Source organism: Python bivittatus, unplaced genomic scaffold (assembly GCF_059951505.1).
Source record: "Python bivittatus isolate LINGU-HERP-01145 unplaced genomic scaffold, Pbiv_v1 ctg000020_np1212, whole genome shotgun sequence".
Lineage (NCBI taxonomy): Eukaryota > Metazoa > Chordata > Lepidosauria > Squamata > Pythonidae > Python > Python bivittatus.
In genome coordinates, this window is record NW_028277030.1 from 92,588,885 (window position 1) to 92,877,242 (window position 288,358).

Genomic DNA, 288,358 nt, shown 5'->3' on the forward strand with positions numbered 1-288,358 from the left:
AAATTGTCTGCATGGCTGCATGTTGAACCAGCTGTAGCTTCCAGATGCTTTTCAAGGGTAGCCCCATGTAGACCACATCGGAATAGTCTAACTGAGAGATGACCAGAGCGTGAGTGACTGGAGAGCCTCCTCATCTAGGACAGGGCATAACTGGCGCACCACACGAAGTTGGGCAAAGGCCCTCCTGGCCACCACTGCCACCTCCTGCTCCTCAAGCAGGAGTTGTGAGTCCAAGAGGACCCCCAGATTACACACTGGGTCCATCTGGAGCAGTGCAACCCTGTCCAAAACCAAAGATGGTAAATCTTTGGATACAGAGGGGCCTCCAATCCATAGCCACTCCATCTTACCAGGGTTCAGCTGAAGCCTGTTGCACGCCATCCAGACCCCCACAGCCTCCAGGCACCATAAAGGGTGGTCACAGCATCACTCGTGTCACCTGGGATGGAGATGTATAACTAGGTATCATCTACATATTGATGATACCTCATCCCATGGTGGTGGATGATCTCTCCCAGTGGTTTCATGTAGATGTTAAAAAGGAGTGGGGAGAGTACCACACCCTGCAGCACCCCACAATGAAGGGGCCATGGGCCAGACCTCTTATTCCCAATCAACACTGATTCGGATTGACCTCGGAGGAAGAGAACCAGTGTAAAACTCTGCCACCCGCTCCCAACTCTCTAAGTTGACCTGAAAGGATACCACAGTTGATGGTATTGAAAGCCGTTGAGAAGTCAAACAGCTGTTGACTAGATTTTGTGCTGCATGTTGAAGAGGCACTTCTCAGCATGGAGTGCCCTGCATCTCTGACCAGAGAAGATTCCCTGCATATTCCACTTTTTGGAGCTGCTTTGGACAGAAAGGGTGCTTTGCCTCTCCAACTTCAGTACCCAGGACCTCCACTGTCTCCCCAGCAGGTGGAACAAGTTCCCCAGCCTGGCTTCCCAGTTGTTGGGGCAGGGAGAATGGAAGCTGTTAACCTTTTCAAGTCCTGGAAATAGGATGGTTAACTGGAAAATAGTGCAAGTTCAGAACATCTGTACATTCTTCTATTATCTGGGAAATGGAGCACTGGCTGTTGTTCATCAAATAGTTGTTATAGTATAAAGAGAATGAAGACAGCTCCAGCCTAGCAAGCTCAGAGATAAATTGGATCCTAAGATTTATGTAAGCTAATTCCTTTCCTATTTAATAACCTTTGTGAGATTCTTGTGTTTGGCTGTCAATAGTATGACAGAGGCAGAGATGAAGCCTTCAGTTGCCTGTGGCCTCCCTGAGAAACTTAGCTATCATAAATGAGGAAACCTAGTTAATTTTACCGTCTCCTTCCCATTCTTCTGTGCTGCACAGCATGAAGCAGATGATATTCAGGTTGTCTGCTCATGATAGCACCCACTTTTTAGGTCAACTGGTTAATCTAAGTGCAAAAAAAAAAAAGAAGTGGCTGGAGAAACAGGTTTCCAGACTCTTTCACAGTCAAAAGAACAAGTTATAGCTGCAGAGGCCAATGACCAGAAAGGGATGATCCCACAGCAAGCCTGCTGGACCAACTGGAGCCAAGCAAGTCACACCCTTCTCCTGGCCTGCCCTCCCCAAAGACCACATTACCTCCACCTTCCTCCTGTGTGCAAGGTAGAATGTCTTCCATTTCTTGTGGAAAATATACTTTCCTGCTGGTTCAACATTGATGCAGGGAGTGGCAACAAGATGGAGACTCTGCTGTGAGGACATGTCAACAAATGGTAAGTCAGGGCAAGGAAACTGCTCAGCCTTTTAGCATTTCTGCTGGTGAAGCAAAGGGTGGGAGAATGTAAGTAGTTTTTCAAGTTGGGGAAAAGAAAAGTGTAGTATGGCAGAATGGGAAACTGTTTTGGGGTGGGAAACTAATGGGGACGTTCTTTTGTCCTGCAGCTTGCAGGCAGTGTATACAATGATGATGCAGTGATGTCAAAGTGAGAGTGTAGTTGAAAATTTTGGTCTGGTTTTTATAAGGGGACTCAAAAGAGTATTTTGAAGCTGAAAATAAATATTCCATTTTAATTTTTCATTTTAAAAAATTAAAGCACTATAAAAAGAAGTTTGCGTGTTGCAAATCAAAGCATTAAAATCTGGAATTGTATTTATTTTCAGTGCACCTGGATTCCATATAGTCCCATGAATATTCTTCCACATTAAAAGCTGTGAATGGATGCAGCCCAGTGCTTTGCTTGTAAATGTGTCCATCTGCCAAGAAAACATAAATAAATTTTAAAAACGGGGCTAACATGGCGGTTGATGGTGAGTATCCTGAGCTTCTAAAGTCTGTTGATTGGTGCCAATGATGGTTACAGTCTCTGAGAGAGGAATTTTATAAAAAATATTTGAGCTCTCAAAATGGTTTCAGACCAAATCTGATGTTGAACTCTTCTTTCAGGCATAATTTCTGATTTTATTATAAATCTAGACGTAATCAGAAGTCAACTTGGAGTGGAGACAGTGCAAACCACACTGCTGACAAACAGAGTTGACTGGGAGAGAGAAAAGAAGGGCAAGTCTAACAGCCACTCTTTGATCAAAGTCTTAGGGGGCTGTTGAACAGACTTCTGGATAAATACTGCTAGAGCTATGTCCATGGAATGTGACATTTGGTTGCAAAATAGTGATCTCAGGACTGCATAGTATTGTTTCAATGCCCAATTTGTACCAAATAATAAAATCAAAGTTCTTGGAAATCAAGTAATAATAACCCACTTGATAAATGGTGACCCCACAACAAGGTTTTAGTTATCATTAGGAATTATAAATACTGAGGTGTCCAAAGCAGTCTTATTTAGTCTCTTCTTACACAATGCTTTAAAGGTGTTTAGAAACTAAGAAGGACCAACAACATATTTGCTTTTGATACTGGTTAAAATAGCAATAATTTCATTTCACCCTTATAAATATGTAATAAATATTTATTAAATACATGGATAAAATGTTTCTTAATATTATCCACCCTGAATTTTCAGTAATAGGGTAGATTTAAAAAACAACCCAAATAAATAAATGTGTACATGCTTGACAGAAGTAAACAGAAGAGGTGTAACACTATGTCATTTTATAACTAAAAAATGACAGAAGCAAAAAGCTATGCAATTATTAGAATTTCCTGGAGCATTAACTCAAAACAAATTCTAGCATGGAATCTTAATTTATATGTTTTAAATGGAATAGTTACATACCTCTGGTCATAAAATGTCTTCATGGTATAATAAATATTGACTTAACTGAGAAATCATGATTACATATAACTAAGGCACAGTCCAGACAAAGTTAAGGTTTGTGATCCCATTGATTTCAGTGGGAAGGTTCAGCACATGCATAACCCTGTTTTTCCTCCTAAAATATTTTTTTTAAACCATTCTGTGTCCCTCAAGAATTTGTCCCCACCTCACTTAATCTTGCATTCATTCTCCAAGCCCAGCAACCATTACCTTCCAACCAGTAGTAATCGTTTTCCTAGCTCTTACCAGTCCTTCAAATATTTTAAGATCCTACATATATTTAGACAGAAATAGATGTTTCTGCACATATTTTTATTTTCCATCACTTCCATTCCATTCCATTCCGTTCTTCCTTTTTTTGCCAAGTACACATCCTTTTATCACTGCCTTTCCTTTGATTCTCGTAAGCATTCCGCTGTTAAATGTTCTGTGTTTTGCTAATCTGTTTCCCAAGCATCCCCACCAAATATTTGTTCACACATGCTGATTCGTTCTTGATAAACTTATCAAGTGGTTACTTACAGATATAAATGAGCTACCACTTAGAAATGATTACAAATAGAATTCACATACTGTATTACTTTTATGTCAGCTTAAATAAGAAGACAGTTCACACGTGAAACCGATGGTGAAAAACAGTAAGTACAGATTATGTAAATGAACATATAAACTGATTGTTGAATCTCGGTGCATTGAATCATTGCTACTTGGACTCTCATATGTTATTCTTTACTTGTTTTTGTATTTCCAAATTGCCTTAAGTCTGATCCAACTTTGGCCAGAATGGGTCACCAGAAACCTGTACACTTCTGGTTCTTTCATGAGCTACCTGTTCTGTTTGGGAATGTTTTCTCTTCCAATTGGGCACTTTATAACTGCAACAGTGTAGATACTAATTCTACATTTCATTTCGGGTCAAAGCTATCTCAGACACTGTAGTTTCCAGTAATTGTGGTACATAAATACAACATTGCCTTTTTGTTTGTAATGAAAGCTTAAAACCAAAGCAGTTTAAAAACAGGGTACTTTTAAGGACCAAACCCTAAGCTGCTTAAAGCCAGGGCCACATATTCTTGTAACTGCCTGGCTAAAATTATGATCATTGTTTGAGAACTTGTCATCCAAAATATTCAGGAAATTATTACTAGAGATGGATCTTTTCTGTGGCAGTGCCGTAATTTTAAACTCTTCCTCAGAAAGTTTTTTTTTTTTTGGCCACACTTTAATGTGCAACAATTATTTTATTGCTACAAGTTTCGGTTCATAAAACAGTTTTATCCTGGTTATTATCTTGCTTGCGGTTACATTCTTGTTTTATATGGAGGGTCTGTTATCACAGACATTGTATTTCTACTTCTTACTGATGATATAACTGAACTGTATGCCTTTTTGGATAGCTTTACAGAAGAGTGGGGTACCTGTCTGTTACTCCTTCTATAACAGATATAGCTACTTTCTGAAGATCCATGACGACGCAGCAACCTTGCAATTATAGAACAGGCTGGTGTTGGATGGCAGAGCCCTCAGGAGCCTAACCCATGGCACCTGGAATTCCATGAAAGAAAAACAGAATGTATATGTAATAGCAACATTACATTATACATAGAAAGTATTTTTGAGGGAATTCAATCTGTTAACATTGAAATATTTTATGGTTAAAGAACAATTGGTTTTAAACAAGAACTGTGGTGGTCAGTTTGACAAAAATGATACTTTGGTTTTGTTGGTCACTGTCTAGTTTGGATTTGCATTTTTGTAGTCAGGAGAATACTAAAGGCAAAAATATTGTACATTTATATACAGTAGATTTATAACCTGGTGGCTTCAATCTGGCAGGGTTGAAGTAAAGAGAGAGTTAGCAAATATTTATTCAGTTCCTTGTTTGGTTATTTTTAATTCTCTCTCACTAAAAGCAGTAAGGAAACAGCATAGAACAGTTAAGCATCTTTTCTGAAGTCTATCTCCCTTAGGATCCTTGAATCCTCTTTTTAAAGCTTTTTGAAGCCACTATTTCCAGATCTTGAATATCGATTGATTGATTGATTGATTGATTGCCTTCAAGTCAGTTTTGATTCCTGTTGACTGCCTGGTCTAGCCTCAAGAATTGGTGGAGACATTGGAAACTGGGTTCTCCAAGGTTGAAGCCCCATCTCTAAAGTCATAGAGGGAAATCAAAGAAATCCTAAGGTTCTTGAAATGCTTACTTACAGTTTTTCAGATTGTATTCTTAATGTTACAATTTTGGCAAATTTATTTACTTAAATTCCAATAATTTTGGAATTGTTTTATATGGAACATATTCTAATGTTTTACATGGAATGTACTCTAATCTTCCTTAACTCCATAATTTTGACTTATACATGAAAGAATAACAGAAATGTGTATATGGCTGCTATATTGGAATCTATGCATTTTCCAAGCTAGTCCCATGTCTGGACTCAAACTGATAATTACTCATTATTTTGCAAAAGCAGTATCAGAATGTATAGTTTCTTATCAGTTATTGAAGCAAGCACCCTGTATATTCTTGATCTGCTTTTTTTATGTTCTTAAGCTTAACTTTCTTACTTCTGCAATTTCTGTTGTTTCCATTCATAATTTTTATTATTCATTCCAGAATCTTTCGTGTTTAACTTGTATTCTTTTATACATTGAGTGCCTTTCCAAAATGAATGCTATGCTCTGGTAACTTTTGCTAAAACTAAAAATGTTTTCCTTAAATGTGTCCTCCAACATGCTCTTCTTACAAAGGCTGTGTATAAACTATACAACAAATTCTGCATCTGGTTTCTTTCTAGCTCCTTCATTCCTTTCCCAATATTTTTAGACAGCGAGCTTCTTTAAACAGTGGGTATCTTATATATAATCAGTATTTAATAAATGTTCTTAGTTACAGAATTATCTGAAAGGAGACATTTCCATATGGGAGGACAGTTAGAGCAATTTTTTGATGATTTATATGAAGACCGACAATGCACGTGGCACTATATACCATCAGATGCACAATGAGGGAATGTGCACACAGAGTCAGAAGAAAGCACCAGCCTTTTAAAACTGTAGTCTGTATAACTGTATGTTCAGATTGAGACTTTAGAAGCTCTACCACATCAGCTATATCTGCTGCAATTTAAAATTATGTATTTATATTTTAATGGTTTCAACAGGGTATGCAGTTGCTTTTATCCTAAAAAAATAAAGTGAAAAAAATACTTTTTGTAACTTTTTAACTTTTATAGGTGTATGCATCTCAAAACAAAAGCAACAATAAAGACATAACTTTAACAGATTGACATTGTGCTTTATTTATGCTGTGTACATAAATAAATACACAAATTTGTGTCCCTATCATGTAAGTGTAAAAATACTGAAGATATGCTGTGTACAAAAATAAAACGAAATAAAAAATAAAAACCCTGTAACTACTTCAGATCCTTACGGGTCATATGCTCAAGGAAATAGCTTCAGTACAACTGACAGTGGTGCGGTTTCTCAGATTTAGTCTTGTCTGCATAATATCCTTAGCCATACAACTAGATCTGTCTGGGATCTTCTGAAAAAACTAGCAAGGTCAAGAAATTTCACAAACTCTAAAGCTAAGGGAAGGTAACTGAATTACCAGTTTAGAGTTTTTATTTAAATAAATATTTTACATTTCATGCTTACCTGTAATGCACTACCAGGATCAAGATAAGGAAATTCTACTGTAGACAGTACAAACAGTAGCAGCAAAGTTGTACATTGAGGTGTAATATAGAGACCCTGCACATTGTAAGGAAATCTTACATTTTTCACTCTAGCAGAAGCACATGGCCTGTGCAAGAACTGCCAGCTTCAAGAAGCAACCCCCCCCATTTCTTTTTAAAAAAAGAAAATGTATAAAACAATACTCTGCAATGAGCAGAATGTATTGGAAGAATCATTATGGTGGGAAGCAAAGCTGTGTGCAAAAACTACCCAGATATAAACCCAAGTCATTGATTTCCTCAAGATGGCTGCAGTGCAAGAGGACATCATGTCCTGGAAGCCAGTACAAACTGGAGCCAACAAGACTGAAAAATACAACATCCTGAAAGCTCTTGTGAAGGGCTAGCCAAATTCAGAAAAAGCTCCAAGGAAGCAGAAAAGCTACACATGCATTACAGCCATAGTATCATTAGTCCTATTTTTTTGGAAACACTGATGTATTACTTGGGAAGACTCGCTGCCACATTCTGAAGGATCATTTCATATATGAACATGAATTCAAATCCTAGTTGCCTTTAAGTGAAACCAAATGATATAGACCTAGGGCAAGTGTAGTCAATCTGGTGGGCCTCAGGTATTTTGGCTTTCCCATTTCCATCATCCTATCCTCTTGTTAGCAGGCAAAAGCAAGGGTGCAAAGCTTCTGGCACTGACTGGGTTGCCTCTCTTTGGTCTGTGGACAGCAAGTGTAACTGCAGGCAGCTGATATAAAACGGGACGCCAGCTCGGGAGGAGGGGGGTTGTTTGTTTTTTCCCTACTTATCAGGATGAGTTATAGTGGGTTGCATCCAACATTAGATGAGCAGGCAGGCGTTTGCTACATTCCAGCCTTTGAGAAGGATTTAGGGAAGGAGGATGGGAACGCTCAGTTCACTAGCAGATGTCAGCCCAGTATTAATAATATATAAATTCAGAGGCAATTTAAATATTGACTTTTAAATATTTTCTCTATACAAAATGGCAAAAGTTCTGTTCTTTATAATATGGACTCATTTGCAATTCTGTGGCAAATCTGTGATTAAAAAAGACAGATGCTCTTTGATTTGGAGAAAATTATGATAAGGCTTCCTGTAATATTGCCTTTTATGGGGAAAAGAGGTGTCTTCTCTTTCTGCCCACCCAACTGTCAGATCTTTCTGACAAGGGTCATGATTACTATGGGTGTCTTTAGGCCAGTCACACTCTCTCAGCTAACCTGTTTCACAGGATTATATGAGGAGGGAGTCCTTATATATGTTTCCTTGAACTCCTGAAGGAAAGGCAAGATATAAATCAAAATTTATTTATTTACTCAATTTATATGGTCACCTATTAATTACTTTTCCTCAAGGACACAATATAGAGGAATTACAGAGTTAACGTAGCAGGGACTGATCTGGATCGTCTCATACAGATCTTGGTTTAATAGTTTTCCACTTTAAGGCTAGATGTTAGCATACTGATCTCAGCAAGATGCTGTGAAAGTGCAAGTTCTCTGTGAGACCATGATCCATAAGATTACTGGGAAATTAACAGATTCATGATATTCTTTGTATGTAATATATAACATAGAGAGACCACGTGGTACTGAATCTGTTTGGTGCAAGCCAACTGATTCCAGAAAAAGATATCTGATATCACAATGAAAAAGATGTGGTGTCATGGCTGCAAAGATAAGCTAATGCAATGCCATGCATTGCTTGTATTGTTCATTGCTCCTTGAGACTGCAGGTATATAAATTAATTTCATTAATTTACTTTATAATCATTTCAATATAAAAGAGATATATCACTATATTTTGGGTTTTGTTCATGACACATGGTTTTGGTGTTGCCATCTAGTGCTACCAGAAAGCTGCTTTTTGATTGGCTGATTACATTTACCTCAAATCACAAGTTCCTTTTCAGCAAAATACAATTTAAAAGTTGGTATAACTTTTCTCAGAAAACATTTCATTGTGCATTTAATAGTATTATCCTTGTCTGAAAGCACAAGGAAAGCTGAAAGGCATTAATGATCTCATAAATGTTCAGAAGACCATCTAGAATTTGAAGACTAACCTTGTGATACTTTTGTAACTTCATTGGCGAATTTTTCAAAAAAGCAACCAATGGCAAAAATGTGTTATCAAAGGATTCATTTATAGTAATGATCTAGAATGTAAACTATGATATGAGCAATGAATGCTTCAGAATGATAGAGCCCATCCACTATTGAGTATGGATGATTTTGGAGTAATGGCCTGATCCCATCGGTGTAGCACAAAATATAGTGTGTTCCCTGGTCAATACAACAGTCATGCTGAAATATTCTTCTGTCAAGCCCATTGTTTGCACCCTGCAAACATCAGGCCAATAGAGATAGGATCATTCAAATGTTTCAAGTAGCATATCTTTATAATGAGATGATAGAAAATATTTCTGATCCTTTGGGTGAAAGCTAATTTCTTCTGAACTAGCAAATGACATTGGTTGACATGAGGAACTCAGGAGAGAAGTAATATTTATAAATACCTCTCTTGTCTATCCAAATTATACACTGAGAGAGGGCGAGACATGGAAACCTTGATAAAAACCTAAAATTCTGCTGCTAAAAGGAATGTAGTGAGTGTGGGGAAAGTGAATTGAGCCTCACTCACCTAATATTGGTGGAATGAGTGTCCTAAATGAGGCAGCTCGGCCTATACAAATGATGGCAAAAAAGAATATACATTGGCCCCATTTTATACATGGCTACTCATCAATTATCGTATGTTGAGCAGACGGTATAACTTGATTGGGCAGTAATATTTGCATTTTATATTTTCTTGCATATTAACATAACTGGTCTATGGTGGTTGTTTTTGATAACATATTAGTAAGCAAGTATTACTAATCTATTATCTGGGGCGAACTATAAAAGGCAAAATATCCATTATGCAAAACCAAAGAAAAAGACCACAGAAATTCTATTTTATGTATTTCTGCATTTCACTTTTCTATTAACCCCTATAATTTTACTACATTAGGTTCCCTGGCCAACACATCAAAATTCTGAAAGCAATAGGTACAAACAATTATAATCAGATAGGGTTATGACTAAAAAAATCAAGTCATGATAAAAATAGTATTAATGATTTAGAAAGCAGAATATAATAGTTGTATAATATAAGAATGGGATTGCATGGAATGTTATCCTGCCATACTGACTGACTTATGGCATGTTTTAAAAAAATAATTTATCATTGACCACCACAAATAGTACAGGAAATCCTCTTAATAGACTTCGGATACAATGAACAACTTTTCCATGTGGACAGCATCCCCAGATAACAGATTTCTCCCTTGTTTGGGGGAATGGGTCCGGACAGCAGTCGCTGCTAACCCTCAAAAACAGATATGCTTCCTGTTTGACTGCTGGGTGAGAGAAAATGCAAGATTGATTGGGGGAAGGGGGTGTGTATACAGTACTGGACATATTTAATGGTGGAGCTCCTGGGAGGGTCAAGGAGAGAAGGGGCTGGGAAAAAAAGGCAGCCAATGGGCGGAAGGGCAGGGCTGAGCTGAGGAAGAGAGGCCGGGGAGGTGCTGGGGGAGGCTCAGTGGATAAGGGCTGGCGCAACAGCAACAGCAGTGACTCCTCCTCCCCTCGCCTCCAGCCCTGGCCGTTACTTCCTTGCTGACAGGAGCTGGAGAGAAAAGTGTCCGTCAAACACCCAAAAGGCTGGTGCCAGAAACAACTATGTCCCTTAAAGGGCTGTATTTGAAAGTGCTTTTTCCTGTAGTTCATCTCCAGGAAGGGGAAAAAAACAAGGTAGGTGGGGGTGGGAGTGGGTGGTGGAGGGGAACCTGAGTATTTAACAGACATTCGAGTTGCACAAAGAACCCTTTCCCCTAAACAGTCTGTTAAATTGAGGCTGCTCTATAATCTAACACTGAATTATATCAGCTTAATGATTATGGGTAACTTGATTCTTCTATAAATCGGGAGCAAACTAAAATGGCCCAGGTACACACCAGCCTAATGAATAAATGTCTTGAACTGGGGAAAGGTGTACCTGTTCCAATTCAACAAGACTGATCCATGTGCAGATTGCATGCTTAAATAAGGGCTGCACGGGAGGAGAAACGCGTATTGTACATATAGGACTTCTTATTAGTTTAGGCTGGCACATTTCAGGTAGGAAAACCAATGGCGACAGTGCATGGCCCCATCCGTTTGGAGCATGAGACTCCTGACTTCTCTTGTGTATCCATGCCAAAAGGAGAGAAGGGGTCCTAATTAACCACCTTGTCCATCTGAACATCAAAGAGATTTTTGCATATTAGTACTGCTGAACTGAGAATACTTTGAATATTATTAAAGAGACAGTGTACTCATATTTAATAAACTAAGACACTGATCATGAACTAAATTTCTGTTAGCCATTATTCCCTCTGACTGCTCCTTACTGCTTCACAATTTTTAATAATAAATACAGATGTTATCTTATTCTACAATCCTTCTACACAAGAGGTACACAGTATTTCTGACCTACTGTAGTGTAACGATACGACGATAACTACCTTACTTCTTTAAAGCATCAATTTATCCTAGCTGCCTTAATAAAATGCCCACATGCCTCTTGATAACCCTAGCATGTTCCACTGCCTGCAGTGATACTTCAGGGTATGTACATTTTCTGCATCAAGAGACGGATACAACTGCATGTAAATATTTTCTTTTCTAAAGTCATGAAGACAGCTATCGTAAGACTCAGACAAGTCATATAGGAGCTTAAAAGATTATAGGAGTTACAAAGAAAGAAGTCAAGAATCATCAGTTATAATTCCACAGATCATCCTTCAGGGCTAATCTGGCATGCACTATTACACTTACTGTCTCCTTTAGAAAATCTCAACTCCTGTCACCAAAGGCCATATAATGAATTGCCTTTCATCACATGTTTATTCTTTTAAATCTTTTAAATGAAAAAATAAATATTCAAACATCCTATTTAATAAATATTTTGAGAATTAGGTTCACTAAAATGTTGTATCTGTCATGGCTAGAACTAATACATCATTTTAAAACAGATATTCCCACCAATCTAACTAAATGTTTGAAACATTGCAATGCATTTCTTGTCATCATTGTGGCCTTGGTAACTTAAAACTTTGCAAGCGTTGTCCAACTTCTCTACAACATTCAACTTCAGTAAAGAGTGTGCAAACAATCAGGATACATGGTTTGGGGATTTTTTTTTTTCTTGACCATAATGAAATAGTTGACTATAAAAACCAAATTCTAAGTACAAGGTTCACTTTCAGAATCTTGTTAACATTTTCACATAGAGAAAAAGTGCATTCTTTTGTTCAGCTTGTACAGTTCTTCCATACATTATAAAATAAATTGCAAGCCTCTTCTAGGATGTAGCAGCATTTGCAAACATGACACATACAATCATTGTCACTAAAAAAATAAATACTACTGAAGTGTAACAAAATATTCAATTAAAACATCTGAAGAAAAAGAAACTAGTTCATAAACTCAAAAACATAAAAAGGCAAACAATTGTTTACCTCCATATACAAATTTTGGTGAAAAGCAATGTTATTAAGCTTGTCTAAATTCTTCAGCCTCCAGAGGTGATGAATATCAACAAAGAAAAAGAAAAGCACAAGACACAAATCATAAGAGGTTTAAACAACTTCACTTGCTGCTTTTATGCTATAATTTCTTCCGTTTGAATGTCCCATTCTCCACAATTGCACATGAATCTGGAAGTCTAAACGGGAAACTAGGTGATCCCAGACTTTTTGCTTCTTGGGTAGTATTCAACGGTAATAAAAAAAAATTATATATATATATATATATATATATCTTTATATATATTATATATATATTAACAATTGTAAGTCCTTCGCCTGAATGTTTTTATCCAGATGTTAAAGGTAAAACTGATTCAAGTGATGACATATGTCTACCAAAACCTCGCATATGTACACCACCACCACCTAATATTTCCTAGTTCTTTCAAGCTCCGATTGGCTTGAGGAAACATCCTAATTAGTCACGTTTTAGAATTATGATCTGCCTTTTTTCTAAAAGGGAGGGAGGACTGCACCACAGACCAACATGCCCTTTAGCCTCTGCTCTGTGAAGGCAAGAGAACGAGAGCTGGCTGTGCACAACTGAGAATTTGCGATCTAATATCACCATATTTGGGGAATGCTTTTTGCTGTGACTTTCATGCTGAGACAGCAGTAACAGCAGGTCAACTTAGACCAATATAAAATCTCATGCAGATAAATCAAATAAACTGATTCGTCAGAAAAGGAACTTGGTCAATTTGGAATGCTTTCTGAAAGTGCTCTGCTCTCCTAAATAATAGCAAGGACTGGTGGTGATGTTCAGGAATCATTTTCAGTGATAAATCGAGTATGTCTGTATAGCAGGAATACAAAACAGGAAGTTATTCCCGTCCACTTGCAGAATAAGAAAACTGAGGGAAATGTGGCCGTCTCTCATTGTCCATGCAGTCCATGCCGTCTTCATCATCTGTGGAATTGAAGGTTAAAGGTAGCCTCAGGAAGAAATGGTAAATATGTTCCTCTATATTGACATAAGAAGCTTTGCATGTATTTTATAATTACAATGATACTGTTTTAAAAAAAAGACTTTGCTGTCTTAATAGGCTTGTGCATGCAGAAGGTCTCGAACTTTCACTGCAGCCTTTAATTATTAACTAAAACTACAATTTACAGAAGGATAATGCATTTTTTCAGATTAGCTCAATGAAGTTATGTGAAGAGATTCTACATTGTGGCTTTCAAGTTTTATAGCTGGAGGATTTTAATATACAATTTATACTTCAAGTTGCCAAATCATAAAACATGAAACTTATGAATGTAAAATGATTTTTGTATTAATGTTTGCTATGATCTTTTGTGGAGATTTGTAAAACTGAAGACTATTTTTACAAATACTAGCACTTGAAGCAGAATGGACTAAATAGAATGGGATTAATTACCAGGCCTAATATGAAATATGAATGTTAAAAGTCTTCAGAATTCTTCTGTGATAGGTTTACAAAAGAAGAATGCTCTATACTACTCAGTAGAGGCAAGAAATTGCGTTACTGTGATGTTGCTTCAAATAGTTGAACTGGTTCCCACCCACCCATCCTGTATTCATCACAGGGGCTTTCTCATCCTCCTAAAGTGGATTAGAGTACATCATTAAGTTTAAAAAGTCACTGTTGAAGATTTCCTGCTATAATATCTGTTAGACAGCTTCAGATATATCCAATGCTTATACAAGTAGAAGGCAGCACAATAACTCCTTCTTCTTCCCCTCCGGCCCCTGCAGTCCTTTGTACCTCATAAAATCTCTATCCTGACAATTATGGGCCTCCTGAGCATGAATGACATAGCCCCCTGCTATTTAAGACACCCACTGTAAAGAAACCAGGAAGAATACAGGGTGCCAGAAAGGAGAGAAGAAGGGAAAAATTGATTATGTGAGCTATCAACCCTCTTCTCTTCTCCCCGGCTGACTTTTCCGCCTCCCAAGGATGCTCCCCAGTGGCTTATATCATCATTGGACGCTAACACTCACAAACTACACACTATTATTTGCTGACAGTAGGTAGATGTCTTAGTTACTTCATAATAAAATAAATGAAACATGGATTCCCTTCCTCCCATTTGCCTTAATAATGAGATACTTACATTTTTCAGGTGGTGTTATTGTAATAGTTTGAGCAGTAAACTCTTCATCGAAGTATCTAGTGTCTGTCTCAGATGTCACTTGAGGTTTAAAAGGAGGGACAAGCTGAAGGTGTAGTGAAGAAAAATGTTTATTAATAAGTATGAACATTATCAATTTAAAATTTACAGGACTGTAAAAAGAGGTAAGAGTGAATCAATTCTATCCTACTGGGTAGGAACGGGGAACAGGATGACTGAAACATGAATACCAACTCAGAAACTAATTTGCCCCAAGTCTTAGCCCATTGTGTTTCTATTTTAGTTATTATAGTCTGAAAAAAAAATGCTGCTCTGCTTTAGGTTTATTTTTAACTGTGAATTGATATTGATGACTTACTACTTTATTGTACATTGTCATGATATTACCTCCTCAGAGCACCAGGAAATTGAAGTAGTGGTTAACAGATTCAGTTTGCCAACACTGGCACACCAAGAGAGGATTTTAGTACTGTATTGGTGGGTCCAAGGCAGACTCCCTAGGATGTCATACATTGAAGTCAAACCTGCCTCTGATAGGTGGACTAAAGGATGACCTAATTTTATGAAAGCAATCAAACAAATGCTCTAATGAAGTTCCTCTGTTAATTTCTACTGTATTGTCTATTCACAAGTATTTAATTTTTGTATTTTGGACAATATTTGTTTATTCAACAAAAAATTTAACCTGAACCAGTCCAAACAGACTCTGGTTGATGAACAGCATAGAAGAAACAGATAAAGGGCAGAAAAAAACAATTAAAAACAATATATTAGTATAACATTCATATGAATGTATGATACCCATATGCAAAATATAAACGTTTATGAATACATATAGCAGTTGTTTTAAATTCTGTTCAACTCATTTTTATGACTAGAATATTATAAGAATTCAGATATTGTCCAAATAAAATATAATGCATAGAAAAATAACAAAATTTCACAATCATGATCTCCAAATTGGCGAATATTTGTAATTTATCTTCACTAGAAGCACACAGGACACTTACAGCACATCTAATTCAATAAACTACAAAAGCAGATTATGTAGATTTGAATCATCACAATTCAAAGCAAGCTTCTTGAAAGAAAATTAACAATATTTAAACATATATTAAAGATCATTTGAATTATGGATTCCAGATAATTTTCTATATTACGCTAAGCAACAGGCTCATCACTTAATATATATTATTAAATTAATTGATACATATATATGTAGACCAGACCCTGTTCCTACTGTAGTAAAAAGTCATGGCCCAGCCTATTCCATCATGGCCTCTGGGTAGAGGGGAACGATGCCTTTATTGGTGCTTCCTCCCTCCCCCACTGATTTTGCTGAACTAAAAGGAAAAACAAATAAGAAGAAAGTTTATTTGGAAAACTTTACATGAAAGGGTTTTCCTCTCAGTGACTTATGTGAAGTATCTTCTGAATTTTTTTTCTTAAAAATATGGATAACATAAACTTCTAGTCTACAATAATGTTAACTACATCTATTTTGATTCTGACTTCTATTTTTCATATTTATCAAATAGGGAAAAAACACAGCTTAGACTTCTGTATGTCTTCTCAGAAGTTAGCCCTACTTCATATATTAAAACTTAATTCCTAAATGTGCACTGGACTACAGCTTTGGAAGCATGGCCATTCTTTCAAAGAATTCAAGCTGTTGTATCTCAACTTTTATCTCCAAGCAATTCTGGCTGAGAGATCACAATTTGATTTCTGGTATCCAAAAGCTTTCACTGATGAATGGGGAACTGAGCCATGATTTCTCAGGACAAGAGACATAGTAAGCTTTCTTATACTGCAAGAAAGTGTAGGAAATTGTTAGCCCTTCAAGATAGTCCAGACAAGAAGCACAACCAGGAGCATCCTTATTGTAGGGTTACATTAAACAGAATCTTGCAAGACTGAAAGTATTTCTCACGTCCTCTCTTTTTAGTCTCTGGAAAACTAGGGAGGGTCCGTTCTGAAACACTTCCTAAGCTTTTCCTCCACCTGCAGACTGAGCTGCCTCGTATCAGACTGTTGCTTAGGCTGCAGGTCTTTGTCCTGTCTCCCAAGGTCATTCCCACATACCATCACAGAAACATAGCACAGGAAACAGTGAAATTCCTTACACTGCATTCACACAAAACTCCAAAACAAGATTTCAACTTATGTTGTGTAAACTTAGCCAGTATGATGTATAAATCATGAACTTGCTGTATGAACCTGTCCAAATGTAGCTTTTCACAAATCGTAGCTAAGCATAGCATGGCTTAGAGCAGCATGGAAACCAGACCACTGGGTAAGTCTACTGAATCATCTAGCCCAGTATCAACTCTGCTAAGGGCTTTATGCCACATTACATGGAAATGACAGGGACTACAGTGTTTGCAAATCACACTTGTGTCTTATGACTTAGTTCAATCCTTCCTGAGTTTTAGTCTCACACTAATGACTAAATCCTCTTTCAGACAGAGAGAGCTGAACAGAATTAATCTTTACATTATTGGAAAGTATAACTGATAGCTTTAACATTCATGCCATGCCCAAAGACCTGACATGGAAGTTGGGTTTTCATCTAGTTGAAGTGCACCAATATTAGAGCAAATACAATTTTTTGGTCTTAAAGAACCTAAACATTCGCACTTGATAGAAAAAATCAGTATTACATAATAAAGAATGGACAAATCACAAAGTTTTAATTATTTGATAGGCATTGTATAACCACTTTAAAATAACCCATTATATTAAAAAAGCTAAAAATGAAAACAAGTCCATTAACATAAATGCCATAAATTATAATCATGTTAAGCATCCATTTGGTGAAATAAATGGACTTGAACACACTGTACGTTAACATGGTTGAAACGTTACATTCCAATTATAAAAAATCATCCCTTTCCCCTGCATGTCAGTCTTGGTTTCTTAAACCTGTCTTCCATGATGTCTGAATTAAAAAAAAAAAAATCATATGGTTTATATAATCTGTAAAGCAGGATTCCAAACCACCACCTTTGGGCAATCCTGGCAGGCAGTTAATCAGTTTAGACATGATGGAATGCTAAGATTCAACAAATCAGGCAACCTTAAATGAAGCTATGAGAGTAAAGTAAGGTCGGACTAATTGAACTGGTTATTCACTTCTGCTCTAGAAATGACTATATTCAGAAACTTATATCTGAATCAAACTATTGCAGCTATTATCAATTCACCTAATTTCTGAGAAAAATCATGCCTTCTATACCTTTTCTAAGAAAAATTGAATGAAAGTGTGTGCACTTGGTTAATCCAAGAACCTGAGAAGCAAAGAAGAACAAATCCAGTTGATTATGAATTTCATTATGAGCCAGTAGCATGATGCTGTAAAAAACAAATGCAATTTTAGGGTTCATCAACAAAAATTCCAGCCCTAATCTTAACCCTAACTAACCATTCCACTTTGTTATGCTTTGATTAGATCCTACCTCAAGTCCACTTTTAGGCATATTTTAACAAAAATCAGAAGGAAAAAAACCCAAACCAAATTGGCTCATAAAGTTCATGGCCTTCATTGTCCACACATTAATGCTCAGAGTATGAGAAATAAACAACATGTATTTGAGTACTTAGTACCAAAGGGCAAATATAATCTAACAGGAATAAAACAGACCTAGTCAGTTGAGCCCCATGATTGGAATATACCTCCTAGGGATACCATTTGTTTAAAAGGAACAGAAGCAACAAAAGAGGAGTTGTAAGTTAGAAATAACTATTCCTACCCAGAAGTACAGATGAGTGATTCTGGCAATGTTGTAGAGAGCTTTTGGTTAAAGAGAAAAGAATCAGCATTGCAACTGCTCAATGAGGAAGGAAAAATGCTAACAGGTAGCAAAGAGAAGGTAGAGCTACTGTTTTGGTTTAGTTTTCTCCAGCAAAAAAAATCTCCTGTGTCCTCTATCAGGAAATAGTGTGTGCTGTACCAGGGAATAGACATTGAGACCTAGAAAGATTTTGGGACACAAAGGGTCTGTAATTACCAGAGGTCAGCATGGACTTTTAAAGAACAAATCTTACCAGACTAATCTTTTTTTGGGGGTGGGGGGGAGAGATTTCCTTACTAGATTTTGGTGATGCTACAGACATAATTTACCTTGATTTGATCAAAGTATTTGATGAAGTATCAATGATTTAATCATTAGCAAGCTGATTATGGGCTGGATGGCATCAGAAATACCCACTTGTTACCTAGCTGGTACTCAAAAATCATATTCAAAGAGTGCTATCAATAGTTCCTTATCAAAGTAGAGAGAAGTATCAAGACAGGTACCATAAAATTCAGTTCTGGGTCCTCTAATCCTTCTATATTTTTATTAATAATTTGGATAAAATACTAAAATAATATTTACTAGATTTACAGATGACAAAAAATTAGGTGGGATAGCTAAAACCCTAGAAGGCAAAAATAAAATGCAAAATAATCATTCTAGGTCAGACAAATGGGCTGAAAGTAAATGAATGTAATTTAATACTACAAAACAAAAATCAACTGGATTGGTAATCATATATGTGAGACAGTTCTTGGAATAGTAGTGGACTGTAAAATGAATGTGATAGAACTGCAAAGAAGGCAAATGCAGTTTCAGACTGCATCAGCTTAAGTATAGTTTCCAAATGATAGGAAATAATTCCTGTCATTTGGAAACTATACTTAAGCTGATGCAGTCTGAAACTATTTTCTATTTTGCTTTGGTCAGGTCCAACCTCAAGTACTGTATTCAGTTCTGAGCACTACATTTTAAGAGGGATTCAGAGAAGGGCAGCAAAAATTATCAGGAATTAAGCTCTATGAGAATAAGGCAACTGGATTTTCCACTACCTGAAAGGATGTCATCTAGATGGTTTCAAGACCTGTTCTTTCTCATTCCATTTGTTTAAATGCCTATTGTTTCACCCCATCATTGCCCATTTTTCTTTTCAAGATTTACCTCAAGTTTCTTCCATAGTGCAAGTTATTTCTGCACTTTATTCAAGGCCACCGAAGCCAGTTTTAGAATAATTATCAGTACTCAATGTTTTTTAGCCTTATACTGAGAACTTTGACCCAACAGTTCCATATATTCAATGATTTTGTTTGCCAATTGCCATCAGAATATGCCAGTTCTTGATACGGTGCTTCAAACAGTCTATTAATATGCTGTATTGTATATCCTGCAGGAGAGTTAATTTGTTTCCTCCTGATTTCTTTAGAAAAGCTGCTGCAAAGGGCTTATTGCAAGATGATTTTGCACTGTCCCTATTTGTTTCTGGAGCATGCTGAGGTCCATTGATAAGTGCTGCAATCTTACGCAATTAGTGTGGGAATTTCTTCACTTTCCTCTAAATGTCTTTTCATCTTGGATACATTTGCAACATTATTCATGAGAAAAGTACAACTAGGGATCTGAACTCCTCTTACTAGTTCTAATAAAATAGTTTATTTATAGCTGTTTTCTGCTATTTCTGGTAAATTTTTAGCAGCATGTGCCAATCTTAATGTGTCAATTGTTCTTGGAAAAAAGATGCTTCTTCAAGTGCATACAATGAAATTATTGTGCATACTCCTCCGCACATCAAGACTTGGACAAAATTTTTCCTTCTAAATTATTTGCATGCATCTCAGTTCTTCTTTGAACACCTTTTTCAACAATTTGTGACTGAACCATCTTGAAGTCTTAACCATGCAGCATAGAGAATGTACTGTGTAAAGGAACAATTTTTAATCAGTTACTTCTTGCTGTAATCAATTCGTTTTTATTTAAAAGTTATCTAGGCCTTTCTTTCTTATTGCAGCTATGGCTAATATATTGTATCTTTCTGATATACAGTACTGTGCAAAAGTTTTAGGCAGGTGTGAAAAAATGTTGTAAAGTAAGGATGCTTTCAAAAATATATTTTGTAATTGTTTATGTTTATCAATTTACAAAATGCAAAGTGAGCGAACAGAAGAAAAATCTAAATCAAATCAATATTTGGTATGACTACCCTTTGGCTTCAAACCAGCATCAATTCTTACACTTGCACACTTTGTACACTTGCACAAAGTCAGGGATCTTGTAGGATTAGAGTCAGGTGTATGATTAACCAATTATACCAAGCAGGTGCTAATGATCAATTTCATATGTTGGTTGAAACACAGTCATTAACTGAAACAGAAACAGCTGTGTAGGAGGCTTAAAACTGAGTGAGGAACAGCCAAACTCTGCTACCAAGGTGAGGTTGTGGAGGACAGTTTCATGCCACAGGTCATATACCATGGCAAGACTGAGCACAGCAACGAGACACAAGGTAGTTAGACTGCATCAGCAAGGTCTCTCCTGGGCAAAAATTGCAAAGCAGACTGGGGTTTCAAGATGTGCTCTTCAAGCTCTTTTGAAGCACAAAAAAAATGGGCAATGTTGAGGACTGTAGATGCAGTGGTTGGCCAAGGAAACTTAATGCAGGAGATGAAAGACACATCATCCTTACTTCCCTTTGACATTGGAAGATGTCCAGCAGTGCCATCAGCACAGAACTGGCGGAAACCAGTGGGACCCAGGTACACCCATCTACTCTCTGGAGAAGTCTGACCAGAAGTGGTCTTCATGGAAGAATTGCAGTCAAAAAGCCATACCACTGACATGGAAACAAGGCTAAGCGACTCAACTATGCATGAAAACATAGGAACTGAGGTGTGGAAAAATGGCAGCAGGTGCTCTGGACTGAGTCAAAATTTGAAATATTTGGCTGTAGCAGGAGGCACTTTGTTTGCCGAAGGGCTGGAGAGCAGTACAGTAATGAGTGTCTGCAGGCAACAGTGAAGCATGCTGGAGGTTCCTTGCAAGTTTGGGGCTGCATTTCTGCAAATGGAGTTGGAGATTTGGTCAGGATCAATGGTGTCCTCAACGCTGAGGAATACAGGCAGACACTTATCCATCATGCCTTACCATCAGGGAGGCGTGTGATTGGCTCCAAATTTATTCTGCAGCAGGACGACCCCAAACATACAGCCAGAAGTGATGGTTTGGCTCCCAGAGCCCTGATCTCAACATTATTGAGTCTGTCTGGGATTACATGAAGAGACAGAAGGATTTGAGGCAGCCTACATCCATGGGAGATCTGTGGTTAGTTCTCCAAGATGTTTGGAACAACCTACCTGCCGAGTTCCTTCAAAAACTGTGCAAGTGTTCATAGAAGAATTGATGCTGTTTTGAAGGCAGAACTTAACTTCAATTTAACTGGTGTTAGATAAAACAATAAATCTCAGTAATAGGTACATACTGTTCAGGCAATTCTTTCAGTGTAAGCAATGTTACACAGCAACAAAAAGTAGTAGTAAACAAAAAAAAATTAAAGGCAGATCATAACAGAAAAGGAAATTTAACACCATTCGCTATGTTTCTCCTTGCCTTTCTATTCTTGCAAACCACCCTTGCTTCCATGATGTCCTAAAGCAATTGCTTTTTGTTCTTTACATTTCACTTACCACTTCTGATATAAAATAAGTGAACTTATTTAATTTTATTTTCAAAATATCTTTTTTTAAAAGATTTTTTTTATCCCTTTATTATTTTTATAAATAACTCAAGGCGGCAAACCTACCTAATACTCCTTCCTCCTCCTATTTTCCCCACAACAACCCTGCGAGATGAGTTGGGATGAGAGTGACTGGCCCAAAGTTTCATACAACTATGACTCTTATACATAACCATTTTCACTTCTTTGAACAAACATTCATCCTTCACATCCCCCTCTCTATATACATTTTAGATTCCCCACCCCCAAATGGTGGCAAGGCCAGGTGTGTGCTAGGGACAGAACATTTGCATTCTATAAAAATAAGCATATTGAGGATTGTCTAGGGAGGTAAAGAAGTCCTAGGTGAGAAGTGGAGGGTTTTCAGACTCTCTTTGAATGAGGTCTTGAGACAGTGAGGCTTTGTGGCAACAGCAGTAGTAATGATGCCTGATGGCACAGGAGGCCTCCCAGGCAACCAGACAAGAAAGCCTGTTTGGCAGCCTCTTATTTGATTCTGGCCAGTACTGTGTTGTGCAACCTTCAGCACCAGTCAGCAGTTGGGCAGTGGAGAGGCAACAATGAAGACACCACTGATCAGCTGTTCAGCAGACCAGAGAGTTGGGCCACTCAGCTGATAAAGATTCAATGGCTTTGCAATGGTGGTGATGCTGGCTTTATTTCTCCCTCAGGCAATAACAGCAGCACATCTGGCTGGATTGTCTTCCTCTCCCGAGTGTTGTGCTGACAGTGCCCCTATGTTGCCTGCCGTTTATATTCCAGATTACCTGGAATATGGGTGGCAATGAGAACAGGAGCTGACAGGTGTCTCAGCTGTACCGCCAGTCTGCATCTTGCAACTGTCACATGACCTACCACACCGAGAGCAGCCATATTGCCTCATTTTTTTTTAAAAAAAAAATCTGCGCTCAGTCGTTACCGACTCTGCAGTGACTGCTTGGACGAGTCCTTTGCAGTTTTCAAGGCAAGGTGTTTCGGAAGTGGTTTGCCAGTGCCTCCTTCCTAGAGCAGAGCCCAGCTGGCAAGCGCAGGAGGCGGGGTTTCCGTTGCTTCGCACCCTTTTCGGGCGCGCGGTTTTTCGCACTTAGCAGCAACTGCTCCTGACTCCTTTTTGCAAGGCGCCGCCAGCATTTTTCCTCCCACCGGAGTGAGAGTACCCATTTATCTACTCACGTGAGTTTTCGAACTGTTGGGTTGACAGGAACTGGGGAGGAAACAGGAGCTCACCCTGTTAACGCGAAGGCTGGGCTCGAACCGCTGAAGCATCGACCATTTCTGGCCAGCAACTTTCAGCGTCATTAAGCCGCTGCGCCACCGCATCCCCCTATAATGCCTCATACATGCTACAATTGGATCTAGAGGGACTAGAGTGTTTTTTTCATCTTCCCACTGCTCCAGACTTTTCTATCTGGTTGTCCTGAAGAATGGGTTGTAGTTCAGGAATCATGATCTGTATCGACTCTGAGTTTTGTTGGGCTGTACTAAGGGACTGGTGTTGGCTGGGGAGCATATATTTGCTCTTCCCCCTGCAAGAGGTGGGTGAACAGTGACTTCCTATTTTTGCTTGCTACTCTGGCTTGTAAATACCACCCTCTACCCTTTTACTCTCTACCCAGCTCCTCTAGCTACCCTAATAAGAGAAGACAATGGCTGTGACATATGACTGGTAAGGTGGGAGGTAGGCTAATTGTTTAAGTCTAAGGCATCAAACCCTCAGTGTCTTGGGCTTTCCACTGTTGCTACTGAATATCAGATTGGCCTGCAATAACATTCTCCTCATCCACAATCTATTACTGGATGAGAGGACCAACATGGTATTACCAAACCTGGAGAAGCATAGGTGGGGGGAGTCCCCTCTTGGAAATACCTCCACCTAGGTTTCAAATGTGACACCAGTCTTGACCCAAGGTGATGGAGTGATTATAACTGAGAAACTTTAGTGGCTTTCAGAGGCCTTGCTCCACACATAACTGGTTGTGAGACTGCTGGTGCTGGTGGGCTCTAGGGATCATATGGGATTGCTGCCTCTCTACCAGCCTCCCTCATATGCAGTGGTTTTCCTACCACTGCTTGAAGCCATGGCTGGGTTAGTGGTGGAGTTCCCCAGACTAATGAAATTGGGGGACTTTAATCTACTGTGTGCATGGGTTCAGAGGCTGTTCAGAAGTTCATATACACTTTGACAACCATGGGTCTGACCTAAGTTAGTATCGTACTGAATCACAGCAGTAGTCATTATTAGCATGATTTTTCTCTTGGGGAAGTGGCAACATGTCCGAAATGGGGAGATATTACTGTCAGTTCCCCGTCATAGTCAGATCACTCTCTGTTAGCCCTGGAGTTCTTAGTAGCCACTCCTCACCACAAGGAGGAAGACTGATTGGTCCACCCCAGGAACCTGATTCAGAAGGAACTTGAGTCTGTTCCTGAGTCTCTGATGCATGGTTTGACCAAGACCCTGATTACCACCTGGAATATGGGGGGGAGGGCATGACCCTGGATTGGTTCATACCTATGCAGACTCTCTCTGTCCATAGATCCTGAAGAGCTTTCTGGTTTTCTGAAGAACTCCAGGAGATGAAATGACAAGTTACTACTAGTGCCACTGGGGGAAGAATGAACCTGATTGAACACAAGTCAAGAGCCTTTCTTAAGGATTGCTCTCTGACAGTAACAGTGGCAAAACATAGCTGGGGGGTATTCCTGAGGATCTGCTGCACGATCCAGCAGAGGCCTTGGCTGCTGCCTGGAACAGGGAGGCGGCCAGGGCCTTGGACAGGATCGCACCTATGTGACCTCTCTTGCCACATCGGCCCCAATACTCCCCATGGTTTACGGAGGAGTTGAGGGTTCTGAAGAGGGTCAAGAGACACCTAGAGTGCCGCTGGAGGAAGACAAAGACCAAATCTGACTGAACACAGGTTAGAGCCGCTACTAAGGCCTACATTGTGGCGATAAGAGTGGCAAAACATCAATACTTCTCTGCCCTTATCGCATCCGCTGAATGCCGCCTGGCAGTCCTGTTTGGGATGACTAGATCCCTCCTTGGTAAGGAAGATTTGGTGATTCATTTGCAGGGCCATGTGGAGGAATTTTCGGAGCATCTGCAGGACAAAATCGCTCAGATTCGTTCTAAGTTAGACTCCGAGCATGGGGCAGGGTCTGGGGAGATACCAGGGGATCGTCCTTACCTAGTAATCTGGGAAGTTTGATCCTGAGGAAGTGGACAGGATCCTTTGGACCGTGAAGGCCACAATTTGCCATCTGGACCCATTCCCCTCCTGGCTGGTGAAAGCAGCTCAGGAGATGACATGTGGTTGGATCCAGGCAATGGTTAATACAGCCTTTCGTCTGCAGCTCTGGAAACCATCAGCCTCTTGGACTTTTTCTTTTTTGGTAATGCTTTGTATAGTTTTTATGTCTTCTGTAATTTTATATATATTTATTGTTTTAATGGATCATGTGAGCCGCCCAGGGTCCGCCATTAGGGGGAGATGGGTGGAGATAAATCAAATAAACAAACAAACAGCTATTTTTCTACCAATATCACATCTGCACATAGCCATTCAGCAATCTTATAACTCCACCTCTTTTGGGGAATGAGGGGCCAGCGGAACATCTAGAAGGCCACTGTGAAGACCTTCTACTGGATACTATCACTTGGATAAAGTCATTATTAGATAAAGCTGTTGGGTAGAGTTGCTCAGATTTGTTCTGAATTAGACTCTGGCTTTGCAGGTCCCTTGGAATCAGGGGGTCACCTGAGAAGAGTTTGAATCTCTTGGTCCTGAGGAGGTAGACAGGGTCTTCTGTAATGTGAATATGGCCACCTGTGAATTAGATTCATATCCTTTCTGCTTGGTTGACTACCCAGCAAATATGTCAGTAGGTTCAGGTGCTGATAAATGCATCCCTGAGGGAAGGGATGGCTCCTCTGGCTCTGGCTCTAATAGTAATGGACAATTTTCATCCTGTCTCCAAGCATCCCTTTTTATGGAATAGTACTGAAAAAGTGATCAGTTGATAGCTCAAGGCCCATTGAGGAAATGGAATTATCTGGACCTCTTTCAGTCAGGTTTCAGATCAGCATATTGTACTGAGATAGCATTGATCATCCACATATATATCACCTTTGGTGGAATCAGGACATCCATCCTGGCCCTCTTTAATCTCTCAGAAGTGTTCAATGGTTCTCCTCTTTTGTCCAGAGCCTATTTCAGGCAGTGTTTGGAGGGGCGATATGGCCCAAATCCCTTATTTGTGAGCCCTCAGGGCTCTATTCTGTGTCTGCTCCTATTTAAAGTCTCCATGAAACCACTCAGTGCGGTTAACCGATAGTATGAGTTCAGGTATCATTAATATGCTGATGATACTCCATTATACTTCTTTACCCTAGGCCAACCAAGTGTCTGGAGGCTGTGGGGGTTTGGATGAGGAAGAATGGTTTCAACTCAAACCGAGCAAGGCTGAATGGCTGTGGGTTTTAGGGTCTACCAAAGAGACTCTCACCTTTAGTTCTGGATGGGTTGCACTTCTTCAGACAGAACTGGTACACAATTTGGTAGTCTATTTGGACTGTCAGCTCCTGCTGGAAGACAGGTGGCAGTTATGGCCAAGTTGGCCTTTGCACAAATATCTCCCGTGTACCAATTAAGCCTATGTATTTATTTGATTTATATGGCCAACCATCTCAAAAGTAACTCCCTAGATCAGGAAGTCACTCATACCTTGGTCACCTCCCATTTGAACTACCATAATGTGCTCTAAATGGCACTTCCCTTGAAAACCACCAGAGGCTGCAATTGGTCCAGAATGAGAGGTATGAGTAATTATGATGATGCACCAACGTAACACCATTACTTTGTGAACTACAGTGGCTCCTTATAGGCTTCTAGATGCAATTCAAGGTGCTGATTATCACCTATAAAGCCCTTCATGGCACAGGGCTAGGTTAATTGTGTGACCATCAGTCTCCAATTATCTCTGTTCATCCTATAGAATTTGGCAGAAGGGGTATGCTTTGGGTCTTTTCTAAGAAACAGTGTCACCTGGCAGAACCAGGAGGCATGCCTTCCCTGTCACAGCACTTGCCCTATTGAACATTTTCCCCAAGGTTCAGATGGCCCTCATCCTGCTGACCTTTTGCATGGCTCTGAAAACCTGGCTCTTCCCCCAGGCATTAGAGCATGGAATGAGCCCATCCAGAGATGAAAAATCATGAATGAAATATGTGATGGTTGGCTTTGGTTATTCTGTTCTGGATGTTCTGTTTTGTTTTAGTATCTCTGTTTTTATGCTTTCAACTAACTATATGCTGTCCAAGATCTCTTTTGTGAGTTGGGCAGCCATACAGAACAAATAAATAAATATACTTTTTTTTTTTAGCAATTATTCTTGGATATCCATTTTTCTTCCTCATCCACAGCCTTTTTGCTTTCATCATTCCACCAAGCTTTCTTTTTCATTCTTTCTGTCAGTGTAGCTTCAGACATTTCTATGGAACTCTAGAGGATAAGCAAGTTCAACATTGCCTTTATGTCCAGTTCCTATTCATTCCATTAGGAGATTAAACTATTCTCTAATGCTTTTTTCAAACAGAGCTCATACTTCCTCTTCCTGAATCATTCAACTTTCACTCTAGTTTAACATTTTTCTTTTTTTTCCATGTCCATTTCTTCCCCAAGATCAGCACAAAAAATGTCCCTCATTCAGAATTTGTCATCATTTATCCTTCAGTAATTCTCTTAAACTGACATCATAAATAATCAAATCAATAACACTTTTAGATTCATTCATTAGTTCTGTGTACACATGTATGCATATGCTAAAGTTGGTGTATTAAAAAAAAAAAAAGTTTTCTAAGCAGACATTTACCAATCACCATTTTCATTCAGTCTCAGTCTCTGAATGACCCAATCTCTTTTTCTGCATCCTCTCGTCTTGCCCCCAGCCATCCATTCTTGTCACAACAGAAAAAACTTTTTCCCTAAGATCACATTTATTCCAATGTTGCACATTTTTTCCCCAAAATAGACTCCTGGTTCTTTTATTATCAGCATTCATTGGCGCATAATATACAACTATCAGTAACTTATGAATTCCTATTTTTCTACTTTCTGGTATACATTTTAGTATACTAATTTCATAATGAAGCCCACATCTTTAATTCCATGCATATATTCACTAACTCCCCTCCACAGATCAGACCACCTTGATTCAGATCTATTTCACTCTTCCCCTTTCTTCTTGGTTCACAGACAACATAATTAGCTTTTCCTTTAATTTTTAAATTCATATTCTTTACCATATGTTCTTCTTATATGCTAATTCACAATCATCTATATACAGTGGGGCAAAAAAGTATTTAGTCAGCCACCAATTGTGCAAGTTCTCCCACTTAAAAAGATGAGAGAGGCCTGTAATTTTCATCATAGGTATACCTCAACTATGAGAGACAAAATGGGGGAAAAAATCCAGAAAATCACATTGTCTGATTTTTAAAAAATTTATTTGCAAATCATGGTGGAAAATAAGTATTTGGTCACCTACAAACAAGCAAGATGTCTGGCTCTCACAGACCTGTAACTACTTCTTTAAGAGGCTCCTCTGTCCTCCATTCGTTACTTGTAGTAATGGCACCTGTTTGACCTTGTTATCAGTATAAAAGACCCCTGTCCACAACCTCAAACAGTCACACTCCAAACTCCACTATGGCCAAGACCAAAGAGCTGTCGAAGGACACCAGAAACAAAATTGTAGACCTGCACCAGGCTGGGAAGACCGAATCTGCAATAGGCAAGCAGCTTGGTGTGAAGAAATCAACTGTGGGAGCAATAATTAGAAAATGGAAGACATACAAGACCACTGATAATCTCCCTCGATCTGGGGCTCCACGCAAGATCTCACCCCGTGGGGTCAAAATGATCACAAGAACGGTGAGCAAAAATCCCAGAACCACACGGGGGGACCTAGTGAATGACCTGCAGAGAGCTGGGACCAAAGTAACAAAGGCCACCATCAGTAACACACTACGCTGCCAGGGACTCAAATCCTGCAGTGCCAGACGTGTCCCCCTGCTTAAGCCAGTACACGTCTGGGCCCGTCTGAAGTTTGCTAGAGAGCATTTGGATGATCCAGAAGAGGATTGGGAGAATGTCATATGGTCAGATGAAACCAAAGTAGAACGTTTTGGTCTAAACTCAACTCGTTGTGTTTGGAGGAGAGAGAATGCTGAGTTGCATCCAAAGAACACCATACCTACTGTGAAGCATGGGGGTGGAAACATCATGCTTTGGGGCTGTTTTTCTGCAAAGGAACCAGGACGACTGATCCGTGTAAAGGAAAGAATGAATGGGGCCATGTATCTTGAGATTTTGAGTGAACACCTCCTTCCATCAGCAAGAGCATTGAAGATGAAACGTGGCTGGGTCTTTCAGCATGACAATGATCCCAAACACACCGCCCGGGCAACGAAGGAGTGGCTTCGTAAGAAGCATTTCAAGGTCCTGGAGTGGCCTAGCCAGTCTCCAGATCTCAACCCCATGGAAAACCTTTGGAGGGAGTTGAAAGTCCATGTTGCCCAGCGACAGCCCCAAAACATCACTGCTCTAGAGGAGATCTGCATGGAGGAATGGGCCAAAATACCAGCAACAGTGTGTAAAAACCTTGTGAAGACTTACAGAAAACATTTGACCTCTGTCATTGCCAACAAAGGATATATAACAAAGCATTGAGATGAACTTTTGATATTGACCAAATACTTATTTTCCACCATGATTTGCAAATAAATTCTTTAAAAATCAGACAATGTGATTTTCTGGATTTTTTCCCCCATTTTGTCTCTCATAGTTGAGGTATACCTATGATGAAAATTACAGGCCTCTCTCATCTTTTTACGTGGGAAAACTTGCACAATTGGTGGCTGACTAAATACTTTTTTGCCCCACTGTACCATGATCATTACCTATGATTATTGACTTCCATTGCCTATCATAGCTTTCATCAATCAAAATGCTGTGATAACAAATCAAAAAACAGGCAAAAAAACAGGCTAACCAGCTTAATCATATTCATGTCAGATTCAGCATTCCCTGCTAATGTCTGGACACAATCCTGATCAGTTGTGGCACATTTTGCTACTATGCCATAAGCACAACCAAAACCCAGTTTTGCCCCAAGAATGCTCATTCTAAAAATTACCCAGTCAGTTGCTTGTATCCTATCAATAAGGAGGCACATGCAGTATACTGGCACATAGTCAGGTTACAACCACAATAATACAATATTTGAAACAAACTGTATTGTGAATAATTGTACAGTATCTACAACACACCTTGTTACTTAACTCTGCCATATATTTTGAGGCTGTTTGTATTTTGTGGAGTCCAAGAAACTTCACTGAAGTCATAAAGGAAACAAAAGTTATGATTTGATTTAAAAATAATTTCTGCTCAACATAAAACAATGTATTTTATAAATGCACATACGCCAAATATAGTCTAATATTAAAACTATTTTGGCACTTTGGATCTAGTATTCCACAATGGAACATATAAAGTGTAATAAAAGTCTAGTTATTTTTATAAAGCCAACAAATCTGTGATGTGAGTAGGAAAAGCTACATACCACTAGGCTAATTATGCAAACTTCATCAGGCATTTAAAGAGAAAGCATAAATTTAAAAACATGATTAATGAGAATATTGATAAAAGAATGAGGTCTGATGTATTGCATAATTGCCTTTCATAAAACTATTACAAATCCAAGTTGTAAGTTTGTTTTATGAAGATATTAACTCCTTAGGCAAGATGAACCTAGACTGGACTAGTGCTTTTCCAGTACTGCGTATGTTTGTGATACATAAAGGACATTTTAAAAAATCCACAGCCACATCAGTGATCTTAAATTGGCACAAATGTGTATCATTTTCTATATCCAGGCTGAAAACAGAATCGATAGCCCTTTTTTAGGGATTTTCTAGTTTCTTTTTCCCATTTATGATGATGTAGTAAATCAGACTTGAAAGGAAGGAAGTTAGGTCGCAAGTATATAATAAGTGCTCAAAACTATTATGAGCAGTTATTATATAGGCTTGCTGAAAATATTCTACAAATATTTGAAGTCACTACTAGTATATATAGGAACTCAGATTAACATGTATTTGTAAGTTTTTTGTATATGACAAATAAAAGACTACTGAAATTCTTTTGCAGGTTTCAAACCAAGACTAATTGCTTCATTTGCTTGTCACCCAACATGGTTTGTACAGCAAATGATTTCCCCAAGGACGTTTGTTGAGATGAGTAATGTGATAAGAATTTTTACAATTTTACTAAATACTATTTTACTAAAAGCCTTAAATGGATTCTTAAACACTACAAACTTATTGTCTCTATGTGCATTATGTGCACACATGGACACAAAGGAGAGATTTAGTCTTCTAATAAAATGATCTGAAATTCAGGAAATACTAATATTCAGTTGAGGCACCACAGACAACATCTAAAAATAGAAAATCCACAATCCCTTTGTGTTCACTCATATGCAAATGTTTATGGTTCTAGAGATATAACATTCCTGAAAAATTTGAATCCATTGGGAAAGAAAATAGAAAACTCTGAGTGAATGGAGGATAGCACCTTGTCTTTTTGTATAGCTTGTTCTAAAATAAAATATTTCATTGGATTCTTTTTACTTTCCTTTTTATTTTTTCCCAATTTTTTGAAAAAGAAAAAAAAGGATTGGGAAAAACAGTTTTATTCCTGATTTTTTCTACCTCTATTTTTATATCTATCTCTGTATCTTTATATGGGTATCTGTCGTAAGATCATCTGAGATAATTCCTGATGTATGTGGAATGCAGTTGTAAACTCTGCACAAATTTATGCATGGGAGTTAAAATCATCAGTTTAGATATGCTTGCATGCAATTACATAATGCATATGCTTTCCAGATTGCTTTTCCCAGTGATTCAAGCAGCCCAGTCTGCAGCTCATGATATTATCAATCAATGACTGTCAAGGAGAGGTGTCCCATGTACTTGGATGTTGTGTTAACACACCTGGATTGCATGCAAGGCATGTATGTTTGTGTGCATTCTCTGTCTTCAGACTGGAAAGTATGAGAAACTATTGTATTTTCTTTAACCAATATTAATGGATTAGTTGAACATGGTTTGAGGGATTTAGAAAGCATTTTAACATTTAATTATAGTTATTTTATCTTAATCTTTTTGATAATCGGTTTGAGTACTTTTTTAAAAAAAGCATGACACAAATTTAATACATGTTTTACCTTAAATCCAAGCAATGTGTATCAAATTCAGTATAATGTATTGATATTTGAGAAGCTCAGACATCTTATGTGTGAACACTAAATATGAAGGTGACAGTATCCTTATTTATACTAAAATTGGGCAGCTTCAAATTCCGTATGTGAAATTAGAGGTTTAACAATGAGGGCAAGAGGTGAGGACTACAGAAATTACCGAATGTTACACACACAAATCATAATCTTTTCACAGCTTCAGTATATAATGTCAATAGCTTCCAGATTAATTTTCTAAGTATGTAAATGTACAGCTGAGAAGAAAAATTCAGAAGTCTGATAAAATACTAACTGCTTCATCAGTTTTTAAATTGAAAAAATCTAATATTTATAATTGAAACTTATGAGAAATATGAGTTGAACCAGAATTGAAGTAGAAGCAAAATGTGAATCTTCTAGAACTCATGACATGAATCCTATTCCTAGTGGAAATTAATCAAATCTTTCCACTGACAGTTTTAGTATCACAAGTTTACCCCAGCCTGGTTGTACTAGTGCAGTAAGTTTTGGATCAGTCTTAGCCAATTCTCCCTATGGCAGGATAAGCTGCTATGATACAAACAGTGTAAATGTCAAAGGATTGTTTTCTTGGTGATTTCACAGGCATGCATCTAAAAGCCCTTGGACATTTAGAAGAGTGTCTGTAATCTGGCATGTATGCTTTTTGAAATAGGCTATATAAAAGCCAGAGTAGATATAAAAGCCAGAGTAGATAGACAGGAAGAGTTTTTCTTTCAGGGTCTACAGGAGACGCTGTAGGTGAGCAGAGTGACTAGGCAAGTAGAGTATCAAGTAGATTTATGGCGACAGAGTGGGAATAGGATCAGGGAAAATCTGCAGCAGACAGACAAAGGTTTTAAGAGACAAGGTATTGTCTGGATAAGTAACTGAAGCAGTGTTGGCGAAGCAAACCATGTACAAAGCAGCCCTGGACTGAAAACCATTACAAGAGTGAAAGGGGTGATTCAGGTGCCGGCTTTTCTCAAAGTCTGGGACAGAAAGGAACCTTGAGCTTTTTCTCCTTCTTCCCTGCCCTGCCCTTTGGGTAGTTCAAGGCTTTTCTCCCAGAAGAGCAAAGCAAGCTAGCTAAAAAGGATGTAGCAAAAGCCTGTAATTTGATTCTCTGTGGGAGAAGGGAGGAAAGCTTGTCTTCTGTTTGCAACTTTAAGGAGCTTTTAAAAAGGGGATTGATAAATATATGTTGCCTATTTTTGTAAACTTAGGCTTTAATTTAAGCGTTCACATGTGCACTCACCTAGCATAAGTACAAGATGTTGCACATGACCAGAAACAGCACTAATGATTTATTGTATTAGTTTATGCATACTAATAAACTTGACTTTAATTAACATCACAGCTCTGTGTGTTTCTGGACAGGTTCCTATCCTTACCCATCCTCTGATGCTCCTGCTTTGCAGAAGGATCAGTTTTGAAGGGGCTCCAAACATTTGTGTGACTTTGAGTATACTGAGGGCTTGAGGGCTCTATGGACAGAGGTTACAAGGCCTCCGCTTTCCCCAAGTTGGATTCCAGATATGCTTCTTAGGATCCAACCCAGTGAAATTAAGCAGATTAGCTCCATGTATCCCTTAATGTAAAGAAGAATATTTTGTATTCTTTCTCATAGTATATACAAAGGACTATTTTGCATGAATATTAAATAATCAAAATTACCCAGAATTTGATTTTCCTTTAAAACTCCTATTAATAATTTCTGTAAATATTATTAAGATGCAATTATAGAATTTTTTATTTTTTATTTTACTTTTACAACTTAGCACCTGGAGACAGGGAAAATGTTAGTAAACTTACTCTTCTATTTTAAATAGAGTGAACGTTTTTTGGAATTGCATAAAGTATCTGAAGTTTGATAATTTGCTTAATTATTTATTTACTGTCAGGGTTCATATACTGCTCCAGTAGTATCAACTCTACAGCAAGTTGCAAACTGCCATAAAAAATGTGTTGTTGAATTATTTGCTTAATACCAATGATAAGCATTAGTGAAAGAACATTTTCCCTTCCCTTTAGTTTTTAAACAAAAAGCTTGGAACTATCTGATAAATTAACAGTTGGACATAAACTCTGCCCATTGTTTTAATTTATAATTCTGTTTTACACATTGTTCTTTAATAATACAACCCTCTAGACTCTCACCAAATAATAATCTCTACTGAACACAGTTTGATTTACTTCTAGGAAAATATACAGAGGATTATGCTGGAAGTTAGTAAATTTTGTTAATTATTTTATTGAGTACAATGCTATCTCAATGTATATACTGTTAATCTAAAAATGTTAGAAAATATTCAACATAATTTCTATCCCTGGAACTAGGAAAATATTTGTATTTATTTTATTTTTTTAAATCTATATGCTGCCCAATTTCCAATGACTTTGTGCAGTTCACAGACAAAAACATTAAAAAGAAGACAAAATATAGTAATAGACAAAAATGAAGAACAAAACAGGGCAAGGATGGCAAAAAAGATAGGAATGAAAAAATGAACCCACACAATACAAGGTGGGAGGGGCTTCACTCATTCTCACCAAAGGCCTGGGTGAAAAGCCAGGTCTTTAAATCCTTCAAAACACTAATGGGGGAGCATCTAGATCTCTGGGGGGACCTCATTCCAGAGGACAGAGGCTGCTACAGAGAAGGCACACTTCCAGGGTCCTGAAAGATACCATAGTTTAAACAAAGGAACCGGGACAGTGCAATCCTGCCAGGTTAAATCAGCCAGCCAAATACTATGGGAGACAGGCGGTCACTCAAGTAGCCAGGCCCTATTCCATGCAGGGCTTTATAGGTAACAACAAGCACCTTGAATCACACGCAGAATCAAACTGGCAACCAGTGCAGCTCGCAAAGCAGAGGTGTTACATAGACATACTGACGCATGCCCATCACTGCCCAAACCACTGCATTCTGGACCAGTTGAATCTTCCAGGTAGCCTTCAAGGGCAGCCCCATGTAGAGCATGTTGCAGTAGTCAAGCTGTGAGGTGAGGGTCTAAAGGGTCCCCTGATCTAGGAAAGGAAATAAATGGTGCATTAGGTGGAGTTGTGCAAAGGCCTTCCTAGCCACAGCTGCCACCTGTCAGCTGTGAGTCCAGGAAGATACCTAGATTGCACAACACTCTTGAATGGGAAAGTGAAACCCCATCCAAAGTCAGGGATGAAATATCCCCAGATCTGAGTAGGGCTGAGGCAGACATGGTTCCTCCCTGTTCTGTTGATGATGCCAGGAAAAAAAACAGCTTATCCTCTTCTTTCCCAAACCTAGATCAAGGGATGTTTGAAAATCCTTTAACAATGGATTGTCAAAGAAATAAATTTAAGTAATATTAAAAAGGACTAACAGCAATTGGGTAAAGTTTCAGTATGTTAATTAACAAATTTTACAGCAATACCAATAGCCTGCACCAGAATTCCTTCTTCAGTATGACACAGTATCTCAAGATTTACGCTAGGATCTAGGTTAGGATTACAAAGTCCCAAGGAGAGATGAGTAAAAAAAATTGTAAGCTATTGGCAGGACAGCTACACAAAGTGATCCTCCAAATCCTCTGCTTGGAACACTGAGGCAAAATGATTCATTTCATCAACTATCCCAGTGGAAATGCCTTCTCTGTCACTGAGGAAAGGCCCCGAAATGGCCACACAAAGCCTTCAAGAGTCACAGGTACCTCGAGACTCTGAGCAGCAAAGCATCATTCCAAATGGTTTGCACAGCTGCAATAGTTCCCTTTCCACCATTGGACCACAAAGCAAACAAGAAGGATATTTATCTTTTAAATTTTATTCTTTTTTTTAATAAAAAGAATGGTGCAAATATTGACACAAACATTTAATTAAGTACTGCCTTAAATTAGTACTGAGATTATGGGAATTTTTATATGTATGTATGTATGTATGTATGTATGTATGTATGTATGTATGTATATATATATAAAAATTCCCCTCTCACCCCTATGGGTGAAATGTGTCTTCCTCAATCTCGGGTCCTCTACCAGAGGCCTGGGAGTTTGAGGGTTCTGCGCAGTATCTTAGCTGTTCCTAGCACTGCACTCTTCTGCACAGAGAGCTCTGATGTTGTTCCTGGGATCTGTTGGAGCCACTCTCCCAGCTTAGGAGTCACGGCCCCGAGTGCTCTTACCACCACTGGGACCACTTTGGCCTTTACTTTCCACATCCTCTCTATTTCCTCCTTCAGGCCCTGGTACTTCTCCAGCTTCTCATGCTCCTTCTTCCTGATGTTGCTGTCACTTGGCACTGCTACATCTATCACTACCACTGTCTTCTGGTCAATATATATTACAAAAGTATAGAGGGAAGATGATATATATGACCCAATTTCTAAGCTCTTTCTGATAGATAAACCAAATTCAAAGGTTTGAATCCATGGGACCCATATTGATACTCAGGGTTAATCAAGCCGATGGTTTCAGGATATTTTGGCACATGGCCTTCAGAATCACTACCCACATTGGCTGCAGCTTACAGGAGTTGTAATTATAAATACTGCAAGGTATCAAATTGCCTATCTCTGATTAGCATCAGTATGATTCAATGGAAAGGATGAAATCCAACCTATCATTCCCCACCTGCAATAGCTCACAGATTGGGCTGAATCTTCCACATAGCAAACATTTGAAAACATAGTTCCACATTTATCTAGAAACACATGCGCATTCAGCTTTCTAAATGTAATTATATATTTATCCAATTTATATCTCAGGTTTCTGCAATACACTTAAAGCAATTTAACGAAGGAACAAATTATTTCTTAGTTTTATTTTAAACTAGGGATTATATAATTATGAAACACATGTCTGATTTCACTAAATGTAAGCGCTTTTTTTTTTAAAAAAAAGTTATACTCAGTTCAGTAGAAGTAAGATGCTTCTATTAATTCAGGAAAGGCCAAGATTGTTAAGTCTAGATTTTTTTTTTTTTGCTAGTCTGCTACATTTTACCTGATATGCATTTGTTATAATTGAAATAAGGTATGTTCTCTTTGGGAATTCTTAGGAATTTCTTTTATCTCATACAAACCTACCTTTTTATCATATACATCTTGCCAATTTATTCCAGCAAAGAAGCTGTGTCGCATAATTTCTTTAGCATCATCTGGTCCTCCACCAAGACTATTGGGGAAGAGTGTAAATAATACAATTCTTATTAGTGAAAAAGAAAAGAGGAAAAAAAGTATGACTCTTACCTAGAGACCCAAGTGATCACTAAAAAAATCAAAATTATTCCATGAAATGTCTTAAGATTTGGTAAGTAAGCCATTTAATAATTAAATACACAACTTTCAAGTTGGAGAATTTGTTTTTAAAAATGATCAACACACATCTAATTACATCCCTCCATTAATACAGTTTGGAGCTTGTATACTTTCACTAGCAGTGATTAAAATTTGCTATCTAAATTAATTGGATTGGAAATACAGGAATGCTCATATAGATTTTAATCCTAAAACAATAAATTTTCCTAAAAGATATAAAATGAATTTTGCATGAGACAAAGGCACATTAAGGCATGAGAGAATGAGGTACCACTTTCTGTTCCACTTAACTTCATCTGGGGCCCCGGATGTGTGACAGAGCCTGTCTCTTGGCCTTGTTGATGATTATTTTATGATGTTTGGCTGCTGTGTGTTTTTATTTTATATTATTTATCTATTTTATTGTAAGCCACCCAGAATCATGTATGTGAGATGGGCAGCTATATAAATCAATCAACCAACCAATCAAACAAATAAATAAATAATATTCAAAAGTGTTTTAAGATAAAGAAACAATTCAGGAAATGGAGATCATTATAAGTATGCTTTAGTGCCTCTGTCTGTCACGCTCTGTACCAAATACAACTTGATCACATTTTCAAATTTCTTGAGGAACTGATATTTTACTGTGGTTCTGGTGTAACTTCTAAAAGCCCTACCACACTTTCTGATTTCGTTAAAAGAAACTATCTTCCACACTTTTTTCAGTTCTCTATAATTTTTTAAACAATATTATGATTTTAGTAAAGTTATGTTCCTTTTTCCCTGCTTCCACTTAAGGATAACCAAACTTTTTCAAAATTAAAGTTTTTCATTTTTTTTTCTGTATAATAAGAACATGTTGCTTACCTAACTACTATAAATATTCTCATTAGCCAATAGACGTGAATATTCTCATTAGGGCAGAAACATATTCAAGCTCTAGCTCCCTTCTAATTCTTTTGATGTGTGGCTTTTCAAATATATATATATATAGGGTGTGTGTGTGTGTAAATATTCTCTTTCACATTTACTGTATCTTTTTCTCTGAATGTACTACGTATTATATATGTAAAATCTTTTAATAAAAACTACTTTAAAAATTATACATTTTGAGTGCTTTTATGCTACTTTAATCTGCGGAGAAGAACAAGGTGAGCAAGTAATGAACCACACACCACGAAGTTGCAGTGCAAACTTCTCCCCATGTGTCATGGCATCTGAGGCATGTTTCATCATGGTGGTATTATGATTAGGATTATGGCTTCAATTATGCAGCTGTAAGTGGCATACAGCAGCATAATAAAACAATGTATGTGTGTGTGTGTGTGTGTGTGTGTATGTATGTATGTATGTGTGTGTGTATGTGTGTGTGTGTGTATATATATATATAATGATATTTATCATTATATATACAGTGGGGCAAAAAAGTATTTAGCCACCAATTGTGCAAGTTCTCCCACTTAAAAAGATGAGAGAGGCCTGTAATTTCCATCATAGGTATACCTCAACTATGAGAGACAAAATGGGGGGAAAAATCCAGAAAATCACATTGTCTGATTTTTAAAGAATTTATTTGCAAATCATGGTGGAAAATAAGTATTTGGTCAATATCAAAAGTTCATCTCAATGCTTTGTTATATATCCTTTGTTGGCAATGACAGAGGTCAAATGTTTTCTGTAAGTCTTCACAAGGTTTTCACACACTGTTGCTGGTATTTTGGCCCATTCCTCCATGCAGATCTCCTCTAGAGCAGTGATGTTTTGGGGCTGTCGCTGGGCAACACGGACTTTCAACTCCCTCCAAAGGTTTTCCATGGGGTTGAGATCTGGAGACTGGCTAGGCCACTCCAGGACCTTGAAATGCTTCTTACGAAGCCACTCCTTCGTTGCCCGGGCGGTGTGTTTGGGATCATTGTCATGCTGAAAGACCCAGCCACGTTTCATCTTCAATGCCCTTGCTGATGGAAGGAGGTGTTCACTCAAAATCTCACGATACATGGCCCCATTCATTCTTTCCTTTACACGGATCAGTCGTCCTGGTCCCTTTGCAGAAAAACAGCCCCAAAGCATGATGTTTCCACCCCCATGCTTCACAGTAGGTATGGCGTTCTTTGGATGCAACTCAGCATTCTCTCTCCTCCAAACACAACGAGTTGAGTTTAGACCAAAACGTTCTACTTTGGTTTCATCTGACCATATGACATTCGCCCAATCCTCTTCTGGATCATCCAAATGCTCTCTAGCAAACTTCAGACGGGCCCGGACATGTACTGGCTTAAGCAGGGGGACACATCTGGCACTGCAGGATTTGAGTCCCTGGCGGCATAGTGTGTTACTGATGGTAGCCTTTGTTACTTTGGTCCCAGCTGTCTGCAGGTCATTCGCTAGGTCCCCCCGTGTGGTTCTGGGATTTTTGCTCACTGTTCTTGTGATCATTTTGACCCCACAGGGTGAGATCTTGCGTGGAGCCCCAGATCGAGGGAGATTATCAGTGGTCTTGTATGTCTTCCATTTTCTAATTATTGCTCCCACAGTTGATTTCTTCACACCAAGCTGCTTGTCTATTGCAGATTCAGTCTTCCCAGCCTGGTGCAGGTCTACCATTTTGTTTCTGGTGTCCTTCAACAGCTCTTTGGTCTTGGCCATAATGGAGTTTGGAGTGTGACTGTTTGAGGTTGTGGACAGGGGTCTTTTATACTGATAACAAGGTCAAACAGGTGCCATTACTACACGTAACGAGTGGAGGACAGAGGAGCCTCTTAAAGAAGTAGTTACAGGTCTGTGAGAGCCAGACATCTTGCTTGTTTGTAGGTGACCAAATACTTATTTTCCACCATGATTTGCAAATAAATTCTTTAAAAATCAGACAATGTGATTTTCTGGATTTTTTCCCCCATTTTGTCTCTCATAGTTGAGGTATACCTATGATGGAAATTACAGGCCTCTCTCATCTTTTTAAGTGGGAGAACTTGCACAATTGGTGGCTGACTAAATACTTTTTTGCCCCACTGTATATAGGCGTTTGGGACCATTTTCTAAGGAGTATGAATAAAATGTAGCAGCTTCCACACTTGCTTCCATAGTAACTATTAGAGATGTGACTTTCCTGGGATCACATCACTGCTGTCAATCCTGGGAAAAGACAAATTTGGTTTACAGAACTACAGAGAGATGCTACATTATACATCCACTTGTTCCAAAGCGCTGCTATCTATTAAATCTAAACTGCTGAACTCTGTCCTTTCAGATAAGACAGTTGAATTTATAAGGAGAGGGAGAGTGCCCAAACACAGGTCCTACAGGAATTAACTTGACAAGAACACAGCCATTATTTTCTCTAAGAGCCTAGAGCAGTTTCAAAGTTACAATTTGATTAAAAAAAATATGGAGGTCTTATTCTATGCTCCATTGTTGTATTCGCAATCCAAAAACATTAATAGCTCTTTTTTAGCTATTTGAGAGCCAATAACAGATCTACTATCTCACTAGTTGTATCCCACTATTTACAGTGATCCCAGAGGATATTATTAGCAACCAATCACTACCCACAGTTTTGTGGTCCTCCCATAACTTTTTTTAGATCCAATTTATTATATTTTAAAATGTAATATATAATTCCAATGCTGATAGGTCCAGTATTGATTAGCTAAGCACCACTTCAGTTCTTCAGGGTTACTACTTCAGCAAGAAACCTCTTTGCTGCTTCTGACCCTGTAAAAGGTACATAGTTCAATAGAGAGAAGTCATTAGTTATTTAATTCCTGTTCAAAATGGGGAAAAGTGTAATTGTTCATTATGTTACTTAAATATGAATTTTCTAGAAAACAATTCTCATTTCACTGTCTCATTCCCTTGTACATTTTGATACTAAAATGTAAACATACCTGTTACACATTTGGACTTACCGTTTATTTGGATCTTTTATCAGGAGACCTGAAAGCAATGATTTTGCATCAGATGAGAGAGTTCGAGGAAATTTTATATCTTCCATTAGAATTAGTTCAAAAAGTTTCTCATGGTCCTGGTTGTAGAATGGCAATCTGCCACACATCATTTCATACATAACAACTCCAAGACCCCACCAATCCACTGCGCGACCGTAATCATTGTCTTCCAAAACCTAAAATAGTAATATCAAGGCATTAACATTTAAGACAAATATATTTACCTGAAAGACAGATTACTTCTTCTGCAATAATTACCCTTTAAAAGGGAGTGTCATCTTAATTTGCCAAGGAAACGGAAACAAATGACAGTATTCTATTCAATCTTTGTTGAAACGAGGCAGCACCTTCATTTCCGGTTCATTACCCTTCTAGGTAAACACAGATGTACATAATTTTAAAGCTAACTTTTGAGCATCTGTTTTAAAAGTATCCCTGTATGTACCTTGAGCTCTACTGTTTATCTATTGGAATCAAGGATTCAATTCAGTTGTAGTGAAGCACAGTTCCTGGTCATAAAGTATTTTACTTTTCCATCTTCCACTTCCACTATCAAAGCACTGATGTGGTTGTAACAGTTCTGGAGATACTGCAGTATTTTCTACTGCATTGCCTAAACTTGCCTTTACGCTATGACAAATATTGATGCTCTGAGGACTGAATAACATACATGGCATAGATTTTGTTTATTGTTTGCCTTTCAGTCAGCAGCTCAAAGCTGCATATATAGCATTCCTTCCTATATTTCATCATAACAATGTTGTGAGATAGCTCGGACAGAGGAACAGATTGGCCCAAAGCCGTCCTGTGAACTTCTTTGGCTGAGGGTGAACTACAACCTGGCTGTCCCTAGTCCTTGTCCAATAGCTTAACCACTACACCACACTGTTTTTATCATTATTGTTGGTCTCACAGAAAGCCAATTGTTTAGACTGCATTTGGCATTTTTATCCACCTATTGAGTCCTTCCCAAAGACCTGGGATAGGCAAATGTTGTTGTTTGATAGTGTAAGCTGTTCCAAATAAAGCTGCCTTTTGCAACTGACTGATGGTGATGTTGTCAGCACCAATGGTGTTCAAGTGGTGCTCCAGACGTTTTGGGATTGCACCCAAGGTGCCTATTGCTACTGGAACTATCTTTGCTTTCTTCTGCCATAGTCATTCTACTTCTATTTGCAGGTCTTTATATTTTGTGATTTTCTCCAGTTCTTTCTCTTCTATTCTGCTATCACCAGTTATTGCAATGTCCAGTATCCAGACGTTTTTGTCTTTCTTATCAACAACTGTTAAGTCTGGGGTGTTGTTTGGCAGGTGCTTGTCTGTTTGAATTCTAAAGTCCCAGAGCACTTTAGCTTCTTCATTTTCTATTACTTTGTCTGTTTTGTGGTCCCACCAGTTCTTGCTGGCAGGCAAATGGTATTTCTTGCAGATATTCCAATGCACCATTGTTGCTACTTTGTGATACCATTGTTTGTACTCAGTCTGTGTGATCTTTTGCAGCAGCTAACTAGGTGGTTGTTCCACTGTTTCTTCAGCTTCAGAGGTGGCAGTTGCTGTCTGTTGCTGTCTTCTCAGTTCTGGCTTTTTATGCATTTGTTCTTAAGACTTGATCTTGTGCAGCCAGAATTAGTCCCTCTGTTTTCTTCTTCAACTTTCCTGCTCTTAGCCATTGCCAGGTCTTGTTGTTTTCTGCTTTGCCTGCAAGGTTTTGTGTGCGTGTATGTGTGTGTGTGAGTACCGGCCATGTAATATTTTGCCTTGCCATGCCTCTTTTCTATTCTTCATTTGGTCTTTCTTATAGGCCAATTTGGTTTCTTTCGTATTCAGTAAGCCTTCCTGGTATATTAGATTCAGTGCATCTTCTTCACTGTCCTTCAGATATTCTTCCAAGGCCCTTTTTTCTTCTTCAACTGTCTGGTATACTTGTAACATTCCACATCTACCTGTGCTCCTTGGTAAGTTGTCTGTCAACGTCACTGTGTGGATGAAGGGCATGATTCACTATCATTATTTTTCTCGTCCTCCTATCCAGGGCTTTTAGTTCAGCTTGAGTCCAGTCCACTATTGCAGCAGTATATCTAATGACTGGAATTGCCCAGGTGTTAATCGTCTTGATGGTATTTCTGCCACTGAGTTTGGGCTTTAAGATCTTTTTCACTCTTCTGATGTATTCACTACTAACCTTTTTCTTGACTTCAGTGTGCTTGATGTTGTCATCCTGAAGGATGTCCAGGTATTTGTAATTATCTTCTTGATTCAGACTCTTGATGTTATTTCCAATGGGCATCTTGATTCCTTCAGTTTTCACAATTTTTCCCCTGTTGATGGTAAGGGTGACACATTTCTCCAGTCCAAACTCCACTGCAATATCTTGGCTGTATATTTGTTGAGCAGCAATTTCATTTCAGATAGTGTTTTTCCATACAGTTTCAGATCGTCATGTAAAGGAGGTGGGACAACCTGGCAGAAGTTTTTGATGTTTGAGAGCCATGGCCTGACTTGTTCAGAATTGTTGACAGAGGAATCAATGCAATTACAAACAGTAATGGTGATAGTGAGTCTCCTTGAAAGGTTCCTCTCTTGATGTTAACAACTCCCAGTGTTTCACCACTGACCAGCAACTGTGTCTTCCAATGTGCCTGTAGTGTGCAAGTTGAATTTGATATTTGCTGATCTTCTTGGCTATGGCTGTTATTTGCTGTTTTATTATTTCCAGTGCTTCCTCGATCCTCCTTTTTCTAGGTAATATTTTTTGATCAGGTATTCTTTGGTCTTTTTGTTCTCCAGCTTCTTTTCTTTCATCTGTTCTAGTTTCTTGCATCTGATCTTAGCATGCTGATTTTATTTTCCAACTTGATTTTCCATTTTGGTGGTGCTTGTTTGGCTTTTTTTCTTGTTTGTTGATTTTGCATCCAAGGTATTCAATTATAACTGCAGCTGTGCTATACATCAGTTGGTTTGTTTCTTGCAGTGAGCTGGTGTTTATATTTGATATTACAGTATTGGCATCTTTTAATACTTGTGCTAGCTTTTTCTTTTAACAAGCTTCAATGCAGGCAACCTTATTCTGTTGTTTTTGTGCCATTCTAGATGTTGAGTTATTCTTTATTTCAATTCCTCTTGATTTTTAGTTACAGGGCTTTGTTCTTTCTGAGGAGAAGGCTCTACTGTCTGAGATACTTCTGGCAAAGCTCCAATTTCTTTGCCCAGGGTAGACCTTTGCAGTTCTTCCAATTCTACTTCTGTGAATACTTTATTTTGTGTCATAAATTGATGTTGATCTGCTAGCCTCTGTTCTGTTATTTCTGATTCTGGATGTTTTTCTTTCCAGAACTGGTGGATTCTTTTCAACCTCTTCTTGTTGGACTTGATTTGTAATAGCAAATCATTATTTCTCTGTTTTCAGTCTTTGTATATTTGCAACAGGTAAACAACTTTTTTTCCAGTAATTCTGCAGCTGGTGGCCCTGGTTGCTCAGCCAACAGTTTTGAGTCCTGTAGCCCACTTGTAATCAGATGTCCAGGAACTGGAACACCTAGTGTAGTCCTTGTTGACCCGGGCAACGACTGATCCAGTGTGGGTTTCTGTAAATTGCATCTCACCATATTGTTTATGGGAGAAACACTCTTTATCTGGCTCCTCTGATGAGACCTGTCCAGTATGGTGGAAGCTCTGGCATGGCTCTCATCCTCCTCGGAGCACACAAGCCCAACAACCATTATTATTAGCCAGATGTTTAAGACTGGGTTTGGCATTTTTATCCACCTATCAAGTCCTTCCCAAGGACCTAGGAAAGGCAGATGTTATTGCTTGATGGTATTAAAGGTATCATCTCAGGATGTAAGGTCTTCCCAGTAAAGCTGCCTTTTGCAACTGACTGATGCCAATGGTGTTCTAACTAGGTGGTTGCTCCACTGTTTCTTCAGCTTCAGAAGTGGCATTTGCTGTCTTCTCAATTCTGGCTTTGTATGCATTTGTTCTTCAGGCTTGGTCTTGTGAAGCCAGAATGAGCCCCTGTGTTTCTTTCTTCAACTTTCCTGCTCTTAGCCATTGCCAGGACTTGTTATCATCTGCTTTGCCTGCTAGTTTTTTTGTGTACTGCCCACGTAATACTTTGCCTTGCCATTTCTCTTTTCTATTCTTCATTTGGTCTTTCTTATAGGCCAGTTTGGTCTCTTTGGTGTTCAGTAAGCTTTCATGGTGTACTAGCTTCAGTGCATCTTCTTTACTGTCCTTTAGATATTCTTCCAATGCCTTTTTTTCTTCAACTGTCTGGTGTACTTACAACATTCCATGACCACCTATGCTCCTTGGTAAGTATAGCCTCTCAACATCACTGCATGGATGAAGAGCATGATTCACTGTCATTTATTTTCTGGTCTTCCTATCCAGGGCTTCTAGTTCTGCTTGAGTCCAGTCCACTATTGCAGCTGTATATCTAATGACTGGAATTGCCAGGTGTTAATTGCCTTGATATTTCTTCCACTGAGTTTGGACTTTAACATCTTCTTCACTCTCACAATGTATTCACTACTAAATTATTATTATTGGTGGTGGTGGTGGCGGTGGTTGCAGAGCCAGCCAGCTGTTTAGACTGGATTTGGCATTTTTATCTACCTATCGAGTCCTTCCCAAGGACCTGGGATAGGCAGATGTTGTTTGATGGTGTTAAAGGTACTGTCACAATATGTAAGCTGTTCCAAGTAAACTGCCTTTTGCAATTATTATTGTTGTTGTTGTTTTTATATTTAGGACTGCTGGGAACAAAGAAAACACTCCTGTATTTTCTTTCCAATATCATACAATAACATACGATATCATATGTTATCATTATATAAGAACTCCTTTCATTGTTAAGGTACACCTGTGAATATATTTAATGAGACTTAGATGGAAAATAAAGGTATTTCTTCAAATATAGGGATTACACCTACATAACTTTTAATCAAATCCTACATCTGCTATCTAAATAAATGATGCACTAGCATGTACGTAAATTACTTTTAGAAGAGTTTACCTATATATAAATAAAAGCAGTATTTTAGAGCTTTTCTGCATAATTATTTTAATAGTCAATGCAATAAAGTACTACTTTGCAGTTGAGAAGTCTCTAGCTTCATTTGATGAAAAGAACAGACAGTAATTCAGAACTGCTGTCATGCATTAAGTTATGCTTGCCTAGTGAGTCACAAACACCTATTGCTTAGTGTATTAGCTCTATATAAACCATCTTGGGACTATTAAATTTAATTAACACTAAAATGATTAAACAAAACTTAATTGTTCATATGAGATTGAATTAAACCTATTTAAGTTTACCGATGAATAAAAGAGTTGGAATGGTGAAAAGCAACCTCTCTGTTATTGTTACATAATTCATATATCTGTCATAACGTTTTTAGAATGGGGATCCCTTCTTGCATTAAGAGAAAGTGGAGAAACACATCTGGTAAGATACCAAGTGTCTGTGAGGTTGTTTTTTTTTTTTTAAGTATGCATAATAAAAACTAACATTTACCTTGAAGGCACCACCTTCAAAATAAATAAAATATCTAGTGAAACAGATCTACCAAGGTTTGAATAATTTAGTCAACATCTGATCAGAGCAGAAATAAAGAAATTGACAAAATATGACATTTCAATTCAACTTTACCATAGCAAGGCAGGATTATCAGTTGTTAAAATAAATGTATTTCCTATAAATTAGGATATTTTAGTGTATTTCAAAGGTTTAAAAATAACAGCAAACCAAGGTCATGGTTTCTAGTTATTAGATTATTGTTACTTGATTGCCTTAAGTTAAATAATTATTTTAAACCACATAACTTACTTTAAACTTTAAGTAATTTAACTAAACTAATTGACTTAAATTACTTTAAGTCACATAATTAGCCACATAACTTCTTGCAACAGAAAGAACAACTTTAAAATGCAATTTCATTTGTTTTTAAAGAAAATTCAGTTACAACATTCTGTTTCTCTTTTCCAATTATTCATCCTGACTTTTACCAGAAGTTATGGGTGTTATGTTCAGATCACTGAGTTTCAGTGGGCTTATTTTGGACAATGTTAAACCACAATTAACTCAAGCATAATTTCACTTCTGATGGGGAAAACAAGTTCTGAAGCTTTTATTTCCATTGTACACCATCTCAGCACATGCAGTACATGACTTATGGACATCTCCCATAATGCACTGTTTTGAAATGTGACAGTATTCCAAGTCCCCAAATTGCAACTGTTAGATTAACTCAGGGACATTACTAATGAAACTGACCTATCAAAATATTCTTGGGGGGGGGGGAACTATCTGTCCCTTTGTGTTTGTATATTATTTTTTACTTTAATAAAACATTATCATAAAACTATTTAATGTTATTAATTAGGGACATCTTCTTATTAATCAAAACATTTTAAAATACATTTCTCCAATTGAATCACTGACTACCTTTTACAGCCCTGACTGGACTGTCTCTTCAGTGGTTGTGCCTTTTTAAATAAACTGGGATTGGAACATCAAAGGCTACTATTTAAAAAAAAAAATACCAAGGGAGGAGGTGATCTCCTTTCACTGGTTGTGCTAAAGCAGAGGCTGGGCAGCCATCTGTCAGACATGTTTAATTTAGATTCCTACACCGAGCAGGAGATTGGATTTGATGGCCTAAATGGCCCTTTCCAATTATGCAAAAAACCCTTTATAATGTACAAAGGCTGTTTCAGAAATTTAATGAGATTACTAAGAGAACATGAATAGTTTTATGCACATATTTAAATATAAAATTAGGTAGCAATTTTAAATCTAGCTTCATAAGTGTTATAAAAGCTGTACTTCAGAAAAACTGAAGAATAAAAATTACTTACTTTCTGGAGGGGCTCCTTCCCCCACCCCCAGGCTAAATGTTATTATAGTACAATGATATGAAAATATACTCAAAAGTAAATTGTTACTAAGTAATGGGTTCTTTTGAAATGAAACATTTCAAGAATGTTTGCGTATAAGCCCATTCTTTTACATCAGTCTTTAATATAAGTAAGATAGAATATTGACAATGATAGCCATTTTATCAAAATCACCATAATATGAAAATCATTTGCAATCAATTGTTCTGGAAATTCTAACTTGGCATTCAAATAATTTTTATTTTTACACTATTACAAAAGTACATTTTCTAGGGTTCCAAAATCACCTTATTCAACCTTCCCCATCTGTCACCATCTGTTTCTTTTTAGCATGTACTTTTTGTGTGATCACATAAGCATGTGAAAAATAACTAATATTCAGATGATTATCTGTTCATGCATTTGAGGACTGGACATAATAAAGCTGAAATGCCAAAAATGTTCTTAACACTTTAAATGTTGTTACTGTATGTCTTTATGTGAGCTACATTTGATTTTAAAATTGTTGTACAATTAGAGGGATGAATAAGTAATGCTAACTCAAAAGAAATGCAGCCAGTGCAAGAAAATAGCACAATAGTTTACTATGCTCTCAGCATAAATAAGGTTAAACTGACAATTAATCACTAAAAGATACTGAATATTGTATTCTGAAGCAAAAACTGTATAATGTGTACAAATTTAGATGGCTGAGTTTAAAAGATTTGAATACAGACAATACTAATTTTGTTTGCAAGTGAAGTGTATTTATTTCTCTATCTATCTATAATTAACTAATAGTTATACCTTCCTTTTATGGTGCTTCCAGAGTTCTCTGATGGAACATAGTAGTTCTATAACCGCCTAGCTCAGCAATGGAGAAACATTAGAAAGTCCCAAATCCCAAACTGTTACTAATTTTGACATGCAGGAAGAAATAAAATAGTTTTAAAGTTGCAGATTTGTTCAGGTTTTGACTTTAGAAATTATTAAAAAGGCAATACCAAAGCTGTACAGAAGAACAGCAAAAAAGTTAAGTGGAAAAGATTGGGAATCCAATAAATATAGCTATGTATCCTGTCACATAAATTAGAACTGCATTACTTTTTCTAGATTAGACTATGTCCTGTCTGGAGGTCACTGTTAGGGTTTATTTGTTTTGGACTGAAAAGGATTATTTTATTCTTTAGTTTTTGCTTTGATTATTCTTTTGGTTTTTAAAATTATTATATTATTTTTAATTCATTGTATTAAATTTCTATTCTTTTTATTCTTTCCAACCCAATGGAATGTTGGACAGCAATTATTTAAAGGTGCTTCCAACTTCATCTATCCATTAGCAGAACACCTCTCTAAAAATGGAAAAAAGTCAGGGTAGAATTTGTTACAATGGGAGAAGCCAGGAAAAGAAAGATTGAGTTAAAAATGCACAAAGTCCAGCAACTTTCCAGAAAAACAACCCTCAATGCTTCCCCATGGGAGAGATAATGGGGCAGCTGCTTGGAATACTACCAATTGCTTCATTTTAAGCCCCCTTCTAAGCCCTGATCACGTGACCCAGAGTGGAGGAGATGCAGCCTGCCTTGTTTCTAAGCGCACACACATGCACAAATACAAATACAAGGGGAAAGCAGAAATATGCATGCACACATACACATACAACTTCATTACACAAAAGAGAACAGAAACTCCTACAACCAAAGTAGATAAAAGGCTGGGAAGAATTCTACTAGCCATGCTCTCCAGGCTTTTCCTAACCTGTTTTCTATTTACAGCTTTTCATGTTTTTCTTTTTAGACCTATTAAAATATTTGTTTCTGTTAAATGATTTTTTTCTGTCTTTTTCCTTGACCATGGAAATACCACTTACTAGAAACAAGGAGAAAGACCTGGTAGATTATTGGCCTCTTAGTTGCAAGAGCAACAAGAAAGTAATAACTATTTTATCATTAAAAGACAAAGTATATAATAATTAATCTAATAAACCAGCAATTTATAATATTGCATAGTTACTGAAGAACAAATTTGTAACTTGAATGTTTATCCAATTGTACCTTTATCTCTTCAGGAAATAAAAGGCACTATTAGAAGAATGAAAACAGGAAAAGTTCCAGGTCCTGGTGGCTATTCTATTGAGCGGTAAGGCATATGCTGAATTTTCAAATTTTTGCTCCTATATTGTTGGATGTTTATAATGCTACTTTTTAAAATAAAATCTCCCCAACTTCCTTTAATGACGTTTATGTAATTGCAATTTTGAACACTGGTAAAGTTTCTGTTGATTGTGCAACCTATCTCCCAAAAATTTTGACAGCAACCCTGGGTACAAAAACTACAGATGGGTATTAGCTTTGTCAGCAGTTGTGGTTTCATTGGCTGCAGAAAAGGCCTTTGATATAGGGCCTTGGACATTCTTGAGGCACATTCTGGCCAAATACAGATTTCCTTTTTTTTTTTTTTTAATTGCATTAAAATACAATAGTCTAACCCTTCAGCTAGAGTTATTACAAATTGAATTACTTTCTCACCTATCAAGATGTCTGATCAAGGATGCCTTTTTTCCCTCTTATATTTAATTTGATATTGGAAACACTGGCTTGCTGTCAGGCAATGAAAGGATATTCTAGGTATAAAAGCAGCTGGAGTTCAACAGATTTTTATTTTTAAAAAGTATATTATTTTATTAATGAAATTTAAGAAACAAAAAAATGATACAAAAGGGATGATACAATCAAAAATGTTTAAAGTATATATAATGGCAAACTACTTTTTTCAAAAAAAGGAAGAAAAACATCCACGTAATATTAATATGCAACTAGTTCAGTCCTTTAACATATCATTAAATCTAAACAATATAGAAATCTTTTCATTTCTAAAATATAAGAATAGTTCAAAAATTGACAAAGAACGTATTTCTTGAATCCATGTTTTGACATCTGGAGTACTTTTAGGATGATTCACTTAGCTGATTCCAAGCTCAACAGTCCCAGAATTCTTCATAAAATATCGAATTCCATATTTTTGGAGTGTTAGCATCACATGTGTATCTTTAACAACTATGCTTTTTCCCAAAGTTGTGTTAACATTTATCATCATTTGAGATAAAAAAAAAGAGTAAAGTGTTATTGGATGCTTCCCTTGTATGACCTACACAGATCAAATCAGCAGATTGTCCAAATAGGAGAACACATCCTGGGATCTGAAGTGGGCTACAAGAGATGCCAAGCGGAAGACTTTGGCATCCTGGTATCTAAATCTTAGGAATCTCCTATTTGATAGACGGACTGAGATGTAAAGGTAGGCTACCAGAAGGTCCAATTAGGCCAGGGTGCCCTTTTGCTGAAACCATTCCATGATAAATACAGGTAGTCCCCAATTTAAGAACTAGTTCCATTCCCAAGGTCTGTCCTTAAGTCTAATTTGTATGTAAGCCGGAACAGTATTATTGCATAATACTGTATAAGTAATATTGTGTAATAAACTTGAACCATTGTGCACTTAACTCAAAACATTGTGTATTAAACTCGAATTTCGCTACAAGAGGCTCTGTTCTTAACTATGAGTTGTCCTTAAACCGGGCATTCTTAACCCAGGGACTATTTGTATCAGGCTCTCCGTTCTAAACTTGAGATGCTTGATTGACAGACTATCCAATTTAGATCCAGGATCATTATAGGATGTAAGAGTTGGCAGAGAAATTGGTGATCATCTAGTTCAACCTCCTGCCAAGTGCCAAGATCCATTATTACAGCATCTCTATCAGTCAAGGGATGAAGAATCCTTCAGGTAGTCTGTGGAATTCTGTGGTGTAATCATGAGAACTCATGCATCTGATTTTCTGTGGGTCCAAAAATGGGAAAATTTTGTAAATCTCTGACACATAAGGATGATACAGTAAATGGCATTGGCTTCCCCTTTTTGTGAATGAGGAAATGTATTGGAGCAGTTTGTTCTGATATCTTCCTCCACCACCCTGCCAGTGTGCTCTGTGTTCCTTGTGTTCTAAGGGATTCTCTCAGGTGTAGCAGTGACAAAAAGGAAGAGTAAAGTAGGTTGATTACCTGTTACCCTTCCCTTCAATTTTTGGGGTGAAAGGTAGAGCTTTTTTTTCCTCCATTATCTCAATTACTTAGGGCCTCTCCATCATCTAGAGTCTCTCCAATATTTTGTCTTTCCTGAATCAGCCTAATCTGAGTACTGATTTTCATTTAAGATCCATGTTCCGGAAGGGGTTTTAGCCATAGTTGCTTCCTAAGTGCCACGTTTGCTGCCATGTCTCTGGTTAGGAACTCAATGCTTTTTATATTAGCAATTCTCCATAAAAGCAATCAACTTGATTAGTTTGTTCATGACTTGTCTGAACTCCTACGTTCTGGAGGAATCAGCTAACAGAGTTATTTGTCTATCAGAATAGGTGCCCTAGGAAAAAAGGATGTTATAAATGAGGCAATTATAGCCAGGGAGATAGCCTCATGCTGCAGAATTTCCATTCACTTGTCTTCTGGTTCTTTTGCTTCTATTCAGTATGGCCCCTGAGACAGGTGTCGCCTCCAACAGGTGTTGAGGAGGTCTAGGATGTCCTATGAGATGGTACAGAGCTTGGTGGCTTAGCGGGGTACTCCCCTATCACCACTCCCAGGAACCCCACTCAGAGAACAGAGAACTGTCTCAGAGAACAGAAAGGATAAGATTCAGATGCTAGTCACTTGGAACACCCCTACTGCTAATGAATACAAGTGGTTTCACCATAGCAACCAGCTGCTTATGCAGTCTATATGCTTCAACAATTTCTTTTTTACCTTCTGGGAGATAAGGAAAGAAAGATGCTGTCTTCTAACATAAAAACTAAAGGTGGCAAGCTATTCAAATAGGCAGAGCTATGTAGATATAACTGCATGACCCCCACCCTCAGTTTTATGTCTTTTTTGTTTACTGGCACCAAATGTCCTTGAGTACAAGGTTTGCCCTGAGCTACCTCACAGTTAGACAATGGATTTGTAAAAGAAAATGGCATTCATTCTCTTATACATGTTTTTAACCAGGGGATGGGGGTTTTAACATGGAGTTGACTTTTATCATACATCCATGTTTATCTTAAGCAGTAGTAGCAAAGGCTGTAGCAAAGGCTGAAATATCACTGTTGTGTAGGTAACTACATGAATAACTTAAGTAATCTGTTGATTGCTGATGTTAGCATACTTCAAGGGCAAGAGCAGTCACCATCTGGAGTAACTGTTCTGTATATGGCCTGTTCTCCATAGATGGAACATATGATTGCCTGGGGATTGAGAAAGATAAGAAGATATATCCAAAGATGTAGTGCTGGACTCATAGCCTCAAGCACTGGATGGGTCAGCAGGCAGCTGTTGTGTGGTGGAAGTCTTGGAATTGTGAGCCTCTGAGTTTGTCTTTGTCAGGCTTCACACCAAAGTGCAGCAATCAATCACTGATTTCCAGACACTTAGCTCTTAGTTCAACTTCTTGGCTTGATTTGACAAAAGACACACAAACATGATTTGACTGGAATAGAATCTTTACTGCAGACAAGAATAAAACCTCACACATAGCAGTTGACTGTTTGCTGCCATGCAAAGATGTCAGCCATTTAATCAAAGGTTTAAATTCTAGGCATCTTCCTTCCACCCTTCTCAATTAAAGAATGCTTGGTAGGTCATTTTGTGACCTTGAGTAATTATGATCACTTTATTCAATGGCCATTGCTAGCGTGGCAACTGCTTATCCCTGCCTTCCCAGCTTCAGGTCTTATATCACCAGTTGCTAAGTGTTTTGGTAAGTTCCATAGCTGGAGGAGGACACCAAACAGATGGTAACCACAGAGGGATTGGTACCAAGGAAGCCTTTATTGGCAAGACTGCAGACTTTGGTATCAAGAGAAAGTGGTTAATGGGCAAAACAGAGTCAATGAGTCAAACAATTGACTAATTATGCTATGGTTGATGCAGCCTCCCACCTTTGCTGTTGTAGTATGAAGGAGATAAAAACTTATAAGGCAAAGCTGCTATATGAACAATTCCAGCTCATAATGCCAGGAAGGGCAGAGATGAGATGGGCAGTGACCAAAATCCAGGTTCTCATAAACCAAAGGATATATTCTGGCTCCAAGAGGGGAAGAGATAGTAATCTGTGGTATGGTAGTGGTAATTTCAAGACAAGAATGACTATCACTAAAATCAGGAATCCAGGGTACCTCTAAACGTCCAGTAGGAAAAGGAGAGGAATATGCTATGCTTCAGTCCAAAAGAGCTTTAGAGTGAAAACCCCATCACTTATAGGAGGGATGAGATTAAGTATCTATGATCCTGTAAATTAGAGGGGGTGCCTTCCTAATTTCCCCTTTGGATATAGGTGGAACATTGCTATCACTCTTAACATATTTACAAAATGTAATTCTAGAGGTCACAGGTCCAAAAATCAAGCAGAATGGGTATCACTTGCATCGCTTTTGATGATTTGGACCAATCATCCAAAATGTCATGGAGAATGGTATGGAGTAATTTTGTGTAGGTTAAAGCTACTGAATCTAATAACAGAAAAAAATGTCTCAAAAAAGATGGAGAATATTCCTAATGCTGCTGGTAATTATGCAGGTAAAACAAAACTAAGAAAGAATACAGGTATAAGGGAAGAAGCTGCTGAGGCCAGAAAGCAAAGAGCTTGAAACCAGACCAAAGTGTTATTAAAACACAATGGAGGTCTCCTCCACATCCTAGACCACGAAAAAAACAGCAATAAATCCATTACTACATGAGGACAGGAGAAAGACACATAAGATTTAAACCCTTGAACTATTATACAGTAGAAAGTTTAATTTATTCTGTAGCAGCTGAGCTTCAATATAAAGGCTTCTTTTTCCTTCAGTAAAACAACTTATCTATTGGAACTTTGTTCTTGATTCTCTTCTGCTAGCTTCTGAGAGCAGGTTTTATTTTCTAGAGGGAGATTTATTGCCAAACTCTCAATGAAGCTCTGACAACAGGAACCTCATTGCACATCTGCCTTACTGAGTGGTTCCCATAAAAATCCTCATCTGTAGAAGGTTCTTCAAATCAGATCTAAACATGATATAATTCATACATAGGATGCATAGAGTTCACAAAGAATTATGCATCTACTGAGATCATGTACCCATCCACCATAGATCCAGAGCAGGCCACAGGTTTCTTGGTTCTGTCACAACAAGATGTAGTGAAAGATCATAAAGAAAATCTTCCTTTCAAAATCATTTTGATTTTGTGAGATAAATATATTCTAAAGATGACCTTTAAGTAAACATTAATGAATGCTTGGCAAAAGTATCTTCACTGTTATTTTTAGGTGATAAATTGTTCGGATTAAGCTAGACCTCTTTTCATGTATAGTTATATGAGCCATATTCTTTGAATTTCCTCCAAACTTTACTTGGAAATAAAATTCTCATCTCCTTATTTTCCTTCATCTAATTTGTGAACTTTTATTTAACGCTCAACATTTAGTTTTTTTTGTGTGATGAATGATTTAAAAGAAAAAGAGAGAGAGAAGATTCCTGAGAGAGAGAGAGAGAGAGAGAATTTGCAATTTTGGTAGCAGATAGACTCTGCTACAGAAATTGCAAATTAAAATTAATGCATGCACTAGAGTTTAACTACACATTTAACTAAGTTTAAACGATACATTTAAAAATTCCCAGAACAAAAACTATAATAAATACAGTAGCCTTTGTAATAGTATCTGCAAGTATTAAAATATGGAGATTACAATTCACAAAGCATCTTGTGATTAAAAAAAATGTAAGATTTTAAAAATATAAAGTGCTGACATACCTCTGGAGCCAAGTATTCTGGAGTACCACAGAACGTTTTCATAGTAGCTGCATCTGTGATTCCTTCTTTGCAAAGTCCAAAATCTGTAATTTTTATGTGTCCATCTTTATCCAGCATTAGATTTTCTAACTGTATTTTACAAAGACACAAAAAACCCACTGACTTAAAGAGAAAAAAAAAACCTGCTATGTAATAATTCCATTATTGCAATTTTGTATAATTAAAAGTAATGGGTAATGACGTATCTGATCTTTTAATGTTGCAGTGTTTTCTTTAAAAGTACCTTAAAGGTCCCTTGAACTGATTGAAGTTATAGCTTTATTTACAAAACTTCATTCCTTTAACTCACTGAGCTATGTTTCCATTTAATATGTTCCCTCATTTGCTATTTCTGAAGAACCAATAATAGCTTCTAAAATAATATTATTCTAAGAAAAACAAAATATCAGTAGATCTGATCATTAAGTTTCTTCTTGAGTAGTTTGGTATTTACCAACCTAAGTTGGTTGGTTGGTTGGTTGATTGATTGTGTTTATATAGCCACCCATCTCACGCCAAGTGACTCTGGGCGGCATACAACAATCAAAAAGAATAAATACATAAAAACAACTACAAATAAAAAACTATAATAGCACACAAAACAGGAGGGGATAAAATTAAGGGAGCCATTGCAAAATCTCCCCAGCCCCCTGGGACCCCAGGTCTGATCACATAGCCAGGTCTTGAGGGACTTGCGGAATGTTAAGAGGGATGGAGCTAATCTTACTTCTAGGGGGAGAAGATTCCACAAGGCAGTTGCCACGGCAGAGAAGGCCCACCTCCTGGGACCCGCCAAATGGAATTCTCTGGCAGACGGGACCTGCAGCATGCCTTCTCTGCCAGACCTGCTAGGACGGGCAGATGTAATTGGGGAGAGGAGGTCCCTCAGGCAACCAGGCCCCATGCCATGAAGGGCTTTAAAGATCAAAATCAGCACCTTGAATTGGACCCAGAAGCAAACTGGCAATCAATGCAGCTCGCAGAGCAGAGGTGTAACTTGTACTGCCCTAGGGGCACACATAATTGCCTGCGCCACTGCATTTTGCACCAGGTACTCTTCCAGATACTCTTCAAGGGCACCATGTAGAGTGCATTACAGAAATCCAAACAGGAGGTGACTAGGGCATGAGTGACAGTGAGTAAGTCCCTCTGATCTAATAATAGGTGCAACTGGTACACAACACGAAGCTGTGCAAAGGCCCTCCTAGCCACAACTGCCACCTGCTCTTTGAGCAAGAGTTATAGGTCCAGGAGGATCCCCAGACTGCGCACAGAGTCTGTCTGGGGCAGTGCAACCCCACTCAGTACCAAAGATGGCATAGCCCTAGCACCAGAAGGCCCCAAAACCCAAAGCCACTCAGTCTTGCAAGGGTTCAGTTGAAGCCTGTTTCTCCCCATCCAGACCCTCACAGCCTCCAGGCACCCAGATAAGACATGCAAACATTACATAATTGCTATTTATATTTTTACAGTATGATTACCAGGGCTGTGCAAATCCTACACAAGAGGTGTTTCTGAACGTGTGGGTGCACACCCAATCACTAAAAAAGTAGTTCATGGTATTGCTGCATGAATGTGCATACACCTTGTTTTACTGGTAAAAATACAGCCATTTCACTTCAGAGGGAACTGAAGAACTATGTCATTTTGCTGGAGAAAAATAAAGTGATTGTGCATGCACACACATTCAGGAAGAGGCATAAATGGAGGAGAAGGGACTACTCTAAGTAGTAATGTACTAGCTTCTTAAACATGCAAGGGTGAACACCAGGATTATGTAAACCAGTTCATACACTGTAGAGAAAAAGCGAAATGACTGTGATTGTCAGTTTCTTGTTTTAATGAGCCAAATTCTATGCTGTGGGCAACTGGAATTCTAACGCTGCCAGTGAAAGAGAACTCAGTTTAATTTATTTACATACCGTACTCAAAGTTCATTATTCTGTAATTATGTGGAAACTAAACATGTTCGCAGCAAGTCATGAAGACAGAAAAATTACATCGCATGCATGGTGACATCGAGATGTAAACACCATTATATATTTCTGTATTTATATACTGATTTCTGATACAATGACATAAACAATGAGGTTTGAATCAGGATGTCATAACTTATATTTTAGCAATTGCCCCCTTTGCTAAATCAATCAATTAAAGTTTCTTCATCTCCTCAGTATGGCGGTAATCCTAACTGCTTGAAGAACACTATATACATCCTGATTCAAACCTCATTGTTTATGTCATTGTATCAGAAATCAGTATATAAATACAGAAATATATAATGGTGTTTACATCTCGATGTCACCATGCATGCGATGTAATTTTTCTGTCTTCATGACTTGCTGCGAACATGTTTAGTTTCCACATAATTACAGAATATAATCCATTGTGGTGGTGTACAGATCCAAAGATGTTAGAATTGTGCCGATGTCCCAATATTTCTGGACCTGACTGTATATGAAGAATATGATATACAGTCACTTTTTGTGAGATGGACAGTATCTAAATTTGAAATATAATTATATAAATAAATAAATACTACACTGATTAATAAAGTACTGATATCAGAAGCATTGTTATTTGTCATTTAAATACACGTATAATAGTCAAGTATTTAAAGTATTAAATAATTTTTTCTTCCTTTTTTCCCCTTTTTATTGCATTGAATCTCAATACATTGTACTATTTCAATACAGTGTTTATATAATTAAACATTATTGACATTCTATTATTTAGATAGCTTAGAGGATTTAAAACAGCCCTTATTAAATGACGCAGAAGAAACTAATCCTGTTCTTTACTGTTAGCAACAGGATTTCCTACTGCAAAACATGAAAACCAAATTACATTTTTTGTAGGATTAGTGATACTTAAAATGAGTGGGAAATTTTCTTAGTAGAAAAACTAACACAACAAAGATCTTAGGAAAAATTTACAATGAAGGACAAATGTAGTAAAATTAGGCCACAATTTAGTAACAATACTTTTTTCCTAATAGAATACTTTTGTACAAATATCATATCCTCAGAAATATTGAGGATATTTAAAACATTTTTCTTCCCAAGCTTCTCCACTCTGTGTGTGTGTGTGTGTGTGAGCCCTGTACAAATATTTTGAATTTCAACCATTCTGAATTTGAATTGCTCCATTTTGAGATCAAAGCTGCTGTTCCACATTTGAGATAAGCTATTTAGATAATCTTTGAATACATTCTGAACTTGAAACATCTGCTTCTAGATTAAAACACTTTCAAATTGATCAGGCAGATTTTTTTAAATGCAAAAAAGCTGTTTGAGTAAAAACAGAATGTTCCCTTTCTAAATGACTTGAATTCAAAATGTTTTGCACATCATTTATGTATGCTTCCAATTAATTTTTTTTAAAGGATTATTGGTTGATTTTCTTTTTGCTTTTGTAGTATTATTGATATTTAATTCTATTTTTTTTCTTGGGATTCTTTTTACAAGACTGCTTGTATGCCATTTTTGTTCTATTAGAGTATTTTATATAGATCTATATAAACCAAATAAAGGGCAATACAGGACAAGTAAATATAAGGAACAGGTAAAGTTTTTCAGAGAGTAGCTCTCTTTTTCATAACTGTAGAAAACATAAAGCACTCAATTTGTGCCAAAACTGTAGTAAGTCTGAAACTGTAGTAAGCCTACAACTAGCCAAAAGGGCAAATGAGCAATTTTAGCCACAAAGCAAGCCATGGTAAGCTTCTGAAGATTCTGAAATAATTCCCTGCAGACTTAGATAAAACAAACACCAAATCACTCAATAATTCTGTGCAACTTACAGAGCAGCAACAAAAACAGCCATTCCAAATGTTCCTTTTCTTTATTGTGACATAATTCAAGATAATCTCTTTTTCAAAGGAGGCAGAAAATCCATAAGAAGGAACAGTTCATAAAATATTATGATTGATTCTTTAAGGGTAATTCCTTATAAGTGAAACTGTCTTCTTTCATGTTGGTGTAGAATACAGCTACTTGTGTCTTGGTGGGGGCAAAGCAGTTAGGAAATGTGACCTCTATACTGTACCATCAGTAACTTTCCAACTCCAATTCAAGATGCTGGTTCTCTCCTGCATTAACTGTCCTTCAAATAAGATCAAGAATGGAGGTCTTTCTGATTTATTTTTCTTTGAGAACTGTTATGTTTGTCAAAACTAGAAAAAGGATCTTCATGAAGTATCTTTCCACCTAGGCTTCATCATCACCTGCTTTTAAGAAGGACCTGTAGACCCAATCAATCCCTTCATCGCATGTGCCATTGTCCTGCCAAAGGATCTAGCCAGAACTGAGATTATATTATTAAAGATGCTTAATGTCATCACTTTAATTTTTGTAATTCATTGGTTTTATTTATTAGTTGGTCTTATATGCTGCTTCAGTCCAAAGAGTATAAATGCCTCAAAGCAGTAAATAAAAAGTATAAGAGCAAAACCAAATACAATAACTCCACAATCATCTTTGTGCTCTCTAACCATACTTTGGGATCAGTTTTATTAATTTCTGTCACTCCATTCCCAAAGGCCCTATAAAAACGCCATTTCTTGATTGCTTTCTCAAATACCAATAGCATCAAGGCCGTTCTTGTATTTAGGATAAGCTATTCCAGAGAAAGATAGCCATAACAGAAAAAGGATATTTCCAGGTCCCGTCTCATCAAAACTCCCAATGGGGAAGCACCCATAACATGTACTCTCTATTTACTCTTACTGCCTGGTAAGTGGGTGGCTATACAAATTGAATGATTGAATAAATTAAGGAATGAATGAACAAATTAATGAGTAGGCAGATTCCACTCAAAGCAGGCAGTCTTGTAGATAACCAGGTCTCAAGCCATGAAGAGGCTTTATAGGTAACAACTAACACTTTGAATTGCAGAAACCAACTGGTAATCAATACATCTTCACAGTATTTGTGTTACACAGTTAAAGCATGCTTGACCTGTTATCATGTGGGCCTTTTGAACCAGCTGTAGCTTCCAAGGGCAATTCCACCTACATCAAATCACAGTATAGGTAGACATCACTTATGCAGCAACCATTTGAAGTTATGATGGTGCTGAAAAAAATAACTTTGTAACCAAGGCACACATTTACAACCTTCACAATGTCTCTCTCTGAGTCACATGTTCAGCATTACAGTCAGTTAGTACATGTTGTTCTGTGCCTAATTTATTTTTTTCTCCCCCCCCCCCGCAGAGTGGAATGACTGGAGAGGTGGGGATTACAAGAGAGTAAGCAGGCACACAATGGGGAATATACATCAAAAGGAATGCACCAATGCCCACATGGACATCCCCAGATGGAGTATATAGAAATGAAATTGACTACAGGTGGTTTAACAACACTACTTCAGTGACCATTTGAACTTATGACAGCACTGAATGAGTGGTAGTTACTTACAGCCATCACAACATCCCTGCGGTCACATGATCGTGGTCTGTGATCTTCCCTGCCAGCTTCCCACAAGCAAAGTCAATGGGGAAGCAGGAAGTCAGAAGTTGCAGTCATGTGAGGTCCTCGCTTAACAACCTGTGTGGTCCTTGTTTAATAATGGCAACCAGGATTGCCGTCACTAAGCGGTGTGGTCATGTGGTTTTTCCACTTACAACCATATTAACAACAGAGTTTCCAGTACTAATTAGCATCATTAAATGAGAACTACCTGTATATTATTGCTAAAAGGAGGTGGAGGAGTTCATTTATAGCATCAAAGACATGGCCAAGTGTTGACTGTGGAATAGATCATGAACTGCTCATGTGCAAGCTCATGCTCCATGTTAAGTTCCATGTGCAAGTTCCAGTTACAGTGGTGGTGAGTGCACCATTGGGAGACTTGAAAGAACAGGTTAGGGATAGATCGCCATGGAGAAAATCTATCTAAATGGTTGCTAGGAGTTAAAAACCACTTGATGGCACATAATCACTCAATCAATATCAAGTAAAGTATAGCTGATCCTCTTGTGTCTTCATCTACCCTCTAAAGAAGCCTGTTGGCAGACAACTCCAAAATTTCCTGGAAGGACCACATCTGGCTATGCTTCTCTACCAATAGAGATATTACTTCATGCCTCTCTAAAAGATCGAAAATCTCCTTTTGGAAAGCATAGCCCACACCTTCTTGGTTAGTGGTCAAAAGTAGAAACAAAGAACAGTATTGTTAAACAGAGAATAGTACATAGGTTAACACAGAAGCACTCTACACAGTTCACTCACTCGGTTTTCTGAGCAGCAGTGGATACTTCCTCCCTATTACTTCTGTTCCTTTTGAACAAACTGAATCTTTCATCTGCTCTACATCAGTCTCTGCTATACCTATTAAATCATATTTGAATTTCAGCATAAGAATTCAAGCTCATTTTATTTACCATACTCTTAGTATTAATGTATACACAATAAAGGCCATAAACTTTAGGAGCCAATATTGAGGTTTTCATTTTTTTCATTCAATGGCTTCATAGCCCCCACTGAAGCAATATTCCCACTTCTTGCTCCAGTGCACAAATCTAAATTACTTCAGGGTTTTTGTCTTTAAGCCCCACAGGATTCAGTTTAAACTCTCTTGATCATACTTGCCATCCTTTTTTCACCAGCCCTTGTAGAGGGTCAAATCCATTTTGTGCCAACCAGCCATCATCTACAAAACTTAGATTAATGATATGCAAAACATTTCAAATCTGAAGCATTTCAAATTCAAAATACTCTCTTCCAATCTCAAGACAGTTGTTTTAATCATTCTGGAATTGTTTCAACTTCAAACCAGCTCTTCAGTTTTTTTTCTCAAAGAACTAAGAAAAAGTCCATGGTAATATAATTGGGTTGTTCCTTGAGGTATCAGTTGTTCCCACATACACAGCTCTTCAACAGTTGGCTAATGGCTACTTTACAAAACATGAAAATAATTATTGGAAAGTAATTAGAAAGCTGATCTGCCATATTAGAAGTTAGTTTTTCACCATTATAGAATAGTAAGAGGGTCAGTCACATAGACAGATAAGGAAGGTATAAGGAGAAACTTGTTATGCTTCTGGCAACAGAGATAGAGTCTACCAATTAGAAAGTGAGAAATTGGGCTACACCTTATTTGGAAAGTTGAACTTCAGAATTTTAGAATTAGGGACATGCAAACTAATTGTTTATACCTGACTATGCATGGGGCCAGCCGCATTCAATGCTCTTGCCTTGTGCACTAAATAGATTTTTGAACTACAGCATCTGTTGTTTGACCTGAACAAGGAACAAACCATAGGGAAATTTTTCCAGCAATTTTGGCGAGGCAGCCAGGAGCTCTTGCATGCCAAAGACTACCCCAGGCACCAGTCAACAGCCACCTGCTGGCACTGGGGATTTTCTCCCCACTTAGTACCCACTTTTTCAACTTTTGGGTGAGTCTGGGCTGTAAAGAGGTCAGAGTTTGACCCACACTATTTCAGACGAAATGATCCCCACTCTTAAAATTGTTAGGGTGCTGAATCCTCCAGTGAGATGCAGAGACTACTGTGGTATAACACTTCTGGAAGTAAAATTCGAGCCTTGGAAATGTTATTGGAATGTCTCTGGCCCAGCAAAACCAAGGGGCACCAGTTGCCAATACCAGGTTAGGGAAATAGGGTCTGGCAGAAGTAAGATCCCAGATGGCACTCCGCTAAAGAAATTCCTGCAGGCTTTGGACACTGGGAAGCTCCCGGTTCAAACTGAAACGTCTAAGAAACAAGCCATTTTTCTTAACAGAAACTGACAGAGATTCTTGGATAATTGTGATAGACAAATTTGGCTGGAATGGGGAACTTTTAATTATTGTCAACTGAAACTTTTGAGATCTCGTCTTGAGGATATGGTGCCTAAACAAATGGACTAGTATCGTTGAACACAACTTCTGAATGGAATTTGTCCTTGCAGTCCAGAAGCTGATTGCAACACCATTTCGAAACTCCCTCCTTATCATTAAGCTTTGGACACCAGGAAGCTCCCAGTTCAAACTAGAATGTCTATTAGATGACTTCTTAGTTTCAGATGAAAGGACAACTTTAGCAGCAAATTATATAAATTTAGAAGGTCAGAACACACCAGGTGGTGGTCATGTCGTACCATGATGGCCCCGGTTGGGATTATAATGATGACAAAGATTGGCAAGCCTTTGAAGGAGCAAAACTAACTTTATTGAGAGCACTCAAAGAATAGGCCAGAATACCAATTGATTGGGAAAAATTTCACAACATTGTTCGGACCCCTGATGAAACTCCTGATGCGTTCTATACCACACTACATGAAGGAGCTCTTACACATGTGCAACTTCATGCTGAAAATGAGAAAGACCTCAAGGCTATAGCAGCAGCATTTGTAAATCTGCCACTGATATTTATAATTTATTTCACAAATATTGCCCAGGGTGGAGTAGTAAGCCAACTGGAGAGATTGTAGCAATTGCAATGAACATCTATGAAGGTAGGAAAGAGAAGAAGGCAGAAGGAGAAACGAGGGAGAGGAAGAGAAAAGATGACTTCAAAATGTTAGTAAGTTCCTTTCAGGTGGCATGAGAGAATGCCAGAAACAGCCAGCGGACCCACCGAGGAAGAAGGAATCAAGAATGACAGGTAAGTAGAAATACTCCAGTTTGTTTCTATTGCAAGAAAATAGGTCATTTTTAAAAAGACTGTTGCATCCGCAATGTGAGGAGGCCTCCTATACTTTATCTTATCCCCAGGGACCATTTCCATCTAATTATGGCTGTGACGCAACAGCTGCCAACCAGAACTTTATTTCTCCACCACCAGCTCCTCCAATGCAGCAATTTCTGGCTAACACTGTTAACAGATTAGCATAATCACACCCAATGATAGGTAGAGGGGGAATCAACTGATGACACTGTTTTACAAGCTGCAACTTTGCTATTATGTAACAATACAGATTGAGGTTGAAAAGACTGCAAATGTTTGCTTGATACCGGAGCTTCTCATTCCTTATTGGCTGTGCACCTGGGGAAAACTGATTTTAAATTACAAGGATTAAAAACGATTGTAGGGGTTGGGGGTAAAGAATTTGATGTTGAAGAAACCTGTGCATTAACAATCACTACTGGGCCATTGTATTTAAAACATGCCTTTCTTTTAACTGAATGCTCTCCTGGTCATTTTTTGGGAAGGGATTTAATTCCTTGGGAGCCCAGACAGCTGAACTTACTGCCTTAATTCAAGCTTGTCATATTGCTACAGACAAAACCATTAATATCTTCCCTGACCCCAAGTAGGATTATGGTGTTTGCCATGCTTCTGGTGCTTTGTGGAAACAGAGAGGATCTCTGACCTCCTCAGGCAGCTAGATCGCTCATGCAGACCTGGTCATCTCCCATTTAGATGTATTATTTCTCCCATCAGTGGTTGCTGTCATTCATTGTCCTGCTCATCAACACAATGATTCTACTATTACCAAGGGCAATCACTTCACTGATTAGGTTGCTAAATGTGCCGCTCGACAAACCTTGCCTCTTTCAGTGTTTGCACCTATGTTTCAGGTTGCCTCTGCTATTGCTTATGAGAAGTTTCTTTCAAATGCTGAGACTGCCACCTGGCAATGTCTCTATGAAGCGTCTTAGAATGGTTCCTTCTGGATGGTTCCCAATAGGCAACCAGTTGCACCATGTGTTCTTTTTTAGCTTCCAACTCAACAACTACATGTGAAAGGACACTGTGGTACCCAAGCTATCGTAGATGCTATTCAATACAATAGTTTGCTCCTGGAGCCTATTTAGAAGCTTCCAGGGTTGCTTGTGTCCTATTTGCCAGACCTTCAATGCTTCTTCAAGACCTAGGACTAACAAAAGGAGGTGTCCTTGGGCTTACCTCCCTTTTGAACATTTGCAAATGGACTTTATTTCTTTACCCCCTGCACATGAATATAAGTTTGTTTTGGTGATTTGTTACCAATTCACCCATTGGCTTGAGGCTTTCTCTGCCACCCATGCTATGGCGGCAACTGTCCATTGTCTTACAAAAGAAATGTTGTCTTGCTTTGGCCTTTCTGTGGATCAGACCACACATTTTACTTCTGGAACACTCTGTTTTTTGTATTCTGCCTTTGGGGTTACCTCCAACTTTCATTCATCACACCACCCGCAATTGTTGGGGGAAGCAGAGAGAGCAAACAGAGAAATTAAAACTCTATTAGGCAAAATCTGCCAAGAGACACAGTTGAAATGACCTCAGACTTTACCTCTTGTACTGTTTGAATTGAGAAATAGACCCAGAAAAGATTGTGGGCTGTCTTCATATGAAATGCTGCTTAATCATCCTCCTTGCACAATTAAGGGTCTGGATCCTTGTTCCTTGATCCTCACTATAGGAGATGACTCTTTACAAAAAAATTACTCTTTTGTTTTTGAGCAGGTGAATCGAGGCTCTTTAAAAAAAAAACAGAAGCCTTCAGCAGTTGGTCCCTTTGGATTGTGAACTACATCCCTATCAACCAGGAGACTGGGTTTGGATTTGATCTTTTCGAAGACCACACTGGTATGGCCTAATTGGGATGGGCTCTTCCAAATCCTGTTGACCAACCATACTGCTGTGAGGATTGCTGAAAGGACCATGTGGATCCACCGCACCTATGTGAAATCTGCTATTTTGGTTCCAGTTTAGGCGAACCTGTAGTACCTCCACTCAAGCTGAAGAGTCCCTGACACAGACAACTGGACCTTAGCTTTGGACAACATTAGCAATTCACCCATTAGAAATTAACTTTATTACCTTTTGTCAAACTGAAGTATTTGCTTGTATTGTAGTTGTTTATCTTTGGGTATTTGTAATTTCTGGATTGTAATGTTGTATTCTTTGGTGTACTCCTTTTAGGTTGTGTGGGAGGCCCCAAGGATAAGGATGATTTACTGCCCCAGAATGGGATCCTTCCTTCCCAAAATCACCTGGGCCATGGGCCACCTTGTGTGAAGGTAAAAGGGTAATATGGGAATCTACATTCCCTTTTCATACACATCTCACACCTCTTATGAACCAAAGGTGAGTCCTGTCATAAGGACGAACTATAAGGTTATTGTAAAAATAACTATAGACAATGGTGCATATCACCTACTGCAACCTCTGCAAAGGCTTATATTCAGAAAATTTCTGAACAAGAAAAACATCTGGCCAAAGTCTCGGGCACCCACAAATTTTTCCTTTATTTAGAAATATAATACAGCCTATTTAAATGCTTATTGGCACCTTGACAGGGTCATTACTCATCAGGAGATAGAATGTGTTCAGAGAGGAAACCAGATGGTTTATCCTGTATTTGTAAGAACTATCTCTGAATGTAATACCACCATGAAAATTAGCAATATCCATCCAGCATGGAAAGGGAACCACCTTATAGATGGATGGTTCTGCCTGTGTGGGACTATAGTCTTTAAACACTTGCTTACATCGTGGTATGGTACTTGTTCCATGGGCACTGTGATGCCGCCATAACCTGCCATTCCAAAGATGAGTTGGAGGGATCGCATTGGGATAGGCCCCATAGATTCAAAAGAGGTGCCAACCCTTTAGTTGAAAGGCCAACGAATTTTAATTCATTTGCTTGCTGGCTAATCCCTTAGCTGGGAGTAGCTGAGCTTGAAAAGGCACTGGTAAATATTTCAGTATCTCTAGAAATTTTTGTGAATGCCATCACCAATGCTCTCTTGAAGTTACAAAATGAAATAACCCAAGTCTCACATACTGCCCTTCAGAACTGCATGACCTCGGACCTTTTATTGGCCCAACAAGGTGGAGTATACACTTTGATAAATGACACTTCTTGTTCTTATATGGATAGTACTGGTGCGATGTTAGAAGACATTCATCAGATTCAGCAGGTACCATCTCATTTCCATAATGTAGCCAAAGATGATACCAGCTGGAACTTTGCCTCATGGTGGGAAAGACTCACTTGTGGCTTCCCAATCTTGGTTGATTAAAAACCCTAGTAGGCACTGTCTTTCTATTTATAATAATTTGTATTTTTGGATGTTGCTGCTTTCAATGTCTAGGTAGTTTATCTATTGTATGTTCTAGCTATGTATAATTTTGCAAACCTTGCACTGTTAAACTCACAATGCTTATGCACAGGAGATTCAGGAAATTAAGCATAAAATTGATAAGTATAAAAAAAGGTGAGCCTTTAAAAATGTTTCTTTTAAAGCTCAAAGGGAGAAATGTTGGAAAGTAACTGTTAGAGAGCTGAAGTAGCGCCATTTTTAAGGGAAGTTCTGCTTCACCATTACAGAGAAGCGAGTGGGTCACATAGATAAATAAGGAAGGAATGAGGAGAATGTTTACACTTCTGGCAAAACAGATAAAGTGTATCAATTAGAAAGTGAGAAATCGGGCTATACCTTATTAGGAAAGTTAGAATTTGAGGACCTTACAATTAGATATAAGCAAATAACTATAAGAGGGTTTTGTGTCCCTGACACAAGGCCAGCCGCAGCCAATGCTCTTGCTTTGTATGCTAAATAAACTTGAAATATGGCATCTGACATTTGACCTCAGTAAGGAATGAACCATAGAGAAGAAATTCTTCCAAAACAATGTATCATTAAAATAGAGCAAAATTTGCTGATCTTAATCTATTTTGAGATCCTTATGATAGTGCAGGATATAAATATTTTAAATACATACATACATATGCACACATACACATTTTTACAGGGAACAAAAGTAAAGTTGTCTAAAAAGCCTAGGAAAATCTGCCTGACATCAAAAGGACAGACATCAGGCTAGATTTTGGGGAAGTAGAAATGTCCATGAATATAGCACTGTGGCCGAGAATGACTTCCCTCATCACCATCTGTTTTATCTCTTACACACCACACACTGTAGGAAATGACCCATTCACTTGAAAGCATCTTTTCTAAAGGTTTATAGGGCTTTATAAGACAAGCACAACCATCTCAAACTATATAGATAAACAGTGAAAACCCTATCAAGAATTCTCAACAAGAATTCAAGAAGATGCATTTTCCAGATCTTCTTCAAAAACAAAACCACAAATAATGCACTAAACTATTTGAAGTGGGTATTAGCATAGCAGATACTACATAACCATGGCTAACTATATTCACATGTAGGAAAGATCACAACCAGCACTGAAGATGTATTTCTCTGACATCAGTTCTCTGAAATCTATCACAGACGTCTTTTCAAATAAAATTGCTTGATTTAACAAAGCAGAATCGTAAGTTTACTGAATCCACTGCATTTACCTTGAAATACATATTGGCTAAAAATTGTACATAAAAAGCAATACATTCAAGGACTTGTATTAAAATAGGAAAAATAAGTTTTAGCAAGTATGTTAGCTTTGGACTCCCAATCTGTTTTGATTGATTACATGCCATCAAGACACTGTCAATTCTTACCAACCACATAGATTTTCTTCATGATGATTTGTTCCTAACCTGATCTTTCAGGTCTTCCAACTGTGTAATCATCCAAAATAGAGTAATCTGAACCTAGTCATTTGTGCCTCAAGTGAGAACTCTAGGCTGATTTGTTTGATGATCCACTGGTTTGTTTTCTTGGCTGTCCACTGTATTCTCAGGAGTCTTCTCCAAACTTATACTGTTTACGTATTTTGTCAAAGGCTTCTTCAGCATCTAATGATAAAATTACAAAATTGTAATTTTATTCAAGACTATTAAATCTACAACTAATCTAATGCTGTCTGCTGCTTGCCTAGTTTTTATAAACCCTGCTTGATCATTCTTAATAATTAACAATATCACTTGCTGTAATCTATTTGCTAACACTGCTGTTAAAATCTTTGTGTTGACATTAAACAATGAGATTGGATGATAATTAGCACACTGAATATGATCTTTACCTGCTTTTGTTATAACTGTAATATAAGCCTGATTAAATGCCAGTGATAAAATTCCCTTATCAAATATCTCTTCATATACTTGACAAATTTTGGCACCAAAAGATCTATAAATCTTTTGTACCACTTGACAGGGAATCCATCTAATCTTGGTGTTTTACCACTAGCCATCTTTAAAATTATTAGTTTAATCTCTAGCTCAGATAGTGGAGTGAATAAGAATTGTTTTTGGGTATCATCTAAATGTGGTAGGTTAATTTTACTTTAAAAAGCCGCTATATCTTCATTCGGTACATCTTCTGGTTTACTACATAATTCTGAATAAAATTTTAAAAAATGACAATTAATATCCATTGAAGTTTTATATATTTCATCTCTTTTACCTCTAATGATTGGAATCATTGCCCTATCTTTTTTTCTTTTCTTTTTTTGCTTTAAACAATTAGCCAAGATCTTATCGGGTCTTTCACCATTCTCCCACTATCTCTGTCGTAAACACGTTAGCATAAATTCTGTCTGCTGTGATATTATAATAGTTAATTCGTATTTCTTTTTCTGCATTTCTCTGTACAATACTGTAGATGGGCATCTAACTATCTGTGCCCATAAAAGTTTAAATTCATCTTTCAAATTATTTTCCCTATTATTTTAAATCTTATTTTTGTGTGATAGATAAGCAATAATTCTACCTCAAATGTATGCTTTATATGCTTCCCATTCAAAATATGCTTCTCCAACATCAAAGTTCAAAAGTGTCAATACTCCTCCTATCCTGCTTCTTCGAACTCCAACTTTCACTTCCATAGAGTGTCATAGAAAATACCACAGCTTGCATGATTCTGATCTTTATAGGTATAGACACATCACAGCATCTGAATATCTTTTCTAATGCTTCATGACTCCTCTACCAAGTCCTAGTCTGCAGCATATTTCTTGACTGCTTGTTCCTTTACTGTTGATGATTGATCCTAAAAGGCAGAAGCTATTCATTATTTCAATATCTTCATTGTTAATTCTAAGACTGGTTGCTGTACATTTTGTCATTTGTTTGGTTGTGTTTATATTTAATTTAATCCCATGTGCTCCTTGACACAGGAGCTTGCATTACTAGAGCTTGCAGATCTTTTGCATTTTTGGCTGTCAGGGTAGTGTGGAGTCCTTGGGGTTCTCCACAGTTCAACCCTGGGCTACACACATTCACCTCTATTGGTGTCAGGGTAGCGTCATCAGCATAGCATGGGTTATTGATGTTTCTTCCTCCAATTTTAAAACCACACTCATCTTCTTCCAATCTAATCTATATTCAGCATATAGGTTGAATAAGTAAGGGTGAGTATACAGCGTTGTCTCACTCCTTTGCTAACCTGAAGCCAGTCTGTTTCACCATGTTTTGTCCATACTGTGGCTTCTTGGCCTGTATATAAGTTTCTCATTAGGACAATGAGCAGTTTTCGGATTCCCATTTTTCTAAGCACATTCAGCATCTTGATGTGATCAACACAATCTTAGGCCTTTAATGAAGCACACGGTGACTTCTTTTGGGTATTCTTTGGCTTTCTCAATTATCTAGCATGCATCAGCAATAATGTGTCTTGTTCCTTATTCCTTTTCTAAAGCCAACTTGAATATCTGTTACTCTTTTCCTATGCAGAGCTCTAATCTGCATTGGATGATCCTAAGATTTATTTTGCTAGCATGTGAAATTAAGGATATTGCATGATAGTTCGCACACTCTGTTAAGTCTCTTTTTTTTATATATATGTAAATAGATGACTGTTGGCCACTGTGTAGTTCTCCATATTTTCCTGGCACAGCTTGGTTAGAATCTTTACTGATTCTTCTTCTGTAGCTTTCCATATTTCTGTGGGTATTCCATCAGTTCTTGTAGCCTTCCAACTTGGTAAGGACTGGAGTGCTGATCTAACTTCACCTTCTAGTACTAGAGGTCCTTGTAAGTACGGAATACCTTCTAAGACATCTTGGATATTGACATCTCTACTGTACAGTATTTCAACATACTCCTTCAATTCCTCTCTGATATCAAGAAACTAATAATTGTCAGTATTAATGTACAAAAAATTCAGTGCATGTAGTGTTCCATACATGGAATAGTTGAAGAAGCCTATACTCAAACTGAAACACACATGTTCAAGATGTTTTGGTCTGTACCAAAAATGAACCTTTGTTCCAGATATGGACTAAACCACAGAATTACTGGGCAGTTCTGGGGGTGGAAGGGTTAAGACCAATAAAAAGCCACAGATGTGAGTGGCAGCAGCTGAGGGAAGGAGGGAAGGGAAGGTATTAGGAAACTAAGGGGCAGGAAAGTCATTGGGTTATGCCACACTGGAAGCTGCTGAGGGGAAGAATGGACAGAGAAAATGACATGCTCCAGACTTGCCTACTTGCCCTGGAAAATCATTCTAAGATTTTGCTTTGATTAAAACCTGGAACAACACAAACATTCTGGGTTACGGGGGGCAGGGGGTGTTTGTTTTTTATTTTTGTTTTTTTACAAACCAGGTTTTTTTTTCAAAAAAAATTTCGACATTGTGCACATTCCTAGTTATCACAAAACCATATTTAAAGTGGGCTTCTGGTGGGGAATTATGGTGAACTGAGAGCCACTGCAGCTGAGAATGCCGGCAGGGAGGCAGATTCTGGCCGGTATAATCTCCTTGGATCAAATAAAACATGTGTGCTCTGGGCAGCATTTCCTTCTGAGTAAACTGCAGAAACTGAAAAGTTTTTGAGTTGAGCTGCTGGGAATCCTGGGATTCCATCTACACTCCTAACTGTGGTGGAACTGATACAGACATTAAAGCCCTACTTTCTCCATTTCTTAATCACTTTGGGAAGTAAGTAATTACAGATGAAGAGAGATTTCCGCTGCAGCAAAGATAAGATTCCCTGCAGTGAGTTAAAACTTCTTTCGAGATTACAAAAAGAAAAAAGAAAAGAGAGACTTTGATTTAAAGATTCAAGAACTTAATTCAAGAGCTGAATTAAGAGGAGATGTAAGAAAGGTTTAAAACAGACGAGGGGACAGTCCCATTTTTCTATTTTTATCATTTTAAATTTTGACAAAAGTGCTTGGGTATAAATTTTCACTAAGCCAGTAAAATTAAATTAAATTAAATTCCCTGATTAGAGAAAAGATAATATCTAAATTTATGGGTGACTGGAAACCCCTTATAGAATTTTTGCATGAAACAGAAAAAATGCACTTATGACTTGTGGTTTTAATGATTAGAAAAAAAGTTGGATAATAGAAAAAAGGAGCTTTTTTAAAAATCATAGAGTAACAGATAACTTTGTAATCATATTTGCTGCAAAGGAAATCAGAAGCTTCTTTCTATTTCTTTTTATACTTTTTGTACTTCTGCTCTTCCTTCCTTCCTTCATTAGTTTTTATGTTCTCTTCAAAACTTTTAATAAAAATCCATAAAAAAAACAAAAGCAAACTACATTTAAAACATACTTTAGAAGTCTAGTCCCTAATCCTCTTCTCCAACTCTTTGACCATTTAAGCTTTGAGCATACAGGCAATGATCATACAAAGAGACTTGATTATTGATAAGAAACCTGTCTGAATATCATTTTGTTAAGGAATTAGTAACAAGTTCTAATCTGGTTTCAAGTGACCCAAGTTAAATATAAATATTTAAGCTTATTAAATCTCATCAAGTAAAACTATTACAAGCATTTGAAGAATAGATGTGTATCCACATCATTTAAAATAAAAGAAACCTATTCAATACTACACAAAATTCATATATCAGGCACAAAATACGTTCTCAAAAGCCTTGAAAAGGTACGGAAAGAATAGGGTTGAACTACTTTTTGTTTGTCAATCTACTGTATGTAATACAAAGGTGAAGAAAACATTATTCGCAGTGATAGTCTTCCACACTGGAAAGAACTCCTGGTTGGTTGGTTGGTTGGTTGGTTGGTTGGTTGGTTGGTTGGTTGGTTGGTTGGTTATTTATTTATTTAAACCATTTATATAGCTGCCCACCTCACAGCAGTGATTCTGGGCAATGCACAAAAAATACAAATTGTACTACTTCATTGCAGTTAGGAATTCACAAATGTCTATGCAGTTTCTATACTTCTGTTATAAAACCAGTACCAGGAATGAAGGTTCTAACTTCTGGCATATGTAGTCTGTCTTAAATATTTCCTAAATATTTAATTTTCTAAGTGGTAAGAACTCCTCAATAGTAAGAACTCCTCAGCTGTAGTTAGACGTGGTGCAGTCTAGAAAAAATAATGTGCTATTTCTGAGAAGCCAGCCTTAACCCTTTTATACATATTTCTTTCCAGGCTCCCCTATAACAAATGCCTCTACAAACTCTCTACATTTTATATTGTAAGAATCCAGTTTGACTTTGACTGTATTCAGTCCTAAACTACTACAAAAAAGTTGAAAATTATCCTAAATCAGAAATGGAGAAACACTGCATAGATTGCAACGTTGAAAAATGAGAGGAGAAAAAAGAAAGAAAATTAATTGCTTTGGATCCAATCATTTTCCCAGGTAACAATGCAATCCTTTCTGCTGCCCACTCCCGATATAAAAGAACATAGATGCTCCTTCGGCAAAGACATGTAACCATGACTCCCATGCACTATGAAAAAGGGTTGAGGGATTCTGACTAACCTGAAATGCAAGGTTTTAAAACAGAATGACACTTCCTCAGACAAAACAAATAAAATGTTGCTGCTCTGGTCCAACTGAATTGTATAAGTCCCTTGGGTATGTATGTATGTATGTATGTATGTATGTATGTATTCAACAAATTTATATAGATATGTTGATATAAATTGCTTTCCAATACTGATATGTGACAGAATACCAAAAGAGGACAACTATCCAAAAGTTTGGGATATGGTGAAAATGTTACCACTATCTATATTTTCCTTTTACATGCCAAAAGTTTTCTTCTGTGACCTTGGCCCCAAAAGGACATCTTGGTATAACTTAAATAAAAACCAGCCAAAAAGGAAAGAGACCTCAGGAAGTAGTAATGTGAGCATGGTATTTTATAAGGCACCAACTTGGGAAATTCAGTGAAATCTGGAGTAGCACAGCAGCTTGCAACAATAGGTTGAGATTTTAGGTGTACCAGAAACATGAATGGAAAGCCATACCACAAGTATGAGCCATCACTAGCTGAATATTTGGAAGATGCAGGACAGTTGTCATAAGTACTTGATGGCAACCAAGTGAGGAGAACAACCAAAGTGAGGACATCTGCCAAAGCAGTAGTAACAGATTACTAAGTAAGAGAAAGCTCCCAAATTTTATAGGATTTTATGTCATGGTAACTTACAGGTAGTCGTCAACTTACAACAGCAATTGGGACTGGAATTTCTTTTGCTAAGCGATGTGGTCGTAAAGCGTGACCACACTGCTTAGCAACAGCAATCCCTGCAGTCCCCGTTGCCTTTGTTAACTGAATCCCACAGTCATTAGGGGAGGCAACTTTCTGCTGGCTTCCCACAACCAAAGTCAGTTGTGTGAGGGTGTGAGGGAGAGGCGCGGTGTGGCTTGGGGAAGGTGTGCAAGGGTGCATGAAGCACAGTGTAGGTCAGGTGTGCGGGGGTACATGAGAAATGCTGCATGGGTTGGGGAGCATGTGCGGGTCGGGGAGGGTGTGGGAAGATGCATGAGAGGCACCGCGAGGGTTAGGGAGGGTGCGCAGGGATGTGGCGTGGGTCAGGGAGGGTGCATGGGGGTGCATGAGTGGCCGGTGTGGTGCAAGTACAGGGGGGCTGGGGGAGGGTGCACAGGTGGGGAAGACTTACCCCAGCGACTTGCAACCTTCCCTGCCAGCTTCCCTGTTGACTTTATGGGGAAGCCGGCAAGGAAGGTTGCAAATGAAGATCACATGATCATGGGCACTTGGCAACCAATTGTAAGTGAGAGCGGGTTGCCAAGCACTCAGATCATGATAATGTGACTGCAGGTGTGTTGGGACAGCTGGAACTCCGAGGACCGGTTGTAACCACCGTTAGTTCAGCGTCATTGTTATTTGGAACGGTCACTGACAGAATGGTCATAGGTCAAGGACTACCTGCATATACATGACCATGAGGCAACAGTAGGTATTCCAAGTACCAGGAGTAGCAAGCAGGATTGCAAAAGTAGTTGAGTCTGGATTGTTGTGGATACATATACAACTGGAAAGACAGTATTTGCAAACAGTAATTCCATCTTATCTGAATATTCTGTTTAGTGATTTCACATCTAGTCCATCTTCCTGTTGAAGAGCTTTAACAAGCCCTTCACAGTCCTTGCTTTAACCAAAGAACACCAATTATTTTGAATTATTTAGGCACTGACATACTTCTCAAAATATGGAACCACAGTGGGGAAATATGGGACGCTGTCTTTAAAATGAATATGATCTTCTAATCAAACAGCAACACTTAAGTATAATTTATTCAAGTTTAAAGTAAAAACATATAAATCCTCAAATGTATCAAAGCCAACTGCAGTGAGGAAAAAACAAAAGCTTCCAAACATGTCCAAGTAACTGAATATCCAAAATACACTTAGGACAAAAGGGCTCCTCTGTATTTACTAAGGTGGAAATCACTATTCCCAAAGATTCTAAAGAAGGAATTTGATTGGCAAGATAAGCTCTTTTTTTTTTTTTTTGGGGTAACCTTATATAATCATGCCTATCACATGTAAAACATACTTTCTATTATACCTACATAAAAATAGCTATAAAACCACTGCAATGCTTCTGGCATCATCTATTGTATTTCTGAAGTTCAGAGGTGAGTATAATTAAACAACACCATCCACAAAAAAAAGGGATGAATTAGTAGGCTTCACAGAACTCTTATGATTTCTAAAATCACACACAAAAATAGAACATTCTATTAGAACATTTAAAAACTACTTTTTAAAAAGTCCTACTTTTACATTAATACATATTTTCATTTATGGAGTTTAATAATAACTTTAATATTTATATGTAGTTTGATGAAAAGAAACGTAAAAGAATTGAGCACATTCCCTTTATTTATGCCATTAAACTGAATCTTTCTTATGAATTATTTAAACAAATGCCAAGTTATACAGATCACAATATAAAATTGGATATTAAGCATTTTGATGAACTTCAATCTAGAGCGCAATTTTCTAGTTACTTTTCTCAAAATAGCATAACTTTATAATTACTTTGTTTCTCCCAATAGTCTCTTCAAAAACATTTTGATTACTTTTTTTTACCTTGAGATCACGATATACAATCTTTCCAGAATGCAGATAGTCCAAAGCAGACACAATTTCTGCACCATAGAAGCGTGTGCGATCCTCAGAGAACACCCGCTCTCTCGACAAATGGAAAAACAGCTGCAGGGTAAACAGCAGGGACAGGATTGCAATAATTACTGATTTAGTGGGGGAAATTAACACAAACATAAAACACCTCTCATCACCATATTGTGATGATAGATAGTGTACTCTCAGTGGACATTCAGCACTCTTAGAGAGCAGCTGGTTTATCTTTTCCAGGTTTCCAAGGGGAAAAAGCGAGCTGTTAAATCAGCATTTTAATCAATATACCAATCTTGTTTAAGGCATTTTCCTTGCTACCCATTTAACCTTCAGTTACCAGAGGAAAAATGTGCATCATCATCATTCTGTACCTCTTTTCCCTCCAGTATCTCCTCCTCCTCTTTTTTTTTTTTAATTTGTAGCAATGAAACTAATGTAGATATTTCGTATTTAGACAAAAGTATTAGGAATTCTACTGATCACTCTACCAAATCATTTATATTAAACAGGATAATGAGTATGGTTTAAAAATTGTGCTTGTCACTAAATCATAGAATTAGAAGGGACAATTTAAGCAATCAAGCCCATCCCACTACTCAGATCAGGAATTTCAGTTAAAGCATCTAAGAAGATGACTATTCTAGCTTCTGCTTGAATATATCCAATGAAAGAGAACCCACTCTTCTGAGTAACTGGTTCCACTGTCAAACTGCTCTTCATATAATGATTCCCCCCCCCCCCAATGTTCATTCAGAAGATGCAGTTCTGACAATTAAACCCATTATTCCTCCCCTGTGCTTGGAATAAGAGAGAACATACCTTGACCTAATTATGTGTGAATGCTTTCAGGTATTTAAACAGTGTTCATTTTTCCAACACTAAACATATGCAGCATCTTAAATTCCTTTTCCCAGAGGGTTAGTTTCTTCTCCTTTGAACATCCTTGTTGCCCTTCCCTGAACCTTTTCCAGTGTCTCTGAATACTTCTTAAAGTATGGTGCACAATACTGGCACTGTACTCAAATTGAGGGTCTGAATAACACAGAATAAAGTGGAACTATTACTTCCCTTGATTTGGAAATAGTTATGCAACCTAAAATTGTATTTGCCTTTCTCACAGTAACATGATACTGATTTACATTCAGTTGGCAATCAATTATTATTCCACAATATTTTTTACAAGTGCCATTACCAAGCCTGTGATGCCCACTCAATGCCAATGCATTTGATTTGTTCCCTAAGGGAAGAACTCTGCATTTGTCTCTTAAATTTCATTCTCTTATTTTCAACCATTCTTCTATCTTATCAAGATCAGCTTAAATTGTATTTCTGTCTTTTAGTCTTGCTATTTTGTGTTATTTGCAAATCTGTTAAGTTTCTCCTCCACTTTTTCATCAAGTTATTTATAAAAGCACTTAACAGCAGAAGACACAGCACTGAATCTCTTAGCACATACTTTTCTTCAATTGGATGAGGAATTACCAATGACCACTCTTTCAGTACAATTTCTCAGATAGCTATTATGCCATTTAATTCTCATGCATGCTACCTACACTTGTAGACTAGCTTGTAATCAGAATGTCCTAAAATATTAACATTTGTTAAATGCTTTGCTAAAAACAAGATATATTATGCCCATAGCATTCCTACAATCTGTTAAGGAAGTTACCCATTAACCATTTTAAAAAATGAAATAATACAGGTCTGGTAAGATTTGTTCTAACCAATAGACAGTGACTTTGGTATTTATCATATTGTTTTCAGATGCTTGCAGATCAATTTATTTATGAGTTACCAACAATCTTCCTAAGTATCAACATCAGATTGACTAGTCTGCAGTCACCCCATTCTGCTTTCTGAAGATAGTAGCAATATTTGGTCCCTTCCAGTCCTTTGACATTTCACCAGTTCTCTAAGATTTCTCAAAGATAACAAAAATTCAACTGCACCATCAGCTAATTCAGTTCCCACAAAGTTGAACGCAACTAGATACCATGCTTTTAATATATTTCAGGAAATTGAGCCATAATAGATAGTTAGAATCACAGAATAAACTTGGAATGGATCTCAGGTATCACTTAATTCATCCCCCTGCTCAGTGTAGGGTCCACTAGAGCATCTCTTGACAGATGATCATGTAGCCTCTGAAGACCTTCAGAAAATGAGAACTACATTTGGCAGCCTGTCTGAAAGCTCACACAGAGTTACAACCATTCGTTCGGCAACCATTTGAAGTTACAATGGTGCTGAACAAATTATAATTACGACTGGTCCTCAGAGTTACGGGCACTGCAGCACCTCTGTGATCAAAATGTGGGCACTTGGCAACCCACCCATATTTATAACCACAGCATTGGCTTCAACTCCCCCCCATCTCCCCCCCATCTCTACCCTTTTGGTCACCCTGTACTCTGCCACCCTGCATTCTGCCTGCACCCCTGCCGCTCATCGCTACCCTCAGCTGACCTTTGCCATCTTCTTCCTCCTGTTGATGAGGCGCGCCTAGCTGAGGCAGCTGCTGGCCTTTCATGAGGTCTCTACAACACCTCTGCGAGGAGGAAGAAGGTGGCGAAGGTCAGCTGGGAGCAGCAGCGGAGTGTAGGGAGGCCAAAAGAGCAGAAAATGGGGGAGGTAGGTGAGAGGAACTGAAGCAGAGGTGAGCACGGCAGGACAGCAGAGCCTCATCTGCCAAGAGGAGCTCACAGGGCCCAGGTGGGGAGGAGGCAGCAGGACGGAGGCAGCAGTTCACGCAGAGCAGGAGAAACGTGAGGTCCTCACCTATTGATGGCACAGTCCTTGCCTAACAACTGCAACGGGGACTACTGGAAATGGTGTTGTTAAGTGGTGCAATCACGTGACGTTTCACCTAATGAACTCTGTGCTTAATGATGGAAATTCCAGTCCCAATTAGAGTCATTAAGCAAGGACTACCTATGCAGTCAAGAGGTTCCTCCTGATGAACAGCCAAAGCCTACTTCCTTGTACCCATTGGTCTGGCCCTGCCTCTGGGGCACTAGAAATTATCTGCACCTTATGCTACGTAACAATCTTTAATATATCTGACTGCTGTCATATTTAATTTCTGTTGTCATTTCTATAGGCTAAACATAACCCATATCCTTTACCATTTCTCATAGGGTTTGCATTCCAGATATTTTACCATTTTGGTAGCCTTCTCCAATTGTTCACTGTCCTTTTTAGAATTACAATGCCTAGAACTGCACATAGTACTCCAAATGGGGTTTGAACAGGGCAGAGTAGAGGGAACATTTAATTCCTGTGATATGGACTCTATGCTCCTGTTAATCCATCCAGGATAACATTTGCCTTTTTAGAAGTTGAATCACACTTCCGGTTGACAAGGGCACTCAGATTTTTTTCACATGTGCTACTGCCAAGCCAGCTCACTCCATCCTATATTTGTGCCTTATATTTTTCCTATCCAGATGAAGATCTTTACATTTCTCCCTGATAATTTCTATTCTATTCACTTCAGCCCAGTGCTCAAGCCTATCTAGAGCTTTTTGAATTTTCTATCTTGTATTAGCCTCGCCTCTCAGCTTTGTCTCATCTGCAGACTTTGTAAATGTCCTCACAACTCTCTCATCCAAGCCATTCAAAAACTATTGAACAGCACAGGATCCAGGACAGAACCCTAGGGCACTCCACCCAAAAATTCTTTCCAAGCTGAAGTGGAGACTTTAATGAGCACTCTGTGCATGATCGTTCAACCAGCAGTGAGTCCCTCTAACAGCAATATCTGTTAGAAACATATCACTCCATTTTTAGAATGCAGCAAACCTACATTTCAAATGTGCAAAGTAAGAGTTAAGAAATGCTGCCTTCTCACCATAAGCCATTACCACAACAATACTTTTTTCCTCACAATGGACCCACATCCTCTTTGATTTTCTCTTTCTTTCTAATGTAGCCAGAAAGCATTTCTTTATTGTTCTGGGTACCTCTTATAAGCCTGAGCTCATTCTGGAGACTGCTTGTGGTCTTCTTTGGTTATGTTTTCCTCTTTCCGTATCCTGTACATGTCCCTTTTTTTCTTCAGCATTTTAGAGAGCACCAGTGTAACCAAGCTGGCCTCTTTAGATTTCTGGTATTTTTCCTACTTGAGGGAATTCCTTCAGGATGTTACTTGATAGAATTTCCCATCTTTCTGGGAAATTTTATCCTTAAAGATTTTAAGCCATTCTATCCAACCTAACACCTTGCAGATTTCATCAAGATCTACTCTCTTATATTACTAAAGATGTAACAATATAATTCCATTGGATTAATGATAACTCATTCATCCATAAACTTTGGTAATTAAATCTTTAAGGCATAAAATGTTGTTTGATTCCCAGCAACTTTGCTCATATGCATTGGGGATTCAATAGGAATGTTGTTCCAACAATTCTTAAAAACAGGAGCTCTCCACATGCTTTGTTTTCTCCACATTAAATTCTATTTTTACCAGCATAAGAAGAATTTAACTTTCTCTCCCAAAATACTCCAGAATAAAAAGTTAATTCAAAATGTGCATACCCTTACTAAAATATCCCTAATGCATGGCTTAAATTAAGCAGTTAAATTTAAACCATGCTTAGTTAATCTATGGTACTATCTTGCCATATAGAGTATCATAAGAAATGCTATGAAATAAGGATCATGATGTACACACACACACACACACACACACACACACACATACAGGGAGGGAGGGAGGGAGGGAGGGAGAAACCTGCAGCTTTTTTCCAGATAAAGAATATCATTTTCTGTTACTTTCTTGAACTACATTTTTTTCTTGTGAGCAAAATGTTTCAACAGAGAACCCTATGCCAAAAAATGGAAGTAAACTGGCCAATAATATTGAAGTCTGAAAAAAATAAAAAAAGATAAACCAGTAGTCTTCAGTAAACTGATATCTTGAGATCTAACAAAAGAGAAAGTTTACATTGTTTCTTTTTTCATGTAATAACAGCTAAACACAGGACAGAAAAAAAAAAATTTTTTTTGAATTTTTTTTTAATCCAGACTTCCCTACCCATATAATTAGGTCCTTTTAACCTTGCTATGCATTTTGCTCACAAGAAAGGCTGACAAAGATGTTCACTCTTTTTACATATTTATTTAGCAAATTTATTTATTTATTTAACAAATTAAGAGGGAATAAAAGGAAATGTTACAGAGATTTCAGTTATACCAAAGGACTACAAGAACAACAGGAAACATAATATTTTAAGATAGAAATCAAAGCAGCAATAATGCAACTTGCTTCTCATCTTACCTCTCCTCCATTGACATACTCCATCACAAAACACAGACGATCCTTGGTCTGGAATGAATATTTCAAAGACTTAAAGAAAAAAAAACCTGCAGTTATGAAAGTAGCCCATCTTCTAAAAATAAAGACAAAGGCAACATTTAATCACCCATTTCCACTCAATTCATATACACTTCAGTCCTGTAGCTATAAACTCAGAAATAACATGAGGATAAATAGAATTTATCACCAGAAAAGAATATACAGCACATGGTATATAAAGTATAATTTAATTTCAGAATAAAGATTGCCATACAAAACCATTTAGAGAGGTGCTTTGTGAAACGTTCCTTAAAACCTGCTGCTCAAGTATCAAAGTATGTGTCCTCTCAAAAGCACAGCACAGCAGCTGTGAAGGCCTTTTAACATTGTCTGAGCATGAGTATGCACAAACAGATGACAATTCTACTTGTGCCAGTCCTGGAAGAAGAATTAACGCTTCAAGCAAACAGTTAAGAGGGGCACTTTGTTGAACAATCTGAATGGCTTTGCACAGCCTTAGTAAAAAGTGAAGTCAGAAGAAGGTACAGACAGAGATTATGACTTCCTTGGTAATTCACAAAGGAACTATTAGAAGTGTCACAGATGTTCTCGCATTAATGAGTTCAGATAAGTGATTTCTTCACATACTGTATAAGAAAACTGTCTCTGTTTAAGTTGCAGGAAACTGATCTGAACCTTTTAACAAATTCAAGCTTAGATGCTTCCCAATACAAATGGTCTTGTAACCTCTTTGTTCAAGAACGGTACTTTGTCACTGACAAAAAAAAACAGAAAAGGAAATATCTTTACAGTGTCTAGTAAGTGCCTTTATTCCATTTGCCCAATGTATTTTGGACTTGAACATTTATCAAAAACTCCTTTTCTACTTTCAAAAACAAACCATTTCTTCCTTCATTTTAATTTGAAAACTAGCACCTATTCCCCTTCCTCTTTAGTGTCCACTATTACTGCCCTGAAGACAGCTATCCTCAAATGTCTATGAAATCATTGTGTTATAACACATTTGCGTTATATGGTCTTTTAGGTGCTGCAAGGCGTTTTGCTTCTCTTTTGACTTTAATTATGTTAAATAATTGACTTAGGGGGAAAAAATAAGTACGCAAAGAAAAAAATCTCTCTTTACAGCAATTCATGAGAAAAGATGAATTCTTATTCTGAATGTTTTATAATTTGCAGCTGTGTCTAATACAATATCAAGATGGTATAAGATTAAATAAAAATACCCACAATATACATCAAAATGTAAATGATGAGCCCATTACTGCTTCTCTTTTTTAAATAAATCCATCACAGCATATGAAATTGATAAGAGCTGAAGTCTCCCATCTGTTTAGTCCAGCATTATCATATGGAGGTTAACACTGCTAAGTATTCAAAACAGAACTGTTGATTCAAATACCTCTGGACCAAAAATGTCTTGGCTCATTTGCAACAATTGGATATACCAAAGTAAGTGACATGAACAAGACAAACCATAAGGCTCTGGAGTATATTCTGTTTATGTTTATTGGAAACTTTATTAAGTCTTATCCAGATAACTATAGCTGTTAGAATACTGGCTACTATTGACTCATTATGGGATTATTTGAGACTTATAAAAATACGTATAGATGACACAACTGGGAGATGGCATATAGATGGCAGAATCAATCTGAAAGGTAAATAGGAAGTGGCAAACAAAGAGGGCATTTTCTCCACAGTACTTAATCCTTCCTCTCTGCAATATGAAGATACATTTTTGATCTTAAATAAAGAACTCTATACAATTGTGGTTCTTAATTAATTTTTTATCATTTGGGTCTGAAGATTACTGAAATTCAAGAAGGAATAAACCTTATGTGAATAACTCATAGGTAAAGATCAAATATAACCCAAGAAGCATGATAAAAACAGCACCTTTTTAATTTCTAGGAAGAAAAATTCTAGAAAAATGCTGTGAAGGCTAATAATAGTCTTAATATAATGACAACTAAATTCATACTTTAGTATAACAGTGGTATATTTGTATTAAGAGATTTAAAAAAGAAACTACTCTTCTCATGTATCTCAAGCAATATAAAACAGAAATACACTTATAGAGTAGCACAAAAAAAGAACTTTAATGGAGATCATAACTGGTTACCAATGAAAACTAAGTTAATAAACCTGCAATATCAGAATAGTACACTTTTTCCCAAAAGTTGTAGACCACTTATTCTGGTCTACAACTACCAGAACTTCCAGTCAACAGGGAATGTACATGTCTGGAGAACACTAGGTTAGGGAAGGCTGCCTAGGCTATAAGATGTCATATTAGATTCCAGATTGGGAAAGACAGCAAAAGGATATCAGCAATTAACCTACAGCATGGAAAATTAGTATTTTTGTAGTAATTCCTTATGTATTTTCTAATTTCCTCTGTACATGCTCCAAGTATTTAGCTGGACCTAAATATAAACAAAATCAAAGCCCTGAACATTCCAATATGTGCTTGTATTACATCTGTGCAGATTGTTCAGTGAGATGTTTCTCTAGATCCATGGCATGAAGGTGCTAAGCAGATTTGGTTATTTCAAGGCTCTCCTCCTGTTTTCCTGCATGTATATACATGCAGAGAATATACTTCCACTGGAATTGTCAGTCAAATAGCATTCTCTGCTCATGCATCTGAATACTTGGATGATACAGGGAAGACTTCTCCATACAGGCATAATTTAAGTGGATATTTTTATAGCAAAATCGTCAAAAGACAGTTTTACTGAAAACATTTAAGCACATAAATTAGTCTTAAAATAAACTTAAATTTATTCAATTAAAAAACCCTAAAAACTAAAAACAACTGTAGCAACATTTGCTTTTGACTTATAGCTACTATCCACAAAGGAAGCTTTGACTGAATGTCTGGACTGGAAGCTTTGGTGCTTATACAGGACTTGTTTATAATAATAATCCTCTATTCTGCTTACAAAATTGTTCAAGTAACCAATTACTTGTTATTCCATGCCATAAATAACAAGTCCCAAATACTACCCAGTCTAGGGAGCATCATATATTAAAAGTACTAATAACTGAAAAAGTAATTTACTGCATACTGTCTAAATTGCCCCCAAAATAATCACTGGGGCAGTTTTATCTAAAGATTTTTGCAATGTACTGGAATTTGTAATTTTTATGATTAAGTAAAAATATACCTTGTCTAGTGAGGGCCATTATTGGTCTTGTTCCACCCTATATATTATAGAGGAAGATAAGTTAATGCTGGAACATCTGACCTAGCTCTTCAATATGCTTTGTGTTCTTGTTAGTGAAGCCTTTATCCTGGATCTCTGATATGCCTTATTTGGACTGGATCTGAAATGTATCTGAATTTTGATACTGTTCATTTGCCCTATTTATCACCCAGTCTCTTACACCTGTCTCCTGAGCTTGTTTACATTCAATTTCTTCTTTCTTCTTTTTTATTATTGTGAGCCGCCCAGAGTCACCCATTGGGGAAGATGGGCGGCATACAAATTTGAAAATAAATAAATAAAATAAAAAATTTGTGTTTGGTACTTTGCTATCTTGTCATCCCAACAAAACCCCTGTCCAGATTGTTAAACCTATTTTTATGTTATGAATCACTTCCAACCTATCTTCTGAGCAAATTCATTTAGCCTCTTTAACAGGAATTTTTTAGCATTTTTGGTGTTCTTTTGAAACCTTATGACGTTTCCTTTGGAATTCCACACTTTAAATGCTTTTATAAAGAATTTAATAGACATTTGTAAGCCCCATATGTCACCCACAGTCTGTTGATACTTTCCTTTTTTTTTGTTTGTTTGTTTGTATATATGTGCAATTTAACTCTAACTCAACCGGTACAGCAAAATCTTAATAGAAAAAGAGACAATAGAAATACAAATAAAATCACGTGAAATCTAAACTGTGCTTAGTCAAATAGTGATTAGCAGTGTATAAAACTGCTGAAGTTTGAAACGTTTCAAGCTCAAAACTTGTATTTTGCATGTTCTGTTCTCAAAATTAAATACTAGCATTCTGAAAGTACATTTTGAGAATGGAATCAAAGACTGACTTCTCTTCTATATTTCAATAAAAAATGGCTGGGCACTCCTGGTTGCTCCAGGCAATTTGACTGGAAAGTTGTACTCTGTTTTGCCTTTGCCTTTCTTTTTTTCTTTTTCTTAAAAAAAATCCCATCTTGACTGAAGATGAGTAGGAAAATTAGGGTGGGGGGAATGGTGAGGAACAAGAAATGTAATGAAGAATGTAGTTCAGGGAGTGGCCATTCTGTTTTTGATGAGCATAATGTATATCCAGCTGCCTGCCTCTGAGTAATTGCTGCATACACACAGAGTTCAAGTGCACTAGTTTAAAAAAAAAAAATTTTTTTTTAAGAAGTGAAATAGGGTGGATGATTTGAAGGGAGGGAGGGAGGGAGAGAAGAGAAGAGACCAGACAAAAGCATGATTTGATTGGTACATTCAAGTTTTGGTGTTTTTGTACTCTGAATACTGTTGTACTCTGAATACTACAGTTACAATTAATTTCAGGATGAATTTCAGCAACTGAAAAGATTGTGTTGGTAGGTTGTTAGTTGTACACAGAGAAGTGGCTATTACAATTTATTTAAATGCTGATACTGTTGGCAGAACCTGGCAAAACACTAACAGTGCATGGTACAATTCAAGATACTGGTCATCATGTTTAAAGACCTGTCTGGCTCATGGCTTGGGTATCTTCAGGACCATCCTCTCTGAAGTAAATCTGCCAGTCCAGTGAGATCAGGGAGAGAAGGTTTGCTGAGGGTCCTATACCTGAGGGAATTCCACCTGCAGGGACCCCACAAGCAAACCTTCTCATCATAAGCTCTTCTTCTATAGAATAGTTTGCCCTTACACATCCAGACTACCACCTCACTGCTAGACTGTTTTTGCAGAATTGTTTTCGCAGGACTGTTGAAACCTAGCTCTTTGACAGAACCTTTTCAAGTCATTAATATCTGATTTTCCCCTAACAGATGGTGCTATTACTGCTTTTTTCCCTTTAGTTCCTTATGATAGTATACTTGTTTGGATTTTATCTTCCATACATCATTAAAACACAAGAAGCCTCCATCTTTTGTATCTGGGCACAAAGTTTTTAATATATCATGCACCTATTATGCACTTGAAATCAGCCTAAAATATTTTAATTAAGAACTGAACTGAACTAAACTAAATTATGGGCACTGGTACCAAAGGCATTGAAAATGGCTATGATCTCTGGAGGAATATTTATTTAAAATATTTCTATATCAACTTTTAATTAAAAATGTCCAAGGAGGTTTTTAACACAATTAACAACCCAAAAACCATTTTCTGAAACCATTTCTCTTCTCATCCCAATTATATTCTAATGCCTAACTATATTGTTTTAATACCTTTATACTTAAAACTACCAAATTACAGTACAGTTTATGCATAATCTACCCAGTTGAACATTCTAGAGATTAATGAGAACAATTTCCAAGTAGTTTTATAAAACATTGTAGCTTTAATTATCTATACTCACTGTTAAAAAAGGATGTCTAGTGTTTTTCAATACTCTGCTTTCTGTAAGTGTGTGAGCCACTTCATCCTAAAAAATAAAAAATGCAATATTAACATTAGTAATTTTAAAAGACAGAACTAGATCAAAATATTATTGTAAAAAACTCCAAGAAGTTTCTGGAACATCATATGATAAGCATACTTAAAAAGGGAGAGGAAACAGGATATTCAAAAGCTTCAAAAAGATAAATCACACATAATATTTCATTCACCTATAACAAATAATACTGCTACAACACTGTGAGCAAATAATGGTTTCAGTGGTTTCAGATAAAATAATGGTTTCATACTAAAAACTATATAATGGTATTATAATGTTTACTATTGAATTATGGAATCCAGTGTTTGTTGTTGAGAAAATTGTCCAGTTTTTCCTTGAAAAATTACTTTTTAAAGGTATAAAAATATACAGAGATGTGCAAAATCTTTTGCGAGTGTTCTGATCTGAAATGGGCTATTATGACCTATGGACTAAAGTTAGAATAGTCTACCAAGATCTGGCCTCTTTTGTATATTCAGAATGGCCCATTCTGAAGCTGGATCAGCCATTCTGAGATCAGAACATTTTGATATTGAAATATTTTATGCATCTCTAAAATGTACCACCATAGGAATATAAAACTAAGATCTGGGCCATGAATGCTATAGACAAGGGCTGCTATAACATGTAAATAGTATGGTATTCATCAGGAATGACATGTCTTACAACATCTAGAGAGTCTGTACGGATGGACCATAATTAATCAGCAAAAAATATATTTGCATGCAATGTCATATAAGTTCAGTCCCAATAACTGATGTTAAAAAGATCAGAGAGGAGGTGAAGTGAAAAAGCTCTGCCTGAAATCCTGGTGAGCTGCTGCCAGTGAGAGTGAACTATTCTGCAACATATAGTCACAGTCTCATTTGGTATAAGGAAATTGGTGTCAGGGCACCAACTGTATGTCCTAATGCAACACTGAGGTTTTAAGAATTACTTTATACAATCACATGATGGGACTGTAAGACAGGGAAAAAAATCTGAATTTCTGGGAAAGAACAATTCCCACATCACGATGAATCAAATTTCTAGCCTCACTTCAACCAGGAGCCTTATATTAAGAGAAATGTTAAGAAAATAGTAAAAGTATTCCAGTTAACTTTAAAATTTGGGTGTGTCTGATTAAAGCCTTTATATCACTGTGTAAAGAAGTTTAAGGGTTCATCTTATAGATACTTTATTCCAATAAGATTTGTAGGAGTGAAAATAAACTATTTCCACAAATATCTATATTTACAAGCAAAATTATATTAAACATATAAGCATACCTTTGCAATAATAACTTCCTTTTTTAAAATTTTCATAGCATAATATTTCCCACTTGCCTTCTCCCGGACCAGAATAACTTTGCCAAAAGTGCCTTTGCCAAGTAGTTTTAAGTAATCAAAATCATTCATTGTCTGTATGAAGTATAAGATGAAGAATTAATAGGATTTATAGCTTGCAGATACTGTGTTCATTAAAATACTGCTGTCCATTAGTAAATTAAATTCTATGATTATCAAGAAACAAGCAATTCTTAACAAATCAATGTGGTATGATTCCAAATTCTGACCTCATTCTTTTGTTACCATACACAGAATAAGAAAGCATATATAGCATTTGCAAAGGAAGTGTGCCAATATGTCAGTGATCCTATACAGTATATACAATTATATAGCTATACAACATAGAGAAGAATAATTATTAGATTTGTCAAAATGTTCTTGCTACTCCCACTTTTAGAAAGATCATCAATTACAGGGGAACTTCAGAGCTCAAAAATTTTCTTTAACAGCATCATACTGCCGGCTCTGAAGCTTCACATGAAAATTTTCTATGCCAAAAAGTGACTTCAATATAACTTCAACAATCAACCTGCTTGTTTTCTTTGCAGAGTTTGCAGATTGCTTGTGTTCAACCCAGCCTGTAAAACATTTTAAGTGGACCAAAATATTTTTTTGTTTTTTAAACAAGTAGTACACAATTACCACTAGAAAGTCAAGATAGAAATCTAGTAGCTTTTCTTGTTTTAAAAAGAAACTTCAGACTTGAAAGCGTAATTTTATTATGTAATGATCCCTGTGAAGAACGCGTATTTATAAAGGAAAAACACTGCTTAATAAATAGGATCATTTCAAAGTATAAACATTATTTACATAGATATTTACAAAGTATAAACATTATCAGAAAGCAATCTGATAGGACAGTATAATGACCCTCTTGGTGGAAGTTTTAGTTATAGATGGGAATGATCATTTCCCAGAGATAGGAAAATAAGCCTTTGGCTCAAACACTCAATAACTGATATTCCTATAATTAGTTTCCACACTTACAAGCAAGCTAGGCCTAAAGATCCATCTTTTATTAATTCATTCTTATGAATCACATTAACCAGAAGAGATTCAGTCATCTAGTAAGACACAGTATATATATCCTCCTAGAGCCAAATATGCACAATAATATTCTCACCACTATGCTTCTAACAATCTCACCTAATAACTAAAGTCAATTGGTAACATCTTCCTTCTGGGAAACATAACATGTTAATTTTCTTATTAGACTGCAGGAATGTTCCATGCTCATTTCTTAGGATACCTTAAAGCAATAAACCAATCAATACCCAACACTCTACAGGTAGTCCTCGCTTAATGACCACAATAGGGACTGGAAAAATTGATCATTAATTGGGGCAGTTGTTAAGCGAGTCAGAGTTATATAGGAAAATTTAAAATGAAAAAACTTACACAAATAAAAAATATGGGCATACCCAATCTTAAATACTTAGAACTCTCAGTCTAAAATTGGAGGCAAATAAGCTATAGCTTGTTCTGCAAAAATATTAAAAAACAAAAACAAGACATGACCTACTGCTATCATAGCAGTCAGTTGAAATGGGTTTGTACCATTCCTCAGAGAATATGTAGATAGCAAAAAAGTTATTTTGCAGAGCAGAACTAACATGCCTTATTCCTGACAAGAACTTGAAAATGTTCCCAAAGTTTACTTTGTGAATACAGAAAATCTATAAGACTGCACTGAGACAACAGTCAAGTTATAGTTGCATGCATGCATTTAGGCACCCCTGGTTAAGTTGTATGTTTCAATGAATTCCTAAGTGAACAGAAGCCAACACAAGGTAAAAATTAAACCTTGCATCTTTCGGCAAGCGTTAATATTTCTGTGCAGTTGTTTATACATTGAAAATAATAAAACAGTGACTACAGCAGATACAGAAGTCTGGATGCTCTTCTACCTGATTCAAAGCTTTTTTTTTTAACTGTAAAATTGTTAATATGGCCCAAAAAAGTGATTGACTTGTAGGTCTACAATTAGCCAAAAGAAGACAATTCCACAAACAAATACCTAATTCTTCTAACCTCTCAGGTTATAACTGTTATTCTGTCTACTTTCTACAACATAGGCTCCTCTAAGCAGCTATTTGAATGTTTGAAAATGAAGATAATTCATTCCTACAAAGCAATTTCTAAACACTTCCAACTGTAAAAAACATAGTTAAGAAATGGAAATTACACAGAACATGAAGTCAAGGCAAGATCTGGAAGATTAAGACAAATCTCTACTAGAGCTGCTCTCAGACTGGTCAGATTTGTAAAACAGAACTCATAACACACTGCAACAGCCTGCTGAAAAATTCACTTGGAATGGAGTAGCTGTTCACAGGTACAGTGATGTTTTTACATCAATGATCTGTGTGGAAGAGTTATCAGAAGCCTTTCTCTGATCTCATCTCAAATGTAATTGTCTAACATATGCAAAATAATATCTTATAACCCTGAAATGTTTTGAAAGGAAGGCCTTTGAACCAATTAAACCAAATTTGAACTGTTTGGCCACAACCACACAAGACACATTTGAAGAAAAAAGGGTGAAGCATTAGAAGAATGAATGCATTCACCTTGCCAACTGATAAGCATAAAGGAGGCTCTACTATGGTTTGAGATTGTCTATCAGCCAATGGTTTTACAATGAATGTAGAAGTGCAAAGAAAACTATGTTGATTTTATTGGTTTCCTCAAATGTTGGTTTGTGTGCTTTACCAAAGAGAGGTGGGAGGGTGATTTCACAGGTAGTAGTAATACATGGGCTGGCCAATCAAAAACTGCAGTCTTTTTATACAGTATGATTATGCCAAGAGATTATTGGTTTTACATCACTTTTAGATGCAACAAATCACTGGCTACTTCAGTACACAATGGTTTAAGGCTGGCACTTTTTTCTGTGAGGCAATGTCATAAGCTATGGCAAATAACAGCAAAGAACAGAACCACCTGATTGTATATTTTGCAGTAGACAACAAAATCAAAATATGAAATTAATTTTAATAATGAAATATATACAAATCAAAATTAACTGAACTTAAAAAGAACTCAGGAAAGTGATAAACCATCCACAGTCACTGGGAGTTACACAGTGTACAAATTTAAAAATTAAATAAAATAAAAATAAATGAATATCTAATTAATTTAAATATAATGTATTCATTCTTCATTATAAATATATTCCTTGCAACAGAATACTTTGTCTTCCTCTCTGTTTCATAATCTGTTTAGCCTCTCCTCCTATTGCAAAAATCACTGAGCACACAGAAATGTTTGACAAAGCTACTCTATGATTATAACCATATGTAACGTATCTATAGTATTTAAAAAACAGAAGAATTAAAGAATAGTATGCTTTGAGTCTATAGATCAATGGTCTTTAACTACAATAAATGCTATCCTATGAGGACTTTAAAAAACAGTCCTATATACATTTATATAGAATAACTCCTAGTGAACTAACGGGACTAACTTTTAAGTAGAGATGTGTAGGACTGTGCTGCAAAATCAAGTTGCCTATCTATCAATTAATTTTAAAAGTCTTGCCACTAATTGGTTGCATGTTATATTAAAATAAGGAAAATTATATACAATAGTCATGAAAATACAATGACAGTTATATTCAGAACCTGAAGAATTTTTCTTGGTTACTCTGAAATACAGGCGAATATCAAAACAAATTTTAAAAAGACATTTTTATATTATCAAAATCCAAAATTTGCCTTAGCAAGTAGCAGTACCTAGCCAACTTTAACTGCTCTCAGAAGCTAACCAGTATTCAACCCTGGTTAATATTTGGATTAGGGGCTATCTAAAAATTCCAGTACTACTAGCTTGAGTGGAAAGTAAAAAAAATAAATCCAGGAGAGGACAGCGGTAAACCAGTTCCATCATATTGCCACAAAAGCCGAATGGACCTGGCCCCAGAGTCAAACTTACCTACCTGAAGCTTAGCACAGTCATATTATTTACTGAACTTAAAATAACCACATTCTACAAAGTAACATTTTCTTCTAAGAAACTTCTTAATCTGCAGTTTATATTCTCTGGCAATTTTTCAACTAGCTTCCACATTTCACCCTCATTCTTGTATCACCACATAACAGAATTTCACCCTCATTCTTGTATCACCACATAACAGAATTTCACCCTCATTTTTGTATTATCACATAACAGAATAATTATTTCACTAAATGGTACAAAATATAAATGACATCTGGAAGGGAGGAGAGAAGGTGCCACTTAGTATTATTAAATTACAGTGCTGCTCAGAATTAACCCACTATTTTCCACTATTGTTCTAGTTAAAGAAGGAATAACTAGTGAAAAAACAACACAAATTTAGTGTGTTAAGTATATGGAATATTTGCACCCTGCCTTCCCACAAAATGTTCAAGCTTGCTAACAATATTTAAAACTAGGATTTTGATATGTCAAAGGCCAACAAAGCAAATGAAATTCAGGTAAGAGGCAGATTCAAAATAAAAAGTAAAAATATCATGAGGCCTCTGTCAAGCAAACTAATAAAATTAAACATGACCCAGAGAACTACTGTTAGTCTGTTGAGCATCTTTTGTATATAGCAAACCTACTCCTGCAAAATAATCCCCATGAACTTTAAAATATCAGCTAATAAACTATAGCACAATTTTAATGTAGCAACTAATATGGTTTATTATTAGATGCATGAACCTTAGTTTCACACAGTCTCATCTACCTTTCCTGTTTTTATATTAGCAGAAAAAAATATAATGCTTCTAACTAAAGGCAATAAAACCTTTTTAAACCATAAGCATTAACTAGGGTAATGTTTTAATTACCTTTCTTTTATGGTGGGTTGTTGAGGCATCCATCTCTTCCTCTCCAATATTATCAATCTGGGATGTTGGGCTACAATTCATTCTTTCCTCTTCTTGCCTCTGAAGCCTGTCTGCTACTGCTTGGATGGCTTCTGTCCATTCTTCCCTGTTGACAGTACAGTTAATTATTAAATAAATTCATTTAACGATGCAAAAGGTGTTCTGGCTGAATATATACATAAACAAAACAGAACAATGGGAGCAAATCAAGTTGCTACTACATTCCTCCTACCTGGCTGTGCTGCACTTTGCACAGAAATTTTCTGCTGCTTTTATCCCCACAGATCATATTCATGTATATGTATATGAATGTATTTCTAACAGTACATATATGGATCAAACCAAATCAAAATAGTAAACTTTCAACAGTAACAGTAACCTATGCATGTAGCAGAGATTTTAAAAAACACTGAAGCTCAACTTCCAGCAGAGGTATGTGATGTGACCATCTTTAAAGTAATACTCTTTACCCAGGAATTGAATTCTTGCTTAATAGTTCTCTCAGTTTTCTGAACTAAACTATCACTAGAAAGTTTCTGAACTAGAGTCTGTATTTGATAAGCAAATATTCTTATACTAAATATTACATGAAAGTAAATCTAGATTATAGCAGAAATATACAAACTTTGTAACAGAATAAAAACTAAGAATAAAATTCAACATATTTATGAACACAAATGAAAAATAAAAGAAAATACAAATCAAGATATAGTTTTGCAAGTATAGAGTTAGCAAAACTTAAAGAACAATGCAGGACTGACAAACTTTATCCCATGTAGAAGTCATCATTAATAAATTACAATAAATTTTAGTCTTGCACTGAAAATCCACTCTCTCTCATTCTTATGCGTAATGAACAAAGCCTACAGTTAAAATCACATTTAAAATAAATGACATATGTATGCTGCCTGAAGGAATGAAGATCTGGCCATCATAAGAGGGAAGACAGCAATGAATTTTTAAAGGAGGAGAAAAGACAACTCAGTCTTGGAAAAGTGGGGAGCATGAAAAAGAAACTCAAAATAACCCCATCTTGATTTTGTTTGCTATAAGACAGGGCAGAGAGGACCTCTGAAAGGGTTCAAGATTCTGTTATTTTATCCTACAATAATAAAGAGCACTCCTGGAGCCCCTACTGCTTCTGTTTCTTTACCATACCTATCACAAAGGGCTAACATCTATCTTGAAAGTCTCACTACTTTCTCTCAGAGTGTCATCAGACCTTGCCTTCTAGATCTAGAAGGCAAACCTTACCAAAACCTCATGCAAAAATTTAGAGCTGCTTCTGATAATTTGGACAGAAGTTCAACAGCAAATCAGGAGATTCACAAACTGAAACAAGCACAGATTCTTGAGGTACCCCACTGTCTGCAGAACAAGTAGCCGAAGCCTTATTGCAGCATGAATAGCAGACAGATACACAAATTACGAACCTGCATAATGCCGCAATACAGCAAGCACACCTTGTGGGACAAGGCTTACTTCAGCCAGGAGGGGGCCCACAAAGTGCTACACTGTGTTACTCCATTCATTTGCAAGTCTGCCTGAGAAGTTTGGGGGAACTCACAGTTAATCCCTGACATTTATAATTCAGCGTGAATTGTTCATAGTGGGTGGATCAGCAGAATTTCCTACAGATCAGCTCAAGCTTCCTTTGTTCTTAGTATTCTAAAAAAAAGCGTTTGCCAGATAGGCAAATCTTACCAAAACCTCATGCAAAAATGTAGAGCTGCTTCTGATAATTTGGACAGAAGTTCAACAGCAGATCAGGAGACTCACAAACTGAAACAAGCAAATGGCTGAGTTCATGAACACTTAGCTGCTTTCCAATCGTATGCTTCAGATGTGCATTGGAATGATCTTGCCCAGACTGGCCAGTTTCAGGAAGGACTTTCTGATGAACTGAGGGACAAATTAATAAGACAAGGCACACCAAAGAATTTGGATGAACTGTTTCCGTGTTGTGCCACTAGGTGACTGGAGGAGTTCAGGCGCAGAGGGAATAATGGAGAAGGTTGTAGAGCTTTCTTCACCTCTACCCTCCACTCCCTGTTGCCACCTCAGACTCCAGCACTTTAAAACCCATGCAAATAGGAGTGCAGATCCTTGCCTGCAGCAGAAAAACAAAGAAGGAGAGACTTCAGTTTATGTTTTTACTGTGGAGCTCCAAGACACCTAGCCATGGTTGGTCCCATAAATGTTCCTTCCTTTGAGACTGCTTGAAAGTGCCACACGATGGCACTTCATGATCAAGTGCCCAAATCACTCCAGAGTGTCATCTTCAGGAAACTTCACAGGCTCCCAACCCAAGAACTTGGCAGGGAGGTACTCAGACAATAAAGAAGAGCACAAATAACTGACACCAAGCAAACGTATCTTATTATCCCTGTTACTCATCACATTCTTTCAGGCACGGAAACAGCTCACCATTCTTTTAGATCCTGGCACAACTAATTTCATAAATGAAGCTATGGTGCATCTGTTTGGGTTACTCACACAGTTATTAGAGAAACCTATGCTAGCTGAAACCATTGTTGAGCAATCTCTTCAAGCTGGCCCTATTTTACAACATATGACTCTGCAGTTGAAAATAAATTATACAGAATTCTTACAATCTCTATCACAGTTTCATTACCTGTCCCACAGTATTGGGCATAGCCTGGCTACAAACCCATAATCCGATATTCACTAGGAGCAAGAAACGGTTTCTTTTCCATCTCAAAAGCATCAACAGCACCATTTGCAGGCCTCCCACTCTTTTCTTTCTCTCCCTCCTGCACTCCTGCCTGAACCTTCCTACTTGCCAGAAAAGTATGCAGATTTTGCTGATGTTTGGAGGGAAGAAGCAGCAGCTACCTTAGCTCCTCATCAGGTATGTGATGGCACCATCAACTTAACTCCTGGAGCCAAGATCCCAGCTAAAAGGCAATATCCTACACCTAATCAAGAGTTAGCTACTTTAAGAGTTTCTGGACAATCTAAAGAAAGATTTGCTTTTCTACATCTCTCGCATCTGCACCACTACTTTTTACAAAAAAGAAAAGACAGTTCTTCTTTAGGACTTGTTCATGATTACAGGCTTCTAAATTATGTAACCATTAGAGGTGACTACTCTCTGTCTCTTATTTCAGAACTTCTGGATCGCCTTCAGAAGCTACACATTTTCAGTAGATCGGACTTGAGAGGTTGATTTAATCCAAATGACAGAGGTCATGAATATTTAACAGCTTTTGACATCCAGTATGGCAAATCTAAATACACAGTAATGTCCTATGGTTCAGTTTATATATTTATATTTAGATATCAAATTTGTCACCGCCCATCTCATTGAAACAACTCTGGGTGGTTTACAGCAGAGATAAAAATCAATTAAAATACAATATAAAAACAATCTTAATAATAAATAAATTCCAAGAAAGATGGAGAATTAGCAAATAACTCAGAGAGCATCATCAGTTAATTGCTCTGTAGTCTTCTCCAGATTCATGTGTGGTGAAGGGAAAACATTAGCCTCCTTGTGAGTAAGCCACAACTCCTGACTGTAAGTGCCTGAAGACTCAGTGCTTGCTAGAAGAAGAAAAGACAGGAGTAGGGGTTAGAGAAGAAGGTGGAAGGAGATGTCAGATACCAGAGGATGACACAGAGAAGCCTGTGGAGGAAGTGCCTGCTGAAATTACCTTTATCAGGCCTGTATAAATAGACTCCCCAATCTTTCTGTGCTGCTTGGCCAGGACTCAGCTTAATGCCTAGGCAGAGCTGGTGCCTCATATTGGAAAGCCTTACTTAAGAAGGAAGGGAGGGGTCAGAGATTTCCCAAGTAAGGAACTGCCAATATGTTCACAGACTGTTGCTGCAAAACTCCTGCTGCCAGACCCATTTATTTCCTTGGTTTGGTATTTTATTTTGAAAAGTCTGAGTTCTTGATTTGGACTGCTGACACTCCAGAGAGTCCATTTTTGATGACAACCCCTGACCCTGAATACTTAAGGGTCTGGGAAAAATAAGCCACAGCAGGTTTTCTATGTCTCTGGAGAGTCCAGTGTTTGCTTTCTCTTACTTGCTAGTCAGCTCCCCATCTCTCTGTCTACAAGGGTCTCTGACACATTATGAATGAAATATTTTCTGATATTTTGGACAAATATGTAGTGGTATGCCTGGATGACAGACTGACTTTCTTTTCCCCCTTTTGAAGACCCATCCTTATATGAGGCTCACAAAACAGAATGACTTTGCAACTTTTTGCTAAGTTAGAAAAATGTGTGCTTGATCTTCCCAAATTCACTATTTGGGTTATCGGATCTCTACAGTAGGGATGCAAATTAATCCTGCTAAAATGCATTCTCACATGACAAACACCTAGGAGTGTGAATGATGCTCAATATCTTTGGGCTTTGTCAATTTTTACAGAAGATTCATCTCTAATTTTGCAGAAGCCACAAGACCACTCATCCAACTTCTGAAAAAAGGGTACAAATTTGAATGATTCTATTATTGTTCTTCTAGGTATACAGCCATTTCTGTGGTAGACTTGTTTACCAAGATAGCTCATTTTATTCCATGGAAGTCTACCATCTGCTCAAGAGACTGCACACCTCTTTCTAGATCACATTTTTTGATACTGGGCTTAGTCAATCATGTGATTTTAGACTGTGGCTTTCAACTTACACCCAAATTTTGGAGAAGATGAACACATTATTTGAATGGTGCTTGCATTGCTATGTCTCTCGTTAACTGGATAATTGGACTGATTTATTGCATCTTGCAGAATCTGCCAATAATATCTCACCACATTCCTCCATCAGCGTGTGGCCTTTCAAGCACTCTACATAGCTATCACCTATGTATCTTGCCCTCCACTGCTCCTGCCTCCACTGTCCTTTGAGCCTCTGATTTTCAACAGGAGATACAAACTGTACAGCTCTTCTTAAAGGAGCAGTTAGATTAGTCAACACTGTGTACAAAAGTGCAGCAGATGCACGCAGGCAATATGACACCAAGATTGTAAAGGAAGATTTGGTGTGGTTTTCCACTAAGTTTCTGCCTTCCACCCATCTATCCAAAAAGCTGGACTCAAAGCTTATTGGCCCCTTGTCAGCCCTACAAGATAGGCCAGACTAAGAAACAGATGTCAGGTGTGCCTAAAACTACTTGTATTAAGATTAGCTATAGTAACAGAAGCTTGCAAGTCTAATGTGCTTCTCCTCCTCTCTCTCTTATTTTCACATGAATTTGGAGGCATCTGTCTGAGATATTTTCATACCAGTCCCCCCTTGTTTGTGTTTCTGCAATGTTTATCTGTTTGTTGCCTTGGTAATGGATCTTCCTTCTCTCTGTCAAGATCATCCTCTTTACTCTCTACACCCCTTCCCTGTTACACATCAGATTACCCCAATGGCCTTCTTTCTGCAATTGCCTGCTTCAGCAAAGAGTCATCAGGTATTTCACTGGTCGCTCTTTATCCAAGAGGAGCTACCTTCTCCCTTGTGTCCTGGTAAATGAAGAAAGGAATACAAGGTAGAATGTATTCTAGACTCTAGATGCAGGAAGGGATACTTAGAATATCTGTTTTAATAAAAGGGATACCCTGAATTGAAGGGAAGGGGCCAAAAGATTATTTGTCAGTTCCATCTTATTCAATGACCTTGACAAGCTGCTGAACCCATCTTCACACAAAAGTGATTATGTGCCCATTGCCCTTGATGAGTTCTTTGACCCATTATCATGTGCAAAAGGGAGGAATGATTCTGGCAGGGGAGATAATGTAAAGAATTGGCCTTGGGAAGGGAGAAGAGGGCAATAAACTATTTAGGGATGAGAAAAGATAACTTAGTCATGGGAAATTGGAAAGCATGAGAGAGAAATAACCCTGCCTTGATTTTGTTTGGCTTAAGACAGAAACTGACAGGCTTTCAAGATTCTGTTTTTCTACCCTATGATAACAGACAGCATTTCTAGAATCCTGCTACTTCTGTTTCTTGACCTTGCCTATCTTAAAGGGCTGACAGTCTGACACAATTCAAATATTCTAAGTCACAGTTAAATGCTATGATTTTTTGGTAGCTGCTACCTATGAATTAGAAATATTTTAGCTCATAATTTCAATAAATGAACAAATTCTCAAAATGCAGTTTTTCTTTTTTGCCAACATTAAAAAAAAATAACAATACACACTTTGATTTATTTCTCACCGTTCTTCTGGAGTATCTACATGAAATGTTCTTTCTATCACAGTGGTCCACTGAAGACATCGGATAATAAATGTATTCGGTTTTGGTCTCTCTGTTTTCATTAGCTGGCATTCTAGAAAAATAATATTTTTATAACATGCTGAAGCAAAATACTGTGTTATAAAACACATATAGATACATGCACATTCACATGCACACACACACACACACATATTCCACTCCTTGGGAGAAAGATAATAAGTATGTGTGAAAATGATCTGGAATAAAATAAATGAGTTATATCCAATTGAATCCAAATGCTGACAGTTTTCCAAGAATAGAAGAAAGGTCATTTATGATCCTTTCCCTCTGCAGTTCCTGGCAGTACCCCTACCAAATCTTTAGCATCAGGTTAGGAGATTACATTCTGGATTACAAGGAGAAAAAGTGCCTTTCCAAAAAAAACCACGTCCTCTTCCTTCACCTATAAACACCTCCTATGGATCAAAACATCTTCCTGCCTGAATCTTCCTGTCACTTTCAAAGATATCCCCAATATACAAAAATAGTTTTAATAAGAACCATGTATTATACATGAGTAATATAATAAATTTAGTATGCAAAAACCACTTTATTTAAAATTGCTATTTGTATTTATTACTTTCCTTGTCTTTTTTCACCCCCAGGTAAGTAACACAGTATCCTCCAGATGTTTTAGATTAGCTTAAATCTCAGAAAACATAACCAATAGTCAAATACCATTGAACATGCAGAGCACACCATGTTGCATATTCCTTAGTAATACTTTTCAAGACAAGGAAAATAACTTTTCAGTACGGGTAGATCTCACTTACCGCCTGCCTTGTGCAGTGACCGTTTGAAGTTATGACATTGCTGAAAAAATAACTTTGCGACCTAGGGGTGCATTTATGACCTTCGCAACTTCTCTCTCTTAGTCATGTGTTTACCATTACAGTTAGTACTTGCTATCCTGTGCTTGACCCTTTTTTTTTTACTTTTTTCCCCCTCGCAGAGTGGAGAGATTGCCTAAACAATCTCTTTAGGCAATCTCTCCTGTGCCTGTCCCATTTTTTTTCCTCCCCCCCACCTTGTAGAGCGGAGAGACTGGAGAGGAAGGAATTACAAGAGAGGAAGCAGGCACACAATTGGGAATACACATTGAAAGGAATACACTAGCACCAGCTGTTTACCTAGTATGCTCAAGGCTCCCAGCCCTGAATGTGCTAGGCAAACAGCTGGCACTAGCACATTCCTTTCAATGTGTATTCCCCATTGTGTGCCTGCTTACTATCTTATAATCCCTTCCTCTCGAATGTAAATACAGACTTTAATTCCCTTCTTGTTAATTATCCCAGCACTAGGATGAGCATTCCAAAGGGCGGGAAGTGGGGGAAAAGGAAAGCTGAAGTAAAATCATAAGCACAGGCTCAGTCATGTGATTTTCCACTTAGTGACTGAGTTGCTGGTCCCAACTGTGGTTGCTAAATGAGGATTACCTGTATAACTGTTTTATTGCATTATTTTTGTGAACACACTTGTCTGCACTATGTATACAGACTTTATAGAGGTACAAAAACAATAGTGCAAATAAAATATTTCCTATTAAGGGATCCAAAATTTCTTGAGCATATTTTTGAGAAAAGTACAATGGGTAATTTAATAAAATGGCACCAGGAAATGGAGTGCAGGAAATGCACGAGTGATACAATTACATTGTGAATATAAGTGTGTGTATGAGCATATGTTTATTTATTTATTCATTTGACTTACATAGCCACCCATCTCACTTTTACATGACTCAAGGCAGCTTACAATAAAATAAAACTATATATAAAATACATAATATAAAAAATAAAAATAAAACACATAGCAGCCGGGCATTATCCAACCAATCATCCACACAGCCAGGAGAAGGGCTCTATCCCATGCCCAGGGCCCCAGGCTCAGGCATAAAAACCAGTTTTCATGGCCTTATGAAAGGCCAGTAGGGACAGGGACAATTTAATTTCAGGAGGAATGATGTTCCAAAAGGGAGGTGTCATGGCAGAAAAGGCTTTCCTTCTGTGCCCCACCAGCTAACACTCCTTAGCCATCAGTACCCAGAGTATGCCTCTCTTGCCGGATCGAGTAGGACAGATAGAGACAACTGGGGAGAGACAGTCCCATAAGTATGTGAATGTGTGTGAAAGGGGGGTGGGGAGACAATGATTTCTGTATCAATGTGCTCAGGTTCCTGGGTAAATGTGTTCCCAAAGGGAAAGTCTATCCCTGCTTTATATTTTAGGCATTCTTCTCCGATCTATAGGACATGGCACTATAGCTTATGCTTGAGGCCCGATGCTCTGTTTTTTAGTATAACAATTTCTTTCCCATTCATTTTCTAAATTGAAAACTAAAAAGAATATAAATTTAGCTAGGGCAGGGAACTTGATAGACACCAAGGAATGTGTTAGCAGGAACATTCTTTCCCTGGCCACTATCATGGGGACCAGGGATAAGTACCTGTGGGTACCACCTAGGACTCTTATGTTTCCATATACTGTTTTTAGCAAATATGTTCCAAATATTTAGAAATTACAATTACAACTTTACAATTATATACAATTATAAGTATAAAGAAAGATACAATTATACTATCTTTGACCTTAATAATAAGAAATTGTATATTATTTAAAATTTAAATATCCAATTAAAATTTAGCATTCCATTTTTTAATCATTAATTCAGGAGTCAAAGAAAGCAAATTTACTTGAACTACTTTTTAGTCATCTAATTTTTTAAAAATTTAAGCAAAATAATTAAAAACTACAAGTATTCACAGGAATCTATCAGCACAGGTAGAAGTATTTGTGGGCACTGCATCTCTCCCTACCCACCCCTTATAACCATGACCATCTACTTTCTCTTTATTTCTATTTTTTCTGCTCTTGCACACAAACACACCCATTCACAATAACCAAATGCAGACATATATCTATATCAGAACTGTGCAGAGCTTCAGATTTGATTCTGAAGTTGTTCAGAGTATGTGATGATGTAAACATAGCGCCTGTCTGCAACCAATCAAAGAATGTATCCAGTATTGTATAGCACATACAGAAGGCAAGTGTACAAACCCAGGAAAAAATGCAGCTGCTTTAAAGAGTTGCAAACAGATGCTACATTCACATGCTCCAAATCACCTTTTCAGAATAAAATCTGATGCTCTACACAATTCTAACAAATGTAACTTGAGAGCAGAGCAGATGTTTCTCTTTTTTCCTTCATAGAAGATGTATTCCTACCACATAACCTCCCCTCTCACATGAACCATACTTTGCCCTTGCATCCTTAATCTCTCACTGATATTGAAGAGTAAATAGAAAGTCTGAGAAAGTGCCTTAGCCAATAGTAATGAGATTTATAAACTCAAGCTGCATCAGAATTACAAATGATGCCATTAATTTCTGAGTCTGAGTTTCCCCCACCTCTGTAATTAATTTGCTTTGAATCACTATATTGTTAATAGCTCCATAGATGAGGAAAGCTGGAAATTAACTTAAAGTGCAACGGGGCTCTGGATTTTTTTAAGACAACAACAGGCTAAGGCACAAAATGTTCATGTGTGCACTCTCTTCCCTCTATTTTCTTCTAGATATAGCCTATTTCAATGTATTTTTAATTCATACATTTTTGTAGACTGAATTCAACAGCACAGTAGTGTGTGGGGAAACCTGAAACACTGAAATACTCCTAGCACTGTATTTTAACTGATTAGTTTTACTTTCTTGAATGAAAGATACTGATCCCACTGATATTGAATTATATTTTGGATGGGGTCCTACACATATGTCGGCCCAGCACAACTGGACCACACTGTCTCCCTTTAAAAAGTCTTTGATGGGGCTGAGTTTCTACAGCAACTCTGTTTTCACAGGGCTGCTTTAAGACTTTGCCTCCGTATCTGCAGTAGGAAGAAAAGGGTGAATCCCTGTTAATCTTCTTGTCCCTTTTAGACAACATGGCTAACTAGCATACATCACTTAATGAAGCGTATCACAAAAAAATAGCCCAAACTACTTTACAGTGATGAAAGAAAAATGCACACACCAAAAAATGGATATGAGAGTGTTATGAAAACTATTCAAATAGTAAAGCAATAATTAAGGGCTGTTTGGTTCAATTTTATGTTAATTAACTATATATTCAAATGAATTTCATACATTCATGTAACACAAAATCATGATAAGCATGAGATCCTCAGAGAAATCTCTGAAGAAATTTCAAATTACCATTCAATCTATCTTTTGTATTTTCTTCTTGACCCAAAGTGGGATATATAATATTCTTTACTAGTTCTTTTAATATTGTGAAAATTCAAATGTCAAAGGATTTCTTCATGGATCTTAATAATATTTGGGACTTAAAGGCAAATAGTGTAAAAATCTGAATGGAGAGACATTTTTCAGTTTCAGGTTTATCATTACACTTAAAATAAATGATTGAATTATCTGTACAGCCTGTACAGTCAACTCTTATTAATTTGGATAAAAATATATACTATGGTTACAAATTACTCTGGCTAGAGTCCAATGAATTATTTCTGATGATTGAATTTCTTCCATCAGCAGAACTAGGAAGATGGTGATTCCCCCTCCCCCTTGCAGTCCCTTGCATACCATCAAAATCTGTTCCAGAAGATTGGGAACCTGCCAAACTAGTTCCTTAGGCCAGAGGCAGAGGAGGCTACAGAGTAATATAAAACAGGATTTTTATAAGAAAACATCTACTCAAATTAGCATTGAATTCCAGATTTAATTATGTTGATTCATTAATTAAACTTAATTATTAAATCTTATATGCCTACCGACTTTGATGTGTCTTATCTCCATTGACAGTTTCCACTGATCAAAATCCATGAACTTTCTAAATTTACAGCCCAGATGTAAAAAACAAACAAAAAAAACCCCTACAGGCAGCAAGTAATATAAGGCATGTTCTTGTTTCATTCATAGAGGGATATTAACAAATCTGATAAATTACAAGGAAGAGCATGGATTCATATTGCTACATATTTCAGGGGAAATTACACACAAATATGATTTGAGTAAACCATGCTATTTTCTGATAATGAATGCTGAAAGCTCTTATCGTAACATATTTAGGTAACAATGGCCATTATTTAGCTCATCTCTGTTGAAGGGTTCACACATATAAAGAAAAAAGTCAACTGCTAAATGATGGGAGGGATAGAAAAGTTTGAGATAAATTGCCCTGACACCCATTCCCTGCTTACTGTTTTGCTGCTTACTTACTGACTGATATCTCTGATGTTTTACATTCATGCCTAGAGTACATACAGTGATATAGTCACCTATCCTCAAGTGGCTTAGCCAGAAATTCTACATATAGCACCAGGTAAATGAATCAGAGAAAGTAAACTGACAAAAGAGACAAAAACAATAAGAACATTACAGAGGCTCCATATTTCATTACAGGATTTTCTCTGCAACAAGCTTTTACCCCTACAATCTGTAACAGTACTATATCTACTGATATATTTAAACCATTTCAGATTTTGTCTTCTTCACTGTTCTGATTTCTTTATAAAGATACTGTAGCCAAAGTGCCATTTAAAGAAAAATGATGATAATAAGAACAAGACCAGCCTTTGTTATAAGTGAGGCAGATTTTTTTTAAAAAAGTGGGGAGAGTAGAATTAGGAAGGAGGCCTTTAAGAGGAAAACTGCCCTGTTATCCTTAAATCTCCTTCCTCAAATCCCAAAACTCAAGAGAAATCAGTCTTGCCCTTTCTACCCTTACCCTACCCTTTCTACCCATCCTCTACAGTCCTCCTGCAGATCATGGAGTTGCAGCTTCTGACTCCTTAAAAATTGCTCACCTCTAAAATAAAGGCTTCACTTTTGAACTAGGAGCATATATTTTTATTTATTTATTCAATTTATGTGGCCATCCATCTCAGACAACTAACTCTGGGTGGTGAACAATCATAAAATTAATTAAAACCAATTACAAACACAATATAAAAAAATAAATATATACAGGAGCCAAGAAAAATTATAATCCATAGATGTTAACATAACCAGGAAACAGAGCCCTTAACACACTTGGGACCCCAGGCCCAGGCACATAACCAGATCTTCAAGGCCTTACGAAAGGCCAGCAGGATCAGGGCCATCCTTATCTCTGGAGGAAGAATGTTTTAGAGGGAAAGCGTTACGGCAGAAAAGGCATGCTTCCTTTTTAGCATACTGCTAAAATTAATTAATTATCTTTTATTTAAGTTTGCTATTTCTTCAAGCTTGGAACTCTACAGCATCCTTAAACATGAGAATGACTACCAAGCCCAACACAAAAGCTACTTGTAGAGTGGAAATAGGATCATTATTTCATATTTTTTATTTGAGCTCTTATTAAAAAAATAATGCAGGCATACTAGCTAAAAGGAGTTCAATCATTAAATGATTAAACATTTGATTTAATGCTATTAAACCAATTTAGGATAACGTTAAACAAGTATATGAATTTGATCAACTATTTTAAAGCTTCTCAGCTGATGAAATATAAGTTGCTGGACCACTGCTATTTCCAAATATTTCCAAATATTTTATATTTCCAAATATAAGATATTGCCTTTTTTTTTATTCATTCAATAAAATAGTCTAGTCCTAGTCTAGTCTAGTGTAGTTACTACCTAACAAAGCCACCAAAAGTATACAAACAAGCATTCCTTCTATTATAAACTAAGCAGAAGTCAGTCAGTCAGTCAGTCAGTCAGTCAGTCAGTCTAACTATAATTGTATATATTTCTATGCTTTACAGTATGGGTGAATAGTAAGCTTACCTGGAGAAAAAGGCAAAAACGTTCCTCCTTTTATTATTGTAGACAAACTTACTCTGCCAAAAAAGCAGCATCTTAATCTCAACATCTAGCTATAGCTCTTGACAAAAGTCAAGGGCTGAGTCCATATGCAACATTACAGGAAATTTAAATAAGGCCACAGATGTTGAAACAACTCTGGCAAAGCTGATTTTCACAGAGGCAAAATTTTCACCAGTTGGTAACTTAGCAATATGATGTTTTTAATCCAACAGGTGAGGAAAAGAGGCATTTCTTCTTTATACCTGAATACCAAATAAACAAAAGTTATGAAACATGAAAGCTCTTAGTGTGAATCAAATAAAATTCAGTGCTCAATGATCAGCTAACAAGTGAAGTGACTATTTCAAAGCTAAGATTGGTGGAGGAAAAAATTGGAAAGTTTAATGGCTTGGTTCATGCTGAAATCAGATTTGATTTTATGAAGAAAGGAAAAGTCTAGATGCAAAACTACCCTGCCCTTCTAGAATTGTAATAATGGAGTCTCTGCAGAGAGCACAGATTTTCCAGCTTAGGAAGAAGAGAATGCCTCTAGAAATGCTACTTTACATGCAACCAAACAAACATCTGTCACTGACATTGATTTGAAGGGTTCAGCAGTCAACATGGAAAGAACCAGCAAGTCACTCTAAGAGTTCCCTCAAAAACTGATTCATAAAGAGATATGAGAAAACAGAACAATTATCAACAGTAACATGAAATGTTGGAATGTTAGCCAAATAAACGCTAATGAAAGCAAGTGGCTGACCTTTAAGAAAGGAAGGAAAAGTGGAATACAGGTGAAATGGGATGAAGGAATTAGACCTGACTGGAAAGGAATAAAAACAAGACTACTTCTACTTATGCATCACCCCTACTCAGATGGAAACCTATAAAATTTTGGAGACTACAAGGTGTCTCAAATAAAGAAACCAAGCTGTAAGGCAAAAGAAATGAAGGTTGAGATGGAGACTGTCCAGGACAGCAGGTCTGGCTGCTGAAAAAGCAAGAGGTAGCAATTTAGGGGGGGAAAACCCTGCCTGATGTATCTCAATGGAATTATCTGTATGCACCTAGTAGAGAAATGCCATATCCTATTCAATATCATGGTGATGAGTGATATTGGAGAAAATATATAGGATATATGAACCAAGTATGCAGAAACATACTGAAAGCAGAGTTGCGTTCCCCTCTATTCCTGAATCAAGGGCAATGCATGTTACATGCTGTAACAAAAAGGTTGACAATAGGTATCTTGCAGCAGACTAAAACCAAGGTCTGTATCACTAAGGATTAAAGCATTCATTTGTAACCTACAGAATTGTCATGGCTAAGAGTATACTGGAGCACAGAGAATACAGATGACATGAATCGCATTTAGAAAAATGTTCTGAGTAATGCACCATTCCCAAAGCAGTGGTATTATATGAAGTCATGTGTACCACCAGATTAAGAAAAACATCTGAAATCTGGAGGCCTTCAGAACAGTGAGAATTTTGGGCAAATTGTTAGTGCCAGGCTTCCCTAACTTAGACTTGGTAGTAGATCCTAGATCTCCAGAACTTATATTGCAAGACAACACTCCTACTGATTCATATTGATTGCCCAATGCCAGTGGGAAGGTACAAACATTCTTGTATACTCATTAGTTCAAACTCTTCCTCTTCCCATGAATTAACAGACACTTTGCATGGCATTTGGCGGTACTGAAGCACAGCACACATTAATTGCCATTCTGACTTGAGAACTACTGGTTCTTGGCTCACAGGCGCCAAGTTTCCTTGTCATATATTTAATAATTAATAGGAAAAATTAGAATATGGAATTCTCTGACAACCCTACTAAAATCTATCCTGTCCACAATCAGTAGGTAAAAAAGTTTGCAATTGTGACTTAAGATTGAAAATATTGCCCTTCCTTACACAGTGATGGAGAAAGTTCATTCATTTCTGCTTTCAAAAGAAGCTAGCAAGATAGTAACCAGCATTTCCCAGGCTTGAGAAAACTATTATGTCAACCTAACATAGCTGCTCTCGTGGTCTTGAAGAAAACTGTCAATTATCCACTGACTCTGAAAGGCTAAAGGAAAAAAACCCTAAAATTTAAATCATGAAAGTCAGGTTTTTGAATAGCATTTGACTGCTGTAATGCAGTAAGCTTATCTTCTGTCTGCGACAGAAATTAATCTAGCTTTATCATATCTGTGGGCCTTCTGCCTAGAAGTGAGATGCCATCTGATGAAGTAAGCTGCAGTTCATGAAAGTTTATGCCTTTTAATAAAATTTGTTAGTCAGAAAAGGTGCTACCAGACTCCTGATTCAATATAGAATTAAGTGTCTGGAGACTCAGAATTTATTGTCATACCTCAGTAAAGCTTGACAGCAAGACCTGCTAATACCTACCTCTAGCACTATCAAAGGAGAGCTTGCAGATCAAAACTAAGGATAAAGGGTGGCTACAGAGACCCTCCTGCAAGCTTACAAGCAGCTGATCAAACAAAGGTTAGGTGCAGATCAGGCACACATATCAACATTTAACCATTCCTGTTCCTCTAAAGATACAGACTGGCTCTGAAATAGGTCATAATAGATTCTGGCATCAAGGACAACTTTTTTGTAACTTCCATCATATTAAAATATGCTGTATCTAATCAGTCTGTCTGACCCCATTAGAGTTAATAATATTGAGAGCCTATTATTGTGTTCAGAATCTGTCAGCCCTTGAAATAAACTTCTGGAACTGTATTTTATTGATATAGACTATCATAAAAATCTTGAAAACCTGAAAGTATTTTTCTTTCCCTCCCTTTTATACTAAAAAAGTCAAGGGGGGGGGCAATTTTGAGTTTCTTCCTTACTCCTTCATATCCTTCTGGGCTAAGTTCATGTTTTCCTAATGTCTGTTTCTTTCCAGGCTATCTGCATACTCCTCTAACACTCTGCACCTCTAGAACTCATTATCAGTAATTATCAGGCCTCCCTGAAACTTTATTTAGCCTCCCCTTTACATTTCCTAATAGTCTTGGGAATGGACTGGCTTCAGACTCATAATCCACATATTCATTAAGGCCAGGATATCATCACCCTTAAAATTTATTTCTGGCATAAATTTAACATTTTAAAAATAAATGTTTTGCAACAGGTTCATACTACATGTGACATTCTGCGAGATACACCTAAACTGCATTTTTCAGAAATTTAATATACTTTGTTATATTTGGGGAACTTAAATGACAAGGCAATCCTTTTGTTGGAAAATCCAGATGAAGTCTGGAGTATATAGAATAAATCAACTGATAGGTTCAGATGATCAATTGTTGTAATTTGAGAAGTTGTAATATAAGACTCATTTGCCATTGAGTGACAACATCTTCAGTTAAAGCATCTTCTGTTGTCTCAATATAGGTGGGCATGTTTTAGAATCTCCACTACAGTAGAGAGAATTTTCCATATTCTCATGGAAAATTATCTGCCTATAATAAAATTATTTGTCTATAATAAAGAAGACAGGGAAACGTGAAATAAAGAATTGTAATGTACTCTCTCTTTTGTACATAAACATCAATGAAAGCTGTTTTGGCATTTCTATAAATTCAAATATAATTAAAAATATTACTTCATGTTCATTGGACACTTATGCAGACCGTAACCCGGTAGGTTAGCCACTCAAAAGATATTAGCTCGTATGACTGAGTTGTGGTATAGAAGCTCCTTTTGGAATAGATGTTATTTTATATATTCATTTGGTTCTAGAAGACCCATTAATACTCATATTCTAGCTGCTTATCTTCTTTTAAATTATATACTCTCTGGAACAGGAAACAAAAGAAATATTGTGCACCTTAATTACCGGAAAAAAATGATACCAGAAAGCTGGAAAGCCACCTATTTTCTGTCAATTATTGTGTGAAGAACACATCTTTCTTTCTATATTAAAAAAAAAAACACACACACACACATTTTACCACCAGAAGGACTATTTGGAGAACCACCTAAAAATTTGAACAGCATATGCTAGTCTGTTTTATTCATAATTTTCCTCTTGTTAAATAAACTGACTGATATCATGTTAATATAACTGTATAACGTAACATGAACATATATGTAACACTAGTTCTCCTGAGCACTTGGGCAGCCAGCAGTGGTTGAGTTCCCTGTGGGCCAGCAGGGCTGCTGGGGCTTTGGGTTGGTTTGTGCGTAGTGGTGGTGGGGAGACTGTTTATGTGTCCCTTGGCCTGGGAAGGAGATACACAGAGTGGAAGTAGACCAGGGGGAACTGAGGGGGCAGGCAGGACCATCTTAACAGTGACAGGCAGAGGGAAGCATGGAGGGAAGCGGGGGCAGGCTGCCCTCAGGGACACTGGATCCGCTGTTTGAAAGTAGTCGCACTGTCTGGCCCTCAGCTTCCACCCTTGGTGCCAGGCTATTGGATCCTCAGTGGCCCTAGACTTTGGCTATTGCTACTAAATGCCAGGTTGATGTGCAACAAAGCTGCCTTCATCCCTGAAGTTATCTTGGAGTGGGTGCCAACTTGGAATGTCTTATTGAGACCTGATTGGGCCGGGGGGGGGGGGGTGTTCCCCTTTAGGAGATGTGCCCAGCCAGGTTTTAGATTCCACAACAACTGAGAGCACAGGGAAGGGGAGGAAGTGTGCTGTTGTCATCCGTGAGTTGTTACAGGCTTTTCAGTTGGGAGGCATATAAATGAAATTATGATGGTTGGTCACACAGTCAGCCAGATGTTTAGATTGGATTTGGCATTTTTGTCCACCCATCAAGTCCTTCCCAAGGATCTGGGATAGGCAGATGTTGTTGTTTAATTAAAGGTATTGTCACAGGATATAAGCTGTTCCAAGTAAAGCTGCCTTTTGCAATTGACTGATGGTGATTTTGTCAGTGCCAATAGTGTTCTAGTGGTGCTCCAGATGTTTTGGGATTGCACCCAAAGTGCCTATTACTATTGGAACTATCTTTGCTTTCTTTTGCCACAGTCATTCTATTTCTATTTGCAGGTCTTGGTATTTTGTTATTTTCTCCAGTTCTTTCTCTTCTATTCTGCTGTCTCTAGGTATTGCAATGTCCACTATCCATACTTTTTTGTCTTTCTTATCAACAATTGTTAAGTCTGGGATGTTGTGGCAGGTGCTTGTCTGTTTGAATTCTACAGTCCCAGAGCACTTTAGCTTCTTCATTTTCTATTACTTTGTCTATTTTGTGGTCCCATCAGTTCTTGCTTGCAGGCAAATGGTATTTCTTGCAGATATTCCAATGCATCATTGTTGCTACTTTGTGATGCCATTGTTTGTACTCAGTCTGTGTGATCTTCTTGCAGCAGCTAACTAGGTGGTTGGTCCACTGTTACTTCAGCTTCAGTGATGTCATTCTTCAGAGGTGGCATTTGCTGTCTGTTGCTGTCTTTTCAATTCTGTCTTTGTATGCATTTGTTCTTAAGGTTTGATCTTGTGCAGCCAAAATTAGCCCCCCTGTTTCTTTCTTCAACTTTCCTGCTCTTAGCCATTGCCAGGTCTTATTGTTATCTGCTTTGCCTGCTAGTTTTGTGTGTGTGTGTCTGTGTGTGTGTACTGACCATGTAATGCTTTGCCTTGCCATGTCTTTCTATTCTTCATTTGTCTTTCTTATAAGCCAGTTTGGTCTCTCTGGTATTCAGTAAGCCTTCATGGTATAACTAGCTTCAGTGCATCTTCTTCACTGTCCTTCAGATATTCTTCCAAGGCCCTTTCTTCTTCTTCAGTTGTCTAGTGTACTTCTAGCATTAGACACCCACCAATGCTCATTGGTAAATAGAGTCTGTCAATGTTGCTGCGTGGATGAAAGGTATGTTTCATTGTCATTATTTTTCTGGTCTTCCTATCCAGGGCTTCTAGTTCTGCTTGATTCCAGTCCACTATTCCAGCTGTGTATGTAATGACTGGAATTGCCTAGGTGTTAATTGCCTTGATGGCATTTCTGCCACTGAGTTTGGACTTTAAGATCTTCTTCACTCTCATGATGTATTCACTACTAACCTTTTTCTTGACTTCAATGTGTTTGATGTTGTCAGCTTGAAGGATGCCCAGGTATTTGTAGTGATCTTCTTCATCTAGACTCTTGATGTTATTTCCATAGGGCATCTTCATTCCTTCAGTTTTCACGATTTTTCCCCTGTTGATGGTAAGGGTGGCACATTTGTCCATTGCAATATCTTGGCTATATATTCGGACAGTGCTGAGCAGCAATTTTATTTCAGATGGTGTTTTTCCATACAGCTTCAGATTGTCCATGTAAAGGAGGTGGGATAACCTGGCAGATATTTTTGATGCTTAATAGCCATGGCCTGACTTGTTCAATATTGTTGACAGAGGAATGAATGCAATGACAAACAGTAGTGTGATTGTGAGTCTCCCTGAAAGATTCCTCTCTTGATATTAACCTCTCCCAGTCTATCACCATTGACCGCCAGCTGTGTCTTCCACTGTGCTGTTGATCTTTACACAATAGGGAATGGAGTAATAAATTGAAACTTCCGTTAAAAAGACAGTCTGCTACAAAAGACCAGCCTGTGACCCTTCTGATGTCACTAAGCTATGGTGCCCAGTATCCCCAATTCACAACCAAATTGTGTACAGATGCTGGGACTTGCAATTGAGCAACATCTGGAGGGCCAAAAATTACAGATTAAAAATAATTTCCCAACCCTAAGCCCATGAAATCATAATTGTTATTAACACATGGGGCCACTTTCATCATTTTAGGGGGTACAGCGCTAAAAATTTCAAAAGTTCCTGATTCAAGGAATAATTTGTCTTTTTTTTTTTTTTTGGCACCTGTAATCTTTATACAAATCCTCTACTTCCTATTATAAATTACGATGCTTTAATAATGTACTAAGTTATAGCCTATCAGCTATAAATAAAGTATAAATTCTGAAAAGAACCATATGGTTTAGGTATTTCCATGGGGGAAAAGTGTGGTATACTCTACAAGCTTTCAATAGACTCAGGAGTCTGTTTTCTTATAGGTTCCCAGCAACTGAAAGGATGTGTTTCCTTGTTTGCTTCCAATAAAGGTATTAATTAATTAGACAGTGTGATGTATTGTCTCATCTGAATCCTATACAACTAAAACCTGCCTTTGGCAAATAGTAGCTTCTTAGGATATCACTGGCTAAAAAAATCACAACAATAAAAAGGAAAGAGAAAAATCCTTGGATGTATAGGCAAAAGTTAAATAACAACAACAATATGAAAATATATTTTGAAATGAGAGAAGCAAAAGGCCTGAGCACATGGAAATATCTGATGGTGGTAAGACATACCCAGATACCACAATAAGTAAAGCAAGGTAAAAATATCAGGACCAGCGTTAACTACATCAGAAACAAACAAACAAACAAACAAAAGATTAGAAAAAAAGAAAATCAATGGTGTATCAGAAAATCAAGGATATTGCAAAAAAGCTAAATGAATTCTATGCATCCATCCTACCTGTGGAAGATGTGACAGTTACCTATGTCTGAATTTTCATTTTCAGAAGGTGAGTCTAAAGAACTAAAGGAAATAGAAATAACAGGAAGTGAAGTTTCAGAACTTATTGACAAAGAAAACAGGTCAAGACCATATCCATCAAGAATTCCTAAAGAACTCACTTATGAAAATGTTATCTTTCTAATAAAATATAAAACATGTATCAGCTTGTATACTAGAGGTGTGGGAAGTGCGCAATATAGTAAGATAGTTAATACTTATTCCAAATCAGTTAGTGGAAAGCATGTTAAAGATACAACAAAGTACAACACAAGGCTAAATCTAATAAAAGGATTAAAATGGCTCTATTAATGGAAGATGTCTCATTAATCTTTTAAGTGCTAATAATAATGTAAAAAGAAGTGGTCTCCTGACATGATCTGGATTTTCAGAAAGCTTCTGAGAAAGTCCCTCATCAAGGATCCAGAGAAAACTTAGCAAGTAAGAGGCAACTTCTCATTAATCAACATCTCATTAAAACATCAGAAAACAGAGACCAGAACAGTATAGTACTTACAATATAACAGAATCTTCCAGAGGCAAGCTTTTTTTTAACTGTTCATAAATGATCTAACGTTGGGAGGAAATGGAGCAATGAGATGGCCACCAAAATTATTAACAGTTACTTTAAAAATCAGACAATAAATTCCATTTTAATATTCATTCCCTCTCAATGAAGGAGGGAATATACACTGAATGGGTTTACAGACTGATAATGATGGAACAGGAAAAAGATCTGGAATCATGGTTGTAAACCTACAGAAAATATCAACCAGGTTTTGTAGAAAAGACAGAATCTATTATATGAAAGGAAAAAAAAATCAGCCCCTCTCTAAGGATGAGTGGACAAAGTCCTATGAAACCTTCCAATGTCAGCTAAAACCAGTCCTAATTTCTCCCTCCAATTTAATAAATGTGGGCATGTGTCACAGTTATGTATATGTATGTCTCTACGAAAGCATGCCAGAAGCTAGACTTCAAATAAAAGGATATGGCCAGAACAACAAGATTATTAATTGGACCAATGACTACACATTAAAATTAATTACTTGTAAAGTAAGATATCCCCCATACAAAACTAATTCATTCCTATTTGCCTACTATTCTGCCTCTCCCATAAACCAATCTCACACACAGAAACATACAGGTACACACAAATATATTCCTTCCCCTCCATTCTTCCTGTCCATTCTTCCCCTCCATTCTAGTATAGCTACTAAAATGGTAGCTATAGTGAGAAGAGGGGCAATAGAAGTGGAAGAAAACTGGATGGAGATGAAGGGAAGGGAAGGGAAGGGAAGGGAAGGGAAGGGAAGGGAAGGGAAGGGAAGGGAAGGGAAGGGAAGGGAAGGGAAGGGAAGGGAAGGGAAGGGAAGGGAAGGGAAGGGAAGGGAAGGGAAGGGAAGGGAAGGGAAGGGAAAGAGGCCTTGTTTAGGCATTACAAACTCCTTCCAAGCAACAGCTAATTATTTGAGAAAAAACTTTTAACAACTGGGTAAATATTATATGTTATAAATCACAGGGAATAAAATCAAAAATTAAGTTACTAAAATTACTGTGAATAATTTTAAGAGTATTCACTTATAAGAAAGGTAAGTAGGGAAGGGAGAAAAAGAATGATGTAGTCATTATAAAGTATACATGGTGTGAGGCAAAGGTAGAGGGTCCCTTTTTCCCCAAAAAGGTCCCTCTTTCCCCAAATTTAAAGAGAAGGCAAACTCTTGGATACAGTTCCGGCATGACCTGTTTTGGACTTCTTGTAATATTCATAAAGGATGCCAAAGAACTTGGAGGAAATCTTCAGCTTCCTCTGCCAAGGACCATGGATTTTTGCCACATAGGTCCATCATTACTATAACATGACTATCAGGGCTTTTAAAAGAATAAAAGGACTAAAGAGTTTTTCTTTGGTCACTTTTGTTGGACATAGAATTATTATTTATCCTGGTTTCAGATCAAGAGTACCTCTTAAAACTCCAAATAATGTGGCTATTAAAAAAAGAGAAGACACCAGACAAATTAGGGAGCCAGGGACTACATCCCATAGCTGCAGCCAGATATCGCTTTTAACAAAATTATTGGCTCCCATGGCCTGAATGCAATTTGCACAGCATCCAAGGAAAAGTCAACCCATTTTTCTTAGGATTATCTCTGAGTTGTTTAGAAGGAAGGCCAGTTAAAATTAAGTCCTCCATTCAGAGAAAAATTGTTTTGGCAAGTATAAAGTTGGTCATGGGAGTACAGAAAGCAGCCAAGATGCTTCAAAATTCTCGCTTAGGGCAGCATTAACCATCTTTGGACATATCTGTAAGAATGTGGTTTATGAGATCATGTTGATTTACTCAGGAGGAAGGTTGGTATACAAATGCAATACAATGCAATAAACAAGAAGTCTTAGGCAACTGCTACAATTTCTTAAAGTTAGCAGGAAGGAAATAATGTCTGTTATTTTGAGGATACCCTTATCCTTAGTGGATTGTTACAAGTACTTAAGATGGAACCATACTCCACTGGAGAAAATAGTATTTACTAAGCTTTAATATTTGTTTGTATTAATTATCCAAATTTTAAAAGAACGCAGATCATGACATACATGATTTTATATACCTCTATCACATTCTCCTTTATCATTTTTAAGATAAATAGCCATATTGTTCTAGCCTCTTTATCATTTTGATTACATAGAATCTTTCTATGATTGGTGTGTATTTGTTTACCATTCCTGCACACTGTGTTGATATTTTAACTGTTATCACCAAGACTTCTGTTCCTTGTTTAATCACTACCCAGTTTCCATTATATATTCGAATTCTGATATTTTGGTCCAGTGTGTACTACTGCATTTGCTTACACTGAACTGCATTTACCATTTAAAATCTTGTTAATCCAGTTCAAAGAGAACTTTTTAGAACTCTTCACAATCAATTTTTGACTGTAACACTTCCCCATTCCCTATAAGCAAAGACTTACACTTTAAATTTAGAACAATTTTATAAACAGTAACAGTTACTTGTAAGTTCATTTATCCTGTCCTTAGAAATACAAAGAGTTGTATTCCCTTAAGTATGACAGGACCCTTAAGAAAGGGTTGTTGTTAAGTAAATGCCTAAAGTACATTATGGCTGGATCTTACCCATTTCTTCAGATACATGAAGGAGTTCAAAAGAGTTTATTCCCTTAAGTGTGACAGGACTGTGATCCTTAATGCACTGTAACTTACTAGCGGATTATATGCTTTGCATATCTGATAACGTACTTCCTAACAACTCAAAATTAGGTTTTGAAATCTTTAGTCTGAAATGTCCAAGTACTGCTGCCAATCACTGTAGATCAAGCATGGGCAACACAAGGTTTATAGGCTGCATATAATCCTGGGAAAGTATTTAACTTTTATATACACATGGACACATCTCTGCATAGCCACAAGCAGTCCACCATTCAACAGGATAAGGCTGAGATTTGCTGCATTTTTGCTGCTAATGGCAGCAGAAACTCAGTGATTTTCCCACAGGGATTTTGCTGATGGGAAAAGGAAACCCTAATCTCTTCCCTTTTTCTTCCAACAGAGTTAAAAATTTGGGGAAGGGGGAGTGAATATGTATGTACATATGTAACAGAGAGGCGAGAACATAAAATGTTGCCTATCCCTGCTAATAGATACATTGTCTTTTTAAAAGGCAGATTCCTATGAACACCATGAACTCCTACAATCAGGAGCAGTTCAAACTAAAAAAGACAGATTTAAACTCTTAAGTTCTGTGAAATCAATCTTAGCTTAAAAAAAAAGAAAGAAAATAACCCTAGTTGCAAAATAGTCATAAAGTAGAACTAAGTAATAATTGTTTTTGTGTATATCACGAGTTTAGGGAAAATGGAAAGAAAGCTTCATAGATATCTTTCTTCAAAATGTTACTGATTCCACATATAGGTTCATTGAGATATGTAGAGCTGAGCTGACTCAATCCATAAATAATTTTAGGAACAGAAGCTGGAACTGTGAAATGCTGGAATACTTTCTGAACATGCCAGACCAAGACAAAAAGGAGAGTTGCCACTTGAATTTGGAGGATAAGTTGATACTTAATACGAAAAATGGCAGAGCAACTTTTAGATTTGAAGGGGTGGGTAGAGGAAAATCAACAGAATGTGAGGGAATACAGAAAGATTCATCACAAGAGGATGAGTTAAAAATGATAAGATTGCACATGGAATACTGTATAAATTTTAGTCACTATATCTGAAAAGTTATAATGTAGAGCTGGAGAAAGTGCAAAAACCTCCTCAAATAACCAAATGATTAGGGGATAGAGCCATACCCCTATAAGAATGACATTTTCTATGGTTTTTTTTAGCTCGGAATGAGAGTGGACAAAGAGAGACATGATGGAAATATATAAAATCATGCATGATATGCAGAAAGATATAACTGTTTTCTTACTTTCACAATATTATATATAACTCAAAGAAATCTAATACAACTAAAAGTAGAGGGCTTCAAGATCAATAAAAGAAAGTACTTCTCTACACAGACATAATTAAATTGCAGAATTTTTTGCCAACAGTTGTCATGATAGCCTCCAATTTTAATGGGATTAAAAGGGAGCTGGACAATTCATAGAGAACTAACTTACCTTTGTAAGTAACCTTGTGGCTTCTAGAATCATAGGGATCCTAAATACCAGCTGTTTCCCAAATCCAAATGAATCTGGTTGGACGTTTAGGATGAATGCTGGACTAAATAGTCCAAATCCAGCAACACTTTTTTGTGTTTTTATGAATAAAATTTCAAGGTATCAAGGGTCTTCTCATCAACAGATCCATTGTCTGTTCATTTATAGTATTAGATGATCCAAATGCTATATGGGTTCTTTAATGTTTTAAGACTATACCTATTGCATTGCTGGAGCTTGGAATACAAATTTATCAGCCTCCATACAAGAATTACATCTGAAGGTAATACATAGATGGCATTTAACCCCAGTACAAATAATGAATATTTCTAACAACTATTCAATAAAATGTTGGAGGGGATGTAAACAGAAGGGTACATTTCTCCATATGTGGTGGACCTGTCAAAAAAGTTGTGTCATTCTGGCAGAAAATCTTCTGGGAAGTAAGATCTATAATTAAGCAAGAAGAAGAAAGTGTCCCTTACACACAGCTGCCAAATCTATAATAAGTCAACACTGGAAACTTTTAGACAATTTAACAATTGAAAAATGGCATTCAAAGATATGTTTACAGCTATGGTTGAAAAAAATCACAGGCAAAATTGAAATTTTAAATGCCCAAATGGCTGAATATAATTTATAGAATCATTATATACTATATAATATACTATTATGTATATTATATATATATATAGGGTGTAACAGTATTGTGTTAATGAAGTATTTCAATTGCTGTGAGCTTGTAATGTTGTTGGAGTAAAATAAATAAATAAATACTCTAGTCCAATCTTGTGCATATTCAATAACGTTAATTAAATTCCACAGGATTTATACCTAAATTCATATACTACTGAAGTCTTACTGCCTCATTCCGAGAAATGTCATTATAGAAGTGGAGCTGAAAAAAAAATTAATTCTTATCTAGGACCAATTTAAGAGTGCCTTGAATTTTTCTAAATCTGCTAACAGCTAAAAGAATTTCAAGTGTTTTTTTTAAAAAAAATACAAAGTGCACGTTTGCATTTTCTATGATTTCTAAATACCAAATATACTGAGATCTTGCACTAGAGGAAGAATATTTTATACCACTTAAACTGGGACTCTGTTATCACAAAATGTATTTGTCTAGTAAGATCAATTCAGTTTGGGTTCCAAGGACTCTTTTTACCCAGATCAACATCTAAAATTATAGCCAACTTTGTTCACAGAAAGGCTGTCCCAGTTTATCTTGCTTCTGGTTTCTATCTACCGGAGGACCTATATATTTCTTTTATAGAGGGGAACAACATGGATTATGCAACCCAAAAATTGCTTCTTTGTTTCATCACTGAAACAAACGTTGGGAGAGTTCTGATACGACTTATTGTGCATCTGATAGGGGTGAGTTTGCATATTTGAAGTAACTAAAAAAATGTACCAATTGGGTGTTATTAGGTTGAGTGACAAGTCATTTCTGCTGTTTGGAAGAATCTTCTGCCATCTGACTCCAAAACCAGAGAGGCTGTAGGCAGGACGATAACTCAGATATAGGCCACACAAACTGAATCCAATGGAAGCTCAGAATAAGTGACTCACATTCAGTATTGGTTAACAGAGGTTGGATTTAGATACAAACTCAGCAATCTAATGGCAGCTCAAATACTAGCTATTTAAGGTTTAATGTCTCTCCTGGACCCCAGTTAATTCCTCCCTTCTGCTACTTTTCTTTTGCTTTGGTCAGTCCACAATGCACAATGAAGATTCCTTGAAATTTCAAAAGCCTGCATGCTATTATGGAGTTATGTACTGGTCTAACTAAAATGTATTAATAAAGGTTAAGATCTATGCATTTCAAAAAGTTTTTCAATCTACTATATGTTTGATAATCATTAACTGGTTACTAAGAATACTTACTTGCTACTGAAAAGTTGTTAAGAGGATATGGTAGATCCACATCTTGAGGCTTCTCCTTATATCCTATGAAGGAGCCATCTGTCTTCAACAAGAAGTATCTTGGCCTCCAATTTTTTATATATTCCCCTATATGAGAAAACATTATTAATATAAAATAATATCTCAACTGCTGCTTGAAGTAGAATTGTCAACTGATCAGAAAAACTGATAGTCTCATACTCTATCTAACTTCAGTCCAGAGAAACCAGATAGACTAAATAGGTGAAGTTAGCAATGAAGTTCCTTAATTTTTTGTACTTTTAACTAAACATAAACCTCAAACATGATTTACATATAAAACTAGGCTTATTGTATTCACTGGATTATATCCTGGTGGAAGTGTTTTTTGTGGAAGAATGCGTACATTCAGAAAATATCAGGTGAGCTGCAAAGCAGTTGTTTTAAGCCATCAAGAGACTGCAACAGCTTTATGTCTTCACAACTGAGACCCTGAAAGGCACACTGCTATTCCTATTATTTCCACCTTCCATTGACATATGTAACCCTTGCAAACTCATATACAGATCTATCACCATCTCAGTACCTAAAAATCATTAGGGCATTACATCCTATTCTTATCAGTTGTTCTCGCAGTGATATACATATAAATATGCACAGGGTTTACAAATATTCGCTATACATACTAGTGTCTTTTTGTGTCAATCATCAACTAATTATCTGGCTTATGTTCAAAAGCATGTAAGAAAGGCAAGAATTTCACCAGTTTATACTGAAGTGCAAAAAAACTGGTAAGCAACTTTAGCTAATCTTGAAAAAGCTAACTAGGATCAGGCCTGATTGGTACTTAGAGACGAGACCACCATCCATACCCCAATGCTTCAGACTACACTGAAATATTTTTTAAAAAAATCCCAATGGTTATAACAAATTATTTCCATATTGCTGCCAAAAAGACTTCATAGATGAACTCTGTAGTTGAGCTACACCTAAGACAGTTTACTTTTTATAGAAAAATAAGAATGAACAGAAACTTGTGTAACTTTTTCTTTATCCCTAGTGCAAAAAACAAAAGAATATACAGGAACTCTTTCCTTTTTTCCTCCAAATTTTATTTATAAATTACAAGAAAAAGTAGACAAAACTCACAACCCAGGAGACTATTCACTGATGTGGTGATATCACTGGAAGGACCTGGTTGAATTTGGGGGGGGGGGGGTTGGTTTGGAGATTTTTAGAGATGAGAGTTAAAAGCTTCTGTGAGAGGAGAGTATGATGCAGGCATTTTGGGTGTGTGTATGTGTGTGTGTCCATCTCCAGCTGGCTAACAGGCTAAGGAAATACACTAGAGAAGCAGAGGCCAAAAAGATAAATGCCCTGTTCTCCAAAGAACCATCCAAAGTGTACTCCCAACTGCAGTGCAACCACACAGCAACAGCAGAGCCACCAACAGCAGAAACTGAACAGTACTGGAAGAACATATGGGAGAAAGAAAAGATACATAAGACCAGTGCAAAGTAGCTGCAGGACCTGAGAGCAGACCACAGCAATCTCCCAGAACAGGAACCAGTCACCATCATGGTAGCAGATATCCAACAGTGGGGCAAGAACATCAAGAGCTGGACAGCATCTGGCCCAAACATGATCCACACCTATTGGCTAAAAAAACTAACACCAGTGCATGAACACCTAGCAGCACAGATGAACCAGCTGCTAACAGCAGGCTCCCACCCAGACTGATTAACACAAGGAAACAGTGCTGATCATGAAAGACACCTACAAGGGAACGGCATCATCCAATTACCAGCCAATAACCTGCCTCCCCAAAACATAGAAAGTCCTATCAGGCATTGACTTCCAGTGGGAACATGGAGGCTTAAACACCTCTCCATGAGAGATGACACTGCAGCTGGATTGGTGGCTGGCAGCAAGCGCTGGCCATCCAACTTGCTCTGGATAAAGGAGGAGGTGAGGAAATCGACCCATTTGGTCTCCTGACAGCCACTCCTCAAAAGCTAATTGCAGAGACTGAAGACTCTGTGAACAGCTCTTGAGTTGAGCGGCTGGGAGGCAGGGGAACCACCTCCATTCACTACTGCTGTGCAGCCTTTAATGGACATTAGAGCCGACCAATTCCCATTTCTTAAACACTTTGGTTTATAACCATTTTTCAGCTTAAGAGAGACTTTCTTTCACAACAGATAAGTAAATCTCTTGGGGCTTATCCTTATTTTTGAGACTATATTTTTAAATGAAGAAATAGAGTTTTAAATTAAGCTGATTAATTTGCAAAAAGCTGGAAGAAAAGTGGAATTTAAAAGAGACTTAAAATTTACTTATAGTATACTTATAGTGAGAAAGGAAGATTTATTTGTTAAAAGTTTATTTTTTCATGAAACTCCATCTGCAGCAATGAGGTTTGTCTTTTCCATGGGAAAGTTACTTGTTTTGTTCAATTTTGTCTACTGATTGATGGGGCTTCAGAAACAGAGCTAGACTGTAACTTGATTCCTGTGTGATCCTCTGAAGCAAGCACACATGCCTGCAATTTCAGCTTGAAAAGCACCAGAGGGCATGAACTGCAGTTTACTTTCACTTGTAATTAACTGTATCTGGCTATACATTTTACTTGTCTAAACAGAAAGGAAAAAGAAGAAGAAATGGCTAATAGAGGTCCCTTGGAGCAGCCGCTAGAAGATAAAATAACTCCTTTAAGTCTACTCTAGTCAATGTTTGATGAACTAGGAGCTAGATTTAAGTCCCCCCACTTGTGATGGAATGTATTTACGAAGAGGAGGGTGATGTGGGGGATAGCAAGAGAGCAAGGCCACCAAGAAAGGAAAGGAGACTAAAGACAACACAGTCCGGAGGGGGAGTGTGGGAAGCATAAGAGGTTCAGGATAGCCACTCCCTAGGATCTCCCAGGGTACATCCACTAGTTGCAGTAATATAGATTTAGCCTGGCAAGATTCTGTCTATATGGTATAAGCAAATAAAGGAACTTAACTCAATTGGACAGTTTCACCATTGTTTCTTGGGCTGAGCCTGACACCACTGCTGTTCTGCATAGGTTTGAACCCCCTCAGCCAAATAATGACAAGGACTGGATACAGACACAAGTTCAAGAGTGGAACTACCATCACCCACCTCATCTACATGGATGACATTAACTTGCATGCTAAGAGTGAATGAGACATCGACTCACTGACCCACCTGTCAGAGATCTACAGTGAGGACACTGCGATGTCATTCAGACTGGAGAAGTGTGGCCAGATGGTGGTAAAGAGAGGGAAGGTAGTTAAGAATGATGGGGTGGAAGCAGGAGATATAGCAGACATATAGACCAGCTACAAGTACCTTGGTATCCCACAGTCACATAGGAACCATTAGGAGGAGGCAAGAAAAACACCAAAATCCAAGTACCACCAAAGGATAAGACAGGTCCCAAAGAGCTAGCTCAGTGGGAAATAAGATCCATGCCATCAACACATATACCCTGCCAGTCATCAGATACCCTGCCAGTATAATGAGCTGACCAAAGGAGGACATGGAGGCTGCTGATGTGAAGACCCAGAAGCTCCTCACAATGTACAGAGGTTTCCACCCCAAGTCCAACACCCAGAGATTGTACACCATCTGCAAAGAGGGTGGGCAGGGTCTAGTGAGCGTCAAAGCCACTGTCCTGGACAAAACCCAGAGCATCCAGGAGTACATCAGCAAGAATGGCACTCAAAAATGAGCTGCTGAGAGAATGCCTGAGGCAGCAGCAGATATGGGAGGAAGTTCAAGAAGAGGAAGTGCCATGGCAAGACGAGACCTGCATGGGATGTACCATCAACAGAAAGCTGAGGTGGCTGACATTGGGAAATCCTATCAGTGGCTGGAAATGGCTAGACTAAAAGACAGCACTGAGGCACTGATCATGGCAGCATAAGAACAGGCACTAAGCACCAGATCCATAGAACCCAGGGGTCTACCACACTAAACAGGACCCAAGGTGCAGACTATGCAGAGAGACCTCAGAGACAGTCCAATACATAGTTGCAGCGTTAAGATGCAGGCAGGTACAGCATACATTGAATGGCACAACCAAGTAGCTAGCACTGTGTACAGGAACATCTGTACAGTGTATGGGCTAAACCCTCCCAAGTCCAGATGGGAGATTCCACAGAAGATTGTGGAGAATAACAGGGCTAAGATCCTGTGGGACTTCCAGATCCAGATGGATAGGCAGGTACTGGCCAATCAACCAGACACCATAGACAAGGATCAGAAGACAGCAGTGGTAATAGATGTAGCAATGCCAAATGAAAGCAACATCAGGAAGAAGGAGTATGATAAACTGGAGAAGTACCAGCGCCTGAAGGAGTAACTAGAGAGGATGTGGAAAGTAAAGGCCAAAGTGGTCCCAGTGGTGGTAGGAGCACTTGGGACTGTGACTCCTAAGCTGGGAGAGTGGTTCCAACAGATCCTAGGAACAACATCAGAGCTCTCTGTCCAGAAGAGTGCAGTGCTAGGAACAGCTAAGATACTGCGCAGAACCCTCAAACTCCCAGACCTCTGGTAGAGGACCTGAGGAAGACACATGCCACCCAAGAGGTGGGAGGGGAATTTTTTTTTTTTAAATATATGTAACATGTTGTGCACAATTAATTTTTTTATGTATTTATTCAATCAATTAATATAGCCAACCAACTCAGAAACACAACTCCAGGTGGCTAACAAAATTTAAAAACTGTACAAAGTAATGAAATAAAAAGATTAACCAAAGATAAGGACAAAACAATATATTACGGCAATCATGACTCTAGGCTAGGAATCTGCAATTTTTCTGAAGTCAAGAATACTTATAGAATTTTGAAAAAGTATCCCAGAAACCATTACAATCTGACTTTCCTTTCTTTATGCAGATGTGTGTACTTGTGTGTCTGCTTCTTCATCTCTTTGTTTGAATGCTGCTTCTTCCACACTTTTTCCTCCTCCGTCTCTTTTGACTGTTTTGCCCTCTGTTGCTCATTTCTGGAAGATTTTTCTTCCCTTTCACTCTTATTCAATGTGGCTTTATTTTTTTAGGCAATGTTCACAGTGTGGTCCAGGAGGGAAATGTTGACATTGCTTTGCCACCTACAACTTTGGACTATAGGTATTCAACATGCATTGTTCACACGTGTATGCATCATTAAACACACTCAATCAAGGATACATAACAACAATTAGGGTTGTACAGGGATCTGGATGCAAAGGGGAAAAATGTGATTCAGATTATGTTATACACACACACACACACAAATAACCACATATACAAATATCCCTTCCCCAACATACACAAACTAGCCTAAACTGAATTTACCAAACAGGATTCTGACCTCCCTTAATTTCTAAATTTCTATCCAAGATTCTGGTCTAAAAAGTTGATACTCCGACTGAAGACTCTCAGTTAAAAATTCATATAGGGATGGACTACAGGTAGTCCTTGTTTAGCAACCACAACTGGAACCGGCAACTCAGTCATTCAGTGAAGTGGTCGCTAAGTGAAACCAAAACTGTGCTTATGGACTTACTTCAGCTTTCCTTTGCTTTACAGACCTGTAAAGGTCATAAATGCAAGAAGTAATTGTAAAGTTACTTTTTCATCACCATCATAACTGCAAATGGTCACTAAATAGGCAGTCACTAAAAAAGGACTACTTATAAATGAATTTGCACAAATTGGCAGCATGTTCTTATAGAATGTTAGTATTGAATCGCTCACTCCTTTCTGATTGCACATAAACATCTGTTTAAGCTATCTATCAACAGATACTAATTTCATGAAATAAAGTTATTGATCAATATGTATTAAGAATCTATATAATTTGCACAAAAACCCTCCCCCCGCCACACACAAAAAACTTGCTCTAAAGGAAATCCTCAAAAGTCGTAAGAGAATATAGTACATACAAACAGAAATGACAAAAATAGAGAAATATTAAGGAATAACAGGAAACATTTATGATAAAGAGATGTAGATAAACTACAACAGAGAGGAACTGAATCACTCATATCAGATCAGCCTAAAATTATTCTTTAACTGAAAGAGTACAATTGTATTGAAAATGTCCATTTTGGTATTCCATTTAAAAATACAGTTATGATATCAATTCATAAATACAAATAATTGCATCATGCACAAGCCAATGGAATAATCATAAGAACATATATGAAAATAAAATTTCCCCAAAGGCAAATACATAGGAAAGAAGAACACAACATATTAAAACATAAAATGAATACATCATGATAATGTATTGAAGTTGTTCTGTGAAACAGTAGCAGTAGTTCTGCTTTAGGGGATTATTTTCTTCCTGCTGAGTTAATATATAGTAAATTATTATTTTGCTTACATTTATACTTTAAAACATACCCTTTCTCATTCTTTTTGTTACAGTTAAGGAAGTGGACTCTAATTCTGTACACCACACTGGAGAAAATTACATAATTCAAATAAACCATTCTGGTCAAACAATTTAAAGTTATTATAGAAAAATATTATCAAATAAAGTTTGTCAATTAATTTAGCTGTATCAGAGAAAACAGTTACAATGTATTCCTTTTAAAAATAAAGTAACTGTGTTAGGAGATTATTATATAGAATGGATTCAGGGGTATAAATTCAAGTGATATGCAAGTCAAGTCAATCAAAATATATAAATTAATATATTTATCTCAGCCACGGGCCATAATAAATTTTAAAAAGCCAACAAAAGCCAAACAACCAAAAACCATCAATAGACTAGACAGCAACAATAAAACCATAACAATTAAAAAAAAAGAAGCTTTCCCTATCCTTAAAGTTGTTCCTTAATAGTTTTGTTCCAATGCACATTTAGATATATTTATAGTAAAACTGATGAACAGGACAAGTGCAAAATCCATACACTCAAGTGTGAACAAAGGGAAGGCTACCAGCATGCCAGCCCATCATATAATGGAAACAAAGTATTTTTTTATTATATAGGATTTGCTATCATCCAACAAAAAATGACACTGTATTTCTGAGATCTACCCAGTATTTGAATAAATTTGTTATTTGGCCCGTATAAAAATTATAGTAAAAAATATATTACCAAGAATTTTTTATTTCTCTACTTCCAGTCAAACTCCAGGCCAGGGACAGATACAAATCTTTACTCTTCCAGAAACAGGTCAGTGCACTCAACAATTGATCAGTGTCAAGGCCACCAAACATCACACACCGTCCATTAATTTGTGCAAAGGATGGGAAAAAATAGCTAGGGAATTGAACCACTGAGTAAAAGATACGTGCACCTTCACACTAGCAGTAGTCAATCACCTGTTTTCTTTGGTGTCATTCTTGTTTGTAATAATGATTCTTTATTAGTTGAGCAGTGCTTGTGAGATTTCTGCCAAGTCCTAGCCATGTAAAATCAAGAGGTTTATGACTTCCTATAGAATCCTGGGTCAGGAAAGCCAGACAATTGGAGGCTGAATGGAACCCAGCAGGATCCCACAGCTTAAGTGCCATAAGGTCATTATCATAAGGCAATGTTATCTTGTAGTCCAATCTACATGTAGGTTCAGAACTACAATAAAATTATTCCCCACTGTCAGCTCAGAGCTGGCATAGGATACTGTGGTCAGTGGTGCAAAAAGATACAGAAAGATCAAGGAGAATGAACAGAAGTAATCCTCTTTCTCTGTAAAAATCATCTACCAGGGCAACAGAAACTAATTCAGTTCAATAGCCAGCCTGAAGCCTGACCTGAATGGACCCAAATAATCAATTTCCTCCAGGCATATCTGCAGTTATGCTGTTACTATCATCTTTCCATTTATAGGAAAGGTAAACATTAGTGCCTGGATGATCATTTAGCCAAGCCAGAATGGTTTTCTTGAGGATCAAGTGATCTTGATTGGTCGTTTTGGTGGTGTTGGTTCCCAACTGGTCCTTTGTTCATTTTTGGAGTGCTGATTCCTGATTAGTTCTTTGTTTGTGCCGGGTTCTGGTTGATTAATCTGAGCAGCTGAGTCCTGACTGGGTCCTTGTCCAGGCAAGTTTCTGATTTATCCATTTTTGGGAACTGATTTCTGGTTGGTCCTGCTTTGGGACAGGCTTGTGCTGGCTATTTCCTCGACTGAAGCCATGGCAGACTCTCTGTTGTTTGCTAGTTGTGGACCTTGTGATCTTGGTGTGGCACAGGGCAGGAAACCAGGCTTTGTTAACCTTGATGCCAGCCACAGGAAATCTGCTATCTAGACCATGGTGACTAAACCCTGAAGCTCAACACTGCCCTTCCAACTAGCATGAATCAGCCACGAAGCACAAGGTTTGAGAAGATGTGTTATTAGGCTACAATTACAAGCAACCTAACCACATCCTCAGGTTTCAGGAGCTCAAACTGATTCACCAAAATTGCACCAGATGGGTCACTGGAACTATATTTGGAATTAAATCAGTTATGGCAGTCATCTCAGCCTAAAAATCAGCATTTTTTATCCCTGTAAATAAATGCTAAAGTAGCTGTAAGGTCCAGCTCTCCATCTATAGAGTAAATATTAGAAACTATTTAAAATTCAGTCTCAGATGATGTCATAAAATTAACCTCTTGGGACTGCCTGGACAGACATTTCTTTGAAAATGATGAACTGGGTTCTCAAAAGAAAACAAAACTAAGTATTAGAAAGAAATCTCCCTGTGTGGTTGGTGCCTCTAAAACAACAGAGCAAGTAGTTGAAACTGTATTAAATTTTCCCATTAACTGTATATTTGATCATATATACATGATACCACATCCTGTGCCACTGGATGACCTCCCCCATAGTCTCATGGAAATGTTGAAAAGGAGGGGTGAGAGCACCCCTCAGGGCCTCAGGAGCTCTGAGGCACCCCACAATTATATAATTAAATATTTACATATAGCAACATATGTGAACTAGGTCTGTGATATTTCTTCTCAGAAAGCATACACAATATTGTATTATTAATATGTGAAGTCTACACATTAACATTATAGGCAAGATCTTTAGTAGGACCAACCAAACTGGTACAAATGAACATGGAAGCTTCTGAGTTCTCCAGACTATATCATTACTCAATAAAAATTTATACATGTTTTTCATATGTCATACAGAATGTCTCACATATTAGTAAGTTTTGAAATTCCCTTTTACCGTTTAATTATCTTTTATGGTCAAGAAAAACTGAAATGAGTAATGTAGTTTCAGCAGTAATATCTTTTAGTAACCAATAATATTTTGTAAAAATCAAAAATTTTCCCCTAAAAGTTCACTTAAAGTGTTGCCTCTGTTAGCTTTATATAGCCCTTGATATAAAGATAAGAAGATATGCTATTATTAGAAATGTCTCTGTTGCTAAGGACAGTTTTTCAATCTAGAATTTTTTAAATTCTTTCATTTTAAAACGTACTGTTGCCTTGTCTACTTTTTATAAACAAGCTGATCATACATAAATAACATCTTTTATATATTCAAGATTCAGAAAAATCAAAATTTACTTTATCTTTAATGTACATTTACCTAATATAATACAATATAATTAGTTTATATAGCCACCGTCTCAAAATGACTCAGAACAGCATACAATCAAAAAACAGAGAACAAAAATCAACTGTTGTAAGACATAAAATATGATAAAACTTAATACAAAAATTCTGCCAAAGTAATCCAACAAACTAACAAATCATATTATTTATATATATTAAAAAATCCAAAGCATCGATAAAGCAGTGTTAGACGATTCTGTCTGTCTGTCTATCTACCTACCTACCTACCTAGCTACAGTACCTATCACGTTTGTATACCTGTCCATCTCACATAGTGATTCTGGGCAGTATACATAATAAAACAATCAAAATACATTAAAAACCACTAAAAACAACCAATGTAAACAAGTATCATTATCAAGATTGTTCTTTTTTTTTTTACATTGAATATTGTTATTATTATTATACTGTTCTGAGAAAGGCAAGGACGGCTAATTGTATCTCCTAAATATTCTTAATATAGGATAGTCATATCTTCCCCAATGTGGAGCCAAAGTGTACTCATTTTGGTACTTCCTTTGGTACTCATAAGGCTCCCTCTCCTAACCAGTAATACACAAACACATACACACAGTGAACAGCTGGATAGCACTAGCCTCTAGTCAATCATCGTTCCCCCAAGAACACATTTACAGATGCAGAGGTATTATCTGTAAATGAAGGTGACCAACAGCTGGAGATCAGTACTCTGCTTTCCAAGACAGCAAAAACGGGAAACTGAAAGGTATTTGCCATTGCCTGATGAGCAAAGGAAAGCTAAAGCATGAGAAAAAAATTACAGCCTCAGAGCAACCAAAAAGGGCACAAAGGGGTTGCAGGGCAGCAGAGGCATAAAGAAGGTTGAGGAAGGCAACTAGAAGTATGAGGGCAGAACTTCTTACAGTTCAAAGGGGAGCTGAGCACTCATGAGAAGCTTTGAAGGGCAATGTAGGGCAGGAAGCAAACCTGGAGCATTACATGAGAAAATAAGAAGGAAGGGATTTATCCAGCTATAAATATTTATTTGGGGTGATTAAAGTTTCACTGAGGCATAGTGTGGTGTGATTCATCTTGAAGGAAGTGGTGGTACACTCCCTTCTGAATAAGCCATGTAGAGAACTGTTGGCCAGTCTCCAGCCTTCTGTCTTCACCTAAGGTTTACAGAGAATCCTAGATGAAACAGATTTTCTTGATTTTTTGAAGTCAGGATTCAAACCTAGGCATGGGACATGAGTGGGTCCAATTCAAAGTGCTAGTTATCACTTTTAAAGCCCTATATGGCTGGCAGATGGGTACCTTCATGACCATCTATCCTCAGCCAATCCCATGCAATTTTTAAGGGAACAATACTGAGGGCTCCTACCCCATGGAAGATAAGCAGAGTGGGAGCTCAATGACTGTAGGGAGCCAAGGAGACAGCCTTGGGGAAAATATTCAGAAACTGCTTCTGAACAGAAAGTTCAGACGCATGCCTTAAGTCCTGGGAAAGGAGAAAATACTAGGAAGAGACTCAGGCTGGCACCTCTCTGACTCCCTGGGGTATAAGAGGGAGGGAAGAAAAAACACAATCAGACTTGCCAGGTTCTGTTAATATAGCCTACCTCAATAAAGTATAGTTCTGGTCTTCTTGTGGAGTCTGTTTCCTGATCTGGACAACCTCAAAGGGATGACAGTGATGAACCCACCAAGGTCTGTCCTGTCGTTTGGAACACCTTGTTTCTCAAGAGTTAAGGAAGTTATTTAAAAACTTTTTATTCCATGTGCTCTGGGTGCTGATGGTGCTGAGCTGCATTCATTAGGTTAGATTATTGGTAGTTTTAACTGCTATAGTTCTGTATTGTAAACTCCTTTCAGTCCTTTGAGAAATGGGCAGACTATAAATAATTTTGTAAAAAAAAATTCTTTTCCTGAGTCTCTGACACAAATTAGCAGACAGAGCACAGTACAATTCTGTACACTATTTTCTATTTTTCATGATGTGAACAAAATATATTTGTTTACTGTTGATGTACATCTAACTAATCCAGATTACACTTACTAATTAAATTAAGAGGAGGCTTAAACAAGCAAAACAAACCACTCCTATTAAATGTCTTTCCTATACTAGCTTTAGAACTATATCAGGATAAAGCCTAAATGTGTGTATATTTAGTGCACTCCTGCATCTACAGTCAATTCACATGAATCAATTTAAGTGATCAAAAATAATATCAGATGTTATTCTGATATCATATCTTCAATCATGACAGTTTAATGCTATGGAAAACATGCTGCATCATTTAAGAAAGGCAGTAAGTAAGAATATAGAAAGAATGCTTTGAAATTATATAAAATAAAATTCAAGTATAAAAAAATTAAAATAATAAACACAAAAGCTCAGATTTTTGTACATGTTTCAATCTCACTTATTTGCCTCAAGTATTCAAGAAGGCAGCTTCCAATTACATAATTCTGCTCCATGTACAAAGCTGTTAAAAATGAATATGTTTCTTTGTGAAGTTCCCAATATTAAAGAAAGAAAATGCATGAAAAATTGGGCAAATGACAAAAAAATCCACATTTTTCTCTTAAATATCCAATTTAAGGAATTATAACTGAAAAGTTCTATTCAGATGACACAATTGACCTCGTCTGCCATTATCTTGGGGTAAATGCTTCTCCTAGTGAGCCAGTGGAAGATGATGACAGATACCCTGGTCTATGGAAATTAGATTGGACCAATCATGGTCAGCGCCACTGCAAAAACATTTAGGGGAGGCTTATTCACCCTATCCCAATTGTTTCCATACAAATATAGAGGAGATAAAAGGGAAAGTTAGTGATGAAACATGCACTGAAACATGTGTTATGTCATTATGCAAAATTATGCATGCATCAGCATGCAAATATGTAAAAGCAGGATGTGTGTCATGACATCACCACACATGTCAACACTTTTACATAATCCGTTTGCTAAGGATACCTCTGATACTTCTCCTGTTGAAACCCTACCCCCCTGTGGCCACCTTATTGGATGAAAAGTAAGTGAGAAACAATATTCTAGAACAGCCACATCTCTGGGGGAGGTCCTAGGATTTTTCCTCTTTGTTGGTAGCAGTGTTAGCCCTCAATTAACATTCTTTTCTTCATTTGTACAACATTCCTGGCTAAGAGATTACTTTCACTCCAAGCAATCTTAGTATCTTTTGGGTTAAACTAAACTGCCACTTAGTAAGTTAAAATATTGGGTTAAACTAAACTGCCACTGAAGTTAAAATATTTCAATCATGTCATCAAAACAAAGCTAAATATTTTACTGCAATCTTCTTTATATTAGTCCAAAATGGCAAATTCATCCTCACTTTGCCACATGTATGCATTTAATATAATACAAACATGTACTACTAATATTCTGCTTTTCGAAACAAAGTACATTCAAGATACAGGTAGTCCTAACTGGGCCTGGAATTTCCATCACTAAGCAAAGCAGTCATTAAGCGAAACATCACATGGTGGCATCACTTAGTGACAGCAGTCCCAGCAGTTCAGATTGCAGTCGTTAGGCAAGGACAGCATGTTCATTAGGTGAGGACCTCACACTTCTCCTGCCCTGCACAAACTGCTTCTGCTTCAACTTCCTCCCTGCTCCCCCCCACCAGCTATCACTCCTCATGCCAGAAGACAGAGCTTTTCCGCCCGCACAGTTACCCTGACTCTTCCACCAGCTCCATCCCGCTGCTTCCTCCCCAGCCAGGCCCAGCAAGCTCCCTTCAGCAGACAAGGCTCCACCGCCCTGCCATGCTCACTGTGCATGACCTAGGGCTGAGCTCTCACCCAGCGCCTGGATCCTGGGCCAACAGCAGGAGGAAAAAGACAGCAAAGGTCAGCTGGAAGCAGCAGCAGCGGATGGCAGTAGTGGTAGGGGGCAGAGTGCAGAGTGGCCAAAGGGCAGAGATGGGGGGGATAGGCAGGTGGGGGGGAGTTGAAGCAGAGACAGTTCATGCAGGGCAGAAGAATGTGACAGTGAGACATTGTGACTGGTTGTAAATGCAGGCTGGTTGCCAAGCACCCAAATTTTGATCACATGACAGAGGGGGCACTGCAACAGTTGGAATTTTGAGGACCGGTAATAACTACCATTCGTTCAGCACCGTTGTAACTTTGAACAGACACTGAACAAATGGTCATAACCCAAGGACTACCTATAGCTCATCACAAGTAAAATCCAAAAAAGCAAACAGCAAATTATAATCAATAAAACAAATAAATATAGCCCACATTTTATAACTAAAAATAAATGAGTACAATAAAAAGTACAATAAAAATTATTGATAGCTTTCCTTGTCTTCAGGGAAAGCTATCAATAATAGAAGTTAGGCATGCCTCTTTATGAAAATTACTGCATAGTCTGGCGGCACAGCCAAGATGATTGATATTCTCTCTCTCCCTCTCTCTCTCACACACACACACACGCACGCACGCAACTCAGGCAATGGGAAAAATAGATACGGACTTCTATAAAGGTCCAGAATATTCAGTTAAGTTTATATTATCAGCTAAATTGAAAAAATTAGTTAAGGAACTTACAGTAAGGAAAGGGAAGACTGATAAAAACTTCTAAGTGTGTAAAAGACTGAACATGGATCATATCAAACATGAATGAAAATCAGAAACCCCATATTCAGGAAAGTAAAAACACAAGGCATCTGGGTTTGTTGCCTTGTTTTTTAAGATTTCAATCAATTAATACATAGACTAACAATCTAATTTAAAATAATAGTACAACAAAAAAAACCCCAAAGATGTGATTTTCAAATTACATTCATAAATAACAAATCAGCAACAAAACAAATCAAAAATATAAAATGATAATCATTTCCCTTTTTTTCCCAAGTTCACTACAAAAAGAGGTTTTTCACTAATCTAAAAATAAAAACTGAGTTGTCTTAGTGAGCTTCATTTAGGAAAGGTCTACAGTAAGGATGCACTGAAGAATATCTCTTACTTCTATCAGTGATTAAAGGAATTTGAAAAAAACAATGAATCTGGGAGCAGAGAGCCCTGACACTACCATAAAAATCATGTTGGAAAACACTTTTGCTGAAGTAAGCTAGAATAAAGCAGTTTATGCAACAGCACTTCAAAATGTGCTGAGAAATAAACTGAGCACCAGTGCAGTTATTTTAATTCAGGTTTTCTGCACTTCCATGAATTTACTTCCACTGGTCAATTTGTGAAATCTATGATTTAGGTATAAAAATGATACCTAATGATTACCTATAATTGAATAGTTTGCATGTTAGCTAAGCAAACAGATAGTTTCACCATTCCACATTTTCCATTTGTTGTTAATGCTGTCTACTGCCTTTATGTGAAACTGCACAATCATTTATTTTCATGCACATTCAGCAGTTGAGTCATACTGATATTAATAACTTATAAACTTAATTTTAGCTACTACATGTATGCAATTCTATTTGGAATTTATTATATAACCGTCACCTTAAAATCTCAGAAACTGCTATTGCTTCATCTCGTTCTTATAATTGAAGGCAATGCAGAGTATCATTCCCTGTTCCAGTTGTTCCACCACCCCTTTCCCATCTGCTGCTATTGCCACTGTCACCATAATTTCATTCCCAACTGAATTAGCCTATTCCAACTTCAAACCTCCACTATCAAAATATATGCAATTTTGCTAGCAATCTCCTGTTTAACATACTATTAACATGTTAACTGTACATTCTTTTGAAGGTTTTGTGAACAGAAAAGCAGTTTGTTAATACATAATAATAAATAATACTGCACTATTATTTCCTTTTCATCTAGTGTAAGTTTATTCCCCTTGTTCACGAGCTGCATAATTCCCCGGTACCCTTTTTGTGGTTCCCTAGCATCCCAAGATTGTAGTGCAACATACTGTAATGATCAAGTTCAAATGCTGATCACTGCTAATTAAATGTAACAATTATAGCAGCAATGGAGATGTGACTTACTTATCATTTATTCATTACTATACTTATTATATATTGAAATGTTCTTCAAATATCACTTCTTATATATCATCTCTTAAATCCTTACAATCAAGGTGGATCTTTAGAAATATTTTAATTGGAAGTTTTCCTCAAAAGTTTTCCAACTACCCAAAACAAAACAAAAATGCACTATGCAGTTATTACATATCTTTTTTTTGTGCCATACAGATATTTCCAAAGATACTACCACAGTAAAATGTAATTGAACTTACACATTAAAATAGAAGATTGGGAAATCAATAAAATGCACTCATATTCAAGCAACTGCAAAGGATTATATAGACATTACATTGAATGAAATAATTTTCACTAATTGTATGATAACAGTATTCTACATTTTTCCTTCATTATTTAAATTTTAAGGTTGAAAAAGAGGATTTATTGGGTCCAGCTTTTGGTTCCAACAGTAGAAGAGAAGATGATTTCTGATGATGCTTTCATTAAATTTTCTCTCTACAAAACAATGACAAAGTTGAAAGTGGCATTTCAGGAAAAATAAGAATTAATAAAAGTTCCCTCATTTCCTGCCAATGGGATCTATTAATAAAAGTCCAATTGAACATTGCTGCCTTGTTAGCTTCTTAGAATTGTTTAAATATTTGGAAGAGTCCCCAGCTGTCTGCCTTAGAAAGAAATCCAGTGGAATGGGGAATCACTTTTTAAAAATGCCCTGCTGGGTTCACATTATCAAGAAAGAAAGAAATCACACTAGTTCTAGGATGGAAATAGTTTACCCCATGATTCCATAGGATTGTTGAGATAGTGGAAGAGCTTTGAATATTCAGAACTGCAAACTTTTCCCATTCCCATCTTTTAAAAGAGAGAGAGGGAAATCTATGTCTGTCTGTCTGTCTGTCTGTCTGTCTGTCTGTCTAAAAAAATAATATCCAAAATTCAGCAATCTGAAGATGTGAACTTGTGGTACAGGGGTTGTAAATTATATGCCCACCTGTGCCCTATGTCTCCTGGAATGACCTCTCAAGGGCCATAGGATTTCCAACTTACTGTTTTTTTCTCATGGTAACCATTTGTAGTTATTTCAGGTCTGACTCGTAAGATTTTGTTCTACAGCATTCTTATGAATTCTTCACAACTCAGCAACATTCTTCATAAAAGCAAACATAACATTTCAGATGTCTTCTGTCTGCTACTTTGTCAAAAATATGTATGTATGATGCAGTACATTTTTAACATCTTCAAAAGCAAAATTCTTACTGCTCAGTCTAATTCTTTTCTCTTTTCAAACAGAAAAGCAATACTTTGGAAATAATTTTTCAGACATAATTTTCAAAGTACAAATCATAATAGTTAATCAGGACTTCATAACAAGGGTGATTTTCAAACTACAATTAGGACCCATACAATAAGCAATATCTTCACAATATCAATTTATTTACTAAAAATGAATCAAAAGCTTACTAAAATGACACTAAAATACATTTAAATATACCTAAAACAAATATAGCTAAATAAAATTTTCTATTTCATAAAAGCTCTGATAATTTAATAAACTTTTACTATTATCATAAGTTTTGTTTAGTGTGAAATCATCACAATTGCACTGCATATTAAATAAAATCAAATTAACAAAAATCTGTAGGCAAATATACTTCTACCACAGCCACTCACTTTTTACATCTGTTTACTGTATTCCACATTACAGTAATCCTTTCTCAGTATCATTTCTAACCTATAATTTATTTAATACTTGCAGTATATAGTTTAATTAATAATACTTTTCTTACTTATCCAGAAAGCTGCCTTATAAATAAAGCTCTTATATTTGAGCAAGGAAATCTATTCTAACTTTAGATATTATTCACTGGGACACTGCACAGACAAAATAGCAATGCCTTTCCAAGCTGAGCTACTTATTAGAGGCAGTAGATTTAATGAAAAGTTACTAAAATGAGTATCTTCCAAAATGACAAACCTTTGACTTCTTTTGTTAACATTTACCATTGGAGGAGGAAGGGTTTCTCAGTTATTACTTCCACTGAAACTGCACATTTGATTTGTATCTACTGAAATTATGGCAAATTCAAAACTGGAAAAAAATAGAGAAATGCAAGTGATTTTGTTGCACAAATCACTCACAACTGTTCTTAGATACACATAATTTATACTTATTTGTGAGTCAGAGTCACCACTAATTCACTAGAGAACAACTATACAAAATCACCTGGAACCCTGGTATGAACCACCTATTCAATACGTAAACAACTGTACATGAAAATGAATGTGCAATTCCAAAAGTATACTATCAGAAATTAAAATACACCTGAATACCAATATTGTACATTATTTAATAAAATATAAATAATTAAGCTGACAAATTATAAAAAGTAGGAAAGGAAAAAGTAAAATAATTTTTTTAAAAGATGAAAAGAATGACCAAAGATTTAATTCAGTTACTACAACAATGCTAATATATAGCAATACATTGAGCAAAACAAACATTAAGTAATTTTGTGCTTATGGGTATGCAGCCATACACTCATTTAAGTAAAACGTAAAAAATGTATTTTTTAATGATTCAGGCAAATGAACATTAATATCCTAAAATAGAAAAAGCACTTAATGGTGACTTATATATTGAAAAGTAGCAATATTTTCCATAATATTGAATCCTCTGAAATTAACTACAAAGTGTATTATAAAGTGAGCTATAACTAAAAAGCGAGAATAACTATAAAGTGATAGCAGAGGGTTGCAGAATTCCACTTTTAAGATGTCTAAAATGTGGAAGGATATAAAGCACCTGTTTGTAATGTGATATTAAGTACTGCTCTATCAAGAAGTAACAATTTTACCAAACTTATAAACTATGAAATAAAGTTGGCTTAACTATTTTAAGGGGTACTTATGGATATAAATAATGAAGGACAGAGAAATATTCAACTCCTGAACTAATTATCAAGATGAAAGGAGGAAGGGAGGAATCAGGATAATTAGTGTGTATCTTCCCTCCTAACCAACCCCCCCCACATACATTTATTCTGTATATGCACACACAGCAGCAGCATCATAAACCGTCTCAAGTTCTTGCCATTATTCAGTTCGACATCTGCACATGTTTATGCGTCTCTCCAAACAACCTCTTGAACACCCTGCTGGAGCTGTCATTTTTTTTTCTTCTCCTATCTGGCAGATGGCAAGTCAACAATCGGCATCAACAGCAGCCGAATATTTTTTCCTCCATTCTACCCCCTCCCAAATAGACACAATAATAACTTCTTTGTGCTTTGCTACAATGCAGCTGCTTAAACCATTTCGCTACAAGGCTGCTTTGCTTTAATAATAATAAAAAAAAAAGAATCCCTTCTGTCAAGTCTAAAAAGCAGCATAATGTTAAGCAAGCTAAAGCCACAGCACAGCTGCAAACGGGCAGACACATTGACAGCTCCTCCCTTAACAAAGACTTGTGAATTGAAGGGGGTTCATCTGAGGCTCACACAGTAATTAGTATAAAAAAGTCCGACAGCCTCTATTATGCTAGGGAAAAAAACTGGACAGAACTGGGCTGCTGTTTTGCGTCAAGAGTTCTACTGCAGAGTAGATAAATCATGTTGGGTTTTTCCCTTCTCTTTTTAAAGACAGTAATAAGGAGGATGAGAAAAGCTAATTTGAAAACTTGGACACAGTAATTGTACCATATGGTGAGCATTTATCCCTTCTGAAATACATGCAAACAGTCACTTACATCCATAGTGCTTTGTTTTAAGTTGTTATTCTATCACATTCATAAAGATGGATAAGAATATCCGATACACAAGGGAAGTTGAGCATAATTACCAACAAAATGCCTAGGCAATATATTAGCGTTGCAAAGAAATCTAGCAAACTGCAAAACAATCCTAGTCCCCGCAAATAATAATTCATCTGGGAGGATCAAATAGAGATAATTTAATAATATAATTTCTTAATATTGAAAAAGACTATTATAGTGGTCTTCTTGGGAATATCTGCAAAGCGCAACAAAAAAAACCCAGTGGCTTAGTGAAAAATACAGACAAGCATATGCACAGGCTTTATATAGTAAAATTTAACACAAAGATTTAGCACTCTGTAAAGGAAAATAGTTCATTTACCTTTCAATTAATTACATTATAAATAGAAAAATGATAATAATAATCTAAATAAAATATTCATTAAAATACCATATAGGTTTAGGATTTTTTTTAATAATTAAAGGATTTTAATTTTACAATAAGGAATATTATAGTAAAGAATGATAGAAATTTAAATTTCTCCTAAAAACATAAGGGGGAATTAGAATTTTAGTGAGAAATTTCCTAACTAAAGTAATGAACTACATAAAGTACACTCATGCAAGCCATCACTATTGCAAACCAGCAATTCCACATACACCTCCAACTTAATTATATTACAGGGATGGGGATAAAATACTGACTTACCTTATAGATATGTTGTAATCATTAATAAATGATGTACCTGACATTATTTGAATACTTGAAATAAATACAAATATTGAAAATAGATTAAATTATTATAAAATGTCACAAAGCCCTAAGATTTCATATCTCGTTTCTTTATGGCATGACTTTTGTGATTGGTTATTATTTTCTAGGATTATTTCCTACCATCAACAATAACACTCCTTCTAACCATTTTAACTACAAAAATCCTGGATTCCTTCAACACTAAAATACAATATTAAAAATGAAGTAAAGTAAAACTGATCAGAATTTACTGTCAAAAACTCTTCTATGCTATGGATTATCTATACTATATGTACTTAGCAGGAACACCGTTTATCATGTAACATCAGAAAAGCAACATCCTTGGTTTCCAGCTAAGTTGCAAACTTCTTGCTATAAGTTACAGGATGAGGCAGCATTCCTGATTTATTTTATTTATTTATAACAATTGATATGGCTTCCCATCTCACCAATGCAACTCTTGGCAACTAAAATACAATATAAATACTATCTTATCTATCTATCTATCTATCTATCTATCTATCTATCTATCTATCTATCTACCTACCTACCTACCTACCTACCTATCCATCCATCCATCCATCCATCCATCCCGTTCACAGCCAACAAATACCAAATGGTTCCCGAAAAACACCATTCAGCAATAGTGTGGGCTCAATTACACTCCTGTCACCTCATGTATACTTCCTGATATATGAGGTAACCATTATCAGCTTATACTGGTTGAGATTAGAAAAACCTTTGGATTTCTGATTGTGATTCCATACTTCTTCTTAGTAGTTAATGTAAATATTTAAACAAGAGTTTAAATTCTCTGAAACTATCTGGACACAACATGTCTGAATAATAAATATTCAGAGTATATCAGTTAAAAAAAAAACTTCCTAAAAAGTCGTTTCTTATGACAAGTGGATCAAGATATTTTACAGTACTGTAAAAAGTTGTTCCTTATTGGATTTTCTGAATTTCTGCATATCTTTGCCAGTAAATGTTAACAGAGCATCATGTGTATCCTACTGATATAGAAAGGGAGTCTGAATGAATAAATAACACCAAAAGTTTGGTGCCTGTTTCACAGCATGCTATATGCAGTATGAAAAAGTAATCAACACTCTAGTTCAATTAAAGAGATAAATAGGGCTGGATTTGTAAGTCCTTCATTAAATAGTCAGGACTGGCCTATACAAATCTCACAAACTTTAGCTCTCATCATCAAGTGAAGCCATCACCATACAAATTCTAGCAGCATAATATGCCCCACTTAAAAGAAATTTCTGAAGACCTAAAAAAAATGCTTATCAAGTCTAACCATATTTTGTAAGAACTGAACCTAGCAAGGTAGGAACCAGCAATCCAGAGGCAAGACAGAACCATTATATAAACACTGAGCAGATGTCTCCCAATCTTTAGGCCAGGAACAGAATGGTCACTTTTCTATAAACTGAAGAAGACCGGAGCAAAAAGCCTACAATGTAAAGCTTGGAATACAAATATTTACATGGCTTAATTTCTGTGATCTGCAAAAATAGTATATCTGCAATAATGCAGTTTACCTAGATGTGGTATTTCTGTACCATAACCAAGTTCCTGAATATGGGGTTAAGTGCCTGGAGGACTGAAATTAATCACCGTGCCTGATGTGAATTCTGACATTTCTAAAGCTCTGAGGTTCTACCAATCCACATAATGGAATAGTGAATCTTCCTAAAAGTGGTCATCCTACCAAAGTCACTCAAGAGCACATCTAGAAACTAACAACGAACCTGAGAACAACCTTCAGGGATCTGCAGGCTGCTTTGAGTTGGCTAAAATCAGTGTTCATGACAACACATCACTGGTAAACATGAGATTAATGGGGGAACAGCAAAGCAGAAGTTGCCACTCACTAAGAACACTGATGCTAATTTGCCTAAAAACATTTGAATAATTTTCTAGATTTCTGGAGGAATCTTCTATGGACAATTGAGTCAAAAGTAGAACTTATCTGGCTATGTGAGTGTTATGCCTTGCAGAAACCGAACACCACATTTCACAATAAGAACCTTAATATGTCTCGTGGAGGGCCTCTGTTATGGTGAGGAGGTATAGTGGTGTGCATCAGTTTTCCTCTGAACCTTCATGTACATATTTTCTTCTCTAGGATTCAGACTTTTCCAGAGCAATTCTAGGTACTCTACTTTCTTTCCTTGCAGCAGCTACATGCTTTTGGTGTAGCTCAGTTCAGGCCTGCTATCTTTGAGACGTGCTCTGGTCAGGTTTCAAGTCCATACACCTGTTTGATATTTCTAGTGTGATTAGAAATAGATTCTTGGCAGCTGATAAATGTAAGCAAAAAGTGCAGCTAATTAGAATTATAATTAATAGGAAGACTTTACTATATGAGTTTTGGGAATGTTCTGAGAGAAAAACCTAGGTACCGAACTAAATCAGAAAGGAACTATGCAATTCCAGGGGTTCATCTATTGCCATCTTGCTATTAATGAGTCCATAATATAAGAGCTGTAAAGTTTTTTGGGGAGGGGCGTTGTTCTGTATCATTTTCCTTTTTGACTTCTGTTATTTGCTTGTCTTATCCAATAAAACAACTTTGATTGTACTTCCTTCATGTTCATTACCTCCAAATCCCAGAACCTGTTGTCCACAACTTAGTGGACAGAACCTCATACTAACTATCAAGCATTTAGGTGATAGTGTCATGGTCTGGGTGTGCTTTATTACTTCAGGATCTAGACAACTTTGCCATCACTGCAGGAACCATGAAGTCAGAAAAATTCTGCAGGAGAATATCAGTCTATCTGTCCATCAGCTGACATTGATCTCAAACATTCAAACAAGTCCTCAAGCAAATGGATGAAGAATAAATTCAATATTTTGGAATAGCCAAGTCAAAGTCATGATCTAAACCCCATAGAAATATTGTGGGACGATCTGAAATTAGTAGTTTTTGCTAGAATACTTGTCACAGTCACTGAATTGAAGTATTCTTAGTGATGGGCCAAAATTCCTACACAGCAATGTAAAAATAGGTGATGTTTGGTTGTTGTTAAGCAATTGAATCTAACTGAATTATTATTTTTTTATTTTAGCACATTACATGCTGGATGGTTTTGTTAATGAAATAAATGAAACAATGCCCAAATTTGGCATTATTTGTTCACTCCTTTTATTTATCAGAACGACCCACATGAATCTTCAAAACATTCAATGGCAAAGATATATATAACTTCAGAAAACCCAAAAAGGAGCAAATACATTTTCACAGAACTATTTTCCCAGTTATTGTATTTTCTGCTCCTCAATTACACCTGTGTTCTGTCTCTCCTCTTTTGAATTAGTATACTTGTTTGCTCATTATGTTCTTTATAAAAAAATTAAGTCCCTGGTATTTCCAGACAGGCAGCATTATCTATAGATGCATACAGGTAGTCCTTGACTTACGAAAGCAACCGGGACCAGAATTTCCATCACTAAGCTTATGACGGCAATCCCTGAAGTCCTAGTTGCTGTCATTAACCAAATCCCAAGGTCGTTAGGTGAGGCAACTTCCTGCCGGCTTCTCACAACCAAAGTCAGTGGGGAAGCCAGCAGGAAGTTACCAGTAGGCAGATAAGTGGCTGCTGCTGGGTGGGACAGTGTGCGAGGGGATATGTGAGAGGCGTGTTGCAGGTTGGGGAGGGTGCGCGAAGGTGCAAGGGGATGTGGGAGGGGATGTGGGAGGCACGGGGAAAATCAGAAAGGGGTGAGGGGATGTGCAAGAGGTGTGTTGCAGGTTGGGGAGGGTATGCAAAGGTTCAAGGGGATGTGTGAGGGGATGAGGGAGGCATGGGGAGAGTCAGAGAGGGGCACAGGGATGTGTGAGAGGCACAGCGCAGGTTGGGGAGGGTGTGCAAGGGAGTGTGGGAGAGGTGCGGTGTGGGTCAGGGAGGGTTTGCAAGGGTATGAGGGGGTGCACAAGAGGCGTAGTGAGTGTCAGGAAGAGTGGACAAGGGACCGGTGCAGTCTGAGCACAGAGGGGCTGGGGGAGAGTGCATGGGTGGGGGATACTTACCCCAGCGACTTGTGACCTTTCCTGCCAGCTTCCCCATTGACTTTCTGGGCAGGGCACTGCAACCAGTCGTAAGTGTAAACTGGCTGCCAAGTGCCCAGATCACAATAATATGACCACAGAGTTGCTGGGATGGCTGGAACTCTAAGGACTAGTCATAACCACCATTCATTCAGCGCTGTCATAACTTTGAAAGGTCATTGAATGAATGGTCATAGGTCGAGGACTACCTGTATCTCACTCAACTTAAAACATGCCAATTGCTACTAAGATAGTATCACAGTATTACTATCTTTATTTTTAAAATCAGACTTAGCATTCCAATGAATAGTACATGGATAGTATTCTTTCTTTTAAACTGCTATTATGGCTTGTATATAAATCTAAACATATATACTTGTTATTTCCATGACAGATTTTGAATATAAGTTTGAAGGACAGCATTTCACATACTGATTTTAAAAAAAAGAAGCTTCCCTCCTTAGGATTCTCTGAGGATCAATATACTTCACTGAGATTCTACTTCATTCTATAGGACTACAAATGTAGTATTGTGACTAGACAACTGCACAGAATTTGAAAAGATCTACATTCAAATTTCTCAGTCATGAAGTTCAGTCGGTTAACATAAGCCATTTGAAAATCTGTACAATTCTGAATAAATTCAGAATGATTTGGTAACCATATATTAGCTATTTTAATAATATTATCCTTAATCTGCACACATATTATGGATTACAAATATTTAATATGGATGTTTATGATGTCTGTATTCCTCCTCAATACTATAAAAGTTTGTGTGATACAGTACATACATAGACTCCCAATTATTATTCTCTTTAATTAATTTTTGATTTTGTCCCAATTTTCTGTTTCCTTTCCTTTATTATCATAGTCACTTTAGGTTTTGCTTTTTTATTTTGAAAAAACAGTAATAAAATAAGAGGCAATAGGCCATTCTGAGTTTCTGGACCAACAGATACAAATATGACAAATAGCAACAATATTTTGTAATGTGTAAGAAATTCTATCAAAGGACATTATTACAACTAAGCAATTATCTCTTTTAAAAAAACCCTAAGTATCTGACAAAAAGGGTTTTCAGTTTATTTGCAAGAAGTTGTATCTTCCACATAAGCTTATTTAGCTATCAGCTATACCAAATCATACTGGCATCAACTGTTTATTTCATCAGTAACAGAGGTGATCAACCTGATACCTGAAATGCATAGCATATAATGTTAAGACTTTTAAATCAGTAGGACACTATTAAAAGAACTGTCTTGCTGAATTAAACCAAAGCCTGTTCTGTCATCAGCAGTCAAACCCATAGGAAAGGCAGTTTACCTAAATCTTACCAAGATATTTACCAAACCTATGATCCTTCCTTCCTTCCTTCCTTCCTTCCTTCCTTCCTTCCTTCCTTCCTTCCTTCCTTCCTTCCTTCCTTCCTTCCTTCCTTCCTTCCTCCCTCCCTCCCTCCCTCCCTCCCTCCCTAACGGGCCACTCAAATTATGAACAACTCTGAGCAGTATACATCCCAACCTCTGTAAATTGGGATAAAAACTATACCAGTTGCCCCCCACCGCCCATCAATAATGCTATACAACTTACATGAAACACCAGGAAGAATCATCAATATAATTTTTTAAAAAAATCAGAAAGACATTTCACTACCAGAAGAAGCAAGACCATAGCATTCTAGTCCCTATGCCCCGAGAGAATAACTATCTTTAAATAGCCTTCCTAAAACTAGAAGGGAAGGAATCATCTAGATAATTGTGGTAATGGTAATGGAAGTAGAATACTAATAATAATGCACCCCCTAAATGAAAGGATAGCCACTGAGAAGGATAATTTCTGTAATCCCTGCAGAACTAAGTTGAAGAATGGGAGACAGGAAGAACTATCCAAAATCACATAAAGTCAAAATTAATTCATTTATATTGAATCAGGTTCCATTGACTTCAATCATTGAAGTCTACATAAAATGATACTGGAATCACATAAGGAAGAAGTGTAGAACTCAATCACCCTTCAAAACATGTAACTGTAGCTTTATGCAAGACTTCTAGAACATTTTAAAATTCCTTTCCTAGTTATTTACAAAATTACGCTACCCTATTTCAAAAACAGTTGCAATCCATTTAGATCTCATTGGTACATATGTGAGATAAGGATTCATGTCTCAGTGAATATTCTTTTCCATTTCTTTCCAATAAATCTCATTAAATAAGTAATTTAAAAATTAAATTACAAAAATCAGAAGACAGGTTCCATGTCTAATGTTTAAATAATCAATCAATCAATTTATTTATTTATTGTTTTGACCACCAGTCATAACGAGTAAGATGAAACCTGCACAAAAGTGGCCAAACATTAATAAAATACATTAAAATGTACAAAAAACAGTAAAAACATTAAAACAGTATTATTAGAGCAAATAAAATATTAGAAAGCATTAGGAACTTTTGATAAAATATTCTCTGTTTAGCAGCAGCCTATGCAAAGTACGCTAATTTCCATAGCAGTGTCTCCTTGTCTAAATTCATTAGATATTCTATTTTATATGAATCAGGCCAAAATGATTTTCTTACCAAGAGAAGCTCCAGAAATTTTCCATGTGCTGAAGCAGAAATAGGGTAGTACAAGAAATAATGGGTAAAATCTTCTATACAGACAGTCCCCTACTTGCAAATTTTCACGTTACAAACTTTCGCCAATACGAAGAGGATGGACCTGGAAGTCGGGACCGGAAGTCAGGCCGGAAGTCAGAACCTGAAGTCAGGAGAAGGCGAGAAAGGGTTCGTTTGCAGTGTATCACAAACTAACCCTTTCCTACCTTCTCCCACCTTCCATTTGCATTCGAGGAGGCTACCAGCCCCTCTCCTGCCTTTCCTGGCAACACATTGGCAGCAGAAGATAGGGCTCCTCTGCCCACACCACTGCCCTGCCTCCTGCTCTTTTTTTTTTACTTTTTACTTGGTTGGACTTACAAACAAAACAGACTTACTGATAGCCTCTTGGAATGTAACCTGTTCGTAAGTAGGGGACGGTCTGCAATTTCCTTAGAACAAGGGTAGAAGCATATATTATATAGGATATTCAGAAACTGTCCCTCTCTAGTTGCTGATGCCATTTGCTGGAACCATAGTTCTGTAAGTGCCTCTTGGAGGGATGGCACCATAACACACCTCAGATAACTACATTCTATTTTAGTTTTATTAAGTGCATACCAAGGGGCAATTTTATTTTGTGATAATTTAAACAAATTTTGGGGGGCAAAGACATTCAGCACCCTGTTTTTAAATAATAGATTATTGTTTGCATTATTTGAATTTAAAAAGAATTCTGTAGAAAAGCAAAGGTATACATATGATTGGATAAAAATGTAAACGAGCTAGTGCAAGAAGGAGTGAAGAAATCCACTTGCTGCAGGAGACACTGCTTGACAAGTCAGGGATCAGATAGTGAGAGGAATCTAGCCCAATAATTAAATGCCCTTACAATTATTCTAGCTTTACTTGGGTATGTACCAGTTTCTGCATAGAGAAAGGGGGTAGGAGTATAATTAGGTACACCTAGAATAGTTCTGAGGAGCTTGTTTTGAAAGAATTCCATATCATAAGGGGTAGAAATTCCCCATAACTCTACTGCATATGAAAAGTAAGCGACTAACTTGGTTTTTAGCAAAGTTAGGATTGGAAGAATTTGTCAACCACCCTTTCACAACAAAACTTTATTATTCCTGCCAAAGCTTTCTCAGTTTTTATTTTTTGGGCCTGATAGTGAAAGTGCCAATTACCTGGAGCATTAAAAAGGATGCCAAGTATCTGTAAGAGAGAACTTGCTCTATATTATGTTCCCCAATTCTCCATTTGTGTCTTTTCCTTTTCTTCCCAAATACCACCACCTTTGATTTTTCAGCATTCACAGTTAGAGAATTTAAGGAGCAATAGCTATCCAAAGCTCTTAACTGTCTATGCAAGCCTATCTGAGAATGGGATATAAACAATAAACTATCTGCATAAAGTAATACGGACAACTTCCTATTTCCCACCTTACCGGGAAAAAAAACTCCACTCAGGGCTGGACAATATCATTAATAAAGAGATTAAATAATAAAGGTGCAAATACACATCCTTGTTTCACCCCTTTAAAAATCTTGATGTTATTTTTCAGGTGTCCTACTGGGGTGAACCGAACCTGAATTTGAGTATTTGTATATAAAGCCATGATCAAAATTAATAACCATCTATCCAAATTCAACTGATCTAGCTTAATCCATAGTTTGTGTCTATCAGTAGAATCAAAAGCTGCACAAAAATCCACAAAAGCAACATACAGTTTCCTATGGGCATGTTTTCCATACTTATTTATCATATGATCCAATACAAAACCATGATCAATTGTTGAATATCCAGCTCTAACCCCTGTCTGTTCCTCTGCAAGCACATTGTTATCAATGACCCAGTCGTCTAATTTAGTAGCTAGATGTTTTGCATAAATTTTAGCTGTGATGTTAATCAGACTAATCGGTCTATAGTTCTCTGGGTGGCTATGATCGCCTTTTTTATATACTGGGATCACTATGCTTGTATTCCAACACTGGGGAAGTTAGCCAGAGGAATTAATGTTATTAAAGAGTTTAGCCAAAATAGTCTGCCACCAGACAATATTAGCTTTCAATAAATCACCAGGGATATAGTCTTCTCCAGGGGCTTTGCCTAATGGCAATACCAGGATCAGATGTTCAATTTCTTTTAAAGAAACAGGGGGCCAGGGTATAGCGTCACAAAGTTTTAGATTAATTGGAGAATTAACCGGAGTGGGATGGGGAGCAAACAATCTAGTACAATGGTTCTGCTATTCCTCTCTGGATACTCTAGCCTCTAAGATGTTCTTATCTTTGCCCAAATCGGCATTTACCAGTTTCCAGAATAATGTTGTGTCTTTAGAATCTATGGCAGTCAAGAGAGAGTGCCAAAGAGTCATTTGGCACTCTCATAAAGAGTCATAAAGCACAGTGTCTTCTTGTTCCTTAGGAGTTTATATTCCCTTTATTTCCTAAGCAGTTCTGTAATTACCCATGGGGCACAACTATCTTTTGCTCTCATTTCCTAACCATACAATGTGCTGTTCTACATTTCATATCAAGCCAGCGGCTATGATGCTGGTGAATTAAACTTAATTTAAAGGTGTCCTGCCTTAGTTCTGATTTTAAATGGTCAGCTATTTGTTGATAGTGGCTCAAAATAAGTTGGATCAGCATTAATCAATTCAAGTTGAATATACGTCAGATGTTTAAGTGAAGTATTGCAGTGATTTTATCAGCTAAATTAATAGACCATTTAATTCTTTTTTGGCCTGAAATTTTAATGCAGGCATGTGATCATTATGTATTTTCAACATTCCACTAACTTCAAAGCCAATATATTGGAATGTGATAGGTTGACAATCACTACAGCCTCATGGAATAACCGTCTTGTTTTGAAATTTTCTGATTTTGGCAGAGGGGATACATACATAGTCAGTTATTCTTGTTCCATTTGTCAATAAGTATGTAAAGTTACTGGCAGAATCTCTGGGACAACAGCCATTCAGAATTTGAAAATTCCATTTATAAAGTAAATTTAGAAGTTTAAGCCCTGCCAGGTTTACTTTAGAGTCCTTCAAAGTATAAGGGAAAGTAAGGTAAAGTTCATCAATGTTGAGTTTCAACTGTTTTATAAGGAAATAGGGATTACAGTCCAGATTTATTTGCACTGCCTCATTCCACTTCCTATTTAACAAGATAGCCAAATCCCCCAAAAAGCAGCCCCTAGAATGTAATTTCCTTGCTGGAATAACCCATGATCTGAAACCAGCTAAATAAATTGTATCAGACTGGTTTTCTAGGATCCAAGTTTCTTGCAAACATGGTATGTTGTATAATTTTAGTAACTTTAAGGAATCCTTATTAGTAGTTTGAGCATTCCATCCTGCTATATTCCACACTAGGATGGATAAGTTACTTACAGATCCCTAACTTAGTTGTCATTTATTATGTTCAGTCCTCTTGTTGTTTACAAAATCAGAAGGACGTGCCTCATTTGTGCATTATTTGTATCAATTTGATTTAACTTGTGGGCAGGTTTGTTTTTATTTATTCTTTGACTGCCAGTAATTTCATGTCTTGGGGTAGGGTTAGCCATTGGATCTGGGCATGGTGTTATTTCATCTGAGATATTTAGTCTGATCACATTTGTTTGCTTATTAAATCTAAGGGACAAGTTTGGATCTCCTGCCTGCTAGATACTTAGTCACAAGTGCTACCTTCTGCATGGAATTGTTCTCTTAATCCTCGGAAGAACGGAGTTTGTTGAGCTATTTGCTAGATGATTTTGTTCAATAATAGAGTCCTCAATAGGTACTGGACATTGCTGGATTAGACAACCTGCACTGGTCATTTCAACCTTTTTAAAGGCCTTACTTGCTTCATTGGGAACTTTACTTACTTCCATCTCCTTCCTGGGTGGCTTTTTAGTTGGTCTATTGTTTCTTTTGTCAGCTGTTCCCAAAAGTTTAAATATATTATGATACTTAAGTTTAGAAGCCTGTTTGGGAATAGCTGTGCTCTTCCAGTTCTTACTTTTCCTTACTTGATTTTCTACTTGTGGCTTCTTTTTCCTTTTCTTGGTTTTCACCTGGGGCTTTACTTTGTTTTTTCTCTTCATATTTATACAATTAGTCTGGGTTTCGGAATCATTGTACATTACTAAATTATTATCAAATACTGTGTTTTTCTGTGGTCCAATCTCGTTTGAGACTAATTTGATAAGGGTTGTCAATAGATCATTTGAAGTAGAAAGAAATTCTTTCAATAGTAATAAATCAGATGACCACTTCATGGCAAATTTGTTAAAAGCCTCATGTTGTTCTCCCAAGGCTTCTATGATCTTTTTCAAACAGGAATCCTGTGAAATTATCCTGTGAGTAATTTGCCTCATTTGCCAAAAAAGATTCCCAAGCCATGTGGCTGGAAGGGGTTGAAATTGCCTTGGTAAGGGGCTTTGTTGTTACAGATTGAGTTCTTACTGTACATGGTTGTCCGGTGGGTATGCTATTGTCCGTGTGTTTTTCCGTAGTCTCAGAGTTTAGGTGTCTCTCAGCAATAGCTATTTCCTCAGCAATATTTGGAATATTGGAGGTCCTCTTATCTATAAAGTTCGTAATATCTGTACAAGAGCAATAAGGGCCAAATGACCATTCACATGGCATGTTGTTTTCCTTTCCATTTTCTTTCGCGTCACTGCCCTGGTCACCAGAGTTTATTGGGGTTACACTCCTGGAGAAAAAGTAATTCTTGACTGTTTTTGAGATTTAATGTACACATCAACATCTTCAGTTACTGGGCATAATCCCTTTTGTTTGTAGCCATCTCTAGTGAGGACCGTTGTTTTAGTACCAGAGCCTTTCCTTCATCAGCTCACTTTGTAAACAGCTTTCAATAAGTGCTTGCAGAAATTCTACAAAGAGAGGGCTATTACTTTAAAAGCATAGTTTGAAATTGCAAATTCTCTCTTTATAATATTCCTGGATCACTGTCTAGTTGAGATAGCAAATTTCACAACCTTTCAATCTATGTTCAGTTGTAATCTTCAAATCTTCAGATATGCCAGTACAGTACCATAAGTAGGCTTATTTCCAGAGTTTCAAGTAATTTACAAACCTTTCTATTTCTTTTACTCTGTCCTCCCTCTGAGCAACCCAAGATAAAGTTTCATAAATAATTTGCTTTAGAGACTATGCTCCAAAAGAGGGTAAATATAATAAAATTTAAGACTCAAAAGTTCACGTAAACTCTGGCTGTCTCATCTTCCACATCCCTAGGAAGTCCTAATGTTTAAATAAAGGAACAAACAGTTGAATTTCTTTGAGTATTTATAAATCAAGAGGAAGAAATTAAATGTCTAAATGTAAGACATTTGCAAACAATACATTTTTAAGCTCCCAACAAATGCAAATGGCTTTAAGAATACACTATAGAGCAAAAGGTAACATCACATATTCTATATCCAGTTTGGAAGGGAGAACTGCTTTATTTACATTGCCAGAATCAGGGTAGCCATAAATGAGGTGTTATGATCAGACTTGGAGAATTACTAGGATATGTGGAAACAGAAACAATTCTGGAAACCAAAAGAGTAAAGTGGCTTAAAGGAGTAGGAGTGGGAGTGGGGAGTAGGAATAGATTGTATGTGTACTTATTCAACTGTAAAAAGGTTTTTCTAGGCTTATGTAGCATGGGAAGGATCCATACTATTTCCTTAATTGTCAGAGACTAGGCTATCTGTTGAGGCAAAGTTGAAGCTCCCCCTAAAGTTCAAAGTTCCTTCTCATCACAGGACTCAGAAAAGGAGGAAAAAGGAACTCTGATACCCTTATTCTTTCACTTTTATCTGACCTGGAATGTTGAAAACCCATTAATAGGACCCTATATTCAAGACATTTGCAAGGCTAGCAGAATAATCCCTTGCACCCTAATTTTAGCATTAGTAGCTGGTCTGTAAGCCTTTATCTTTTCCTTCCAAGCAGAAGGAGAAGAATTAGTTTAAGTAGTAAGTTACCTATACCTCCACCTAGGGATAAAGCCAGCAATATAGTGCATGGTCATCATTCATCTATCTGTTGACTCACTAAAATCCCTCTCCCAGCAAGCTCACTCATACATTAATTAATCTCTCGCTTCTTCATTTTTCTTATCCACCTGGACACTCTCTTAATTAAAAGACCTTTGAAAACAACTCCTTATACATAGATTACATTCATATATTTTGTTGAGGATTCCACATGTACATATTCATAACTTCCCAAGTACTAGCCCTTTTGTAGCCAAAACATAACTACCACACACAAGAGGGAAGACCTGAAGACTGAGGATTATTTGGTGACATTTCAAAATATTTAGAAGAACAGGTTCCCCAAAACAATCTGACCAAATTAGAACTAAACATGCTCACTGACCGAATACTGTGGGGACAATTAAAAATTTGGGTAGAAGAAACAATGGGATTTTTGAGTCCTGAAGCATTCTGCATTACAAAATGTTGTTCCTGTTCTCAATTATTTAGCAGATTAATATAACGGTTCTCAAATGTTGTGGTGTCATGACCCTTAAAATTATAAATTAAGTGCTATGATATCGATGTGGCACAAGCAACCTAGTAAGCATGCCATTTTTACAAGTGGCTACCCAAAGTGATGCTGTGCTCTCTTCCTGGCTCTTAGGAGGGAGCCTTGACTAAGCTTGCACCTCTCATTGGCCATGTGCCACACATGTCATGAGCTCCTGTCTTCCAAGGAACTTGGCACTCTACAAACACTGTGGTCCCGGCTCACCCATCTTTCAACCTTCTGTCAAATACTGTCAAATTTGTTTATGAAACTCCAGGGGGATCATAGCCCATAGTCTGAGACGCCCTGTTTAATATAAACCACTCATGCTAATAGCTTCCTTCAAAGTTCAGGAACAAGACCAGGTTAACACTGAATTTTCTATTTTAACTCTGAAAGTTAGAGCATTTTTTAAAATGTAATTATTCAATATAATCGATAAAGTAAGGCAATTGATGGGCTTACATTAAACATAATCTCAGAAAAATTTCCTTTGAATTATGACAGGGAAAATAGGCAAGATGCTGATGGTCACTCATAAAAAAAGAAAAAAAAACCTAGGATCAGTTTTAACAGGTTGAATTGAATCTAAAAACTTCCAAAATCTTATTAGAAATTCAGAAATTGGAAAGAAATAGGACAACAGTCTGGAATTAGATATATTTTCTTCAAGTTCTTGATATTACAGGTGTGGAGAGGGGGAATATTCCTTTTAATAATAATAATCAGACCTTCCAGACCAGATGTGTTGTCATTTGAAAAGGATTCAGTGGTGTGAATCACTTCAGAGACAGCATTAAATTACATAAGCACAGAATATATTTGCAGTTCCTTCACTTACAATAAGAATTTGTCCATGTTCATGTTTCCTAATTATTGAAATTAAGCAACTACCCTACTTTTTCTACAAACAGCCTGGATGTCAACACTTTATCTGCTTATCCCCCTACATTGCCTAAATTAATCAATGCAGATTTCCTACAGCACTCCTGATGTTGTTAAACACCAGCTCTCATCATCCTTCATCATTATGACCAAAAATGAGATATGATATGAACTGCAGTCCATGATGTCTGTATGGTTACTCACTGCCTATGCTAAGATCACTGAAACCTACATCATCTTTGTTCATAAAATTCTGGAAATCATTTAATGTGGTTGTTAAAATTAAGAGATTGGAAAATTATACAGAGTTTAACTTGAATAGATCCAATATCCACAAAAATTATTTGGTTCTAAGAAAAACAACCCAAAGAGTAAGCAATACATACTATAGACACATACACAGACGAAAAAGTTTTATGATGAATTGGAATGGGAATTTTTTAGCCTGTACAGAACTTTACATTTTGATTCAAATTTCTTGTTCTGAAATGTTATCAGCTCCTACTTTCTGTAAAGTGCCTCTGTCAATTACTTTAATTCTAGATTTTTTTTTCAGAGACTTACATTAAGATATATTTCAGGCATACTAAAAAGCATTTCTTCATACATGGCATTGTTAAATTTATTCTCTGCTTCAGTATGTCATAATGGCCACTAACATAGATGGTTTTTAAAAAGTATTAGACAAACACATGCAGAACAAAATTACATAAGGTTACTAATCATAATTGCTATATAAAAACAAAGGAACAGCAGCTGGAACTGACAGAGACATTTTTGGAAACAATGCATGTTTCAGTACGTGGTCCTCGTTTAATGATCGCTCGTTCAAGCAACTGTTCAAACTTAAGACAGCACTAAACGAGTGGTATTTACAACGGGTCCTCATATAGCCATCACAGCGTCCCTGCAGTCACATGATCACAATTTGTTACCTTCCCTGCTGGCTTCCAACAAGCAAAGTCAATGGGGAAGCTGGCAGGAAGTTGCAAGTCATGGTGACATGAGGTCCTCACTTAACAATCCACAGTCTTCACTTAACAATGAAAACTGGGGCTGCCATCGCTAAGCAGCAGTCACGTAGTTTTTCAACTTACAATCACATCACTTAATGATGGAGTTTCCAGTCCCACTTAGTGTTATTAAGCGAGGACTATCTATATGGGAAATAGCATGCCCATTCTTGTCAGACCTGGGGAAGACCAGATTTCCAAAGGATCGCAGGAATGGAGCGCACGATTTGGAGACAGAATGGGGTGCACAATTTAGAGAAGGAATGGCTCGAGCAGCTTGGAGAATGGCATGAGTGGCCTTGGGAAGAAGGCTTGGCATGGCCAGCAGCTGCCTTGCATACAGTAGGGTCAGACCAGGCGCACCTCATTAGCAGCGGGAGAAAAACAGTGAAGGTCAGCTGGGCGTGGCAGAGCCCATGGAACACAGGGCAGTGGGAGCAACTGGGGCTTTGCGCAATGGTGCTGGGGTGGCTGGCTATGGTGTGGGGCTTGAGGCGGCATTTCTCAGTGGCAGTGGCAGCACTGGGACTGAAGTAGAGGCCTGGAGGTGGTGGTAGCTGGCTGAGACTGCTGAAGGCCCCAGGCCTCTACTTCAGCCCCATCCCTGACACTGACACTGACACCGCCTAGTGCCACTGTACAGGTGGCCAGAAGGCCAAAGATGGGGGGGATATAGGTGGGTGGGGGAGTTGCAGCACCCCTATAAGTGCTTCTGGGCTGGACTGGGGCAGCTGAGGTTTCCCGAGCACAAAGCAGCATGGCAGCTTTCCACTGTGCTGCTGGGCCATGCTGGGGTGGCTGAGGCTTCCAGGGGCAGCTGCAGCTTTGTGCCACACTGCAGCACCTCCCCAAACTCATGCATGGCCTGCACCAGGCCTCCCAGGACCTCCACCACCCCTCCCGCAGTACCCCCGTGCTCCTTACCTGGGACTCCCTCCACTTAATGACCTGCAATTCTCGATGACAACCAGAAGTTGCCAGGATTGCAGTTGCTAAGCAATGTGGTCACATGATGTCACACTTTACAACCACATCACTTAGTGATGGAAATTCCTTTCCCAATTGTGGTTGTTAAGCGAGGACTACCTGTAGTAATATTTGGAACTGAACACAATACAATTTGTGTTTAGTTTAGTTTATATACACATACATGATACAATTCAAATTGTATCATGTATGTGTATATAAAAGAACTAAGTCCTTCAAAATATTTTCACACAATAAATAAAAAATATGGTGACAAAACTACTGTTGATACATTGAAGTTATGATGTGCATATAAAGAAAAATATTATGCCTCAATATAGTTGGAAGAAACATTACAAAAAAAGATAATGTTTATATTTTTTAATAGCAGCCACAGTCACCTGTACAAAATAATTTGTATTATAACAGACTCAAAACTGGAAAAAATGCCCATCCCACTTTTCCATGTAATGACTCTCAGCTAATCCATTTTATAATTAAATTGATCTTTGCAATGCTCATGTGTGGCCACAGTGAGTCTCAAAGACTACATTCATCAGGAAACAGCTACATTTCTTAACTATGATAATTTATTTCCTGTAGTGTCATTTTTTGAGAACATTTTCAATTTAGATCAAATATCAATATGGATAAACAATTTTATGATCAAACTAAGAAGAGAACCCAACTTTTCCACTTAATCTACCCAGCAGTTAGGCAATCTTCTGCCTGAATTAAATTCCACCATTTCCTCCCATTACCTATGAACAGCCACTTCTGAGTTTACCAGCAGAGAAAGCCACATACACAAATACACACACACACACATGCCATATACACATTCTATTTAACTCAGATTCAGCTCTATCTTGTCACCCAAGTGGGAAAGGCTTCAAAGAGTTTAAATTGTACCTCAAAGGTAGGATAACTTAAATTCTACAATCTTTTTATCATCAGAACAGAGCTTTGCAGATTTAGGCATTAGATCATCTAAGGAAAGAGACTGGAGAGACATACATTATCTCAGCTGAGTTCAATACTACTGATCATGGTATTCTTTCAATTTGGGAGTTGGGTGAGGCATTGTATTGCACTGGTTTTGCCCCTTCCTGAGTAAGGCGTTTCAATCAGTGTTGCTGAGGCAGGAGAGGTCTGGTTCTTGGGCACAGGGAGTGCCTGAAAATTTAGTCCTCTCCATTTTTTCAATATCGACATAAAACTACTTGGAGAGGTCAACTGTCAATGGAGGGTTAGGTATCAACAATATGCTGGTAATATCTGCCGTTATAGCTTCATCCTGGACTGAACTGGACAGGCAGCAGAATTTCTGACCTGATGCCACAGAGCTATAAGGGACTAGTGGGATAGAATATGCTTAGGATGAACCCCAGCAAGCTGTTCAGAATTCCTCCATCTTTAGCTCTGTAGGAAACAGAAGAAGCATATCCAAATGTATGAGCCTTCTTGACTCATAACTCTTGCTGTCAGTTCACAAAGCAGTTAAGACTAAGCTTTTTAAATAGATCTTTGGAATAAAGAGAGCAACATAAATGGAACCTATAGCCAGGGGACCCTTGTCCAGAGTCAGCTGGTATGCCAGTTGAGCCCTTTTTTTAATCATAAGGCTCTGTCAACAGTAATTCATGACTTTATCTTGCCTTTTTATTACTGAAATTTGCCACATGTGGTAGTGCTGTTATTATTTTGGAAAACAGTTAGGACTGTGCTTTTCTAACAGGCATTCAGGATAGAGGGTACAGCATAATTAGAAGTTACCACAATGTTTTTTGTTTTTGTTTTGAGTTCAGATGCCATACAGTGAGCTTTTTCTTGTTCAGAAAAAAATTAATATTGGATGCATTTTAATATTTTAGTGTGAGCCATCAGAAATTTTTGGAGGAGGTGGGATATAGATATACTGTATGTGTATGTATGTATAAACAAATAGCTGAGAATTGATGAGATTGATCAGAAGAGAACAGATATATAAAAGATGATCATCAAAAGTCTACCTAGAAGCATTTTAAGAGCAATATACTATAAATAATTTTGTAAAACTAATGCTCTTTTTTCTGGCTGCATTTTAAGCAGAGTACTGAAACCCACATTCCAAAAGGCAGTTTTTCCCCACAATAACAATTCTGTGAGGCTGGTTGGGCTGAGAGAGTGTCACCCTGTGAACTTCCATGGTTGAGGGAACTTTAACCTGAGTTCCCCAGTCCTAATCTATTATGTGTAATGGTATGTGGGAATGACTTTGGGAGACAGGAGGAACAGCCACCGACTGGACAACCGGGATGTAAAAGATATCTCGGTCCACAGAAGAAGAGGAAGCATGGGAAGCGTTTCAGAAGGGACCCTCCCTAGTTTTCTGGAGAGTAAAAGGAAAGAAGGAGAGAAATACTTTTAGTCTTGCAAGATTCTGATAATGTAACCTTACAATAGAGTTATTAGTCATAGTTGTGCTTCTTGTCCGGACTACCTCAGAGGGCTAACATCAACCTTGCAACACTTGTACTCTCTTCCTAAGAGAGGCGGAAGATCTCACTTGGAGTTTTAGGAATGGCCTCTGATCCCCAAGGGATGCCTCTATCCGCCAAGCACCTAGCTGCAGTGTTGCTGCAACACCAGCACCAAGTGGATGTACTGTATAAGTAACCAGTTTACAGAATGCCATGATACAACTTACACAACAGCTGGGACAGAATTTGCCTCAACCTGCAGTAGCACAGCAACATGCAGCTCTTCCTCCTGTCTCCCAAAGTCATTCCACATACAATTACAGTATGCCACACTGGCTTATATAAAATTAAACTTAATATAACAAATATGCTTATGGTCCATTCATGTATTTAGTCATTTTAATTTGGTAACAACTTTTGGAGTTCTCTAGGGTCACACCAAACGATTTTAATACAGTCCTGGAGTCTCAGACTGTGCACCTCTGTACTTATGTGTTTATTTGCAACAAAATCTGCAAAATGATTAAAATGAAAGAAAAACAATAAAACAGTAAGATAAATTAAAAATAGCAGAGAAAGAAAATAAATGACCTAAAATATAAAACAATATTCATATTCAAATGTATCTAAGCTAATAATCTTTATAGGGGGCTGTGCTCTGAAAAAAAAAAAAGTATGTATTGCAAATAAATTATATAAATAAGAATGAAGTTTGTTTGTGGCCGGTACTTGGATACATATTTAGCCATTCACAAGTTGAATTTTGAAAAGTAGTGCAATTTGAATGTGAAAAATAGTGCAAATAAGGTAACTTTTCAATAGGTTATTATTTTCAGATGGTATGTGAAAATTGGTTTTAAAATTGACACACAACAGTATTTGACACTGTATAGGTTATTTTAAATATATAAATATAACATAGGCAAATACTGCTGAAGTAAATTACAAATGGATTAATTTACCAGGTACTGTGGGCATGTGTTCAAACAACTCATCATTATCTTAAAGATCATAAATCCAATGTTGTGATATTTCAAATACAACTGCCACTTGATCCTCTGTCTTGTCTTTCAAAAAATATAGCACAAGTTCCCTCTGGGATAGGGCAACCCCATCTAGTATTAATGGTGGAAGGTCCCCAAAACCCAGAGCCACTTGGTCTTGCTAAAGTTGAGTTGAAGCCAGTTGCTCCCCATCCAGACCCCCACAGCCTCCAGACGCTGAGACAGAACTTCCACGGCATCACTCAGATGACCCAGGGTGGAGATATAAAGTTGTTAACATAATCATGATTATGTTACAGTATACTGATGATACTTCACCCCAAACTGTTGGATGTTGGCACCCAGTGCCTTCATGTAGAATAGGAGAGAAGAGAATACCAAGCTCTTTGGCACCCAACAAACCAGGGGTCATGGGCTGGACCCCTCCTCACTCCTCAAGACTGACTGGATCTGGTCTGGAGGAAAGAAGAGAACCAGCACAACCCAGTGCCACCCACCTCCAACCCCCAAAAACATTCCAGAAGGATACCGTGATTGAAAGTATCAAAAGCCTCTGAAAGGTCAGGAAGAACAAAGACAGATTGATCACCCACATCCTACTCCCACAGAGAACATCTAGAAGTGCAATCAATACCATCTCAGTCCCATATCCAAGTCTGAATTTCAACTAAAAGGAATCCAGATAATTCACTTCTTCCAGAGTCCTCTAGAGCTACCACATAACCACTTTCTCCACATCTTACCCCCAAAAGGAAAGGTTAGAGACTGGACAAAAATTGCCCAGAATAATTGGGTCTAGTGTGTTCTCTTAGAAGTAATTTTTAACAATCCCATGGTAAACCAAATTGAAGTAAATAGTGAGTAAGGCCAGAGCTAAAAGTGGATGGGAATACCCATTCTCTTTCTCTGATACCCCCCTTTTTATTTTTTGCTTTTCAACATCTTTTTCCAAAAAGGCAGGTTCCATAGTGGCAAGTGGTAGCGTAAATAGCTCTTACCAGAGATTTCAGCTGATTCTTTCCAGATCACATTTTAAACTTTTTTATTTTTTTATTTTTAAATTTTTTATTACAAAAAGAAAAAAAATACGTAAAAGTGGTTTAACAAAAGTGAAAAAAATACGAGAGAAGAAAGTGTTAATGTGTCATTATAACAATAAACAATTTCAATTCTATATATGCTTATCTAATTCAATTATTATTCAAGTACATATATATTTCTAATAGAGTTATATGACTATCATGTTGTTTTTTTAACCTACTGTATTTTGTATAAATGAGTCCCAAATTCCATTATACTTCTCCATACAAAGTCTACGTCTATAGGCAATCCGTTCATAAGTGGCAAGTGCAATCAGGTCTTCAATCCATTGAATAAATGGGGCCATACATTTATCTTTCCAATGCTGCAATATCAGTCTTTTGGCCATACTAACGGCACGGAGAATCCATTTATGTTGTCCAGATGTCAAATTCCATGTACTAGGTATAAAGTTTAGAGTATTATCCTCTAAAATTTTCCCTTTTGTCACACAATCATATTTATATAGTCCACTACTTTCTCCCAAAACTTGGTAAGAATAGGACATTGTAGAAACATGCTTTAAGGGGGCATTGTCCTTATTACATCTCCAACAAAATGCTGTTTTTGACAATCCTTTTCTATACAGACCTACAGTCGTGTGAAAAAGGAAGTACACCCTCTTTGAGTTCTATAGTTTTACGTATCAGGACATAATAAAAATCAACTGGCCCTTAGCAGTCCTCAAAAGTAGGACAAAAGTATTCAACCTCAGATGAATAACAACACATGACATATTACACCATGTCATCATTTATTTTACAAAGAGCAAGCCAAAATGGAGAAGCCATGTGTGAAAAACTAAGTATACCTTATGATTCAATAGCTTGTAGAACCACCTTTAGCAGCAATAACCTGAAGTAATCATTTTCTGTATGACTTTATCAGTCTCTCACATTGTTGTGGAGGAATTTTGGCCCACTTTTCTTTACAACATTGCTTCAGTTCATTGAGGTTTGCAGGCATTTGTTTATGCACAGCTCTCTTGAGGTCCTGCCACAGCACTTCAATCAGACTGAGGTCTGGGCTTTGACTAGGCCATTGCAACCCCTTGATTCTTTTCTTTTTCAGCCATTCTGTTGTAGATTTGCTGGTGTGCTTGGGATCATTGTCCTGTTGCATGACCCAATGTCAGCCAAGCTTTAGCTGTCAGACAGATGGTCTCACATTTGACTCTAGAATACTTTGGCATACAGAGGAGTTCATGGTCGACTCAATGACTGCAAGGTGCCCAGATCCCGTGGCTGCAAAACAAGCCCAAATCATCACCTCTCCACCACCGTGCTTGATGGCTGGTATGAGATGTTTGTCCTGATATGCTGTGTTTGGCTTTTGCCAAACGTGGCGCTGTGCATTATGGCCAAACATCTCCACTTTGGTCTCATCTGTCCAAAGGTCAGTGTCCAGAAGTCTTGTGACTTGTTCAGATGCAACTTGGCAAACCTAAGCCATGCTGCCATGTTCTTTTTAGAGAGAAGAGGCTTTCTCCTGGCAACCCTTCCAAACAAACCATACTTGTTCAGTTTTTTTCTAATTGTACTGTCACGAACCTGAACACTGAACATGTTAACTGAGGCCTGTAGAGTCTGAGATGTAACTCTTGGATTTTTTGCAACTGCTCTGAGCATTGCATGGTCTCACCTTGGGGTGAATTTGCTGAGATGTCCACTCCTTGGAAGATTGGCAATTGTCTTGAATGTTTTCCACTTGTGAATAATCTTCCTCACTGTAGAATGATGGACTTAAAATTGTTTGGAAATGGCCTTATAACCCTTCCCAGATTGACGGGCAGCAACAATGGCTTCTCTAAGATCATTGCTAACATCTTTACTCTTTGGCATTGTGTTAACACACACCTCAATGCTCAAAACCAGCAAACTTCTAAAACTTCAGCTTTTATACAGGTAGTCACCCTTGCTGATGATCAACTGATCAAGGGCATTTGATTAGCAGCACCTGGTTGCTACTTAGCCTCTTCATACCTATGGAACTAGTAAGGGTGTACTTAGATTTTCACACATGGCTTCTCCATTTTGGCTTGCTCTTTGTAAAATAAATGATGACATGGTGTAATATATCATGTGTTGTTGTTCATCTGAGGTTGTATTTACCTACTTTTGAGAACTGCCAAGGACCAGATGATTTTTATTATGTCCTGATACATAAAACCATAGAACTCACAGAGGGTGTACTTTCTTTTTCACATGACTGTAGTGGAGTCCAATAAATTCTAAATATTATTTTTTGGTAGTATAACTCATAGTTTAAGGTCCATTGACCCTCTTGCTATAGAAGTTGAGATACTCTCCCATTGTCTAGGCAATATAGAAACCACTAATACTTTATTCCACTCATCCCTTAACGTTAATTGATAACAAATATTTATACAAACTAATAGTAGGTTTTTTAGTTTTAAAGGACTTAACAAGTTGTTCTCAAATGTCTCAGAAGCTGAAAATGCTGCTGGTCCAAAGAAAGTTGTTAACAAATGCTGAAATTGTAAATATTGCCATTGGGTTACATCTGATAGATGACATTTACCTCTCAAGTCATAGTACACTAAAAATTCATCTTCATCATCTATCAGTTGGTCCAAAGTCAATATCCCCTCTTCCATCCATTTTTTCCATATCACCATCTTTCCCCAATTTTTAAAGTTGGGTTTCCCCATAAAGTCAATTTGGCATGGAAAAAAGGGTCAAATCTTTTTTTATTAGATACTGTATTATGTTCCATAGCTTTCTAACTGACAAAACTGTTTCCAGAGATACTACCGTTTTAGTATATTTCGATCCTAATACTGTGCATCTGACCAAAGGTATTTTTTATATATATATATATATAAAGGTATTTATTGATAGATAGATAGATAGATAGATAGATAGATAGATAGATAGATGATAGATAGATAGATAGATAGATAGAAAGATAGATAGATAGATAGATAGATAGATAGATAGATAGATAGAGATAGGAAGGAAGGAAGGAAGGAAGGAAGGAAGGAAGGAAGGAAGGAAGGAAGGAAGGAGGAAGGAAGGAAGGAAGGAAGGAAGGAAGGAAGGAAGGAAGGAAGGAAGGAAGGAAGGAAGGAAGGAAGGAAGGAAGGAAGGAAGGAAGGAAGGAAGGAAGGAAGGAAGGAAGGAAGGAAGGAAGGAAGGAAGGAAGGACGGACGGAAGGAAGGAAGATTCCTTCCTTCCTTCCTTCCTTCCTTCCTTCCTTCCTTCCTTCCTTCCTTCCTTCCTTCCTTCCTTCCTTCCTTCCTAAGTTGCCCAAATCAGAAAAGTAACACCACTTGTTGGCTTCCAGTATTTAATGCATTTTAAACTTGACTAAGAGTCACAAGTTGCCAACCCCTACTTAGAAGAATAAATAGGTATTTATTTTAGATACATTTATCAGAAAGAAGCAGAAACTAGATAAATATACAGAATTATATTTTACCAAGGAAGAATAAAGACAGGGCAAATTTTGCTACATTTACGTTTGAAGTTCTTTGAGACCACTGATAAATACTACACATTATAGGTGGAAAAGCATTATGACATGACATAACTAAAATACCTGGATCAGATATAACACTACTATGTTACGTCCTTTGCATGATGACTTCATGGGACACATGTCATCAGGCTATCATCACAACTTTTTTCAGATACCAACTATCTGTTGACTCACTGTTATAGTTTTGAGAGCTATCAGCAACACAAAACTTGTAAGTTAAGGCTTGTAAGACAGAAGGATCACTTCTGAAGATACTTTTGTGAGATTTTAGTTGATAAAAGTTAGCACACAAGTCAATTTTCTGTGTTCCCCATCAGAACATCAAAGAAATCTTTGGATATCTATAGATGTAATACTGAAAACTGAGTGATAACAGAACAGTCTGAGTGATAACAGAACAGTAATGTTGATGTGAAAGTGATCAAGATGTTGAAAAATGAAAATACATATTTTAAATCACTTATAAGGAATTTGATAAGGCTATTATCTCAAAAGTAACAATATTTAGCTCTTACTATACATAATATGTTGTTCAGTTGTGTGGTCAATTTTACATTATAAGGATTGATCAGAAACAATATGTTTCCAAGTTTTAACAAACCAAAAAACAAGTACTAAATAAAAATGTCATGAATTTAATTTAGGGTAAGCAGGAAAGAGGGATTTAATTTAGGATAAACAGGAAAGAGGGAAGCACCTGAATTATTGGCATACCTTTGCTATGAGGTATTCAAAATGAATGAGAAATTAAAGCAAAGACCCAATTACAGTAGTTAAAAAAAAAAAGTGGAAAAAAATAAGAAAGGTAAAGATGCCTTCAAAACAGCCAGCAGGCAATATCTTGCCACATCTATTGTTATCTCCTGCTGCCAATCAGCACTGTTCTGGTTATACAAAACCTCTAGTGCACCAGACTGTGGCTAATTATGTACATTCAAGTGATTAGCAAGCACTTGTTGCCTCATTCACACCACCCTCCAAACAGCAGCCTTTGAGAAGAGAATAGACTGCAAATTTATTGAGAGAACACTGTTAATCCTTTGGGAAGAATGTAAATGTAAACAGGACTACTCTACATCAAGGTGCTTTGACAACAACAATCATCTGCATAAACACATGCTCAACAACAAACAGGTGTTCTATTTCACAACTAGAGCCCATTTGATGCTTTCAAATAAGCACTATGCCCAAACTGTTAAAAGTACTTTGAAACCAGCTGCAATTACTATAATTAGCAGTTTTCCTGCACTTTTCCTCTCCTACCTGTCCAATGGTAGTGCTCACTGCAAACTACAACAACTTAAAAAGTCATTGTTTTTGTTTTAAAATAAACTGCAACTCTTAACAAACACATACTTGTTAATAACTGGTAATTGACAAAACTAACCTACTTCCAGAAGTGCCTATGTCTTCCTGTGACACATATTACCAGTCATATATTTCCTTTGTGAGTGAAAGTGAACAGCCTGACATACGCACATACATATATACATATATATACTGTTTCAAACCAATATTACTCTTAACGCTGTGCTCAAGCAGTACTTCCTCCAGTTATGAAAGTCACAAAACAGGATGTAGAAGCTAAAATTCCTCACAGAAGCCCACAAACATGGTCCTTAAGTACAATTATATGGTTTCTTTTGCCAGTCTCTGAAATTTTGTTACTAAGAACAATGAAAATATCTAATTGCAAACTCTTATGATCATACAGTACCATCTTCAGTAACATAGCGTTCTTATGATCAATCATACAATACCATCTTCAGTAACACAGCATCCTCTAGAAGTTTTAGGTTTCAACTCCCATAACTACAATCAGCATAGCTGTTTTCTGACTGGGGATTACAGGAAATTGGGAGAAAGTACTTGCATAGCACTGCTGACATCTTCATCAAAATGTATGCATTATTAGATTTATCTTCCTATTTATTGTAATAGGAATAATTCTGATAACAGGCTAGTACATTATAGAATCATAAAGTTGAAAGGGATGATTGTGTTGATTGAGTCTAATGATCTGCTCAATGCACGAATCCAAATTAAAGTATCTCCAATAATGGTTGTTCAGCCTCTGCTTAAACACATTCAGCATCTCGCTGGGAAATTAATTCCACATTATGATTTTTTTTTCTAACATTCAACCAAAATCTGCCTTCCTATAACTTATCCATTATTCTATACTCATCACTCTAGAATGAGTATGGATCTTAGCTTATTTAGTGGAACACCCCTCTTCAGGTATTCTTATTGTTATTATTGTTATTATATTTTTATTTCTTCTTCTGTCTTCTTTTCTCAATCTCTCCATTCCCATGATTGTCTCTGCTGCGCTTGATTGAACATGTTTCACTGTGTCTAAATTTTTCTTAGTGTGGTGCTCAGAACCAAACACAAAGAGGAGTCTCACTAGCACAAAATAGAGTAAAAATATTACTTTCTATTTTTTACAAACTCTTACAGATACAGTCTCTTTTTTGCCTGCCACTAACGTTAAAAATCTCATGTCTGAAAAGCTTTTGCCCACCACAAGCAAAACTGATTGGTGCAATATTCTTGTTGCAATTATGGCATAGGTACATACATTCACAAAAAATGCCCTTAATTGGTAACCTTATCCCATTTGGTAGGAACAAAAGTTTGAGACAGCCAAAGTAAGTGGATATAATTGGTGTGTGAAACTCAGGCAAAAAATTTTGATGGCAAAAAAGGAACAAGAGCCGAATTTTAACTTTTAAATTCCACAATGTGAAGTTACAGCCACTCCTCGTTTAGCAGCTACCTTGTTTAGCAACTATTCACAAATATGACAGTAATAACAGATTTTTTAAAAATAATTTTATGACCAATGTGCGCACTTAGAACCAAATTTCTGCACCTGAAACAACACACACTGGAGTGAGAATAACACTGGAGTTGCTGTACAAGAGAACTTTATCTAAATGAGACCGCAGCAACCAGCGATCTTCACAGTACCTCTCTTTCTCAGTCACATGGTTTGCTTAGCAACCATTTTGCTTAGTGACCATTTCACGTCCAATCTAGGGAATGAATTGTGGTCACTAAATGAAGAGAGGGTATATAAAAATTATTGCATTTTTCCTATTTTTATCTTTTATTCACTGGAAGGGACACTACAGGCTGTGGGAGCCCTATCTCTCTCACAGACAGTGGTCAGGGGAGAATGCCAGGTGAGGAATCTATCTGAAAGCAGATGGTGGCAGTAACCAATTAATTAATGCATTAATTAATTAATTAATTAATTAACCTCCAAACTGAAGGTTCCTGGAGGTTGACATAAAATATAAAAGAATATGAAAGCAGCACAATCCATACAAATGGTCACCCACACAAACACAGTCACCTAACCCCCGAATGCCTGCTCAAATAATATTACTTAACCAACTTGCAATAGGTTAGTAGAGAGGTATTCCTGATCATAAGAGCCACCACAGAGAAAGATTGCCTTCAGATCCACATCTCCCTAATTTTTTTTATAGGGGTGGGAACACAGCATGTCTTCTTCCTCACATGGACCAGATAAATTCCACCTAGAGGGGATGATCCACAAGGTACCCTGAAACTAAGAAATATAGGGCTACACAGGTCAGAACCAGCCCTCTAAACTGGATCCTGAAGCATGCCATAGTAGCTCTCGTAAGCTAGCAGTCTGGTTGTCATATTTTGTACCCACTGAAACTTCCAAAATATTTTCAAAGGCAGCCTTATGTAGGTTACGTTACATGGTGGTGGTGAGGACAGGAATTAACTGTTGCCAAGGTATCCCGATCCAGAAAAGGACACTTTTACCTGCTGTTTCAATATGAGCCGCAAGTGCAGGAAGACCCCTAGCTGCAGAGGAGCTTCTTGAAGAAGAGAGCAACTCTGTTTACAGTTAACATTATAGCTATCTCAGAGTCAAAATATTTTTCAAAAATAACAATTTGCTAGAATTCAATTTGAAATTGTTTGTACCCATTCAGAACCCCACAATCTTCATATTAGAACTTCACAGCATGTCTGGTTCTTCCTCTGGTGACAATATAGAGTTGATTATCATCATACTGATACTTTCACCACAGACTGATGGATGACCTCCCAGAGCAGTTTCATATAGAGTTTAAAGAGCATTGGAGAAAGAACTGAGTCCTACAGTATCCCACTGGTGCAATCACTCCTGTCCCACCACTACACATTAGAACCACCCATTAAAGCAGGACTGGGACCATCACAGAATGATAGGCAGTTCAATCAGATATCATGGTTAATGGTATCAAGTCACTGAAAAATCTAACAGGACCAAGAGCGGTACACTTCCACTCTCAAGAAACTGGCATAAATCATCTTCCAGAGTGACCAATGTTGTTCTTCTTGCAGTAACAAAAGGCCCTTTTCCATTATTTATAAACAGAGAAGTAACATATAACAAAGTCAAAGTCATAAATTAGTACACCTATCAGGATATTCTAGGATGGGGAAATGACCACTTTAAAGTGCTTTAAAGACCATAAAGGGCTGCCACTGTATTTATTTATATTTTTTTATTTATATGTCAAATTTGTCACCACCCATCTCATTAAAAAAATGGCTCTGGGCAGTTATATGTATGTTATATGTATGCGCACAAGAAGTTCAAAATGTAACCATATAAGGCAAAAGCATACATTAAACCAGTGGCAAATGGACATATTGTGGTATGTGTAAGTTCTGTATCCATCCCAATACTAGAATCTGCTCCTGCAAGACAGATCCTGCAACCGTTGCTGAATAAACTTTTTTTATTAATCTGCTGGCCTAACTCAAGGAGGGCAGAATCATTATTCAACAGCTGGATCAGAAGCTATGGTTGGTAAATAGTTGGGGATATGGAATCTGACACTATTTAAAGACGTTCTTATCATCCTGCTCTTCACCTTATTAACCCCTTCTCTGACCCTGACTCAGAAAAATGTACTGCATAAAGAAAGTAACTGCGCCAGCTGAGTTCCCGCAATCCCATCCCTTTCCCAAGTCATGGAAATTAATGAGAGAAACTCATAGGGACTAGTGGGTCTGGTTCGGTCCTTATATCTTTCAGTAAATAGGACTGGGTAGCTCCAGATTTTCAAAAAGGAACCCAGCCCAATGCATGAAAAATACTTATGGAACTCATAGTGTGAAAAATATACTTAAATGGAATGGATGAACACAAGAAGATCCATCCAAGCAATTCCCTGACAAGGGAACTTTTGATATGGACAAAATTCTGTGCCTTAAACGATTTCTGGAGTACAGGAAAGTAGATGAAGACATGCAGCGACATTATTATTCGTGGAAAGCATGCAATGGAAAACAAATGTTTCCCACAAAGAGTCTGTAGGAAACTGATGAGAAATTAGTTAAACAGATACAATAAGAAAAATAAAAAAGTAATGAAACTTGCTTTCAATATGAATGTATGGGACACTGGAATGCCCAGTGCCCCTAGAATTTTGTCTAACCTCCTCAAAATTGTGTCAGGATTTTCTTTCTCATGGGAAAGGATTCATCCCGTTATCTTTACAACAATAACAAATAATATTTTGGCTACAGAAATCATGTGAAAAACACCTGTTATTGTGTGTTGTGTATTGTGCTATTTACTGCCACCTATTGGCGTGTGTATGCTAGTTACCCAGTGGGGGTGGCATAGAGCTATAATACAAGGAGAGGAAAATGTGCAGCCTCTCTGAGTAGTTGTTAGTTGTTTTAGTGTTAGCCACTATGTAGGTTTTATGGGCTACGTAGTTGTAACAAAGTACCAAGTAGTGTACCTCTTCTCTAAGAGTTTGTAGCTAGAGATTTTGTTAAGCTTGTGTTGCTAATAAGTCTTGGATGCTATATAACATGAGAAGATGTGTTTTTCTTTATATTTTGTATGATATTTGCATTTTATGGATTTTTGCATTTGTATCAATAAACACCAGTTAGTATATCTTTTCTGACTGGATTTCTTTGGGAAACAAGAAATGGACATTGCATTGTGTTTGCTTTCATGGCTAATATTTTCCTGGAGTTTTTGCTGCGCTCTGCACAAACAGGAGTGTTTGTGATTATTACTCTGCCCGACAAATTGTTCCATTGCAGCCTCAACAACCAGAGTAAGAAAAAGACTTGTCCAATGGGGCTGCCCTGGGAGACTTCCATTTCCGATTTTGCCTCTTGATTTTGATGCCTCTGTCTCTCTTTCAGTAAATGGTGAATCTCTTCCCTTTGCAGTGGACATTGGACTTTAACCCATTACTACTGAACCAAAACAAGAAGTTATTTTGGTACCCACTTTGAAGCCCTGTAACACTCCTATCTTCACTGTCAAAAAGCCTCATCGGAAGTTCACTCCAACGCTATCTGACTGAAGATCAAAGGCACGTCAATGCTATGTCTATCTACTTTTCTATCTATTTTTCAAGTTGTGTCCAATCCATCTACTATTCCTCCTATGGCTGTCTACTTTATATCCATAGCCTACAGGGAGAACCCACCTAGATCAGAATCCCTCAGGACTATACAGAGAATCCCATGCCATACACATCTGCACTTCATGCTGACCTAGCCAACCTTTTGCTCCCACAATACATCTGTAATTTTATAGTGTATTGATGACTTTCTCTTGGCAACAGATAATAATGCTTGTGCCGTCTAGCAAACTATGAACATAAAGCTAATGTGCAGAAGGTGCAATTTTGTAAGTCTCATGTTCTCTTCTGGGGTTATTTGATTTCATAGGATGAGAATCAATTAACTCCAGAGTACATACAGTCTATTTTGCAATTAGTACCTCCTACCAATTAAAAAGAATTGTGTTCTTTTCTTGGCATGGTTGGGTTTAGTTGTCCCTGGATTATCAACTTTGCTTCTCAAATTCAACTCTAACAGTTCTTTTATAGGTATCCCTTTTACTTGGACCAAGGATCATAACCAAGCCTTTTGTCACTTGAAGCAGGCATATGCTTCTGTCCCTGTCCTTGGTTTCCTTCATTATCCTTTACTCTTTACCATGTTTTGCCATGAACATGATGGTATAGCCTTTGGTGTCCTTCTTCAACCTCATGGTGATTGTCTTCACCTGATGGTGTACTGCAGTTACAAGATGGATCCAGGCAGCTGCCTTTCCATATTGTCTCTGTGCCATTCAAGCTGCTGACCTCTTACTGGAGAAATCCTCTTGTTATGGGATCTGCCCTCACCATACCTATTCCCCATATGGTGGTGGCCTTCCTATCTCATCATTTGGTTTGCTCTTGACTCCCCAACAGCTGAGCAAATTGCAAGGAGCACTCCTGAACTCTCCAAATGTTATTCCCACCCTTGTTTCCTCCCTTGATCTCTCCTCTCTTTTATTCCTGTCTTGTCCTGAATTTTTTTTTCAGTCGTAATTGTCTGCTACTGAACTTCTCCCTCTTCCCAATATTCAGGCAATTCCCACTGTAAAGGCAAATTTTTAATTTTATACTGATTATATTCCTGATAGGAAACATGTTTCTGAATATGCAATATGTGCTCCTTTTGAATGTGTTGAATTTGGTTCTTTGCTCATTCTGTTTCTGCTTAAGTTGCCAAGTTACAAGCTATGACTTGAGCTTGCATTTTAGCCTTGGGTTCCTCTGCTGACAGCTGTTATTGTTTTACCAATAGAAGAGAATATGTGTAGCTCAGGGTTGAACTATGGAGTCCTTGGGGTTCTCTGAGCTTGGTTGTTTTCTTGCAAATGTTTCATTACCCGGCTAGGTAACATCTTCAGTGCTAGAATGGAGTGGGGTTTGCTCTCTGTTTACAGTGGCTTGCCCTGCCTGTGTTGGTGTTGGGTTTTTTTTTCCTGGTAGTTCCTTGATTAGGGTATTGTTTACTGCTTGATTATATGTCTGGTGATAATCTTGGTGTTAATCTCTGCTTATCTGGGTGATGATTGCTGGTGAGGAGATGTTCTGGTCTTTTGTTTCCTTTTTCTTGTCTCTCTTGAGTAGTGTGTAAATGTTGTTTATCTCTGTGTGCCTGTTGATGGCTACCTTGTCTGAATACCAAACTTCCAGAAATTCCAATGTGAGGGAATTCCAATGTGAGGTAATTCCTGGAAGCTTGGTATTCAGACAAGGTAGCCATCAACAGGCAGCAAGATTATCACCAGACATATAATCAAGCAGTAAACAACACCCTAATCAAGGAACTACCGGGGGCGGGGGACCAACACAGGCAGGGCAAGCCAGTGTATATAAACAGAGAGCAAACTCCACTCCATTCTAGCACTGAAGATGTTACCTAGCCGGGTAACAAAATGTCTGCAAGAAAACAACTAAGCTCAGAGAACCCCAAGGACTCCATTGTTATTGTTTTGATGCTATACATGACTATGGCCAATTCTGGCAAAATCTCTGGTTGTCTGATTCAGAATGCTTTGTTTCGGCTTTACTTACTGCTATTCTTCTACCCGCTGCTGTTGCTCTCGTTAAAGTAAAAGGCCATTCTCATTTGCCTAGCAATGAACTTTCTGATTCTTGTGCAAAACATGTTGCACTCTAGTCTCCCAATGTTTCTATACAGGGTGCTTTTTTACTTCTTTTATCTTCTTTTTGTTTGCTCAGAAAATGGACCCAGCCTGAAAGGTCTGGATTTAGACAGAGGTGCTTTCTTAGCCCCCATGGAGCTCTTCAGGATCGAGATAGTCACTTAGTTCCTCCCTCTTCTTTTCTTTCTCTTCTTGTCCACTTAGCCATTCTAATGGACATATTAGAAAAGAGCAGAGGCAAACCGAAATTGAAAAATATTGGTGGGTGCTTAGGATCACATCTGTATTACAATGGTTCCTCATCACATTGTGAAAAAGTATCAAGTGAGGACCTACATGGATCAGTCCTTGGTCCTCTATTCTTCAATACTTTTATAAATGATTTGGAGGAAGTGGCAGACAGAATATTAATCAAATTTGCAAATAAAGCAACATTGGATGGGATACCCAATACTGCAAAACACAGAAATAAAATACAAAATGATCTTGGTAAGTTAGAGAAATGAACTGAAAGTAACAGAATGAAATTCAACAAAGAAAAGTACATTTAGGAAAACAATTATTCACAGATACAAGATGGAAGATACCAGGCTTGGTAACTATATTTGTGTAAAAGATCTTGAAATAGTAGTTAATTACAATGTGAGCATGAGCATGCAATATAATGTTCATGCAATACAATGTGACTGCAAAAAAGGGCAAACACATCTACAGAAGTACACATTCCAAATCACAGGAAGTAATAAACTATTCTATTTTGACTTTACTCTATTTTGGTCAAACCATACCTTGATTGCTGTGTCCAGTTCTGGGCACCATACTTAAGGATTTAGGGAAACTGGAGAAGTCCAGAGAATGGCAATAAGGACAATAAGTATAATAATAACTAAAAATGAGTCCTATGAAGAGAGATGGAAGGGTTGGATATGTATTCAGCCTTGAGAAAAGACAAATGAGGATATGACAGAACTCTTCAAATACTGAAAAGAATGTCACATAGGTCAAGATTTGTTCTCTCTTATTCCAGATGGCAGGAGACAGAAGAATGGAGAAGGTTAGGTTCCAACTCCAATTCTATTTTCATCGAAGATGCTCTCAACAGTCCCTTCAAGATGATATTCCCTTGTGTTTCTGTGCAAATGTAGAGATATTTAATATATTTGTGTGATATTTAATATATTGTGTGATGACTCTTTTTGGATTGTTTCTTTTAATCAAGCTATATCCTTCAATTGCTGTCTTCCAATCATAAATCTCAGTCCATTAGGTTTGTTATATATATTAACATATTTACACATTCTCTCACCAGTCTAACTCACTAGGTATTATTGTAGGAAATTCAGCACTTAGATCCTAGAAAAAAGGAGTGAGAGGAATCTATCAACAAACAGCTAATAAATAGTTAGAAGATGTTTTAAAATTTAAAGTTTCAAGATAGGAAGGAGTACACAAAGCATGTACTTTTATTGGAGACCTTTCTATTTTTGGTTTAGACCAGAAACCACTAAGAACTGGCCCTCAAGTTCTTCTGGAAATGTTTCTACTTTGTAAGATCATAAAGCTGCCTGACAGCTGTGGTACTACCTGTTGTTGAGGCAGTAAACAGCTATTCAGCCAATGAGTCACAAATTACTAGGACCTGGGCACAATGAAAATGCAAGAATATCAGTCAGATACCAGTTAGAAGTATTATAGCTCTCCTATCCCTTTTGGAGAAAGCTACTTTGGTGCAGTGGTTAAAGCACCAGGCTAAAAACTGGGAGACTGAGAGTTCTAGTCTCACTTTATGTACAAAGCCAGCTGGGTGACCTTGTCACTCACTCTCAGTCCTAGGAAGAAGGCAACTGCAAACCACTTCCAAAAATCTTGCCAAGAAAACTGCAGGGGCTAGTCCAGGCAGTCACCAGGAGTTAACACTAACTCAAAGGCACGCGTGCACAAACACACAAACCTTTTGGAAGCACTGCAAAATCCTAAACCAAAGTATGTGTTGGTTTATCCTCCCCAATAGGGCATAGAAATTGAAAGTCACATATAGTCAGATTCCTTAGGTTTCTGAGGTAGTGGAAGTGACTATGACTTATCTAGAGTTAGGTTACAGAAATCTGCAGTCTCCTTAATTGAGAAATTCTCTAGAAAAGAGGCAGGCAACTATTTTGTAGTCACAGGTCATTCACTTTTTATTATTTTTTAGCAAGTATTAAAGAGGATGGATGGTGTGTGATTTTAAGTCTAATTTGTTCCTCCAGTCTCTTTTTTCTTTCCCATTAATCCACATCAAAGGCTTAACACACTTATTTTTTTTAATGCCCCATCAAAGACAATAGAAAATCTTACTTGTCTCATTTAGTAGTTTGGTTGCTGAAGGATACAACATCTAATGTTTTGACATAAGTTGCAAGATTTTGCTCTGAAGCCATACAAAAGCATAAGTGCCCTATGGATAAAAAACACTGGCAGGCTTACCAATACAAAATTCTATGTTTCATCCCATTTTAATATAATATGCCATAAAGTTCTTTACTTCCTTCAGTTTTTCTTATTCTTATCTACATCCAACCAAGGACAGTAGAAGATAAAGAAAATAAATTTTATAGGTAATATGTTTTATAGGTTTAGTTATCTAGATCAGCTCAACAGGTTTTATACATTTTATGTCTATAATTTTTATGCTATCTTAAATAATTCATTTACCTATATGTACATGGATATTTTGCTCTATTTTCTCTCTTTTTTCCTTGCACTGGTCAATGACCATAATAAAATTTGTTTTGTTCTGACCTTATTTAGTAGTTGGTGCAAAAACTCAGTAATACAGTCTTGAAGGATCTATTCTGAGGGTTTCATTCTGTACCTGTTCATGCAGGCTAGGAATGTATTTAGTTTGAATTTGAATATGATGCAGCTAACCAAAAAAATCCCAACCCAAATGCAATTCTAAGCTGCCTCAACAGAACTACAGTGTCAAGATTAAGTGAGATCACTGTTCTTCTCCATTCTGATCAGATCACACCTAGAATATTACATCCAGTTCTGGGATAGCACTGTAGGAAGAACATAGACAAATCAGAACATATCCAGAGATCAACAACCAAGAAGCTTGGGGAAAAAATATGATGAACTGTTGGAAACGCTGGTATGTTTAGCCTGGAGAAGGGAAGACTAGGGGAGGCGTGATAGTTGTCTTCAAGTATCTGAAGAGCTGGCAAATAGAACAGGCATGTTCCAACATTTTCAGGCTACAGAACCTGTTAGTTTAGAAACAAAAAATTCCCACAACCCTTGACTCACAAAATGGCAGCCATGGTGTTTTTTCATCAGGAAAAAAGCCATACCTTTTCCACTGTACCTTAAAAAAATTACTGTGAATGCCCTGGCTGCATTTGAGTGTGTATGTTTTGTTTTGTTTTGCCCTTAATCTCTCAAGAAACCTAGTTTGAAAAAAACTTGATATAGGAGATGGGGAAGAATTGTTCAGAGTTGTTCCATAAGACAGGACAAGAAATAATAGGTTTAAATTGCAAGGACATACAGAGTATATGCACAACATCATTTCTCCATGTTGTGGAGATGTTATTAAACATTCTATCTAGAATTTATCTGTTTGCTCTAGTTTTCTGCCATGTATGTATTACTTGCAATTGTCTACTTCATTTTCACTATCAACACAACTATTTTAGTCTGATACATTAATGTTCAGATTTATAATTCTTATTGCATTGTATAATCTATTTAATATTCACTGGGAAACTTTTGAATTGTCAGCCAACAATATATCATCTGTATACAAAAGCACATATACAGTAGCATCATTAACCAACATACTTCCATCATCACTGCTGGCATCCCTTGCACATGTACAGTACTGTGCAAAAGTTTTAGGCAGGTGTGAAAAAATGCTGTAAAGTAAGAACGCTTTCAAAAATATATATTGTAATTGTTTATGTTTATCAATTTACAAAATGCAAAGTGAGCAAACAGAAATCTAAATCAAATCAATATTTGGTGTGACTACCCTTTACCTTCAAAACAGCATCAATTCTTACACTTGCACACTTTGTACACTTGCACAAAGTCAGGGATCCTGTAGGATTAGAGTCAGGTGTATGATTAACCAATTATACCAAGCAGGTGCTAATGATCATCAATTTCATATGTAAGTTGAAACACAGTCATTAACTGAAACAGAAACAGCTGTGTAGGAGGCTTAAAACTGGGTGAGGAACAGCCAAACTCTGCTACTAAGGTGAGGCTGTGGAAGACAGTTTCATGTCACAGGTCATACACCATGGCAACACTGTGTACAGCAACAAGACACAAGGTAGTTAGACTGCATCAGCAAGGTCTCTCCCAGGCAAACATTTCAAAGCAGACTGGGGTTTCAAGATGTGCTCTTCAAGCTCTTTTGAAGAAGCACAAAGAAATGGGCAACATTGAGGACTGTAGACACAGTGGTTGGCCAAGGAAACTTAATGTAGCAGATGAAAGACACATCATGCTTACTTCCCTTTGACACTGGAAGATGTCCAGCAGTGCCATCAGCACAGAACTGGCGGAAACTAGTGAAACCCAGGTACACCCATCTACTGTCTGGAGAAGTCTGGCCAGAAGTGGTCTTCATGGAAAAGTTGCAGTCAAAAAGACATACCTCCGACGTGGAAACAAGACTAAGCAACTCAACTATGAACGAAAACATAGGAACTGGGGTGCAGAAAAATGGCAGCAGGTGCTCTGGACTGAGGAGTCCAAATTTGAAAGATTTGGCTGTAGCAGGAGGCAGTTTGTTTGCCAAAGGGCTGGGGAGCAGAACAAGAATGAGTGTCTGCAGGCAACAGTGAAGCATGGTGGAGGTTCCTTGCAAGTTTGGGACTGCATTTCTGCAAATGGAGTTGGAGATTTGGTCAGGATCAATGGTGTCCTCAATGCTGAGAAATACAGGCAGATACTTATCCATCATGCCATACCATCAGGGAGGCATGTGACTGGCCCCAAATTTATTCTGCGGCAAGACAACAATCCCAAACATACAGCCAATGTCATTAAGAACTATCTTCAGCGTAAAGAAGAACAAGGAATCCTGGAAGTGATGCTTTGCCCCCCCCAGAGCCCTGATCTCAACATCATCAAGTCTGTCTGGAATTACATGAAGAAACAGAAGGATTTGAGGCAGCCTACATCCACAGGAGATCTGTGGTTAGTTCTCCAAGGTGTTTGGAACAACCTACCTGCTGAGTTCCTTCAAAAATTGTGTGCGAGTGTACCTAGAAGAATTGATGCAGTTTTGAAGGCAAAGGGTGGTCACACCAAATATTGATTTGGGTTTTTCTTCTGTTCGCTCACTTTGCATTTTGTAAATTGATAAACATAAACAATTACAATATATATTTTTGAAAGCATTCTTACTTTACAGCATTTTTTCACACCTGTTTAAAACTTTTGCACAGTACTGTATCTCTAAATACACCAAATAACCAAGGAAGCATCCCCCATCTTTGTTGTATTCCCTGCTCAAAACTGAACAATTTGCTAAGCTTTCCACTTATTCTCATGCTTCCATGATACACAACTCTTACTGCATTCAGCAGCCAAATTTCAACTCCATATTTGCATAAAATGTTTCATAATTCAAATATATTAACTTTTATTATATACTTTCTGTAAATCAATAGAGCTAGAATTTTCTCACATTCATGCATTTCTCAATGACTTGCTGAAGAGCAAAAATATGCTCTGCACATATACTGCCCAGCAAAGAGTCACACAGTACTTCCCAGATTTTGCTCACTCTTGTATACTTTCAATTAGAATTACACCAACCCCCTTTTCAGCACTAAAACTAATTCCCCTGTAGTTTTTGCATTCATACTTGCTACCTTTCCCCTTAAGGGAAAAATAACAGTATTCTTCGGTGGTCATGCAGTCTTCATATACACATTAAAGGAGTTGCACAGCTTTCTCTGATTACACACTCTACACCTGCAGCCTTATTATTTTACAACATTTATGACTTACTTATCTTTTTTTTTTCTTGGACAACAACATTTACAGTTTTCATTTCAATTCCACTGTTTGGCATGTCACTATCATTCATCTACAAATCTCTAAAATACTCTTACCAGCATTGCCTTAGTTCAGTTTCATCCAAAATCATTTAATCTCTTCTATTTTTAATTCCATTCATGCTGCCAAAGTCTCTTTATTTGGTCCCTTTCACTTACTTCCAAAACAATTTTTATTTCCATCAAAATCACACGACATTTTCTCTACCTTTTTAATTTTAACCATTCCTTGCTCACTTTTGACTACATTTGTTACAATTATTTTTTTCTGTCTATGCACTTTATATAGTATCTTTTGTCTTCACTTCTTAAAACAATCATTCTCTTATATGTTTTTTTAGTTTTTATGTATAGGGCTTGTTTCTGTAGTTTGACTTTTTAATTAATCAATTAATTTTAATTAATGAATGGGGGTATTTATTTTTTAACTGTGTGTGGCTTTTACTTTTATTGTAAGCCGCCTAGAGTCACCCACTGGGGGAGATGGGCAGCATACAAATTTAATAAATAAATAAATAAGCATTACCTTCACCCAGTTTTTTTTTTTCAATTCGACATTCCACCAAGCATCCTTATTTTATACTTTCTATTAGTGTAATTCCAGAGACTACTGTGGTACTCTGTAAAATAATTTTCTCTTAATTCTAAGCAGCTTCCACATCCTCTTTTCTTACATCCACCTTTATTCATTATATTGGGAGATTACTCATGGTTTCTCTTCTTGCAGTCGTTCTATCTTTCACTCCTGTTTCATTCATTTCTTTCCTCTTCTTCCTTGCCCTTCTTCCCCTCCCCCAAAATATTGGATTTGTATCCCATATCATAACCAATGAATGGCACTTAAGGTGGATAACAAGAAAATCTGAAAGCACTGAAACTCTAAAATGTATTAAATGTAATTTAAACATAATAAAAACAGCCCACATATCCTAAAAAAACCCACTGACATATCAATGCCTAGAGAAATAAAAAAAATTCATCAAGTTCTATGGTGTTTTTGTATTTTATTAAGCAGTAAATCATTCCAATTAAAATAATTTTCATAAATCATTAATAGCAAAACTATATGCCTAATTTATGGAATATTTTTAAAGTGCTATGAGTGACACAATTCTTACAGAAAAGTAACTATTGGTGTGTCATCTTCACTGAGCTACCATTGAATGGAACCACCTTTTTTAGTACCGATTAGCATCACTTCCTATTTGACTGAAGTGTGCAGGGGCACAAACATAGCAAACACAATGTATCCTGATACCATACAATAAGTTAGTAAAATCTCAGCAAAACAAGTACAAAGATGAATAATAGCATTACAGGGCATAAAAGTTAAATTCCAAGATACTTTTTAGCCTTATGTTCCATTTTATAAGAAAGCTATTCATATTAAAGAATTCCTGACATACTTGAAAATTATAGTTTTAATTAACTAAAATAAAGAGATAACAACAGCTACTTTTGTGATTACTGAGTTAGGAAATGCTTTTTTTTTTCCTTGAGGTGTAGACTACTTTTACATTTAAACAAAAAAGCATGCTTAATTGTTGCTGTCATCTCCCCCATTATGTAATAGTTCCTTAGGAAACACCAGCTACCCAGACAACTGGATTATTTTGCCTGAATGGCTCTATCTAAACTCTAAAACAGGACTTCAATTTGCACTGAACAGTACTTCAATTTGTATTGAACTCGATGACTGTCTATGATCAGAATGCCAATTACCTAGGCTTTCCTTGTCTCTGTTACCTTACAAATGAGATACTAGAAAGCCTATCTGAGGTTGAAAAACTGTCTGGGATGTTTTCAAAAGCCTAAAGTACTAGAAGAAAAGTCAACACTGCTTTCAATTTGTTACAAGCTGACACAGAGAAAAAAAGAATATTGGTTTCCTTATAAAATTTTTACAATATTAAAAGTTACTCTTGAGTTGGTATTTTTAGGTGTATCCAAACTGTTTTTAGAAAATCACATTATATCTACAGTGCATTGTTTCTCTTAATTTTACTCACTATTGGTCCTTGCTATAAAATCTATAAATCATTGGAACAGCATCTTGCTGTTTTTACAATTTATTTAATAACTGGACTGGAAGAAGGCTCGTGTATTCTGCCAGTATGCCAGGGAATGCCATTACAGTAGCTACTGGAAAATGTTGAAAACATAGATACACTTAAGTTAAAAAAAATCCCAGACAAGTAGCATCACACCTCATTAGTGATGTCAGTTTTTCCCCAAGACATTCAAGCAGCAATAATCCAATCCAAACAGTATTTTAAGGAGCAATCAGCAAACTAGCTGAGGAACCAACTACATTTTCCAAGAATAGAACACTGTGATTTGAGTGCCAATAAAAATACCACTTTTGCACAGCAGAACTCTACCAAGAAAACATTTCTGAATGCAATGAGTAACTGTACATTTATTTTGTTATCAAATATTCATATGAAAAATATTTTTTTCACAAAACTCTTACACTAAAGTCAATGCATAGGTACTGAGTTCAGAGCAAATTCAAACTCTCTGCAAAGCAAGTTTCAAAGGTACTAGTTAGGCTGAAATATGACAGCTACAACCCTCTACACTTGATTACTGCACCCTGCCTTACATGAATTTTGCAAAGGTAAATCCTACCTTAGCAACCTTCAAGCAACCTTCAAGAAAGTGATAACAGGTACATGAACATGAAATGATCCCGTCAACACTGTATACTTAGATGTTCAAACTGCCTTTCCTTTTAATTAGATTTACTGACTGGCTCCATTTGAGCTGAAATGGATAAATTTCATGAAAAATATCTAATTTATTCCTCAAAATATTTATACATAAAATAATGAAGTGGCAGAATGTAATGTAACACTGGATCATGTTACATTATAGTTCACTAATCACCACTTATAGCCTTCAAAATTTCAACAATAATAGATATTTGCCAGCATGAATATCCAAGCAAACAATAAAGAGTTCTAGATAGTGAGTTGGGAAATATATGCAAACAACAATACAGAAAATTGAAATAAAATCAAGATACCATATAAAAGATACTTAATGCAGTGGTTAGGCACATACTTCACAACAGTCAAGAAAGAATTTTATTATATGAATATTAAAGAATCTTTAGTGTATGAAACTATAAAACAGACTATTTGACTAAATTCTGACCACACATGAGCAACATCTTGTTTTATTCTGAATCAGAAAAAGAAGTTTTGCTCAATTCATTATAAGCAAAGCATTACAAGCTAAACAAAATGATTTAAGCATATTTGAGACTGGTCAAGTCAACCATGTGGATGAATAAATGGAGCCTTATCCCTCCCTAAGTGCTTGGAAGCTCTGCTTATGGAATAGAAGACAGGGATTCAGTAATGATGAGAGAAGAGAGTGATAGGTGAACAACATTTCAAAAATTTTGCAAATCCTCCAACGTTCTCTATTTGCCATCCTCAAATGTCAGGCTTTAAGTAGAAAAGTATAGGCTTTACAAATCTATTTTTTCCAATACTCTTTTTGGAAAAGAGTTTTTCTCTTTGCAAATAAAAACTCTCCATATTCAAATTATACAAAGCAGTATCCATGTACATGTATAATTTTATAATTCTATTACAAGTATAAAGCCAATATACAATGAAATTATGTGTAATGAAATATAATATAAACAAAGAACTTGTACTAAAAAGCAGAAAAATCTATTTTTAATTTGCTGCTCAGTCATTAGAAAGGTACCCATAACGACCATATGTTACTCAAATATGTTATCACACCTACAATTTCATCATATGTCTCCCAAGAAATTAATTAGCTCTAACTTCTTCAACTTTGACAAAATGTCTTCAGTAAGTCATATAACTAGCTGTTAACAAACATTTCAAATTTCAAAGCTTTCCCAGCTTTTATTTAACCTTTAATTATTACAATTTAGCAGTATTTAAAAAGCAGATGTTCTTTAATGTTTCAATTTCCTAAGAATGGCATTTACAGTTTTTCAAAAATTAAAAAAAGCATTTTAACATATTTAAAAAATTTCTGGTAATGTTTATTCATGTGCATAACTATTTTCATGCTTTAAGATCAAGTTTTAAAAGGACCAGGAATTCTAACTACATAAATGAAAACAACTTAAAATAAAAATATTAGCACAAGGGAGCACTAAAATCAAAGAAGATGTTCACTGTGACATAGTAATTTTCTATGTGCAGGGAATTTTTTTCTGAATGAAGAATTTCCATTCCAGATTTGGAGTGAGGCTTCTAGTTCACATAGCATCTAAGACTATCATCCCCTGCCCTATACACTGCCACAGATAGAACCCTATCTAATTAGACCTTTAGGCTGCCTATAGTCTCTGCAGGTATGACAACCATATATTTTTCTTTAGTAGATTTCAGCAAAAAAAAATTTTTTTTGCTGTTGTTATAATCAATACTTTTATAGATTACTATAAAGGTAAAATGCTCATTATTTTGTTAATATTTATTCATATGGTTCTTTATGTATTGTTTATTAGCCACCCAGAGGCTAATAAACAATACATAAAGAACCATATTAATAAATCTTACTTAAGATGGGCAGCCATATAAATTTTCCTAATAAATAAAATATAAATAAAAGTAGCATTTATATTAAACTATAATTTAGCTATGGGTTTTTTATTAAAAATATATTCCCAGCATTATTAATTTTTATATCTCCAGAGTTATACAATATGTAAGAAATATGTACATTTGCATTCTAAATAATTTCTTCCTTCAAAATAAAATCAAAATACCATAAAATGTATTACCAACAGTTGGGCTCTGTGGTAAGAAGTAAGGATATAGGCTACTATCCTAAATATATATTGTTTCAATTAAGTCTCCAGTTAGAGAAATTGCAGGCGCCTGGTGCAGTCTTCTAGGCATTTGAAGTATTGTTCTACTTGAATTGTAGCTTACAGCTTGTGAAGGATGGGGAAAATGTTGGTAACATTTTCTAGTTTTGCTTAATCCCACTTATTCAGGACTGGCCCATTAGGCAGAATAAGGCTAAAGAATGCTGATGATATGAGTTTAAGAGAAGAGAACTGTCTACAATACATTCTGTCCAACATCCTTAAGCTTACATAAATCACTTAGATGCACTGAAAAAAATGTCTAATTGTTATAGATGAACAAGTCAGCAACTATTCCACTTACATTCTGTATAAGGAATGGAAAGGATGGTCCTCAAGCACCAAAATGTTTTGGACTGGCCCCATCTATTACTAACGTAGCTTACTGATAAAGAAGCATCACTATAATTATGATCAATATGTATTCACAAAAGCTATACAACTGTTAATAGCAGTGCCAAGTATTTTATCATTTTGCATATTTACAGTTTGGTATTTCAAAATGTAATCTTGTGTATTAACAGGAGCTGAAACCCCTCTTGAATTTTTGGAAAATACTATTTTGAAAAAGAGCAGAACACTACACGAGTCCTACCAAGTTACAAGTCCTACCAAGTTCAACAAGATTTATTTGCAAGACAGTGGATACAGGCTTGCAATCTTAGTTATTCAAAAGACTTTCCAAACATATTGTCAGATTTTTTAGCTTATTAAACATATAAACATACTTTTAAACTCAAGCTATTAGGGAGAAGACATACTTAGGAGGGCATATTTAAAGAAAATACTTAAAATACACTTTTTAAAAAAAAGTAAGAGGGATTTTATTTATAAAGCTTTTATACTATTTCAAATATTCCCAACTCTAAGCAGTAAAGTAAACAGAGAACTGAACATATCTACAATGAAAATATTCAAAAGTAACAGACATTAGAAACAAAAGTGCAAGTTAATAATAATGCATGGAGGCAAAAATTCCTTTGGTTCACATTTTTATAAAAACTTATCTAACTTTACCCTTCTTCGGGCCAAAATCTGAACCGAAACTTAATTATTCTTCAAAATTTTCACTACTCTGAATTTAGTGGTTCAATTCTCCAAACAAAATATTCATAAAAAAGGTATTTTAAGATAGTGTAAACAAAAGGCATATAGGGTGAAAACGTACAAAAATGCATTTTATTCAGGAAAATATATTTGAAAATCATATATTACTCAAAAATTGTTTAAAATTATGTTTAAAAATCTTCAAACTGAAACAAAACTAGGTCAAATCAAATTTATGTACTTACTGATCTGCTCATCTCTAGCAAAGGTACTTGGTATATAAAAAGGAACAATCCAATAAATACAGATGTTACAAGTCTAGTTTCTTTCCATGGCAATATTGTAAAAAGTTTTTGCATGTTAAGATCCTCCAGACCCAGAAGATTTTGCTATTTGCTGTTCAGTTAAAAATGTTGCATTCTGGGGCAAGGTGTTTGAGCAAGATGGTGGCTATGTACCTTCAGATGTTGGAGAACTGATGATCTGGACCCTTTTCAATTTGGGTTCAGGAACAGTTTGTGGTCATCCTAATAGATGACTCTGAAAAGAAAGAGACAGAAGGAGTATGACACTCTTGATGCTACTTATTCTGTTAGTAACTTTCAGTACTATTCTCCTGGACTAAGTGAGTTGGGGGCACTATGTTACAATGGTTCTACTCCTGTTTTCAGGATCAGCTATATGTGAGTGACTATACCTCTACACAATGGTAGCTAAGTTCTGTGGTGCTACAGGGCACTCTTCTGTCCCTAATTTTATTTAATATCTCTGTGAAATCACCTGAAATAGCAATCAGGGGGGTTGGAGCTGGGTATCATCAATATTCAGATGACACTCAGCACCATTTTTCCATAGCATTTAAATCAAGATGCAGCTATACAGTGATAAGTGCTAATAACCGAATCCCCAGAGATGGAGACTTGAGGGTGACTGACTTCCAGGTTCAGGAACTGGATAATTTGTTCTAAACAGTGTTTCTTTCCATCAGAAAGAACAGGTACATAGTTCAGATCATGCACCAGGAATCATCACTTTCACTGGAGGTCCAAGTGACAACCTTGGCTAGGAGTATGTGCTGCAATATTCAGCTGGTATATCAACAATGGCATTTTCTGGATAGAGATAGCCTAGGTACAGTTGTTCACATGCCGGGAATCTCACATTTAGATGATTACAGGTAGTCCTCAACTTAAGAGCACAATTGGGACTGAAACTTAAGTTGCTAAGCAATGCAGTCATTAAGCGAGTCATGCCTGATTTTTTGACCTATTTGCTGCGGTGGTTAAGCAAATCATGTAGTTGTTGAGCAAATCTGGATTCCCCCATTGACTTTGCTTGTCGGAAGCCCCCTGGGAAAGTCATGAATAGTGATCACGAGACCCGGGGATGCTGCAACTGTTATAAATACATGCTGATTGTCAAGCACCTGAATTTTGATTACATGATCGCAGGGACACTGCAATGGTTGTAAGTCACTTTTCTCAATGCCATCGTAACTTTGAGCAGTTGTTAAACAAATGGTTGTAAGTCAAGGACTACCTGTATAATGCACCAAACAACTGCAGCTTAGTCCAGAAGCTGCAGCTAGTGCAGAATGTGGCATCCAAGTTGCTGAGTGGGACTCCTGGCCATGCAAATATTATTGAAGCAACAGCACCAGCTGCCAATTTGCTATTGAGCCTGGTCCAAGATTTTGGTTATGACATTTAAAGACCTAAGCAACATAGGGCAAGGATGCCTATTGGATTGCTTTTGCCATTATAGACATGGCTGGCCACTGAGAACATTAGGGGAGATTCTGCTACATGTACAGAGAACTGTAAAAGCCACCTATTGGTTGCTCACAGATAGATCTCCTCTACAGAGGCACTCACACTCTGGAATGGTCTTCCCTTCAAATACGGGAAGCAACTGTGATGTTAACTTTCAAGCACCTCTTGAAATCTTCCCCCAAATCTTTTCCCCCACGTCTTCAATGAATACATTTTATTGAACATTGGTTTAACTATTGTTTTACTCTGTGTTTTATTGTAAACTGTCTTGAGCTGTTTCAGCAAAGGAAGTTATATAGAAATTGAATACATATTTATTTTATTGGTATACTTATTATTTTTATAAATACATTTGTCACCACTTAGATTACTGGTTATTTATATTTATGGAAATATTGTTCTGATAAGAAAAACTGTACTAATTGTAAAACTGTAAAATCTAAGAAAGGCTTTAACTCCCTCGAATGGTAGATTGATTTTAGAAATAAAACATTATAAAAATACTTTTTATTTTCTTACAGCAACATTGTAATGTTTGCCTCTTTGTTAGAATATTTTTAAAGAATTTTCTCACAATAACAGTATGCAAGATACCCCAATTTATGCTTTTTAGTTAATCCTAGCATGAGCCTTTTCTAATTTTAATAAAAATATTTCCTTGCTTCCCTTTAGATTTAATACACAAATTATAACTGAGACTTATGTGTACCAAATCTCCCAAAGGCTATTCTTTAATATTCTTAGGGAGAATTGCAATCTTTAAAATATCCTAAACTTTGGGAACAAGACAGCTGTGTAATACTTAAGCTTGTATGAAACAGGAATTAAACAGGTCTTTTAATTAGTTTTTACAAACTTTCTCCTACTAATTTACTGTATTTGGGATTATGGCTAGCTAATAACAAACACAAAAGTCTAGAGTAAAGAAACTTACAGGTTAATCGTTTTGTTGTATTTATAATTTTGCTCATTTGTTATGCATTTTTAGTAATATTTTGAGTGTATTTTTTACAGAAAACCAGTATATACAAGAATGAAAAGTATAACCCCATCTCCCTAACTTTAAATTAAATAAGGATATTTTTTAAAAATGAAACAGAAAAATAATCCTTGAAATTAGCTCTTTAGTTACCTGTACCTCTCCACAATACTGCCACCATTTGCTACGCATTTCTGTCAGCAACGGACAAGCTTGTTAAAGCCATCACAAAACGGATCCATATTTTCTATCTTCAACCAGATCCTGATATCCTTTCCATCTCTTCATTTGAGTCAACAAATGCCCACAAAGGTATTCCTTCAATTTTGGGAAAATGTGGAAGTTGTATAGCATCAGGTCTGGACTGTAAACTGATGGCGTAAGACAGATCCAACTTCACAACTGCTTCAGTGATTTGTGAAGTGTGAGGCCTAGCATCATGTTGCAGAAAACATTCCTTCTTGTGCTTCTGAACTCTGCTTAATCATTGTTTCAAGTTTTGAGTATTGCAGCACAGTGCACTGAGCTGATATTGGTGCCAGGTTCAAGAAAATACATGTAAATAATACCATCTGTGTTTCAAAAAACTATAAACCATAAACCATGACATTTTCCTGCCAAACTCTGGGTTTTGGATTTTTTTCTTTTTTGCATGTGATTATATTCCACGGACTGATATTTCACTCTGGGTCATAATGATAAGCCCATATTTTGTTGGCTGCCAAGATGCTATGAAGAAACACTTTCCTTGTCGAAGTGTGACAATGACTGTCAAATATCAACTCTTGAAACTTTCAGCATGTGAAGAACCCATCTTCCACAAATCTTACAATATTGAAGAATATCAATAACATGGCCCATGCACTCCTGTGAAATCCAAGCTTGACAGCAATTTCCATTTGAGTGATCCATTGATTGTTCTTAATCAGTTCATCAACCTTTCTCATGTGAAACCTGTTGGTTGCTGTTACAGCTGTCCACTTCATTCTTTTTCTTTCTATAATTTGTTGTAATTATTTTGAAATTTATCTTTATTACATCCTGTCAAGTGGAGTTTTAGATATTTCACTGAATCTTTTGCTGTCTCACAACCAGTTTGTCTTTCCTAAAGTCTTTTTCTTCAAAACTTAAATACCTTATTATCTTAGTTTTCTTTTCATTAATTTTGTATCTGAAAAGGCAACCAAAGTCTTTGATTACTTGCCTCAACTGTCATATGGAGCTTTGTGGTTGCGTAATTGTTAATACTATATTGTCTGCATAGCACTTCATTTTGCGTCCCTCTTCTTGAATTTTGATTCTGGTTACAGTATTTATCTTTTTGAATCTTGTTTGCTAGGACTTCCAAAGAGATTACAAATAGTAAAGGAAAGAATGGACACCTTTGTCTTGTACCTTTACATATTGAGAAGCTTGCAGAGAATGTTCTGTTCTTTGCTGTTTGCTATTGATATATGCTCTCTGGGATACTTCTCCAGGATTAATTTTGTCTAGAACCTCCAGCAGAAATATCCATTCAAGGTTGTCAAAGGCTTTTTCCTCATCTAAAATATTACAGCTGCTTTTTTTTCATAATGTTGATATATTCTAGTGCATTTATAGTAAATCTGCTCTTCTCCATCAATTTCCTCTTTGGAATATAAGCTGTTTGGCCTGTGTGCATTATTTGGGAATGCACTTCCTTTTATATTCAGCTAATATATTTGCAATCGACATTCTATAAAAAAAATTGGTCTCCATGACTCTGGGTAATTCCTTTTGCGTATTAAAGTTATGTATACTTACTCCCATGTCTTTGGTATTGTTTTTCTCTCTTTGATTTCATTCATTGTCTTTAACAGTAGTTTTGACAATTCTTTCTCTAACTCCTTATAATACAGTACAAACCATCTTGTCTTGACCTTTTTTCCAATTTTAATTTTTTTATTGCTTCTTTGATCTCTTGAATTGTTATAGATTTACTTCGCATTTATGTTCCTTGCTGAATTCTTTAAGATGTGAGTCTTTAATGTGTGTTTTCAGATGTTCCCTGTCAATTTTATGTTTGGAATATAGTTCCTTGAAAAATTCCAATTATTTCCAGTCTTCGCCATCTTCTTCCTCCCACTGTTCTCCAAATCCCGTGGACCCTTCTTGTGAAGCTTTGGAAGGCTTCTGAGGCCTTCCAAAACCTCACAAGTAGACCTCGCCCGCCATTCTCCAAATCACATGCAGCCTTCTTGCAATCTGGACAATGGAACGTGAGGGAGAAGGCCTTGTGCAGCCAGCAGCCACCTCCCATAGGGCCAGGCCAGGTGTGCCTTGTCAGCAGTGGGAGGAATAAGACAGCAAAGGTCAGCTGGGCACAGCAGGACTGGTGGAGCAAAGGGCAGCAGGGGTCGCTGGGGCTTTGCACTGGGGTGCTGGGGTGGCTGGCCACAGCGTGGGGCTTGAGGTGGCACTCCTCAGCGGCAATGATAGCTCCAGCAGTGCTGGAGCTGAAGTAGAGGCCAGGAGCAGAGGTGACCAACAGAGACTGCTGAAGGCCCCAGGCCTCTACTTCAGCCCCAGAGCAATTGGTGCTATCGCCAAGGAGTGCCACTGTGCAGGGTGGCCAAAAGGGCAGAGATGGGGGGAGATAGGCGGGTGGGGGGAATTCAAGAAAAGGCAGTCCCCGAGGCTCGGGGCTAGGAGGGACCAAGTCAGGAATGGCTTGGATCAAGGTGGGTCCTTGCCTAGCAATCAGTAGGATTCAGTTAATGATGGCAACAGGGACTGCCGGGATTTCTGTCACTAAATGATATGGTCACATGAAGTTGTGCTTTACAACTGCATCACTTAGCAACAGAAATTCCGGTCCCATTTACCATCATACCCCAAGGACTACCTGTATATGTCAATGTATATTGTGTCTTTTGGTGCCATCTAGTGGGTCTTCTTATATCTTGCAGTGGGAGGATGGGAAAAAGAACTAAAATGTGATATTGCAAACTTACTATGTAAATCCAAAGCGCTCAAGGTCAGCTACTTGCACCCAAATAGTGTCTCACTCCGCTGTTGTAATTCTCTATGAATCACAGGCATACACAGCAGTTAGTTAAAGCCTGCAACTCGCTCCCATAAATGGTGTTAGTAATTCAAATTCAGATCTTGTTACATAAGTTCAACAGAATCTGTTTTGCAAGTACTCTCAATTCTGGAACTCATCTTGACTGAAGATCTTCTTTTTTAAGAGAAGGGTTCATCTCACCACAATACTGTTGCTGCTGCTGCAGTCAGATCTTCTCTCCCTCTCTTCTCCCCTCCACATGGGAACCGTTGGAAAGTGGTCAAAATAATTATAATTGTAAAATCCAGTAAAGAGAAATAATAAGCCAATAGTTGGTTCTTTTGGAGATTTTTTCAATCCTTCTGCCAAAGAAGAAAGAAAAAAAGTGGGGCAAGTTGGTAGCATTGTCAGCTTTGAACAACACATCTGCATGGGTGCTAGATGGTTTAAAAAAAAAAAAGTCCTGGAGGAAACCAAGAGTCCCCTCTATCTTACCTCAGATCATGGCCTAGATGTCTAAAAGTTAATAAAAATACCCAAACTTCAGAGCGGGACAGGAGGAAAACTCTTGTCAGCTAGCTGCTATTGCCATGCCTCTCCACTTCATTCTTAAGTGCACAAATCAGTTCTTCCTTGTTCACCATCTTTACATTTTTGGGCACATAAATGCACAGTACTCAGGTCAACACAGTCATCATCATTAAAAAACTGCATTCTATGGTGAATTTCAATTGGAGAGTCTCCGGCAATCAAAAGTTCAATCACAGCACTTTGCTTAAAGCATACTGATGAGAACTGCAGGTTTCCATTTGATAAACAAAAGAAACACAACCATTTTTCACAGCAACTTCCTGCCAACTGAAGTGAAAGAACAGATGCTAAAGAACATGTCAGAGCTTCTAGTGTACCAGTACTGCCATCTGTTGGTGGCTTATAATATTGGAAGCATTACTTTTCATTCAACCCTCGCAAGAAAGTTGAATCTGACTATGACTATGTTCTAAATGGAATCTATTTTCTAATTATAATGAAAGCAAATGTTAATGCTTCAACCCAGACCTAATTACTATAGGCTATGATCATAGCATAATAACATAATTAACATAAACTCTCAGTGAACTATAAACTAGAAATGCAATAATAAATTTAATAAATTTCTTAGTTAAAAAAATAAAACATTTTTACTGAATAAAATGCTTTTTATTAATTCACTTGTTCTCTCAGAATAAATATCTGATCTTTAGCAAGAAAGATAATGGCAACCCTGCTCCTCTTTTCACTATCATGTATTTCCCAGTATATGAATAGTGAATAATTCAAGCACTGGATGATAGATGAAACTGCAGTATCCTGAAGAGAGTATTTAATGTTCCCTGTAACAGGGGAAACTACTCCTGAAATATCAGAAAATTAAAGCATTTTCAACAGGTGGCACAACAAAACTATTAACACTGCTCTCATTTCCCAATTAAGAATGAGGAAACAGAACTCAAAATTCTTTACCTTCTTCAAACCAGTAAGGAAAATGCCATGATAGCAAATAGAAACAAGAGATGTAGTAAGAGAAAAAGAGAGGACAAATAAACAGTGAACCAAATAAGTGGCAGGATATTTAAGTTATTTCCCAGTTTTATCACAAAGTAGATTTTAATTTAATTTTTAATTTAAAAAGTAGATTTTAATTTAAAAACTAAAAAGCCCATTTTATAGGAAAAAAGGTTATACAGATTTGAGGAATCAAAGTACATATTTCCAGCATAAAACACTTCTTCTTAACTACTCAGGTAGGTCTTGTTTCTTTTGCAGTTAAGGATTAACATGGTATGTTTATATTTAACAAACAGTAAATTAGTCCCAAAGTATAAACCACAGAAATCTATATTGGAAAAGTTTCAGTTTTTCTGAGTTCTTTGTATTACAACTGAATCCAGCTTCAGATGCAATTATACTTGAATCTTTCTATTGTGAGAGGAAAATTATTAGTAGCCTTCTATATGTTTTAATGTTAATTTTAATTGCATTTAATAAAAGCAAAGCTAGCTTTTTATGGCCTTTAGGGCAATAACAGGAAATAGGCAAACTTGCAACACTAAGCAAACTGCTGATGGGAAAGAACGTGACAAGGACAAATGGAACAGGGAAGTATGGTAAAATATGGTAAAGCATGGTAAAATTAGCACCAAGGAAGTTATGATTCAGTTGCAAATCCTGGGAGTCATGTCTGTGGTTTGTGGTTTTTGAGGATAAAAGGGATTGCAACTAAGGGGTCGCGACCACTTGGTCAAGCTATCTTGCCTGATGGCTTGCTCATGATGGTCCTCATTGCAATGTGAATCTAAGTTAGTACCTTGTATGCTATTGGTTGAATTTTATTTGCTTATTGAACTAACATTTAATAAAGCTTTTAGGACTGAAGTGACTTATGTTCTGGTGTGTCTGTCTCCCGTGTTTAACGAGATTTTTTCCCTGACGGTTTTGGTGCATTGGCCGGGAAGGGACAAGCTGAACACTGGTTATCAGCTGCTCCTTTCTTAGATTTACCCACACCGTCGTTCAAAGTTCTAAGGCTTCACGTTTCTAAGGTAAGAGGGGACTCCCTTTTTGGAAAGTCCTGTTGGGGAATTTTGTGATTTTATGGAATTTATGATGAGTAGTTTAGCTTAAAAGGAGTAGTTTAGAAGTGGAATTGCTGTGCCTGAAGGCAAAACAATCCAGGTGTTTCTGTGGCTGGGACTCTGTCGAAGCCAATGCGTCAGGAGTTTGATCACCTCCGGAGAATTGAGTTGTGGTCCAGGGTCACGCCTTGAGGTGTATTTTGTAAGAAAAGGGGGGGAAAAAAAAGAAGTAAGAAGTGAGAGTTTGTAATTGAATATCAGTGCCTTTGTTTTGAGTTTTAGAATTTGTTTTATGTTACGTTTTGCAAACATGCTTGCTTGCTGATAGTCTCGCCTTTGCTTCTGTGTCTGTTTCCTTTCTGGCTGTTTTGCTTTTTGTTTTTCTCTGTGTAGTCGCCGGTTTGGCCTGTTTGTTTTTTATCCAATAATTTTACATATACATTTAACAGTTTACAACACTGCCTCTGCTGGGTCAGTTTACTACTAAGGGTCCCCCACCTTTCTCGTAGATAAGGGTCAGCAGGCTTGCCGAGGTGTGGTGTCCCTTGCCATTGCTGGTTTGCACAGTGGGACCGGCCCTTTTCCATAGATAAGGATTGTCTTGTTGACAAGGGCTAGTTTCCACTAAACCCGGGGTTGTGCAACAAGGGGGAAAAAAAAAAGAAAGGTGTGTGTGTTAGTTCCCTTATATATCCCCTCTGTGGATCAGGGCTGAGCGAGAAATCAATTGCAGCCGCACCCAGCTCCCTGATAGACCTATGGTTGATGACCAGGGGTGTCTGGAATGCAAGGGCATTTGATGGAACTCTCGTGCCTCCACAGATTCAGTGAAAGAGAGTGTGTTTGAAAATTTATGAATGTGGAGCCTGTCCCTCTTTTGGATGTGTTGGTTTTGTGACTGCCAGTGTTGGTGTGATTGCTGTTGTTGCAGTCACTGTGTGGACTGCTGGTGAGAGGGCTTAAAGAGAAAGAAACAAAACACTGAAGGACTGAAACATTCCCTTTTTAAAGATTGTGTATGTTTGAGACGCATCTAAGGTGCGAAGCGAGTGCGGGGTCCCAATCTGTGGTTCCATTTGTCCGCGAGGAAAATGGCCCGAGACGGACGAAGCAATTGTTGGGAGAAGTGATTGAGAAAAAGGGAATTGAAAAAAAAATAAATAAAGTAACCACAAGCATCTGAGCTGTTAAAGTAACCACAAGTGTCTGTGCCTGGCTATGTAATTTTGTAGCCTGTTTGTCTGTGCTATGACAATTATGCTTGGCTTCACTGACCTATTGAATTAGGCTGATTTTTATTTTGGCACCTTGTGATTACTACTGTGGGTCATGGGAAATACAAAGTCTAAGTTGGAGGACACTCCAGACAAGGAGTCTTTGCCTTCCTTTGTGCCTGTGCCTTCCCCGCCCCCCCACTGTAAATGCATAATAATAAATGATCTTGGTTCTGTATAAGCATTTCAAATTCTGTTACCTTTCTCAAGGTCACCCCTTTCTTAAGCTCACTTTTTATTCTTCCAGTAATTTATAAATACATTAACCATGATAAATTCCTACTTTCATTGAGCAATTCTTGCTGTGTCTTTAGTCTATTTTCTGAATTTGGATACAGCATATTAGCATATGTAATTAAATATTTCTTACTGTAGGTATCCATGAAATAAAAAGCATTTGATGATGCTAAAGAAAAGTTGCCAGACTTATTTTTAGAATATTCCAAATTTTTAACAAACTTTGTCCTTTCAAATTCTTGCCTTCTTTTGTTCCTTTGTACCACAAATACCTCTAAAGTCCATTGGCCAAGCAAGCTCCTTCTATAATCAATGTTCTGATATTCAGATATTGTATCTATTTTGTTATCTATGATAGACAGCTTGCTTGATGATATAATGTAAGTTAGGAAATGCAAGGCCACCTCTCTTTTGAGTCAGATTTTGAATCTGTTTTTCCCACTCCATATGAATCTATTAAATTTTCTTTGCCAGTCCTGTAAGCTTTTTTTCCATCTTTCAAGATCTTGTTTACTTCTTTCCATAATTTATTATAATTGTTTGGAAATGTATCTTTGTTATATCCTGTCAAATAAAATCCTGAAAATATTTTACTGGATCTTTTGTTATCTCACAGCCAATCTCTTTCTTCACAAAATCTTCAGAAGTTAGGTACCTGTTTTCATTAATTTTGTATCTAGAGAATCAGTCAAGGACATTAACTGTCTTGTAGAGCTTTGTGGGTGCATAATTGCTAGTACTATATAATCTGCATACCATTTCATTTTATATTCCTCTCTTTGACTCTTGATCCCAGTTGTTTGTCTTTTCAGATCATATCAGCCAAGACTTAGAAAACAAATTTAAAATAGTAAAGCAGAGTCAAATCCTTACTTTGTGCTTTTACTTACTGGGAAACCTGTGCAGAGTATTCAATTTGCTTTAATCTTTGCTGTTTGCCATTGATATATGCTATCCACTCAAATTTTAAATTCTTCTTCTGGATTCATTTTATCTAATGAATTTAAAATACACTGCTTTTATTGCATTTTAATTAGTATTTATTCTTGTTTTATTGTAAACCACCCAGAGTCGCTCTCTGAGTGAGGTGGGCGGTGACTAAATTTAAAATATAAAGAAATAAATAAATTTAGGAACTCTAAAAAGTCCAGTCCAAATTGTCAAAGCTTTTTCTGCATCCAAAAATACCGTGCCACCTGTTTTATTGTTATTGCATTCTAATGCATTTATTATGAATTTACTGTTGTTCTTCATCCTCTTCTTGGGAACATAACCAGTTTGATCTATGTGTATACTTCCTCATATGTTTAGCTAGTATTGTAGTACATATCTTCTAATTGAAATTCAGTAAAGAAATTGGTCTGCATGCTTTAGGTTTCTTCAAATCATTTCCTTCTTTATAAATCGAAGTTATATATGCTTCTTCCGATGTCTTTGGTATTGCTTTTGTTGCTTGGATTTCATTCATTTCATTTTCTTTATTGCTTCTTTTATCTCTTGAATTGTTATAGGTTTACTTAATATTTATCTATGATCTTCAGTACATTCTTTAAGCTTCTTTAAACCTTCTTTGTACATTTTATGTTTAGAATATAGTTCCTTAAAAATTATGTGAGTTGATTTTCAATCTTGCATATAATAGTTTCTTCCTTTTCTTTATTGCTATTATCATCCTTCTTTCCTTCAACTTTCTGATTTGATATGACAGATATTTTCCTGGTTATTTGCATTCTCAACAGGATTCTGTTTGACGTATTTTATCTTTCTTTGGAGCTCTTCTGTTTCCAGTAAATCTAATTGTTGTTTAACTCTGTTTAGTTCTCTCAAAACCTGTTCATTTGGATTAGTTTTGTGAATTTTTAAAATTTTTATTTTTGCCCTTTCAATTGTGATTTCTGTCTACTATATTGCTGCAAACTTTCTAAGTATTCCTCTCATATAAGCTTTACATATCTCCCATATGGTTGTCTCTAATACCCCTGCGGTTGTATTTATATTGAAGAAACATTTTAATTCTTTACATTTCTGTAATATGCCTTCTTGGAGTAACAGACTCTTATTCACCCTCCATTTGAATAGCATTTTCTTTTCATTGAAACCATGACATTAAAATTGGATTATGGTCCATGTATGTCATTGGGAGAATTTCCAGTTCCTTAATAGATGCTGTGAGAACCTTAGAAACCCAACAGATATCAATGATTGAATATGTATGATATTTTGCAGAAAAGAACATATAGTCCCTTGCTTCTGGGTTTTGTAGTCGCCAAACATCCATCAAAGCTAGTGTGTCTATGTACTGAAAAACCTTTTTGGGGAGCTTTCCTTTTTTTTCCTTTTGAAAAGTGAATTTGCCTAAATTCAAATCTAGGATTTCATTCATGTAATTTCTATTAGAATTGGGAAGAATTTTTCATTAAAAATTTCCTTATTCTTATTTGGGGCATAGATGGATTCCAGTGTTAAACTTTTATTTTATTTTCTTAATTTAAAAATGAAAATTCATCATTCTTTATCTTTTAATTGTTCTAATACCTCCCAAGAAGGTGATTTAAGATAAACTAGAATTTATTCTAAATATACTCAATATCTGGGAAGTCTCCATCTATTTTTATGTAGTCTTGCATCTAGGTTTTGAAATGGCCTTCAAGATCCACCTTTACAAAATGTTCTGGAATACCTCTGAATCTTAAATGTAATTGCCTTTGCAGAAATTCTACATTGAAGTCTCCATTGTTCTTTCCATTTGACTTCAAATTTTGATTTTCAGCCCTTTGTTTTAAGTCTTTTTTTAACTTTATCTCTTGTGTATTAGCTTGAACACTTTTTGTGATATTCATAATCTCAGTTTTTAATTCTGTCTTTATTTCCTTCATCTTGTTTAAAACTCTCTCTCTCCTGTGATTGTTGGAAGTTCTCATTTAACCCTATCATTTGTGATGTTAATTTTTTAAACAAATGATTACACGTATCTGAATCTGATAACTCTTTCTCCCGTCCTCTCTTCTTCTCCCTCGATGTTTTCTTTCTTTCTTTCCCTTCTTTCTCTCTGTAAGTCATAAATATCTTTTCCATACACAGTCTCCTTTTATGTTGCAGTTTCTTCTGTTATTTTCTAATTGTTCTATTTTGTAATAATGTGTCAGTCAGTGTAATGAAGTGGCCACCTCTTCCAACAATTTATCTTAACTCTGATCTTTTTCCTCACTTTCCTGACCCTCTTAAACACTCTTTTCTTTAATCTACTTCCTCTATCCAATTGTCTATAGCAAATAAACCATTTCAAAGACTTTTTACACTCCTTTCTCTGTTCACTTCTGCCACCACATCCAGTTCTACAGAATTATATAAATTGGGCACTTCAGTTTCCCAGGTTGTTTTTTTTTTTTTTTAGATTTTTATCCTGCCTTTTTTTAATTTAAAATATGTCCTCCTCCTGATCTTACATTTGAAGGTATCAACCCCACTATGTAGACTAGACCAGCAAATCAACTCCACAGGAAAAATAAAACTATATTTCATTGAGATAGGCTATAACAACAGAATCTTGCAAGTCTGAAAGTGTTTTCTCCTCTCCCCCCTGCCCCCAGTCTTTACATTCCAGAGAACTAGGGAGGGTCAATTCTGAGATACTTATTCAAATTACATTCCTGCTTTGGACTCAGATTTTATCAGACCAGTGTCTAGGCTGCGGCTCTTCCTCCTATCTCTCAAGGTTATTCTCACAGCCCATTACATCTACCTCTCCTCCTTCTTATATGCCAGTGTACCAGGGTGGTATTTGCCTGAGTTGCTTCCCAGGACTTAAAGAATATTTCGGCGCTCTTTCCCTAGATAAAAGTTCTTGCATATTTCTTTCAAAGTCCTTATTCTCTACAGAAGGACATCAGAGTGAACCTATGGGAACAACATCAAATACAGGTTAGATCCACACTTGGTAGAACAGTAAATATGCCTTTCTAAATATGCCAACCTACATATGGAATAATGCCTGCAACTTTTATGTAATGGAATATTTTATGTCAGTGCACATGCATCTAAACATGTAGTTCAAGTCAGATCTCTTTATTGCTTAAAATAATATAACCCATTTGCTTTCCCATCTAAATTTATCAAACAAAAAACAAAGGATATAGTGGTATGAAACATTTACAGATTGTTTATGAAGCTTATTAGGCATTGCTAACTTTTTTTTTCATTTTTTAAACAATTTTTCAAACTCTGATTTCAGTGTGATTGCCTTAAACTTTCAAACATCTGCTAAAAATAATTTAAATTCACTGAGCTCCTGATATCATTTTATTGCAAGAACATTAATTTGGGCACAATGTTCTTTAATACTAGTGTTGTAGAATACAACATTGCTAAAGCAAAATCATATAATCATCCCAAATAGTAATCTGAGTTTCAAATAAATGTAGAAGTAAAGGAGGAAGAATCTGGTACTATTAGTGCTTACCACATAGTTCAAAATAAAGAAAGCTTGATGCAACATTGTTAAGCTGATGGTGTCTAAAGAAATTTATCTGAAAAAATACATTTCTGGCTATTTCTTGCTCTGTTTACAGTAAGTTTGCAGATTAATGTAACCATTAAAACTTTTTAAATATCTTTGAGCCTTTTCACATAACATTAAAACATATACAACACACAAAAATACAATATGAAATGGCAACTAAATACAAAATAAAACGAAGAAAAGGGGAATTATTATTATTTTAATAATAAGTATGACATAGTGATTAAGATGCTAAACTAGGAATAGGTAGGAGATAATAGAGCCAGTTTAGTCTAGTGGTTAAGGCACCAGGTTAGAAAGCAGGAGATTGTAAATTCTAATCCCACTTTAGGCATGAAAGCTGGCTGGGTGACTTTCGGCCAGTGTCTCTCTCTCAGCCCAACCCACTTCACAGGGTTGTCGTAGGGAAAACAGGAGAAGGAATGAATTAGGTATGTTTGCCACCTTGAGTTATCTGTAAAAATTATAAAGGCAGGATTAAAAAAAATCTAAAAAAAAAGGTACTGCACAAGTTGTTAGGCTAAAATGAGGGGAGATGGTACCTCCCTCCATGGATTGTTTGATCACCTAGAGAGTAAGTTGTATATGAATGTAAGAGTAAATTCCAGAAAATGTATTACTTGAAATAGTAATGTCTGCAAAGCCCCCCACCATCACTTCATTTTTCCCACCACACAGCAATTAAAGATCTCCTTCCAAGTATTTGCCTTCCTTTATCTTGACCTATATTCCCAGTAAGAGTCATCTGGTGCAAACACAACCATAAATCTATCCCTCTGGCAGTATCAACATATATTTCATCAACACCAACTTATCTTTCACCAACATATAAACGTTCAACACAAGTCCAGCATCTGTGGGCAATTCAATCAATCAATCAAGAACCTCTAAATCAATCAGGTAGTTAAAAACTGCCCTTAAGTTCCCTATCCATTTCCCAGAAGGGAACTAATCCTTCCCTGCCACATCTTCAGTGCACCCTCAGAGCCACTGAGTAAGTTCTGTCCTTTGTTTTCAACTCTTTAATTGCTCTTATTGTTCATGGTTCCTATCTTACTACTTTGCCAAGACTGCACATTTACAGTTTTGAGCTCAAGACTGACATGATTATAGATGGATTCCTTCCAGGATTCTTCTCACGCAAGAGTATTTCGAGGTTGTCTAAGGGATTGGGGTCTTTGCCTATGATATTTTTCTAATTCATGTGTGCCCAAACTGGAAGTGAGTTTTTGGTTTTATGTGTATGTTCTCTTACCCTGGAACATATAAGATCAGATTACTATATTCTCGTTCTTTTCTGTTCTTCTCAGCCTATTTATTTTGTCCCTATGGCCCATCATTTACTTCTGAGTCAAGCTTTGAGTTATAAAGCTATCTCCACCTTACCTCTAACCCTAATCCTTACCTCTTCTATAGGCCTTCTTTCCACTCCTTGCCTGGCAAATAATAATCCTCCCACCATCTCTCTTTCTTTCTCCATCTTTGTTTCAAGACCTATAGAAACAGTATAATGAGCCATGCACTCATGGAAGAATATGGGTTTTTTTTCCCCTTCAGTAACATTTTATTGTTTGTGTGTATATATTAGAATGCCCTATATCTTTGAACTTGAATGGCTGTTTGAGATAATTATCTCCCATTTGGAGCACATGTTCATTGCATCCATATCATACTTCTGGAAAAGATATTTAACTCTTGCCTCCATCTGTAAATGAAGACTTATATCCATTATACACATGGATTACTGTAACATGCTCTACACGGGGCTGCCCTTGAAGAGCATCTGGAAGCTTCAGCTGGTGCAAAATGCATTGGCATGAGCAATTATGTGAGCACTTACATCTGCATGTTACACCTCTGCTCCATGAGCTATAGTGGTTATCAGTTTGCTTCTCAGTTCAATTCAGGGTGCTGGTATGATCTATAAAGCCCTACACGGCTTGGGGCTGGGTTATTTCAGGAACTGCCTCTCCCCAATCACATCTACCCATCTTATCAGGTCCGGAAGGAATGGTATGTTCCAGGTCCCATCCATGAAGGAATATCTTTTGACAGGACCCAGGATGAGATCCTTTTCTATCACGGCACCTGTACTTTGGATTATCATTCACCCTGAGGCCAGATTGGCCCTCACCTTGCTGGCTTTCCAGAAGGGCCTGAGGACATAGCTTTGCCATCTGGCCTGGGGATCTGGGAACATGGGTATGGAGCCTGCAAAGTGGCTATATTGCTAGGGAAACTGTGTACACTCTTCCACAGAATGTTTGTTTATGGTTTTTAATGTTTTTAATGTTTTCTAATGATTTTTGTTGTTATGCTTTGGGTTATTTTGTTGTACTATTTTTGTGTTTTTACTTTGTATGCTGCTCAGAGTCATGTATGTGAGATGGGTGGCTATATAAATTTATCAAATAAATAAATGGAAATCTAAGGAGACTGTAGAGCAGTCTGCATAGCATGTAGGCTGCCAAGTAGCCTTGTGAGGCCCACCCCTGTTTTTTTAAAACATAATAAATTCATCATCACCACTCCAAAAGACGTGTTGCCAACCAACTACCTCCAAGCCTCACCACCACCAACTCCAGCACTGCCACCGCTAGCCACTGAACACCTGATCAGCATGTCAGGTTTTCTTTTGTGGCCCGCAATGATTTTTAATTTATCATTGTGGCCCTTTCCCTTCTACAAGTTGCCCAGGCCTGCTGTAAAGAGAGGGGAGAATGGGCAAGAATAGGTACCCCAACTTTAATTCAAGGTGCTTATCCTATAATATTAATACTTCTGTATATCTTTGCCTGAAATTACTGATTAGCAAACAAATGCACGAAATATTAAGCCACACCTTGGCAATCTAACACTCTTTTTGAAGGTCAACAAGGATATCTCTAAATTCACTTAATATAAAAATATACAGTAATACCTCGGTTCACGAATGCTTCTGTTCACAAACAATTCGGTTCACGAACAGCAGCGTTTGCAAAATTTTGCTTCCGTTCGCGAACTCCGCATCGGGTGACAAACACGACCCGTGGCCATCTTCCCTGCTCTGACACGTGGTCGTGGCTTCCTTTAGGCGAGATTGAGGTCACAGACAGACACTTGCTGTGAAGCTTTTTGGTGTCGCCTCAAGCAAAGTTAGTGTTCTCTCTCTCCATACTGTACTTTGTTTCATATTTTTGTGGTTAAAAAAAATACATATGGTTCAGAACGGATTAACCTTATTTACATTGAACCTTATGGGGAAATTTGATTCAGTTCGCGACCAATTCGGTTCGCAACCAGAATCATGGAACGAATTAAGTTCGTGAACTGAGGTACCACTGTATAATATTTACATCTGATTGAAAAAAAGTCTTAACTGTTGCAAAATGAACTTTGGTTATTGTTGATGACTGACATTATAATCTATACATCAGGGGTTCTCAGTGGATCATGACTTTCCAAGTGATCATGAGTAACTTAGAAGGGGTTCAATAAATGTTTAAAATGTTACTTCAGATGTAGTTGTTGACAAGCATTTTTGTTCCCAGAAAGAAACAGTTTTAGTATCTTATTTGTTGGGAAATGCTTCTGCTGAGAGATGAAGCTCAACATTTAGAAGTAATCCAAAACGGTGATAGCATTCTATCATTTTTTTAAATTGATTTATAGATTAAAATTCAATTGTTAAAAGATGTATATTTATTTCTTTCCCAATTTTAACCCAATGAAAATATTAGTTTTATTCATGAAGGGTCATACAAATTTATTTCTAGTTTAGGAGGTTATAGTATCACCAAATCTGATGACCTCTGAAATATGTATTTTATAAACATATGTAAGTCACAGAGACTATACCAACAAGCACTGTTTACAATTTGCCATGTCATGATTGTTCCCTAAATTTTAACTTTCCCTGCTCTCATAATTACATTGCAAAAATGTAGCCGCTTATACATAGATCATAGGTATTACCAAATTTCTTCCATGAATTCTCAAAATATAAATCAAGGCAAAAAGCCTTTCATTTAATAATTATACATTATAATATATTAAATGCATCCACGATGAAATACTGAAAATACTTAATTTTCGTGTGTTTACTTTTTTACAAATCCAATTTTCAGAAATAATATTTATCTTCTGAAAGTTGCATGCAATGTATTTTTTTATCTTTCTGATACCCTTTCAAATTAGGACAATAATATGATTATTAATTAAATACATAAACTATATGAATAATAATAAAATATTTTGTATAGCAAAATTATAATTTTTTGGTTTTACCACATTATTATTAAGTCATTTTAAAAAACTAGACAAAAGGTGTCATTCGTTAACTTTGTAAGAACTAGATTAATAGGAATTAACATTTTATTGTAATATGACTCTTCACCTTATTTTGATATTATCAAGGTATATACATAATATAACAAACCTAAAACCTATATTAATGTATGCCACTCTAGCCTGTAGTTTATATTTGTTAGTGAAGTCAAATGTCTGATTGGGACCTGTAAAAACTGAAAATAGACAAGATATGTTTTAATCAAGGAATAAATAAAAGAATTATTTCTAACAAAATGTATGTTGTGGATTCTTCTCTGTTCTTTATCAAACTGTATGAAATTTTTTCCACTATTCTAACTTATAAAAATTCTGAAATTACTGATTCATAATTCTTTAGATCACTTATACCAGCAGCAGAATATCTATACTGGTCCACATATTAATGGGCAAAAGATTTAGTAAAAATAATGACTCGAAAAAGTATATAAATAAATAGTCTGGAACTGACTAACACAGAGCACGGAATACCATCAAAAAACCTAATGTACAATACATAATACCCACACATACAGCATAGAATATATACTCAGAACAGAACAGAAACTTTGATTTAGTCATCTGACCATATCAAAAGTATAAAACCAATACAAGTATGCAAGTAAATACAAAGAAAACAGTAGAACAAATTCATAGTAAGTAATCACCCCTACAGTAACCCCAATCTGATCTAAATAGTCTGTCCTCTTCAAAATTGCCTCTGATATAAAGAATGCAGTCTTACTAGTGATATGCAGGTTCGTCCCCTGCAAAAAGTAAGACAATTTCTCCTGGGTACCCCAGTATTTTTTAGTTTTTAAATAGAATCTAAGTAAACAGACCTTTCTGTTGAATATAGTTTGAAATTAAAGAGGATATGTGTGATGTCTTCAACAGCTGGTGCACCACAGATACACAGTGAATATATACTCAATTACAACAATAATTAATATCTAAATGTTTACTATGATAATTGAAATATATTTCAATTAATACTTACCTCTTTTCTGAACCCAGCCTTCTTTCACAATTGTAACATCGCTCATGATGGCTCCACTGAGCCTTCAGATTAAAGAATTAATATTTTGCAGTATTGCTTTCCTTTATTCTTCTGACTTTCCAATATCTTAAAGCAGCCTGAAAGTATAAATAAACAAAAATTAACTCTCCTGATATTGCACTGCTTAATACCCAACCTTCCTATTTAACTATAAATGTTGGCCATTTTCCCACAAAATAGTACTGAAAGCAGTTTATAAAAACTGTGAAATATGTAAATACCATTTAAGACATAGCAATAATAACAATAACAAAACTGTCTTAAAAGCACAGATAAACGATAAAAATTTTACCTAGCACCTAGATAGTAACAACGGTATAAAGAAAATTTGCCTGGGCAACAAGAAAAAAAAAATAGTTTTGTCACCCATTTCATCAATAAACTACAGTAGCTGGTACATATACTTTTAAATGTTAACAAGTTGCCTCTATCAATTCTTCAATATTGCTGTGTTGACATTGGTTCTGCTGGACCATGTGCAGAACAAGAGTCTTGTTACAACTGAAAAAAATGTAATTGATTGTTTTATCTAGTGATGGACAGCTTATGAAATATGTGCAGATTTCTAAAATTGCCCTACGGATATCCAGTGGCAAATCAGCCCATTTTCAGTTATGTGATTTTTAACTTCCCTTTAAAACAAACGAACAAAAAAAAAAAAATCAGCAAGAATGGGTTTGACTGTGGGAGATCTTTGGGAAGCAAATCACTCTCATTTCCAGCCTCAAAAATCCTCGACCCCCTGCAAAACTGCCTGAAACCACACCACTGAAATTATCTTATTTTACACTAAATTTCAACAGGAGAATTTTGGACTATTTTTCAACATCTCAGATGAGGAATAAGGAGCAATTTGTCTTGCCGAGACCAGCCTCCCCAAGCCCCAAAAAACCCCCCCACCAAAAATTTGCCTTGCCCCTTCCAGTGATCATTTGGTCACCAGAAACCTTGCTGGGATCCTCTAGAATGTCAAGAAGCTAAGATGTGGCCTGCCTGCTCAAAGCTTGCCCATCACTCAATTAGTCAGTTAAAAACCTTGTACCCTGCTTCACTGTCAGCAGATCATTTTTTTCATGCACGGGTAGTCCTCGCTTACCAACCACAATTGTGATCGGCAACTCCTTCACTAAGCGCCACAGTAGCTAAGCGAAAAATCATGTGACCACACCAGATGTACGATGTCACTTCTGCTTCTGTTGTTAAACGAATCACTGTGGTCATTAAGCAAGACATCATGTGACCGCAACTTGCAATTTCACTTCCGCATCCTGCATTAATTCTGCTTGTTGAAAACTGGTTGTGAAACTCGCAAATGGCAATCACGTGACAGTGGGATGCTGTGTGCGCTGGTTGCAATGCTCCTGAATGGTGATCACATGACTGCAGGATGCTGCAACAGCCGTAAATGCAAGGAATGGTGGCAAAGCTTTCTTTTCAACCATTGTAACTTCAAACAGTCACTAAACAAGGCAGTTGGTAAGGGAGGACTACCTGTAGGTTGAAACAATGATTAACAGCTGTTCCTTTTACATGGAAAAATGGACACTGACACTGGTGAGACTTCTGCCAAGGTTACAGGGCCCTACTGCCTGAAATGACCTGATCAACTCAGCAAGGGGAGGGGATCAAGTTCTCCATTTCTGATTAAAGGATCAAACCTGTTTTAATATATGCAGATATTATATATAATGTTTCTTTCAATTTGCATATGTACATGTATGCAAATTTACTAAACATGCAATGTTATTAATTTTTATTTTAAACATCCATTTTGACACACATACCACAAAACATTATCTTAATGAAGAAACTAAACTCTCTATGAAGAAATTCATATAAATTTGAATCAGTCTGTCTAATATGGAAACCTCATATAATGCCCAATGAGAATTGCTAAATCATGTTATCTGGATGCTAATAGGTACTCTAAACTAATTTATTCAGAGGGCATCAGCTGAGAAATTATGCTCCATAACCTGTATCAGTAAAGACTCTTGGAAATTATCTTTTCTTACTCCGAAAACAACAAAAACACAATGCTGGTCACTTGCTTTACAACCCCACTTCCGTCACAAAATAGGCCAAACAGGCACAATATTTATATCAAACCACTGAATTATATATCTGGATGAAGCTATACAAGCTACTGAATCCAACTTCTGCTTAATACAAGAATTTGATTTTAAGAATCCTGAATGAAAGGCAGATCAGCCTTCACTGACATCTGATAATAGGAACTGAACATCTCATTAGGCAATTAGTTTGACTGTTAGGAGCATGGGTATCTACAGGAAGAAAGGGGATGGGACAAATGAAGAAATACGAATCACAACATTACAACTACAAGCTATGTCGGATGTACTTGTTTCTGACATTGCAATATAGGTACAAAAGGCCAGGGGCCACAATATATATTCCATCATTGTTTTCTCATCACAGTTTGCTCTATGCATCAGTGTCAGGAAATTCTTTCTGGTGGTCAATTAAATTCATCTCCTTTGACTTAAACCATGATTCCTCATCCCTAATATATAATATGAATATTGTATATTAAGAAAACAATCCCATAGCTATTTTTGATGGCTAATAGTAATTAATGGTATATCAAAAGATTTCAAAATGCTTAACATTCCAAATATATTCAGAAGTTCAAAACCATATTGGAGGCAAAAAGGTTATTTTACGATGTTAAAATATCCTCATACTAAAAAGAAACAATTTAAACTTATCTCATTTTGGGCAACGTACAGAATTAAAACCAGAAACAATAACACAATTTCTAAAATCAATATTCAGAAACCATATTGTAACACATTCCTATGGTCAAAAAGCCATTCTATCTCAAAACACTGAGACAACTATCAATCAGACAATAAGAGTTGCTTAACCTCCCAGTCCAAATGCCTGTGGGAACATCAGGGTCTTTTAATGCCTTACAAAAGGCCAACAGGACTGAAGCCTTTCCACAGGGAAGGCACAATTCTTAGGTCCCACAATATGACACCATTTAATAGAAGAGACTTGGAGCATGCCAACTCTGCCAGTCTTGGTGGGGTGAGCAAAGATGGTGACAGAAGGTCCTGTAAGTAACCTAATCCTGTGCCATGTAGGGCTTTATAGATTATAACCAGTACTGTGAATTTCTCCTAGATGCCTATTAGGAGCCAGTGCAATCTGCAAAGCAGAGTAGTTATACCTGCATATCATGAAGCAGCCCAAGTTGCCTTCAACCCTATATTCTGGACCAGTTGCAGCTGCTAAATGCTCTTCAAGGGCAGTCCTTTGTACAGCACTTGACACTAATTCAATTAGGAGGTGATTAAGGCATGAATAACTGTGAGTAGGCCTTCCAATCCACAAACAGGCACAATTAATGCATATGGCAAACCTGTGCAAGAGCCTTCCTAGCCACAGCTGACAGAAGTCCTGGATGACCCCCAAACTGTGTACCAACTCTATTTTGGGGAGGGCAACCCTACTCAGAGATCAACTCTCTGGATTTGAGAGGTTTCTAACCCATAGCCACTCAGTCTTGCTAGGATTGAGTGGAAGCCCCCACAGCACCCAGACACTGGGAAAGAACTGAAATAGCATCAACTGGTCAGCCAACAGCAGAGATATATGATATTTCACCTTGTGTCAAGAAATGATCTCCCCCAGTGGCTTCATGTAGATGTTGAATAGGATCAGGGAGAGAATAAAGCCCTGAGAAACCTCACAAAACAGAGGCCTCAGGCTCAATCTCTCTCCATCTAACAGAACGAACTGGCTCCAAAGAAATAAGAATCACCACAGTATCATACTTCCCATTCCCAAATCTCTGAGCCAGTCTGGAAAGATACCATGATTGACAGTACCAATGACCAAAGAGAGGTCAAAAGCCAGGATGGATGCATCACCCTCATCCTGAGCCTGTCACAATTCATCAACAAATGTAATCAATGCTGTTTCACTGCTGTAGCCAGGTCTGAATCCTGACTGAAAGGGGCCCAGATAATCTGCTTCCTCCAGGGCTCTCTGGAGCTGCAAGTTGACCACGTTTTTCAACAATCTTCCCTAAAAAGAGAAAGTTGGGGGCTAGATGAAAGTTGTCCAATTCTGTTGGGCCAAGTGATGGTGTCTTAGAGAGAGGGCAAATAAACCACTTCTTTCAAAGCAGAAACCACCCCTCCCACAAAGAGGCATTAACCAGTGATGGAGCCAAACATATATCACCTTATAGGAGGTCTTGACCATTGAGGAGGGACATGGATCCAAAACACATGGGGTCAAACTCACAGCTTCAAGGACCCTACCCATTTCATCAGGACTAACAAGTTCAAACTCTTCCCAGACAGCTAGGCAAGACCACACCTCAGGCATCTCCATAGGATCTGTACAGCTAGAGTTCAACTCTAAGCAAATCTGAATGACGTTATGCATCAGACACCTAGAATAATCCTCACAACAGTCCTGTGTTACCTCGGACCCTTCTTACCGAGAGGGATTGGGTCATCTTGATCAGTGTCACTGGCCAGCTCTCTGCAGATGCAATAAGAGTGGAAAAATAAAAACCAAATACAACAAGATAAGGATAACCTGGGTTGCATTTTTGTCACATTGACTCTCACCCAGGAAAAGATGACCTCACCCACCAACAACCCCCACCAAGAACCTCCTAACACATAAATCCCCAATCCAACACCTTACTGTTGCTAAGTACTTGAATAGCCAGTGTACGAAAATCTCAGCAGATCATCACCAAGGTCCAAAGTGGCAGATGAATGTGATAAGATGGCCACTGTTCCATATGGTTGGTCCAATGGATACATGTAGACCACCAGTCTACTCCTGCTACCACTGCCATTTCATGCCAACTCCAAGCACTAGCAACTATCCAGCAGTCCAATTTAGACCTTGTCCAGCCACCTGCTTTGTTGCTGTGCAAGCTGAAGATCCACTCTGAGAACAGAAGCTTGGTCATCGTTGTCTCTCCTATCATCTGAAGACAGAAAAGAAAGAAAGCTTCTGCTACTGCTGACGCCAGTCATATCTTCCAGGAGTATCTAACAAATGAGCAGCAGTGCTTCAGCGAAGAAGCCAAATGCTGTCAAACAACAGCAGAATGGCTGAGAGCCCTATTCCACCAATGGTTTTGCAGGCAATCCAATTATTCTGGCAGCTGAAGATCTCCCAATTGCAAAGCTAGTCAGCCCTCAGTCTCCTCCTGGTCTCCAGGCAGTTCGGCCACCCCAATTTTCCTGGAGGCCACTACCAAGGGATTGTATTTCACCAGAGGTTACACCCCCTCCTGGACCAGCCAAACAGCTCACTACTCAACACATTCCCAACCCTCAACAACATTCGAAAACACCCAAACTACTGCCAGACCCAAACACATGTCACCAAATCATTGCCGTTATAAATGATTTGTTTTGCTTCACTTTGTTTTTATTTTTTAGTAGATATCATATTTCCTTGAATAATTTTAAATGATAAAAGACAGCACGAGTACATTAATTTCTGATTTTCCTTTAAACAACAGAAATCTTAAAGGTTTTGTACACCTTTGCCATTTCCACGGTAATATTTCTTATACAGTAAATTCATGTAATAGTTTAAATACTTTTTGAAATGACAAAAAGTTGCTTATACGCAAAAAAGGTAAGCTATGTTATTACAGTGAAACCCAGATCTCAATAAAATAGACTTCACATATAATGGACCAAATTTCCACAATTTAAATCATTTGTATGATGATGTCACCATGAAAATAATATAAATGATGTAATATGCATCATTTGCATAATGATGCATTGTGACAATTCATAAATCACCATGATGATGTACTTACATATTCAATGTTCTCTCCCATAAAGTATAAAAAGGAGGGGGCTTGCCTGAACCCCACGGGAAACTTACTTTATAATATAGCTCCTACCATGGCAAAAGCAATGAGTCCATATTAGGACCCTCAAAATGTACCCACTGATCATCTGAAAATATGCAACAGGCTGTATGAGAGTAGGCATAAATAGCCTATCTTAAGCCATGTAAGGCTCTTTGAACTGGGCTCAGAAGGCAACCAGTAAATAGTGAAGTTATTTCAACACAGACAACATGAATCCCAGAGAGGCCTCATTCACTACTCATACTGCTGAATTCTGGGCCAGCTGCTAGTTTCTGAGGGCCACACTACAAAGATCTCATTGTAATAGTGTAGTAACTTATAAGTCACTGAACCCAAGTGTCTCTCCACTATGGAGGGATACATCATGTTTATTTATTTTGCAGTGTTTATAACTTGCCCCAATCCTGAAGGACTCTGGGCGTTATGCAACAAAATAAAGAAAACTTAACAGTAAAATACTAGATTAAATATCCAAGACAAGCAAATTCACTCATATCAGCTATTGGCTGAAGGCATGCTCAAACAATAGAGTTTTAATTTGTTCACAAAATATTAACAAGGTAGTAGCCAGGCATTTCTTGGGGGTGGGGGGGAGAGTTCCATCAAATGAAGACTACCATATAGAAGGCCTGTCACCTCATGAGCCTCATGAGATTCTCAACAGGACCTCTCTAGATGACCAAACTACTTCAGCGAAGGCAGTGCCTAGCAGGGATTTCAAGAAAACAACTGAGGACTTTGAACTGTTTAGAAACCTCCTTGTAGGCAATGCAGGGATTAAACATCCAAGTGTCATTCTACTCTGGCAGAATTGTCCCACCAGAAATCTAGCCATTGCATTTTATACCAGTGCAGCTTCCAGGTTATATCCTAAGGAAGCCCCACATAAATGTTTACCAGTCAAAGCCACTGATTAAAAGAAAGGAAGACTGTTCTGGACTGAAGTTGCCAGCTTATATTGGCAACAGTGTGTGTGGATGCTTGTTGATGGTGCTCCGAGAGAGATTTGTAGGATTTTTTATAAGTTTTTGGACATGAGGTTGGTTTGTGGATGTGGAGGATTGTGGAGGACTGTGTCAATAGGAAGGTTAGAACGAGAGGCGGGAACAAGGTACAAGAGGCTGAAGAATTGGCAAAGAATTGGAAGAGTGGAGAGATTGGAGAGGGGCAGGCAAGAGTGAAGATGGAGAAGGGGGGTGAATTTTATGGACGGTTGGGATCCCCTAGACTCCCCCTGGACCCCAGTGGACTACCTTCATTGGGCTGTGAATGGCTAGTGCCGAGCCCAAGTCTGAGAGCCCAAAAGACAGCTGCCGCAACTTCAGAAGATGGTACAGACCACGTGATGGCAGCTAAGCTGACGGAGACGAGTACCCCGGTCCTCGCTGGCAGTTGGACCTACTCACATGGACGTTGGAGTTATGGAGTATGGTAGGCTACTGGTTGGACTTTTGGCCAAATGACTGGTTTTTGGGAGCTTCAGACTCTTAGAGGCATTTGACCACTCAGCAGCTGCAACAGCACTTGGGGCAGCATGACATGTTTTTGGACTACTGTTCTGATTTTTTAGATCAATCTTTGTATGGGCTTATGATCTTGCCCTGGGAGGTTGTCTGGGATATCCTGGGGTTGCAGGGGCATTTGGTGAGAGACAGGGAAGTGTGGTTGTCCCTTCTCCCCTGTGTGAGAGCGAGTGGGGGAGGAGTGGTTCCCTGCTGGGTGGGTGAGAGCGACAAGGCAGGGTGGTGCTTGTAAGTTTGAGCAGACTCAGGATGAGTGTGGAGGGGGACGAGTTGGTGTTGATGTCACCTTCTCTGCTGTTGAGGTGAGTGGAGGGGTGGTGGCTTGCTGGTGCTGAGAGCAACTGCTATAGCACCTGTCGGGTTCACCTTACCCCTGGTTGTATGTCGGTTGGTGGAATTTCCATTTTAGATCGAGAGAAGAGATCTGATGGGAGACAGAATGGCTGGTGGGGCGAACAGGGTAGGGCAGTGTATTTCAGTGGTGTCAGGTAAAGGGAAATATGGTGGGAGACAAGGGGCGGGCCACTTGCAGGGAACGCAACCTTGGTGCCTTGTACCAATCTCATACTCCAGCCCCTTGAACACAATCCATTTACCTCGTCAACAGATATGTGGAGGCCCGGGTTTTAGGCTGCTGCTCTTAAATGCCAGATCAGCCTGTAATAAGGCTTCCCTTATTGCTGATTTGATTCTTGAGAAGGCTGATCTGGCATGTACTACTGAGACCTGGCTGGGGCCAGAAGGTTCCTCTCTCGGAAATGTGCCCAGCTGGTTATCAAGTATAGCACCAGCCTAGACTACAGGGCCAGGGAGGGGCTGTGGCTGTTGTCATCAGAGAATCTCTGATAGCCTCCAGGGGCATCACTCCACAAATGCCCGGTTGTGAGACCCCCTTTCTTAGGTTGGGCTCGAGAGGCCAGATGGGACTACTGCTGCTGTACCAGCCTCCCTGCTACGTAGTGGCTTTCCTACCCAAGCTCCTGGACCTCACCACAAGGCTGGCAGTGGAGTACCCCAAACTTATAGTTTTAGGGAACTTCAATCTGCCATCCCTGGGGGCAGGGTCAGAGGTAGCTCGGGAGTTCATGGAAACCATGACTTCCATGAGCCTGTCCCAGGTCATCCAGGGCCTTATTAGGAATAGTGGTCACACACCCTATTTGGTGTTCTTGTCAGAGTGGTGCTTATGTGATCTGAAATTGGTGGACCTATCTTTGGTCCCCTTGTCATGGTCAGATCACACCTTGGTGGCCTGTCAGCTTCTCTAGGCCTGTGCCCCTCCGCAGAGAGGCAGGACCTATTAGATCGGTCCGTGTGATGGAATGGAATTATGAAGGCCAGGCTCAGGGAGATAAACATTTTCTTAGCTGGCCGGAGGAGCATGGGAGCTACAAAAGGATGAGACTGGCACCTCCCTGAGGAATTCACACTATTGTGGCTGGCTGACTTGGGAGCTGGGGTTTCGGTCTGGGAAGATTCTTGCTAGAGGTTGTAGCTAATAAACATAGCTGAACTGAATTTGCATTGTCTCTTGGAGTTCCTTGGGCTAGGCCTGACATCAATCTTCCCAGACTCAAACCCCAGTTCCCAAGTCAGCCAGCCACAACAGTGTGAATTCCTCAGGGAGGTGCCAGTCTCATCCTCTTGTAGCTCCCACACTCCTCCGGCGAGCTAAGAAAATGTTTATCTCCCTGACCCTGGCCTTCATAATTCCATTCCATCACAGTCGACCCCCAACAACTGATGGACCCGGATGGGTTTCAGAAGGAGATGGGGATTAACACTGAAAATCTGCTGCGTAGTCCTGCCAAGTCCCTAGTTGCTGCCTGGAACAGGAAGGTGACAGGGGCTTTGGACAGGATTGCACCCATGTGACCTCTCCCAACCCAGGGACCTTATCACCCCTCATGGTATACAGAGAAACTGAGAGGGATGAAACAAATTAGAGACATCTAGAGCACTGCTGGTGGAAGACAAAGAACGAACTCAACTGAACACGAGTAAGAGCTGCCATTAAAGCCTACCTTGTGGCAATTTGGGCGGCGAAGAGTAAATACTTCTCCACACTAATTGCATCTGCCAATAATCACCCAGCGACCCTCTTTAAGGTGACCCATTTCCTTCTGGGGAAGGAGGTCTATCTGCAGAGGCGCGCTGAGGCATTTACTGATTTTCTGGAAGACAAAGTCAGTCAGATTCATTCCTAGTTAGACGCTGTGTGGCTGTTGGTCCATTGGGGATGCCTGGGGCAGGTTCTTGCCCAGTTATCTGGGAACAGTTTGATCCCGTTGCTCTCGAGGAAGTGGACAGAATCCTAGGAATGTGAGCTCAACCACCTGTGTTTTAGACCCGGGTCCCTCCTGGCTGGTGAAAGCCTCCTCGGAAATGAAATGTGGATAGGTTCTGGCAGTGATTAACGCTTCTCTGGGGGAGGGGGTGGTGCCCAAACTTTTAAGGAGGCTGTGGTCTGCCCTCTTCTTAAGAGGCCATTGCTAGATTCCACCCTGTTGGATAATTTTCATCCTATCTCCAATCTTCCCTTTTTGGGGCAGACTGTTGAGAAGGTGGTTGCACTGCAGCTCACAGGTTCTTGGATGAAACTGATTATCTGGACCCTTTTCAGTCAGGGTTCAGGCCTGGATGTGAGACAGAAATGGCACTGGTCACACTTTTTAATGATCTCTGGTGGGAGTGAGATGGGGGTAGTGCATCCATCCTCGTTCTACTTGATCTCTCAGCAGCCTTCAATACCATCAACCATGGTATCCTTCTGCAGCAGCTTCGGGGGTTGGGAGTGGGAGGCACTGGGTTGTCCTGGTTCACTTCCTTCCTCTGTGGCCATTCCCAGTTGGTGTTGATAGGGAGCGGGAGGTCCAGGCCTCGGCCCCTGCTTTGCAGGGTTCTGCAGGGTTCGGTACTTTCTCCACTTCTGTTTAACATGTCCATGAAGCCGCTAGGTAAGATCATCCGTCACCATGGGGTGAGATATCATTAGTATGCTGATGATACTCAGCTGAATATTTCAGCCCATGCTGAGTGAAGCAATGCCATGACACAGTGTTTCAGAGGGAGGTCATGGCATGTTAAGGTCTGGATGGGGAGCAACAGATTGAAACTAAACCCTAGCAAGACGGAACGGTTCTGGGTTTGGAGTTCTTTGGTCCATGGAGAATTGCCATCTTTGGATGGGGTTGCACTGCCCCAGACAGACCTGGTGTGTAATCTAGGGGTTCTCCTGGACTCATGACTCCTGCTCAAGGAGCAGGGGGCAATCATGGCCAGGAAGGCCTTTGCACAACTGCAGGTTGTGTGCCAGTTATGCCCTTTCCTGGCCCTGCTCACAGTCACCCACGACCTAGTCGCCTCCCATCTTGACTACTGTAATGCGCTCTATGTGGGGCTGCCCTTGAAAAGTATCTGGTTCAATTGGTATTCAGTTGATTCAGAATGTGGCGGCCCGCGTGGTTTTGTGCAAGTCAAGATTTGCATGTGTCACCTCTCTTGCAGGAACTGCATTGGCTGCCGATTTGCTTCTGGGTCCAATTCAAGGTGCTGGTTATCACCTTTAAAGCCCTACATGGCTTGGGGCTAGGTTATCTGAAGGACTGCCTTTTCCCAATTTCATCTGCCCGACCCACCAGATCAGGAAAGCAGGGTATGTTACAGGTCCCCCCCGATTAAGGAGGTCCATCTAGTGGGACTGAGAAGGGCCTTCTCCATGGTGGCTGCCTCCCTGTGGAACATCATCCCCGCAGAGATAAAACTGGCCCCCACCTTGATATTCTTCCTCAAGGCCCTGAAGACGTGGTTTTGCCAGGAGGCCTGGGGATCCCAGGTTGATGCTGAGGCCATCAAAAGGCTATTGTAAAAGTGTTGCTATCACTGGGGGGGTGAGGAGTGTAGCAGGTTTTGTCTTTGGGGTTTTTATTTCTGTAAGCTGCCCGGAGTCACCATGAGTTGGGCAGCTATATAAATTGCTTAAATAATAAATAAAATAAGACCGTTGCTAAGTAAGCTGTGTGATGGACTGGAATGATGGGAGGGGAGTAAAGAATGTGCTCTCATCTCCAGAGGAGCGAGAAAGAGATAAGCGGAGGAGACTGACACCTCCCTAAGAAATTCCATCGGTGTGAACTGACTGAGCCTGGGAACTGGTTTCATTCTGGGAAGATTCTTGTCAAGGGGTTGTAGCTAATAAACCTTGCTGGATTGATTCTGCATGGTCTCCTGGAGCCCGACAGCTATGAGGTAGCAGGAGGCTTGAAAATCCAGTAACAAGAGAAGGGGCTAGTGAAGCTATCAGAGGGGTACAAAGTAGATAGATTAGCTTGTAGGAAAGAGGGATGTTTACTTCTGTGATGGAAAACTGGTGACTTGAGGTTATATATCTGAAAAAAACTATTCTAATTTAAGATTAAAACTGGAATGTCCATCATTAGTGAAAATTAAGCCACACCTTAAACTGGAACATCATCATATCAACCAAGTAACATCATCATCCATCACCAAAAGCTCTTTGGAAGTGCTCCACTTTGACTTACTTCTGGAAAGCAATCAATGATGGAGTTAATGTAATTTCCAGTGGAAACTGTTCCACAATACCACGGCCATAATAGAAAAATAATCCCCCTTAGCCTCAGCCCCCTTGACTTTATGACAGTTGGGAATTTGTCCTGAAATTAACATACTGAATGGGTGGAATCCAGATGGAATCCATCTGGAGAAGGCAATCCTGCAAGTACCTTGCTGCTAAGCCATATATACAACAACATCTGTGGGGAAGGCAAAAGGGTTCAAACTGCCATCAGCAGCCTAGCAGCGTTGTAATGCATGCTCCCCTTTTCTGTTGCATCATAATGTCACACTCTCACCCCAAAGGTATTGTAGTGCCACAAAGCTTTTGTCATTCTGACAGAAGTTGCAAGTTCCTGTGATACCAGTATTTTTGTATGTGAATGCATATATTCAGAATAATTTTCCTGTTCAAGCAGGACTGGTTCCCGGCCTAAGCAACCTAGACTGCCAAATTTTAGAGGTCACCAAAATTGAAAATACACACACAATATGAGTATAAAATCTGATAACTTTCCTTGTTGCTTTAGATCTTTTCCATTCTACACATTTCAAAAGTACTTACAAAGGCAGTCAATTAGTAATGAACAGCACACTAACCAGATGTTGCAAGTCATTAAAAAAAAGAAATTATTATTACAGCTATGGACCTCAGGAAGCTGATAATATTATCGAAGCAAGACAAATAGGAAGGTACTGAGCAAGTGAGTCATATGACTATAGGTAGTCCTCACTTAATGACTGCAACTGGGACCAGCAACTCTGTTGCTAAGTGATGCAGTTATTAAGTGAAACATCACATGACTATGCCCAACTTACGTCAGCAAATCACCCATGGTCGTTAAGTGCAACATCATGTGACCACAACCTGCAACTTACTGCTGACTTCTCCGTTGACTCTGCTTGTCAGAAGCTGGCTATGAAGCTTGCAAATGGCGATCACGTGACTACAGGACACTGCAACTGTCGTAAACGCATACCAGTTGCAAAGTGCCTGAATTGTGATCATGTAACCATGGGGACCCTGCAATGGTCAGAAATTTGAGGACCAGTTGTAAAACTATTTTTCAGCACTGTCATAAGTTTGAACAATAGCTAAACAGGGCAGTTGATAACTGAAGACTACCTGTATCAGCTTATCAAAATTATACCCGGAAAAGTGGTAGCAGTGTACTATGTGTGCTAGCACATCCACTCGAGGGTTAAATATAATTTCGCAGAATTGTTGCCATATGACAACACTGGGTGCTGATGTAATTAAAATTATTTACTGTGATTCACAATAAATAGCGTGAAAATGTCTGAGAAAAGAAAAAAATCATCTGCGGCTGAAATTTTTAAGTGTAAAGCTCAAAAACTCAATGAAAAAAAGAAACAAGAGGGCCCCTTTTTGAAATTCCTAACAAAATCAGAAGATGAGCCAAGCCATGGTGGGCATCAGAATATGACTGCCTAAGAGGCCAAAATGTCTACAGCTGGCCCTAGTTCAAGGAAAATGTTTGGAGAAATTAATCTTAGCATAATTTATTCAGCAGTGAATTAGCTTCCTCATAAGTAGGGTCTGGTGGTAATTTTCATGACAGCCATTTTGTAAAGATACCACCACTTTCATCAAAATGTAAATGTGACCCCAATTTTAAAAAGACTGGAGATTCTTACTCTAGGCTATAAAAATTATCCAAACACTAAACTGTTCAGAGAAAGGACATCCCAAAACAAAACTTCACAGCACCTACTTGCTTTCTTTTGGGCCTAGATCTGGAAAACAATGGTGGGAAAAGAATTCTAAAAGAGACCTAACATCTTCAAGGATGAACATAGCAGTCACAAGTTATCTACTGTATCCTCTCAATACTCTCTTTGCACTATGATGATCAAAGGCAATAAGAGAAGACTAAGAGAAGATTGAAAACAAATGATCATTATCATCTTAGCTGTCCTTCATGTTTGTTTTAAACCAAGCAGAAATTTATAAAGTCTACCATGATGCAGAAAAACATTCAGTGGATGGAGAATGAATGTCCTTTAGAGAATCAGCATATATGTTTAATATAGCCTGCCTTCTGCTGGCCAGAATAAAGCATTAATCTAAGCAGCAACTTACAAATTCTGCTGTGACACATAGACATATTTAATGATAGCAGAAATCCTACATGGAATTACCAAAGTATATTTGATATACTTCCTACTACCCCAAATAAAGCATTACTCATTGAATACGATCAAATACAAATGAGGCATATTGATCCTTCTATCTCTTACAAGTGTTTATAGAAATAATTCTGGCCACCCTTTGATTAACCTGGTAATCAAATAATCACATGTCAGATCTCCTATTTTATAACAACATATAAGAGAAAACTGCCTTATAATAATTTCCATAATCCAAAACAATACCTCAGTATTGGTTATTGCTTTTTATGCTAATTATGCCTGACAAATAAAATTGACATTACAGCAATGAAGAAATATCAAGTAATTCAGGGTCCCAACTGAGCAGAGATGAAAAATCAAAGCAGAATACTAAGCAATCCCAAAAGATAAAAAAGATTTTAAGTTCAACTAGTATCTCAGATATATGTAATCTCTACAACAGGCACTCACCCAATAAAGTGTATTCAAATTTATATAGAGCTTGGATTCTAATTCTTCTTCTATTATCAGACTATAAGGTTCATATTCATAGGAGAGAGTTTTGGTTTTTGTGTTTTTGTTTGCTGCTTTTGTTTGTCTTCTCTTTTTCTCTATAGCCTTCTGCATTTCCTGGGAAAGGAGCAAAGAACTCTTGCAAATAGTAAGCAACAGGATTGAAAGGAATATACGCTAGAAGTAATGGAAATAATACTTCCTACATGAAGCAGCAATTGAACATTTATTTACTCAGCATCTCTTTCTACATCTGTAATTATGTCCTAGATTGGTATAATGTGCCTCTTGATAAGTTTATGCCCAAGGCAGAAAACATGCTTTCCATTATAACCATGAGATAAACCTTGTATTTTTCCTCTTTTTAAAGCCCCCAATTTAAAAATATCAGAATTACAAATTTCAAAATTTGGATAATGTAGCTGTGGTTATTAATTTAAATATGACATTTTTATATTTATTTACTGAAGGCCTGAATCAGTATCTTAAGAAATCAATGGAAAGACCAAAACATACCTATTACTGACAATTAAAACCAGACTATTTCCTAAAGTATTTACTTCTTTCAGGATCAGGGCACAAAGTAATTCTATACAACTCCCAGCACACAATTTACAAGTAGCTTGAGGCTATCAGTAAGCATCAATATCAAATCCAAGTAACATCTTAGTATGTGATCTGCTTCACTTGGAAAAGCTTTCTTAAATCTGTCAGGCAAATTCCTAAGAAAGATAATTTCACTGATTTTTGAAACATTGCACAAAAGCTGTTAGGATGTTGTTGATATTCTTTTATCACAATCCAATTCGCAAACAATGTTCATATGCATTGTTAGAGGTTTTCAGAAGCATGTAACTGATTTTCATGACATTTACATGTTCTTTATGAACAAAGAAAATATTTCTTCACAATTTCTTAAGAGAATAAAGTCAGCACAACCAAATTATCATGTATAGTCTTCTGTATTAAGTTTTGGAGATCCATGAAATAAATTAAAAAAGCAATTCTGAAATCCTGTTTTAAAACGTTTAGTGGAAAGTGTACCTTTAAAAAGAATAGTTCATTTTTATTCAAAAGAGAAATTAAACGATTTTAAGAATTTGTACAATATATTCATATATATTCAATCTTTCCCCAGACTTTCACCATCACACTGTGGCAATGTTACTAGAAAATGTACCAAAGGTTCAATATTTTGTAATGAAGAGGGTGATTTAAAGCAATTCCCAACTTTCAAATATACCACTATAGCTCTCTGATCTGTAGATCGTAACAACTCTGAAGTAAGCCTTAACAAACGCTACAGAGATATCTTTCAGCACAGCATCTGGATAAAACAGCCTTATTTTCCTAACTAGGTTATACAAATAATTTTAAAGCCCCCAAAGAAAAAAAAATTAACTGGACTTTAGTTCTTTGTGGGACCATCCTATTCATGTTTATCTTTAACTATACCACATGATCCTAAATCCTTTTGCAGCTGCAGGCTAAGGAATTTATTCCTGTTCTTAAAGTAAAGCCTTACAGTCCAGACTTAATCAGACTTTGAAAAAGCCTGACTCAAGTTGAATTCAATTCCTGGTAATTACTTGGATGTGGCCATGTAGTTGACTTGGAAACAATATGAAAGTAGTTTGCCTCTGCTTTCTTATGGGATTTTTTTCCAATATTCTAGTCTTTGCTATAGTCCTGAGATTTACCAATGGTGTTACATCCTACTACCAACCTAGTCTGACCCTGCTTAGCTTTTCAAGATCAACCAAGAGCTGTTAGGTGCTGCCATCTGCTGTAAGCTTAATCAGACTTCTCTGTAGTAAATCCCACTTATTTCAACAGGACATGAATGTCCAAGTGAACAAATTTAGATAATAGGCTAATATTTGAACTGCCATTACAGTTTTGTTTTATATACCTGTATCTGTACATTTTATATTAAAACATTTTACAAAGTTTGTCATATATAATTCTGATCACAATTTACATAACCTGAATTGTCAAAAACATTTTCAAAAATTTAGACTGTTAGACTTTGCACAATTACTATGTTCAATTTAGAAAGTGTGAAGCCAAACCTGCATGTGTAAACATCTATTCGTGCAATAAGATTTATCTTTTTCCATGCTTCTCAAAGTCTATTTTTGAGGGTTCCTCCTCAAAGTAACATACAGTAGTAGGTTTTGAGAATGTGTAGTGGGCTACAAGGGCAAATTGTCCCTCCCTTTTGTATTTATACAAGCAGTTCCTTCAGTGGAAATGCAAGGATTCTATCCAGAATAACATGTTAATACATTAATCATATGTATTTTTAGATGGAAATAAATCTCTTTGATGAACTATTTATATTGAAAGATAAAGTCTAACATTTAAGTGGAATTCTTTAAATTAAAATCAGATAAAACAATATATTAGATTCCAATTCAAAGCATACCTTCTTTGTAGACCTAGTAAAATCAGTGATATTTCTTTCCAAATAACTTTCACATAGCAAGATTGTTTCACTGTGAATATAGAATGTATGAAAAATCAAATTATCTTTGAAATGCACAGTAAATACTGTATAATAGTTTCCAAAAGAATTTGTAAAAATTAAAATATGGTAAAAACAAATATTAAAAACACTATACATAGTAAAACAAGGGAAAGGTCTTTGGAAAGAAATTGATTTCTAAAAGGAATTCATTAACCAAAAATCGAAATGCAGAACTTTTGATATTGTTGATATAATTCTGTACATTCTTCTTCTGAACAAACATGGAAGTTCCTCTGTACATCCATGTTTATCTTATCCAATTAACAAATACACACATTATAAGTAGCAATCAATCCAATTAAAGATATTGGGGTCAATTTAAAACCTTCCACAGAGAATAAATAGAAGTATAAATAGAATCTCCTTAGTTAGGACTCTTTAGAGGAAAACTGATTCATCCAAATGAGAATGCACTTTCTGCAGGCAAAAAAAAAAAGAGGCGGACAGAACAAATTCATCTGGAAAATATTTACTAAAAATGTACATTTGATATTATAGCTCCCTTTACATTATATTGTATTTTATGTTTATTCCTACTAGGGGAGCAAAGAAACATAGCTCCATTATAAAAGTTCACAAAGCATTCTGCTTACTTCTAAACAATGTGTCTGTAAATTCAATTTGGTCCTCAGACTTATTTTGTATACTCCTATGTGTACAAATGGTACAGCTCTGTGAAATATTAAGAATGTTTAATTTCCCAATATTCAAAAAGTTTTAGCTACTTCATAACTTAAAACTGATTTCAAGTATAATAGTTCTTTTTAAAAAATGGAACTTTTAAGACAGAGGCAACAAAAATGGCTCAAGCTATTTCATCAATCTCAATATGTCAATCTTATAAGTTCATTATTTATGTATAAATTATGACAATTACATTTCTGTGAAGAAACACTAAATTGTTTGAATAGAATGGTATGATATTTTAACAAGTTAACTAAAAAGAAAATTCCACATACAATACTGGAAAAGACTGCGTTGAGGTTTTTCAAAGACTGTGTTATTAATTTCTATGAATCATGGGCTGCATAAATACAAGGAAAGCATTATCAGACAAGTAATAATGTACATCAATTCCTATACATGCAAAGCAGTAACCATGGCTGTCCAGCAGACCTGATGTAAACAAGCAAGCTTTGTTTACTTGCATCAGTACCACTTAGCAAGAAAGAACAGGGTATCTTTTGCTGTTCTATTATTAAAAAACAACACAGGGTTAACAGAAGAATAAAAGGGATACACTTCATTAACTAAGTGCATTTTACATTCATTTACGCCTAAGAACAGAATGCAAGAAGAGATATGATCCTATGAGGAGGAAGCACAGTGACCAAGAAGCTTCCAAAGGGAGGGGGGGTGGATGTCGTCGTTGGGCGTACGGGAAAGCCGAAGCGTGTAATGCGCCATCGATCTCAACAGCATTTCAGATATAAAGCAGCGATATACCCTACAAACAATTGAGTGGCTGCGCGCGCGAGTGTTGTTATGTTGTGCCTCGTGGCCAAGCACACACCTTCTCCCTCCTTCCCTCCCCCCTCCCCCACGAGATATTAATGTTACATAACCCTTCTGCCTGCACAGAAGCCCGACAGGCCCCGCCAACCGGACACACCAGAAGAGGACTTGTATTTTAAGTCTCAGCTGCTGCATGCGCAGGTTGAAGAGGAGGAGGAAGAGGAGGAGCTGCGAAAACGAGGCAGCCGCCGCCGCCTCCTCCCTCTGTCACTGGGGGGATGGCTAGGCGCGTTTAGGATGGCGCGGACGAGGGGGGGCGCCGTGTTGAGTCCCAGGGACCGGGAGGAAGGGGCTGGGGCAGTCGCCGCAGATGCGAGTCCTCCCCACCCGCCCTCCTGCCCCTCCCTCACCTCACCTCACCTCACCTCACCTCACGTGCCCCAAGAGCCTCCGGCACCCAGCCAGCCACCCCCGCCGCCCGTCTTCCCAGCGCGCGCCCCCTCCCCCGCCCGTCAGGGCGGTCGCGAGCCTGCCTACCTGCAGTAAAAGGCGAGGGTGGCGGGTGCCGGCCGTTGGCGTGGAAGTGGGGCTCCGGGCAGGGGGGCGCCCACGATCTCTCCTCCCTTGTCCCCCCTGCCGGGGTGAGTCCTTCACGGCTGCGGTCTTCCTCGGCGTAGTTGAGGTTTCGACTCCAGCTAGCGGCGCTCTGAGAGACGCAGGCGGGGCGGCGGCTACATCGATAGCGACTCTCCGCTATTTAGGGAGGCGCCCGCCTGGGCAGTTCGGCCGCAGCATCCAAGGAGTCGGGGCGGCGGCTGTTGTTCCCAGCTCAATTCACCCGGAGCGGCCCGGGCCCAGCGCTCGGTTCGGTTCCTACCGCCTCCTTCGCCAGATTCGTTATTTACTTTGAGGAAAACTCCCGACGTCACTGGCTCCCCCCCAGTGTCTCCCCCTCCAAAGCGGCGGCGGCGGCGGCAGCAGTAACGTCGGCATCCCCCAGTTCTCGCGAGAAGCACCAGCGTGCAGAATGGAGCGGGGGTCTGCCAGACGGAGCAGGCAGGGAAAAGGTGGGGGCTGCCAGACAGAGCTAGAGAGCGACGGGCGAACGGGACGGAGGGAGGGAGGGAGGGAGGGAGACGGAGGTGAAGACATGAATGAGAGGGAGAGGCGGGAGGCGCCGGGGCTGCTGACCAACCGACGGACGAGTATAGCAGGGCGAAGGTGAAAGGCGGGCGTGGGGGGTGGGGGGAGAGCGCAGTCTGCGTAATGGGGGGGCCTGAGCCGAAGAGGGCCAGGGACAAAAGTGGAAGGGGTTGTGTAGGCGTGCCGCAGTAGGGTTGCTGTTTCGGACGAAGCAAAGTGGCCGAGAGCTTAACCAGGCAGCTGCCTCTGGAGGCTCACTCTCCGAAGCAAGAGTTAGGAAAAAAAGTTGCTCTATCAAGGTGTTAAATTTAATAATCCCTTCCCGGCCCGAATGAGAAGGCCGTTCTAGAGCATTGGTACGCGGCCTTCATTAACTTTGTTTGAGCAACCTTTCCAGGACGGAAGAACAAAAATATTTATGACTTTGAAAACCTCTGTAATCCTAAACCCCCCTTCCATAAACTTCTCAGGGCGACTTGGAAAGGAAGTATCATCTGTCGCCAGATTTTTTGTTGGAGCTCTCCAATAACAGTATAACCTCCCTGTCTTCTTCAGACAGGTGAAAATGTACACACTTCCAAATACAGTACTGGAATAGAATACATACTTCACTTGTTCCCTGTATTACTTATTTTAAAACTAATTTCCCCAAACAAAGGTTTTAAAAGATAGATATCATGACAATCCATATTTATACAGCATCAATGGACAGAAATGCTTAAATATTAATTGGTTATAGTTGAATAAGGGCTTAGCCCTCTTCTAATCTAAACAAATTTGCCCTTCTAATCTAAATGGATGGTATAATTGATGTTACTTGTAACAGTAGCTCATCAGCCTTTCAAATAATTAACATGGTTGCAGTTTGGGGCCATATTATTATTGCTTGCTTAATTAAGACGTAAGATTATTCCTAAAAAGATATTTTAATCATTATTTTAATCATTGTGTGTTGATGTGCATTCAAAATATTTGTGTTGTATTTGTATTCTCAGTACCATTCCTATACTTTATTATTTATTTACAGTATTTCTGTACTGCTGATCATTGACAAAGTGAAGCCTTTGTTTCATTAACCCTTTCTTAACTGATACTAGTTGTTTATTATACAAGTGTTGAATACTGACATTATTAAGTCCCACCTTAGGCACAAAGGCAGCTGGGTGACCTTGGACCAGTCATTCTCTCTCAGCCCTAGGAGGCCAGCAGTGGCAAACCACTTCTGAAATCTTGACAAGAAAACTGCAGGGACTCATCCAGGCAGTCACCAGGTGTCAACACTGACTCAAAGGCACCAAAAAAAATGCATATTCATGACACAGTTCTCTATTTCAAGTTCAGATACTAGCTCAACTTCCATGCTTATTTTCAAAGGAGAAAAAAAATGCAAAAAGCTTATAATATCTTCTTTAATACTGAGACATTGAAATGAAGAAAGATTTCAGTTGAATGTTTGGAAGAATTGAAAATACAGAAATACTTTATAGTAGAACCAATTATCTAGAGCACGCCTGCACAACATGCAGCCCACCAAGCAGCCTTGTACAGCCTACTGGCATTTTTAAACTCGGTAAATTCACAGCCACCAAAGTCACCACCATCAGGAAGGATCTGCTGCTATCCTGAAAAGGCACGCTGCTGAGGGCCTGATTCCTTTGCGGTTTGCAATTATTTTTAATTTATCAATGTGGCCCTTTCCCCTCTACAAGTTGTATAGGCCTCATCTAGAGTATGGCTAGTTGTGTGCAAGCAGACACTGGATCTGTCTGTTGGGGATATTGTGGATTCCTGAACTGAAGTGGGGTTTCCAACATTATGGTTCCATACAGCTTTCATGTCCAAGGGATTTGATGTCACCAAATGCACCTTGTAGTCCCCATGTATCATTGTGAAGATGTAATAAAACTGACTATAATTATGACCCACTGGAGAAACAATATAGTTGAAGAATGGTATGCATTATGGTAAAAAAAAAGTTTCATTTTGCATATACAGTATAGTTAATTATTACATTTTTAAGGAAGAGAGATGAAATATAAAATAAATTATCTCTTGAACGTTTGAGAAGTTGGAATCAAAGCTGGCCTGCATGTTTAATTCCTATTCTACAGTAAAGATGGAAACTTTATAATAAAAATTTCCATGTATATTTAAAACACTTCATTTGTTTTAAATTTGACTTAATTTATTCCCCTACATTTGGTTTTATGGTCAAGGTGTAAGATAGACTATATTAAAAATTCTGAAATTACTTCAAATAATTATGATTAATAACTGTTTCCTCAGTTCAGGGAGATTTACAGGTTGTTGCTTTGGAAGGAATTGATTTCAAACTTAAATTTATACATTAATCTAAGAACTGAAGATTATATTCTTACTTAATTCTCAACTAGAACCCTCATCCTGACAAGTGTTTATAAGTACTTCCTCCTCCTGTTGAATACTCATATATGCTACTAGTTGTAAACTTTACCAGAGGATTTGAAGCCCCTGCACAGCTTGTTTATCTCTTCTTCTGTCCTCAAGGATAATAAAAGTGGGTCTGAGACAACTTCAATCCTAAATAATTCCAGGATCTTATGCAAGTGTAAAAATCACTGAACTGATTCTGTTATAAGTAGAATATTCAAAATCATCACATTTGACCAAGACAAGAACACATTTAAAAAAATGAAAGAAGGAAAATAAAGTGGGTAAAAATCTCTTCATAATATTTAGAAACTATCAAAAGCCACAATGAAAGTCAGCAAGAATGCATACCATAGGTCAGGAAAGCATCACTAAATTAGTGTAATTAATGATCAGTGTCAAATAACTTATTAGATGAAAAAACATGTAAGAGGTGCAAAAGAGGATTTGGGAATGTACTTTACTATTCTAAATGTAAATGTAAAAACATATTGATAAAAAAATAAGCAGTTAAGTCACTGAATAAGGGAATTAAAAAGAATATTAAAGGAGATTAAGGAGAATGCAGAGGTGAATTCTTTACAGAAGTCTTTACCAAAGGGTGTATAGGATAGACACTTGTGCTTGTATTGACATTTTCAAGTAGGAAGCTTGAGGCACTTACTGGGAAACTGAAAATAAATAAACCATCACACCTAGATAGTATCCATCCTAAAATTCTCAAACATTCCAAATGTGAAATTGCATTATTTATTTGGCTCTCTCCCTCATGCTATTTAATGCTGTATATGCGATTCCTGGGAAAGGTCATCCATCAGTTCGAAATTAGGCATCATTAGTATGCTGATGATACTCAGCTGCATGTCATAGTTCTGACCCTCATGCCTGAAAGTTTTGAAGACCTGGATGAGTCAAAATGAAGTCAAGAAAAAGTTGCCATTTGTCAGTTATAATCTAATTCTATTTGGATTCCATCATTGGCTCTGAAAGAGTTTTACTGCTCTGAAGGGTTGTAGGGCAGCAGTTGGAGGCCATGGCTATGAGGCTTTTGCCCAACCTTGGCTGGTACACCCACTGAAAGCTTTGGGGGGCTGCAAAGCCCTGATTCACACCCTCATACCCTCGCAGATTACTGCAACATACCCTAAATGGGCTGCCTTATGATTCGGAAACTCTAATCACTCAAAAACGTAGTTGTAATAGACTTTGAGAATAACTTTGAGGAAGAGCCTCAGCCAAGGCAATGATCAGATAAGAGAAATCTCAGCCCAAAGGAGGAATGGAATTTGTGAAAGCATCTCAGACCTGACCCTCCCTAGTTCTCTTTAAAATAAAGTCAAAGGAGGGGGGAGGCACATTCAGAGTTGCAAGATTCTGTTGCCATAACCATCTAATAAAAGTAGTTCATTCATTACTCTGGTGTCCAGGTCTGGTTTACCTCGAAGGTGTACTGTAGTGTATTATCGTTAACAGATAACAGTAGATTTAGCGGTGTTTCCAGGTCATCACAGTAACTCTGTACATGGTCCTTACAGACAATCTCTCTGGACAAGTATTGACTTATCCCATACATTTTTACAGGGAAAGTAGGTTAAGGATCCCCATCCCATATCAGGTAAAAGGAATAGTGGTCTGATGAAGTTGCTTTTTGATAGCTGCCTGCACACTTTGACTACCTTGCCTGCTGAGGTATATGATATCCCTAACTTTGTGGCCTTAAAGAAGGCACTTAAGCCTTTTTATTTTATCGACTATTTGTGCAATAGCAGTGACACAACTGCCTTTAGTTGGTTCTACTTGGAGTAGTATTTGTATTTTTTTTCTTTATTCCCTGTACTTTGTAAACTTCCTAGAGTCCTCTGAAGTTGGCAGTATACAATGTTTATATAAATAAATAAACACTAAATGAATAGAAATGCTAAAGCCTACTTTATGCTATTTTAAAAGAAATCTTTTAATATACAGATATACATTTTAAAAGATAAAATGAGAGAAAAGGACAATGACAAAACCATATTATTATATATGTAGAAAACAGCTCAGTTTTTAAACACAGCATTAAACTTTGAAGGTATAGAGAACTTAATTCTTTCCATTATATTGATCGAGAACCAGTTCAAAGAAGAGAAAGAACATACTGTATAGTATATTGTCAGCCCAGGACTATGCTCTAAATCCAGGGTGGCACTGTATTTCCATCATCAAAGAATAATGTTTTTTGCTGTGTATTATGCTTGATAGAGCCAAAGTTCATCATAGAGTGATGAATTCCAATTTTTGCTGTGCAATTCAAAATCATATCCACATATTTAAACTATATTCTTTTTCCTAAAACTATATGAACAAATATATGGATGTTAAACCAAAACAGAACAGTAGTGCAGCAAAACCATATCTGCTTAGGTGTCTGCTGTCATTTTATCCATAACATAATTAAATTGACAACTTTTTATTTTTTCTAACCCTACAGAATGTTGGACATAAATTATGTAAAAGGACTTGGTATTCTGTCTCCATGTTATTCAACAGGATAACTCTGAAAATCCCAGAATGGGAACCTATTTAGTGTTGCAGGAGAAGCCAGCAAAAGAAATACTGAGTCCAAGAATGAGTCGGATCAGACCAGGGGCTGCAGAGGAAAAAAATTCCTCAGTGCATCCCTACAGGAGAGATAGTCAGGCAGCCACTTGGAAACTTTCCAACTCCTCCTGCTAAGTTTGCTTCCATTCTCCTTCCCAGTCCCACAAATCAGAGTGGAATATATGGCATATCCCCCAAGCTTCTAGCATATGCATACAAACTCATGCAAACATGCTACAAGAAAGAGCAGAATCATATACCTAGACACATACACGTGGAGGCAATATATGCACTCACTTGGCTAGACCTTCACAGAAATAGGTAGTACATATGCACCCACCTCAATTAATATCAGAAGAATATTGCAGCCACACACATAAGTGCAACATGTTACTTCATTACATAGAAGAAAATATAAACACTCCTTTGGCTACTGCTGATAAAGAGATTTAAAAGAATTCTAGAAGCCGTACTCTTCATGCTTTCCCCATCTTGTTAAACTTCTGTGGAAGTGTCCAATAAATATAGACAAATCCTTCATTGCATTAATCTCATCTTAAGGTCATCAGAAACTTACGTAATATTTTTTTAAAAACCCCACAAATGGTTGATTTATTAATGTGGAGCATTCCAATTCTTTATCTCAAATTATTTGTCTTCATTAACTATACTGTTTCACTAACTATTCAAATATATATACGTTATTTGGAATCATTCCGAACATAATTCGGTGTCAATGGTGACTCAAGACAAATGTTGCTTATCTGTCTAGACATTTTTTTTAATGAGTATACTGCCATTCCCTAGTTTTTTACAATATAAATTCCTCTTGCAATAACTCACATGATTTAAAAATTTGATTGGTAAGTTTAAAAACTTGATTAATATCCTATTAGCCCATGAATTCCAGAAAAAGATTTATTTGCAATTTTTAGACTGGGATTATCCCAAAGTATATGTTTATTATATATTTAAGGTCAAAATTATACTTCTGTCCCAAGATCTTCCAAATATACCTCGCAATATTTTTTTGCTAGATGTACCAGCAAGTCCCAGCCATGATGTCAGAGAAGTTACATAATAACTTTCTAATTCTCCCCATAATGTTTTTTATATGTCACTAGAATTCCAAAGAACAATAGAAGTAAAAAAAAGTATGCCCAATGATAAAACAAATTGGAAAAGTTAAAACCTATGTCATCTTAGACAAGTGTAATCTAGATAAAGAAAATCTAAGGGTTTGTCCTTTGCACAAAACCTTAATAGTTAATCTGCATAATCTGCTTAAATACCTTAAAGGTATTAACATTCAAAGTACATATGCCAACCTTGAAGTAATATTTATTTACAATGTTAATTTCCCTATAAAGTTATTGAGATATTTAACCTTTTTAAATCAATAATAATAGTTTAACTATATTAACTATATCAAACTATAATAAATGCATAGTTTGAAATGTTTATTTCTGCAAATAAAGCATTTTCTTAGGATAATTACCAAGATATTTAAAATAATTTAAAAACCAAGTCAAGCCCAATTTTTGCTGATGTTCATAGATGCATTAGAGCCTAAAGAAAGTCTGCTAAGGCTTACTCCAATTAATTGACTAACATGATAATATACCAAATATTTTAATCTAATTAATAAAAAAGAAGAAATCCATATCTTCTTGCTCCAAAAATTTGAAGCTTTTTCTGCATACTAAAAGCTTTTTCTGCATCAGTAACATCACTGCTGATTCATGTTTTTCTGACTCTGTATCTAAAATATTAGAACAGGAGCAGGATAGGAAGAATATTGACACTTTTAAACTTTGGCATTGGAGAAGGCTCCTGAGAATACTGTGGACAGCCAGAAAACCAACATATGGATCATTGAAGAAAACCCAGAGTTCTCACTTGAGGCACAAATAACCAGGCTCAAATTATCCTATTTCAGCCACATTATGCAAAGATCCAGCCCTCTGGAAAAGGCTCTAATTCTGGGAAGGGTGGAAGGAAAGAGGGAGAGGATGACCAGCAGCAAGGTGAATGGACTCAGTTACAGTGGCAATAAGTGCGCTGCTGGGCGACATGAAAGAACAATTTAGGGATAGATCATCATGGAGAATATCTATGTGGTCACTAGGAGTCAAAAACAACTTGGTTGCACATAATCTAAAATATCAACTTGTGATGTAAAATTATTGGAGATTTGTTGTGCCTTTAGTAAAACCAAATTGCACAGGGTAGACAGACAAATAATATCGGCTGTAGTCTATTCACCAAGTCATCAAAATGTTGGCATTGACATTTCACAAGGAAATCAAACAATGCCTGCACAATGTTTATGATCCTTCAAAATCAAAGTTATATAAGCCCAACTGAAGGAAGTTGGAAATACAGTAGAACCTCGGGTTACGAACTTAATCCGTTCCGTGACTCTGATCACATCTCGAATTGGTCGCAACCTGAGGCAAATTTCCCCATAAGGTTCAATGTAAATACGGTTAATCCGTTCCGCCCTCCGAATTTGGTCGCACCCCAAGGCAAATTTCTCCATAAGGTTCAATGTAAATACGGTTAATCTGCCCTCCGAATTTGGTCGCAACCCGAGGCAAATTTCCCCTATAAGGTTCAATGTAAATACGGTTAAACAGTTCTGAAACATATGCATTTTATTTTTAAACCACAAAAACATGAAAAAAAGTACAGTACAGCACAGTATGAAGAGGGAGAATGGGGTGGGGAGGCAGTTATTGTTTGGAGGGAGAGTCCCCCTCCAAAAGGACATCGGGGAGATCTCCTTCAGGGGTTTCCTCTCTTCTTTGCCTCTTAGCTACAGGCTCAGTTCTGGGGAAAAACCTGTCTAAAGTCAGTTGTTTTTTCCTGCGCTACATAACCCTCCGGAAATGAAATTGCCATGCTGACAAGAACACCAAAAACCTTCCAAAATGCCACAAAACACACCACAAGCCTCACCGAACGTCTCCTTGCTACTGTGATCTCGCCCACAGGAAGCCGTGACCGCGTGGCAGCAGGGAAAATGGCCACGGATCCAGTTCGTAACCCGAGGCGGCTCGCAACCCGAGGTAAATTTTTGGGGCCGGAGCTGGTCATAACCCAAAAAAGTTGATAACAGAGGCGTTCATAACCCGAGGTACCACTGTACTTTATTCAAAAAAAGCATCATTATGAACCTCAAACAATATAGGAACAAAATAGTAAATGTTTTAGACTACTCAATAGGGCTACGTTTCAGCTGAGAGGCCAGTAAGTTACCAGGGTTTTCTGCTCATATCCAGTATCTTTGCTTTATGCAATTCAGTTAATATTTTGTAACAAGTGAATTAAATTTGTATTTAGTAGATATGAAAACTATATAATTCTGATATAGCTTATCTTTCATAAGCTTAACTTTATTTTTCACATTTCAAATTTTCTTGCTTGGATTCTTTATTCTTTCTTCCATATGACCATGAATATATGTCATAAAAGCATCCCAAGCAACCATTAAGCTTATGGACTCTCTTCAAAAATTTGTTTCATCTGCTTGTTAAGATGTGAATCCTTCAGTAACGATGTATTCAAATACATTTTGAAAAAAAGTAAGACCACATTTTCTTAAAATAATTGATAATATTACTAGAGTGTGATCAGATATTACAACCTTTATTATAATTATCTATCCAATCAAGTAAGAATCAAGATACTAGGAAATAGTCAAGTCAGGAAGAAGTCTGATATGGAATTGAAAAAAAGTATGTTCTTGCTATAAAATATTTCAAAGTGGCCATATAATCATCAAATTAAACTCCAATATATAAGCTTGTAACATCTTCCATATTTGAAAATGAAATTTAACTAGACCAGTATTATGTTCTAACAGAGAATCTAAAACTTGATTATAGTCTTTAGCTATAATTCTATGAACCACAACTAAAATAATACATTGTTCAAAACAACAGTGTAAAACATTTGGATGGTTATTAGTAGAACCACAGTAATTAACATACTGTATGCAATATAGTTATTAAAACATTTAATCAGATTTTAAATTATTCAGTTTAGTATCTGTGTCCTTTTAGAAGCACATCTAAGGCCTTTTACATTCCAAAAATCTACTGAAGAATGACATGAATAAAAATGCATACATAAACCAACATTTCAGTAGGTCATGGAAAAAGAATTTTGATTTAATAAAAACAAAATTTTTGAGAAACCAAAAAGAATAGCATAAAAGAGCATAAATAATTTAAAAGTATTTAAAACACTGAATATAAAAATTATTTTTAAGAAAGAAGCAAAATGCCAAACAAAAACTAAAAAACAAAACCAAAAACAAGAAACATTATTACAGAGATATCCAGAAAAGACATAACTAAAATACAGTACAGGAATTCCTCCCCAAGCCAAGCTCGCTTATCTTCTCCTAAGAAATTTGGGGGGAAAGGTTATTAAAAAGAGACTGCTACTTCTTTACCCAAAGTAACCAAGAAACTTTGCTGCAGTGTCCATATCAAAATACTGTACTTCTTCACATCAAAATAGCTTGCATTTCTGAACTGTTTTGGAGGCAGATGTGGAAAAAATAATTTTCTTTGCATTCCATTCCAAAAATCCTGTTTGCCAAGATAAATGCAGAGTTGTAAATCTTTCAAAAACCTAACCACAGTTGAAGTATGTTTCTGGACCAGAAGCCCACACTATAAGCAGTTTCAATTTCCAACTTCTATTCCAACTTCAGTGAAAATATATCAGGTATTAAGTTCTTCATAATGTCTGCTAAAGACTAATCTTGCTGAGCATTCTACAACAAGTAGTGTTTAGAAATCATAAACTATTTCTACGAAGCTGAGCCTGTACATGGGTCACTTCATCTTAAACATCTTAATTTACTTTCAACACTTTCAACACTTTCAACATTTGTGACACATTGTTTTTCAGCATTTTTAAGCTGGTTGATTTTTTAAATTATGAATCTATCACAAAAGCTTTTAACTCTTGATACTTTCTGCTCTAGAAAATCTAATTTCCCCTTTGTCTCCAAAAAGTCCTGTTTTACTTCAGTCACTGCAAGTTTTATCTGTATAAATTCAGTCATTCTGAAAAACGACATTATGAGCAAGGGCTTTTAATAACATTATCTTTAGGTGACTATATCTCTTGTGGGCCAGGAATAAATTCAGTTTTTTGCTGTTCTTCAACTGTGAAATTTCTCTCTGAAATGCTATTCCTTTTCAGAAAAGGAAAATAGGTGGGTATTGCTACTTTCTCTGAAATTTGGACCCAAATTTATCATCATGGAGCAATAATTTAGGGGGGGAAAGGCAAAATGAATTTTCTGCTTATCAATAAAACAGTGAAAAGAGGGGTAGCCCTGTAAACAGGTGGAGGACTGAGACTGTAAATCAGAATGTTGCTATGCCAGATTAGAAGTCCAAGCCTGTGTTTTGGAGATGGATGGATGGGTGGATGGATGCATGGATAGATAGATAGAGACAGTTTTCATAATGTTTTGCTACAAATAAATTAGTTTTCTTGAAAGCACATTTTAATTACTTTATTGTTTGCTTTAAAGCTAACATATACAGTAGTCCTTTTGTTTCTTCCTTTTAAAAAATGGCCATGCATTGTTCATTCTCTTTTACCTATTGAAATTAAGAGATATTGAAATTAAATTTGGAAACTGTGTTTATGGGGAAAAAGCAGCATTTCTGGTAAACTTTGGAATTGATTACACTTAATTAATATGATAGTCTGCTGTATTTAACCAAAAGGAAGACAACTGTAAATTTTAGACAATCTTACCCAAAAAGAAAGAGTAAACATAAAAAACATAAATGGGGACAAAAATCCTATGGAGTGTCCAGCTGTAATTGATTAGTCAATTAGTGGCTAATATCTGCAACAGCTAAAATTGTACCACCCATGTTCAGAAAACAACTAGATGTCTTACTTGTGGAACCCTTCAAAATATATAATTAGTTGCTGGTGGCTAAGGGAATATCAGTCTAACTCATTACGTAAGGCTAGAATGTTAGATGTATACATTAATTAATAGTAAGAGTAATATTGATCAAAACAAGGAATGGGATGTTCTGTATGTATCTGTAATATCTCTAAGACATCAGTAGGTCTTGCATTTTCCAGGGTTCAGTAGGAGAACAGTTGTTGAACATTTGTGAGATGGATGACTATATAAATGTGAGCAATAAATAAATAAACAAACAGAGATTTCAGCTTCCTCTGACCTCTTATATTCATAATCTTGAGACTTCCTTGAATAACATAGTGGATAAGCAAATTGCAGCAGTGTTCAGAAGCACTTTCAGCTCTTGAATGAGGTAACTTTTTTTTTTCTCAGATTCAGATGTTGTGAACATAATTAATGCCTGTGTAACATCAACCTAATGCAGTATGGACTTGATAACGTGAAGATAATAGGGACCTACATCCCAGTGTGATGGGTCACTGTAAGTAAATTACACCAATGCTGAAGTATTTCTACTGATTTCTTGATAGATTAAATTCAAGGTTGTATCAGCAGAAGTTGCTCAAGTGAAAGACTTTCCTTCACCCTGTGATTTCCACTCCCTGTCATACACTGAAGATCCTCAACTCTTCAGAACAGATTTTGAGAGTATAGGAACAAGGAAACCATCACCTTCCTTTCTACTGACAAAGCACTTCCACAGATGGTGTTGCCTAAAAGGCTTGAACTATACACAAATTGTAATCTGTACTCTCACTTGTGCCCCACTGAGATAACTTTTCTTAATTACTGTATATTGTTTCTATGATAAAGAAAAACATTTTCAAGGACTCCTATCTAACTCTGGAATTCACTTGCATCTAAGGTGGATCAAAACCTAGTTGAAAATCTTCTGGAGCTGCCATAGGATCTTTTTTATGAGAGATTTTTATGATTGGTTTTATTTGCATATCTAAAATGCATGATTTCTGCATTTTAAATTATTTATAATAGAATCAATAAACTGTTTATGCTTATTTTTCCAGCTGACAAGATGGCCAGTACTGTGATAAAAATTTAGTCTTGTGATAAAAAATTAGTCTGAAAACCACTATAATACAGGCACAAAGGTGGGGAGGAAGAGTTTCATCAGTGATGTTGCAGTGACGAGAAGGTTCCAGAGAAGGTTTAATGTAACATCTTGGAATTTCTGGGTGGAGTTCCAAGGTTGCCAAGGCAATTTTACCTCAGGAACCCTAGCTGTGAGCCAACAGCAGAAGTCTACCCAGCAATAGAGACTGTATAAATGCCAGGATTTTGGAAGGGCCAAGGTTCCTTCAGTTCCATCTGGAGAGAAAGCAAGTGTCTCTTCATCCATCCATCCTTCCTGTGTCCAAATGCTTTATTCTATGTCCAGATCTGATGGTTCCCATTCCCTCTAACCAATGCCTGATCAATCTGGTGTAGGGAGTTGGTTTGTTTGTATGTGAGGTGAATATTGTGTCACTGTGTGGAATTGTATTTAGTTTTGTTAACTAATACATTTTCTTTCTGCTTAGAGAACTTTTTGTTTCTGCATATCCTAAAAGAACTTTTGAGTGTGTGAGTGCTTGTTTCCATATCAATTCCCACTGTAGATCAGGATTGCACATCATGCCTCTTCCAGCTGCCCCCAGCCATAAGCTAGGAGTAATCCTGTGACCTGGTGAATTTGGATAGCAAGGGAAAGAATGTGGCACATGTATGCCTACAGGTAGCAAGAGAAACATGATTGGTAATAAGGACAGATTGTGTGAATATCATTGCTAGCAATAAGTCAAGACTGATACTTTAAAGATGCGCAAGTTCAACATATTATTTGACTTTTTAGAATTCTAACTCTAACTTCAATACAGAATTTTCCAAGTAACGATTTTGCACAGGACTCATAACTTATGTATTTATATCAACTCAGTTCCCACTTCTCATTGTTTTGAGGTAAGATTGGAAGTAATCATGTCCATAGTTCAGTATGCATGGCTTATTAAATATTTTCTACAACATGAATCTTCCTGGGCACATTGGCCATCATCTGCCTGTTCTAAGTGACAGCAATGATTATTTACTTAATCAGCTTATATGCCACTGCAAATATAAATGCAACTCTAGGCAGATTACATATAAGAATTAAAACAGCAAGAAAATATTAATAAGAATAAACAAACAAATAAACGATAAACGATATGATGTTAGAAAGACTGGCTCAGTGTGCACTGTTTTCTCAAAACTGAACTTTGTTCTTAAATACAGCCTCTTTGAACTTCCTTCTAAAATAGCAGACCTATACAGTGAAAGTTTTGAGGACTTATTTATGCAGCTTTAAAAGTTTAACTGTGATTGATACTCACTGATTTTAATAATTATTAGCTACTTTTAGGTTTTTATAAAGCATGTGAAGAATATAAATTGAATGAATAAATATGCTGAAGGCAGACAAGAAGCATTTCTTAGTTCCCTTTCAATAGAAAAAATGTGTTTTTTAATGGTTTCTTTAGTCAGGCTTTATAATAATCTCAAGAAAATTCTGTCAATAAATTGTAGGTGGCTGTTTAGATTTTTTGTGGGATTTAAGCTACATTGTATCACTTGGGCCAATTAAGTGAAATTTGCAGCAGCTCTGAATTAACAGAACTTGCATAGTGATGCTGACACATTCTTATAAACACATACAACTATCCTTCTATACATAATACTGTATATGGTAATCTGTTGCACAATATGTGAGTCACATTAAAAGCGAGATTTCCTGCCAACGTGTATCAGTCTCTTTGGCACATGTTTTTCATGACAGCCGAAGCTGGCTCAATTATTAACCTTTTTAATATTTTTCCTCCATAGCTTAAAATAAAGGAGGAGTTCTCAGCAAGGAATAGCTACTTGGAACTAGTAACATTAATCCAAAATATTCACCCATCTTCTAGTAATGCCAAGATTCAAGTAGGGTGCTCCTCAACAGATGGTTTAACAGACTAAAGCATTAGTTTGGTGATCTTCAGTGCCTGTTAATTAATTCCTCAGTTTACTAGGATTTAAGATGATTGTTAAAAACAAGCTCTCTCTTAAAATAAATGTAGGTAAATGTCAAGAAGTATAAGCATACAAAACTTTTGTATATGACCTTTAACAATCATGCATTTCATTTAATTGTTTTATAAGCTCATAAGAGTAAGATGCAATTCATTTACATGTCTTTTTTTAAAAAATAAATACTTAATTTCATAACTTCTGCTATGAGTTCAATTACTTGTTGGAAAGTAACACTAGTTGGATGTGGTGAGTAGGCACAGCATATTTGCACACAGTGGAGAATTCAGTGAAGTTGCCATGGTGCCCAAATTGACTAAAGCCTGAGGCTATATTTCAAGGCCAGACCAGATTTATAGAGCATTAGGAAAGACTAAATATTGATGTGTTGCTCCATATGTCTGGGCTCCACAACTTCTGGTTTCTCCTGCTTCTGAACTATTGGGAGCTGGACTGCCTTGTTTCCAGACAAGACAAGCCAGAATTGGAGCATTTAGGACATTTGCTTGCAAAATATACTCCTTCCCCACAGCCTTGACTTTATTGCTGGGGGTGGGTGGGTTCTTAACACTCATGGGCAAAATGGCCAGGTTTTCCACAATAAAGATATAGTCTTTGTGTGATATAACTTTTCTCAAACAGATGGTGTAGCTCAGCTGCATGGGTTCAACTTCCATTGTCTCATATATATAGGTGGAGGGGAAAGGAGGCAATAAAAAAGAATCAGACATCTTTTTTTTCCAACTCAATCAAAAATGCCTTGCTGCATTCCCTTAAGTTTTCTATAGGTGCCCAGGCAGATGATGATTAATGCTATCATCATCTCTAGGGTGCCTTGATAGATAAAGTTTGTCCCATATTTCATCTGATAGTCTTTCTGAACTAATCATTAAGCCTCTTTCATTCCAGCCCACATCCTGCACTAACAATTGAAATGAGACAGCATACTCCCACACAAATGCTTAGCCTGTTATAGGCAATGGGTTTCATGGCTGGCAGTCGCTTGCTTGACTAGCTCCTCAAAGTGAGCTTTCAGGCATGCCATAAAATTAGCGTGGTTGTACTTGTCTAGGCTGTAATGAATCAGAAGTAGAGTTGCCCTATTTTACAGCTTATTCAGTTGTGGTAATAATTAGAAATTCTATGTGTGTTGGACTTCTGGGGAAGAAATGGTGAACTGACGACCGCAGCAGAATGAAGAGCCGGTGAATGGATCAACTCTTTGCAATTCCTCTCCGGACAAGGAGAGGACTTGGGATCTCCCACAAGTGCTCCAGACAGTTGCTCCTTGCAATGAGACTGCAAGATAGTAGTCTCCAGTGGGTTTAAAGCTCTGGGAGATAAGGGAACACCATCTTAGCCCAAACCATGGTTCAGCACCTTTACAAAGGACACTGGGTTTACATACTTTTTTTCCTAATCACTTATGGAAATTGCTTGTTAACTGCTTTTCAACTATTAAGAACCTTCAGAATGACAAGTTTTATACACCAGGTGAGTTTCCTTCAATCCTTAGCGAAAAAAGTGTTAAATGCAAGTTTAAGGACAAAACATTCTTTTTTCTGGAGTAAACAGCAAAAGGGTGATTAGAATGTTGATTCTGGAAAGTTACAAATGGCTAAGGGTCCAGATGGATTTGAAATAAGATTTTGAAATTAATTTTTATAATCCTTCCTGTGGGAAAATGCTGTTGTTTTGAATTCTTAATGAATATATATATATACACTATATGATAGGATGGGACTTTGAAGGTTGGCCACTAGAGGGAACCAGAAGGAATTAAAGATTACAATTAAGGGAGAAGAACACTTAAATTTGACTTACTAATATAGGATGGAGCAAAATACATTAACATTGGAAAATATTTGTGAATAATGGACCCAGAATTTTAGGAAGGACATTGACAAACTGGATCGTGCAGCCAAGATTATAAGAGGCCTCAAAGAAAAAAATGTACAAGGAACAACTGGATATGTTCAGTCTGGAGAAGAGAAGTCTACAGGGAAACACAGTAACTGTCTTCATGTATCTAAGTGCTGTCATACAGAATACAGGCTGCAGAGTTGTTTCAAAATACGAGAAAGAAACTATGCGTTTAAATTACAAGGAAGTAGATTTGGTTAGAAGACATGAAAAAATTCATAATACTACAAGTTGTTCAGCAATGAACTGACAGCTTAAGGAGTGGTGGACTCCACTTAATTAGAGGTGTTCAAACAGAGGCTGAATGGCTATCCATCAGGAATGTTGTAGTACTGGGTTCTTGGACTGGACAGAGGGCTGGGCAGCATTCTAAATTTCTAGAAACAAAATGTTAGGAAGGAAAAAAAGTCTGTATTGAGTATTCTCCATCTGCTGATGGGTAAATATCTACCAATGGAACTTATCTCTGCCTCCTGCCACTGCATCTCTAAAATCTGTTCCAGAAGGTTGAGGAACAGCAGATTTTGGGGGAGTATGGGGAAATGCAAAGAGTAGAAGACATAATGGAAATCCTATTACATGAACAAATGTCTATATGTGTAAGCCCAATAAATTTTGTTGGGGTTGGAGAGAGTTTCCTAATTTTCCTTCATTTTCAACTAAATAACAAGGTTGGTTAGATATTTCTTTTTGCAAATATTAATGTATCTTTCACAGTGTTCCAGACCAAATATACTTTATTTTTGGAACACAGAGTTATAATTTTAAATCCTTTTCACCAAAGATGTATGGTGAGAGAAAAAATGACAAAGTCTTTGTTCTCTTCTAAAGGAAAAAAAAATTATGTCACTTACAAAGCAAACAAGTAAGCGAGAAATATCCCATATTATAGTGAATAAGTATTGATTTGTTTTGAGATACTACATTAATTTTGATATATAGATCAATATGTCTCATTTTTTTCTTTTTATCCACTTCAGCTTATAAAGAGGGTTAAGGTTAATAGGTGATCCTTCATTTATTTTAGAATTATGGAAGTAATTATGATATTTGATAGAACACATATTGTCTATGTCATCTTATACAACATATCCTGATTGCACTTTGGCCTGATTATACTTAATTTCATGATGGTATATGTTCTAAGCCAGAAATATGCCTTTCCAGTCTGTTAAGTGCTCCTGATGATGAAGTGCCCAGAAAAATTCTTGTTGATTACATTCTTCTTTGTCTCCAATTTTCTGATCAGGTATGCAAAACTGTATTGTTTGTTTACCTCCAATACATTCATTCCCTTTGATAGCATCTTTATTATTATACTGTTTTGTCTGCCACTTTATCTGAATTTACATGTTTTATGTGAAAATTTTCCATTTTTCTAGGCAAATGTGAGCCCCAGACCTCTATTTTTAAAAGAAAGTATTAATTTCAATTATGTAATTATTTCAATATAATGGATTACATAATATACATATAATCATACATAATCATACATACATACATACATAACCATCAGGCTATTCCCATTTTGGGTAAGTAGTGTTATGCAGAGTACAGAAAAGGGGCAAGAAAGAGCAAGCTAAAAAAAAACTCAGGGTACAGGTAGTCCCTGGATTAAGAACACCCAGTTTACAGATGACCCACAGTTAAGAATGGAGCCTATTGTAGCAAAATTTGAGTTAAATACACAGTGATTCAAGTTAAATACACAATGGTTTGAGTTCATTACACAATATTACTTATACAGTATTATACAATAATACTGTTCCAGCTTACATACAAATTCGACTTAAGGACAGACCTTGGGAATGGAACTTGTTCTTAAACTGGGGACTACCTATATGTGTAATGGGCTGTGAGAATGACCTTGAGGAAGAGCTGCAGCCAAGGCAATGGTCAGATACGAGAAATCTCAGCCCAAAGCAGGAAAGTAATTTGAGAAAGAATCTCAGACCTGACCCTCCCTAGTTCTCTTTAAGATAAAGGCAGGGAGGGGAGAGTCACATTCAGAGTTGCAAGATTCTGTTACAGTAATCCTCTCATAAAAGTAGTTTTAGTATTCATGACTTTGGTGTTCAAGTGTGGTCTACCTCAAAGGACTGACAGTATGAGATAAGAAAAAAGAAAAGATAAATAGCTAAAACTAGTTTACACTAACACCATTCACTATATTTCTCCATACCTTTCTGCTCCAAATTGTCCTTGCTTCCATGATATCCATACATTAAATATAATTTAGTTACAAACTAATAAATGTAGAACCACAACAATTTCTAGCAGAGATAATATTTAATGGGGTTCTCTTGTTTGCATGATAATAATTTTATGGATGTTCTGATGTAAAATCTTCCAGAGTAGCATTCCATGACTATGTCTCCATCCTCAATTATTTCATTGGAAAAATAATTGTCATCCATTTTTGTTTAGATTGAGCTTTAAATTTATGGAGATTGCTATTGGAAGTTTTACCAGAATCATACATACTAGAGCTTTAACTCAGATAAAGTTGATTGTGACTAAATCCCTTTGAAACAGTGGAATACCTTAGTTGTAGTAATTTGAATAGGAATTAGTCATTATTAGCTTTAACTAGATCAAAATAGTATTTATTTATTTATTTATTTATTTATTTATTTATTTATTTACTCAATTTATATAGCCACCCATCTCACCACATGCAACTCTGGGTGGCATACAACAAAGCTAAAAACAGTAAAATACATTAAAAATGTATAAAACAAAATAAAACAGAGAATAGACGGAAGTTAAAAATAAGAGAGCCACCTCACTAATTATATCCATCCCCCAGAACTGGACTTCTCTTTGCTATGATGTGCTGTTCAAACAGTTACATGCAGATATACACCAGAATTACATTAAAGGGAATAATGTAAACACGCACACCCCAGCTTAAGTCTGCATCTTGTATTAAGAATGTCATTGGACATACATCTTTAGAAAGATGTAAAAATGTGTTATTCTGTGGCATCTGAAGTATAGTAAAATCTTGTTTCACTAAAGGGAGTAAATACAGTAACATTCTTGTTGCAGAATGCTTGTTATGTAAGCTTTGCAGAAGAAAATGATTGTGTGTGTGTATGTGTGTATACGTGTGTGTGTATATATACATACACATACATACATACATAGAGAGAGAGAGAGAGAGAGAAATTGGCTTCTTTTAAGCATTTGTTTCACAAGACATGGATAACTGAAGTGAGTCTATTACTTCTTAGCTGTGCTCAGTTTTGCAATGGCTGTTTAGGCAGGCACTGACTGCAAAAAGCATGATTCGCTGTTTCTTCCATTACTTTATGTAGGAATTTAGATTTTTTACAAAACATCTCCTTGCCAATTATTATGTAAACAGGGTGATAGGTTACACTGAGCATGGACTGTTTTTGTGGTTTTAGGATGAAGAATAAGGGAATACAGAATTTGTTTCACGTTCCCCTTGTTTCCTATGTTGGAACACTTAAAGTATTTAAAGCTTGTTCCATCAAAGCAAAAGAACAAAACTGAAATTTTTGTTGAAAAGAAAACTGAAAAGAGCCTGAAATTTTTTGACATAATATTTTGAGGCTGGCTCTTTGTTATGAGCCAAAAAAAAAAAAAAAAATTGTTAGTTTTTTCTTTGTTTTATGGACATTCCTAATGCTAACATAATGCTTAAGTAGTATCATTGCAACATTTCAGTACCTTGGAGAGCACTTACCTCATCTGTATTTAAAGATACAATGGCAATTTAGCATTAAAATGGTAGAAATTTTTGAACATATTTTAAAATTAAAACATAGGAAATAATAAGGTCTTGAAAATAAATAGTATTTTATTTATATATGCTTGATATATAATCTATTATTTGATCATGATCTGTTATAGATTCATGTATGCTTTGGGAAAATGCTTATCAGAGAAGTGAATTAGGGTTTTTTGATAGAAAATATTCCAAACGAGTTAAATAAATTTCCAGAGTACAAGGCAAAACATTACTTTAAAAAATATAGGCACCATTGTTATTTTAAAATAAATTGGAAAACTGAAAAATTGTTATTAATTCATTTGGTTATACTGGGTCCTACAAATTTAGATTTGGTTTAGGGATAATCTTTATTGTATTACATATGAATTTACAATTATTACTTTTAAAAATAAATTTATGTAACAGAATTAATACAAATACAATGAGAATGAAATAAATCCTTTGATCTTCTGCATTGTAACAAGCCTTCTACTATATCATTGGCTTGGAAAACAAATTAATTATCACTCCTTCTCTCTATATCTCACACACACACTCACACATACAGAGTTTCTCAGTCAGCTGAAGAACTTAGTATCTCAGAACTCCTGTCCTTTCCTAGGGAGAAATAATTCATTTTTTAATACTATAAGAATTGTGAAGTATGTAACCATTATCAATATTTATTTTAATGTTTGCAGTTTTAAATTGGTGAATTAACAGCCACACAGTTATAGAATATTTTAGTGAGATAAAAGAAGCTGGTAGCCAAAATTTATGTAGCCTATAAGAAAATTTCCCATCTGGCAGGCTGGCCATATAGGAATTCAGATGAAATCTTCACACTGGATTTTTTTTTCCCAACATGCTTTTCAGGAGCATAGTTTCACCTGTAAGCCCTATGCATCTGGGCAGCAAAACATCCAGAAATATATTTGCACAGGTTAGGATGATACATCAACTGTTGCTATCCCTGAAGAAGGCAGATCTGGATTTAATCATGCCTGCCTTAATTATATGACATTTATGTCACTGTAACATGTCCTAAATAGCCTAGCACCCAGTTTCTTGAACGAGCATCACCTCCCACATCATCCTGTTCAGGTTATTGGATAATTGGAGAGCATTTTTTCTGGATGCTGCCTTAATTTACTGACTGAAATATGAAAAAAGATTCTTTTCTGTAATAGTGGAAATCTCTGCACCAACAAAACTACTTTGCTCTCTATTTAATATTTTTAGATGTCAGGAGGCCTATATCTTAGCTCACAGATACACAACCCTCAGCCCACAGGGTATATACAGCTTAAAAAGCATTCTTCCTCCAAGACTGTGCTACTGAGGAACTTGTAGCCATTATTTTTGTTACTCCTTCCCAGACATCCAATTGTCCAGAATTTCTCTAGAGAAATACCTTATAACCTAAGATTATTTCAAGAATCTGGTTTCTTGAAATAGGTAAAACACGCTGGCTGTTTAAGAAACGTTATTTCTCCCTTTCTATTTAATACAAAGTCCCATCTTGATCCTGTCCAAGCCATATCTCCTGATGATAACAGTGTCTCCAGAATGGTTTATAACTATTATTCTGAGTTCATCATAAGCCATAATAGATACCTTACATGGTAATTATGTGTATTAACCATAGCAACCACTTGTTCACAGCACTTCTGCAACATCCCTAAAGCTCTCAGTAATCTTTTGCAGGCATAATTTAATGGATACCCACTCTTGTCCTTATTGTCCTCTCCATTATTGATCTGTCAGGTTAGTTTCTGTGCTGCCAAATCAACTCCATAATCTCAGCATCCACCCAAAATGCAGTGGATGATCACCACTGTAATTGAGTCCATCCACCTTGCTGCTGATCATCCTCCTTCACTCTTTCCTTCCACCCTTCCCAGCATTACAGAGTTCTCAAGAGAGCTAGGTCTCCACATAATGTGTCCAAAATATGATAATCTGAGTCTGGTAATTTGTGACTCAAATGAGGACTCTAGATTGAATTGTTCTATGATCCATTTGTTTATTTTCTCAGCTATCCATGGTAGCCTCAGATGTCTTTTCTAATGCTAAAGTTAAAAAATGTCAGATGGCTTCTTCAAAGTCCAATTTTGTCCAAACACCATACAGTGTCACAGGAAAAACCATTGCCTGCACAAGTCTGATCTGATCATAGATTAGATGTTCAGTCTATGAAAATGAAAGGATGCTTTTTCATAGACTGAGAGAGAGAGAAAATCTTAAAAGTCATTAGCAAAATTACTTTGAGAAAGAACAATTGTTTTAACTTCTAACTGTTCTTTCTCAAAGTTATTTTGCTAGTGAGTTCTAATCACCAATTCTTGGAGGGAAACAAATATCTGGCTGACTAGAATAACAAGAATGGAGAAAAAATGTGGGGGATAGTTCTGAAAAAAAGGAGGAGGGTGGAGAAAAAAAAACTATGCTAAGAATCAATTCAGTGGTAAACATTTGAATGTCTTCATTTACACATTTTGGGATTAAATTTGCAGTTAAAAAGAAGATTGCAGCTGAAAACCTGCTTCTAAAGAACAGTTGTGTTTGACTCTTAGAAACTGTTGTAATAGTAAGCTTATTCCTGACTTACTTATCATAGCTGAGAAATGAATTCCTTTCTGCTGATTTTCAATATAAAGTAGCTTTTAAACAATTGTTCTACTTGCTGGCAAGTACAGGTAAGATGAATTTATTGTTTAAAATAGTCCTTTTTTTCTCTTTTTTCATAATCAGTAGTAAAAGAGCAAAAATACAGAGTCATTTTGATGGATCTGTTAGAGAATTTGTGAGTTCACTTTGTTTTATATGAGGATATAAAAAATTCAAAAGAAAAAGTAATAAAAGACAATCCAGTATGTTTTCAAACATGAATTTAATAACTTTTGTCTTTTCTTCTTTGAAAATGAACATTTTTCATTTGTTCAAATGGTTGATTTTTGTATTAGCTTCAAGTTATTTCACATGCTTATTTGTTTCACTATTTTAGGAAAAATATAAATAGAATTATATTATTCATTTAAAATGTGTACCTTTTGTTCTAGAGTCAAATAATATATGGTGTGGAATGTTGGTTGTATCTTGTTTTAGACATGTATGTTTTACATGGATAAAATTGTATGTTGTTTATATTATTTATTAGATTTCTATTCCATCTTTATTATTTGTATAACTCAAGGTGGCATACATAATCCTGCCTCTCATATTCCCCACAATAACAACTCTGTGAGGTAGGCTGGACTGCCCTTGACAATGGAAACAGCCAAACATCTAGGTCTTCTATACAATACATTATTTCTTACTCACATATTTTCTGTTGTTTTGAGTTTTCATGTTTGATAATCATGATTTTCAAGGTACTTCCAGATTGACTGCTTTATCATTTCCTGTATAATCTTCAGGGTAACAATGCCAGACTGACTGTTCTGTAGTTTCTCAGGTCTTCCTTTTCCTCATTTTGAAGAGAGGAACAACATTTGCTTTCCTCAGTCATCTAATATTTTGCCCGACCATCAGCAGTTTCCTTCAACTCTCTTGTGGTCTATAGCAATTTCAGATTGCAATTCTGTACATTGTAATAAATTTAATAAGATGTGGAAAAGATGCTATCTATTTGCCTATCTATCTATCAGATTAATATCATAGCCATCCATGATTTCACAATAGTAAAAAAATAGCACCAATTAAAATATTTCAGACAATAAACAGCAGTTTGATAAATACAGCAACTGGCTTATATTGAAGGTTCTCCAACCTTCACCAATTTCCAGAAGTTTCTAGTGAGTAAATGAGAATTTATTTATTTATTTATTTATTCAACGTTTATGCCACCAACTCCGTGAAGTCCCATGGCAGCTTACAGCAAAATCATCCATAGAGTAACAGAAATATACAGTGGAACCTCAAGTTACGAATTTAATCTGTTCCGTGACTCTGGTTGCAACTCGAATTGGTCGCAACATGAGGCAAATTTTCCCATAAGGTTCAATGTAATTACCGTTACTCCGTTCAGGCGTCCGCGGACCACGTGTCAGGGGCAGAAAAACGGCTGCAGACCACGCGGCAGGGCGGAAAAATGGCTGCGGACCACGTGGCACGGGCAGAAAAATGGCCGCGGATCATGTGGAACGGGTGGAAAATGGCCGCGGATCCAGTTCATAAGTCGAGGCGAGCTCGCAAGTCGAGGTAAATTTTTGGGGCTGGAGCTGGTCATATCTCGAAAAATTCGTAAGGAGGGGCATTCGTAACTAGAGGTACCACTGTATAATAAAACACACATGATGAATCTAACAGCATCAATACTACATAGTTAAAATAGTTTAACATAATTAAAACATCCAGAGAAGAAACAAACACCAATCCTACAACATCCAGTTAAATTACAAACACCACACATAATAACATAAAGAAACCCAGGAAGTACCAGAACATAGATGCAGCCATTAAAAAAGCCTTCTACTAATTTTGACAAGGTAGATTTTAGGAACATGAGGGACTCCAAAAATTGCCTCAATGGATTCATGCAGGAGAAGGCAATCCTTCAAATATCCTGGGCCTAATCTATTAATTTCCTTAAGGATCAATGCCAGCTAATTGTATTAATAGTTAGATGGCACTGATTTTGGTCTGATTGCATGAACAAACCAGCCATCTTGATTCATATCCAGCATTCTGGATTCTGTCCATTCATTTTATCCCTTATCTTCTACTTCTTCTGCTTCCCTTAGCCTTGTCAAGCATAATAACTTTTTTCAGTCCACCATCTACTCACATCACATGCTCAAAATATATGACATTTGGCTTACTGATCAAGGGAGCAGTTAGCCTTTATTTGGCCCAGGATTGATGGATTGGTTCTTCTTGCAGTCTTGTAGCTATCTCCAAATCTGTAATTTGAAGGATCTGCCTTGTTTCTTCTGCTGCTTTTCACTGTTCAGCTAAATATTATGCTGAAAATATAATTGCTCTAACTCTTCTGATTTTTGTTGTCATTCTCTTGTCCCTTTCTTTCATCATGTCTAAGTTTCTTATTGCCTTTCTCACCACAGTTGATCTCCTGTTTACTTTTCCAGCACAATGTCCATGCCCAGGTTGACATTATCTTTGTCTTCATAATATTTAACTTTAACCTGTATATGTCATCATCTCTTTTTACTTCCATAAAAAGCTCTTCTATGTCTAACTAACAAGGGGTATTATTTACATATCTCAGTTGTTAATGTTTTGACCTCCTAGTTTGATTCCTGCTGTCATTTCTCCCAATCTTAGTTTCTTTATAATATATTTGCTGAATACATTAAACAAATAGGGAGACAATGTACATCTTTGACTCACTCTCTTCCTCATATTGAACCATCCTGTTTCTCCAAACACAGTTCATACAGTAGCTACTGTTCTGAGCAGCTTCCTTAGAAGAATGATAGGATTTTGGGAACACCATCTAGCCTTCATTCTATATTCTGGCATGACCTGCACGGTCTGTGTAGTCAATGGAACAAACTTCCTTTGTGTATTCTCTTGCCCTCTCCATTTATCTGTCTTATATTCATAAACTTGTCTTCTGTGCATCTACCCTTTCTGAACCTTCCCTGTTCATTTGGCATTTATCTCCCCATGTATGGTACTATGCTCTGTAGGATTCTAAGGAGAAATTTCCCTCCATGAGGACCTAGTGCAATGGTTTGCTAATTCGTACACTCTCTTGCATCTTCCTCCTTCAGTAGAGGTACCGTATTTTTCCGACTATAAGACGATACTTTTTTCTAAAATCCTTATGCTCAAAATTGAAGGGCATCTTATTCAAGGAAGTCAGCCGAAAAGAGAACCGCGCGGTGGCAAAACTGCCCATACCTTGTCTCTGCGAACGGGCTTCCTCCTATTGCTAGCCTCTAACCACGAGTGAAACTGCCCATATTTTGTCTCTGCAAATGGGCTTCCTCCAATCACAAGCCTCCAACCACAAGTGAACCTGCCCATACTTTGTCTCTGCGAACGGGCTTCCTCCAATCACAAGCCTCCAACCACGAGTGAAACTGCCCATACTTTGTCTCTGCGAACGGGCTTCCTCCAATCACAAGCCTCCAACCACAAGTGAACCTGCCCATACTTTGTCTCTGCGAACGGGCTTCCTCCAATCACAAGCCTCCAACCACGAGTGAACCTGCCCATACTTTGTCTCTGCGAACGGGCTTCCTCCAATCACAAGCCTCCAACCACGAGTGAAACTGCCCATACTTTGTCTCTGCGAACGGGCTTCCTCCAATCACAAGCCTCCAACCACGAGTGAACCTGCCCATACTTTGTCTCTGCGAACGGGCTTCCTCCAATCACGAGCCTTATGTATCTGATGTCAGCTGATGCTGAACAAACCAATTGGAACGCATCCCATTGGAGGTGGAGAGCCCATAAAGATGTCAGAAAATAAAAATATAAATAAGAGAATGTCTTACTGTGCAAAATTTAAACTGAATGTAATCAGTTTTGCAAAACAGCATGGAAACAGAGCTGCAGAGAGACAGTTTAGACCTCCTCCCACTGAGTGTATCAGGTAAATGTTACCTAATTACTAAATAAAAATGTGATCTGCTTTATCTTTAAAATATTGATTTCTTAATTTTGGGTTGGAAAAATGGGGGGCGTCTTGTACATGGGGGCGTCTTATAGTCGGAAAAATATGGTATATGCACCTATCTTACTCTTTAGGCCACATAGTCTCGTTCCATGTTTATTCTCATAGAGTTTTCAGCCTCTTCTCCTGCAATTTTAAACAGTTCAGTAGGATTTTATCCAGTAAATATATTTTGTAGGTTTGCCTAATTTGTATTTCTAAGTATTAAAATAATCAGACCCTGGATAATCTTACGTACAGTAAAACTGTCCAAGTAAGACCACTGGTTATTCCAGTTGTAATCCAATCTTATGTAGTTTTCATCCTTGACTTTTATTAATTATCATTGCAAGTGCAGCTTTATTGGAAATAATCATTTCTACATTTTTAAAAAATTAAGTATCAAAAGGAACTAAATCCAAACTTGGAAGTAATTATTGGGTCCAAGATGTTTCTCATGTAATAATTTCAATTTTTATCCTGATTTTCTATATGCTCAATGCTTGCACATAGACATTAATTTGTTATTTGAATTTATGTTTTTAAAAAGCTTTACAATTGCACCCATGATAAATTGAAATTTATTTCAATTTATTATGGTATTTCAATATTTGAAATTTATTTCAATTTATTATGGTATTTCAATATTTGAAATTTATTTCAATTTATTATGGTATTTCAATATTCAATATTATGGTATTCAATTTATTATGGTATTTCATTCACTCATTTGTAGTCATTCTATAATAAGTTTTCCTTAGTATTTTCTAAAAAACTACAAATATTCTTCATCCAAAGATATACCTTTCTTCCCCCTAGAAATTTCCACTGCTGTTGGTTATTAGTACCTGTTCATTGACAGAGAGATAAAGAAGAACCTGTGTTCAGAACATTTGTTCAAGCATGTTGTAATTGTTTAGTGTACATTGTTCAGTTCTTGTGATGAGGCCTGTGCCTTCTGCCAAAATTATCTCTGGAGAGGAAATATTCAGATCCCCACTGCAACACTTGCAAATGCATATTCTGTGCTTAATGGGTCCTGCAGTGGCTCTGCAACCATCCATATGTTCTTTGGCAGTTCAGCAAGAGGTTAGTGTAGATAGACTACAGATACACTTAGCATATGCAAACTTCTATGCAACTCTTCTGTAAGTCTTCCCAGATACCATCCTTATGTATTGGACAACATGTTCCTGAATTCCACACAAGCATGATCTTTGTCAGATGAAAGAAGGTTTCTCTACATATATTAAGAATATGGTGATTCTTGATATACATTGACAGAAATGGACAGGAAATCATTTCTGCTTCTTTGAAGCAAATTGTTTCCTAGAGTAGGGTTTTGCTTACATATTGAATAGAACTTGACAGTGTGACATTAAAAAAAAAACCAAACCTCTGTTAGGTTAATTTGAATGGCTAAGGACAAATGCTAATATGACCAACACCCATATTAAATGCAGTTCAAAACATGGCTTGGCTACATCCCAGAACTTTTTTTGGCATGAGATAAGCCATATGAAAAAAAAAAAAAGATACATCTTATTACATTTCCACAATGGATCATGATTCATGACTAAAGCAGTCCAAGAATTGAGCATGGCAAACTTTCTCAGTTCAATTCACAGATCAATACTATTCCAAAGTTTTTCTGACAGAGAAACCCTAAAGATCTTGCACATTCAAAATGCTATCACTGATTGACATGCAATGAATTATCTGATCCAGAGCCATTACAATGATTAAATGATGGGCTAAGACCAAGGAGAACCTTGCTTCAAAACCTGACCCAGCTATGAAGCACTTTGGACCAGTTGCTTTCTCTAGCTTAACCTACCTGACAAAGTTGTCAGGAAAATAATGTAAGGCCAGATTGGGGGTGGAGGGGAGGAGAAAGAGGAAACACTATGCATGCTGCTTTGAACTCCTGGTTCAAAGTTGGAGTACAGATTCAAGAAACAAAATAAATTTCTGCTCCCCACATTCTCATCACTTGATAGCTTCATTTAATTCACACAACCAGTTGCCTCTGAATATCTTGGAAAGTGCATTGGCAGTCCCATTGGAGCCCTGCTATTCAGCACTATTGCTTATGCCAGCAAATAATTTTCTCTGAAGAACACAAGTGCTCTCAAATTTGGTTCTCTAGAGTGGGAAACAGAAGTTTTCATGCCTGCAGCTCTCTACACTAGAGAATCTCTTCTGCCAGTCTGCATCTCTGTGAAGTCCCATAGGTGGTCAATTAAGATAAAACTGCTACTTCCAGAACTAAAGCTCATTGGACCTAATAAAAGTATTGCCCAACTATGGATTTTGCAGAAAGGGGGTTTCTCATGGATGAACATGGTTATTCTTGTTTGATATGCTTTGAAAAATATTGTATGTAAGTGTTCAGTGAGATACCTATCTCTAGTCAGAAAGAGTATTGTTACCTGAGAATCCACATGTTGTGGATTCTCATCACTTCAGTCTCTAGATAAAACTACATTATTTAGCTTCAGTTGATGTTTTTGCCTACTGTAACATCTAATATTTAACTACAGCTTTGTTTATCAATATAATCTTAGAGTTTTGCTTACCTAAGATATAGTTACAGTAAAGCCTTCACATTTTCAGAAATGGATACAGCATCTCACCTAATTTTTGAATTTTTTTTCCCTCCAACCCTTGCTTTTTTGCACCAATTTATCTAATGAAGCATTCTGAAGATTCTTTTGCTATATTAATAAATTGATCCTTTCAGCTATGGGTTTTGTATTACTTCTCATAGACCAACATGGCTTGTTTTTTTAAATTAATCTACTGCTTCTTGGATTAGCTAATTATTTTATAATAGGTTTGTTTGAGTGAGAGAGAGAGATATTTTGTTACTTGGGAAAACGTCTCCTTGTGATTTTTTAATCCTGCACTACTTCCTGTTTTCCTATCACATCTCAGTATCAAATGGATGAGAAATGTGCTACTTGAGGAGGAACTAGGACATGAGAAATGATGATATAAATGCATCAGAAGCTATTTTCAGGTAGTGTGATTTAAAAATTAAACATAGTTCAGTCTTCAACTAAGAACTGTTTTAGTCCTAAGATCCTATAAGTACCTAAGATTGTTAAGGCATTACAATTGCAAATAATTGTGTCAATCTTTATTGACCATTGCTCCATAATATTGTTGTTGTTCAATTCTTCAGTCACTTCTGACTCTTTGTGACTTGATGGGATATAATCAACTGAGTTATTATAAGCTTATATTTGTGATATCAAAATGTTGGCCACCTTGTCCTCTGTCAGCCACTTTTTCTACTGCCCTTGATTTCTCCAAGCATCAGGGTCTTCTCCAGTGACTTTTGCCTTAATGTTTTATGTCCAGAATAGTTTGCCTTTAGCTTCATTATTAGTGCTTCCGGTGAGGAGATTGGGTTTTTTTTTTTCCTAGTACTGAATGATTTATTGTTCTTGCAGCTGAAGATGTTCTCAACATTTTTTCTCCAGCACTACAATTCAAAAGCATCAATTTTTCTTCATTCAACATTTCACAGCCATGTGTTACAACTGGGAAAACCAGGACCTTGACAAAATTAACTTTGTTGTCAGCTGGTATCTCTGCATTTAATATTTTGTCTAGATCTGTCAGACTTTCTCCCAAGTAACAGATTTTTCTTTATTTCAGGTCTATAGTCACCATCCCTGTGAATTTTTGAGTCCAGGAAGATAAAGTCTGTTACTACTTCAACTTCTTCCTTGTATATTTGCCTTGGATTGGCATTGTCTGTTGATATCTATCTATCTATCTATCTATCTATCTATCTATCTATCTATCTATCTATCTATCTATCTTGACCAGCTGACTTCTTTCCTCTTAATCTAGCCATTAAAGTGGTATCATTAGCATTTCTTACACTGATGTTTCTCTCTGCAATTTTAATTTTAATTTCTATTTCTTCTAGTCCAGAATTTCTCATTATGTGTGTTTGTGTGTGTTTTTTTTAAATTAGTGAGATGACAGTATGAAATTTTGAACTATTTAGTCATTCCATATTTCATTATAACTACTGTGTCCTGGTCAGCAGGCAAATTATTTCATAGGGAGATGAGATGACATACACCCATATTTTTAAGACCTATCCTCAGTTTGTTGTAAGTATAATAATAAAGCAAAATAAATGTCTTTTAGAATTTCCTTGCATTTTCCATTATCCATCAGATGTTTGCAGTCTTGTCCTACTTCTGAATCTAGCTTGTACAACTAGCAGCTGTAGTTTCATGTATTGTGAAGAATTGCAGTGCCTTGAGCACTGTCCTTCTAACATAAGAGATTGTGCAACTGTTCAAGTCTCAACATTCTTTAGCATTACCCCCTTTCTGGCAATTGATCTTTTCCAGTCCCTTGGCCATTGCTGTGTTTTCCATATCTGCTTAGAAACTGCAAGCAGCACTTTAATGGCATGATGCTGCAAGATTTTAAACAGTTTGGTTGATATTTCATCAACTCCTGCAGCTTTGTTGTTACCAATATTTTCTAGGGCCCATTTAATTTCACTTGCCAAAATGTCTGGCTCCAGCAATGAAATCTTTGTACACATAAACAATTTTGGGATTGTTTTTATACAGTTCTTCCATGTATACATGCCATCTTCTCTATAACTTATTTCTCCAGTAAGTCTTTGCCTTCATTGTCTTTTATCATACCATTTTGCATGAAAGCTTACTTATCTCTTGTCTTTCCCATTTGATTGTTACCCTCAATTTCTTTGCATCGCATCTCCTTGTCTTTCCTTGCTCTTCTCTGGATCTTAAAGTTGGGCATTTTTTTCTGTCTCTCTCCTGGCAGAAAGGTTCAGTGGATCTACCACTTTCATCAAAATGACAAAAATAGCATCATGCCATCAACACTGACCCTTTTGTATGTGTGTGCAATATCATGATGAAGCACCCCTCAGCATGACACTGATTTCATCCTTTGTCCTCACCCACCCCCCAAAACAAAGTTGGGAAGAATTAGAAAGGTCTGTCTGAATTCTGGCATGTGTCCCTGGTCTTGCTCTGCAGTCCTGACTACTAATCTACTAATTTGTTTTGTGTGCCCTTGCTTCCAATTTGTTCTCTGACCCTGCTTTCTGCTTTGTTATTCTGACTGATTAGGAATATAAGATATCAGTAAGAGTGAAATAGCATGATCCATCCAGAGAGGCTCCATCATGGCAGAGATGGGCAGCAATGAATGGAATCTATAAGCATTTGTAAGTGGCATTCTCTGCTCAAAAAAGCATACATTTAGGAAAGTTGCATCCCAAAAGGAATGTACATTTAAAAATGTCTATGTGTATGTCACACACATACATACATATGCACACAGACACATAGCTCTGTCTATTAAACAAGGAATGCAGGTTTTTCAACAGTTAACAATTGAAAAAACATTTACAGAACCAAACATATGAAAACCTATGACACTGACACAAACTATATGTAGATTGACTTGCATGTCCTAATCTTCCTCTTTAGTCATGGTACAATTTATGACTCACTCTAGATGGCTGACCATAACTCAACCTTGTTACACTTATTAGGATTAATATTTTGGGACAGCAAAAACAGAGAAATCCATTTTCAGCAAAGAGAAATAACTCTGACTGCCATTTTGTAGTCAACCAGATTTTTCCAACCTAAATGAGGTAGTCCTAACATTTATTCAACTATGGATTTCAGTAAAGTCCCTAATCTTTCTTTCCATGTGTTGTGCTAGGGACTAGTCCTTCAGATAACTTAATTTAAATACCAGTAAGACATAACAGGTGGATGTGGCATATGACAGTAGGAGGGAAAGGGAGGAGAAGGCATGTGTAGCAGTAATAAGAACATAAGATTATGTAGATGTGTGGTGTGCATAATTAGCAGTTATTTTTTAAATGATTGATTTATGGGCAGGTTTTTTGGGTTTGTTTTGTTTTTTGTTAGACTAGCAGGAACAGTTTCGTGATTAGATGGCCTACCTATTGTTAGTGTTTAAAACAATTATCCAGCATATTTACACAAAAGCTTGTTCCTTTATTTTATTTTTGGTATTTTAGATGTACCCCAGAAAGCTCAAAAACAGATACTTTGGGCTGAAGAGTTCTAAGAGATGTACTCAAGAGATTGCACATAAAATATAGGGTTGGGGGTTTTTTAATATAGCAAGTAGAAATTATTTGTTATGTCTGTCTGCAGAGTTTCATCACTCATGCAGGTCTGACCTCTTTCTCTAGATATGCTTTAGATGGAACAGAGGAAACTACCTTACATAATTCAAACCTTTGGTCCATTTAGACCCACATTGTAAACAATCACTGTCAGCAGCTCTCCAGATTTCAAACAAGAGTCTTTTCTTGCCATGTCAAGATGCCAGGGACTGAAACTAGCATGTTCTGCATGTAAAGCATTCACCACAAAAGAATGAGATAGACAGCATTCCATTTCAGCAATTTTCCTGGAATCGAAAACAAAAAGCTTCACCCTTGTTTGGTGCTGTATCTTTCTCAACACCACTTCCTTGGGGAATGGAGTGTGCATTTGCTTAAAAGCAGGGCATAACTTCAATGTTAGTTCCTGATTTTCCATATTCTATCTTCTGGTTTCTTCATTAGTTCTAAAAAATCTGGCCTCATTTAACGTCCCTCCTCATTTGTTTTCTTTCATTAGGATTCTTTTGTGGATGGTGTATTGTCAGTTCTATTGATTTCAACAGGTTAGAAGCAGTTGCAGCATGCATTTATGCAAACATTTTTGTTCATTCACCATACAATATTATGTCTCTGTGTTGGCATGTTGTTTGTGGAATTTGGATAAAATATACAAGCTTATTCTCCACAATCACTCCAATATTAAAAGCACAACATTTCACAAGGCCTTTGCAAATACACTGTATACTTGATACAAATAAGGACACATTTTTTGTCCTTTTATTTCCAGTGATCAATATTTATTCCTTCGCTTTAATTATCGTTTTTCCCAGCACTTAAACTATGGTATGAAACTTGGAAGACAGTGCAATTTTCTTTCAGCAAACAGTAATAGACTTTGAAAAAAAAAAAAAAGATGGACTGTATCCAAAACCACAAGTCATGACTTGCAGGTATGGAAAAAGCAAAGGGGAGGACAATTTGAGCCCATTCCACTGGTAAACAGACACAACGTACAACATCACTCAATCAATTTAGGGAAGATCTTAGAACAAATGTTGCTTACATCTATCAGATAATGCCTGTAAAGTAAGTGGTGACTCACAACACAAGATTACTTCATTCTCAACTTGATGAGTTGTATCATGTAGGAAAAACTACATGTTCATTAATTATGCAATGTAACATTCACATCTAAAATTCAAGTTTATTTATCATATTTAAATTACTTTTTTCCTAAAAAGCTTCAAAACTGCTCCAAGAGTTTGCTTGCTTTGTCTAAGAGATAATGACTTGGTCAGGACTATTGAATGGAACACTGAAGCAGCCAGACTTTTTCATTCTCAGTGAGCACCCACAGCTAAATGATTACAGCCATGTTTCTTGCCTGTCAAGGAAAGTGTCATTATTAGAAAAGGAGATTTCTGACAGGTAGGTTTAATCCTTCTGTTGTAAAATGTTTATTATTTCTGTCCCATCCCTCACCCTATTTTTTTTTTTCCTCCAATAAAGAAACTAAAAATGGGAGGTGATGGCAGAGAAGGAGGAAAGCACTCAGCATGGCCTTTATTCCAGATCAGTGCATAAGCTTGAACTTGAGAAACGCTTTTATCCGGCTTGCCAGTATTGCCACTTGAGTAGAATAGTATTCTTAGGACATGTGGATTTTTTTGTTTGTGTTTCATTTGAAGTTGTTTGTAGACTAGTGTTTCCCCACTTCACAACACAAACCTGGAGTTATTGTATCCGCGTCAGTACTAAGAAATGATGGAAGAGCTAATCTGAAAGTGAGACTAGAGCCTATTTTAGAGGGGGTAGCATTCCCTGAAAAATGTTTCCAGACTTGCACTTTTGGGATGACCCAGATCTAGTGTTGCTTCTGGAAGCTCAGGTAGTTGCTATGACCAAGAATGCCTTTTTTTGACTGGTGTATCAGTTACACTTCTCTTGTGAAAAGATGAATCTGGCCACAGAGATATACGTACCTTGCTTACTTTCTGATTATATTGCTGCCATGTGCTTTACATGGGGCTACCTCAGGGTTGGGGGGATCAGAAATTGCAGCTGATTCAGAATGCATCCACCAAATTGGTCTCTTCAATATGCTTTTTGCTAAACTATCTTACACTAGTTTTATGTTAAATATAATGGCTTTTAAATAATTTCAGGATCCAGACAAACTTGGATAATATTAGGGCTAGTATAGTTTGGGTGCAAAACCCTAGCCCACAGCTAGGTGGGAGAACATAATTAATTTTTTCTGCAATTCTTTGCTGCCATCAAGTGGTCAAGTCCAGACTTTTATAGTCCAGGTACTGTAGCCCCTGGTAATAACCAATATAGCTCTAAATGTCTTAGGTACAGAATACTCAAAATATGTCTCCTTCTGTTCCTACGTATATGAACCTCCTTATAGACTGAGATAATTTTCAGTTTCCCTGTTATATGTTCTATCAACTGGAGAGATTCAGTTGGCGTAAATACAAGACAGAACCTTTCCTGCTAGCAGTATTGTTTTAAAGAAAATGAGTATAAGTGCCTACCGAAGGACTATTGGCAGGTTGTAAAACAGTTCAAGCATTGTGTTTATTAATTAGCAGAGTTATTTATTTGATAAATAATTTTTGTTATATAAACTTCTGTGGGAACCTTTATTAGGGTGGAAAAATAGTATAAGTATGCCTCAGTAAGAAAGATAGTAGAACTTCTTGAGAGGCATTCATATTTCTATATAACAAATACTTTTAAAATCCATGCCTTATATTAGTTTGTACCATGTTTCTCAGACTACTATAGAATATATTTGCCTGATCCCCTATTTTCTTTTTTTCCTCTAGATTGTGAACTACATAAGTATATTTATAATGTTTATACCTTTTATACAGTTTGGATTCTACATAACAATACTAAGATTTTTTTTTTAATCTTTAGATTGGTAGAGGTGACTTACTTCTACTTTATTTCAAATTGGGGGGTTTTCCCCCCTATTTCCCAGTGACAGTTTAAAACGATTAATGAATCAGAAGTTACCTAGGCACTAGATAACTGAGATGCCATCTGACTGATGGTTAACCTACTGACCCATAAAAAATAGCTATGTTAGGTTTGGACTGATTGTACAATTCACCCAAATTCTGGTAGTAATGAGTTTTTTCTGGTCAAGATCACCTGTTTTTTGAAGACATATTTGCAAATGAATTTTGTTGTGTTTGTTTACAGGTTTGCATTGATAAATAGTTTAGGAACTCCTTGGATCAATGGAAAGATTAAAATCATAATAGAAAAAGAGTTAAAGGATTATGCCATATGACTTCATAGGGCATTATTCTACAAGGATCTGGGACCTATGCCAGTTCCAGTAAACTTAATGCTGTTGGCTTTGATGAGGCTACTCCAGTGCTTGAATTACCTATTCATAGTGCATAGCCTTGTACATACAATTAGTACCTTTATTCTGTGATGGCTGCAAGCTTTCCTCTAAGCATGTATTTAACCACAACCAGTTTAATGAAAGTATGGCAAATAGTTTATTTTCAAAGTACTTTGGAGTATGCAGTTTTTTTGTGGATTCTTAATTTTCTCTGTAACAGCAAGCAAGCAATTTTAATTAACCTGGTATAACTATCTACCACCTTCTGTTTCCATAATCACTATCTCCACCATGGGTTACAATCTCCACTGTACGCATAAACATGTGTTGAAAGATGTAAATTATCCATCCTTTAATTCCTCTTTACCCTGAAACTAGATTCATTATTTTATGGCTGCAATTCTATGCCTACTTACCTGGGAATAAGCGTCACTCAATATAATGGGACATGTTTCTGAATAAATATGCATAGGTTTGAGTCTCCATGGGATTTACCAGTAGAGTTTTCCAGCACCATTATATGGCTATAATTCCCATTATTCAAGGATATAGGAAGAGGTGGTTTGAAACCAGTTATACTTGCAGACCTAGTGCAGGCATAGCTTTAGCAATAAAGACACTTCACTATACCTAAGTGTGATTGACCAGGTAGGGGTTATTTAAGAATTATATGCGGACTAACAGGAAGACAGATGGCAGCTAACTTGATTAAAAGTAGTTTACCGTGGGGAAAATGCCACAAAAACAGTAACTGAAAAAGTGTGAGGCAGAACTCCATAAGAAGTTGTATGCAGTTGCTAAGGGAGATCTTTTCTCTTGTCTCCCTGCACAACAGTTTGAAAGAACAAAGATCCAGAATTTCATGTAGCCATATTGGTTTCTCCTGATACCAACCAAATAGCAGCATCTCTAGAATTATGACCCATACGTACTCAAAGGAAGGGGAGGTTGAGTGCATGAGGGTTGATAACAAACTCACTCTTTTTTCCTAAGTTATATCTCTTGATAAGAGATGATTATCTGATAAACTTTCAAGTGGGGTGCCCTAACAGGAACATGAGAAGCTATCTTACACTAAATCAAACTATTAGTCTGTCTGACACATATTGTTCACAGTGACATGCAATAGCTCTTAAGTTAAATCAGAATCTTTCCTATCCCTACCTTCTGCATGCAAATTAGGGAAATTTGGATCTTCTGCATGCAAATCAGATACTCTATCCCTGAGAAATGACTTTTCCCTAAATTATGGGCATTTATGAAATCTTAGAATTTCAAGTCCAATGTTCTGCTCAGCGCAGGAATTCAGATTAAAGCATCCCTGACAAATAGCTGCCTAACCGCCTCCTGAACACATCCAGTTTAGGGGATTATTACTTCTCTGAGAAAATTATTCCAATGCTGAACTGCACTTAATTTTAGGGAGTTTTCCCAACATTCAGTTGGAATCTGCTTTCCTTAATTTTATTGATCTTTTATTGTGTGACATATTTTGGGGTATTTAAAAGGTGCTATCATATCCTCTTCCCAAAGCTAAATATTCCCAATTTTTTCTCTCTCTCATCATATGATTTAGTTTCTAATTCCCAATTCATCCTGTTCCAGTTTGTCTGCATTTTTCTCAAAGGTTTTCTCAAAGCCTAGGAATAAACATAATACTGTACTGAAGATGAGATATGATCAGCATAGAGTAAAGAGGAACTTACTCCTATGATTTAGTAGCTATATGTAAAAGGGAGATAAGATTAACAAATCCATACTGACTTCTAGCAATTGTTGCATTGTTTTCAAGGTGCTTACAGATCAATTTCTTTATGAGCTGTTCTGGAACCTTCCCAGGAAGCAACCTCAGACTGACTGGTCAGTATTTCTCTGGATTCTCCTTTCCCCATCTTTCCCTGTTTGGGAAGATAGGAGCAATAGTTTTCCTTCTCCATCTACCTGATATTTTATCTACTGTATTCTCCAGGTTGTCTCAAAGATAAAGCCAGATCATCAGCAAATCCCTTCAATATCTTAGGATGCATTTTATCTGGTCCTAGACCTTTAAACTTACTGGAAATAAATTGGTATTCTTTGACCATTGTTCTGTGAATCTGAAGTTTCTATTCCAGGCTCTTTATCCTGCTCTTCACAATTGCCTAGTGGAATACATGCTTTCTATGCAGATAAGATTGATCCAAAATAAAACAGCTTAGCTTAATTTAACTTACTTAACTAGTTAACAACTAGGGGCCAAAAAAAAGTTGCTTTGCATTTGTTTCTTCATCAAGCAGCTAATGTACAGATTCTTCTCTCATCCTTTTACTTTTAATATGTTTAAACAAAGGGATTTCTTTGTGTGTGTTCTTAACCACTCAGCTCATTCTGAGCATTCTCTAACGTTATCTGTCTAAATCGAGGCTACTTATATGTATTCTTTCTTGATGACCTGTTCTTTTTGCCTATTATATGTCTCCTTTATTGTTTTCAAATCATTAATTTGACATGTACTCATATTGCTGGTTCTGCATTTCTTTTTTCATTAGAACTGCTTGCAGTTGTATAAACAATTGTATCATCTTTTCAAGAATCTTGAACAACTTTTCCTATTTATAACTCCTGCCATAGTCTCCTCGGTGATCATTGCTCTGAGTTTATCAAAATCTGCTTTCTTGGACCATATAAGCTACAGTAAGCTTTGGTTTCCCTTAAAATCAAGAACTCAAGTATGGCCATTTTTCTCAGTGATCCTCCACTTCCTCTTCCTCAGTTAAGTCTTTTCTATTGATTCACATAAAGTGAGGAGTAGCAGATCCCCATAACCCTTCCTCCATCTTCTGAAGAAAAAAGTTGTCAGTGAAACAACTCAGGAATTTCTTGGAAGGACCATATTTGCAGACTATCTCTCACCAGATGTCAGGGCAATTGCAGTCTCTCAATCCTATTACTTTGTGCCTCTTTGAAAGATCCACAATTTGCTTTTGGAAAACTTCATATTTTTTCTTTGGCTTGATGGGTGGTAGAAGACAACAACAGCAAAACTGCTTTCAATCATTTCTCCAACTCTTTTAATTCATATTCTCTCTACAGTATCAATCAATTTCATTCACTTGGATGAAAGTATATTCAATATACTTTCAAGTATATGACTCATTGAGGCCACTGAGTAGAACCCATTGCTAAGTGCAAGAATTAAAGGTGTCCCAGTAGATTATTGTCCAATGTCTATTTTAACACATCTAGTGAGTAGGAGCTCACTACTTCTCTAGGTCTTTGGTTCCACTGTTGAACTGTTCTTCCTGTTAGGGAGTTATTTCTAACTTTCAAACAGAATTTGCTCTCCTTTAACCTAAGTCTGCTATTGTGTCTCTTGCATTTTAGAATGAAGTACACATCTTAAACTTATGTGTAGTTACCTTCAGCTATTTTAAGAATACTATCATACACTGAATCTCTTCCCTTCTTTTTTCAAGGCTGAACATGCCAGTTCTCATTGTAGGAGATGGTTTTCAGTTGCCTGTCATTCTTGCCATTATCTGAGCCAGTTTCTGTTTAGATCATTTTGAAATGTGGTGCTCAGAACAGAGCAGAACAGAGAACTTTAGATGCAGTGCAGAAGAGATGGAAACTATTATCTCCCATGAATTGAAAACTATATATCTAATGATATAGCCTAAAAATGCATTGTGGATTCCAGCAACACTTAACCATTACAACTCTTAAATGAAGACCTTCCTGATCTAAGTTTGTCTATTGTTTTAGAATAATTCCACAGTTGCATAAGTACTAGTATTGATTAAAAGTTTTCATAATCAGTACAACAATTTCAAGTACTATGATGTAACTTTATTTCTATCCATCACCACAACCTATATAATCTTCAGGAAGGGAAAAGGTATCACTGAGGCAGAACTTGCAATCGTCACACATGGTTTAATAATCTTGACAGAATGGATAGTGACAAAGTTGTGTTTCCGGATAGAAGATGGCTAAATAGATGTTAAGCAGTTGTAGTTGTGATTTAGTAATGATTCCATCTTTTTTTTAAAATGTGAGATAGAATCTACCGGCTAAAACTAATGAGCACAAAACTACATTGATTTGGCCCAGGGTGGACAAATAGAACATCTGGCATATTTGGCACCAATGACACAGCTGGCATTGTTGGAACCATTTCTGCAGAAGGTACAGATGCAGAAATGGGAGAATTGGTACAAACAGTGCAGATGGAACAGTTGGAACAGATGACAGTGGGCAGAGCTGGCGATGCTGGCACAGGTGTCATAACCTCAACAGCTGGCACAAGTTGTGACAATCCTGGGATTTCTTAGTGCAAGGCACATGTTCATTTTGGCTTTGGTTGCAGAGAGATAAGAGCATTTTATAATTAGTAAATGTGCCATTTGAAAAGGAACTCCCCCCACCCCTATCCTTAAGGACATCTACCTCCAACTGTTAAAGCTTGGAATGCAGAATATTTTTGCACATTATAATTTCCCAGAGAAAGCTGCAATTGATAAATACAGATTTAATAGAAGGCAATTAGACTTTTTAAATTCTCATACAGCTAATAATCATGGACAGGATTTCTTTATAAGAGTTCTATTGAAAAAAATGTTCAGATCTATATCCTGATTGTGGAGATTAAAGCAAGCTTTGTCTTAATGCCAGAGCTTGTTTACAATCCAATTGGTGGGTTATATTTTCCTATATTCTCCTAAAGCACAGTGTTTAGTAATTAAATGGAGGCTGACAATCACCAGTGTGAACACAACAGCATTTGATTACTTCTGCCAAAAATGTGTTACCTGTTTGCTTAAAAATGGAACTAGATGCACTGCTTCAACATGAAGAGAAGGTTTATTCTTTACTGCAGAAAAAAGTTATAATTTTTCAATTAAGAAAAAGGAATATTGCTTTACAAGTTTACAAGTAACTCCTAGCAGGCTGAAGAAATAAATGAGATGATAATATATGGAAGTTCTCAAAGTTTCATCCAAGTCTAGCATATGGCCACTTTGGGCTAGATCCAGACTTCATTGGTGATTCTTCAGTTCCATTGATTTCAATGAGACTGACATTATTCAATGGGAAAAAAACTCATGGCTAGCTTAGGGTGGATCCAGCACCTTCTGCTTAGAAGGCAGAATCTAAACACTTTTTAAAAACTAGGCCCGACACATTTAGGTGGATTAATTTAAAAATGTATCTAAGCTTCATGGGATTTTCTCATTAAAAAAAAAATTTCTTAAGTGGGTTTGAAGAGATTGGTTGCTACTGCCAGACTAAGGATTTTGAATTTTTTTCAGGGTGCAGAATCCATTAGTTAAAAGAAAATTGGCTGTGTGTGAGTGAACTTTTTCATTGTTTGCCTTTTGCCCTTACTCTCTCATAGAATCCTAGGGGTCCACAGTGAAAAACCTTGGCCTAGACAACCACCAATTCACAATACATCCTAATTACATAGTGATAACTGGCACTCTAGAATGTGGTAGTAAGAGACAAAAGCAAGCACCTGATGCCAAAAGGTGGATTATCTTTTGTCATCCTCATCTAAATGAGCTACAAAAATGCAGATGATGACTGGGTAAAAAGGTAGGTGCAAAAAGGTAGGTGACCATGAGAATGTCTGCATCTCTTTGCTGCTAACTAGTGGTCATCTGCATTTTGCAGCTATTATTAGATGTTTACCCCACCATTTATTTATTTATTTGTGTGTGTGTGTGTGTGTGTGTGTGTAGTCAACTCAAGACAGTGAACATATATACTCCTGTATCCTGTTTTCCCCACAGCAACAACCCTGTGAGGTGGGTTAGGTTGAGAGACAGTGACTGGCCCAAAGTCACCCAGCCAGTTTTCATGCCTAAGGGAGGCCTAGAACTCACTATGCCCTGGTTTCTAGGCCAGCGCCTTAACCCCCACACCAGACTGGCTCTGGTAGCCCTAAAATTAAGAAAGCAAGTGATGCCAAAACCTGAAGGACCGTATAGATTCCCACCCCTCCCTCTGGACCAGGGATCCAGCAGGAATCAGATAGGCCCATGCATACAGAGTAGAAAGATTCAGTGCACCACAATTTCCCTCTGATAATCATGGTAAGCATTTGACATAATGTAGCTAACAACTAATCAGAGCAGAATGTTCCCTCCATCACCAGAATGTGATGATCAAAGAAATACACCACAAAGTCAAATCACCATGTAAGGTGTTATATTTTCATTCTCCTCAGGCTGAATGAAGATTGAACCAGCAAAGACACAAAGAGCAAATCAGATGAATGGTAAGTTCTGGCTTATTTCTGGCATAGAGGTTTTGGTCTTTTGCAATGCTTATCACCTTCCAGGATCAACAGCATAACCCTCACACACAGGTATCACAGAGGAATTCTATTATTCTATTATTATCTTGTATTTACATAGTGCCTTACATCTGTATTTTGTTTTCCATCCTCACAGCTGTACTGGATGAATCTTGATCATTCCCAAACTGCAGACTAATGAGACGAGTCCCCTTCTAGACCAACACCCTAAGACACTATCAAGTAAACCCTAAAATAGATTTTGGACATTTTTTCCATGATAAAAAGAAAAGAAAAAAAAAAAGAATCAACCATCTAGGAAAAATAAAAAATCCTGGTCCTACCTATGTGTGTTCTACCACAGTTGAAGGCCTCTCATAAATTAATTCTGTTTGTTTCCAGGTTTACAGCCCAATATTATATAAGCAAAGGATGATTTTTATAGAGCTCTACTGAGGTGGAATATGAATGTTTGAATGAAAACAATGAAAAATGTCTGGCATTTCACTGTATCAAGGGTGGAAGCAAACATCTGAAGAAATTTCTCACAGGCACTCAAACCCAACATATACTCTGAAAACAATTGCTAGGATTTGTTTGTTTGTTTGTTTGTTGAAAGCGATAGAAGGATGGCAGACAGTTCAGGAATATCACCCTAATCATATTCCCCAACTAATTAGGATGGTGCTGCTGCTTCATAAAACTTTGGAGGAGGAATGTAGAGAAGCAACAGACTTCGTCACTGGTTGTGAAACGCAATGAATAACAATAGAAGTTCCCAAAGTCAGATTAGTTCAATAACTCTCACAATGATACTTGCATTTTAGCAAGTCAGTCAACTTCTGGAATGTGCTAGGTTTGGCATTATTATCCTTTTTAGCAACTGCAAATATAAACTCATCCCCCTCCCTTTCTGTACATATATCCAGAAAGACAAACGCCAGTGGGTGAGTTCTATGTAGCAGCTGCTACTGAATGTCTCAGGTTGGAGAAAACTATGTCTTTAGTTTCAAATAAACCAGCACATGGCAGTATATGTTTGCTACTGCCTATTTATCCTGTTGGCAATTTTGTTTTTAACAACTTGCTCTATATTCATACTTCGATTTTTATAGCATATAGATCCTGTTTTGGTGCTGTTGGTGGTGAAAAATAGCAGTTGGGTTCAATAGACCTGGTCATAAATGGCCTAATTTTCCACCAAATTTGTGAGGAGAGAAATTGGGTGAGATGGAGAAGGAGATGTTCTATAACAATGTTCTAAATGTTTTAATGAGAAACTACAGTAGGAGGACTTTACTCCCTTGGGATTAAATAGAAGCATCGGAAACCACTGGTGAGAACAGAAGCATTACAGTCCACTGGAGAGATGATTGTCAATAAAAGAAAGGTTGTTCACCCACTTCAGAGCTAAATAAATACAAGGACATCAGACTCTACCCATGAGACTTTTCCAAAATCTTCTTTAAAATCATATGTGGAGCAAAATCACTTCCATGAAATGAAATGAGAATTGGTGGAAAGCAATGTAGGAGAATTTGTCTGCCCAGTAGTAGGTTTCAAAGGAGGTAGATAATTTTAGTAACGACAAAAAACATTAGCTTTTTGGCCTGGCCTTTCCCACTGCATATTCTTATGGCAACAATACTGTATATAACAGATGTTGAATATAGCTTGATCTTTCAACATTCTTAAGTCTTCTAGAGCCTTGCTTGCCAATATTCAGAAATAAACACAAGTGCTTCTAATACTATTACTTGTGTTAACAATAACAACTAGGCATCCAGGCTTATTAATATATTCAACCACATTCCTGTGTAATAACATTGTGATCCACTGATAAAAAGATATTGAAAATGCAATAACTGCTAAGACACAATTATTTTAAGGAAAGAAAACTGAGTGTGGTATTGTCCATGATTGCAATGGCTAGCAAAGTAGAGTTTCTGCTGAAGTACTCAAAGCCATTTTCCACCAAGGGGAAATGGATGGACTAGACCAAATTGGAGCTTCCTCATAAGTAAACAGAGTGGGACCCAGGAAGCATGTGTTCTCTGTCATGGCTCCTGCCCTCTGGAGTGAGGTCTCCCTAAGATCCAGACATCTCCCACCTTGGAGATGATGGCCTTCTGGAAGGCCATAAAGATCTGGCTGATCTCCCAGGCCTTGAGGTAGGGTGGATGGAACCCCATGTTAGATGTGTTTCATATAGGTTTCATATGTTTTTGTATTAGTTGTAGAAATTTCCATTTTGTTTGTTGTTGTACTTAGTTTCTTTGTTGTATTTATATTTCATTTTTATATTATAAGCCACCCAAAGTTGGTTGGAGTTGGGCACTGCCAAAATTGAATCAAATAAATAAATAGGATTTAGTAATGGATATAGGCACAATTGAGCTGAGAATTGTTAAAGGAAGCGTGTTTTGCATTGAGTTTAGATGTTATTCATACTTTAGTCCAGCAGGAAAACACTATTTCTTCTTAACATAATTTTAATTGGGAATATATTTCAAAAATTATGAGAAGAGGGAAATATAAGCAAATTGTCCTGCTGAGGAATTCACTTTACCCATTTTTCAGAATAACGAAGGGCCTTTCCATATATGTGGATGTGTGGGCCTAAAATCAGCATCCTGCCCCCAATCCCCATGTTGCCTGCAGGGGAATTGTGAAGTTGAGCTGATTAGCTAGAGGCTAAGTTCCTGCTCCAGAGGAAACATTGCAAAGATATTTTTGCAGCATTTCTTTTGGAGCTGTGGGGCATTGGCAGGAACTCCTGCCTCATCTCAGTTTCTGGGATTTCTGCCCCACTCCTGTCAGTTCTACACAAGCAATCAAAAGGGTGTTTTTCTGCTTCCCTCCAATATAGTCTCCCCACTGTGAAATGAAACAATAACCCTAACTCTAACCTATTTCCTCAATGGCTCTTCCATCCTCCTGTTTCCTCATCCATCCAAGCCTGGGAACAGCAACAAAGACACTAACATGGTATGAAATGGGAGCACCAGATAAGTGAAGTAAGGTAAGTGGTTTTGCGGAAATTCCCTGAGAATTGTTTAGCAACTGGAGCTTAATTCATGTAGGTAACATCAACAATAAGAGCAGCAAGAACTTCTCCAAAGGAATCTACATAGTAGTGAATCAATGTATACAGAGGCTACAGAACTGGACCAAGTAGGCCTCAAATAAGTATTTTCTTCCTTTGTTTCTTGCTACTGTTGAAGACAATTGCTGGACTACACAATGTCAAGGTCTGATACAGGGGAGGCCATTCTTAGGCTTATAATAGAGAAAAAGGATAATGTTCCATTAATATAAAAATTGGTAAGTTCTCAAATTTATCAACAACAAAAGTAAAAAAGGATCAGGCTGATATCAGAAGAGAAAACAATAAAATAGCATTTGTGTTCACTTACAATTCCTAGCAAAAATCACTCAAACATTCTGTTAATGCACTACATACAGTCCATCGTGGTGAATGACCCTCCGCTGCACTAGAGTTTTCCTCTCCTTAAAGCCGTCCAAGAAACAGAAGCCCTGTCCATTTTGAGTAAGGAAGCGAGAATGAGACAAAGAAAGCAGAATAGCTCCAATAAATACATGAAGCAAGATTCAGCCTTTGATTTGTATCAGTTAAGAAGTTTCCAGCCACTCCAGAGTTTATGCAGTAAAACAAAGATGTCTTTGTGGGGGTAGTGAGCATACATTTCCCTAGCAGCTGGCGCTGGAGGTAAAATAACTCTTCTGCCAGTTGTGGCCTACTTCACAGATGTCCTTTTGTTCCCCTTTCACAGTAGCCACAATTTTTGCTTGAAGTTTCCACTCCTTTTCTCTTCCCTAATGTAGGCAAACATATGCCAAAACTCAAACCTATATACAAGCCAGAACTGTTTTGCTAGAAGTGGGTGTCGAAAAAAGTAATGGCAGAAAAGTTAACCTCCCCAGTAAATGAACAGTTTGGTTGCAGTCTGTAAAAACGAGGGGAACTGATTACCTCAGTGGCTTTTATTTTCTGCTGGACAGAAAGGAAACAAAAAGAAACGGGGAGGGGGGGGGGAATCAGTCAGGCCAAGCACATACAGTATTTTAAAGTTGCCGGCATGTTTCTATATAGAGAAAGTGCCTGTTTATACGTTATGGGGAAAATAATCTTATGTCTAATCAGGAGTCCCCATTTAACATATATTGCTCCCTATGTGGATGGAAACATCTGCAGCTCTGGTACCAGCTTTAAGATGTGATGCCATGTGGATTTGTTAGCGTGTTGATTCTACCATTGATGCATATCTGCCATAATGTGCAGGTAGTTCCAGTGCAACTAGAAACTCATCATATTCAAGCGCCCTTAGGTAGGAAGCCAGACGGAAAAAAAAATCTGATGTATAAGAGTCCTATCAACTGATTGCTGTAGAGTACTTTTAAGGCTTCAATAGTTATTTGGCTGACAAGCGTTTCAATTTAGAGGGGGGGCTGGTTTTGTTTTGCTGATAAATCTCTTTTTTTCCAGTGTTATTTTCAGTAGGAAGAGAAATAATCTTTTAGAACTGCCAAATATACCAAACAACATGTACAGATGGGTGGTTCTGCAGCTGGAAGCTTTAACTTTGTAGTATTTATTTAAAATATGAAAGCCAGCCCACTAAGGCTAAAACACAGTGAGCAAAATTCGCAATGTTTTGGCTCTTAAGCAAATAGCATTTGAACTTGGGGCTTTTTTTCCCTGCTGAAATGTAATTTTATGCAGATGAGCTTTGCACAAAATTCATTAAACAATTACATCCTGGTGCAATTTTCATATTTTTGTAAGGGATCCGCATAAGCACCAATTAGATCTAAAACAATGTTACTGTGGAAATTGCAGTGCTTATTGTTCAAACAATCTTATATTCTGCATCTGCTTCACTGTAATGATTATATAGGTGCATGCCGTTCAAATGCCAGTTTGCTGGCATTAGTTTATTTAAAACAACACTGAACTTGATGAGGCAGACATTTAAATATTGCAGGATTTCCTGCAGGAAAACTGTAAAGTACAAAACAAGTTGCAAGGAAAAAAAATGTCATTCCAGTAATTATCCCCAAAGTGAAAATGCTCATTTGGTTCAAAGGTCCAACTGTTTATCATGAAAGAAAGTATAGTATGAACTCTATTTCTTTCCATTCCATTTCTTCATACTAGATAACATGTTAACATTGCTTGCAGTCTCTTGTATTTTCATGCAACTGAAGGAACGTTAAAGTCTGAGGTTTGGATATGCCATCCACTCTAATTCTGTGTTAAATACAGCATGAAGGTCTTAATCCATAACAGTCCAGGCCAAATTGTATTTCTGGATACAGGATTTCAGACCAACTAATTTCAATAAGGATAGCAGGAGGATGGAATTAGAGTGGTATTTCTACAAGAAAGATTTCAGTCCTAAGCATACTTGGAAGCAAGTCCACTGATCTCCATAGAAGTTATTTCTCTCTGTAATTGTTTCTTCAAAGTTATGCAAACTCAGTCTTTTGGTATATGAAGCCTCCAACGCTTATCCATTAACTTGGATTCATGCTCTAATTCTAAGGGTGAACGGTACCAAGATTTGTGCTCCAAGCCAGAAGGATAAATTCTGCATTCCTGTAACTGAACCCACTGTTTCTGTCTAGTCATAAAATGACAAGATTAACAACTGTCCCCTCCCCAGCCCCTTGGCTAAATACATTCAGTTTCTTCAGTTATTCTTCACCTGAATTTGTCTTCATAATAATCCGTAAATCCCTCTCTTTTTCTTCTGAATTTATTAAGGGGGCAACTGCTTGAGCAGTCCATTCCCAGAACTCAGCATGGTTTTATTATTGGCACAATTACATTTTCAAGGATTACTCTTCTCCTTAAAAAGGAGTTTTGTGGTCCTTTCAAGACTAATAAACTTATTATGGCATTAACTGTTGTGGATATCTGTTAAAATTTAAAGTGCATATGGTTCTTGTTTGTTTATTGCTATAGCCAACTAACACAGCTATACCTCTGATCTCTTTGGATCATACTATTCTTGACATAATATGATAGGTGATACTTAAAACATTTATCTGGCAAAGATATTTATTTCCTTTTTCCACTTCAGTGAGAATTGAGTCAATCAGCAATTATGCCTCACAGTGGCTTTCTGCTCTCTAGAAATGGAGAAATGCTTTATCAAAGGAATAGGATTTATATGTAGTGTAATTAAATAAAAAAGAAAGATTGTTTCTTCCATTTTTCATTGATCTGAAAAATCAAAAGTCCAGAATCTTTAATTAAGGAATACCTTTATTAAAACTAACCCAGAATTCTTTAGTAGATGAGATGGTTTGAAAAGCAGGACATGAAGGAATAAATTAAAACGGCCAAAAAGCAGATCATGATATTTGCATTTTAGATCCAGTCTAAAGGTGGAGATTGTAGAATAAGCTTGTTTTATAATATTTCCTGACTATATAATATAGCACCATCAGCTTTGGACACTATTTTTATTAAACCAAAGAATGAGGTATGAACACTTGTACATCTACAACCCTAAACACACTTCGTAGGAGATGCATTATTAATTCCAAATACATATATCTGCAATTGAGGATTAACAATTACAATAATTGTTTTCAAATTTATCCAAGTTGGAGCAAAGTTTCTCTCCTCATCTTCGCATCTTGTAATCTCTGGCCATCATTAAAGTTGGCCAATGAAAACCTATAAACTTACCGAGTTAGGCTAAATATCTGTGAAGCTGCCAGCTTTAGTTCTCTAGATATTCAGCTCAGCTGCCATATGAAAGGCAGGCTGACTGGCCCCAAGCACAAGTCAGTTTTGTATATACCAGCCCATCTGCACTGGAAAGCTGTGCAAAATCATGATCTACCACAAGAACGGTGAGGAAAAGCTAGTGGAAGTTGAGCTGATGGACTTGGAAGTAGGAAATCCAGGTTTAAGTCCACTCTCTGCCATGGCAGCTTACTAGATGACTTTGGGTGACTATTTCTCAGTCCAGCATATCTCACAGGGTTATGGTTATGGGGGAAAATTGGAAGAGAGAATGGCACGCATATTGCCTTTGCTGCTGGAGCAAAGGTGGGACTCAATCCAAACTTTCATTATGGCCAGATACAAGTGGAACAGGTAAAAATGAAAATATATACAGCTAAAAAGGAAATAAATTAGTACATTTTTTTAGACTCAAGGAGTGGCAGATGGTGCACATAGTGGTGCACAACTGGGCTACCGGGAAAGAGATACCTAAAAAATGATCAGACAGGAGAACCGACAAATAGGAGTCATATTCTCTGTCAGGAAATTTCTTCAGGGTAGGGTAAATTAAAGTTATCTGGGATGCCCTATAAGGACCACAATGAAAAAGCATATGGCTCAAGGCTTTTACTAAACTCTCTCCACAAGGACATACACGTTTGTGCAAGAGAATATTTTTGTAGTGCACCAACAATGCATCCTACCTGGCCAAAGTAAATGCCCAGTAACATTTCAAGCCTGAGAGATGAAAGGTAAGAAGCTGGCACGTATCCTTTGGAAATGACCCCATGTGCTGGGAGGTTGGGAACCAGACTCAGTTTGATTTGAAAACTGGTGTCTCAAATACACTGTTTAAAGATACTTCTGGTATTTTCAAAGCCTAATGGGTGACAGTTCTCCAACAGGAGTCTTAGGGAGCACAGCTTGCCAATAACTGGAGTAAAAATGGGATATAAATGTGATGAATGAATCAATGTACAATATGTGAACTAGTCTGCCACCTAATATTAATATATACACACACATACAGCAGACAAAAGTATTACAGTACTGTTATAACTACTCACTTCCCAGAATGGTGCCAGAAATAACATTACTATGTCTTCTTCCTCTGGATGAAAGACATTTTGTGCCCTGGAATAAAACAGGACAGCAGATTCACTACCTCTCATTAATTCCCCTCCCCCCCCCGAGTCTTAATTCCAGCGTATGTTGCTTTCAGCCAGCTTGCATCTCTTTCTATTCTTCTTGTTCTGCTTCCAGATTAAAACCTGCCATGCTGCTCTTTCTCATATACAATCTGGCAAGTACTCTTTTCTGATCACACCCCTGATCTGATGATTTTTCCAATTCAGAGACTATCCACTGCGCTTAAAGGAATGACAATCTTCAAAATCCTGGATTTTATCAAGGCATCACTCTGAGCAAAACTGTAGTGGCAGCTCTGTTTATCTGAATTGGCCCAGAAATGAGAACAATACTCATGCTATCAATACTGATTTACAAGAATTATCAGAGTGAGATTTATGCTTGTTTTAAAACCTAGGCTGGTGACACAGTAAGTATGGCCTGTTTCTGGCACTAAATACAACAGTGATTAGGACTGGAATTAAAGTGACCCAGATAGTTATTATAAGAAGCTGGTTTGCATGTTTTTTTAATTGATGAGGTCAAGTTCATTCATTTGGAGCATATAATCATCAAGAGACAAGATACACATCCCAAAAGAATTCTGCTAGGAGATGCATGAGATGCGGTAACTGAAACAGTATCTTTAAGGAAAAAAGGAGAAAATACAATACTCAAATAAAATTTAATATGTGGACCCCAAGAATAATCAGAATATAAAAATTCAGTTTAGTTCCAATCCTTCCCTGTGTTTGTGGCTTAACATGTGTCAGTTGGCACATTAACAGTAGCATATGGGTTGATCTGATGCGAGTTATGCATACAGTATGTTATGTTCAGGCCTAAAGTGTGTAATTCTTTTGGATTAGTGTTGGCAGATCTCTGTGTTTCAGGGAGCTAGAATGTTCATAAATGTTATATATCCATAGGATTTTCTGTTGTACATGTTACTGTAATATCTGAGCATCTTACAAACATTAATACATCCTCGAAACATCAAAATACGGCTATCACAATATTAAGAAGTATTTAATTTCACTAGCAGTTAGTTTCCAAGAAAGGGTGGTTAGTGTAAGATCTCAAAGAAATAAGAGAGAATGCACACAGAGCTGACCTGGATTAACTCCGCACAAACGATTCTGAGCTCATGCTATTCCATGTTGCTCAGGCTAGCCCGATTAGTGATTCTCAGGCTGAGGTCGCTAACTGAAGTTCAGGCTTTATCAATGCAGTCGTGCATCCCAAAAATCTTCTCTGGAAACTTGAGCACTTCTGCAACAGAATGATTGAGCAATTGTTACCTGATTTTCTCCCCGTCTATAATGTAACCCCAGTCTGGCTCAACATGTGCACAACCTTAATATTATGGTCAAGTCAGCAGATCAAACACACTGATTGCAGGGAACAGTTCCTTTATACTGTAAAACTGCTTTGTTTGTTTACATTTATTTACATAATACATTTATTTATATACAAAAATCTATCCAATTAATGTGGAATCTGGTAGGCATATCTGATTGGACCACAGCTTGAGGAAAAATAGTGCACCTTCAATAGCCATGACCCCTGTGTACAACAATCCTAAGAGCAACAGGAAATAAAAATATTAAAAGGACTCATGGATAACCTTTCCAAATCCCCCTGAACTCTTCCCATTGGCACTGATGATTTTTGGGTCTTGGAAAAACAATGGCAAAGGTACACAATAATTGATTGATTATGTGCCATCAAGTCAGTGCTAACTTCTAACAACAACATGGATGGATTTTCTCCATAATGATCTGTCCTTAACCTGGTCCTTCAGCTCTTCCGCTGGCACCCACATCGCCACTGTAATTGAGTCCATCCACTTTGCTGCTGGTCATCCTCTCCTCCTCTTTCCTTCCACCTTTCCCAGCATTAGAACCTTCTCCAGAGAGCTGGGTCTTTGCACAATGTGTCCAAAGTAGGATAATTTGAGTCTGGTCATTTGTGCCTCAAGTGAGAACTCCGGGTTTAATATACAATAATATTTGCATTAAATATTTTTTGCCAGAAAAATGTACTCAACCTTGGTCATTCCTTATGTTAACCAGAACAACAGACATTATGTTTTTCAGTGACTTGTTGGCTCTTCCTTGGAACCTGTTTCATTAATCAAAAGGAGTCTAGAAACTCTTTCCAGGGCCATCAGCCTTTTGGTCACTCCTTTGTATCAGGAGGAAAGCCAGTCACTTAAGCCAAATTCCTTCCCCCCCCCCGCCCCATTTTTTGGTATGTTTTGACTCTTTTATTAGTTTTGACTATTTCTTTCATTTCCCTCCCTTACCGCCCCCCCCTTCCCATTTAGAACTACCTGGAATAGCAATACTTCTAACTGACTGGATGGAAATCTTCTGCAACAGGAGAAGGAAAACCTCACCTTTTTTTCCTGTCCATCGACAACTGAAGTCAGTCAGGAGAACTGCAGAGACAGTCTTGAACCTTCCCTCACCCCACCCTTTTGTTTATCCAAGAGAGAAAACTCTTTGAACTTTGTAAGCCAGATCCCTACACATGCAGGCTGGATTCAAGTGGGCAGAGGCCTGTCAGGGGCAGTACAGCCCCAAGGAGATTGTTGGGCCTTATAAGAGCTGAATCAAATCCTTCCAATATGTTATCTTCTTAGACTATGGAAACACAGTCTTCCTGGGTTCCTAAAGCAGCTCTGTGCTGGCTTTCATAACCTGGAAGAGCTAGCTGGTTTCATCTGATCAACCAAATCTGGAACTGGACAAGAGAACTGGCCTAAGTCTCCAACTCCAGGAGAACAGGAAGCCCAGGAGTACATCTAGGAGACCCAGTCAGAGACCACTGGCAAGCACCTGTTAATAGGGACCTCCTTTCTTCCTTACCCTCCAGCTGTTGGATGATCAACACTGAGCTTTGACATTCAGAAGTATGTGTACAAGCTGCAAAGAAAAGGAGATTCTTTGTCTCTCTCTACCCTTCTCTTTGTTTCTCTTCAGTACAGAAAAAAAATCTATTTTATTTTTCATTCCCAAATAAAGCACTGCCTATGCAAAAGGTGTCCTTCCTTAGCTGATATTTGTTTGTTTGTTTGTTTGAAAGATTTATATGGCCACCCAGCTTGTAAAACACAACTTCACAACAGTAATAAAACAACAAACAGTAAAAATAAGAAAACCAAGAAAAACCAAGCACCTAATCCATCATTGTCTATACAATCCCCGGACCCCAATCTTACTATCCCAGCACCTGAGGGAAAGCTAGCCCTTTACAGCTTTCCAGAGGGCTAAAACGATGGGGGCCTGTCAGACCCCAAGGAAAAGGTGTTCCACAGGGTAGGGGTTGCTATGAAAACATACACTCCCTAGGTCCCATTAGATGGCAACGTTTAAGGGAAAGGACCCGAAACATGCCTGCTCTGATCTGGTGGAACAACAGATCCCCTCAGGGAGAAGCGGTCCCACAAATAACCTGGCCCTATGCCATGTAGGGCTTTAAAGGTAATAACTAGCATCTTGAATTGCACCCAGAAAGAAATTGGGAGCCAGTGTAGTTCTCGCAGCAATGGTGTAACATGGGCAAACCAAGGGGCACCCAGTCATGTACTAGCTGCCATTTTTTGGACTAGTTGTAACTTCTGGGTGGACTTCAAGGGCAACCCCACATGCAGCACATTGCAATAGTCCAACTGGGAGGTGACAAAAGGCATGAGTGACCGTGAGCAATGTGCAATTGTTGCAAAAGATGTATCTGTGCAAAGGCCACCATAGCCGCAGCTGCTACCTACTCCTCAAGCAAGAGTCGTGAGACCAGGAGGACCCCCAAATTCCACACCAGCTCTGTTTGGGGAAGTGCTACCCAATCAAGAGTCAAAAGTAAAACCTCATTGGACTCAGGGGGGAGGAGCCCAAAGCCATTTTCCTAGGGTTGAGCCAGAGCCATTTCCTCCCCATCCAAACCCTCACAGCCTCCATGCACTGGGTCAGCATTGAAACAGCATCACCTGACTGACCAGGGCTAGAGATGTATAACTGGGTATCATCAGCATATTGATGATACTGCCTCCCATGTCATTGGATGAGCTCACCCAGCAGTTTCATGGAGATGTTAAGGAGAAGCAATGAGAGACCCAAGCCCTGAGGCACCCCTCATTGTAGGGGCCTAGGGCTAGACTCTCCCCCACCAGCAACAGTGACTGGAAATGGCCGCAGAGAAAGGAGAACCACTGTAAAACAGTGCCTCCCCTTCCCAATCCCTGCAGCCAATGCAGAAGAATACCATGGTTGATGGAAATGAAAGCTGCTGAGAGATCCAGGAGGGCCAGGACAGTCACAAACACCTCCATCCTGAGCCTTCCAGAGTTCATCCACCGGCTCAACCAATGCTGTCTCCATACTATAACCTGGCCTGAACTCAGACTGAAAAGGATCCAGATAATCTGCTTCATCCAGGGCCCTCTGCAGCTGAAAGTATATGTAAATGTTAGATCTTGTACTTTTTTCTCTTTGCTATAGTAGGAAATCTCCAAAATTCTGACTTTCTTTGTGATGGCAAAAGTTTCTTTTTTTCTGTCTTCTCTTATATAGCAAACACTGTAAACCAAAACACTTTTTGAAATTTCCCCCATTTCCCCTGTCACTCTGAATTTCTTGCCTTTCCCTCGCTGAATTAAATAGTGCTCTAAATTCTTATATCTTATATACTGCTGCTTATTTGATCACCTTGTATGTTATCCTCAAATATTCTTTGCACTGCATTCCCCATCCATTGTCATCTTTTTATTATTTGAGTACCCTTTGTGCCATTAGTCTCAAACATTGTTTAATAAGCTGTATGGATTATTAATCATAGCTTTGTTTGGGACTTCTGGAACACATAAGCCTGTTTAATCATCTATAATGTTAAAAACTTGACAGAACTGGTGCTGTGGGAAGACCCAGAACATCATACAATCTGAAAACTGCCCTAACACAGAGGATCAAGGTGATGGAAATACAGGGAAGTAACTGTCCATGTCTGATAAATATATTTTTAAATTATAACAATCACTTCTTGGTTAGTCTAACATTATTTTTAGCTATTTATTGTATTTACCATTACATTTGTGTCCTGATTTTTTCTTTAGGAACACAAAGCAATAGCTATGGAGGTCTTCCTTCATCTATGAAATTGACTGGTTAAAAGGGTAATGGTTCTGCATTTGTGTGAAAAAGTGAACCATAAACCATTCAACCACATTTTAGCTTAAAATGTGAACTCAGTCTATATAGCTGATAATTCAGTATGACATACAAACTATGATTATGTTTACATGGGTAAGCATGTCTTGCAAATAGAGCTGGCAAGTAACCAGAAGCAGCTAGCCGAATCACTTATTGCATGAGGATTTGAACTTGGCTCTTCCTGATCCCATTCCCTTAATAGCCTTTCATAGGTATTCTATTTAATTTTCCTGATTGTTAATATGCTTTGGTTCCAGGAATGAACAGGTAAATTTTTCATGCCTGGAAATAATAGATTTTTGAATAAGGCACAAGTGAATGGATATACACTTAAACTGCAGTAAGAAAAACTTACCATTTCTAAATTTGGTTGGTGGAAAACAATGTAATAAAATAGGATTTATTCCCCGATTCTGACTTTTTTTTTCCAGCTTATTGATATACTAACAGAGAAAGATCAACAACTTATTGAGACAGAACATTCCAACATTTCTGAGGTCTATCTGCGCAACATAAAGACACACATTTTCTTCTATTGCAAGTAATTCCTGTCAAAGCAGAAATGAACACTATATATACACATACATTTATATCCCATTCCTCCATGGTCCTTTTGTGTGAAAATACAAATGAAAGCTGTTAACAGTGTGATCTTTATGTCATTCACTGGCTCTCTTTCAATTTATGAATGGCAGATCCTACATACTCTTAGTAAAAACAGCCAGAGAAAGACCTTCCCTCCCTCTGCTTGTATTTAGAAAAGCCTTCACAGAGCTAATTGCTAATACTATTTTCAGCATGCAGTTAAGATTATATACATATGCATGTATGTATGTATGTATGTATGTATATATCAGTCTTTTTTGAACAGTCACAATAAACATATGGCAAAAGGGTGGAGAGAGTAGGTAAAGAACAAATGTATGTGGACTGCAAACTAACAAAATATGTATGAATGAACAAAAATTGCCATTAAGAAGTATGCATACTTTTCCTGTAAAGCATTTTTCAATACAGAAAATATTAAAATCTGTGTGCAATGAAATAGAAAGAATGAGTCTGGTGCTTCATTCAGGAACAGGACCTAGTAACAAGGGAAACGTTGCATAACAGGCCCCTGACATAAAGTTCTGTGAATAAGCCAGGAAGATCATCAGTGCGATCGGTGGGTCATCTGGAACCACCCTAAAATATCTTACATATTTCAGATTTTTCCCATAGGGCAGTGTTCCAGCTTTTAGGATCATTTGGGTTGCCCTTTTCTGTACTTTCTCTAGTTCAAAATTGGACATTACTACTATTGCCATGGATCTAAATATATAGACAGACATGAAAACTGTCTTATTGTCAGCCTCATTCCTCATATGCTTAGTTTAGAGGGGGTAAGTCAGTTCCAAGGAGGTTTGACTGTATCCATCCTTTCAGGCCAAAACTGGAAACAAAATATTTGAATCAATGGGTGTGGAACTGAGTCTGTTGTGACTTGACTGATACTCTGTAGGATTAGTATCCATTAAAGGTCTTCCATCAATGCTATTTTGATCCCATTATGCCAATAAATGAAGATGTATCCCTATTATAACTTATGCATAAAATTGTTATTGAATTGAATCTCAGATTGGTTCAAATTTAATCTTGTTGCTTTCAAATCTTAACTGCAAATTTGAAATAAATCTTGCTACTGTCACAGCTGAGCCTATGTTGGATCTTGGCTGAGTCAATCTACTTTAATCAGTGAAGGTGCCCCTTTGCTTTGGTCTGTAACAGCAGTTTCTGCCCATACACAGTGCATGCAAAAAAACTGTTGTCAGTGAGGCAGATCTGCAAATCAAGGTAGTTTTGACTCTTCCTCAACCTATAACCACCATGCACCTGTGTGCCACAAGCAAAGCATCTTATTGAGGTAAATTAATCTGCACACTACTCATGTCTGTTATCCTCAAATTCTGCTTGTGAGCTTCCCAGTGGTATTTGGTTAGCCACTTTGAGAAACAAGATGTTAGACTACAGGGGCCTGTGGTATGATCCTGTATAATTCTTCTGACATTTTAACCAAAGTTACATTTCAGCACCAGATAAACTCAGATCTTCTTAAATAAATTCAGCCTTTCTTCTTTATTGTTACAAATTATTTTCTTATTACAAACCTGTGTCTGGGTTTTATTTACTCTTGTTTCTCCCTGTCTAACTAATGCTACTGCAAGGTTTGAACTTTCATCAAGTTACAGCCAGATGAGATGTTCCAGAGCTGTGGGATCTCTCAGTCTTCTTGTTGACACAGATCCTTACATCGGGTTGCATAACCTTTCTGCTTCTGTCCATGGCTGCATTTCCTCAGAAAGAGTTTCTGGAGGCCACAGGTTTACAAGGTGCATGGGTGAATGTATGTGTGGGGGTGGGGGGTGGGCAGGGAAAGCAAGTAGTGTGTGGGGCCAGAGCCATAACTGGATGGTCCTACTTATTTTCTCTCTCTCTTCTTGACATTGTACTGTTAGGAAAAAGATAGGTAGATTTTATCAGATGTCCGACTTACTTGCTTACAGAGGGTTTTCGAAGTAGATGAAGAGTGACAGATTGTTCACCCTTATTCCACCTTAGGCAGCAATATTCAAGTAGCACAATCCAAAGAGAGTCATTCTTTTCTATTTTCATTCTTTTTCTCTCTTCAGTATTAATTAAAATCCACACAAAGGGTTAATCTTGTTGCTTGTTGGCTTCCAGTGGGGGACAGTTTAGAAAAGTACAGAACAATTCAACAGTTCATTGTTTTCAACCCCCTATAACACTCACCAGTATCCTCACTCAACATTACTCTGGACATCAGTGTAACAGGCCTCCTCCTATCTGAAATGCATCCTTTGTCTGGCAGTGTTCACGCATGAGACTGAGGCTATCCATCTTTGCCTTAAAAATCAACTTTTTTTTTAGAAAGCAAGGAACTGATAAAACATTTAATCACCATTTTGTCATATCTTTGCTTTTCTTAAAATGGCATAAAAAGCACCTCCATATTCCTCTCCCACATGGTATCCTAAATTTTTCTCCCCAGGTTTTATTTTTTCTTGGACTGTCTCTTTGTACCAGATGACAGTGAATTGCTGAGCTGTTTTATTCTTTGAAAGGGACATGTATTATACCAAACTCCTACTATACGTATGTGTGAATTTAAGAGTTGGCCACAGATCACCACTATTACCTTTCACATATTTCTTCTTATCCATTTAAATAATTCCCTTTGCAAATTCATTGCTTGAAACAACTCGCACAACCTTTGATTTAATTGTTCTGGTTTCAGACAGATACTACAGGAAAAAAATTTGTTATGCTGGGAAAGGAAAAGCAAGCATCTATGTCAGTTTTGTCCAAGTATGTGTTGCAACATGGCATGCTACAAAACAAACTGATAAAAATCAGTGGTATTTCTATTTTTTTAATTGCATGCACATTAGCCAGTTAATTCACTGGAAGTGAACTCCATTGTTCTGTACAGTGAACAGTTGTAATGCTTCAGATGAGAAACCAAACCTGTTGCATTTGGTTAGAAGGCTGACACAGGAGATGGAAAGGTCAACTGCTGCCCCCAATATGTTTTGCTCAGAGAATAAATTATTTTAGATATACTTTGCTCACATAATAGCAAAAATGAAAATGATGCTGCAGAAGAAACCATCATGTTACACCCCCTCCATCTGTCCCCTGCTGTGCACCCACATTCTACAAATTAATCTTTCACACATTTTTTAACAGAAAAATGTGTTAATGTTATAGAAGAGAAAATAAGGAAAACAGAGATCTGTGTAATAATACATTAAAATTAAAATCTATTGGCAGCCACCATTATGGACTGAAGAAACTGAATATGAGAGTAAACAGTCCCATTAATGCAGTGCTATGGCACAGAGATGAGAGCAAAGCTACAATTATCATGAGACCATTTTTCTTTCTTTCTGGTGAAAAATAGCATTTTGTCCTTGACCATGATGATATCTCAAAATGTCCTGGCCCATGTTCAGACATGAACTTTCTTTTGCATCTCTGCATTTCTGTTGTTGTTTGTGGAAATGCAACATTCAGTTCATACTACTAGTTCCTATACTGTATTCTACTGCCATGGAAGCTACCATAATTCAGTATTTGGGTGTTGACATGTTTGTCACACTTGTCCCTTTTTTGCCCTTGATCTGTCCCTTAATATAATCATAGTCAGGAACCTTTTCCATTTTTTCCCTGTTTGTTTGTTTTACATAGCTGTTTGTATATTTGCCTACCTATATAAATCCGCATATTCTCAGCTTTTATCCTTTAAGAAACAGGTCTATATCCTAACCTGACACTTCCACAAGTGTATTTGATTAAAATATGGGGATAACTCAGGATGAGACACCTGAAAGAACATTGCTGGGGAAGACTGAAGCAGCCAAGATGTACACTAAAGGTTTTATCATCCTTTAACCCAGTGTTTCTCAACCTTGGCAACTTTAAGATGTGTGGACTTCAACTTCCAGAATTCCCTAGCTGGCCATGGGAATTCTGGGAGTTGAAGTCCATACATCCTAAGTTGCTAAGGTTGAGAAACAGAGCTTTAGCCAATTCATTTTGTGGCCTGCTTGTGATTTTAGTGTATTTTACCTTCTAATGAAACCATATTAGTGATTAACAATCACTAACTAAAGAAAGAATGTCAGTTCATGTTTATTCACAGGATTTTAATGTAATTATGACTGGGCCAATAGGCAGACCAGCCTATTACATAATCCTAAAGTCTGAAGGGGCCTTTTAGGTCATTGAGCCTAAACCTATGCTCAATGCAAGAATCCAAATTAAACTATCTTTGACGGGGGTTGCCCAGGCTCTGCTTGTACACATCCAGCAAAACAGAACTCAGCGTGTGCTCAGTAATTGATTCCACTATCAATCTCCTCTTATCTTTTGGGAGTGTTCAAAAGCAAAACACAGACAGAAAAGTTGCAACTCATAATCTTCAGACCTCACTCGTCTGCCTTTCTTTGAAATGGATGTTTTGTGACTAGCCATGTCTTTTATGGCAGCAATTTGCCCCTGGGCCCAAAAGATTGAATACTCCTAAGTCACGAAAGATCAGTGTGCATTATACTTTACACCCTTCACTGATAATCTTCCTAATAATATGCATCAAATTTAAACTTCTCAATCATGGTACAAAAAAAAGTGAATCAAATATGTCAGAACAAAGAAGCCTCCGTACTGACCTCACAATTTTATTTTCAGTGAAGCAATAATAAATACGGGGATTCATATTTAATTTGAATTATGAAAGGCCACCAGCCATTACAAATGTATTCTGTCATTAAAAAAAGAGAACTGCTGAGTTTACTTCATTTTATGAATTTAGTGTAGTTTATTTTTATTGATTGTATGGCAAAACCTTGTAATCCATACAAGTGAAAATATAATTTTCAAAATATTTTTTTCAAGAATTCCCATAATTTCTTTTCATATATATAACCCTATGTATATGTATATGAGATTCAGTTAGTTTGATCCTAAATCCTCTAATTCAAATAGAGTCTAAATTCCATTTACAATGCAAGGAGAAAAAACTTTTCTGCTAAGACAATCTTGGAGCACTAGTTTGTTTGCTAATTATCAAGGAAAAAAGAAGCTAATCACTTAACTACTTACTTAATTTCTTAATTTCTCAGATATTCAGATTAAGTGGAAATTACAGAATGTTCTTTTAGCTTTGGCATACCTCTCATTTCACCTAGATGGGAAGTTTAAAAAAGATCAGTTTAGGTAAAAAGTAATACTGGGGTTATTTAATGGTAATTTATAAAGAAAAATCACATCATCATGATCCCCATAAATTCAAAAATCACTCATCCAAATAAGAGTATTTAGGAAACAAGTAAGCTCAATAATCCTGAGAATGACAAATGTCTGCAATTAATAAACAGTTAAGCAAAGTTTATTCTTTTTATGAAAAAAGGAACATCCCTCATTGATCTTTTAAAATAACTTTCAATCTACTCAGGGTTCGTAGCTTCTTTTTCCACTGAGTGCTGCTCCAAACTAGTTATTTTGAACTAGTTAATTTTTTTGAATCAAATTAATCAAAAACTAATTGTAATACTCCATTACCAGTAATAATGACCTTCCTCACTCTGATGCCTCCATCAGGCTAGCCTCACATCTTGGAGAGCACCTGGTTGGGCAAAGCTTTTTTTTCCCCCCCACTCACTCAGTTACTTGGCAGAACACATGCATTTGTACACAAAGACAGTTAGCATAGGTATCCATAGAGTACACAGTAGCAATCACAGATTCAGGCACTTCCCAGCCAAACTCAGAGTTTCTACAAATTATATTAAGTTCTTTAACTGTGCTTTGTTTGCATCCCATGTAAAAAAAAACCAAACCTCTGTTTGAATCTGTACTTTATGTCATAGTGTAGGGAAACACAGGATCTGTAAGTTTTAGTGCACTCTAGGTACAATATATGTTCTTACATTATTGTGCCTTTGGTGTTGGTGTAATCTTGTCTAAAATCCAGAATATTGCTAGATCTGGCTTTTCTCTTCTTGGTGAATAGCGATTTGGTGAGAGGAAGGAGGCAAGGGCAAACCACTTTTGAAAAACCTTGCCAAAAACAGGAGGGACTTGTCCAGGCCAGGAGTCAACGCTGAGTTGAAGGCACATGCCCACACATATGCCCTTTTTCACCACCATTTTGTGCTTGTACCCACAGCAATTTCACAACATTCAAAATGTGCCTAAAGGGCATAAAAGATAGGAATTTCTAGCAGATTCACAGCACACACAGTCCTTACTTGATTCTGATTTGAAAGGAAGGGCTGTATGTCAAGAATTATAGATCCAACATTTTAGAGAGACAGCAGCACATAGAATATAGTCTCTTAACTAGCCACAGAAGGGTGAAACATATTCTTTGTGAACTCTGGCAGGAAGCAGCAGACACAAGGATGCAAGTTTCCAGACTCATCACTGTTCTTCTAAATCATGCTTCTTGTCTTCTTAGCAGAATATGTTATTCTGAGCAGAGGCTTCCTAATTTTGCAGACCTTGCTGGTAATTTCCATTAAATTAAATGAT

The 288,358-nt window shown here is 37.3% G+C and overlaps 1 protein-coding gene and 1 long non-coding RNA gene across 7 annotated transcripts; one reads left to right on the forward strand and one right to left on the reverse strand.

The window, feature by feature from the left end:
• Positions 1-12,760: 12,760 nt before the first annotated feature.
• AKT3 (AKT serine/threonine kinase 3) lies at positions 12,761-225,916 on the reverse strand. Of its 5 annotated transcripts, none has more exons than XM_088144108.1 (14): positions 225,458-225,916; positions 206,245-206,381; positions 121,893-122,018; positions 100,949-101,060; positions 94,722-94,866; positions 89,848-89,979; positions 88,502-88,567; positions 82,931-82,999; positions 77,602-77,724; positions 56,450-56,578; positions 41,712-41,926; positions 37,594-37,681; positions 14,664-14,766; positions 12,761-13,491 (listed from the first exon to the last, which is right to left on the reverse strand). In XM_088144108.1, exons 2-14 carry the CDS (start codon positions 206,288-206,290, stop codon positions 13,406-13,408), a joined length of 1,440 nt encoding a protein of 479 aa, XP_088000234.1. In that variant the 5' UTR covers positions 206,291-206,381; positions 225,458-225,916; the 3' UTR covers positions 12,761-13,405. The 5 variants fall into 5 exon arrangements, with proteins under 5 accessions (XP_088000234.1, XP_088000236.1, XP_025033475.1 ...); XM_088144110.1 differs by lacking the exon at positions 225,458-225,916 and adding an exon at positions 220,894-221,009; XM_025177707.2 differs by lacking the exons at positions 206,245-206,381; positions 225,458-225,916 and adding exons at positions 115,291-115,353; positions 186,761-186,950.
• On the forward strand, positions 225,870-240,240 carry LOC148217128 (uncharacterized). Of its 2 annotated transcripts, none has more exons than XR_015796694.1 (3): positions 225,870-225,987; positions 234,049-234,123; positions 237,399-240,240. It is a non-coding gene; the product is annotated as an uncharacterized LOC148217128 (long non-coding RNA). The 2 variants fall into 2 exon arrangements; XR_015796693.1 differs by lacking the exon at positions 225,870-225,987 and adding an exon at positions 226,067-226,141.
• Positions 240,241-288,358: the final 48,118 nt, after the last annotated feature.

Coding starts and splice junctions, on each gene's coding strand:
- AKT3 (XM_088144108.1), bottom strand. CDS start 206,290: ATGAGCGATGTTACAATTGTGAAAGAAGGCTGGGTTCAGAAAAGAG. Junction 101,061..121,892: donor TAACAACTTTTCAGTAGCAA/GTAAGTATTCTT, acceptor TTATTTTTCTAG/AATGCCAGCTAATGAAAACA. Junction 94,867..100,948: donor GTAGATACTCCAGAAGAACG/GTGAGAAATAAA, acceptor TACTGTCAACAG/GGAAGAATGGACAGAAGCCA.